Raw genomic sequence first — 219741 nt, forward strand, 5'->3', positions numbered from 1 at the left:
GACATCCCTGAGGAGCACCATAAAACAAACCAGTCTCATGCACTGCTTAAACATTTCTTTTTTATGACTGAAATGATATATTAATACCATTTATAGGCTTTGAGTAAAGCCTGTCACAAAGGAGGACTGAAGGAAATGATAGAATTCAAAGAAAAATTGTATTTTAAGTCTATTTTTCTAACCTTTCATCTTCTTGACCTTCCACTGTTTACTTCTCCTATCCACTCCAATAATCCTTCCAGTTTTGGAGCTCCGTGACGGGCTTTATGCTAGGAACTTTGTATGCACAGAGGATGAGCCGGCCAGCACGTTCACCTCTGAGAGGAAATTGATTCTGACAGCTGGACTGACTTGCAGCTGCTCCAGATGTTCCTCCTCACACAGCCTGTGTGATGCTAACATTATTTATAAAACACCTTTCATACAGACTTGCAACGCAAAGTGCTTTATGTACTGGATCAAGATTTTAAAAGTTCATCAAAATACAAAAGCATGATATTTAAAGATAAATGAAGATAATGCCTAAGGTTTATTTTTGTCCTCTGAAGGTCTCTGCTTTGTGATCTTAGAGAAGAAACCTTTGGATGAGTATGGCAAGCCAAATGAGCATTTATTCTGATATCAGGATATCAGCCAGAATTGTCATGAACATGTAAGCCATTTCTGTCCACTAGTTAACTAGTTAGCCATGTTTGTGTCAACTAGTTAAATAGTGACAGCCTAAATGTCAACTAGTTAACTAGTAAGGCCTAAATTCTCTCTAGTTAACTAGTTAAAATGTTTCATATCTTACTAGTTAACTAGTATTGCTCAGTGTGTTCACTAGTTAACTAGTGGACAGATCAATGTCCACTAGTTAACTAGTTAAAACACATTTAGTTTTTACTAGTCAACTAGTAAGGTACAAAAACTCGTACTAGCTGACTACTGAATGTAAAAATCCCACTTATTAACTTTGCCCAATTTGGCCAGCCGCTTGAGCATTAATTCTGATATCTTGTCAACAGGTCAACTAGTTAACTAGTGAGGGTCAAACTGTACACGCTAGTTAACTAGTGAACACATTTTGACCTTCACTAGTTAACTAGTTGACACAAAAATGGCTCATTAGTTAACTAGTAAAGGCCAAAATGCATACCAGTCAGCTAGTTGAAGGTATTTGTGTCTCACTAGTTAACTAGTCAGGGTCAAAATGAGCCCACCAGTTAACTAGTGGGAGACGGAAATGTTCACTAGTTAACTAGTGAACACATTTTGGCTTCACTAGTTAACTAGGTGACACAAAATGGCTCACTAGTTAACTAGTAAAGGCCAAAATGCATACCAGTCAGCTAGTTGAAGGTTTTTGTGTCTCACTAGTTAACTAGTGATGGCCAAAATGTGCACACCAGTTAACTAGTGACAGAAGAAATGCCCACTAGTTGACTAGTGAACACATTTTGGCTTCCTAGTTAACTAGGTGACACAAAAATGGCTCACTAGTTAACTAGTAAGGGCTAAAATGCATACCAGTCAGCTAGTTGAAGGTTTTTGTGTCTCACTAGTTAACTAGTGACAGTTCAAAGTGTCCACATGTTCACTAGTGAAGGCAAAACTCCTAACTAGTTAAGTAGTTGGAGTAGGGCAGTGCCACTAGTTAACTAGTGAACCATTAATGACTCACTAGCTAGCTAGTTGATTGTAGCAGGCTCACTAGTTACCTAGTTGATGCATCCATTGTCCAAACTAGTTAACTAGTGAGGACATAAATGTATACTAGTAAACTAGTTCAAGCCTACATTCACACTAGCTAGCTAGTTGCACAGAATTCTAATTAGGAGGCAGAGAATTTCTCAAATTGAGGCTTTCTATTGGCTCACTATGTTAAAATAAAATATGACAACCAATCACAGTGCGGAATTTTGCAAAATCCCACCCCAAACATTTGCATGCGGCACACAAGTTAACATGCTGGCCAGAGGAACCTCAGTTAGTAAACTAGTATTGGCTTCAGTGTGACACTTACATGTAAACTTGTGAAGGCGGAACTGCTCACTAGTTAACTAGAGAGGGTACAAATGTCCACTAGTTAACTAGTGAGGTGCAAAATAAGTGTCACTAGTTCACTAGTGGGCCCCAAAACGCCCACAAGTTAACTAGTAGGGTGTGGATATGCTCACTAGTTAACTAGTGAGGTGCAGATTTGCTCACTAGTTAACTAGTGCACCCTTAAGCGCCCACTAGTTAACTAGTAAGGTGCAAAAAAGCATCACTAGTTAACTAGTAAGGTGCAGATATTCTCACTAGTTAACTAGTGGGCCCCAAAACGCCAACTAGTTAACTAGTAGGGTGCGGATTTGCTCACTAGTTAACTAGTGAGGCGCAGATATGCTCACTAGTTAACTAGTGACGTGCGGATTTGCTTACTAGTTAACTAGTGAGGCGCAGATATGCTCACTAGTTAACTAGTGAGGTGCGGATTTGCTCACTAGTTAACTAGTGAGGTGCGGATTTGCTCACTAGTTAACTAGTGAAGTGCAGATTTGCTCACTAGTTAACTAGTGAGGTGCGGATTTGCTCACTAGTACCTCACTAGTTAACTAGTGAGCATATCTGCACCTCACTAGTTAACTAGTGAGGTGCGGATTTGCTCACTAGTTAACTAGTGAGCATATCTGCACTTTACAAGTTAACTAGTGATGCTTTTTTGCACCTTACTAGTTAACTAGTGGGTGCTTTAGGGCACACTAGTTAACTAGTGAGCAAATCTGCACCTCACTAGTTAACTAGTGAGCAAATCCGCACATCACTAGTTAACTAGTGAGCATATCTGTGCCTCACTAGTTAACTAGTGAGCAAATCCGCACCCTACTAGTTAACTTGTTGACATTTTGGGGCCCACTAGTTAACTAGTGAGCATATCTGCACTTTACAAGTTAACTAGTGATGCTTTTTTGCACCTTACTAGTTAACTAGTGGGCGCTTTAGGGCGCACTAGTTAACTAGTGAGCAAATCTGCACCTCACTAGTTAACTAGTGAGCATATCCGCACCTTACTAGTTAACTTGTGGGCCATTTGGGGCCCACTAGTGAACTAGTGACACTTATTTTGCACCTCACTAGTTAACTAGTGGACATTTGTACCCTCTCTAGTTAACTAGTGAGCAGTTCTGCCTTCACAAGTTTACATGTAAGTGTCACACTGAAGCCACTACTAGTTCACTAGCTGAGGTTCCTCTGGCCAGCATGTTAACTTGTGTGCCGCATGCAAATGTTTGGGGTGGGATTTTACGAAATTCCGCACTGTGATTGGTTGTCATATTTTATTTTGACACAGGGAGCCAATAGAGAGTCTTAATTTGAGAAATTATCCGCCTCCTAATTAGAATTCTGCGCAACTAGCTAGCTAGTGTGAATGTAGACTTGAACTAGTTTACTAGTATACATTTATGTCCTCACTAGTTAACTAGTTTGGACAATGGATGCATCAACTAGGTAACTAGTGAGCCTGCTGCCATCAACTAGCTAGCTAGTGAGCCATTAATGGTTCACTAGTTAACTAGTGGCACTGACCTACTCCAACTAGTTAACTAGTTAGGAGTTAAGCCTTCACTAGTTAACTAGTGTGCACATTTTGGCCATCAATAGTTAACTAGTGAGACACAAAAAACCTTCAACTAGCTGACTGGTATGCACTTTGGCCTTTACTAGTTAACTAGTGAGCCATTTATGTGACAACTAGTTAACTAGTGAAGCCAAAATGTGTTCACTAGTTAACTAGTGCACATTTATGTCTACCACAAGTTAACTAGTGTGCACATTTTGGCCATCACTAGTTAACTAGTGAGACACAAAAACCTTCAACTAGCTGACTGGTATGCATTTTGGTCTTTACTAGTTAACTAGTGAGCCATTTATGTGTCAACTAGTTAACTAGTGAAGCCAAAATATGTTCACTAGTTAACTAGTGCGCATTTATGTCTACCACAAGTTAACTAGTGTGCACATTTTGACCCTCACTAGTTAACTAGTGAGACAAATACCTTCAAGTAGCTGACTGCTATGCATTTCTGCTTTTACTAGTTAACTAGTGAGCAGTTTTTGTGTCAACTAGTTAACTACTGAAGCCTAAATGTGTTCACTAGTTAACTAGTGCGCATTTCTGCTGTCACTAGTTAACTAGTGGGCACATTTTCACCCTCGATATTTAACTAGTTGACACAAACATGTCTAACTAGTTAACTAGTGGACAGAAATGGCTTACATGTTCATGACAATTCTGGCTGATATCCTGATATCAGAATAAATGCTCATTTGGCTTGCCATAGAGAGGGGATTTGTTGAAACACTTCCTGTTCATTGGGAATGCTTGCTCTTTAGATCTAGTGGAGAGGTCTCAGACTGACCTCGGCAACAGAAGTCTTTAAACCTTTTAAACATTAATAATTGACTCATGCTCTTTGCTCCTGCTCTTCTACTCGAAGCAGAGTGTGTACACATTAAATGTTGATGCTCCTCATGGTGCTAGGACACAGTCTGGGTTTGCTGGAGGTCTCCTCCTGGTGAAGGGTTTTTTTCTCTGTGGTGTCCGCTGCCACGTGCGCACTCAGGGGACTGAATCAAAGTAACGGTTCAGTGGAATCCATTAGTTTAAGTAAGATAGATGACGTTCTTTAAATTGGCATTTCACACTTACCTGATGAATTAAATCTGATTGCTGCGAGTAATTGGATCAGGATTTTTCAAATGGAGAACAGCATTTAAGGTAATTGTTGGTTATTTTGGCAATACTATGGTAAATGGCCTGTATTTGAATGGCACCATCTTAGGGTTCCACGACCCCTCAAAGTGCTTTACAACTGTAACGTGATGAAGGAGCTATTCCACCGAAGGTTATTTACCCTCTCTCCACAGATGCCTCTGACACAGAATTAATCTGCTTGAGACTGCCTCAGGGTCATGCATTTGCTTCTAAACTGCTTCCTTTCCAGCTCAAGAGAAGAATGAATATAAAGGACTCTTTCCTTTTAATAAATCAAAGAACTCTGTTTTTAATAAAGCTAATCAAACAAAGTGTTAGTCAATAATATAATGTTGACCAATCTGTGAAATGACTATGTTATGATTGGTATGCTTTAATATGTAATTTGACTTTAGTCTAGCTGCACTAGACATTCTGACTACACGTAATGTAAACGCATGACACATTGCTTTTAAGCATCCAATCAGAACCTTCCTTTCTGAAGCATGGCATAGTCTCTGTGGTGTTTATAAATCTGCCAACTTTGATTCAACCAGAAATCAAAACATCCAGATTAATAAAACCAGTCCCACGCCATCTTAAGCCAGTTCTCCACAGTTCTCAACAGTTCTCAAGAGTTCTCAACAGTTCTCAACAGTTCTCTGAGTTCTCTGGCGCTCACTGCAGTTCACCGCATGCTAAGAGAAATATCGGACCGGCCACCAGGACTTCCTTTTTAAGCAAAGAACCAACAAGCTGGATAAAAATCTATTGCATTTTACCAACTAAGCAACCGTTCCTTTCAGAATAAAAGCTGAACTCACTGATCCAAGGGGGGTCCACCTGACACTGGGAACCAACTGTTGCTTTTTACCTGGAGACAATCCAAAGACTAGTACTGCTGACGCTGTTTCATCGGCTCCAGTACCGAAAGGGGGGTTCGAGTACCTGGCAGCCTGGATCTGTACGGAGGTCTCATCTGAAGTGTATGTGTAGAGCGACAAACTTGGCGTCTCATGTGTTTATGAAACTCCGATCATAACTCCGATCAAAGCTAAAGCAAAACATCACAACATCATTCAGACTTGCTTCTCCGGATATGAGAGTTCTTATTACAACATCACTCACACATACACCATCCATCTCACGTCTCATTCACACCAAGATCCATTCATCACTTAGAGTTAGAGTTAGTCTTGTTTAAAATTGTTTACAAATAAATCTTCTTAAACGTTTTAAATGTGACTCTCTCTTCTCTTGTCTCTCAGTTAATACAAGTGTTACATAATCCCTGCAATAAAAAGTTCCAATCTTCTGGTTAAAAGTACCCAAAGATCCACAAGGTTGATTGCATATTTAGTATGGATTCTCATGTCTTATGGTCCATCAATTAGATGTAAATTAACCCTTTACACAACACAATCAGTCATTCACCCATTCACACGGTGGTGATGATGATGAGCTACATTGTAGCCATAGCCTGGGGAGCACTGACAGAGGCGAGGCCTGCCATACACCACCACCGGCAGGCAAGGCAGGTTAAGTGTCTTGTTCAAGGACACAACAGCAGCATTCTCTGGTCAGAGCTGGGATCGAACTTGCAACCTTCTGATTACTGGATGAACTCACCCATCTTGACTCACAACAGAGAAGGCTGTTGTTGGTTTATTCCAGGAGACAGTAGAGAACCTCTCAACTAGTAGAAGCTAGACTTACAAGTAATTAATTCCCACTGGTGACCACTGCAAATGTATTAAAATTATGAGTAAACTTGACTTTTAAGGTTGCGCCTAATTACCGTAATGCCTCTAAAGTTAAATTGATCAGATATTGCTGCTGTGTGGGTTTTGTTAAGCATGATCATGTCTGCTGGGATGCACATCAGGCTCTGATTATAAATTGGGGTTTCAAATGTGTTGGATCATCTTGGTCCAATTTTCAAGAACAAACAAGCATGCTGCCTGTTCAATGTGACATCTAGCCAATCAGAAAACAAGGTGACGCGAAAATGCTGCCCACTCCTATGTTCATGTTTATGTTTACGTGTTTAGCAGACGCTTTTGTCCAAAGCGACTTACAAGTGATAATCGGCATGTTGCCCTTGAGGCTAACAACAACAATAACAACAACAACAACCAATTTCCAGTCAGTCGTAGGTGGAAGTGAGGCAGCCTGATGAATCATGGAGAGATATATGACAACCAAAAAGATTTTTTTTCAGTACAGTTACCTGGATGGCATGGTATTCAAAGGAGTTGTATTTAGTGATGGGTAGCAACTGACTGTATATCCATTTGTTGGAAATTAACATGCCCGTTCCACCACCTCGGCCAGATGCACGAGAAGTGTGGGAGAAAGTGTGGTTAACTGAGAGAGCAGATGGGGTAGCATTGTCACATGGTTTGATCAGGTCTCAGTGAGAGCCAGTGCATCGAGCGACAGGTGGTTTTCATATGCGGTAATGAAGTCTGTTTACAGCTGATTGGCAGTTCCACAGTCCCATAGACAGGTGGGTGTCTTCGGGGGGAGTTGGTTTTAGCGAGCAGAGGTTTTGAAGGATGCAAAAGCGGTTTGCTGTGTGTGACCTTCCTCTGAAGCCAGTGATCACAGGTATAGGATAATGGCACATTTTGCAAGGTGTCGATGGAGCAGCGTCTGGGTCGAGTTTGTTTGCTCTGTGGACCTGCTCTGTGGACACGCGCAGGTAGACACGTAAGTCTTTACCCCGGAGTATCTTCACACCAGAGGGGCTGAGACACGAGGGCTGATGCTTCCGTTATGCCACCAAACTTATGCTGTGCTACTAGTTGGAAACAGATGTTCATGCAACAGCTGATTGCAATGATTGAGACTTAGATCACCTGATGAGTGTTTTCAGGGAGGGGAGAAACAGCTCATTCACAGCCCCTGATTGCACGTATTGTTTTCAGATGGCCCAAACCGGAGCTACTAGACAACAGGATTACCCACAGATGACGAGTTTCCTTCTCTTTCCCAATGGAAAATAGTGCAAAGCAAAAGTTTAAGAAGACAAAACCGAGCACTAACAGACGCTCAACGCTCTTCGATGCAGATTCAAGTCCATCTGCAATGTTTGTTTGTTACTAATGAACAAAGATTCACTTTTTAGTTAAATACATTTTAAAACCATTCAGATCCTTAATTCTCTCTTTTGCCTCTGTTGTCTTTCCCTGTGTGAATTGTTTTTCTTTTTTTCACTCTTTATCTTCTGATGTGCTGTTTTCAGCAGCTCTCAGCTTATACAAACCTCTTTTTAATACCTGATGACCTTTGCGTTTAAAAGCACGGGTCCATCTGCATTGATTAATTACTCACAGCAGCTCTCTCTGCAAAAGCTGAGATTGGAGCATACAGCTACCTCGCTGTTACTTTGTCTCAGTTCTTAGCTGCTTCTGCCTGCTACGTCTCACTTAGCTGGCTGTGAGATGCAAACACTCAGCAGATATCTGGATGTTGGCCTCTCAAAGAAGACTGTTGTCTGGGGTGTAATTAAGGTTTCTTCTAAAGGTTTCTAAATTAAACACTAGTTGCTATTTTGATTTGAATCCACTGTGAATTCACAGTAATTCTTCCCAGAGCTCATCTAGTATCTGTTTCAATGATCAGGAGTACAGCAGAAGATCATGTCAGCATTGTGCAAAGGATGATGATGCAGGCAAGAAGGTGAAGGAACCCCTGGACTACCAATGAGATGCTAGTCCTGCCTCAGGAACAGGATTTTCTGTTGGAAGATCTGTTGTTCAATTACAGTTTATTTTATTCTTTGTCATTCAAACGGATTTGAATGACATCTGTCTTTTTTGTGGTCAGTGTTGCTGTTTTAGAATAATTGACCAATTAAACCATACTTGGTGACCATATAAGGTGAGCTGTTGGTCTTCAAGGTGACAGCTGTGAAAGAGCTGGTTTTAAGCATCCAGAAACCCTAAATCTGCTAGTGTGGAGGTGTGTTTTTATGGCAAATGGTGCTAACATGATAGGCAGTGTTAGCTGATTAGTTACCTGCAGTATTAATAGGAGAAGGCGTGCAAATATAATTACTGCTATGTTAAAATTCTCTAGACTAGGAGAAGCCCAGTGGCAGCTGGCAAAGAAAACACCTGGTGGCGCTAGTGTGCTGATATATTTCCGTTCCTAGTCCAGCATAAGCATTAAGATGAACTGATAAAAAAGGCACAACTATCCCTCCTGAGGGATCTCAGGAAGATCAACCTGCCACAAAAACTGCTGGTGTGGGTTTATCGCTGCTCCATGGAGAGCGTCCTGACCTACAGCATCCTGGTGTGGTACAGCAGCAGCTCTGCAGCAGACAGGAAGGCCCTGCAGAGAGTAACCAAAACTGCAGAGAAAACAACAAACCTGCCTGCCCTGGATGGCATCTTCACCACTCGCTACCTTCGAAAAACCACAAACATCTGAAAGGACTCAACCCACCCTGCTAACCATCTCTTCTAACTTCTTCCATCTGATAAACGATACTGGGCAATAAACACACACCACCAGGGTGATAAACAGCTTTTATACAAGAGCATCACTGAACTGGCTGGTGCTGCCAGGAGGTCACACTAACAGTGATTCTGCTGGACAATCAGTGCACTACAGCACCTTTATATTAAGCTAGTTAACATGTGACTGTTTACATTTATATTATGTTTACTTTATAGTTCTAGACTTGTCATTACCATGTTTACATTCATACTTTTCCATTTTTGCACCTGTACATGTGCGCGTGTGTGTGTGTGTGTGTGTGTGTGTGTGTGTGTGTGTGTGTGTGTGTGTGTGTGTGTGTGTGTGTGTGTGTGTGTGTGTGTGTGTGTGTGCATGCTTGCGTGTGAGAGAGAGAGAGTATGGCATCTATTTTAGCCTTGATATTTTATTGTACCTACAGTTTACTACTGTGAGCTGTCTTTAGTCAGCACAGTCAGTTTCGTTGTACACCTGCAATAACAATACATTTTCTTGAATCTACGTGGTTTAAAAATATCCTGGCACTCCCACATCTGCCAGTTTTGCAGGCGTGGCTCAAGAGTTTTTGCAAACACTGCTTAAGGAGAAACAGTGGAGCATTACTATTAAAAAAAACACAAACAAATGATACTTTAACTAGCCTAGACAGCTGATAATCCCAGAAAGGTAGCTGGATCTACAGGTGATGCAAAAAAATAAATAAATAAAATAAATTAGTTGGAAGAGTTTTTTTCACCAGCATATTTAAAAAAATACAGTGAAAATAACTTAAACCTTGAATGTTTTCTTCACAATTAATATAATATGCAGCATTCCTGCAGATCAGAGGAGGAAACAAAACAAACAAAATTAAATGAAGAATTTTCAGTTCAAACGGAGAAAAACACATGGATTCAACAGTGCGACTGATCTGTGAAGATGAGAGAAATCATTTGAACTTTCCCTGACCCCCACACAAGAAATTCCTTTTTAATCACCCTCACATTCAGCTGGGATGAGTCTGTTTATCATCACAAAATGATCCTGTCTGAATCTCCTTTTTGCTGCCTGTTCATTACAATAATTGTGATTTTATTCATGTCTGAATACATGGAGCAGTAGATGGAGCCATGAGGAGAACTAAGAGAAACCTGAGACTAAAATCATACAAATCCAATCATAAAAACCGTGTGTGTGTGTGTGTGTGTGTGTGTGTGTGTGTGTGTGTGTGTGTGTGTGTGTGTGTGTGTGTGTGTGTGTGTGTGTGTGTGTGTGTGAAACTGAGACAGCTGAAACATGACAGATGAGATACACTGCCAAAACTGATTCCTAAGAAAGTAAAACAGTCTTTTTTAATATATTTTATTATATTTTTAGTACAAAAAGAAAAGAAATCTCTATGAATATAGCATTACTGAAAATAAGGTTAAGTTTTTAAAAATATGATCCAAATTTTCTTTTCAGTAAATGATTTTGTCAATGTGGTAAGCAGAAGGTGCTTGGCTTTGCTTACCCCAACAGTATTTTTGTGTTCCAGTAAGACCTTATTAACAAGGAGCGTGATTTTCAAATGAGCACTTTGTCAGTTCGTTCAACCTCCTGCAAAATGAGACGCACATCAGACTCCCTTTCATCACTGGCTACGAGTGAAGAGGTAAATGTGTAAAACAACAATGTTTATGAATGGCTAAATTTTTGTACCCACTTGTAAATGCATTTTGTCCCCACAGGCTCACATAGAAGGAAACATGGCATCTAATATGGTGTTGCCCAATCAGTTGGACGCACTCTCATGTACTTTAGATCCAGTTTTTATGGTTATAAAGCCGCCAATATTTGTCAACAACTGGACATCATTTAATTCATTTTCACCAGCATTTGGATGGATATTTCCAGAGATTAATGGTAAAAACTACGCATTGCTTCTTTAAGTAAAGCTATTTTTCTAGAGAAGATGTTTTTCTTTTTATACTAAAAATAAGACTTTTTCATAACTTTCTTAGAATTCTGTATTTTCAGTGTATTCATAGCTCATCTCTATCACATCTCATCATTTTTAAACCCTTTTGGTGATTTTGTCTATTTACAGAGCTGGTTGGTTCATACGGGGTATTTTCTTGCACTGGCAGCGTGGAAGGATGACACCGGGTAAAGTGTGACTATTTTTGCAGTGACAGATTTATTTGGAGTTCAGGCCATTCAGACTTAAATCTGTCGTTGCACACAGCTGCTTTGTCTTTGGCCATCAGCAATCACTTTTAGTGCATTTCCCTAAAAATGTTTGTCACATACACACACACACACACACACACACACACACACACACACACACACACACACACACACACACACACAAATAAAGGCTCAAAGCTTCTCTGAAGTTAACTCGAAGCTCTTTGAAATATTTAAATGCCGGGCTCGTTTTTAATGTAAGATTGACGGAATAGGGTCAGTGCAGCTATTATAACTGTCTTAGAAAAGACTTCCCACCCAGCAAATGAAAAATAAAATAAGGTGAAGCCTAACATTTTCTCCAGGAGTGTGTTTATATCTGTACAACGTAGATGTTTAATGTGAAACTGTTGTTTGTTTAGCTGTGTGAAACCACCAGGAAGTGTGAAGCGCATGCAGAGAAGTGAAAAGCAGAACAGCTCTGACTGTCAGGAGGAAAACCTGTTTTAAAGAAATTACTACAAATCATTTTACATAACAAGACCTTACACTCTCAGCCAGCTGTGGTAAAAAATAAAAATAGAAAGTGCTATTTTAATGTCCTCCTGTTTCTTTTTGCCCTTAATCTTGCTGCAAATTTGAGTTAGAATCCCTGCAGGTCTATTAAAAACATTTTTCTCCATCCTTTTCTTTAGCAGGTTCCTCCTTCTTTTATTCGCAGCATGTAACATGCCCTCTGCTCAGAGTCTAGATGTAGGACACACACGGTTCAGTGCTCTGTGTCCACACAGAATGGATATAAAATATTCTCAGTTGAACCGGCTGCTAATTTCCACGATGAAAATAAAATTCCTTTGAAATGAAAAACTGAATTTGCATTAGACATGCTGCAACTGATAGGTGGACCTAATGACAACCAGATTTATGTTCATCCCCTCCCCAAGAGTTTTCAGGGTAGAGTGGAGAGATGATGCCAGAAAAAGACTCATTAATAATGAATGCAGCGAGATGCTGGAGCCTCACCATCTCTAACATGACGAGGAATTATCACCAGGAGTTAGACCTGCAGAAAGAAATATTAAGGAATGCAATCAGCAAATAGTGGAATACAAATGATCCAAAAGGGTGACCTCAGTTGCATCTTTGGCTTATTGTGCATGCTGGAGGTCCAACTGTCAGCTGTTTCTGCAGGGAGAAGGAAGAACAAATGTCATGAGCAGGACAGAATGAAAGGACGTCACTGCAGCTTTATACAATTTTCTGCTCCTTCAGAACAGTGAAGCACTGCCCTCTGCTGTTCACACAGCGTCTTTTTAATAACCAATGCCCTGGCTGTAGTAATCATGAAAACTCCCGACTTATGAAAAAATAGAATTTGCTGTTTAAGACACTTTGAAATGGTTCCCATCTTAAGATTTCTTTATTAAAATGCAACATTTGAGAAAAACACATCAACCCCTCGAAATCACAACCTCTACCAAACCATCAAAGCAAAGGTTATTAAACATTATTTTAAATAAAAAATGCTCTTTTGTTTGCTTTGTTAGCTTAAATGGGACATTTTGACTATTTTAACATCAATTTCTGCAATAATATTTTACAACAATAAAGCTTTGTGGTTCATTTTGGCAGAAATGTGAGGAAATCTCTGCTGGACTTGACCACTGGATGGACTGGAAGCACTGCATTCAGCTGAAACCTAAAACAGTTGTTTTATCTTTTAATTTTCTTTAGCCATTTTTTCAAACATGCATGAGGACCATTTTTCATATAGCTTTGTTGCTAATTATTGTTCATTTAAATGTCTTTATGTTCCTCTTATTTAGCATATTTGTTGTAACTTTATTAGCCGTAACGTCGTCGTCGTCTTCCTCCGCTTATCCGGGTCCGGGTCGCGGGGGCGGCATCCCAACTAGGGAGCTCCAGACCGTCCTCTCCCCGGCTCCTCCGGCAGGACCCCAAGGCGTTCCCGGACCAGATTGGAGATGTAACCTCTCCAACGTGTCCTGGGTCGACCCGGAGGCCTCCTGCCGGCAGGACATGCCCGAAACACCTCCCCGGGGAGGCGTCCAGGAGGCATCCTGACCAGATGCCCAAACCACCTCAACTGACTCCTTTTGATCCGGAAGAGCAGCGGGTCTACTCAGAGTCCCTCCCGAATGTCCGAGCTCCTCACCCTATCTCTAAGGCTGAGCCCGGCCACCCTACGGAGGAAACTCATTTCAGCCACTTGTATCCACGATCTCGTTCTTTCGTCATTACCCAAAGCTCATGACCGTAGGTGAGGATTGGGACGTAGATCGACCGATAAATCAAGAGCTTGGCTTTCTGGCTCAGCTCCCTCTTCACCACGACAGATCGGCTCAGCGTCCGCATCACTGCAGACGCCGAACCAATCCGCCTGTCGATCTCCTGATCCCTCCTACCCTCACTTGTGAACAAGACCCCGAGATACTTAAACTCCTCCACTTGAGACAGGACCTCTCTCCCGACCCAGAGTTGGCAAGCCACCCTGTTCCGGTCGAGAACCATGGTCTCAGATTTAGAGGTGCTGATCCTCATCCCAGCCGCTTCACATTCGGCCGCAAACCTACCCAGCAAGAGCTGAAGGTCAGAGCTGGATCAAGCCAGGAGGACCACATCATCCGCAAAAAGCAGAGACGAGATTCTCCTGCCACCAAACTCGACACACTCCACACCACGGCTGCACCTAGAAATTCTGTCCATAAAGGTAATGAACAGAACCAGTGACAAAGGGCAGCCCTGGCGGAGTCCAAACCTCACCGGGAACAGGTCTGACTTACTACCGGCTATGCGGACCAAACTCACGCTCCTCTGGTAAAGGGACTGAATGGCCCTAAACAGAAAGCCACCCACCCCATAGTCCTGGAGCGTCCCCCACAGGGTGCCCCTGGGGACACGGTCATAAGCCTTCTCCAAATCCACAAAGCACGTGGATTGGTTGGGCAAACTCCCATGCCCCCTCCATCACCCTTGCAAGGGTATAGAGCTGGTCCACAGTTCCACGGCCAGGACGAAAACCACATTGCTCCTCCTCAATCTGAGATTCTGAGACGTGTCAACCACGACAGCCCTACAACATCCATAGCCTTGAGATACCCAGGACGAATCTCATCCGCCCCTGGGGCTCCGCCGCTGTGTAGTTGTTTGACTACCTCAGCAACTTCTGCCCCAGAGATCGGACAGTCCATCCCCAGGTCTCCCCGCTCTGGTTCCTCCTCGGAATGCTCGTAAGTGGGATTGAGGAGCTCCTCAAAGTATTCCTTCCACCGTCCGATTATAGTCCCAGTTGACGTCAGCAGCTCCCCATCCCCATTGTAAACAGTGTAAGCAAGTTGCTGCCTTCCTCTCCTGAGGCGCCGGACAGTTTGCCAGAACCTCTCTGGAGCCGATCGACAGTCTTTCTCCATGGCCTCACCAAACTCCTCCCACGCCCAAGACATTAGCCGTAACATTAAAACCATATACTGTGATACTCTAACAAACATCTTGTTTTTTCTGTTGTTTTTTTTTTTCCTTTTGTCTTCCACGAGTTTGATTTTTGCAGAGTTTGTCTGACATTCTTGTTTTGGTTGGCTAGCCAGCTCAATAATTGTTTGTTCTGCTCACTTCTGCCTGATCATCCTCCCAAAGGCTCCACTCTGCTCTCATTCTTTTCTAATTCACCCTCTTGGTATACAGAGAAAGCTCAGTTAGCTGTTTTGTTCTGTTTTCTCTCTTTTGGACTCAGAAACATCCCACACTGCGCCTCTGAACTACCCTTAATCACATAGATTATCTCTGATTTCCCTTGCTTCATTCATAAATCAGTGATTATTATCCCCATTTCAGAGACCTGGAACAATCCTCACCTCCAGTCAGACGTTCATTTAGTTTCAGAGACAATTAACTTTTTAAATCTCAAGCTCTTCTTGACATGTTGCCACCTACTGTACCAGAGTGGAACAAACTTTATTTGAGAGGCTGGTTTACTAATCCGAGATTGCGGATACAAGCGGCCAAAATGAGTTCTCTTCACAGGGTTCTCCCATAGAGATAGGGTGAGAAGCTCTGTCATCCGGGAGGGATTCTGAGTAGACCCGCTGCTTCTCCACGTCGAGAGGAGCCAGTTGAGGTAGCTCAGTCATGTGGTCAGGATGCTTCCTGGATGCCTCCTTGGTGAGATTTTTTGGCCTTGTGCAACTGGGAAACCAAGTTGAAGACCCAAGGGAAGACCCAGGACATGCTGGAGGGACTATGTCTCTCAGGCCTGTAGTCCTACTGAGGCTCCTATGAAGCATAGCTAGACCGTCATTCAGAGCAAAATTATTTTGCTTCAATAGCTGTCTGTCTAAATTTCTAAGCTAACTTTCTGTCAGGAGAGGGAGAATGTTAAGTAGTTGGCAGGCTGGTTAGGGTTAGGGTTAGGCTGCTGTACACTCTACCTCTCTCTGCTTTGATGTAAAAGTAAAGTAAATCCATTTTTGCACAACTTATAATTAAAAAGAACAAGAAGAAACTATTTTTATTTTTATAGGCACTAGAGGGGAGTTTCGTGTCTCGTCTCATCAAGCCTGCCACATGGGTTTAATGTTCCTGTCAGTCTCCAGCATGACTAAAATGAGTATTAAAAGACTCCTGATGTCAGCTGCCTTTACTTTCCCTCCACTCGTCTCTGTCACATTCACAAGTCCGTTTTGAACACATTGAATCTGACACATGCAAGCCTCTCAGCCGTCTTTGTGTTTTAGTCTGTTTCTACCTGTTTTGAAGACAGTAGTTGCTCCGTTCTCTGTTGCGGCTCTCACAGAAAAGATGTTCTGCGGGAAAGATGGTATGTACAATGCGTCTTTCGATGTTACTTGACATTGTCGCCCTCTGCTGTCGATCAGGTACACCACAGCATCTCCTTTACCTTCAGCAACTCCTTTGCATCTGCTGCCATCAGCCAGCTCCACACAGTGTGTCCCACCTTGGAAATTGTCGTCAAACTTCTTAAAAGCGCTGATGTTTGTGATGATGTGCGGCGTAGCACCAGTGTCCACCATCAAACCTTTAATCTCAATCACCTTCCCGAATCCAGGATTTTTATTGTCTGTATTTATCTTGAAAGCATAAGTGCTGTCTTGGGTCTCGTCGTCGTCGTCCTCACGAGCTATGCGTACCTCATCACCTCGTTGATTTCTCCGGCACGTCGCGTCTCGGTGAGTGTCGCTCCTGCATCGGCTGCACCACTGCTTCTGACCACACGTTCTGGCCTTATGTCCTCATCGGCCAAATTTAAAACAGGTCACCCCGGTCGTTGTGTCTCCTCTTTGATTAGTACCAGTTGCCGTGTGTCGAGACTGTAATTTGGTCTCGTCTTCATGACGTTGTCATGTTCTTCCTTGCGCATTTTCTCTGTATCCTCAAAACTACGAAGCTTGCTCTTGAAGTCGGCAAAATTCACGTCTGAGTCACTTTGCATTATATGCACAGAGAATGGCTCATATGTCTCTGGTAATCCTTTTAAAATCATAGCTACCAGCAGCCCATCACTTAGAGTCTCTCCTGCGTTTCTTAAAGCAGTAATTATAGTCTTCGCCTGTAGGATATACTCCGTTACACTTTCATCATGTGTCTTCTGAAGAGAAGTTAAGTCAGTATAAAGACCGATGATCCTGGGTCTACCTTTGCCAGCGTAGTAGTCCCTCAATATCCGTAGTGCTGTGCGGTCATCGTCAGTGGCGTCTCATTACGAGGGACAGGCTGTTGTCGTCAAGGAATTGGATCACTTCTGCGTACGCTTCCGCGTTCTTGTTCTCATCATCAGAATCAGCCTCACCTTCATCGGTGCTCAATATAGTGTATTTTAATCCTTGCAGACGTAAGTGGTCTAGAAATTTGGTTTCTCACAACTTGTATTTCTGCTCGTCTCCGTCAAATACCAATCTTGCCCACCAGCTTCTGGATTCCATCGCTCGTTGGCTCATGGTGTGGGTTGTCGGCGGCTCACCAAACGTGATCTTCCCTCTTAATGTGTCGGGGGTAATCCATCAGTCAGGCTCCTTTTACCGGGTAGTACTGGGCCCATAACCTTTTAGCAGAGTCAATAATCGTGTCGACGGAGGAAAATAAAACACAGCCACATCACTGCTTAGCTTCTCAATCAGGGAACACCTGGTTTATTCTGTCACGTCATCTTTATGCGTCACTGACAGCGATCTTATTGGTTGAATAAACCACATTATATCAGTTAACAAAAGACAATCCATAAGTATTTACAATATATACATACAAAGATAAAACAAATGAGAACACAAACATAATGAAATGTAAATCAATATTAAATCATTATCTTTTGCAGGTCTCAGTTTTTTACGGGGGAAGCAAGCCAGAGGCTAAATGTGAGCTAACAGTGAATTACAAGCAAATATCAGCTCTAAAATGATCTCAAGCTACTTTTTCAACCAACAACTCGATATTACAATGAAATGTGGGTCTGACGTGAATAATGAGTCAATGGTGGTGTTTTACTTCCTTTAATGAGTCGTTTAGAACTATAACAGCAAGATGGCAAACAACCACTTTTCCTGTAATGCTACAGACAAACTACCGAAATAACTGTAGTAAGTGCTCCCTACCGTAAAACACTTAAGAGTACTAACAATGTAGGTATACTTATCAACTTACTGTGTATGACTCATCTTTGCTTGTCTCTTGACTCTTCTGGTGCATATCCATTAAACTCACAGAACAGTAGTGAAAAAGTGGTTTTAGGAATAAAAAATGGAGCGAAGTAACTATGTTTGACTGCTGGATGTCATCCTTACAAATTGCACCTTTAATACCATTTGAGCAGATGAGTTCTCATGGTGTCTAAACTTGTATGACCTTTTCCAACCTGATAAACAAAGATGTCCTTTTGTTTGTAGTTCCTCCTCAAAAAAAACTCCACCAATCCATTTTCTGTGAATAAAACAAGGCACCCAGTCACATTCAATCATCATCAAATTACCTTGAAATCAGCAAACTTTAATTTAATTTATAAAGGAACTGCTGAGCTCAGACACCTACACAATTTCCACCAACTCGTCCGTCACAGTAGATCATGTCCCCTTCTACATAAAAACACTCGGTTTTCTCACATACCTAAGTTGTTTACACTTTGTGTTTTCTGATGGAAATCACAAGTTAACGTCTGAAGTAAAGCTCAGAGCAGTCCTTAAAATGAATAAAACATAAAACTGAAATACACGAATTTCACCAAAAGAGGTCAGCAAGAGACTTATTTCACAATGGATCCTCATACATGAAAATGTTGAAACTAAAATAATTTTGTAAGGACGTTAAATCTCATCAAGAGTTATTGAAGTTTACATCTTTTGCTTCATTTGTAATTTATTTTAATAAATGAACTATGCTGCAAGTTCAGGAACAGTCAAAGGCTTAAATAAGGAAAGTTGTAAGTATTTAACAGTTTTAATATTTGTAGCTGTCAGGTTTATTATTTCATAACCCGAAACAAATATTGTTTTTTTCTTCCTTTTGGAACAATCCAGAAAATATTTTTTAAAAATTTGAATTTTCTTCAACGTGACAAGATTCTACCAGGGGTGTCAAAGAAACGGCCCGCGGGGCCGGATCCGGCCCGCAAACAGGTTAAATCCGGCCCGCGAGACGGTTGTGTAAACTTTATTTTCATACTTTACAATGTAGAGTGAAAATAAACTTATCTTTGTGAGCAAGTTTTCTCTGTAATGAGTATAAATAAAACAAAGCTGCGCTCAAGGTTCACACAAGAACTTGAATCACATCCTGAAGTTGGCTGCCACTCAGGATGTGACTTCTGATATTGATGTGCTGGTGAAAGCTAAAAGATGTAAAGTAAAATGAGTCAAATGTACTTTAAGTGCTGCATGAAACTGATCTAGCCATTTGATCTGTAAGCTCTTTGAATCACTAAGGAATGTTTTATTTATTTATTGATTTTTAATTTTTTTCAAATCTTCAAGTACACTTCAGGTGTTGTACTTGTACTATTTTGGATACACTGTCCTCAGGCTCCAGCCTTGTTTTATATTGATTGTATTAAAACAAAGAAAACAATCTGAAGTTGTTTTTAATTTACCGGTCCGGCCCACTTGGGACTAGATTTCCCTCAATGTGGCCCCTGAGCTAAAATGAGTTTGACACCCCTGCTCTACACTCTCAGAAGCGCATGGGCTCTTTGCAGTCTCCAGATTTAGTTCAGACCAACAAATAATTTATATGATAGCCCAGATCTTATTTGCTTCATGTTTCTAAAGCGGCCCTAGTTTCAGAACAGATTCTTTTGGATACACTCAGGATCTTATCTTCCAACTTTTCATTAAGCTACAAAGATTTCCTTTTTTTAAATTTCTTAACAGTAGATAATGTTGATGGTTGAGGACCATTAAATCTCTGCCTCCTGCTCTTTGATGGACTGTGGGTGGGAGGAGGGGGTGACACACCTCCTGCATGTCACCCCCTCCTTCCCTCCCTACTGGAAGAACCGCTCTGCTCCTGTCTGCATCAGTTACATCTCATCCTGATGATACAGCTGCTGGCGCTGTGTGGAGTTGGGCTCTTTGATCTTTAAATGTGTATGGTTATATTTGCTCCGGTAAGTTTCCTATTATCTAATCTTTAGATTTTAGAGTGAAATGTGCTTCTTTTGGCTTTATGAGATGAATATCCTGGGACTTTTGAGGTTTTTGTGTCTGATTTCAATTCAATTCAATTCAAAAATACTTTATTAATCCCAGAGGGAAATTGATTGCTGTAGTAGTTCAGAATAATAATAATAAACAAGTCTTCAAAGAGTTATTGTATATTACAATGGCTGTTGGCAGGAAGGATCTCCAGTAGCGGTCAGTGTTGCAGCCAAACTGAAGAAGCCTCTGACTGAAGACACTCTTCTGTTGTCGGACAGTCTTGTGAAGAGAATGCTCAGGGTTGTCCATAATTTTCTCTTTGCATTATCTCCTCCAGTGGTTCCACAGTCGTCCCCAGAACAGAACCAGCCTTTTTTATTAGGCTGTTGAGCCTTTTCAGGTCCCTGCTTCTAATGCTACTACCCCAACAGACGACGGCTGAAGAGATTACACTCTCAACAACATTTGGCATCAAAATTGATGAAAATTTTACTGTAGTAGAAAATATTTAGCGTTTGTTTGAATATTTTGATGGTTGAGTAAATTAAAATATAAGAACAAAACACTGACTGAATCTGACTCCACTGCTGGGGCCTCCTTCCAGCGCACAGCGAGCAGCTCTATTAATTATCTTCCTATGTTTAAATTATTCAGGTTTTGTTTTCAGTGCTGTGATAATCACTCATGTAATTTATTGATGTGTATTTAATAAGAACCTAGCTTTCCTCGCTCTCTGGTTTGGAGAACATTTAAAAAATCAACAGGTATGTTTCACCTAATTTATTATTATTTTTTCTGACTAGATTTTTGCCATTTGCGCGTTTGCCACCTGTGGAGGATACCATGGCAACCTCCAGGTTAAAGTGGACTGTGCAGCTAGGAGACAGAACAACATCAGCATCAACGTTGATTTTGGATATCCGTTCAGGTAAATCTGTTTTTTTTTCTGCTTTATTTTTAACCAAACATACATTTAAAAAAGCCCAAATCACTGAAACTGAAGCACACTGAGATTACTAACAAATGCTTTACTGCAGCCAATGAAAAGCTCCGTTTCATTTGTTGTCAGACGAAGGAGCAGCTCTCTCCTGAAACTCATCCAATTTAAAATCAGGCTGTTGGACAGCTAAACAGGAAGCCGACCCAATTTAATCTCCTTCAGTCTTGACCTGACATAGTTCTGCTCGTAGTTCTCTCAGTCCAGACGCGTCTGCAGGTGGTTGGTGTTGCACTCATCTTACAGCATGCATGTTGGCATTGTATTACAGGAACTGAGTTTGTTGAATAAGATTTAAAAATGTTCATTTACATTTTCTTTTAGGTCAAAAAATATTCTGACAGCAGCTGGAAAGAATGAATAATGTGAAGTTGGTGAATAAATTTACATAATACATGGTGTCAAGCTTCCAAACCTCTTCCTTCAACCGTCTAGTGGTTATTAAAAAGTGGGTTAACCTTGTTGAGGTTGCAGCATAAATATACATATTTTTAGTGCATAAGGAAAATTGGAGAGAATGTTGACAGAAATAATGTTTTTGCTGCATTTAACCCTTTATTTGGCACTGGAGCACATTTTTACCCCTTCATCTAACATACAGGCAAAATCAAAAATACTGTAGATGAATATGGTGCTAAATTTTATTTGTTTCAGTAAACCTTCGTAAAAGGAGAAACTAATATAAGAGATAGACTCATTACATGAAAAGCCTTACATTTCAAGCCTTTACTTGTTATAGTTGTGATTTTGGCTTACAGCTGATGAAAAGGTTTCATATACTGGACTCGAAGTGTCACAGTCTAATCAGCTAATGAATCCAAAACACCTGCAAAGTGTTCCTTAGCCTTTAGAAGGTCTCTCAGTCTAAGTCGAATTACTTAAATAAATGTACTTTTGCACCATATTCTCATTTTTATAACATAAATTAGTTGACTGTAAAATATTTGCTTAACAAAAAAAATCTAAAATTTATGGAGATGTTTGATTAAAAGTTAGACATTCTTATCTCATATTAATTTGACTCAAATATTAAAATGATCAATTTTGTACAATTAATTAAGAATATTTTCTAAAACCCTGTTATACAGAATGGGTACATTTATTTATTTTTCAAATTCAGAGAGAGCTCTGTTAGATCCTTGGAAAGGTTCTTCTGGGAAACTCAGGTTCCAGCAGTGGCCCGTCGGCAGAAACAAGAAAAAATGAAGAGGAAGGGAAAATATGACAGCGCATCAGCAGTTGAACCTGATGATGTTACACAGTTAGTCTCATAATCTGGTTGAGTTCTACTCTTATTTGCTATTCCTACTTTCTTTTTTGGGTAGTCTGAGAAAGTAGTCAAGTCTAATTCCTTTGAAGTATAAACAAGGATACTTGAGTAGCAGTATCCGTTTTCATTAGATAATGATAAATGAAATTTCAGGCTTTTCATGATGAGACAAAAATAGTTGTGATCTATTTAAAATGTATGAATGCAGCATTTCAAAAAGTACAATACAAAATAATCCAGAGGAAGAAATACGAAACATTTCTTGTATTGTTGCTTTTTTGGACCTATAGATAATCTCCAAGATTACCAGTGAGATATGAAAAGTGACACTTTCGAACCCCAACCCTCTCTCCGTGTCTCATAGATTGCAGCAGGTGCACTTTAAAGCTCCGCTGTGTGAAGCAAAGAGAGAAGAGGTCGTTTTCCTCGATGGCGACTTCTCCTCAGCCGCTCAGTTTTTTGTGACTGTGGGAGTCTTTTCATTCCTTTACTCTCTGCTGGCTACGATTGTCTACATCTTCTACCAGAACAAGTACCTGAAGAACAACAGAGGTCCACTTGTGGTCCGTCAGGTTTTCATTTCTGCAGCCGTGTTCTGATTGTTAACAGGAAGTGTATTTATCATTTCCAGCTGAGCATGACTTTCTTGCATCTTCTTGTCCGGAGCAGGATTTTGTCGTGACTGGCATCTTTTCCCTGATGTGGCTGGTCAGCAGTTGCTGTTGGGCTAAAAGTCTCACCGATATCAAGACGGCCACAAACCCAACAGAGGTTCTTCTTCTCATCTCTGCCTGCAGAGCTCAGGAGAACAGATGTGCAGCCGTGCAGGAGCCACTCTGGTCTCGTCTTAATACATCTGCTGTAAGTATTAAGTAAACAAACAGATTACTGCCCAAATAATCCACCTGTGTTTGTGCTTATTTTATTATTTTGCCTGCAGGCTTTTGGTTTTGTGAACGTTATCCTGTGGTCTGGAAACATCTGGTTTGCTTTCAAAGAAACTGGTTGGTACAAGACTGGCCAGAGATACCCCACCAGGAGTGCTTCTGGGAAACGCTCGAGGGAAATGCGAGAGCGACTCTACAGCGAGAGCAGCTTCGACCAACAAGATGATGATCTTGGTCTTTTTAGACAAGATAGTTTCACTCAGTCAAAGGGGGACAGCATTAAGCATGTCCAGAGACAAGCTAGCATCAACCAGTCACAAGTCAGCTTCAGTCTGCCCGATACGTATCTGGGCAAAACTGTTGTTTATGAGAGAGAGAACAGCATTGCTTCTCAAGCGCCCATGATTTTCATCAATGAGATGTGACCAGTTTAATTTAATCAAACTTAAATTTACAACTACACTTCTGGATTATCTGCTTTTACATAATATTTTAAGAAAATGTATTTAATATTAGTGTTCTTTACATTGTTTATATGTTTTACACTTAAGTTTTGAACCCCAAACATTGTGTATAATGTGTAAAGCTGTTAGAAATGTTGGAATTATTCAAAAAAGTCTCAAAAACAAAAGCTTGCCTTTATTCACTATTAAAGTGCTTTTGTAAAATCTCCTGTACACGCAAATAAACCATAAAAGTAGCATCCAGATCACTCAAGGTGGTTCTCGGGAGGTGTGGGGGTTCCAGTGTGGGCCAGTGCCACCCCTGATCCCAAGCTTGGACCTCCCCTGTGTCCCTCCTGCTGAGGGTGGAGCCTAAGTATTAATAAGTACTGATTCCTTTAGGATAATTTAGCTTTATTTTGGAACAAATAAAAAAGTTTAAGTCCCATTAGTCGCCACTAACGCTCTGGGCAGCAGTGAGCTGCAGCAGTGAGCTGCAGCAGTGGCTGCGTTCGGGAACCATTTGGTAATTTACACCCCCCCCCCCCCACCACCACCACACACACACACACACACACACACACACACAGACACACACACACACAATCAAGTACCTGAAAGCTGAGTGGGAAGTGGGAAGGCGTTAAGTCCTATTTTTAAAATATGACCTGGCCGTGGATCTGAACCCATAATCTCCAAGTCTCATACCAGAACACTCATACCTCTAGGCCACTGAGCTGGTTTCAGCTGTTGTATCTAAAATAACTGGAACTGAACTGTATTTTTGAAATTACTCATTACATTTTTAATTACTCATAGAAATGCCTAGAACCTTCAGCTTCAAAGACAGAACATAAGAACACAAAACTACAATATGAAATACGTCTCCAGAAAAGCAACGCTGAAACAGCACATTGCCGATATTTTTCAAGCAATATAACTCTCACTTCCCTTTGATGACTAAGTTAATAGTTGTAGTTTCAAACTGGCTCTAAAGAGCTTATAAAAATCCCCTCAGTTGGCCTTGGCACTAAGAAAGGACTTATTCCTATTTTAAATGATGCAAACAGAAGATGCACGGTAAGCTTAATGTTTCTGAGGTGTAATTTGTTGTGATTATGTTAAAAAATGCTTTGTTCTTTTTATTCAGCTTTCTACAGAACTCATATTTTAACTATTTTGTGTTGATTTCACAAACGTACACAGTTTAAGTGTTAATTTAATTGCCTGAGTGTGATTCAATGGGTTTATTCAAATGAAATACTTTTGAAATGTACTTTAAATTGAAAACTATTTGCAGTTTTGAATAAATGTTTGAATGGAAGTTTACACTTTGTGAAGAGAAAAGCGTTGTTTAAGAAGAGTAACATAAGTGTTTAAGTTCTCCTGAAACACACACACACACACACACACACACACACACACGCGCGTGTGTGTGTGTGTGTGTCTGGTGTTTGATTGTGTTGTTTAATTACACCACTGTTCCTGATGGTAATGCAGCCCTAAAGTCTCTCTATTTAGAGATTTACATTAGGATTAGTTTCAATTGCAGTGATGCATTTTGTAAGTTATGACATAAATTGTTTTAATTGTTATTGAGGTGTTTTCTTTTCACTTTGTGGTATTTTATTAATAGTCTAGTATTAGAGATGCCTGAAGAGCCATACTTGTACAGGAACATCATTGATTTTGTTGGTTAAAAATGCTGTTATACAAGAATTTTAAGCTTTTAGTTTGTTGCTTCTTTTTTTTTTTCAACGATGTTTTGATTTGATTTCCTAAGATCTGAAAAGGTGTGTCTGCGTCTATTTTTCGTCAGATTTTTAATGTCTTTCTGTCTGAGGAGAAAATCTGAGCCAATGTGGTGCAAAGGCACACTGAAAAAGAAACATGGAAAATCCCATTTGTTGGAGCGTGTTTCACCCTGTGTATTAGGATTATCACAACTTCAGGGCAAAAGGGATTAACCCCCCGGTGAACTTGTGTCACCACGTGTAAGACTGTTAAAATAATACAGACTAATACCTAAACCTTCTTACCACCATGACCATCATACAGAATGCTGTTAAAATTCAACAATGAGAGGGAGTCATCTGTGAGCGTGTATTAATTACACACCAGAGTATCAATTTTAATGAACAATAATGAACTTAAATATGACCCTTTTGTTGCCAAATCCACTGAACCATTTCCTGATTCTTTGCTTTCACACACTACTTGATGAGATTTGAGGAGGAAACTTGATACAGGAACAGCGCTGCACACTTGAGATAGATCCCAGGACATTGAGCGGGTTGTCCAGTAATAGGAAGGTTGCAGGTTCGATCCCAGCTTCAACCAGAGAATGCTGCTGTTGTGTTGTTGGGCAAGATACTTAACCCACCTTGCCTGCTGGTGGTGGTCGGAGGGACCAGTGGCGCCAGTGTTCGGCAGCCTCGCTTCTGTTAGTGCGCCCCAGGGCAGCTGTAGCTACATCGTAGCTCATCCCCTCCAGTGTGTGTGAATGGGTGAATGACTGTGTTGTGAAGCGCCTTGGGGGGGTTGTAGAACTCTAAGAAGGCGCTTTACAAAAACAGACCATTTACCGTTCATTTACCATCCCAGTGTGGGATTACCCCTTTATCAAGCTCCCTCAGTCAGATTGCTGGGAAGTGATTGTTCCTTCGATGAACTGTCCTTCGATTACAGCGTTTTCCTCAGAAAACCTCCTGAAACAAAAGGCTGTCAAGCCAAAAACTCCAAGGACAAACCAGACCACTAATTAGAATCAATATACTTAAGAAACCAATGACTGTTTCATGAAAAACTGAACAGAAATCAGAAAATCTTTAAATATCTGAAAAACAGAGGTAGTGTGTGACTTTATGTCAAGTAACTTTCTGTTTGTTACACAAAAGTGTACAAATAGTTTATTGTTTGGCCAAAAAAAAGTAGATATAAAAGACTGATGGTGTTAAACCTGCACATGGAAGATGGTTGATAAGGAAGAGACATATTGCACTTGTCACTGTTTCTTCCTCAGCTTTGTCCAATCAGGCAGCATCAAACATCCAGAGTTCTAACTCAGATAAAGTATTCTGTCTCCAATAAAATACAAAAAAGATTTAGCTAAAAAAACTAAATTCTCTATTTCTATTGCTTACTTTTCATCTTTTTGCTGTTTAATGTTGATTTTGATGTTTAAATAAGCGTTGACTTAAAAGGAACCACAGTGTTTATTTGATGATAGGTGAAGCTGTAAAAAGTCAAACTTTTGTTGGTAATTTCACACTTTTTGGAAACAAGGTTGGTTTAAGTCTGAGCACCCGGCATAATCAGGTATTTAGAGCAGAAAGGTGCCCACATTTCTGCATTCAGTAGGCATGAAAGTTTTGTTGTGTTTTGTGCAGAAATCTAAAGTTAAAACGTTGAAGTATTAATGTTAATTTTCTTTTCTTTTTTATCAGTCACAAATAATAATAATAATAAAATAATAACCTGAAAGCCCATTCGACTGTGGATTGTAGGATAGCAGCTGAAATAAAATCCAACTCTCTGAATCTCCTGCTAACAGCTGCAGCTACTGGAAACATTGCGCTGATACAGGCTTCCTTACAGCTCACATTATGGCTGCAGTGCACTCGGTTTGTTATTAGGGGCTCTGCGTGCAGCCTCCCATCTGATCTGAGCAATTAGAACAAAGAGAGGTGACACTCGGCTCTGCCGGCCCCCCTGACAGAGATGCTAAGCACATGCAGGTGTCCAGAACTGCCTCTTTGAAGAAAATTACAGTGCATGGATCCACAGCCTGACAATTAGGGTCAGGTTATCAGCTGGAAATAAAGGGGTCCATCAGGATCTAGACAGCCCGTTGGGTAAGGAAGAAGTGTGTGTTTAACAGTAATTAGTCCTGTAGGACATGGTGGTGTGTTAGCGATGTGGATAGTTTCTGTAGAATCGTCTCTTTTAAGTTCAAATGGAACAAATTGCACACCACACTACTGTGGTGCCAGATGCTGTTCCCATGATAACCTGCGGAGGGCAGCATCAGCTTCTTTCTGCTAACTGAAAGCGCTCGGTAGAAACACTGACATGATGAACTGTTATAATAAACACACATCTTTTTACTTATACATGCTTTTTTCCAATCACGTGGTTTTTTAATTTTCCTGTTTATGTTGTTAGTTGCGTCGTTTGTCATCATATTTTTATATTAATGTACTTTAGTACATTTGTTCATACAATGTGTGTGTGTGTGTGTGTGTGTGTGTGTGTGTGTGTGTGTGTGTGTGTATGTGTGTGTGTGTGTGTGTGTGTGTGTGTGTGTGTGTGTGTGTGTGTGTGTGTGTGTGTGTGTGTGTGTATTTCTATATTATAAATCCAAAAATCAAGAGTATCATGCTTTGCAACAAAATTGAATGTGTATTCAGCCGACAGAGACTCTAGCCTGTGGAAAAAGGACCAGTTCCTTTAAAGAACCAGCTGAGTATTAGCTCTGGCACTAGCACAGAACTAGCACTGGTTCTATTTGTTTTAAAGAGACATATCCAAGAGCTCCCAAGAAGACCATTTTAGGTGTATGGAAGGGACAGTTATGTTAGTTGTGTTCCAGTTCTGCAGTTGTGCATGCTGGTTTCAACAAGTAAGTCTATTTTTCTCTGCAATAATCAGGTTTGAATGGTAATCATTTTAAATCTAGTGACCTGCAAGGTAAATGTTGTGTTATTGTTATTTTGGAAACAAACCATGTTCGACCCAACTGAATGTTTCCTTCTGCTTGTAAATAATTGAGATTTAATAGTGTACTGTTAAAGACACAAGAAAATGTTAATGCCAATAAACACACCAATCCATCGTCTTTATGGTTGCATTTATTGTCTAACTGTGACTATTTACATCTTTTTCTTCTTTTTTCATGAATTGCATAAAAATAATCTCACTAGTAGACCAGTTAAACTTGGTCACCCCTGTAAAGTCCCTTGCAAATGTCCCACATCTGATTGTACATTCAGCAGCTGAAGGATTCCAGTGTTTTCCAGCCTTTGCTTTGAGCTGACGTGTTCTCAAGTTCAACCAAAACCTCTCTCACTTGTTCTCACACACACACACACACACACACACACACACACACACACACACACACACACACACACACACACACACACACACACACACACACACACACACACACACACACACACACACACACACACACACACACACACACATCTGCGCTCGCAGCCACACATTGAGCAAAAGCTGTGTAAGAAAACCCCCACAGTCATGGTAGACTCATTTGGTTGCACATGTATCGAGATTAGACTAAAGTCCTTCATTTGTTTGATCCAGAAGTGGTTGAATCCATAAATTCATTTGGCAACAGTTCTAAAATGTTTTCCTTTTCTTTGATTGGGCTCGTGTGAATCCTGAAAGCAATCATTGAGAAACGCGTACACAGACATGCAAAAGTTGTCATGATTGAGACACATGATTCGTTAAGCAGCGGTAGAGACTTCTGTCTTGCTTGCTGAAACTGAGGTCTCGTCCTCCACCATGCCACCCATTCCGATAGTGCTCAACATGCAGTTACGGAACTGAAATTGCAAAGACATAGGAGCAATTTAATGGTTTATATAAACAAAAAAAAATAAAAATAAAAAACAAAGAAAGGAATCTGACTAGTATACCAACCTGTTTGTTCATCAGAATGTAGATGACAGGGTTGTATAGAGCTGAGCTCTTTGCAAAGAAAGCAGGTATGGAAGCGGTCAGAACACTGAAAGCAGCTCCTTTATTCATGAAGATCCAGCCGGCAAAGGATGCGTACGGCAACCAAGCCACCAAGAAGCCCAACACCATCAGAAAGCACATACGTGTTACTTCCTTCTCAGCCTTTTGAGTGGAAGCAGAGTCCTGCTGCTGAGCTGCAGCCTGCAGAGACCAGTTAGGTGAGAGATTTGAGAAAAGACAACGAATCTGTTCAATAAATGTTGATGGAAGCCTTTCAGTTTTTTCTTAATCTTCACTTACAGCTTTAACTGTCAGGACGAGGCTCCCATAGGTAAAGAAGATCAGGAATACTGGGATGAAGAAGTGAACAACGAACATGTAGGTGACGTATGACTCGTTGTTGAAGCCCGGAGCCAGAGTGTAGTAATCAGGTCCACAGGAGCACTGCATGCCCTCAGGGATGTACCTGTGTGACGTTTTACAAAGTAGCATCAAGGATTCATTACGAGGTGACAGGATGTATCCTCTAAATAACAAAGCTGTCTTAAACTGAGTGAATAAGAAGTACAAAAGTGTTCGCCAAATGATTTAAAGTCACATTAAGCTTAAGGGGATTAAAAGAGCTGAGAGTGTTACCTGGACCAGCCAAAAAGGGGGGGTGCAGCACAAGCCAAAGCCATGATCCAAGTGAAGAGGACTCCTGCTCCAGCATGAGTTCCAGTGAATTTGAAGCTTCCCATGGGTTTGCACACAACAATGTACCGCTCAATGGCCAGGGCAACCAGGGACCAGAGGGATACTTCACCTGCACGAACAGAAAAGATGAGAAAGGTTAAACAACTGGCCATGAAATGAAGTGGCCTTTAGTTTTTACCTCCTAGTGTGGCCATGAATCCCTCAAGAGTACAGAAGGTGGGTCCAAGAATGAAGTAGCCATTTAAAGCAGATGTGATGGTGATGGTAAAGCCGAAGAGGCACATGATGAGTCCGGCCACGGCGAGGTTCACCAGGATGTAGTTCAAAGGTTGGCGGAGCTTCTTGTTCTGAGCCGTCACAAACAACGTCAAGCCATTTATAGGGGTTCCGGTGCAGATCAAGAAAAACATGTAGAAGGCTAGAAGCTTGTAGATCATAGAGTCCACCAAGTAATATTGAGCATATTCAAATGGACTTCTAACAATTCCACTTTTGTTGGACATGGGGATGTAGAAGTTGTTGCCCTCTGTGCCATTGGGCTCGTATGATGAATCCCAACCCATCTTCAGCCACAGGCTTTGTTGCTGAGTTTTCAGTTGAAGGAAAAAGCCACCAGCGTGAGAGTGGTAAAAGCCAACCCTACACAGGGAGTTTATGTTGCAGTTGGATGTTTTATACTTACTCGGGGTTATCCGCAAATTAACAGAATTAGATTAGGGGAGGATTTTAAGGAAGTGAACAGCTCAAGGCAGACTCATAATTGACTTTAAGAAAGCATCACAGGACAGTGACCTTAAGGTTGATTATGTGCTGCTTGACACAGTCTGCATCACCAAATGATTTTCCGCCTCAGTCTACCTCAATCTCGTTTTGGTTTTAACCTTAGGAGTCCAGTCAAAATTTAAACTACAATTCAAATATAAATATTGTCAATGCAAGACATTTTGTTTTTTATTATGAAAACTTCAAAAATGAAATTTTTTTTACAATATCAAAATAGATTAAACAGAAAACACTCGTGTTTACTTTAGAGCTGAGAGAAGTGGGGGTTAGTTCAAAAAATTTCACATAAGTGAAATGGCTGAAAAATATTAATATCTTAAATGACATGAAGCTATAAATCAGTCAAAGACGGCAGGCGATTCAACCTAACCCTAACCCTAAATTAATTGTGCAAACAATTAGTGAGAGCAATTCAAAAGTAAGCCAATGCTTTGTAAACGTTTTTAAAGTGGTCATAAATATTAAACTGTCAATGAAATATGAAAGATATTCAACAAGATGTAATATTCCATTTCCTCTGCTGGTCAAGAGATACACTCTGAGCGTCTGCTGGAAGCTGGTGGAGTTGTTTGTGGCTGATGGAGTTTTGCAGGTTGAAACAAATAATAGTTGTTTGATCCTGAAAAAGGTTTGTTCTATGCCGCTAAAAATAAAAACTGGCAACTGTGAAGCTGCAAGTGTGATATTCTTGCCACAGGGGGCAATAGGGGCAGGGAAGACTTCCATTAACCCTGTAAAAGACCATTTTAGCACATACTGGCTCAAGAAAAGGATTTTAAAATGTGAAAAAGTTGCATAGTACGGCTTTAAGCTTGCATTTTTCAGATGTTACACATGTATGATCTCGTTCTTTATGTCTCTACCCAAAGCTCGTGACCATGGGTGAGGGTAGGAACATAGATCAACTGGTTAATCGAGAGCTTTGCCTTCCAGCTCAGCTCTCTCTTCACCACGACAGATCGGTACAATGCCCGCATCACTGCTGACGCAGCACCAATCCTCCTATAGATCTCACGCTCCATTTTTCCTTCACTCGCGAACAAGACCTCAAGATACTCAAACTCCTCCACGTGAGGCAGGACCTCATCCCTGATCCAGAGAAGGCATTCTACCTTTTTCCGATTCAAGACCATGGTCTCAGATTTTGTGGAGCTGATTCTCATCCCAGCTGCTTCACACTCGGCTGCTAACCGCTCCAGTGATAGCTGGAGATCACATTCTGATGAAGTCAACAGGACCACATCATCTGCAAAAAGCAGAGACCTGATCCTCAGGCCACCAAAACAGATCCCCTCAACACAGTGGCTGCGCCTAGAAATCCTGTCCATAAAAGTTATGAACAGAATTGATGATGAAGGGCAGCCCCAGCGGAGTCCAACTCTCACTGGAAATGAACTTGACTTACTGCCGGCAATGCAGACCAAGCTCCAACACCGGTCATACAGGGACCAAACGGCACTTATCAAAGGGCCTGGTACCCCATACTTCCGGAGTACCCCCCACAGCTTCCCCCAAGGGGTGCGGTCCAACGCCGTCTCCAAATCCACAAAACACATTGGTTAGGCAAGTTTCCTCCAGGACCCCCCTAGGGGTATAGAGCTTGTCAAGTGTTCCACGGCCAGGATTAAAACCACATTGCTCCTGCTGAATCCGAGTTTCAAAAATCCGATGGATCCTCCTCTCAGAACCTCTGAATAGACCTTACCAGGGAGGCTCAGAAGTGTGATCCCTCTGCAGTTGGAACACATTTTGCAGTCCCTTTTTTTAAATACGAGGACCACTGTTAGGTATTTTCATTTTGCCATCCAGGGTTACCTGAAGAGAAAGTTCACCATGCAGGGGTTTTATTATCAAGCTGATCAATTTAACCCATTTTAATCTTATTAACAAAAAAACATTTAGATTTCCCAAAGTGGAGAGAGAGAGAGATAAAATGATACACATGAGCCGGTGGTCTCTTTGCTCTCGGCGGACAAAAGCCCTCTCAAGAGGATTTCTTAAAAGACACACAGAGATGATAAAATGCACACACTTACACATTCCTTTAGACGTCGAAAGGGAGACACCCAGGCGCTGGCACAGGGCGTTCTTACTGATAAGCTAGGACTGGGAGATGCAAGGTCAAACGTCTGTCTGTTGCCAGGGGAAAATGGGCTGGATGTCATTTCGTTTAAAATCATACACAATGTATCCATAATTTATCCAACAACCACCACCCCAGTCTGCAAATCCAGTGGAACTGTCCTCGATGTCCATGCAATACTGCAGAGCCGGGTCAACCAACACAACCCTACAACATCCAGAGCCTTAAGGAACTCCGGGCAGATCTCCTTGCCATCGAGGAGTTTTTCGACCACCTCAGTGACCTCGGCCTCACAGACTGGAGAGTCCTACCCAAAGTCCCCAGACTCTGCTTCCTTCCTTATTAAAATCAGAAAACACAAAATATTCTTGTCTTGTTCATGAGTGAGGGAAAGATGGAGCGCAAGATTGATAGGTGGATTGGTGCTGCCACTGCATTTTTTACATTTTATTTCCCTACAACCTTTGTGATGGGAACTGACATGAGTCAAAACAACCAACCTATCGGACAACTGACACTTCCAATGAAAATGGTGTGATCTGATAAAGGATGTTCCTTGGCACTGATGCTGTTCATGCGAAAGACAAATTAACCACTTGTTACAATAAGCTTTTGCCACATCACGACAAGGTCAACGCAGGACGAAGAGACACTGAGGGTAATCCAATCAGGGCAGGGCATTTACAGTTTAATGAACAGTAGTGAAGGGGCAAATGTCTGAACAAAAAGCTCATCGAGCAATAAAACAAAAGGTATTCAAATTATATTCAATTAGACTGGTTATACTTGCCATTATGTGTAGACATATTATTCCTGCTGCCAAATTAAGATAAATAACCTTAGCTGTTGTTATTGGGTGAAAGACTGCAGCCATCCCAAAGAGCCCAGCGCTGCATCTTGTTTTTATTTGTTTACCTTTAATTTTCATTCCTTCGTGCTGAGGACAATTGGAAAAGCCAACATGGTGCAGGACAGATTTATTTCAACAAGCAAGGCAGAAGTCTCAACTGCCACTGATACAATGAAGTTTAGATCTCAAATGTTTTTTCATGAAGAAAAATGCACTCTGGATGATTGATTTCTTCAGACTTTTAGTGAAGTAAAAAGTACAAAAAAGCTCCTAAGTGGTTTAAGAGAGGAGAGGCTTGCTGGATGTGCTAGAGGAGATTTGGAGTGGCGTTTCTTTGTGAATCTGTTCATCCAACATTTTAACTTCATCTTTAACTTAAACTCATTGAATGAATAAAAATTCTGTTTGTTCTTGCCTCTCAACTCACATCTGTGGTGGGACGTGTGAGGGTGTCAGATGGGCTAGTACAGTGGGTCCCAACCTGGGATCCCTGACATGTTTGTGGGTGTCCCCACAATTTTGTGTGTGCTGAGATTCTGAGGTTACCAAGATTATATTAGTGAAAATGACATTTATAAAATCCAGATAACACACCCATTACAACTCTGTGTAAATGGCATCACTCTGCATGTCTGTATAAAGTTTGTAATTATTCCATTATAATTGTGTGCATGCATGTAGGAGTTGGAGTTGGGGGGCCCTCTTGTCTTGGTCACAAGAAAGGGGGTCATTGTGAAAATAGGTTTGGAACGGTGGGATGAGTAAACAACAGGAGGTATACTAAACTGGTTGTTTCTGAATTCAGCAAGTAGAGGGCACCACCTCCCACACAAGGCACCTCTCAGTCAGGCCTGACTTGCTTCAAAATAGTAGATAACTGAGCTAAGATTCAATAATCATCTTAAACAAAATAACAGCATTGCTGGTTTACAAACTAATCCAGCATTAAAAGTCCTGTTATTGCATTAGAAAAACTAATCTTTACTTAAGCCCTGGGAGGCAACAGAATTATTTTTCTCATGGCATTTTGTAAGTTTTTATTTTTATGTTTTATTTTTTGTTTCTTTCCCACCTTTCATTCAACAATCAGATGCTACAATGAAGGTGAGTTCAGAAAGTGAGAAGTTGTTAGTTTTACTATTATTCTGCCTCTAAAAGATGTGTTGAGATGTTTTTAGGTGAAAAATAAGACACTAAAAGTCCTTTTAGAAATGAACTTACCTTTTATTCAAGGTGGTGGTTTTGGAGATGCAAAAGCCATATACTACTGCATCTGATTGCAGGAGTCACAGCTCAGCCACTCTGCAGAAGAGTGATCTTGGAAAAGCACACTGCTCATTTAACTCAATGAGGGACAATGAAAAGCATGTGTCTTTGTGAACAGGATGTCCCCACACATGTTCCTTGTTGCCCCAAAACACACGTAATTGTCCAAATAGGCAAGGCAAGGCACCTGTATTCATATAGCATATTTCATACACAGAGGCAATTCAATGTGCTCATGCATATATAAGTCAAATCTTCCCTTCATTAAAGGTGTAGAAGAATATTTTCCTGTCTAGCCTGCATGTGAAATTCAGAGAGGTTGATCAAATTTAAAAAATAACGAATGAAAAAAAGGTTTCTCAGTGAACTTGGTCTTAAATTCAGGTCAGATCAGCAACCGGGCTGGACCAACAGCCTGTAATAGTTTGGTAACAGTTTTGTCTTTTATGCTGTGGTAGTCTGTAGGGCCATACAGGTCATATGTATGGTACATGGTCACCTAAGGGGGCGTGTTTATGTGATGATACATGGGGGTTGCCGGGCCCGTAGAGGGAGACCACATCAGAAATTGCTGTTAACTGTAAGCTGGCAATGTCTGCTCTCTGCAGCAAGGAGAGATGGTCATCACAAAGGTCTATGGTCTGATTGCTGGATTTTGGCATGTCTGGGCCCAACTCATCTATCTCAGCAGTTACACCCAGTAAAGAGCAGACGCCACCTCCCTCCGACACTAGTTCAAACCGACCTGCAGGAGTTCAGACTGCCAGAAGAAATTGTCAAAATCTCACAGTGTGGGTCAGCGATGTCTGCCATGAGCTGGCCCAGAGCCGCTGGCGTATGGCGAGTACAAGAAGGCAAAAGAGAAGGCGCAGCTAAACTTCATGTCACCGTCGGAACTTCTGAAATATTGAATGGGATTTATGCGCACCGTTACCAAGAGACCCACGATGAGGTGGCAGCGACGTGACAGAACAGACATCTACTAACGGCTATGTCCCTTCAGAATTCACAAGACTGTGCATGTGGAACTCAGCACATTGCCTGCACAAAGCTGGACATGCATGCCTGCTAACTATGCTGCCGTTCCATCACTATAAAGTCTGTTTTCTGTCCACTGCCATCGCCTAAACAGCAAATCATCTCCCTACCAGAGGCTTACTCCAACCACACTTCGTGTTTGAAAAATGCACCAAAAGGAGGCGTTGTCTGGCCGACCAACAGGGCAGCGCCACAGAAATCCCTCTTAAGTGTTTATTTTTTCGGGTGTGTTCAACATAAAATCATAACACTAATTACTTTTACATTTATGTCTTTTACTATGTTAAACTGACGGTGAAGTACCTCTCCATCCGCTACACGGATTGAACCTGCCTAGCAACACTACTAATTAGCAGCTTCTGATCCTGAGCTGGTAACTGTAATTATGACTGGTCACTGAGACTTAAGCAGAAATCCAGTTAGTGAAAGAAGTAAATCTGTTAGACTAAGAAGACAATAAAGCCTCCAGACTCTTTAGAGACAACCTGCAGATGAAACAGAAACTAACTGCAAATGACATTTATCTGATGTATTTACAGGTAGTTCACAAGTGATTTATTTGTTTCACTATTTAATTTTACAACAATAATAATGTCATAACTGTGGGGAGTTTCCTGACCCAAGACATGCAGAATCACACTAGGAGACGTAGGTAAGAAGAAAAATAAATGTTTTATTTGTTCTTTGATGATCTTAAGGAAACTAAAGGTGCACCGCCAGACGTGGCGGTAAAGCTGAGCACAGCTCCGGGGCTGGTTCTGCTGAGACAAACACTGGTCAGGGTCTTGGACAGAGTGGGACAGAACTAGGAGGACTCCGTTTCTGTGGTTCTTACTGTGGAGCTGAAATCCAATAGCTTGGGAGGGTAGACAGGACTGGGGTGAGCAACGTCTGTGGTGATCCGAAATCCAAGGGAGGTGAGCGGTGGGAGAGCGGGTCGTTCCAGGTGTGGAGGGAGATCAGGTTCGGAGGCGAAATCCAGGTTATTGCAGAAGTGGTCAGAGGTGAGAGTTCCTGGTGGGACAAGGCGGAGTACATTCAAAAACTACGACTGATAGTAGGCACAAAAACAAGGACTAAATCTTTATTTAACTCTATAATGGCACAACTACCCAAAGTGAGTAATCTTCCAGCGAGGTGAAGTGATCTCCAGCTCCTTATAAAGGCTGGCAGGTGATGGGGAAAAGCACAGCAGCTGGCCGCTCTCCGGAACCGCCCACCTGCAACGACCTGAGACTGATTAACAGAATGTGCAGACTCACCCCAGATCCTGACAAATAAGGTGACTAGTTTCTGGTGACCAGTGATGTATCACAACATTTTTAAGGCACTGCACATAAAAAAATGGTAAAAGAAGCTTTGTAAAATAACTCTGATTAAAAAGTTGAAACAGTTGTTTTCTTTATTTTGTATTGTTTATTTATTGATCTCAATTATAACATTTATGGGTATTATTTTCTTTACCTTACTCCCTGAATCACAAACTAGAGTATGCTGTTTTTCTATTTAAATTAGAAAAAAATATGTGTCAATCTATGTCAGGTAATTTGAGATTAATTGGTTGTAAAAAAAAATTTATTAGAATGATTACAAATCAGAAGTTGCTTTGATAACTGCAGACCCTCTTTTCCCCCAGCGTAGCTGCTACTTACCAAATTAGAACCCTCTTCTCTCTCTGAATATAGTTTCATAATTTTTTTTAGGAAGTAAGTTGTTTCTTGCTCTAAATGTAATTTGTGTTAAATTTAGCCAAGTCTGTGGACTTCAGCTTTCCTGATTTTATAGCTCATTTGTTTGTATGGTCTTTTATCCAACTTTGCCCATTGGAGTTCGGCAGGCACCGTCTCTGGCGGTTTTTAAATCTCGGTTAAAGACCCACTTTTACACTTTGGCTTTCAGAGAGTGACTCGTTTTAGTGTTTTATTGTATCATTGTTTTAATGTGTTCTTTGTATTCATCATGTTTTATCTGCCTTTGATTGAGATTTTTATCCTTTGTTTTAGCTCCTTGTAATGGTTGTGTGTTGTTTTAGCCTGTGCAGCACTTTGGGCAGCTCCCATGCTGCATTTTAAACGTGCTATATAAATAAACTATGCTATGCTATGCTAACTTGGTGCTTCCATACATTAGAACCAGTAGAGTACAAAGAAATAATGATGGGATTTATGGCTCTTTCATGGGAGCCGGTCATTAGTTGGTCCTTTACCTCAAAGAGCCGTTCAAAAGACTGGCTCCTTTGAACGAAGTGAAGACAAGAGAGAGAGAGAGAGAGAGAGAGAGAGAGAGAGAGAGAGAGAGAGAGAGTGTGTGTGTGTGTGTGTGTGTGTGTGTGTGTGTGTGTGTGTGTGTGTGTGTGTGTGTGTGTGTGTGTGTGTGTGTGTGTGTGTGTGTGTGTGTGTGTGTGTGTGTGTGTGTGTGTGTGTGTGTGTGTGTGGTGGGGGTATTAGGAGCAACATGTTCTTCCAGTGTGTGTGAGGGCTCACGGTGATGGGTAGCGTTCTTCCTATGTCCGTCACAGTGGTGGGTGGGGTTTGAGCGGGTGCACTTTACCGACTTCCGGGAGGTTTGTTACCAGAAGACAAGATGAGCGGCTCTCTACAGGGACTCAGCTCTTACCGTTCACTTAGAAAACACGTTAAAAAGATTTGATTTGTTTGTGAACATCACATCACTACTTCCTATAACTGTTCTGTCTGGCAGAGGAGCTAATTTATGTGCATCTGTGTGAAAGACTCATAGGAAAAAAAGAACGACAGAAAGAACGGCTCAACCCCAGCCGCGACTCGACTCCCATCGTTCATGTTTATGAGCCATTCAAAAGAATCGGTTCGTTCGCGAACGTCACAACTCTACACTAAAAGGCATGAAGAGCATATTGATTGAGGATATGCGTTGTTTTCCCCATGATGACAAGGCTCTGAGCCAACCTCCCTGATAAGTGGTTTCTAGAAACACAATTTATTTCATTGCCAATTTCAATATTTACAGGTGAAACTAGAAAATTCTGAATATCGTGCAAAAGTTAATTTTGCCCCACAAAGCCTGAGCCCACCCACCCAGTGCCACTGTGACTTATATCTACATAAATCCACCCCTGCATTTGTTCAGCTTCCAGGAAGAGTTGAATCCTTCCCCTCCTGGAGATCCCCTTCCTCGTTGATGGAACATAGACGCATTCCTGGCTAGGTCCACTAAAGGCCCAGGCCCAGTGAATGCCGCATACACTCACCCATTCCACCTGTAGCATACAAGCCAGGACCTAAGCTCACTGCACCTGTCCAGACCCCCATTAGAGTACAATCTACCTCCCACAATACCCTGCAGAACAAAATGGGTGACCCTCTGTCATTGCTTTGTGAGCGTATGAGTGTCTGCCCTGACACTGGCAGATCATAGGGCCAAATCCACAGTTGGGTCATACCAAAGACTTTAAAAATGGGACCCAGTGCCTCCCCGCTTGACACTCAGCATTAAGGAGCTGGATTGGGGGGTTAAACCACCAAATAGCTCCTGAGCGCAGCCACTGCTACAGCTCACCACTCTCCACGGAGATGGGTCACATGCAGAGATGTAATTTCACTAGTGTGTGATGATGTCTAATGGGACTTTAACTTTATGGCTGGAAAAGCTTTTTGAGGCAAATAAACTTTTTTCTAACAAATTCTGTAAAGTAAGTAAGTAAATTTTATTTGTATAGCACTTATCACAGACATAGAATCACAAAGTGCTTCACGTAGATCAAAACAAAATAAAACAAAGTCATAAAATCGTAAACAGATTAACATCATAAAATCAAAATGTTCTCTAAACAGAATTAAATAAACATCAGAAAAAATAGTCATAAAATCATAAATTTTCATAAACAGATGAAAGATTAAAAATTTGAGTTAAAAATAAGAAAATAAATGGTTTAGTTAAAAGCAGCTTTAAATAAAAGGGTCTTTGGCTGTTTTTTTAAAAGTGTCCAGACTGTCAATGCTGCGTAAGGATAAAGGAAGATCATTCCAAAGTCGGGGTGCAACAGTCTGGAAGGAGCGATCACCTCGACTTTTGTATCTGGTCTTTGGAACTTCTAGAAGGTTCTGGTGTGTGGACTTGGGGGCTCGGGTTGGAGCATAAGGCTTTAAAAGTTCAGTAATATAGGGAGGAGCTTGACCATGTAAAGCCTTGAAAGTTATAGTCAGGATTCTAAAATGAACTCTAAAGTTGATGGGTAACCAGTGCAGAGACATTAGAATAGGAGTGATGTGTGCTCTTCTGTTTGCTCCAGTTAGGAGCCTCGCTGCAGAGTTCTGGACCAAATGAAGGCGGTCCAGGGCTTTTTTGTTAAAACGTGAAAAGTGTGTTACAGTAATATAGGCGGGAGGACATAAAGGCATCATTTCAAGTTCATGTTTTGACACCAACCTTCGCAGTTTGGAGATATTTCTTAAATGATGAAAACAGTTTCGGACCAACGTTTTTGAGTGACCTTCAAGAGACATTGATTGGTCAAAAATAACACACAAGTTCCTTAAGTTTGTCTTGACGGCAGACGATAAATGACAAAGTTTTAAACTAATCAGGGGAACCATGCTCTCAGGGGCAATGATCAGACATTCAGTCTTTTCAGAGTTTAACTGAAGGAAGTTATCTTCTAGCCACCTGGTGATAGCTGATAGACACTCTAGTAATTCAGACAGTTTGTAGAACTCAGAATCCTTAAAGGAGTAGTGCAGCTGAATATCATCTGCATATAGGTGATAAGAGACATTATGAAAAGAATCAAGTATCTGTCAAAGAAGGTGTATGTACAGCAGAAACAACAGTGGACCCAAAACAGAGCCTTGGGGTACCCCACAGAACAGATCAGTAGAATCTGACATGATTTGGTTTATACAGACACTGTAACTTGTGCTAGAAAGGTACGATCTAAACCAGAACACTTCCAGAGATCTCCATCGAGTCACCAAGTCTATTATTTAAGGTGCTGTGATCAACAGTGTCAAAAACTGCAGAAAGATCTAACAATACTAGCACTGTGAACTCCCCGTTGTCTGCAGCCATCATGGTGTCACTGGAAACTTTAAGCAAAGCTGTTTCTGTTGAATGCTTTTTACGAAAACCAGACTGGAATTTATCAAAACTGTTGTGCAGTTCCAGAAATGTAATCAGTTGATCTGCCACAACCTTTTCCAATATTTTAGAGATAAAGGGTAATTTAGAAATGGGTCGGTAATTTTTAGGCTGAGATGAGTCCAAACTTGGTTTTTTAAGGACAGGTTCAATAACTGCATAATTGAAAACAGATGGTACAGAGCCAGATTGTAGGGATAAATTAATAAAATCTACAATGCATGGGCCAATTTGGTCAAACATCCTGATTAACAAGGAAGTATGAATGAAATCTGCAGGGCATGAGGTTGGTTTCATGTGTTTCTGAATGAGGCAAATGTCCTGGAAATCTACAGCAGTAAAGACAGACCATGATAGAGAGGGAGGGGTTGGATGGGGGGGGGGGGGGGGGGGGGGGGGGGTAGGAAGTAGATGGGGGTGAAAAACTTGCCCTGATATTTCTGATTATATTCTCAAAGAATGCTAGAAAGTTGTTACAGTCAGACCTTGAGTAAACCGGTATAAGAGGGGCGTGAGGTGAAACAATCTGGTTTATGGTGTCAAACAGGAGTTATTTTTTGTTTACAGCAATCAGCTGAGCAAAGTAAGTGGCCCTGGAAGTTTTCACCGTCTCATTCAGGGATGTCATCAGTTCTTTAAAGTGCAGCCTGTGACTTTCTAATCTAGTTGACTTCCAACGTCTCTCGGATCTGCGGCATGTCCTTCTGAGACTGTAAATATTTTGATTAATCCAGGGACTTTTTCTCTTGCTAGAAAAAGTAACCTTAACAGGAGCTACTTTATCTAAGATATTGCAGCATTTTTTATCCAATGACTGGATCAACAAGCTTTGATCATCACCCTGAACTGAGCTGCTGTCAAATAATGTAGAAAATCCATCCACTGCTGACTGATTAATGATACGTCTCTTTGATTTTAGGTTGTGAGGGACAGATTCAACATTAGATAGGACAATAAAGAAAATGCAGCTGTGGTCACTCACATGAACCTCTTCAACATGTAAATGATTGATTTTTAGTCCCAAACAGAAAACAGGATCTAGAGTGTGGCCCATTTTGTGTGTGGGGCCTGTGTTGCTCTAAGTTAAAAGACTCAGTAATAGACATGAACTCCACTGCTGTGCTACAATTAGGATCATTAATGTGTAAGTTAAAATCACCAAGGATTAAAACTGTTTCTAGTTTGATCAGTGAAGATAGAAAATCTGCTAATTCAGAGAGAAAAGGGCCAGCCGGACCAGGATGTCGGTAGATTAAAATACAGTGAAATACATTTTGTAACCTTGCTTTGGTGACCTGACATTCAAAAGTTGTAAAAGGGCCATTTTTCACCAGACATGTTTGTCTTTAAAGACCACAACAAGACCTCCACCACGACGTGCCGGGCGTGGTGTGGTAAACAGAGCAGTTTAGTGGACATATTTCATTGAAATGTACAAAATAGCCATCTTGCTGCCACGTCTCCGTAAGAAATAAATAGTCCAACTTTTCTCTGGTGAAAAGCTCATTTAAAATGAAGGATTTGTTTGAAATGGAGCTGGCATTTAACAGGGCACATTGAAATGAATCCTGGAGAACATTTGTCTTCTTAATCTGTTGGAGAGGGACGGGTTGTAAACATCTGGTGTTATGGGTTGTCCGGCCATGAATACAGTTTATGTCTTTGCTGGTTGGTAAATGAACCGGAATAGGGAAACTTTTGGGTTTGTCAACAGAAAACAACATTTTGGGAATTGTGACCTTTGGAAGATACACAGAAGACTGTTGCATCATGGGAGGACTGTAGGGAGTGATGTTATTTGAAGTGGAGGTTTGAGCAAAGGCCTAAGAAGGTGAAGATCTCTGGGATGTAAACCGTCATGTCTGTGGAAGGGAATCCACCATATGGGACTGCACTAGCCTGGCAAGCCAGACTACATAAATGTATTATTTAGCCTGGCAACGCTTCATTGACGGCTCTCGGTTGTGGGGCGGGTTCTACCGTTGTCTTTGAAATGATCTCCACATGCTACTGGACAATGAATGTGACATGCTTACCGCAACAGCTATCGTAAATGAAGCGGTCCGCAGTTGAAGAAGGAGAAAACACATCATTTTTTCTAAAAAAAAAAAAAAGCACTTCAATACATCTATCTGCTCCTGATTCTAATGAAGCCCAAGTTCTAATAGTCCAAAATTGATGTAAAAGCCGTTTCAAACGAGCTGTCGCCATCATGTTTCACTCTGTTGCATCATCCCACTCACCAGGCATATAGAGTGCCCTGATTGGCCCACAAAGCAGATAAAGCTTTGTGATTTGTTCACTAAGCAGATAGAGCGCTATGAATGGCCCACCATTAAGGACCAATCACAGCTCTTTATGTGTTTGAAACCCCTCTAGAGAGCTGTGATTGGCCAGCCAGAATGATGTTAGGGGCTGCAGAGGTTCCAGTGGAGCGTTCCTAGACCAAACTTTGCAAAGCAAGAATTTGGTCTAGTTCACTAGGCTAGGACTGCACAGCATACCGGATGTTAGCGGTTAGCATGCTTGAGCCATGTCAGTTAGGGTGAATACCATCTCGCCTGAAAAGTGTCAGTTTTATTTCATCCTAGTAGATGATTTTCAGAACATGAAGACCAAGGTACACAGAGATGGATCTGTCTGTGTTTTTGTGTTGTTTTGGTCACTCATACATACCACAGCTAGAAGCGTGAACAGGTCTGTTGAGCATCATCTGAGTGCTAACAGGTGACATGAGCTCTTGCCATATTGTATGCGATGGTGCATAACTTTAACTTTATGTAGACACTCCTAATCACTATAACAATATAAATCACATGTGAGAAAAGCTAACTTGTGCAACATCTTAAACTGCAAACAAAATCGCACAAACCCACACATCTTTTCATGCATGCATTTAATCTATTAAATTAGATTTTAAATATATAAAATATTTACAGGCTATTATGACAGAGGATGACATTTTTTTCATTTCATAAATATACATTGGTGAATCTCACCCACTCATCCTCCGAATGTTTTACAAACAGATGTTAACACAGCACAAACAGGAAGCACATTCAGACCGTATGTTTACAGAGTCCAGCTTTTCCGCTTCGTGACACAATAAATGTGTACATTAGAACGATTTAGCTTGCTGGTTTGGGGAGATTATAGTCCATTTGTTGCAATAAGGTTTGTCTTAAATCCGTTAATTTTTCCCATGAGACTCAGAATTAGGAGAACATGAAGACAGAGGCTGTTTGCAGATGTTTGGTGTTGATCACTAGGCAGCAGTGGAGACTTCTGTCTTACTGGCTGAGACTGAGGTCTCATCTTCAACCATGCCGCCCATTCCAATAGTAGAAAGCATGCAGTTACGGAACTAAAAAGAAAAGAAGGAAAAATTAAATGAATCTTTCTGACATCATGGGAAAAATCCATTCAGCAGAAATTAACAATTCAACCCTTTGCATGTATCCTTCTTTGGATCTCTGACCATTGGCAAAACAGCCAAACAACTTACCTGCTTGTTCATCAGAATGTAGATAACAGGATTGAACACTGCTGAGCTCTTTGAGAAGTAAGCAGGGATGGCAAAGGCCATAGGTGAGAAGGCAGCTCCCCTGTTGAAGAAAATCCATGCAGCGAAGGAAGCGTATGGTAACCAAGCCATTAGGAAGCCAAACACCATCAGGATACACATGCGTGTCACCTCCTTCTCAGCTTTCTGAGTAGAAGCTGAGTCCTGCTGCTGAGCTGCAGCCTGCAAATGAGTTCAACAGCAGTTAGGTGTCATGGTCATGCAATAAAAAGCTAGACTATTGTTTCCATTTAGACAAAACAGCACATTACTGAACAGATCCTAAACTAAAACCACCAAGGGTGTTTTACACTGAGAATCTGGGATTATGCATCCTTCAATGTGTGAAGATTTGTCATTTAACTGAGCTGAGTTCTCATTTGAACTGCTGTCTTGTTGCTTGAGACAGAGGACGCTTTTGGACATTTTCAGGAGACCAAACCCTTAAAAACGACAGCTCTACATACTGCACATGAGCTGCTTTTCTTTTTTAATATCTAAATAACCTTTTAACATGCACTTTTAAAGATGATTGAGAAATATGTGATCTTAAACACTTACAGCTTTGACTGTCATAACGAGACTGCCATATGTGAAGAAGATTATGCTGACGGGTACACAGAAGTGGCAGGTGAACATATATATGACGTATGATTCATTGTTGAAGCCGGGGGCCAAGGTGTAATAGTCAGGTCCACAGGAAATCTGTAGGCCCTCTGGGATATACCTGTGGAAACACAACCGTGTTGTGTTGTTGTAAAACAGATGTGCCCATAAAAACTGGAAGAGAAGCCTCTAAACACACTTAAAGCAAAAACAAGATGCCACTGATACAAAACTACAATAAGGATATCCTGCCTACATTTGTACTAACCATCATCTAAAGCTGCATGTTGCTACGTTTGCACATTTGTGTTTGCTTTTCTGCGTGACCTCCTTCCCCCCTTTTTTCATCTGCTTCTCTGTCTTTCACTTACAGCCACAAAAAATATAAATATTTCTGATAAAAAAACATGAACAAAAGGACATTTAAAAACATCCAATTTCCATTTCAGAAGCTGTTTGTGAATAAACGTGCCATGCAATCCAATTTGAGGACTTATCTCACCTCGACCAGCCAAACAAAGGAGGAACAGCACAGGAGAGTGCCATTATCCAGGTAAATGCACAGCCTATCGCAGAATGAGTGGCAGTAAACTTGAAACTACCCATTGGTTTACAGACCACTATGTATCTCTCAACAGCTAGGACCACAAGAGACCACAGAGACACTTCACCTGTTAAAGACAAAAAAATATAGAGCATCAATTGTAGATTTCAGCTTCATTTGTAAGAAAGTTGTTGGTAAAAAATAAATAAAAACTATGTGTAAAGTTTACCTCCAATTGTAGCAAAGAGACCTTCCAATGCACAGCTATTAGGCCCCAAAGCAAAGTAGCCATTCATGGCAGAATAAATGGTGATTGTGAATCCAAAGATGGCCATGATCAGTCCAGCCACAGCCAAGTTCACCAGGATGTAGTTGAGAGGTTGTCGGAGCTTCTTGTTCTGAGCCGTGACCACCAGTGTCAGAGCATTGATGGGGAAAGCAGTCAGCAAGAGGAAAACCATGAATAGACCCATCAGTTTGAAGTGCCATGGCTCTGCTAAATAATACTGTGGATATTCAAACGGACTCCTCGCGAGCCCCGACCGGTTGTTCATGGGGATGTAGAAGTTCTTGCCTTCTGTACCGTTCTCCATCTTTGTAGGCTGAGATCTGAATTGAGCAGAATAGAGTAACCCTAGAGCTCCGTCTATACAGCTGTCTCTGTTCTCCAACTTCTTACATGGAGCCATGGTTTTATACCCCTTGGGCACGTTATAAGAAGTTGAGCTAAGAGGATCTGGGAATTCAGCCCATAATCTCTCAGTATAATCACTTGTTGATTAGTGATCTCTTTTTTCTAGTTTTATAGGGCGTGTTTCTTCAACAGAAGTGTGAAAGTCATTTTTATCCTTATGGGACATTTCCAGTTTCTACTCTTTGTTTTTTCCTCTTTTGGTAGCATTCATCAAATATGTCATTTTTTTTAAACTGAAAGAACTTCCGAGGTCAGCCATTAATACTTAGGAAGACACGTTCTGAGCAGTGTTTTGGATTTCTCCTGAATCAGGGGTCTTTAACCACAAGGTGTGTAAACAAATTAAATTGAATAATGTGCCACAACTTGTTGTTATGTCCTCAGCAGAATTAAAGGAAGACCCTGTTTGAAACCCCTTCATCACGATCCATTTAGATGGGTTGCAGTTACTAAATAGGATTTCACAGTACGGGTCTGTAAATCCACATTGCAGGGAGAAAGAAATAAAATGTGGGAGAATATCACATAAATGAGTTCAAAGGTTTATACAACTTGTGGAATATAATCAAGATATTCTTCTAAAAACGAATTTTTGTTGGAGAGTTTTCGTATGATCAACATTGTGCAGTTTTCATTTCTAGAGGAAGTCTGTTCCATAGGTTCGGAGTCACGTGGGATTGGAGGAATCAAACAGAAGCCAGCCATTTTTTATTTCTACTTTTTCCTTTGGCGCTCCATTGAGACCAGGGGGATGTGACCTAGAACTGAGCATCCCTCCATCCCAGCGAACCAGTTCACAAATAAAAAGCAACAGTTTCCGGACGCATTCTCATCCAACCAGCCACCTTTTATTTCTGCAGCTCATCAACAATAAACCAATGAAAAAAATAGATTTTCTCCAGTCGTGTTCCAGTTCACATATCATCTATTCTTTTCTGTGTTCATAAACCTAACCCTTAATAACCTGGATGTCTCATCAAATAGGGAACATCATGACATAAACCACTTACTGAGATGGAAAGCCTCCATCACCAGTGTTCTTCAACGGACTGATCTCAAGCACCACCAACAAAAGCCAGTTACTTATTGCAAGATGCTTTTGAAACTACATTCACAATGAAACCGTAAACGCTCAAAAACACAAGTAGTTTCAATTGTTTGAAAGTTTACCAAAAAGCTTCCGACAATGACGCGCTTGTTACGGCCGCCACTGTTTTGCGCTGCTGAGATGCGTGTTCAGCCTCCTGTGCAGCTACTAGGACAGCTGCTTCTTGTAGGCGGCCAGCTCTGATCCAGGGCCATGGACAGCACCAGAGCTGGGGTCATTTCCAGCTGAGCTGCATTGAGCCTCCTCCTCAAAAGCAGCCAGCTGCAGTTCATCGGGGGAAGAGAACTGTTTTGTGGTTACAGCAGTAACATTGGTTCTTGGCTTTGGTCTGGGATGGTGACAGCTTTTTTGATCTTAAATTTTGATTGAGTTTAGTGTTTTGTAGCCTTTTAGTCATTTGAGATAACTTCTGGTAATTTGGTCAATCTTGTTTGTTTGGCTTTTAGAGAAGCCTTGTTCCATTACCTTTTTAGAACAGCCTTTTTATCCAGAGTCCTGAAAAGGTATCGCCTTTGTCTACTTCAGAGGGAGTGTAGTTATTTAGGTGCTATTTGTCTGACTTGTGAAAACCCCATTGCTAAGGATAATTAGAGTTTGGTTTTGCCTCTGCCCTTTTGGCATTTGAACTTGGTTTGGCTCTTACGTTTTTTTTATTATAACCTTTTCCCCCTTTTGGGGTAAATTTCAGTTGAGGGTTAGTATATTTAGATTTAGTTCAGGCTTTTACCTTTAGTTCCCATTCTCTCCCTCTTAGGTTAAATGAACAACACACAAATAAACCTTTTGTTAATTTAACATCTGGCTCATCGTTTTTTATGTTACCTCCTTCTCACCTTCCTAGCTGAGTCTACAGAGGGGGTGTAACAGCGCTCACTCATAGAGACCATTTAGAGTCACCAATTAGAGCTGCTTCAGCAGTATAGAACAAGCTTCAGGTTTTGAACACAAATACGGTCACGAAACACTCACCCCTCCTTTCGGGTATCTTCCATGATAGAACCATGCCAGAACTGGACACCCACATTTCAAGAGGAAACAGGAAATTGCTAAAGAGTAAAGACAAGTCACCATTTTCTAGGTCCAAACAACTTTTGTTGTCCATGACTTCAAATGGTGTTTTTCTTTTGGGGACTCTGGTTGTTTTTCCTAAAGATGAAGCAGTGGCAGTCAGCTGTTTCTCCTTATCTGGTGTTAATGAGTCGAGAACATCTCACACAAGTGTTGTTCTGTTGCTAAATACGCAAGTGTGTAATGTTTGGAGGACCGAGGGAAGTGTGGAAGTGCAAGACCAACAACCGGATGGTCCAAAAGTTGCTTTTGCGAGAGAATCACTTCACTATCTTTTCACAAACACTAACCCATTTCCATACTTGTAGCTATACTGTATTAGAATGCTTTTAAGAGGCATAAAACATTTTATGCTCATTTATTTTCCAAATTTGCCATTGCAGCTTTAACCCTAACATGTATGAGAGGCTGCAAACTTTGTTCACTATTGACCCATTTACAAATCAATCATAATGAGGTAGTAGGTTTCTGACTTGTTTAATGAATTAAGAGCCTGATCCCTGCCACCTGGCAGCGAAGCTAACACTGGGACATGGAGCCAAGGCAATCCGGACTCTCTTAAACTGATGATTTAATAGGATCCAGCTACTTTAAATAAGATTGAATTATGGACGAGCAGGCATACGTCTCCTCTATTATGGTAAATCAGTTTGTATCTTTCAACATGTCCAACTTTAAAACTATGGCTCCAGATGCAACGTCCTCCTGAGACTTGTGTTTTGTTCATGAGACGTAAAATCTTTAAAGACATAATTTTTTTAATCAAAATTAGTCCTTTAATTCTTGGCTTTAGATATAGTCATAGCAATTATGTTTCTAAGCATATTTTTGTACTGGTTTATTAAAATGTATGAATGCTGCAGTTTGGTCTAAACCAACAAAGTTCTGTGTCTGCAGCTCACCGCGCCACGGGGATGGGTCCAACACAGAGGACAATTTTCACCACACATCAGTGTGTGTGACAACTATGGGACTTTTACTTTAACTTTGGTCTTCAGAAGTTGGGTTTAGTTTTCATACCCTTGGCAAAAGGCTGTTAATGACTCAATGTGTTGTTGGGCAATTATTTATGCACATCACATAAGATCTGTCAGTCTGACATTTGTTGATTACAGCAACATTTTCTGCATGTTTAATACACAGAAGCTAAAGATCTGTGGAAAAACTGCAAGTAAACACGAGTGGACATTTGGTTTCATTTGCGGTTTTCCCACTGATTAAATCAGGTAACTATAAATCCCTGGTCTTACAATTTCTGCTAACAAACATGTAATTGAAACAATTAGCTGCCTTGAATTATAGGGATTCTGATACCTATTTAAATAACTAGATTACTGGCTGTAGTTACTCGACCCGTCTGGAGATGGATGACATTTGGGAGCACCCGAGGTAATCCCTTTACAAGTAGTTCCTTTCTGAAGGGAGGGAAGTAATCTTACACCAGTAGATTCAACATCTCATTAAACTGGTACAATTTGAAGAGAAAACACTCGTCACGCTTTAAAATCCTTCAATTACCTCACAAGTAGTTTGGGATTTAACTATACCTGTAAGCAGTTTACTTATTTCTTAATCCAACTGAGAGCCGTATGTGTTCCTGTGCTGATTGATGTTTTATTAGGATTACTTAAAGGTTAAAGTCCCATTAGTCATCACACACTGGTGAAATTCATCTCTGCACGTGACCCCTCCCCGTGGGGAGCGGTGAGCTGCAGCGGGGAGCTGCAGAGGTGAGCTGCAGCGGTGGCTGCGCTTGGGAACTATTTGGTGGTTTAACCCCCCCAATCCAACCCTTTAAAGCTGATGTCAAGCAGGAAGGCATTGGTTCCCACTTTTAAGGTCTTTGGTATGACCCGACCGGGATTCGAACCCACAATCTCGTGGTCCCAGGGTGGACACTTGTGGTGCATGGGGTGTGAGGAGGTGGTGAGATTGTGCAAAGGTCAAAGAATCAATCGAGATTCATTTTGTGATCCTGACATCACCTTTTTAAAACAATCACAAAATTGTATTTGGACTTTAAATTAAATAAAATCATATAACATATCAAATGTGCAAATACATAATAACATTTGCATTAATAGGCAAGTTATCTTGTCCAAATTAATCTTTTAGCAGTTTCATCCTCATTTTATTTACAGTAGTTTTGTCACAATTCCTCTAATGCAGTACTAGTCCCACTTGTCTTGTTGTTGCCTCTAACCTCGCTCAAACTTATCCTACAATTCTCCTTCTGTCTAACTTGTGTAAACTAAAATGAGGCGAGATCCAGATGAACACAAAGGCATGAGTATTGGTGTTGTATTGCTTATGAAACACTCTTCCCAGATACATCATTCTCTTAGCGTATGTTAATATTTCTACTGTTAATTATTATGCTTATTATAACACTTGATTATTTTATTATAACACTTGATTACTTTATTTGACTTGATTGTATTTTATTGAAGTCACTGGTATACTGCCTTGCATTAGAACATATTTTCTGTGTGTGCTGTGTGTTTTTAAACTCTTTTGTACACCACGTGTCACACTAAATGACAGCTTAAATGAATATTGCATCTTAAATTACATCTTTTGTTGTCCGAGACTTCAAATGATGTTTTTCATTTTTGGGACTCTGGTAGTTTGTCCAAAAGTTGAAGTGATAGCAGCCGGCTGTCTCTCCTTCTCTAATGTTATCGAGCAGAGAATCTCTCACACCAGTGGTGTTCTGCTGGCAAACATGCGAGTGTGTTATTAGAAGAGGACCCAGGGAAGTGTGGTGGTTCATCAAGACCGACAATCGAATGGTTCCATGGTTGCTTTTGAAATGTGTTATTGGTGGAGGTTTTTAAACAAATGCAAGAGAAACACTTTATTGTTTTCCTTTGTTTAATCTCTACAGTATAGTTATAGCTATAATAGTTAAGAATGTTGTTCAAAGGCATGAAGAATATATTTTGGGCTAACTTGTTTTATCTGATCGGGTTGAATTTCAATGATTTTAGTTCCATTTTTAATATTGACAATATGTGGATCTTTGTTTTTCATCATCATTTATTTTTATTTATTTATTTTTAGTTATTTATAGCATCAGTCAAGGTATGTCCCAAAGGGTTGCACACAGAATAGGTGTAGCAATCTTTAAAAACAGAGATAAAACAACTGGAATAAAAACACAATTCCCAAAAACATCTCAAAGCACATAATTCAGTTAAGTTTCTATTCAATTTCTTTAGAAACCAATTACCTACAAGAGCCACCTCAAGGCACTTTACAAACTAAACATTCTGAATGAAATACTTACCAGTGCATTGAGTTTAGTGGCTTTAAAGCAGTCCCCTACTAAGCAAGCATGTAGCGACAGTGGAGAGGAAAACACCCAGTGGCTGAGGAGGGAGCTGCAATTTCTGTCACTTCCATGTTAGCTTCATTTTTGGTTGGCAGACATTGTCCCCTGCACCAAAGTGATGAAAAGGAACAACAGCATAGTGCTGAGCTGTGATCGTAGCATTCACCCTTCAGAGCCCAGAAGTGCTCTGTAAAGCTCGTCCAGAAAAACTATACTAAGTTTAGCAGAGTTATATGTTGGGATCTATGCAACAGGACATTTCTCTCGCATAGCTGCACTCATTGTAATGCTTGCACCTCCCTGGTGTCTGCTCAGTTGTTCTTAGCCCACTTGGTCAGATGGAAGCCAGCTTCATCAATATAAATGAATGCAGGAGATTCAGCACTTGACTCCTGCTCCATGATCACAACAAGGAAACACATTAAAGCATATGGAGAGTTACAGTTAAAATTGAAGGACTGCTTAGAAATTTCTACTATTTTTATTATGATTTTTTATGAATTTGATTTTATTGCTCTTGTTAAGCACCTCATAGTTTTTATCTTCAAAGAAGCTGTAAAGAAAACCCTTTCTTCTTCTGCTGTAAACATGTCTGCATCATACAACATATATTCGGTCTCGTTACAAGAATCTCAGCTCCGTCAACTGGACACTTTCTTTCAAATAGATTTGCTTCCTGGTTGGGTTGGGTCTTTTCAAAAATAGTTAATTACAGTTTTTCTCCATTGATTTGGCTCATTTCTTGAAACCGAAATTACATTCTCAAAATAACATGGACGACATGGGTGTGATGTTCACAACAGAACAGCATTTCTTATTCATTTTATCAAATGGCAAATGCCTTAGTACATGTCTCAATTGTCTCAGTGCAACTTTGCAAATGATTAAGTACATGTAGCCTACAGTTATACAGTTAGCCCACATTTAGCACATTTTCCAAATGAATAGATCTTGTAGATCTAAACTGATTAGTTGATTCTCAGTCTAATGATCATTCTCTCCAAAACATGTCAGCATGATTTCATTGTATGAGTACTCTCATGCACAACTGTCTGTTCAATTGTCAGAATTCAAGAACATAATACCATGAATGGCATATATGAATTTCTTTGAACATTTGATACATTGATGACAGTCAGGTGAAACTAGACTAACGAACAGGGAGTGTCACACACAGGTGTTTTCCATGATCGTGTGCTGCCATTCCGAAAATGGTGTGCCCACTCACATCCCCAGTCTCGGCCCATACAACACACACAAGCTCCTCATCTTCTTGGATCGCCTTTATACCGATTTTATCCCAGAAAATGAGAGACGTCTCATAGGGCCTCACCTACCCATTTGTGTGACTGTGTGGGACAATGTCAACTTACACCAAAGCCCACTCATTAGGAGCTGGTTTGCAACGCATCCAAGGATGGTCAGGGAGTTCCTACCACCTTACTCTCCTTTCCTCAATCTGATAGAGGAGTTTTTCTCTGCTTGGAGGTGGAGAGTGTATGAGCATCATGCTCAGGATCAGCCGTGCCTGCTCCATGCTATGGACTCAGCATGTGACGACATTATAGGAGATCAATGCAGGGGACGGTTGCGACATGCACGCCGTTTCTTCCCTCGTTGCATCGCAAGAGAAAGTATCCGCTATGATGTGCAAGAGAATCTGTAGCCAGACGGATAACAGCATGCAAATAATCAGGAGGGTGAAGACAGTGGACAAGAGCGGAAGAATGAGTTTAGCGACCACTGAAGACATCCTGGTTTTTGATTTTGTGTTCATACAATTTACTGTATTACTGTAATGTACATTTTCTTTTTACACTTGTATGAAACTTTCTTTGCATGGGAATAAAAATTGGTTATAATTTCCTTGGTAGTGTGAGTGCAATCTGTGATATCAAACCTTATCTGTTGTATATTGTTGGTCCTCTGCCACTAAACATTTTGCATGGCAGTACTCACACAATGCCAAAGGGATGATGCATTTTGGGGGCACTGACCATTCAGATTAGAAAGACATGTAGTTTTGACACACGAGTGAACTGTTTTAGAAGAGATTTGAGCTTTTGCAGGTAAACCATGTTGTTATGATCAACCATCCAGGTTTATTATGACAAAAGCACCAAGAATGATGAGAATGTCCGATCTGTGTTGAGAAATGAGCCAAAGCTATTGAGAAGGATCTTTGCCATTTTGGAGACACTGACTGTTCAAATGAGAAAGGTACTTAGATTGAAGCCGGAGTGAAGAGTTTTGGAAGAGATATGAGCTTTTGCAGGTGACCTATAGTGTTGTGCTAAACTGTAAGAGTGTTTTGCCAAATGATCTTAGAGGTTTGATAATGCAATTTCTGTTTCAAGAAATGAGCCAAACCAATGGAGAAAAACTGTAATAATGACTGAACTTTGCTGAATGTTGTGTGGTCTGCAGTTACAACAACCTTTATTTCCCATGAATGAAGCATACTGTTCCTCGGCACAATCCGAACAGTTGCCACTTCCTGATCTGCAGTGAAAATCTTATCATGGCCACCAGCTGCAGGTCTACTTTCAGTTCTGTAAAGGCAAATACTGTACAGCTGCTGGTAATACATCTAGAACATCATGACAAAGTTAAAGTCAATACTGCAGTAAATATTGATCAGATAGCTGCATGAACTGTAACCTAGGGTGGGATAACAGCTAGTGAACATTACATAACTACTTTCTCTCTTGACATTTTGAATGATTGATGCAACACATGGCTGTGAGACATTAGGTTGCACCTTTAGACTAGCTTCATGCATAGTGAGACTATGATTAATGACTTGGTCAATGACTGCAGCTCTAATTTCATGGCTGTCCCCGATCCTTTGTCATCTTTGTCCTTGTCCCCTTCGTCTTCTATGTCCGCATCTGTAAAACCGCCCACTCCAGTCACTTTGTTTCAGTCACCTGACCTTGTGATGTGTTTGCACCTGAACTGATCCACTCTGACTGGTACTGACATGGACTTGGACATAGCAGCCGTTTCTCTAATTATAATTAATTATAATGTCATTGGGATTATTTCTTACTTCTAATTTTTGCTTATCTTTTATTTATATTTCTTGGCACCAAAGACCGCAGCAACTTCCTAATGTTGTGATTTCTCGCACATATGGCAATAAACCTTTCTGACTCTGCATTCTCTCTATCCTGATTCCATCAAACCACATTACCACAACTGTTTATACTTTGTTAGCATATTTTGATTGGTTTAACAATAAATTTACAGGAATTAGCCGACCGATTGCAAGGTTGGCCAATTTTGAGTTAGTGTAGGACTGATCGAGCAGCTGCAGCCACTGTAGTTGACTGCTTGTTATGACATTTCCATTCGACTTTCACTGTTACTGAATGATCACCATTACTACTTTTAGTTTGTTTGGTTTGGTTTTTCCAACTGGTGAAAAGAGATGCACAATCATTGAAAACGTCTTTGTACTTTTGCAGAAACGCTGTTCTGCTCACATGTATTTTGGATTTTATATCTTGACTAACGGCTTGACCGGCGTAGCAAAGTGTTGGAGAAAAACTGTAAGAAAATATTTGCATCAAGTTTTATAGAATAAGACAAAACCGTCTGAGCTAACACATATTATAAAACTGTCATCTGTGAATGTGCAAAGTACTTAACAGGTTTTTGTACCATTCCTTGCATTTTCTGTAATAACATAACTTTAAATTCTAATTAAACCTTTAGTAAACTTCCAACCTTAAAAATACTAGTCTGCTTTGTCCCAGTAGTTAGTGTCAACTAAGTGCAGCAAATTATATATTCAACAGTGCCACCAGAAATAAAAATATTGTTGTTAAAGATCTGAGTACACCCAGAAAGAATGTGACCTACATTATTTCAGATTCATTTATGGGCCTACATCAGTTGTGCAAACAGGAAACCATCTGCCAACTCCAACAAGTGGGATTTCTAGATCAAGAAGCTTGTGTTTATCCGCTTAGCATCCAAAAATTGTCACTAGCAAGCTGTTAAACCGGAGGGGTTTGGCTCTTCCTAATCCCCAATCCCAACAAATTGGATTCACACCTTCTACGCAAGTCGGAGGAGATAAGTAGGTTGTCTGTGAGTCACTGTGTACAACAGAAGGTGACATCTGTCTTCTTTAATTCACATAGACTTCAAAGGTGATCATGTTATAGCTCTATTGTTCTGAAGAAAGTGGGTCATATCTGAAGTCATAAAAAGTCAACCAAAGAGTAAAATTACAGGTAGCTGTTTTCTAGTATTTGTTTGACTTTGTGAATTTAACAATAAGACTTTTCTGTGATGCAGCTCTGCTTATCACATGGTTCCCTACGACAATACAAGGAGCTGATTTATCCTTGTGATAACAACCGTGTCTGCAATGCTATGTGAGATCAGTACTGTAAAGGCAAACATCAATGTTGACAAAAAAACAAGGAAAATAAAAATATATTCAAATGTCAAATATATATATATGTCAAAATAGTACTGCAATTTATTTAAACATAAAACGTAACAAATCCCAATTACAAACACTTACTGTAATTAAATAAATGAAGAAAACAAGCCTCATAGATAGAGAGAGAGATGATAGATGACAGACAGACAGACAGCCAGACAGCCAGACAGCCAGACAGACAGACAGATAGATAGATAGATAGATAGATAGATAGATAGATAGATAGATAGATAGATAGATAGATAGATAGATAGATAGATAGATAGATAGATAGATAGATAGATAGATAGATAGATAGATAGATAGATAGATAGATAGATAGATAGATAGATAGATAGATAGATAGATAGATAGATAGATAATAGATAGATAGATAGATAGATAGATAGATAGATAGATAGATAGATAGATAGATAGATAGATAGATAGATAGATAGATAGATAGATAGATAGATAGATAGATAGATAGATAGATAGATAGATAGATAGATAGATAGATAGATAGATAGATAGATAGATAGATAGATAGATAGATAGATAGATAGATAGATAGATAGATAGATAGATAGATAGATAGATAGATAGATAGATAGATAGATAGATAGATAGATAGATAGATAGATAGATAGATAGATAGATAGATAGATAGATAGATAGATAGATAGATAGATAGATAGATAGATAGATAGATAGATAGATAGATAGATAGATAGATAGATAGATAGATAGATAGATAGATAGATAGATAGATAGATAGATAGATAGATAGATAGATAGATAGATAGATATGAGAAGTAAAAAAATAAAGCTTGGATCCCTGGGATGCCATGCAGCATACTTACAGTCATGCATAATTGGCATTAGAGCTCTACTTTACAGCAAAGAGTACTTAGCACACTTGTGTGTTCTTAGTGCACTGAAAGTGTAACAGGAACTGACCCAGAACCACTGCAAATCTGATGGTGGAATAACACCATCGTAGAAAAATGAGTACAAGACTATAATCGATATACCTATATGGTTGAACTGTGGACATTTATAATGTTCTGTCACCAATCAAAAATAGAAACGATAGAAATCTGATCCCAGTTAACATTGCTGCAGAATTGTTTAAACCAGAGAACGTGTGAAAAATAAAATTAAAGCATCATACCAATTACAAAACAAATGTTTGTGATGCTGTTGTCCAGCTAGCATCTTATTATTGTAGGGACATCCTACAAGGCTTAGTGCGTACATTAAAGTTATAGTAGAAGTACTGATATAGTCAGTCCTGGCAGTGTGGGTGGGCGGGGGGGGGGGGGGGGGGGGGGGTTGAACTGTACCTGCCCTGGGCACCAAAGCTGTAGTTTACGGCTTATTACCACTGTTTGTTCATAAAGACCAATACACACGTCTCTCTCTCTCTCTCACACACACACACACACATACATACACACACACACACACACACACACACACACACACACACACACACACACACACACACATTTCAACACTTAAAACAATAATAAAGTAAAAAATCAAACCCATGAAAACTAAGGTTATCTCAGTTATTATGGCAGGATACACATGATCTGCTACTGAACAGTTCTGCTAGTGTTTGCTGCTGTCACAGTTGCTGAGAGACAAATGTTCGCCACACCCCATTCTAAATCTTTAGCAAAAAAAAAACAGACATAAACGAGAAAATGCTAGCTTGGCCAGTATGTGAATATATAGTCCACGACCCATAGAGAGAGCTCAGTCGTGGGCGAAATCCATGGCTGTCTTTTAAACCGTCTCTGCATGAACAACCTGACATACTCACCACTACGGATGTCAGTGAACGGGGCAGTGAGCCATACACTGCTGACGAAGATGCTAATGCATCCTTTGTCTAAATAAAGGACTTAGGTACTTCTCTCTGCTCTTGACTCAAAGAAAAGCCCAAATCTAAATAGTCCATAGTTGATGCCAAAGCCATTTCAAAGGAGCTGCCACCATTTTTGTGGTTTTGCTTTGTCGTAACATCCCACCCACCAAACCAATGCAGTGCTGTGATTGACAAGACACAATACTGCTCAGGCCAATGATAGAGGCCAAGGCTCCTATGGAGCATGGCTAGACCAGCCCGCAGATCAAAATCCTTTTGCTTATGCTACAGTATATGTCTGTCTAGTGATGAAAAGCATCTGTGTGAACGAGTTCAAGGGAAATTGTGTCTGTGACAGTTTTCAGTGGTGCATGGTGGGCTCTGGCAGCAGACAGCCTGGACCAGGAGAGCAAGAAGCAGAAGATCCGAGCATCAGTGTCACAGTCCCTCTTCCTGAATCATGTCCTGGCACTTGAAATGTGTTATCTGAATCTGACTCTCAATATCGGCCTTGAAGGCCAAAGATTTCAAATTTCCCCTGGATGTACATTTAGATGGGTGCTCTACCCCTCCCTCCCCCATTCCTCTCATGAGCCCATGAGCTCCTTGGATCAGCTTGTCAGGAGGTCGTCTCAATACATCTTAGACAACGGACACTGTGACTAAACTGGGAGAAAGTTCACGGACTTGCTTACTTACTGACGCTCACACGCATGCACGAACACACAACATTCCACAGACATACACACCCCTGGTTTTAACACCCCCATCCAAGACCCTCCATTCCACAGCGAGGCTGGAGGGCCGTGCTGACCAGCTGCAAACTCGCTCTTGTTGCATGGGAGATCATAATAGATCAACAGTAAATCAATAAATGTTATAAGAAAATCAGAAAAGAGGGAAATGAGAGTCCCTAAAGCAAGAGCATTTGTAAACTTTAAAAGTTACAAAAATCCATTTTTTTAGTTTCTATTTTAAAAGTTCATGATTGCACCAAGCACGCAAACAGATCACCTCCAGGTGTTAGTGTGTGTGGAAGATTATCCAGAATCTCATTAAGTAGGTTAATTGTGCAATAACTGTGAAGGTGGCACTTGCTTTTAAACTTTTCTAAAGTTGAACAGGAATAAATGTATTTAAGGCTTTAAATAGACTTCAGTGACACTTCCTGTGCAACAATGTTTTATAGTACATATGTTAATTAAGCATTTTAAACTTCCTGTATGACTAGTTGTATTCTTGATCATCCTTTGATGACTAAAATCTAAAACATGGAGCTGTGAAGGACATTCCTTATTAACGGTACCAATAGATGGATACTCCACCAATACACCCTAGTCAGATTAACTTGCATTACCTGCAGGCGGAAGTGTCAAACTGCTTGATTTTGACCGTGTGCTCCCTATGCTGCTGTTGCTACCTCGCCTAGCATGAATATTTACTTCAGTGTTCAGTTTGACATCAGTGCTTAAATGGAAAAGCACAAAGTTATTTTGTTTTTCTCTTGAAGCAAAGTCTGAGTGTTTGAAGTAAAAGAGAAAAAAAAGACTACTTTTTGATAAGGGAACCATTCGTGAGAGAAGACTTCCTGGACCTTCTGCAACAGACGCACAGGAAAGTCTAATCAGTTCACAGAGCAGGCTAATCTTAGCCCTCCCCAGAGCGACCCTGACATCAAGGATTACTCCTAATTCTGTCCTTTCTCAGAAATTCCCCTCTTTCTCACCTATCAGTAATATATAGGCAATACTTTATGAAGACGTGCTGTATTTGTGCACACACTAATGCTCTATAGTGTCTTGTCTGAAGGAAACAAGCCATTGCGCGCCCCCTGGGGGGTTCTTCAACTAATTCGGTTCTGTTGCCTTGAAATGAGAAAAATACTTATTCTGTTCCTATGTGTATAATTTTAAATGTACAGGGTTTTTGTTGAGAATGTAGGTGTTATATTATTTTCTGTTTTATCGGACAGACATTCTGCTTTACATGGTCTTGTGCTCGTTTATTTTTTCTCAGAAAACTCCAGCTTCCTCCTGCGGTTTAAAAACATGCATGATGAGTAACGGGCCAATCTAGATTAACCTTGGTGTGCACATGGCATTGTGCAGTTAAATTCCCACAAGGTGGTAATGTCTCTGACATTTAGAAAATTGAGCCATCCCTGGTGGCTTGATTGTGCACACATCTGGTTAATAAATTTTTAATTTTTTTTAAACTTTTTTTAATAATTATTTTTTTAATTAATTTATACATACATACATAATCCTCTAAGTCAAGACAAGAAAGTAATTTAAAAAAATAAATAAATAAAATAAACAAAAACAACAACAACAACAATAAATACACAGCACACACCGGGGCAAAAAACATAATTTCATTATATTGTTATTACTCTATGTCAGGTTAAAACCTCCATTTCTTAGGAGTCAGTTATGGCTTTAAATGTTTTATAATTGGTCTCCAAATGTTTTAAAACTGACACTGGGAGCCTGTCACTTCATATTTCAATTTTTCAATATGAAGGATCCCTATTAGCTCCCTCAGCCAGGTTTCAAACTCGGAGGGGAGACTGATTTCCATGCTTTAAGAATACACCTTTTAGCTATAACCATTCCATAGGCTAATGCAGTACAAGTACTATGTTCCATATTTTCCAACCTGCCAGAGAAACCAAACAGAGCTATTTCTGGGTCAGGGTCGAGATTTACTTTCAATGCAGTGGAATACCATTTAAATATTGAACTCCAGAAATATTTCAGTGTTGGGCACAACCAAAAATGATGTGCTAGAGTACAGGGAGTGGCCTTACATCTGTCACAGGCAGGAAGTGTTTGTGGAAAAAATTTATTTAACTTAACCTTTGAATAATGTACCCTGTGTATGACTTTAAATTGCACCAATTGAAGTCTAGCACTGACAGAACACTTATAATAATAATAATAATGCATTGAACTTATGTAGCGCTTTACTAGACACCCAAAGACGCTTTCACACTCTCACACATTCACACACTGCTAGTGATGGTAAGCTACTTGTAGCCACAGCCACCCTGGGGAGCTCTGACAGAGGCGAAGCTGCCATTTGGTGCCGTCGGACCCTCTGACCGCCACTAACACAGGTAAGTTGGGTGAAGTGTCTTGCCCAAGGACACAACAGCAGGATACCCCTGGCGGGAGCTGGAATCAAACCCATGACCGCCTTCCAGCGGTCATAAGCTGCGTTAAATGATTTTCCCCATTTCTTAGTAGCTTCATCACGCATTTCCTTGCCCTTTTCTGTTAAGTGACGCTCTTTGGAAGTAGTTGGCATCTCTTGGGTTGTACTGGGGCTACCCTGCACCTCTGATACTTCTGTTAAGTTTTCCGTTTCTTTAACAGCTGACATTTTAATTAAAGTGCATCTCAGTTTTGACCGTTAATGTATGTATGAAGTTTTTACATCTTTAAAATGCATCTATACATCCTTCAAATAATGTTTTAAGGTTTTTACACTTTAACCAACACAGACTTTTCAGATAACCATTACAGCTTCAAAACCCTCCAAAATAGTCCAAACCAGCAGTGAGTCATAACCAGCAACCCTCGTCATGACGAGACGCTCTCTTCGATAATTTATTATTGCACACCTGAATGTCCCATTATCAGACATGCGTTTACTCACAGTTCAATGAGGGAAAACCTTTTATGCGCGTGAGAAGTGAAGATCCATTCCTCCTCGGTGGGATCACGCTGCAGGGCTTGATGCTTTCAGGCCTTCAGTGAGAGCAAGTCACTCCAGCAGAAAAACCGCTCCGGTTCTTGGACGCGTTTTTGACCCAGCGCGACATCCACGCAACTCCAACAGCGGCGGGTCCCTCTCAGCTTCAGATTGATGAGCTCTCTGCTTCGGACAAGTTTTCACTGTTGCTGCCCCTTGGCATCCAAGAGAAATAAGGAGGAGAGCTTCGACGGGTGCTACTTTTTATTTGCGTCAGGCTGAGATGCATACATCTCATTCCCAGAATCGCACCGAGCACCTGGTGCCAATCACTGTGCAAACACCGTGAAAACTGAAAATACATCATTTACAAACAAACTAAAGACAATCGCTGACAATCAGGAGCAACAAACAGAAACAAAGAACAAATACCTTGCTCCTCTTGCCATGGGGTGCAATCAAAGTAATGTCACACAGAGGCTTGGCACAGCAAGACCATAGACTAAATGTACAAGCATTTGTTAGGGTGACACGTTCTTATTTGATCAATTTTAGTCAAAATACCTGCACTTACGTGGAAGTTTGGTCTGCTGCAACACGCCAAGCCAGGTGGAATACCAACGCCATGTCCACATCTGGGTTAACGCCCACTTATATGCAACTGAATGAGTGACGCTGACAATCCAGCTGCTCGCAGCCATTTACAACGTGCCTTTGCTTGTGTTTGAATAAACTGTACAAAAACTGTAAATGGAAGAAATCCCACTTCATTTTCCTGTTTGTAACGTGAACCTTCCATCATCCATCTGTCTTGTAGTCGATACGGCAGCTTTTCCACGATTGGACCAATGCCTCGAGCTGTGTCAAGATAAGACAGTCCATTTAGATATCCTTCCTCCTTTGATGAATTTATTTCCAACAATAGATTGCTGAGTTCCCTCAGTTTAATATTATCCCTTGGCCCAATTTTGGGGAACTGGTCAAGCTTAGCAAAAAGAGCTCTCTCTATGGCTTCTGGTGAACCATATGTCTCTTCTAGCCGTCCCCAAATGAGCTTTAGGGCAACGGCTGACTTGCATATGTTTACTGCTTTAATGCGTCGTGCATGTCTTGCTGATTCTGGGCCCAGCGATTTTATCAGGAGGTCAATTTCTTCTCCAACTTTTACATCGAGGTGCTCGGTAGCACTAATGAATGATGATTTCCAGGATAAATAGTTTTCTGGTTTGTCGTCAAACTTATCAATCTCAGACACCAACAACTGGCTCCTTACCAAAAGTTTAGCAAGTTCATTAGTGTCACTGCTGTAGTGCGAGGTCAGCTCAAACACTCTTTGGAGTCACACTGTCATCTGTTGGGGACCTGGCAAAATAACGACTTGTTGAGGGCAAGTGTCACCAGGGATCCCACCAACCCATCACGGACTGTTCTCTCTCTCTGCCCTCAGGTAGAAGATACTGCAGCCTGCTTGTACACATAACCTCTACAGATATATTTTATGTATTTATACTCCCTCGTTCTTTCACCGGGTTTTACTTGTTTTATTATTTTCTTTTACTTCTTATTCTTTTAAAATCCTTTAGGATGTCTGTTCTTTTGTCGTGCTTAAATGCATATTAATTTCATTCTGCAGTGCATCTTGATGTTATGTAGAACAAGAATAATTAATCTGAGACTTATTTTAAGTCTTTATTTCACAGTTAAATGGTCTGATTTGTTTCAAACATATTATAGATTATGAGTCAATAAATAATGTACATCTTAATGGACATTAATGATCTGCACATCCCCATCGTCAGCCTGCCACTTCTTAAACCTTCATCTTTTATATTTTTCTCTTGATTTTTGCCTCATGCTTTGTCTCATCCAAATCACATGCTGTTTAATGTTTTATGTACGTTGAGGTGATGTGCAGAAAGAAGAGCTACAATAATGTACCATGTAGAAATACTCTGCATTTAGAAAACGGTGCCATTTAAAAACAAGTTTGGTTTTCTGAGCTTAATTCACTGTTGAAAACTTGTGTGCAGCACATGAACAGGTCTGAACACAGGCGTTGGGCGCCCTCTAGAGACAAAATGTATTGTAGGTCAAGCAAAGAGAAAAGCAAATTCAAACTGGATGCTATTTTACTGTAATTAATAATAAGTTTGTTAGCAAATAACAGTAAAATCTAGATATTGGGACAATTTAAACAAAATAATTCTAAAATGAAAACAAAATAAAATACCTGCTAATATTTTCTATCAGAGAAAGAATAAATGAAAATAAAGATGTACAAGTATATGGAGCCTAAGTCACTCCCATCTACATCCGCACCATGGGTCTTCAGAAATGAATGGAAGTCAATGGGACTAAAAACGCTATTTTATATGTACCATGAATTTCACATATTTTGACATCATCGTACCAGACACGGAGAAGAGCAGATAAAAAATTACTGTAAGCTCAGCAAACTTCGAATCCTTCCCTCAAGAGGAAAGAACCACCATTTGTTAAGTATCAGCTATGCCAGGGAGAGGAGATTCTGTGGTCACATCATATATGCAGACCTGCCAACCTTGTCAAAAAATGTTGAGTACCACATGCGCTGCGGTTTTGTTTATTTATTTATTTATTTATTTATTTATTTATTTATTTATTTATTTATTTATTTATTTGTTTGCAGACTTTTGCAACTCTGTTGCTTTCCATGCTGTAATTCCCCCATTCACTGGCTGAAAACATCTTCTTGAAAAGTCCTAAGTATTAGGATATTATGTAATATATTATAATATTAAAATACTAGTAAGTATTTTAATATTAATCAGTAAAACTCAAAAGTTGCAGTATAATATGTGTGCTTATACAAACTACCACAAGTTACTTGCATTGAATTCTTTCAATACTTAATTAATCAAAATATTAAAAAATATTTTAATATTTTAAATTGCAACAGGTGGCTCTTTTTTCAACAATGTAATGCTAAATTGGCTTATACACATATGCGGTTAAATCACTTATGCACACACCACCGGGGCTAATTTATACATTCCTGCAGCTCCCTGGTGGCTTATGTCCACGTCATAATTGCAGATTAGGCAAAACGCATGGTGAGGTAGTTAGGAGGGTCGCAAGCATGGCCACAAATTTTAAATTCTCAGTAAATTGGCTAAATATTTTTATTTATTCTTCTTGTTTTACTTTTTCATTTATTGTTGTTTGTTTTGTCCAAAGCTGAATTTGATAACTTTCTAGTTTCTAATGTGGAAAGGCTAATTCCAGCTAAGTTTTACACTTCCTGCAGCTTTAACTTTGGTGTTCAGAGGTGGTGTGGCAACAACAGGACTAATTTTCCAGAAGATGACTAATATTTAACAGAAGCTCATTCCATAGTTCTGGAAAGTGCCGTCTCCCTGGTCTTCATCTAGGCTTATACTGCAAATGTCTCATTTTGAGGTTAAATGGCTCACTTCGTCCAGAAACGTGCAACAACTAAAGCTATTAAGCTCATTTTAGGGGTGTGAAGTCCAGACTGGAAACTAAATAATTATTAATGTACATTCAAGAGAATCAATATTAAAGGATCCCGTTGGCTGGGAAAGTTTGGGAATCTTTGCAGAACATGTTCTGACAAAATGTGTTTAAAAATGTTAAAATTGCAGAAAAGTAGAGGAAACCCATTCATGATGTTTGCAAACAGCTGAGCATCCCTGCAGGGTTGGACCCAGCAGATCCATTCATGCTGCTGATTAAAAAGACTGACTTTACTGATCAGCTCCCAACATCAGGCCTTTAGTTCCTGCTGAGTGAATCACTCTCAGGTAAGATATTAATACTCGCCAACAGCTGTTTGATTAATTAATCGTTTTAAATGTTCTCTACAAATAAACGGAAAAAAACTCTTACCTTCAATTAACGAGTCACACTAACATAAGGTCACCAACTAAAACAACAAATCATCACTAATGAGACAAACCCTAAAACACATATGTTCAAGTTCATGTTTATGGCACGCTTTGAATGACGTCATTGTCTCAGCTGTCTGTTTTTGCCCATTTTACTGTCTAAATTAAAGCATTTATCATTCAAGCTCAAACTGAATGGAAAGTGTTTTAACTTTAATCTGTCTTGAAAAAAATAAATTTTAATACTTAAAAGGAATAAATTGCTTGGAGCATGTTCTGTTCCATCTGTGGTTTGGTGGAATTAATTTTTGTTCAAAAATTTGGATTAAAATGCGTCTCGTCATCGTCAGAGATTTCTTACCTGTGCTGTTCATTTTCTTACCACTTAAAAACAAGGGATTTTTCCACAGTTTTGAGAACACTATAATCTCCCGTTCACACCGCTAGACGTCGTGTCCATGCAACATCACCAATCAAACTATCTATAACACTTTACAATAAGGTACAAAAACTGCTTCATTACTAGGGAACGACTTGGGGGTAATGAGTAATGAAGCAGGGAAGAATAGGTAGTTAACCAGTACTTACTGTCAAACACTCAGCAGTCTCACTCAGGGACTAATAGGTAGCTATGAAAGCAATAAGAAACAAATCCCAGATGAATGTAGTGCATGTGGACTCTCTTTTGTAAACTTCATGAAGGGTGCAGATAATTTGCGACATCACAGTGATTTAACATCCCTGTTTCATCTTGATTTCACTCGTCTGTCACTTTGCCGTCCATCGTCAGCATCCGTCCATCCCGAGATGATGGAAAGTGAAGCATCTTTTCATCCTTCTGAACAAGTGAAGAACCTGGGTGTCATATTTGACTCTGAGCTGACTTTTATCCCACACATTAAAAACATCACAAAAATAGGTTTTTATCATCTAAAGAACATCGCCAGAGTCCGCTCTATTCTCTCTCGGGCCAATACGGAGATGCTGATGCATGCTTTTATCACCAGTAGAATTGACTACTGTAATGCCCTGCTTTCTGGTCTTCCCAAAAAGAGCATCTCATGTTTACAACTCCTACAAAATTCGGCAGCACGTGTCCTGATGAAGACCAGGAGGTGGGTGCACATTACACCAGTTCATTTTAATCCAGTGTTTTCTCTATATAGGGGCCCTCTGCCCCGGGAGAGGTGGTCGACTTTAGCTTCCTGTGCGCTATAGGTAGTGTTTACAGTAAGTGGAGGTGGGGGTTTATGCTCCCCCTCCTCTGAGCGTCTTGTCTTAGTTGCTGTGGAAGACGTGATGCTGCCGAGGCAGACGGCTCCTCTGATGGCATTTCCTTGCCTTACCTTACTTGGCTCATCTGGACTCAGCCAAATATAAATTTTTACGTGTGTGTGTGTGTGTGTGTGTGTGTGTGTGTGTGTGTGTGTGTGTGTGTGTGTGTGTGTGTGTGTGTGTGTGTGTGTGTGTGTGTGTGTGTGTGTGTGTGTGTGTGTGTGTGTGTGTGTGTGTGTGTGTGTGTGTGTGTGTTAATGTTTTTAAATTGTTATGGGGATTTGGGGTTGTTTTGTTAAGCACTTTGAGTAGCACTTTGTTTGAAAAGTGCTTTATAAATCAAATCTGATTGATTGATTGACTGATTGATTGATTGATTGATTGATTGATTGATTGATTGATTGATTGATTGATTGATTGATTGATTGATTGATTGATTGATTGATTGATTGATTGATTGATTGATTGATTGATTGATTGATTGATTGATTGATTGATTGAAGCCTCCTCCCAAGTACCTACTCAGGAACTAATCTGTACCTACTAGGTACTTAACCATTACCTACTGCTTTTGTCTACCTTAAAGTGATGCCTCCTCCCAAGTACCTACTGAGGAACAAATATGTTCCTCACCACGGCAGGTTTGGGTGACTCTTGGTTTTATTTGCATCTCCAGAGATGAGTCGTGTAAGGTGAACTGTGCTGAGATAAACATTTGTTGTCATGTTCTGTATCCCTTTGTTCCCCAGCCCCTCCAGTTCCCACTCCAGGTTCTCCTTTTGTGCTTCATAGCGCCCTCATGTGTCCTTTGTCTGCATCTCATTTATGTGTCTCTTTGTGTTCCTCATTTGTCCCCTGGTCTTCAGCCTTCCAAATATATCTCTCAGGTCCTGTGTTCCTTTAAGTCTTCTCCAGTCACCCCTCTGCAGCCAGTCATCCCTCGGCAGTGTTTATAGTTTCAGCTTTTTATTTTATTAGTCTCTTTTATATGTTTTGTCCCACCAGTCTTTGTAGTTCTCCTTCCCTTTAGAATATCAGTTATGTGGTTGCTTTTCTTGTTTTTAGGTTTTTTCTTAGGTCATGTGAGTTCCTTCCCTGATTAAGTATTGCTTTCACCTGGTCCTCTCCCCACACACCTGCAGCTCATCTGCCTCCCATCATGCCCCAGTTTATTTAAGCCCTGTCTTGTCTCAGACCTAGTCCACACGTAGCTGGGTTTTTTTTAAAAACGAATATCCGCCCCTCCAAAAACTTGCATCCACACCACCTAGTTTTAAAAATAAAACTCTGTCCACACGTACCCGGATAAATACGTTGTTAAGGACATGCCAGACCTGTAGGCGGCAGTACTTCCCCCGTTCTTAACCTCGTCCTTCGTCTGTGGTCTTCCGCAAGGAGCAGTAATTCCGCTTGCAAAAACAAACAAGCAAAAAGCGCTTGGACAATTGATAAAGTGAGCGCAGCTCTGAGGGCATCCATGCTGTCGGCCAGTGTAAGCACGGGTCGCACACGTGATGTCAGCATTTTTTTGTCGCGGAAAGTGACGTTGCGGACCTTAAAACTCCGTTTTGTCTGTCCACACGCAGACACCCAAAACGGAGAAAACGCAGATCTTCACTTTGGCCGGAGTTTTTAAAAAGATCCGTTTTCGTGTGAAAAAACTCCGTTTTCGTGTGGATGACAGGCCAAAATGTAGAAAAATATCTATGTCTTGGCAGATCCCCAGCTACGTGTGGACAGGGCCTCAGTGTCTTGTCGGTCCATTGTTGTTTGTCAGCGGTGTTTTGGTGATTGTTGTCAGTCTCGTCTCGTTCCTGTTCCTAGCTTCCAGTGTTTCCAGTGTTTCTAGTTCTCTAGTGTTTTTGATGACTCAGTTTAGATTTTTGGATTTTTGATTTTTTGTTTTTGGCCCCCTGCCTTTGGATTACTACCTTAAGAAAGGATTTTTACTTTATCCTCCACCTCTGCCTCGTTCATCTGGTATCTGCATCTTGGGTCCTAAATCATCCTCCTACACCAACTCGTGACATCTGTAGTGTTTGCTGCTGATGGAACTCAGATTTCCTTTTCAGCTGGAATTACAGTAATCGAGCTGAATAATAAAAGCATGAATTACTGTTTCAAAATCCTTTTTTGACAGCAAGGTTTTGGAGATCCTTCTTCATTGATAAAAACTAGATTTAGTCACAGCACTGATCTGCCTGTCCAAAACAAGATCCCTATCCAGTACAACACCCAGGGAAGCCACACTCAGTTTCAAGAATGGGGCGAGCTGACCAAGGTCCACTGCACCCACCCTAGACAAAGTACTTGGACCAAAAACTAAAACCTCTGTCAGTTTATCATTAAAAAGAAGGAAGTTAGAGAACATCCATTGCCTAACCTCAACGAGACAATCTAAAAGAGACTGCAAAGCATGATTGTGGCCGCTCTTAAAAGGGTGTGAGTTTAATGTCTGTTGCCAGTTATGGATCAGCGCCACAAGGGGTGGGTGTGTGTGTGTGTGTGTGTGTGTGTGTGTGTGTGTGTGTGTGTGTGTGTGTGTGTGTGTGTGTGTGTGTGTGTGTGTGTGTGTGTGTGTGTGTGTGTGTGTGTGTGTGTGTGTGTGCGCGCGCACTGTCTAGCCAAAAAAAAAGGTCTGACACACAAATGTTTCATTAGACCACCCTTAGCGTCATCTGCATCTCTTCTTATCATGATGTGCCCATTACTCTGGGTACATCTGGACTCATCCAAAAAGGTTCAAATGAAGGTGACTGGACTTCTTTGTTTTTTTGAAGTTTTGCTTCTCATCTGATGAGCTTTGTCAATTCTGACTGGAAAACGGGAGGGTCAATCTTCAATTCAATTCAAAAATACTTTATTAATGCCAGAGGGAAATTGATTGCTGTAGTAGCTCAGAATAATAATAATAATCAAGTCATCAAAGAGTTATTGTATATTACAATGGCTGTTGGCAGGAAGGATCTCCAGTAGCGGTCAGTGTTGCAGCGAAACTGAAGAAGCCTCTGACTGAAGACACTGTTCTGTTGTCGGACAGTCTTGTGATGAGAATGCTCAGGGTTGTCCATAATTTTCTTGATTCTCTGGAGAATCCTTCTTTGCATTATCTCCTCCAGTGGTTCCACAGTCGTCCCCAGAACAGAACCAACCTTTTTTATTAGGCTGTTGAGCCTTTTCAGGTCCCTGCTTCTAATGCTACTACCCCAACAGACGATGGCTGAAGAGATTACACTCTCAACAACAGACTTGTAGAAGATCTGCAGCATCTTGCTACAGACATTGAAGGACCCAAGCATCCTCAAGAAGTGCAGTCTGCTGTGTCCCTTCTTGTAAACGGCTTCGCTGTTCTTTCTCCAGTCCAGTCTGTTGTCCAGGTGAACTCCAAGGTATTTGTATTCCTCAACCACCTCCACTTCTTCTCCCATGATGGAAACAGTGTTTGACTCCACCCTGTTTCTTCTGAAGTCTAAAATCATCTCCTTTGTTTTGTTCACATTCAAGGTCAGATGATTGTTTCCACACCATGCCACTAAGCGCTCCACCAGCTCTCTGTACAGCATAAGCTGTAGCTGTTTGTTGTAGCTTAACGAGCATAAACTCACTGTGAAAACCCCTCCTCTCTACCCAGATGAGTCGTTAGCCTCTATTGTTGAGGGAGTCATGTTGATTTGGGGCAGGAGGGTGTGACCTAGACTGAAACAGGAATATGGTTTAGAGCTGCATTACAGGTGCTGGAAAAGTGCAATCTATCTCATCCCATATTTATTGTAGGGTTTTCCCGTTTGACATAGATACCGGCCTTCACTCCTCCATCAAACCATCTTCTTCTCTGTCCAGAATGTGTCCAAATGTTTCTAAAACAAGTTTCCTTGAGGGCTGGTCTCCAGCATGTTTTACTGTGTGACAGACCCTGGTTATTATTAGAAAAAATAGATGCTAAATTCACTCTGCAGCCAGCAGCAGCTGTCCCACCTAGATTTACTATACGGCAACAATATCCTCAGGATATTATCAAAAACACAATTTAATACATGAAAAATAATCTTTGTGGGAGATTTTGCATGTCAATTTTTAAATATAAGCATTTTTAAGAATGTCATAGTTTTTTCAAGTTTGATTCAAAAGAAAGAAAAATATGGATTTTTATGTTTCTACAGTGTGTTCTATGAAATATTTCAATCAAAATAAAATATTCTACTGTCTATTTTTTATTTATAATATGTTAGACTCTCGTTTTAGGGTTTTTAAAATGTATAAACGCTGAATTAAAACAGGATGTAACAAAGTGCTATGATGCTGTTGGTAGAAGCAGCAGGATTCATTCAGTAAACTAGAGCAGAAAACGTTTTTCAGACAAAATGACTTTAAAAGATTCCGCTCAAACCTAAACTGTTACTTTTTTATTTATCAGCCAAACATAACTCGTCATACAGGAAGTGAACGGATGAGAAACGCATTGCCTATTGCTGTGCTGAGCAACGCACGCGCTTTTAACGAGCACCAATCGATCGTTCCATTGTTCATGTGCTTCTGTTATGGGTCACCTCGGTGATGTGCGCATGCGTAGTCAGGAAACGCGTTTGTTATTATTGTAAATTTAACGTTGAGTTACAGAATTTAGGCATGCTATATAAAGGGCTGATTTTTTAAACCTTTCAGTGCTTTTTCGTAGAAATACTGGGACGCACGCTGGTCTACTGGTTTGCAACCGTTTATTTTGTGTTTTAGTTGTTAGTTGGTTATTTCATTGTTATTTCGCTGTTAGTTATTTTGGTTTTTGTTGTTTTCTTACGATCAGCTGCTTCAATTGTCAGTTCTTCTCACTGGTAAGTTTTCTTTTTTATATTTTATTATACGAAGTTTTTGTTGCTAGTCTTAAGTGTTAATGTTGGGCAAAAATGTTATTTGGAAAAACACTCCAAGCATTAATTCGGCAAATTTTCATTTTGAGCTATATAAAGGTCTGATTTTTTAAACCATTCCGAGTTTTTTCGGAGAAATGCTGGGACACCGCTGGTCGACTGGTCTGTTAGCTAACGAAAACCGTTAATTTTCTTATAGCAGTTGTTAGTTGGTATTTGTTAGTTATTTTGGTTTTTGTTGTTTTCTCACGATCAGCTGCTTCTGTTGCTCTTCTCACTGGTTAGATTTTGTTTTAATGTTTTATTTATCACATACGAAGTTTTTGTTGCGATCCTAAGTGTTAAATTTTGGCAAAAATGTTATTTGGCAAAACACTCCAAAGCATTAATTCGGCAAATTTTCATTTTGAGCTTTATAAAGGTCTGATTTTTTTAAACATTCTGAGTTTTTTCGGAGAAATACTGGGACACCGCTGGTGACTGGTCTGTTAGCTAACGAAAACTGTTAATTTTCTTATAGCAGTTCGCTGTTGGTTATTTCCTTGTTATTTCGGTTTTTACTGTTTTCTCACGATCAGCTGCTTCTGTTGTCAGCTCTTCTCACTGGTTGGTTTTTTTTATATATATATTTTATTTATCACATACAAAGTTTTTCATAAATTCGGCAAATTTTCATTTTGAGCTTTATAAAGGTCTGATTTTTTTAAACCATTCAGTGCTTTATTATTACAAACAATTAAATTATTCATTCTGGGACGCACGCTGGACTATTAGCTGGTCTATTAGCGATTAAGCTAACGGCAACCGTTTCTATTTTTCTTATAGCAGTTGTTAGTTGTTGGTTATCGGTTATTTCGTTATTGGCTACTTCGTTGTTAGTTATTTGGTTATTGATTGGGCATTTTTTCAACAACAACTTTCATATCATTTCTGCATGATGAGCTGATGTCTGTGCAATTTTCAAAACAAAATGCATGTGTTACTTTTCCCTAATGTGACTGTGTTGGTGTGCGTGTTCTAAATCTGTGATGCTAGTTGCTGCTGTTTGCTGCTGATGGAGGGGAAACATGTCCTTTAACTGATGGAATTGTTTAACATTTGAAAATTTGACATTGAAACTTTTACTTTTGCATGCTGATTCATTAGAATTTTAAAAGTGTTCAATTAGTGCAAAAATGTAATTTGGTAAAACACTCCAAAACATTAATTGGGCATTTTTTCATTTTGATTAAAAGCAAAACTGTGTTTTAGTGTTTTTGGTGTCAAAGCAAAAGCAAAAAACAAATACATTGTTTTTGTTTGACAACATTGTTGCCTTGTTTGGCATTTCTGGTTGTTAGGATACCAAAAACAACAACTTCCATATCATTTCTGCATGATGAGCTGATGTTTGTGCAATTTTCAAAACTAAATGCATGTGTTACTTTTCCCTAATGTGACTGTGTTGGCGTTTTTTAAATGTTTGATGCTTGTTGCTGCTGTTTGCTGCTGATGGAGGGGAACATGTCCTTTAACTGATGGAATTGTTTAAAGAGCAAGTCACCGCCTACCAGAGTATAACTCCGCTCCTACTTCCTGTTTCAAAAATACAACAAATGCTGTTGCCTAGCAGACCGAGAGGGTGGAGCCGTTAACAAATACACACACACACACACACACACACAGGCTCACGACATTGTGACAGCATATCGTACCAGCTAACGTTCTAGGGTACCTCTTAGCCAATAGCATGGCAGATTGAAAGTCAAATGCAGTGCAGTTTTTACCTGACAACGGCACAACACTGACAGTTTTAGGTGGAAATTTTAAATTTGAACTAAAATACACTAAAGTGCAAAACCGTTGACTACGCGTCCTTTACAATGTCCATTATGTCCTCTTTTTAAATATTAAACGAGGTTCTTTTAGCTTCGGACATGGAGGTGTCTCTAGTTACCTTTACATGTTTCGACCGTCGTCTGCGGTCTTCATCAGAAATGTCACAGGTGTTTGTGTGACACGTCTTTATCAGCTGTTCTTCTGGTGGATGGGATCAACCCGGATCTGTCAGATCTGCCGGGTCGGTCACGCCCACCTCTGCTGGCTGGTCTTTGGAGAAGGGAATCCCAGGTGTGAGACAGCTGATAGGCCCCCTCGTCTCTGTTCCAGTTCCAATGTTCACGTTTCCTCATTTCTATTGCCTCCCTGATCCAACGTTTGATCCAGTTGTTCTCCGTGTTGATAATTTTCCCTTGATCCCAGTCCATGATGTGATTATTTCGTTTGCAATGATCTGAGATGGCTGACCTGAGGGTTTGCTCCTCTGCTTTTTTCTTTGTTGACCTTGTGAGTCTTTCTGTTGTTTCCTTCTCACATTCCTTCTGGTGCTCTTTTCTTCTTATGTCATATGTTCTGCCGGTTTTCCCTATGTATGTTTTATTGCATGACATGCATGGTATTTCATAGATTACATTGCATTTCTTGTCTGGTTCTATTATGTTCTTGGGGTGTACTAGTAGCTGTCTGAGTTTCATGTGAGGTTTGACGGTTGTGTTGATTTGTTGTTTTTTCATGGCCCTTTGTATACATTCTGTGACTCCCTGGATATATGGAATTGTGATGCTGTCTGTGTGCGTGTGGTCTGGTCTTTGTTTACTTTTTTGGTCTCTCTGTTTTATTGATTTTCTTTGATTTGTTGTTTTCCTTTTTCTATGGCCCATATTGGATACTGACAGAGGGTTATGTGTGTGTGTGTGTGTGTGTGTGTGTGTGTGTGTGTGTGTGTGTGTGTGTGTGTGTGTGTGTGTGTGTGTGTGTGTGTGTGTGTGTGTGTGTGTGTGTGTGTGTGTGTGTGTGTGTGTGTGTGTGTGTGTGTGTGTGTGTGTGTTATTTTTGCAGAGGAGGTGGAGTAGTCAGGGATTGTACTCAGATAGCAATACTCGATGAGAATTTTACTAAAGTAAAACTAAAAGTACAATGCAGCAGAACTACTAGCAGTACAATTATTATCTGGCTTTACTTTTGGGTATCACAATAATCCCCTATTAGAGGATACTGGAGTATTTACTTAGACCACAACAGTAGAAATAACCTGAAATGAACCTGAGTGGTGGTTGTCTGCTGCTCTTGCAGACTTTCATGATAAAGATGAGTTTGCTACCTAAACTCATTTATGTATTTCAAAATATCTCTCTGGCGCCCCCTGCTGGAAGAAACTGTAGTTCTGTCTATTATGCAGAAATATGACAATTAGTTTTTTATTATGTGACATCAGTGGTTGTTATTCAGCTGCTAATGGAGGCAACAGCAGAATAAGTTTTATCAACTAAGTTTCAGGGAAATTTGGCAGGGAAACCACTCTTTTTATTTATTATGTATAACAACAATGTAAAGAAAAAATATGAATTTTTGTTTGTTTGTTTTTTGTTATAAGGTTAACTTAAGACATTATAAAAATGACAAAAAGACAGCATTCAATGGTATTGTTTTGCTACGTTGCCTGTTACAAGTACAACACAGTTTCATTCAAACCACAAAGTGAGATTTTCTCTGATGTTATGCCTTAATTGTAGTTTAGGTTTAACTTCACTTATTACTTATTTGTTTTTTTACTTTTCAGCAGCCGCCAGCCACCAGCCACCATGGCTAGCAGCAGCTCTTCTGAGCCTCTGAGAGTAAAAGCAGAGCTATGGAATGGGGTGAAGACAATGGTCAACACCCCATATCCTTTCCTTACTGAGAGAAGTAACTTTGGCTGAGAAGATCAGCTGGGGTTGCTTTTTGTTATTTATTTATTTATTTGTTTGTTTGTTTGTTTCTCATTCACAAACTTTCTCAATTCACAACTGGAAGCTTTAGAATTCCATGCTTCCAGGAAACTGGTACTGGACGAGCGTGAAACTTTTCATCTTTTAGATTAGAACTGAGGAAGCTTCTTAAATGAGACAGGACATGTCTTTGTGACAGAAGTGAATGTTTAGCTACCTCTGGTGGGTTGTAATCTGTTTAATCTGTGCCTGTAATCTGTATTTGGATTATCTGAACATGTTTTGGCCTTAACCTTTTCCACGTTTTGGGACCTGCTCAAGGTGCTTGTAATCCTTACCAGCATTGTGAGCGTGAGCATGTACAGCCCCATCGGTGAGGAGCCCCAGCACCTGAGGGTACGTGCGAGCCCTGGCATATTCCCCACATCTGTTTAAGCTGTTTTATTATAATCCTGCTGTTTTTAACCATGTCTCCTCAGTTCATCAACCTCGGCTGCATCTGCTTCTTCATTTTTGACATGTTCCTGAAGATGGCGTCGCTGGGCATCTGCAGGGAGCGGGGTCACCTTCGTAGCATCTGGAACCGGGTGGAGTTATTTGTCCTGATTTTTGAGTGAGTGTTTACTTATTTACTATTTGCAGATGAAAAACATTGTTTAATTTTAACTGAAGTGACAGATTTAAAACGTTTAATTTTTTCCCTCTGTCAGGATCGTGGACTGCCTCCTTTTCTGGTCCCAGATGCACTTGAGGATCAGCTACCCACTGAAGGTGGTCAGACTGATTATCAGAGTGAGGGGTAAGTTGATGACGGAGCACAGAAGGACCTTTGTCTGCCACCATTCAAACACCAGCCTTCACTTTTAGTACTGACAAATCTATTTATGATAAATGAATTTGTGTTTAGATCCATCTAAGATCTAAACACATGTAGATTCATGAAAACGTATTCCTAGTGACTCGTAAATAACACGACGTTTGTGAGGAGCCACGAGGGGAAGGTTTTCGTCAAACATCTAAACATCTGGTTGTTTGTGTCTACATTCCTGTAGAACTGCGAAGGTGGATCAAGACTGTGGTGAAAATCATACCCATCATAGCAGAGTACATTCTCATGTACCTGTCTATGGTGTACATCTTCGGCACCATGGGGGTCCAGCTGTGGGCCGGCGACCTCCACCATCGGTGCTACACGAGCGGCCTGGACCTTGCGTAAGGCGATGATTTTGTCTGCTCCTCTCATCTCTCTCTGTAGGACCACTTCATGTGTGTTCATTCTGCTGCTTTACAAACACTCATCCTTCAGCCCAGCGCATTTGTTTCACCCTGAAGATTTTGTGCCTTAGCGTAGAAGACAACTTTTATTTGATTTTAGATTTTGGATGTGACAGTCTTGTAAATGTTGCAGCCTATAATCTCTTCTTTCTGTTCTTTTCTAATCCCAAAGGTTGAAGCTGAACATGAGCGAGTACTATCAGTCCTCTCCTGATGAGTTCTCTGAGTTCCTCTGCTCGCCGAACCCCGACGGGATACGCCAGTGCAAGGACATTCCTCCGCTGCGCCAGAATGGACAGACCTGCATGTTGGCCCCGCCCAGTGCAAACTGGTCATCTGCACTACTGGCCAACAGCAGCGCCCTGACCAATTCAACAGCCTGCATCAACTGGAATGTCCTGTACAACGCGTGTCTTCCGCTGGGCCCAAATCCGGGGTTTGGGGGCATCAGCTTCGACAACATTGGATATGGGATGCTCACCGTGTACCAGGTGGGAATCAGCCTAAATCTGCCCACAGGTTCAAGGTTTCTGACCCCTGTTTGATTATTTGTTGCATTTGTGAATTCTAATGCTTTAATAGACGTTACACATGATGTTTGTGATTTTAATCAGGTCACCACACTGGAAGGATGGACAACCATCATGAACTACGTGATGGACGTCTCCTTCGGGGCCAGCTTTTTGATTTTCTTCATCCTCGTTGGTGTAAGTATCTGCTTGACTTTTAAATACTGCTATTTTATGGGGTTTTGCACCAACATGGTTGTTGTCGTTTTACAACAAGCTAGGAGAAGATGTGACATTCTCTCCTCTTTGTGTCCCTCTAATCAGAGCGTCTCCTTCCTCGCCATCAACACGTTCCAGGTGATCGTCGCCATTCACTTTGTGAAGGCTGACGATGATGATGAACCTGAACGTGAGAGGGGCTTCTTTGTGGACGGCTTGGACCTGCTGTACAGGATGAAGCTGTACTTGTGGGAGCATCGCTGCGTCAGGTACAGATGTTCACACAAACACTCATTCAGTCGGGTCTCTGGGAGCTGCTTTGGTCTCCAGCTGTCACCCTGGACAGGTCGCCACGTAGAGACAAAGATGACACAAAAGCAGTCACACATTCACTCACACCACAGCAAATCCCATCACTGCTGAGGCTGACCGTGCACGGATGCAGCGGGATCCGCTCATTCTCTCTCTCTGCGTCTCAGATTGTCCACGGAGAGCGACCGCTGGTGGAGCAGCCAGAGCCGCTCACGTTCGGTGAGACTAAAACACGTTCAGCTAATAGATTGGGTTTTTTTTTTGCTCATCCTCCAGCAACTCTGAACCCATTCTCCTCATTCCCAGTTTGACGCCCAGTCCCCGACCATGGAGAAGATTGAGCGTTTCCTCAACAGCGACTTGTTGGGGTGGATCCAAACGCTCACCATCCTCGCCAACCTCATCGCCATGTCCATTGAGCACTACGGCCAGGTAAGATCCTCTAAAAAGTTATTTTATCTGTTTTTGTTTTGTTCGATAATTGAATGTTTGACAGTGAAACACGCCGGTGTCATGCTCTGTGTCCCTTTGGTCCCCAGCTCCCTCCAGGTTCCCCTCATGTTCCCCCTAGTCACTTCACTTGTTTTTAGTTTTATTATTTGTTCAGATTATCTAGTCGTATCTCCTTTAGTGTGTTTCCTTCCCCATTTAGGTCATTAGTTTACTTATCTTTAGTTCTTCTGTGTCTTTGTTCTACAGTGTTTAGGTTTATTTTAGTTTAGTAGCTTTGTTTGACAGGATTACGGTCTGGTGTTCTCCCCTGCCTGTTTCTGCTCCTCCTCTCACTTTATTCGTCTCGCCTTTGCCCAATTCCCTCAATCACCCAGCCCCTGTGTATATAACCTGTCTTGTCTCAGTGTTTTGTTGGTCCATTGTCTTTGTCAGTGTTGTTCTAGTTGCCTCCTGTGCTTTAGAGTTTTTTGTTACTCCTCCAAACCGCTCCTGCCTGTGTAGTTCTGGGTTCTTGTGTTTTGGGTCCAAGCCTCCTACCCTCAGCAGGACTGAAATGCACTTACAGATGAACACTCACACCGTCTAATTCCATGGAATGAAAAGCATGGTCATCAGGCTAATGATGAAACAGTCTAATGTTTTTATTAATATTGTCACCGAGGTTTTATTTTGGCTGCTTCTGTAGAAAGTAGGCAGTTCTCCTCTGTCAACTCTCCACAATAAGAGTTTATAACAACTCCAAAAGTTTATCAATGTTTTCTGGTAAAAATGTAAAAACCAGCTGAGTGATCTCATGTTCATGATGTTCTTGACTCTGGATCTTCTCCTCCTGAAGCCCGAGGCTCTGACTACAGCCCTGGACACGTGCAACTGCGTGTTCATCGGGATGTACTCAGCGGAGTTGGTGGTGAATGTCCTCCTGTACAGGATCGAGTACTTCACCGATTGGGAGAATGTCGTGGACCTCGCCATCATCATCATCGGGTAGAACAATCTCAGTCAACCTTTGCTTTTGAGAACTGATGGTTTATTTTTTGCTGTGATAACCATTTTTGTTGTTTTCTCAGCATCGTGGAAATCGTGTGGCAAACCGAGACCAGACTCTACGTCCTCCGTGCGTTCCGCGCCACTCGGATCAGCATGCTGTCCAACTTCTCTCCTAAGCTGAAGAGGCAGTGGGAGATCCTGAAGCGATCCATCAGGCAGTCGCTGCATCTCTCCATGATGTTTTTTTTCATAGTCTACATCTTCAGGCACGTACACACACACACACGCACGCACGCGCGCACACACACACACACACACACACACAATTTGCTATAATAAGGATCTGGCTGACTCTCGCTGCAGCATGTGGGGCATGACGTTGTTCAGCAGCGAGAACTTTCCACCGCGGGAGGTCAGAGGACTCTTTCATCCCCAGGCCAGCTTTGACTCGCTGTGGTGGTCCATGCTCACCGTCTTCCAGGTATTATTTCCTCCCTAATATTCAGTCGTGACGTGACTCCGTCTTTTATAAACGTTTATGTTTGTTTTCATTTCAGATCATCACCGGGGACAGCTGGAACATGATAATGTACAGTGCGATGCTATACAACTCTCCATACATCGCACTGTACTTTATCACCGTCATAACCATTGGGAAGGACCTCCTCCTAAGCTTCCTGGTGGGCATGGTCATGCTACACTTTGATCGTACGGTATGAATCTGCTTCTGCACACCACCACAGAGCGTTTTCTTAATTGTAGCACAAGGAGCCTGAAATGTTTTGTTTTCCCCAGACATCATCATCATCTGTAGAGACCGACTCCTCCAGGTCCGAGTCTCGGTCGGACCCTTTGTCGGCCTCTTCAGGGCCACCAACCGGCTCGCCGTCTGGGCCTGTAAGTTACTCTGAAGCAACCTGTCCTTTAAATCCACTATTTGAGCAGCAACACCACCTTGAGATGGGTGCATTCAAGTGCTGCTTTTTGAAATGCATCACTTTTCTCACACACACTTTTGTTTATGTAGACCCCCCAGTCCAACGGAAGTAACGGCAGCTGGCCCAGCATGGTGAGGGTCAACAGATGCCCAAGCAACGTAAGTCTGAGACGAGACTTTTGTCAAAGTTCAGATTTTTCACTTGTGTTTTAGTAACAGAGAGTTTGTCTTGTTTCTGTCCATGAGTACGAACAAAGTGTGGTTACCGGAAGTCTCTAAGATGATTTCAAGATCCTGTTAGTAAAGTGTGGTTACTTGTGTCTTTCTGCACAGGCACTGAGATGCTCCAGCCAGAGGAGTAGCGCCGGGTTCCAGAGCTGCTCAGAAGATGGGAGGAGCCCCACGACCCGGAGCAGCTCAAAGGTCAAGAGGAGCCCCAGGGCTCAGAGCAGCTCCAACGTTTAAGAGGAGCCCCAGGGTCCAGGGCAGCTCAGACGTTTAAGAGGAGCCCCACGACCCGGAGCAGCTCAAAGGTCAAGGGGAGCTCCAGGGCTCAGAGCAGCTCAGACATTTACAAGGAGCCCCAGGGTCCAGGGCAGCTCAGACATTTAAGAGGAGCCCCAGGGTCCAGGGCAGCTCCAACGTTTAAGAGGAGCCCCAGGGTCCAGAGCAGCTCAGACATTTACGAGGAGCCCCAGGGTCCAGGGCAGCTCAGACATTTAAAGGAGTGCTGGGACCATTTAGTTAATTTTCTAGTTTCAATGTTCAAGTTAACAAAATGTTTAAATTTTGGTTATGAAGCTAAACTGTTGCAGTGCTTTTGCTCATGGTGTCAAACTAAAAACTTTGTTTTGTTTGAAAAAGTGTTCATGTTGTTTAGCAACAGTTTGGCGTTTCTGGTTGTTTTGTTTAGATGTAATTAAAGGTTTGTAAGTGGCTCAAACATCAGGGTGTAGCATCCTCCTTTCCAGAGGCTTGGAGTTTTGCACCGTGTTTCAACAAGGCTGCAACGTCACCATGGAAGATGAAGAGTCGTGTTTTTGGCCAGAATCATGCAGAGAGGACTGGCTGACCCCTTCAGGGCCCCTGAAGAAAAAGCTGCAGACACACTCGGATCTCCCAGCCTGTGGTCCTTCCAGCAGCAGAGAGCATCTACTTCAGCTTGTCTTCTCAGCAGTGAAGATCTGAAGTTTAAACATTTTGCCATAAAATGCAGAGACATTGAATTATGACTTAATATCTTTAGTATGTTTAAGTGATGATTAATTAAGACACATAAAAACAGTATTTTAAGCTTTAAAATACATAATAGATGCTACTTGATGTGCCCTCTGGTGGAGGACCTGTGTACTACTGGTGGCTAGTCTGCTATTATTATGCATTCTTTTGCCTCAGCTTTGATGATGTGTTGCTCAGGGAAAAAAGCTCATTCAAAATGTGAAGAACGGTGAGCCCAATGTTCTTCACACAAACATCCACCAAACATTTACCTCTAAAGCTGCACTTGGTGAAAATGGATCAACCCTTTCCATCCTAATGGAGGCCCACAATTTTGTCTCTGGCATATTTAGACATGAGAGATGGCTGAACAAAAGGTGAATTAGGTGTAATATGTCCCTTTTAAATTAGATAAATGGTTTTAAAGGGTCAGAAAATTACATTTTCAAAAAGTTTAAATGCCAAGTTCTTTAACTGCCTTTATTTCTATAATTTAATAAAATAGCATTTTATATAAAGTGGAAACAGAAACTACTGTAGTGAGAACATTTGTTCCTTGCAAAAATAGGGCCTGTAGCTGAGATTAGGATTCTCATGTTAACTTAAGTTTGCTTTTGGGAAGCTTTCTGATTGTCCTCATAATTTATTTAATAAACACGTTCATTGAGACATCTGGTGAGCATTGTCTTATGAAATCTGCCACTCAAAGATGAAGTTTGTGCAAAATCTTCTCAAGATTAAACACCTTCATGTGCAAGTTCAGAAATTTGTACTAAATTTTCTTACTGTTGGTGAAAAATGACTTGAATTCTTAAAGATGCACAAGTTAACAGGACCTGTTTTACAAAGAATTGATATTATTGATGAGCATTTGTTAGCCAAACCCATAATTTCTTGTTTCCTGATAAACGGATCATTAATCTTCATTTACAAGCTACAGACACAATAAAAACCCAAAGTACGACTCGTCTGGACCAAACTGCATCTGGGTTGTTTTGTTGTTGCCCTCCAAAAATTCTGCACTAGATTAGGATCAAAGGCATGTTTAAGATATTTAATCAAATTTGAGTTGCTTCATTTAATTACTTTGCTTCACGACTCAAACGTCTGATAAATCTAGATTTTTTTTAAAAGTGAAACAGGAATGAAATCACAAATCTGCCAGTCCTATCAAGAATAAATGTTTTCAGGTTTTTATGGTCCAAACTTTTTCTAATGAGCCAAATTTAGTTTCAGAGGGCCAAGCAACTGTTGCTAATTATTATATCTTTAGAGCCAAAGTATTCACAGAGGCATTACTGGATTGTGTTCTTTTAATGACCGTTTAAGCTCACATTATTTATGTGTACTTGTCAAAAGAATGTGGCGTGTGAAATTTCCCATCAGACAAATAACGAAAATAGGGTTTTTTCCCCACACTTAAATGGTACAAAATGAAGAAAAGGACCCAATTCAATGTTATTGCACCTAGCTTTAGATTAAAAGAATACCAATTTTATCTTAAAACAGACTTTTACCAGCATCACAAACAGACTGATGGCAGAGAGACCGTGGCTTGACTAATCCTCAGATCCTTCAAGATGCGCTGCTGTTTAAATCTTTCTTGCAGACGAAGCTCCCAGTCCTCCAGCTTGGGCCGTGTCTCTTCCTGCAGAGCAGCTGGGAGGGTGAAGGAATACAGGCAACATCTGTGATGGGGGCCTCTGTCAGTGCGCCCCAGGGCAGCTGTGGCTACATCGTAGCTCATCACCATCAGTGTGTGAATGTGTGTGTGAATGGATGAATGATACACTGTACTGTAAAGTGCTTTGGAGTCCTTACTCTGAGAGGCGCTATACAAGTGCGGGTCATTTATCATTTATCGTTTGTTCAGGGTGTCCCCCAGCTCTAAGCCATGTGACTGCTGGAGTCAGACACCATCTCTCAGATACCCGTCTCAGGAATAAGCTGCATGAAAAAAATCTATTATAAAACTTTTAACGAGGTAAAATTATAGTTATTCTTTTTTAGAATTCAAACTTCTTGAAGCTTTGTTGTTAACAGGTTAACTTTGTCTGTTGTTCAGTAGAACAACCTTCAACCCATGTGTGTGTGTGTGTGTGTGTGTGTGTGTGTGTGTGTGTGTGTGTGTGTGTGTGTGTGTGTGTGTGTGTGTGTGTGTGTGTGTGTGTGTGTGTGTGTGTGTGTGTGTGTGTGAGAGAGAGAGAGAGAACCAAAATCAGTGAAAAGTTTTTCAATCGGTGTGTTTGAGGGCATGCACAGCCACAGAGTGTTAATTATATAGAGTTGGTCAGATAATACACCTCTAAAAAACAAAAGATTAATAGGTATTACTATTCTATTATTTCTTATTATTATTAGGTATTATTATTATTATTATTGTTATTATTATGCTCCCAACAAAAAGCTGAGCACAGATGTTAAGACTTTTCTATAATTTCACTTATTTCCACACTAGTTCCAGTTTGACTGAACCTGAATATACTGTAAGGCAATGCAGCTTTCTTTATACAGCCTTTCAAACACAGAGGCAATTCGGTGTGCTATAGTAACTATCACAGCAAGAGTGCGATGTCCCAAATAAAACCAATTTTTCTCTTCTTTTAAACTTTTTAGTAAACTTGAATTAAAAGCGAGTGGAAGTCTGGATTTTGTCATTTACGCCCTCTGATTTCTCCTCACGGCGCAGCGTGTTAAAGTCTGTGAACGTCTGAAATGCTTCATGGTTTGATGCTTTTCTTATTGTGGCCGTGGGTAGGTCTCTTGCTGGAGTGCAAAGATGGTTTAGTCTCTGTGTGGTGATAAAAGAAACAACATTTTGACATTAAAGTCCACTGAGATCATTTTAATTCAAGCATAACACTTTTACATAACTCCTCCTTGAACCGTCACCTTATCGTGGTGGAGGAGTTTGAGTGCCCTAATGATCCTAGGAGCTATGTTGTCTGGGGCACTTAGTGCCCCTGGTAGGGTCTCCCATGACAAATTGGTCTTAGGTGAAGGGTGAGACAAAGAACGGTTCGAAGGATCTTTCATGGCGGTTAAAACAAAGAGTCGGAGTACCCGGCCCGGAGGGTTACCGGGGTCCCACCCTGGAGCCAGGCCTGGGGTTGGGGCCCGTGAGCGAGCGCCTGGTGGCCGGGCTTTCGCCCATGGGGCCCGGCCGGGCCCAGCCCGAACCGGATACATGGGCTCGTCCAACTGTGGACCCACCACCCGCAGGAGGAACATGAAGGGTCCGGTGCAATGCGAATCGGGTGGCAGACCAAGGCGGGAGCCTTGGCGGTCCAATCCCCGGACAAGAAAACTAGTTTTTGGGACATGGAACGTCACCTCGCTGGCGGGGAAGGAGCCGGAGCTTGTGGCAGAGGTTGAGCGGTACCGGCTAGATATAGTCGGACTCACCTCGACACATTGCATTGGCTCTGGAACCCGAGACCTGGAGAGGGGTTGGACACTCTACTTTGCTGGAGTTGCTCCGGGTGAGAGGCGGAGGGCTGGGGTTGGCTTTTTGTTAGCCCCGAGACTCTCTGCCTGTGTGTTGGGGTTTACCCCGGGGGACAAGAGGGTAGCTTCCTTGCGCCTTCGGGTCGGGGAACGGGTCCTGACTGTTGTTTGTGCTTATGGGCCAAATATCAGTTCAGAGTACCCACCCTTTTTGGAGTCCCTGGGACGAGTGCTAGATAGTGCTCCATCAGGGGACTCCATTGTCCTGCTGGGGGACTTCAATGCTCACGTGGGCAATGACAGCTTGACCTGGAGGGGTGTGATTGGGAGGAACGGCCCACCTAATCTGAACTCGAGCGGTGTTTTGTTATTGGACTTCTGTGCAAGCCGCAGTTTGGCCATAACGAACACCATGTTCGAACATAAGGATGCCCACCGGTACACTTGGTACCAGGGCAGCCTAGGTCACAGGTCGATGATAGATTTTGTAGTCGTATCATCTGACCTGCGGCCGTATGTTTTGGACACCCGAGTGAAGAGAGGGGCGGAGCTGTCAACTGATCACCACCTGGTGGTGAGTTGGATCAGATGGCAAGGGAACATGCCGCGTAGACCTGGCAGACCCAAACGCATAGTGAGGGTCTGCTGGGAACGCCTGGCAGAAGAACCTGTCAAGACAGTCTTCAACTCCCACCTCCGGCAGAGCTTTGACCACGTCCCGAGAGCAGTGGGGGACATTGAGTCCGAGTGGGCCTTGTTCCACTCTGCGATTGTCGAGGCGGCTGTTGCTAGCTGTGGTCGTAAGGTGGCCGGTGCCAGTCGTGGTGGCAACCCCCGTACCCGCTGGTGGACACCAGAGGTTCGGGGAGCCGTCAGGCTGAAGAAGGAGGCCTACAGGGCGTGGCTGGTCTGTGGGTCTCCGGAGGCAGCAGACAGGTACCGGATAGCCAAGCGGGGTGCAGCAGTGGCAGTTGCCGAGGCAAAATCTCGGGCGTGGGAGGAGTTTGGTGAGGCCATGGAGAAAGACTATCGATCGGCTCCAAAGAGGTTCTGGCAAACTGTCCGGCGCCTCAGGAGAGGAAGGCAGCAACTCGCTCACACTGTTTACAGTGGGGATGGGGAGCTGCTGACGTCAACTGAGGCTATAGTCGGACGGTGGAAGGAATACTTTGAGGAGCTCCTCAATCCCACCAATGCGCATTCCGAGGAGGAACCAGAGCTGGGAGGCCTGGGGATGGACTGTCCGATCTCGGGGGCAGAAGTTGCTGAGGTAGTCAAACAACTACACAGCGGCGGATCCCCGGGGGCGGATGAGGTTCGTCCTGGGTATCTCAAGGCTATGGATGTTGTAGGGCTGTCATGGTTGACACGTCTCTACAACATTGCGTGGTCATCGGGGGCAGTTCCTAGGGAGTGGCAGACCAGGGTGGTGGTCCCCATCTTTAAGAAGGGTGACCTGAGGGTGTGTTCCAACTATAGGGGGATCACACTCCTCAGCCTCCCTGGAAAGGTCTACGCCAAGGTACTGGAGAGGAGGGTCCGATCGATAGTTGAATCTCAGATAGAGGAGGAGCAATGTGGTTTTCGTCCTGGCCGTGGAACTGTGGACCAGCTCTATACCCTTGCAAGGGTGATGGAGGGGGCATGGGAGTTTGCCCAACCAATCCACATGTGCTTTGTGGATTTGGAGAAGGCTTATGACCGTGTCCCCAGGGGCACCCTGTGGGGGACGCTCCAGGAGTATGGGGTGGGTGGCTTTCTGTTAAGGGCCATTCAGTCCCTTTACCAGAGGAGCGTGAGTTTGGTCCGCATAGCCGGTAGTAAGTCGGACCTGTTCCCAGTGAGGGTTGGACTCCGCCAGGGCTGCCCTTTGTCACCGGTTCTGTTCATCACTTTTATGGACAGAATTTCTAGACGCAGCCGTGGTGTGGAGTGTGTCGAGTTTGGTGGCAGGAGAATCTCGTCTCTGCTTTTTGCGGATGATGTGGTCCTCCTAGCTTCATCCAGCTCTGACCTTCAGCTCTTGCTGGGTAGGTTCGCGGCCGAATGTGAAGCGGCTGGGATGAGGATCAGCACCTCCAAATCTGAGACCATGGTTCTCGACCGGAAAAGGGTGGCTTGCCACCTCCGGGTCGGGGGAGAGGTCCTACCTCAAGTGGAGGAGTTTACGTATCTCGGGGTCTTGTTCACGAGTGAGGGTAGGAGGGATCGGGAGATCGACAGGCGGATTGGTTCGGTGTCTGCAGTGATGCGGACGCTGAGCCGATCTGTCGTGGGGAAGAGGGAGCTGAGCCAGAAAGCCAGGCTCTCGATTTACCGGTCGATCTACGTCCCAATCCTCACCTATGGTCATGAGCTTTGGGTAATGACCGAAAGAACGAGATCGCGGATACAAGCGGCCGAAATGAGTTTCCTCCGTAGGGTGGCCGGGCTCAGCCTTAGAGATAGGGTGAGGAGCTCGGACATTCGGGAGGGACTCGGAGTAGAACCGCTGCTCCTCCGGATCGAAAGGAGCCAGTTGAGGTGGTTTGGGCATCTGGTCAGGATGCCTCCTGGACGCCTCCCCGGGGAGGTGTTTCGGGCATGTCCTGCCGGCAGAAGGCCCCCGGGTCGACCCAGGACACGTTGGAGAGGTTACATCTCCAATATGGTCCGGGAACGCCTTGGGGTCCTGCCGGAGGAGCTGGTGGACAAGGCCGGGGAGAGGACGGCCTGGAGCTCCCTAATTGGGATGCTGCCCCCGCGACCCGGACCCGGATAAGCGGAGGAAGACGAAGACGAAGATAACACTTTTGATCTGTTCTTTAGTTTTTGGTTTGTGTTTTGGGGATGCGGTAGAATTAGGTACCTGTTTTAGTGTTCCTGGGGTGAGACTGGCAGCATGCAGCGTCCAAAGAGGCACGATAAGAGTTGACGAGTGAGTGAAGAATCCCCCGATGGCATACCCCCACCATGGATATTCATAGGTGTTGTTGAACTTTAGAGGCTTGTATTCGACCAAGGAGAACAGAAATGTGCACTAAAGAAGAAAAGACAAATGAATAGTATTAAAAGAGATAAACATAAAATCAAAGTAGGAAAAGTCGATTTCACAAAAGACACTTTGGGAATGTATTAAATTTGGCTTTAAAATGTTCATATTAATTTTACAGAAATATTATTATTATACAGTTTAGTGGAAAAGTAAGCTGAGTGTAATTGCAGCAAGTATTTACTATAGAAAAGTGTAAACTTCCTCATTGGCCTCCATAACCAGCTCAGTAGCCTAGTGGTGTGAGCGTCCGCCCTAAATCCACTGTTAAACCAAACCAATGACTCTTAAAAATTGGACCCAATGCCATATGCTTGCTCCAATAAGGGGTTCAGTTGGGGGGCTTAATCACCAAATAATTCCCGAATGCAGCTGTGTCTGCAGCTCACCGCCCCCCAGGGAATAAGTCAAATGAAAAGAACTAATTTCACCAGTGAGTGATGACTAATGGGACTTTATATACAATGAAGGCTTCCCATCATTTAAAACATGCAGGACAGTGGAGCCCACGGACCAGGGTTCCCTTACAATGGTTCTATGGCAACACCATATTTAACCCTCAGGAGGCAAGCGTTGCAGATTTGCAATGCTAAAACCTACCTGGTTACTCCACATACGTATTTCATGAGCATTTTTTAACTCAGAAGTACCCCTGAAGGACGTAGTTGTTCGTCCTTTTATCAAAACTTATTTTGAGCCTGAGAGGGTTAAAGAAGCCTTTGTTTTTCCTGATTTCACACCAACAACACCGTCTGGAAATTCACCAGCCACGCAATAATCTTCTGTTTCTCGTCTCTGCTTTGTTTTCAAGTTTTTGTTTCAATGATTTTGCCCAAGCAGAAAATCCTCTGCACTGGAAGCAGAGTAAATGATCTAAATCCACGTATAATTACTGTTAATAATATTTGTTATTGACCAAAGGATGAGTAACAGGAAGATATTTATGGAAAAATCAACAAAATTTGAATCACTAAACTACAATATTTGGTCTGCTTAATCTGTAAAATATCCATCTTGTCTTCAGGTTTCTCTTAATTCACAAAGATAAAGAGTTGTCAGCATGCTTTTGTGTTGTATCACAGGATAAAGTTAAAGTTTAGAACAAGTTCAGATTCAAACAGCCTCTAAGTTTCCCTGAAGGAGACGAAAGCACAGATGCATAATCAGCACATACAATACAGATAGCAGGTGTGAAGTACTTCCAACAGTATTTCATAAAAGGCCAAGGACGATAACCAATCATGTCCTTTATATTAACATAGTGACAATCTGCACCTGAAACAAAAGACTTATATAATTTTGTTGCCTAAAAAGTTGGGACACAATATAGAAAATCATCCAACAGTGAACAAAGTTCAGACTGTACCCTACCGTAGACCCATCCAATACAGACCGACTGAAGAACAGCAAAAAGTGAAAGCGTCATCCCTCTGCAGGCATAGTAGTCAAAGAGCTGGAACACATAAAGGCCTCCCTGCAAACATAAAACAACAGATTATTTTACTGCACGTCAACCACGGACCAAATAAGACACAGCTACTAGAAGAAAACTCTCAACAGGTAATCGTTATATCTGATCAAACATCTGGGGTTAGGGGTAACTTTCATATCTGTGCCAGTCTGCATGCTTTTATTCATGCATGCTTTTGGACTTCTCTTTGCTGCTATAACATTGTTAATGATACTAGTCTGGAGACCTGTTTCATCATAACCATCATTATATTAATTCACTCACCCCAGTAACCATCACCAGACCAATCAGGAAACTTCCAGCACAGATAATGAGAAGTAGGAGTTTACAACGAAGGACATTTTGAAAAACTAAAGGATACGCGTCGGAGATGGTTGTGACCAGGGATTCCTGATATACAAACGGTTGTGATAAAAGACAATATTTCTTATTACTAGCAAAGAGGCATCAGAACAAAAGTTTTAAATTACAAATTTACTGAATAATTGGTCCTACCTCACTATCCAGTCCTAAGAAGATAATCATAATGAAGAAAAATATTGCCCATAACTGAGGGAGAGGCATCAGAGCCACAGCTCGAGGATACGCAATGAACACCAAGCCTGGGCCTGTGGGGGTACATTTTAAATGTAACCCTTCAGCTGTGAACAGCACCAGTCTGGTTTTCTATTAAACACAAATCATCAATGTTCGGTACCTGATTCAGTCACCAGTGATATGTCCACACCTTGTTCCTTTGCCATAAACCCAAGCAAAGAGAAGATGGCGAAGCCAGCAACAAAGCTGAATAGGCTGTTTAACAGGCACAGGAAAATACAGAGGATAATTCTGTCTGGATGTGGATGGAGATTTCATTTTACAGCAGCCTGATCATCATTTAAATACATAAACCATCACCTGTCTTCTAGTCCACGCTATCAGCATTATTTTAATTGGTGGATGAGTGTTTGTGTGTGTGTGTGTGTGTGTGTGTGTGTGTGTGTGTGTGTGTGTGTGTGTGTGTGTGTGTGTGTGTGTGTGTGTGTGTGTGTGTGTGTGTGTGTGTGTGTGTGTGTGTGTGTGTGTGTGTGTTTTCCACTTCAAACACTGGTCTAACCAACCAGACCAGCGTGTCCAGTAACATATTAATGTTACAATTAAACAGTTTCACTTCATGTAGGCTAGGAACGTTTCACCTGCCGTGTCCCGACTGCTTCTGCTCCACATAAACTTTGTGCGTGATCAAATGTCTCTGCAGGTGCTTTCTGAGCTGAAGAGGACTGCCTCAGACTGGATGCGCCATTCGTCTCCATATTGGAGACGGGAACAAGCGCTATTCAGCCAAAGTTTCATAATCAGCGAACATTTTTCCAAGTGACACATCCCTCATGGTCAACTATTTTGTTATATAGGCCTTCCAGGCTGATTGGATCCTTTTAATTTCATTTATATAAATAAAACTGGGCATCATCGACATAACAGTGTAAATGTACAACATGTAAATGAAGCTAAAAAACATAAAACAAAACAAAACTGAGCTGGACTGAGAGCAGAACCTTAGGGAATGCCAAAATTAATTTATTCTGAATGTTTTGTTTGCACGTACAAATTAAAATATTTTCAGATAGACTTAATCCAGTCTAATGCACCTTTTACTGTGTAAAATTTTTAAATTTAACTCTGTTTTCTGAAATTATTTCCTTTCTATCCTTTGGTTTCACATTGAATTCAGAGCTATGGAAAGCATCAGAAGAGGCAGGAATCCTCATTCTTTCCCATTCTGAGCCTCTTCATTAAAGTTTTAAGTGAGGAGTCATGCCAAGTGTTGTGTATTTAAACTTTGACAGCCTTCACAAAAAGACTGATGTTGGAAGTGAATAGACAGATCAGAGGAATAAATTTTACATCCAGTAGATTTAGGCTTTCCTGCCTTGTAATCTGATTATAATTTTGTTACAGACACAAGGATTCTGTGAATTATTGGAAAAGTCACATTTGCATTCTCGCCTAATGGAAAGTACCCATGACGTTTGCGCAAAGTGTTGTTTTTTTTTATAAAAGATAACAGTTCACATGACCAGTAGAGGTCAGTGTTTGTCTTTTGGTAAAACATTCATGTGCAGACAAACTGATGGATGGTTATTCCAGAATTCCAGGACATCATTCCACGTGTTTATTTTGTGTGTAATTGTCTACCTCAGGTTGAATAAATGAGCTGAGCAGTCAGAAATGGGGCCAAATAACTGTTAACAAGCCTCTAAAAACAGTCAAACATTAATTCATGTTTCTTCAGTCTAATGTAGAAGGTACAAATGCAATATATATTGATTTAAGAATAAATAAAAAAAACATGTCCTGTTAACTCGGCTGTGTCTCTATAAACTAAATAACCTCAAGTAGCTTCACTCTGGAAAAAGCTGCAGCAATGGTTCATTTATAACTTTCCTAAGGATGTGTCCAGCGCGTTTTCAGTGTAATACCTGTGAGCGTTTCAGCAATAGATACACGAATCAGCCCTGAGGTGATAATACCTGAGTTTAGATGGATGCAGCTGAAACAAGGAATATTGTTCATAATAAAATTAAAATGAACAATATTCATTTTAAAGCCATCATTGATTAAAGCACAGATGATTCAAACATTTGATTTAAACACTATGTTCATTCAACACATTTGATTATTTCAACTTATAAGCTGTAAAGTCAGTAGGAACTTCGAGTAAGTTACTTTTATTTAGGGTGAGGAATGCAGCAGTCTGACCCTTGCATCAGACCTTGGGTCAGAATGTTTTGTCTTCTTAAACGGTAACAAGAACTGTGGAGAACTTTCTGGATTTGGAGGCCAGACAGGTGGGTTTATGTCACAGAAAATTTGACCACTTGGAATGTTACAACACCAAGAGTATGTACTGCAAGTCCACAAGTGAGTACACTAAAGTTTATTAGACTGGTTGCTTTAGGCTTACATCTGCCATTTCTAATACTTGGCTTTTTGAATTTTATTATTTTTTGTTTGTTTTGTTTTTTGATTAACTAGATTTCATAAAAACTTTAGAAATCACATAGATTTGTTGTGTGTGTGTGTGTGTGTGTGTGTGTGTGTGTGTGTGTGTGTGTGTGTGTGTGTGTGTGTGTGTGTGTGTGTGCGCGCGCGCGCGCACGGGTGAAGAGAGGGGCGGAGCTGTCAACTGACCACTACCTGGTGGTGAGTTGGCTCAGATGGTGGGGGAGGATGCCGGTCAGACCAGGCAGGCCCAAACGTATTGCGAGGGTCTGCTGGGAACATCTGGCAGAGTCTCCTAGGAGCTTCAATTCCCACCTCCGACAGAACTTCCAAAATGTTCCGGGGGAGGCGGGGGAAATTGAGTCTTAATGGACCCTTTTCCATGCCTCCATTGTTGAATCGGCCAACCGGAGCTGTGGTCGCAGGATCATCGGTGCCTGTTGTGGTGGCAACCCCCGAACCCGCTGGTGGACACTGGCGGTTAGGGAAGCTGTCAAGCTGAAGAAAGAGTCCTATCAGGTCTTTTTGGCCTGTGGAACTCCAGAGGCAGGTGACGGGTACCGACAGTCCAAGCAGAGCGCTACCAACACTATCTATAGTGGGGACAGTGTGCTGCTGACCTCTACTCAGGACGTTGTGGATCGGTGGGCAGAATACTTCGAAGATCTCCTCAATCCCACTGACACATCTTCCAGTGAGGAAGTAGAGTCTGGGGACTTTGGGTTGGCCTCTCAAATCTCTGGTGCTGAGGTCACTGAGGTGGTTAAAAAGCTCCTCTGTGGCAAGGCTCCAGGGGTGGATGAGATCCGCCCGGAGTTCCTTAAGCCTCTGGGTGTTGTGGGGCTGTGTTGGCTGACGCGGCTCTGCAATATCTCGTGGACATCGGGGGCAGTCTCACTGGACTGGCAGACTGAGGTGGTGGACCCCTTATTTAAAAAGGGGACCGCAGGGTGTGTTCCAACTACAGGGGGGTCACACTCCTGAGCCTTCCTGATAAGGTCTATTCAGGGGATCTGGAGAGGAGGGTCAGTCGAATTGTTGAACCTCAGATTCAGGAGGAGCAATGTGGTTTTTGTCCTGGACATGGAACACTGGACCAGCTGTATACCCTTAGGGGGATCCTGGAGGGTGAGTGGGAATTTGCCCAACCAGTCTACATGTGTTTTGTGGACTTGGAGAAGGCGTTTGACCGCGCCCTCGGGGGCCCTGTGGGGGGTACTCTGGGAGTATGGGGTACCAGGCCCTCTGATATGGGCTGTTAGGTCCCTGTATGACCGGTGTCAGAGCTTGGTCCGCATTGCCGGCAGTAAGTCGGGCTCGTTCCCAGTGAGAGTTGGACTCCGCCAAGGCTGCCCTTCGTCACCGATTCTATTCATAACCTTTATGGACTGGATTTCTAGGCGCAGCCAAGGTGTGGAGGATATCCATTTTGGTGGCCTGAGGATCAGGTCTCTGCTTTTTGCAGATGATGGGGTCCTGTCGGCTTCATCAGAACGTGATCTTCAGCTTTCGCTGGAGCAGTTCGCAGCCGAGTGTGAAGCAGCTGAGATGAGAATCAGCTCCTCTAAATCTGAGACCATGGTCTTGATTCGGAAAAGGGTAGAATGCCTTCTCCGAGTCAGGGATGTGGTCCTGTCCCAAGTGAAGGAGTTTAAGTATCTCAGGGTCTTGTTCACGAGTGAGGGAAAACTGGAGTGTGAGATCGATAGGTGGATTGGTGCTGCATCTGCAGTGATGCGGGCGTTGTACCGGTCTGTTGTGGTGAAGAGAGAGCTGAGTCAGAAGACTGCCGAAATTAGTTTTCTCCAAAGAGTGGCTGGGTTCTCCCTTAGAGATAGGATGAGAAGCTCGGTCATCTGGAGGGGCTCGGAGTAGACCCGCTGCACCTCCACATCGAGAGGAGCCAGTTGAGGTGGCTCGGGCATCTGGTCAGGATGCCTCCTGGACGCCTCCCTGGTGAGGTTTTTCCGGGCACGTCCAACCGAGAGGAGACCAAAAGGTAGACCCAGGACACGTTAGAGGGACTATCTCTCACCTGGCCAGGGAACGCCTTGGGATTTCCCGGAGGAGCTGGCCCAAGTGGCTGGGGAGAAGGAAGTCTGGGCCTCTCGCCTTAGGCTACTGCCCCCGCGACCCGACTCTGGATAAGCGGATGAAAGTAGATGGACGGGTGTTTTGAGATTTACTGAGTAAATTGCAAAGGCAGTGTGCATGCACTTCTCAGATTGACTCACCATTTAATAAAGAAGTGCATAGCACTTTGGACAATTTTGACTTAAGCACATCTGAAGAAGAAGCCAAAGGGGTTGGAGGGAAGGAAGAGTTTCGCTAGAAGAATTTGGATCCCAAGAGGATGTAGAGGTGTTCCGATTACATCTTAACAAGCTGTTACTGTAACAGAGTGAGCTACTTCAAAGCACACAAAGTTCTTGGTTTTAATCGACACCCAAGCTAAAGTAATGATTTACGTCTCATGAAATACGACCCTTGATTTGATATGAACTCTAGATAAATATGACAGAGAGACAGACAGACAGACAGATGATGATAGATAGATAGATAGATAGATAGATAGATAGATAGATAGATAGATAGATAGATAGATAGATAGATAGATAGATAGATAGATAGATAGATAGATAGATAGATAGATAGATAGATAGATAGATAGATAGATGGATGGATGGATGGATGGATGGATGGATGGATGGATGGATGGATGGATGGATGGATGGATGGATGGATGGATAGATAGATAGACAGACAGACAGACAGACAGACAGACAGACAGACAGACAGACAGACAGACAGACAGACAGACAGATAGATAGATAGATAGATAGATAGATAGATAGATAGATAGATAGATAGATAGATAGATAGATAGATAGATAGATAGATAGATAGATAGATAGATAGATAGATAGATAGATGGACGGTCTATGACTATGTAGATCAAATGCTACACCATTCTTTAGAGTAGTGTGCAGTTAGTTCAAATGCTAAATCAAAACAAAATTATAGTTTTAGAAAATAAAAGCTTGTTTCTGCTCTTTTTTAATTTGCTATGAAACATACGAGGGGAAAGCTAATAAGTTAATTTTTTTAGCACGGTTCTGCTGTGCTTTTCCCCCAACTGTGGTGCTGATGCTGCTGCTATACTTCTTAAAAGTTGAACATCAAAAAGTTTAAGAACTGCCTCATTCATTCTGAGTAGAGCGCCACAACACATTATCTTTTCACCGTTGTTACAGCCCGTCTAGGTGGGCCACAACGATGTAAGAGTGTGCATCTTTGTGCAGCTCACACTCTAAAGTTCATCTTGTCACATGTAGTCTCTGTCATACATTGATTTAATTAAATCAGTTTACAAGACAAAGTTAGTGAAAGTGATGTGAAACAAGCTGGTAACTGATCTGTTCTTTGGTTAAAAATAAACCCCAACCCCAACCTGGGTTAAGCAGCCAGATAAAGAAACATAACAGGAATCGAGCCAAGATGCAACAAGTGTGTTAACTCATCGCTCTGAGGAGGCATGTTGCTGGTTTTAGTGATGTAGCTCGAAGGGAAGGAAGGTGTGGGAGAGGTCCAAATGGAATGGGGGGAGGGACAGGATGACACATCAATTGATTAAAATCTGCAGAAGTCTTAATTCAAATAACACAAAGAAACAGAAAGTGGTCCACTGAAGGGTCTAACTAGGTGTAATGATATTAAATGGCAGTCAGGGTGCCATTGCCTAGACAGGTCTGTGTGTTCCTTCTTGGATATACCACTCAAATTTAGCACTGATCAACTGAACTTTCAGCGCAACTTCTCCAGATTGTTTCACATTCATCACATGTGAAGGAACCTGCCAGTTCTGGTATTTTGTGACAAATACCAGTGGAGCTCTATGGTGCCAAGCATCGGGTCCTCGGGCCACCATCCAGAAGTCTGAAAAGTGAGACTATTTTTAATTTGTGACTCAAATTACAAGCGTCGATTAAAGGAGAAATAGACCTCTTGACACATGACATCACGCACCCAAGCCACCATCCCTGGCCCACAGCTTCTGGCCAGAGGGCAAGAAGATTACCCTCCCCCAATTGTCAAAAAATTATGTTAAATCACTGTAAAATAAAATGAAACCATGGTTAACACTTACAGCACTGCAGGATGCAGACGAAAGAAGTACAGTAACAAAATTTCGTAGATTTCCAGCTGATAAAATACATCATATGCAATGGTTAACAGCCATGAAGAGAGTTCTAGTGGATGATCCATCTACAGTGTGGCAGACAAAGCCTCATGACAAAATCAACATGTCAATAAAGTAGAGTAAGGTAGAGTAACTCAAGATGGAGCCGGTGTGCTTGGCTGGCCGTCTTCCTCTGCTTGTTATTTTAATATTTTTCTGTTTTCTGTGCCATGTTGCTGATTCTCTGCTGGTGTATGATTGCCATACGCTTCTGGACCTTCGTCTCTCTGCTGGGAATACTTTTGATAAAGTTGGGCAGGATACTTTGCCACCGCTGTTGGCTAGGATTCCAGCTTACCTGTGCCATGCTCCAGTGCCTCCGCCCTGGATGAGGCGTTCATTGAGTCAGGGGAAATGCCGAGAGAAGCGAGGCGGAGCTGGCAAGGCTGAAGTTTGGGCAGCTACCTCTTCCTGGTGACTGACAGAACCTTCAGTGTCTTACTGGGGAATTTTACTTCCTCTAATGCCTCATTCTCTTGCGGGGTTCCCCAGGGTTCTGTGTTGGGCCCATTGTTGTTTTCGCTGTATCTGCTACCACTTGGCTCAATTTTTAATAAACAAGGGTGTCAGTTTCACTGCTATGCAGATGATTCCCAGGTTTACGTGCCTTTTAAGAGGGGACACAATCATGCTTTGCAGTCTCTTTTAGATTGTCTCATTGAGGTCAGGCAATGGATGTTCTCTAACTTCTTTCTTTTTAATGATAAAAAGACAGAGGTTGTTGTCTTTGGACCAAGTACTTTGACTAGGGTGGGTGCAGTGGACCTCGGTCATCTCGCCCCATTCTTGAAACTGAGTGTGATTTCTCTGGGTGTTGTACTGGATGGGGATCTTGTTTTGGACAGGCAGATCAGTACACTGGTTTTTATCAATTAAGAAGGATCCCCAAGGTAAATAACTTGCTGTCAAAAAAGGATATTGAAACAGTAATTCATGCATTTATTACATCAAGGCTTGATTACTGTAATTCTTTGTACTTTGGTGTTGCACAATCCCACCTCTTACATCTACAGTTGGTGCAGAATGCTGCTGCATGGCTTTCACTGGGACATAAAAGATGGAGCATGTTACTCCTGTCCTGGCCTCACTGCACTGGCTGCCTGTTTGTTTTAGAATCCAGTACAAGGTGCTTTTATGGGCTTTTAAGTCTCTGCATGGCCTTGCTCCAGAGTACCTCTCTGTACTTCTGGTTTTTTATTCCCCTACACGGTGTCTGAGGTCGGCTGATGGTGCTCAGAGGTGACAGGGCTTTCTCTGTAGCGGCCCCCTAGGCTCTGGAATGCTCTGCCTTTGAGCATTAGGTCGGCCTCTTCCCTGTCTGGTTTTAAATCTCTTTTGAAAACCAATTTTTATGATTTGGCTTTTAACTCAGCATGAGAGTCTTTTTAGTGTTTTATCAGTGTTAGTTATTAAGCTTTAGTTTTACGCATTTTTATGTTGTGTATTGTTTTTAATGTCTGTGAAGCACTTTGGTCAGTTTTATACCATTGTAAGTTGCTATACAAATAAAGTTGCCTTGCCCTTGCCTTGCCAAGAACACAAACAAGTTATAGCAAGAATTATGGCAAGTAAGACTAAAACATATTATTTTGTCTGGCAACGCTCCATTGATGGTTCTTGGTCGTGAGGTGGGTTCTACCATTGTCTTTCAAACAATCTCCACATGCTCCTTGACAACGAACAACATGACCTACTCACCACAATGGATGTCAGTAAACAAGGAGGTCCACTGTTGAAGAAGATGAAAAATGAAGGACTTAAATGCATCTCCTGATTCTAATAAAGCCCAAGTCCAAATAGTCCAAAATTGATGTAAAAGTTGTTTTAAACGAGCTGTCGTCATCTTGTTCCACTCTGTCGCATCATCCCTCCCACCAAACCAATAGAGCACCTTGATTGGCCCACAAAGCCAATTGAGTGTAGTGATCAACAGCTTTAATTGTTTACGACCACATGAACCAGTTTGTCTGAAGCTCACAGCTTTTGTAAGTTTAATTTGTAAACTAGTGAGTTCTCAGAATCAGACACTGATGAACTAAACCAGGGTTTTTCTTTGTAGGCACAACCAGTGATAGCTCCAAATGATTCTAATACTTTTGAGTCTTTGCATGGTCATTCAGATGAATCTCTGACTGCCTGCTGTTTGATATAAACTAGGACAAAGTGGCCTGGTGTGCCGCTGCTGGTGTCTGCAGCTGCTCTCTGCTGGACTTGGTACAGTTGGATTTTTCAGGTTTTCTCTAATAATATAGACAGCAGAAAATAAAGAGAGCTATTAATTATTAAAACTGGCTCATTGTCTAGATATTTTGCAGAGGTCAATATGAGAAAATAAAAATAAAGTTTTGCTCAGTTTGAAGTCAGAAGCAAGTAAAACTGTACAAGTAACGAAAACAGAAAACGAGACTTTATTTAAAAATCTGGTAACACTTTGGTTTAGGGAAATGTCATGGATTTTATCAATGTGTTTATCGATAACCCATTTCCTAGAATGAAGACAGAAGGAGACAATGAGCAGACAAGTCAAAAAGTTATAACTGTGGCAAGATGCCGAAGCAAATGCTTCGAACATCTGTTCACAGACTTTTATTTATAAGGAGAAATGAGGTAGAGAGAGAGTCAGTGTGTGTGTGAGTGGGACCAGAATGTGTGTGTTTATGAGTAAGTGAGCATGCAGAGAGGCATAGAGCAATACATTTACATCCAGTTGATTGAGTCCATGATGAGTCAGGAATTAATAAACATAGATTTTTCCATAACAGGAACACAAATGAACCATTAATTAGCTGCCAATTAATATGCATATTAGTGGACTGCTAGTCTAAACTAGTCATTATTAAGCACTTATTAAGAGCTTATTACTAATGCCGTAATTCTAACATTAACAAGCCATAAATTAAGAGTTTTATCAAAATAAGCCATTCATAAGGGTTTAACTGAAAGTAAATGGTGTGTTGCTGATTAACACACATACTAATTAGCTCAAATCAATATGTGGCTTTTAAAGAAGTAATTCAAGGGTAACACATTCTTGCCTTTAAGTGGTTAATTAATACTAAACTACTTTGTATGCACAAAATATGACTTTACAAGTGGTTAATTGATTGTTGTTTAGGCTCTATTAACAGGTGGAGTTTGGTGTTTATTTACATAATACCAGAACATAATATTTTTGGTTATTAACTATTCCCCTTAAATTACTTATTTAAAAGCCACATATTGATTTGAGGTAATTAGCATGTGTGTTAATCAGCAACAAACCATTTACTTTCAGTTAACAAACCATTATGAATGGCTTATTTTGATAAAACTCTTAGAATTACAGCACTGGTAATAAGCACCTAATAATAGCTTAATAATGACTAATTCAGACTTAGTAGTCCACTAACAAGCATATTAATTGGCAGCTAATTAATGGTTAATTTGTGTTCCCCAAACTGAAGTATAACCAAAAATCTATATAAATTTATTTATTTATTTTTGCTAAGTTTGTGGAGTCATTTAAAATAAACAGAGATGGTAATAACATACAAGAATATTTGACAGAGCACTTAAAAAAACTGACTTATTACACATATAGGTCAAGGGTCACAGAGCTTACCAAACCAATTTTGAGTTCCAATTATTAGTTCTAAAGGTTTTGGAATCAATAAAATGACAAAAGTGCCCAAATTTATGCACCTGCCTAATTTTGTTTAAACAATTATTGCACACTTTCTGTAAATCCTATAAACTTAGTTTCACTTCTCAACTATCACTGTGTGTGTCTCCTATATGACAAATGTAATAGAAATTGTAACAACCAACGATTTCTACAGGAAAATCCTGAAGATTAGTAAGGCTGCCCAAACCTGTCGCATCCCACTGTATAAATATGCTCTGTGTTTGACTTCTGTACATAAGTGGATGTCCAACGCTATTGGCTAATGCTGAGCGGTGCTCGATTCAAATTGCATGAGGCTCTACAGAATGGGGGCAGGCTTAGCAAAAAAAGAGATATGTTGCCCACAATATATCACATCACAAGGTAAGACTATCACTTTTACAGATTTTTGAAAACAAAACATAATTCCTGAGAGAGAGAAAACTCTGGATTGCTGCTTCAAATCCCACACTGGCTATATAAGTAAACTACGGAATCAAATTTTAAGTGCTACAGCTAGTTTATAAGTTAGTCAGTGGCGTAGGGCCAAATTGCATGTTGGATCACCTTGCAGTATGGTAGACCCCCGAGTCAGAACCAAACAGGGTGAAGTCATGAATGACCTCAACATGGCCCGTCTCTGGTAACATTTAAATTCATGTTGATCTTATGCTGCACCCTCTGCACTGCAACTGCTCGGCCTTGGCCTTTTGTTGTACTTGTGTACTTAAATTTAGATTGTAAAACATTCTCTTTTATGTTGTCACGGTGATTTGAAGGTTTTATAATTTACTATTTTTTGTTTTCACATTTGAAAAGGCCCTTTAATTACCTCGTGGGAAATGTGCCTTGCCTTACCTAAGTGATTTCGACTTACAGGTCTACAGATTTTGACGTTTGACATTCTACTGATCATCAAACTCACTGGGATTCGCTTAACAGCGGTGAACATACAGCCCTCCATGTTCAAAGCCACACAGCTGCAGTGGCTAACGTGTGCATAACCCCCTCCTTTTTTCCTGGTACCATGCGGTCTGGAACAATCCCCGCCTGCAGTCGTTACTCATTCAGAAACACTCCCACTCCCTCCCCTGCCTTCTTTCTCTCCCTCTCTCTGTCCTACTTGCTCATTCACTCACCCTCATAGTCACACCACCCAGCTCTCTCTCTTTCTCTCTCTCGTTCTCTACTCACGGACTCACTCATGGTCAGGTCTGAGTATAAAGCTTGTCCCAGGGAGACTGGGGGGATCTACACTCATATCTTCCTCTAAGGCACCAGTTGAACTCACTTGGAATGGATGTGGTATAACAGAACATCAAAGAACTCTCTTCTGACATCTTTCTCAGGTAATTGTCCTTTTCCTCCAGCGCGTTCTGCAAGCTGCCTCTTTTTTTAGACCTTTTCGATGGAGGCGTCTGTTTTTCTTTCTGAGAAGTGAACAAATGTCCTGTGAGTCGGTAGCTTGGCGTTCACTGTATTATATAGGCCAAAGGTTACTGGTTCTAATGCTGTGGGTCTCTTGTTTAGTGTAACACTTCTGACTGCTCATGGCAGGATAAAGCAACACGTTGTTTTCCACTGATGCTGAAATTTAAAAAGGTTGTATGAAAACATCCTAAAATTCACGTTGAGATAATGAATATATTTAAAAGATATTGTTAGGACACTATATTTCTTTTCCCTACAATTTGCTTTCTTGCAGCATCTTGAAAACAAAAACAAACAGCTGAGCCTTTTGTTCTTGATAGTAGATCGGCACATGTTGTCCGGAGATGTTGCAGAATGACACAAACAAACAAAAAGGAAAGATGTAAATATGTTTTCAAGTGAGGTTTGTTTCCAAGAAGGTGACAGCACTGGATTTAAAACTGGAACACGAGCCAGCTCTGGGAACCACCGGTGCCTTCTGCTGCCAGGTTTCTAAAGGTCAAACGCATGGATGGCACACATTATAAACCGATGCAATTGGGAAGGGAAAACATCACAAGTTGTTGATAGCAGTTTGTCTTAGCACCCACTTAACAATATTCACGCATGCCTTCTTTCACTTGTTGCTGATGGATTTGTGCTGACTAGAAGTGCAGAGGACCATCACACAGAAAACTTTTTACCAGTTTCACAACACTTTGTGCATGAGGGTGCTGGAACCAAGCTGCAAAAGCAGTTTAGATGCATTTTGCATTTGGTTGATCAAGAATTAGAGTTAAGATTAAAAATCTGTAAGCTAACCAAACAGCTGGACTGAAAACATAACACAGCTGCACTGCTCTATTCACTCCTGCTAATCTCGTTTCATAGCAGACTCTTTAGTTGTAGAGGAAAGTATTTTAAGTCTCCTGTTTACAAGAGGATGTTGATTCAAGAAGTGTAAAGCAAACAAAAACAACTTCTTCCCCTCAACAGTCGACCTTTGGCATCAAAACGAAACTTTGAGTCATTCAAATTTCACATGAACAAGAACTTTGTGTTTAAAAGCTTATTAAACTATAACGGACGTTCTTTTCAAGTTGCTCATTTGCTTCCTTCACAGGCTGACGCTCAAAGCTCCTTCCATCCGACTGGTGATCCATCATCCATGTGAAAACTAAACTTTAAAGTGCATTGCTGCTTTATCAAAATGGATTGTACATCGCTACAGCATAAATAGATTTACACATGTTGTTTTATTTTATTTTTACTGTTTTTTACGTGTCTTTTCAACTGCATTATTTTACTGCCAATGCAGATTTCATTTAATTTGCATTCAGTGACACTAAAGGCTTTCAGATTTGTGATTGTCTGATGAACTGCAGTGAATTTAAATACTCAACACAGCAATGAAAATGATGTCTGCATGGATTCCAGCTATATAATAATGTTTTTGGTTACTGTTTAAAGCCAATTAATCAAATTTTGCTCAAATATTCACTTTGATTTGCCCCAAAATAAACAGTTTTAGGCTGGAAATTCTCTGTGATTTAACAAAATATGAAAATGAAGCACAGCAGATTTAAGTCAAGTTTGATTTCAGCTTGGACCGTGTGCCCACATTAGAGCTAACATCTTGGCACTGCATGCAGCAGCTCAGGACGTAGAGCTGGTTGTCCGGTGAACACTGTAGTGTAAAGCGCTTTGGAGTCCTCTGACTCAGAAAGGCACTTTACAAGTGCGGGTCATTTATTATCATCATCTTCGATATGTATTCTTTGAAAATGCATGCAAGCAGGTTTTAGGACATGTGTTCGAATGGTGCAACTAAAATAATTTCTCATTTATTCAATAACAGCATGCTGAGCAGCAAATATCCTAATTTGTCACTAACAAATTGATAAGCATGCAGCGTTTCTGACCTCTTTTTGTCTTATCCACCTGACTTTTATTGTAATATCACAACTCCAAATAATCACATGCTGAATTGGAACATTTATCTTTTTCACTAATGCAAATCTTCATCATAGTTTCCTACTTTTATTTTGAAAGCCCTTGTGATATGTTAGAGGCTGCTTGATCCGTCCTCCATTTTTTTTCCTGCTAGTCTTTTGTTTGCCTTGTTTCTTGCCTTCACTCGTCCCTGGATTTGTCTTTTGTTGGTAATCTGATTCACTCTGAAGTCTGAGACTGAGTAAACCTTGAAAAATGTTTCAACTTGTTAATTCAGGATTTTCTGGTTTACATTTTTAGCCCAAGCATGGCCTTGAAAGGAAGGTCTCCAGAGCTCAAAGTTTGACAGCTAGATAGTTCTTCTCATATATCTTCTAGGTCCTTAATACACAAATAGTAGCATTTAGGGTCAGGTTAAGGTGCTGGAAGCAGAATCCTAGCTCTGATTCTAACACTTCTACCATCAATAAAACACTTCCAGATTCTTGTTTTCACAGTTTCAGGTCTTGAAATTCAGAATCTGAAACCTTTTCGCGACATGATAACCCGTACTTTTACTGTGCTTTTCTGCTTCAGAGGAATCCAAAGTGCTTTACACCATTCATCCATTCACACACACATTCACATGCTGATGGTGATGAGCTACGAAGTAGCCACAGCTGCCCTGGGGCACACTGACAGAGGCAATGCTGCCGAGCACAGGAGCCACCTGTCCCTCTGACCACCACATGGGTTAAGTGTCTTGCCCAAGGACACAACAGCAGGATTCTCTGCTCCGGGATCGATCCTCCAGCCCTCTGACTCAACAACCCGCTCAACCTCCTGAGCTCCTGCTGTCCCCTAACATAGCTGAGCACATATTTTCCAGTCTACTTGCTTTACTCCCACATCAAATCTAAGACAGCCACACAAAAGCAACATTGATGAAAAGAATTAGCCTCTGTCGACTTAATGCAGAGGCACTGCTGGCGCTGTGCAGACATCACCATATTGTGATGAAATTATGTCGGTGTTCAGGCTTTGGGTCATATTTTATTGTTTGCTGAGAATTAATGAATGCAGATAATTGGTGTAGAAGTTAGAGAAGAAAGGAATAACACTAACATGAGGAGACAAACGTGTAAATTCTCAGATGGTCACCCTCAGAGTGCCAAGCAAACTGTCCATTCTGATCAAAACTATCATTAAATCCACCATGATGAAAGAGCTCTCCTCTCTCCTCACAGCATGTTGGAGAACAGCCGTGATGCCGAGGTCAAGTTCCAACTGGAAGGGGGTGCTGTTCCTCCTGAGGTCTCTCGAGGACAATGGTCAAGCAAAATGGAGTTCCTCTTGGCTGTTGCAGGACAGATCATAGGCCTGGGGAATGTGTGGCGTTTTCCCTACCTGTGCTACAAAAATGGAGGAGGTGAGTCATGACAAGAAATTAGTATTTTTTCTAAAATGCAACAAGAAGGTGCAGATTTTTAAAAACAAGCTTTAATTTCTTTACATTTTGTTTTCAAGTAGCCAGACTTTCTTGTAATGTTTTAGAGTCATTTTGACCAATGGTTCTTGAAGCTGCAATGCCAACTTTGGAAAAAAAAAATTGCTTAAACCATTTTCTTTCATGCCTCTTAAAATCGTTCCAACACCGTACAGCTATGAATATATTGTGGAGTTTTAAATAAAGAGAGAAAATTAATAAAGTGGTTCTCTTGCATTAGTTTAAAAGCGTCCGCCAAGAAAATGTTTAGGATCTAAAGCAACTATTGAACAATCCAGTTGTCGGTGTCACCCAACCGCTACACATCCCTGGGTCCTCCATTCACTACACACTTGCACATTTAGCAACAGGAGAACACCACTGGTGTGACAGGAGAAAAAGTTACCACTCCAACTTTTGGACAAACTACCAGAGTCCCAAAAAGAAAATCACCATTTGAAGTCACAGACAACAAAAGACGTTTGAACATAGAGAACGGCGACTGGTGTTTAGCGCTATCTCGTTTCCTCTGGCATCGCAGGTTTCCGATTCTGGCAGAAGCGTCTCAGGGACGATACCTGAGGGGAGGGGTGAGTGTTCCATGATCATGTTTGCGTTCAAAGCCTGTTTGCAGAGCCGTTACAGCAGCTTTAAGTTTTCTGAAGGTTCTTTGGCTACTTTTTCACCAGTTTTCTCAGGCCTTTATTTCCAACCATGAAAAATGATCGAGGGAAAAAAGAAAGGGTGAGGATAAAAGAAAAGAAATTTCAGACCTGAAAACAATTTGCAGCAAATGAACAACTGAAAGTCTTTAAAAAACATGAAAAACAAAGTAAGACCTGAGACAGAATTACCCATCACCCATTGACTATTAGATACACATTTCAATCCTCATGGAGGAATTGCTTTATCACAACGCTCTAAAGAGACCGAAAAAAGAGGGAAAAAATGTCTATGGGGTAAAATACAAATAAAAAACAATACAACAAATAAAAGATGATAAAGAAGACATGATCTTTAGGAAGTTCTTTATTTATTTAAACTGTAAGAATAAAAAAAGATAACAACTAAGGCCTTTGGGTTTTTTCACAGGAGTGTTCTTCATCCCTTACATACTCTTCCTCTTCACCTGCGGGATCCCCTTGTTTCTCTTGGAGACATCTCTTGGTCAGTACACCAAGCAGGGAAGCATCACTTGCTGGAGGAAAATTTGTCCACTATTTGAAGGTCAATTTACAGATTTAACAATGAATCAGTGAACAACAGCTTTTATTTAACTATTTGTCACAAAACAATAAAACATTGTATCGGTCTGTTTGTTTTCAGGACTGGGATACGGCAGTCAAGTGGTTGTTTTGTACTCCAGCATCTATTACATCATTATTTTAGCCTGGGCATTTCTGTATCTGTTCTCCTCGTTCTCCTCTGAACTTCCATGGTCGAGCTGCAGGAACAGCTGGAATACAGGTAAGGCCCAACATCTGGGCCAGAAATAAAACAAGAAAACAAATAACATAGGAAGACTTTTTGGTTCTGCCGTGGCTTGATTTTAATCTGCGATTACTTACATCAGTGAGGACTAAAACACACTTTCAATGAACAGCTATGTGTCCGTTTTTGTCTTTTTATGAACATTTGTTCAAATGTTCATAAAATAAAAGTATGGAAATAGAGTGGATGTGGCTAAAACTGCAGTTATTTCAATCAACACTTTCAAAGTTTCTGACCATTCTGTTTCTGTGCCCTAAATAGTTAATATTCAACCTGTTTTAGCTTTATGAAGTACTGTGTAAACTGATGGTGGTGTGTAGCTGGATTTGGCATTGCTCAATGGAAACCGATGTGAAAATATGGAGATTGGATCTGTTTAAGACACCAGAAATACACATTTGGAGTATTGAATTTCAAGCAATACATGAATTTATTTACATGTTTTGTTTTTTTAGAAACTTGTGTAGAGTTTGATAAGAAGACAGAGTATTTTAACATGACTTTTGCTGACAATGCAACATCACCTGTCAGAGAGTTTTGGGAGTGAGTAAAAAACACACAACTCTAAAACCTGAATACAGTGAATGAAGTGTCTGTGGGACTGAAGGGTATGACTGTCGTTTTCAGGAGGCGAGTGTTAAATATCGCAGGCAGCATCGGAGAGTTAGGGAGCCTTCGATGGGAGCTGGTGCTGTGTCTTCTGCTGTCTTGGGTCATCTGTTACTTCTGTGTTTGGAAAGGAGTGAAGTCAGCTGGGAAGGTGGGACCATAACTTGGTCTTTTTATGTTGTGACACACAATACTAGCAAAACTCAGAATGTGTTAGCCAACTTCAAAGAGCCTAAGAATGCATGGGTGAGGTCCAAAATCACACATACCAAACATAACACTCCACCAAGGTCTGACCTGATACGTTTCCTATAAAACCTTCACACTTTGGCACCTGTGATTAGTCTGCTCCCTGTGTTGTTGCCACATATTAATAGGCTGATGTAAAAGACAGAACCAACCTTTACAAATGGACCACTGGAATCACCAGTGTTTATTGTTTAGTAAAGGTTAGAGTTTTAACCTGTGCAGGTTTTTAGCCTGTGGGAGGAAACCAGCATACCCTGAAAATCCCCACACACACTCATGGGAAGAACATGCAAACTCCACACTTAAAGGTTGCAGTAAGGGTGTCAACTCTAAACCAACCTTCTTGCTGCAAGGCAGCAGTGTGTCATCATGCAGCATTTTTTTACATCATAAAAAAATAATAAAGTATTTAAAAAGATTATTTACTGTATCATATTTGTTGAATAAATTGTTTGCACCTATTCAAGTTTAATTCTAAAACACTATGAATTCTTGAAAAAGTCAACCCTGATTGAAAAAACAGCTTAGCCATAAATAAAACCCAGTTCATCCACAGGTTGTTTACTTTACTGCTACATTTCCATATGTGATGCTTGCTGTGCTGCTTGTCCGTGGAATCACGCTACCTGGAGCCATGGATGGGATCAAATTTTATCTATATCCAGACCCATCACGCCTCGCTGATCCACAGGTAAAAATGTCTTTGCTAATGTCAACAGAAAGTCAAGTCATTACCACGGTTCGCTTTAAACGTTTAATTGATAGGTTTTTAAAAAGAACCCCTGATTTTTTGCAGGTTTGGATGGATGCAGGCACACAAATCTTTTATTCCTATGCCATCTGCATCGGCTGTCTAACTGCACTGGGCAGCTACAATAAGTACAACAACAACTGCTACAAGTACGTCTGGTTTAACTTCTGCATTCCAAAACACAAACTGCTTTTTTAAAAACAAGGCAAATTACTGGTTTAATGCAGTATTCAAAACTTGCATGAGTTGCAAGGCATTACACCAGAATACTGGAACAAGTTTGAAAATTTTGCACAACAAATACCTCAGGTGTGTGGAACATTTCTCTCCACATAGAACTGGGAAGGTTTGGTGGCCAAACAGTAAGTTAATTGAGATGAAATTAAGACACTCTGTAGACATACTGACAAGATTTGCATGAATGTCTCATGTTTTAATTTTTTGCAAAAACACCCTGGGTGACTTAATTGTGTATAAAGCTCCCTAAAGTGTGTAATTTCTGCATAAATTCTCCCAATTTGGGGTCTCCCAGAGTCCCACTAGTCCCAGCCCAATACTGAAAAGTGGGGAAAGCTACTGGAGCTGAGAACAAGTTTTACAAAAATCAAAACCTTGATTAGGTTTGAATTTTTTTCCTTGTTTCTCCACAGGGACTGTGTACATTTGTGCTTTCTGAACAGTGGAACCAGTTTTGTTGCTGGTTTTGCGATCTTCTCTGTTCTTGGATTTATGGCATATGAGCAGAACACAGATATATCTAAAGTAGCAGAATCAGGTACGTATTAAAATGTTGTTTTAGTTGTTTTGTAAGAAACAAGGACGTTAATACCATTTTTCTTGATATTGTTGATAAAATGATCTTGTTCTCTGCAGGACCTGGTTTGGCGTTCATCGCTTATCCTCGAGCTGTCTCCATGATGCCTTTTCCTCAGGTCTGGGCAATATTCTTCTTCATTATGATCATCCTTCTGGGAATCGACAGTGAGGTAGATCCCTTTTCTCTCATAAAAAATACAGGAAATTCCTCAAATGAATTATAGAAAAATTTCTGAATTTAGCTTTTAAATGGGACACATTATGCAAAACTCACCTTTTGCATCCTTTTGTGCTGCCATGTGTGTCTAATGCCTCTATAAAACATGAGAAAAAACACACAAATACATTTTTCTGTTAGGATTTGTCATCGTCATCGTCTTCCTCCGCTTATCCAAGTCCGGGTCGCGGGGGCAGCATCCCAACTAGGGAGCTCCAGACCGTCCTCTCCCCGGCCACCTCCACCAGCTCCTCCGGCAGGACCCCAAGGCGTTTCCGGACCAGATTGGAGATGAAACCTCTCCAACGTGTCCTGGGTCGACCCGGGGGCCTCCTGCCGGCAGGACATGCCCGAAACACCTCCCCAGGGAGGCGTCCAGGAGGCATCCTGACGAGATGCCCAAACCACCTCAACTGACTCCTTTCAATCCGGAGGAGCAGTGGTTCTACTCCGAGCCCCTCCCGAATGTCCGAGCTCCTCACCCTATCTCTAAGGCTGAGCCCGGCCACCCTACGGAGGAAACTCATTTCGGCCGCTTGTATCCGCGATCTCGTTCTTTCGGTCATTATGCATTATTGTGCAGTGTGGATCGAGTGGCAGACCGAGGCGGGAGCCTTGGCGGTCCGATCCCCGGACAAGGAAACTGGTTTTTGGGACATGGAACATCACCTGTTAGGATTTGGTTATAGGAATTAAATGCATGAAACATTTCAAAAAGTGCTTGTTTGTGATGTCACAAATGGGGAAAGTAGAAAAGAGCCACCTTAAACATGCAAGCTCCTCCGAGGGCCTTCTCAGCTAGCGGCAACCTGAGCGGGGGAGGGGTGGGCATGGCCAGCTCTAGCTTGTTTTCTTAAAGTGACAGAACCCTGAAACAGCTCATTCTGGAAGGTACTGAAAATGTCAAGAATAAACCTGCTGAAATCTCTGTTTGTGAGAGGGATTTATGCAAAAAAGCTTCATAAACATATGTGGTATGAACCACAGGACAAATTTAAGTGAAGATAAAAAGTCATAGTTTGTTTTGTAAACACACTTATGAATTATATATAACAAGTTAACAAAACTGAACTCTGGCTCAGGTGTCCCCTTTCTTTATTGTAATTGTATTTAAATTCAGATCTAGATGCTAAGTCAAAACTTTTGTTGTTTATTTCTAACAAAATGCTGTTGTTTTTATAATTTCCTTCAGTTTGTAGGTCTGGAGGCTCTCACTACAGCACTTTCTGATTTGTATCCCAGCTTCTTTCACGTCGGCCACCGGCGTAAACTCCTCCTGCTGACCATCTCTGTCCTGAGTTTCGTCATCGGACTTGTGATGGTGACTGAAGTAAGATCAGGCAAATATTTACGTTTCCAAATAAAACAGGAAACTAAGCGGCCATTTTCCATGCAGGGTGGACTCTATATCTTCCAGGTGTTTGACTACTACGCCTGCAGCGGGATGACTCTGCTTCTATTTGCCCTTCTCCAGTCTTTGTGTATCGGTTGGGTTTATGGTGAGTTATTCATCAAGAGAAAGTGTCTGATTCACAGTAAGCCCAGATTCTCCCACCTCTGTTTCCATCCTCTCACAGGGGCTGAACGCTTTTATGACAACCTGGAGGACATGATTGGATACAGGCCTTTACCTTTGATCAAGTACTGTTTGAAGTATGTAACTCCAGTGATTTGCTTGGTGAGTCTTGTTTGTTAGTCCTCAAACATCACCTTACTATCCTCATAGGAACTTTCTTTAAATGTTGGGAATGAATAGTCAATAAAACCAAACACAGATCTGAATAAAAACATGATCTTCCTCCTTTAGCCTTGTGTGATAACTGGTGAAATAATGGCTCGCAAACCTACTGGATATTTTAGATTTTAGGTCTATATGTTTTTACACTATAGTATAAATTATCTATCTTATGCTCAAGCTGTGATTCAGTCCATAAATGATAAAACAACCACGGATATATCATTTTTTTGGACTTGCATAACTGTTACCCATGTGTCCTTTTATTGTATGTTAAGTTGTGGGCAGCCATGTCTTTCAATGGGATCTCATACATTTTTTTCTGTCACATATTTATTAATTTTATAATATTCCATTATTTACTTTTGATGTTCAATCACCACCCAAATCTATATTTAGATGTTTTTTTAATGACTGCAGCAAAATGCTAAAACGTTTGATTTGATTGTGAATTAGTTTTGCAAAGAAGTTGTTCAATTAAATTCAACTTTAGGGGAACTGCATGGCCCTCTTTACAAGAAAAAAAACTATAAATACATTTTGCTCAGAATTGCTAGAGGGTTGTGCTTGTCTGTTTTAAATGAAAACACCATGTAGACCTATACTCTTGCATGAATGGTTTAACCCTCCCACTGTCTTTATGGGTGACCCCACAAGGAAAGTTGACCATTGAGCAGGATTGATGGTTTATCCCTTGAGGTCCACATGGCAGGGGTGAGGAGTGAGCACCACCTCACCCCTGCCACGTGGACCCAAGGGACAAACCATCAACCCTGCTCAATGGTCAACTTTCCTCGTGGGGTCACACCCATTAGGACAGTGGGAGGGTTATAAGAAGATGGAATTAGCAGATAAAACAGCATCAGAAGTTTAATAACAAACTTTTCATTTAGCATTCAATTCAAATTCAAATTCAATTCAAAAAAACTTTAATCATCCCCGAGGGGCAATTGTTTCAGTACAGAAGAATTGGTACTGTGGTCATTCGCAACAAGAGTTGCGCTACCGTTAATTAGATGAAAAGGGGATTACATGAGGATAAATTGGGGGAGGGAAAAAAAGGCATACCAGAGTTACTCCCGGCAGGACGTAGCTTTACTATGCAAAAAAAAAAAAAACACCTCAAACATATAAGCACGAACATCAACAATTCACAACATGAGACACCGAGAGGAAGGCGGGGCGGGGGGGGGGGGGGGGGGGTCTGGGATCCTGTTTCCCCAGCGAGAGCAGCCCTATGGCGCTCAGCCACTGTAGCCACAGGTGGGAGGGAGATCTTGGGAGGAGCACAGAGCACATTGACACCAGCAGGTTGATGACCTCGCCAGGCTGAAGTCCACCAATCCGAAGGCAGGGGGGTAGGTCGGGTTTTCACAGCATCTGTCTGCATTCCTTCGTGGGGGTTTGTTGTTGGCATTCACAAGGCTGCCATGGCGTCAGATTCGGATAACAAGACTTTGTTTGGGTCAGGCAGAGATAATCGCGTTGAATGACCAATTAATTAAATCCCTTCTAAAAAATAGGGTTTTCCAGAAGAAATGCAGAGAAGCGCTCTGTGGGCAGACAGGACAAAGAGCCTTGGGAAAAAAGATAAGGGGGCAAAGACAGAAGCGTCTGTACTCTGCGAGTGCCGGAAGAAGAAGCATATTTGGTTTTAAGTCAAATAAAAATATTTGCATTATTTCATTGCTCTGCTCTGACTTTTTTCTACTTTCATTTTTTCCAGGGAACATTTATCTTCTCCGTAGTTAAGTACACTCCTCTAAAGTTCAACAACAAGATTGAGTATCCATGGTGGGGTTACGCTCTGGGCTGGTGGTTCACCCTCTCTTCAACGCTCTTCGTTCCCCTCAGGATGCTGTACAACCTGTACATCACTCCTGGAACATTACGACAGGTAAAACGCACTGTTGTTGTTATCAGCGTAATTAAAACCCTTGAAAGCATAATTTTGCATTTAGCCAAACTAAATCCAACCAATATTCTTCTGTTATAGAGGGTCTCTGTTTTATGCACACCATCCGAAGACCTTCCTCTGATCAGGGGAGAAAAGAAAACTCTTGATCTTCTCACCCTAACTTCAACTCGCAGTGACCTAATCTGACAAAGTGAATCAGGACTGTAGAGTGAAGATCGGTCCAAGAGTGCTGCTGCACAGTCTTCTAGTCCCCTAATGTGTTGAAACTTTTAATCAGTGATGGATCAGATCACAAGCAGTTAAAAACATAAATTAAGTTTAGACTAGGTTTATTTGAAAGGTCAGCTTCACTGAAAAAACATTTTTTAAATTATTATCTGACTATAATTAGTCACTCTGAGATTTTTATGCAGGTGGAACATGAAAATAGTCTTCCAAACCTATCTTCTGCATTAGCTTATGATGAAAAATAGACGGTGAAACTTTAGGATTAGAAAATCCTGACAGATCTACGTCTCAGTGTCACTTATAGCATTCATGGACTCACCCACCTTGACTCACGACGAGAAAGGCTGCTGTTGGTTTAGCGCTCAGGAAACAGCAGAGAACGTCTCGGCTAGTAGAAGCTAACAATTAGCATTAACAACTCCACCAGCAGAACTCCTCCAGGCTTGTTTTTATTGTAGATCTGAGGAGAGATATCCAAATATCAGAAAATAAGGCCCAAATCCTGCCATGTGAAGCTCTCCTCTGATGTCGCTCACTTCTAGTTCCTGAAACGGGTGCACCAGAGCTTTTTTTCCCCAGAGTATGACTTACAAGGCATTCATTCCTACTAGAGACCACTGCAAACTTAAAAAAAATCAAATTTGAGTAAAGTTGACTTTTATTTGAACAAGGACAATATTACATATTATTGTTACTGTTGTCTTGTACCGAGGTTTGCTAGTCAAAGGCTAACGGCAAACTTTTGAACAAACAAAGATAGAACTAACACACACACTATAATGAAATAATTAATGACTTGAAAAAAAAGTACATGTTGGTACTAAAGCATTGTGCAGCCAACTTACGTTAAAACTCTAGAATCACTTATATTGCTCACGGTAAATAGTTCCAGCTCTGGGGACCTTAAAAAGATCATAGGGATTGACCAAATTATGTGACGCACTTTGCTGGTTTACAGTTTTATTAACTGCTCCTCTTGTAGCTCCTGTGCTGAGGGCTTTTGAAATCATTCTGCTCAGCAGCTCTGGACAAGACCAATGAGAAATTTAAAAAGAGAAATTACAAAACAAAATTTAAGAGATTGTACAGGTGAAACCTGAGGAATGAGAACATGGTGAAAAAGTCAATTTATGTCAGTAATTTATCCTAGACTGAGAGACCATCTAAAGGCTCAGGAACCCTTGAGTGTGTTTGGAGTTGTTAGCTGATTAGTGTGACACTTTGAGTCTAGTATGTTGAACATTTTATTCTAATTGAGAGTTTAAAAGTGTGGTTTTCATAAGCCATAATCATCACAATTACAACAAATAAAAGAAATAGCTGGCTTTGCCTGTAATGAGTCTATCTCACATATTGGTTTCACCTTTTAAGTTGAATTAGTGAAATAAAAGAACTTTTGCACCAATTTTTTTGCGTTTCACCTGTAGGTCCCCTTTCACCATGTGAGAGATGAGACAGAATCAAGCAGGTATAACTGGGAAGCTGCTCTTAATTGTTCTCAGTGGTCCTGGACACCTTTTTAAAGCTTGAATGATTTCACAAGAAAACAAGTTTAAGTTTCTTTTTGTTTCTTTCTTTCTTTCTTTCTTTCTTTTCTTGTTAAACCCCTGCACTCCCAGATTGTTTTAGCCAGTTGAGTATGACAGGATTTTAGTCAGAATTATTATTTTTAAACATTTTAGCATAAAAAAATTCATACTTTTCTTATAGGTTTCTTTCCAAACTATCATTACTGTTTACATTAACCTGGATTGTGATAAACTGGGTTATAACTCACCTACATTTGTTTATTTTCTAGTTTATGTTTTCTGATACAGGCTACATTAATATTAGCCGGTGCTTTACAAAGCAAATCACATCACTGTTGATAAATAACAGCTTGCATTTCATCTGCAAGAGCTCCAAAACATTTCTAGGCCAGCGCGTCCTGGGTCTGTCCCGATCTCGTCTCCCAGTGGGACATGTCTGAAACACCTTTCTGGTCTGGCTTTCAGTAGGAATCCTGACAAAGCACCTCTGAGCTCCTCTCTCTCTCCCAGAGGGTGAGTCCAGCCACTCTGAGCTGCTTCTTCACAAGCCCATATGAGGGCAGGGGCGTAGATCAGTTTTGTTTTCCGACACTTCTCTCTCTCTTCACCATGACAGATGCTGCCCCAGTCTGACAATCAACCTCCCGCTCCAGTTAGCGCTCTCATGAAGACCTGTGATACTTGATCTCCTCCACATGGAGCAAGCTCTCAAGCCCAACCTGCAAATGGCAATCAACTCTTTTGCATGCGAAGACCTTGGCCTCAGACTTCAGCCCGTGTCTGTTGGAGGTCCTGGTTCGATGAGCACACCAAGGCTGAAAAATGCAGTGATGCATTCTGAAGCAACAGCGAAATGAGGCCCTTCTGTTCCTGAACTGCACCTTGAATTCTGTAGAAGTTAGGACCAGATCCTATGAAAACTTGAAACCCTGGTGGAGTCCAACACAGAAATAATCCTGATTTATTATCTGATCTCTCCGTGCAGGACGGGGATCAAATGGCCCTTAATGGGGCACCAGAAACCCCATCCTCCTGAAGCACCCCCTCAACGGTTGTGCAAGCTCCCATGCACCCTGGAATATCCTCACTAGGTGTAACGAGCTGTTCCAGTTTTCAGTCCCATAAATACATCGCAACTAATTAGAACTGAAAAAAGGCAAATCCACAGATTTAGGCTTGAATGCTTGAATTTAAAATTAAATTAGTTTTATTTTATTATATTATGGCTGCTTGCAGACAATCAAAATGGAAAATAAAGTCAGTGTGATTTTTTGAAAAACAATGTGTTTATTTTGGCTTTACTTATTATAGCCTGGATCACGCATTTGTGAGCCATGAATCCTGTTACACAAGCATGCAAAATGTAATGTTGACCAGTTTAGAAACACTAAAAGTTTATTCTGGGAAGTGAATTTAGACACGTGGCTGTCCATATTTTTATTATTCTCGTGGTGAAATAGAATTTGTTCACTTAGAAACTTGACTATTACAGGTGAAACTCAAAAAATTAGAATAGGGTGCAAAATCAATTTATACAGCTCAGACTGAGAGACCATCTAAAGACTCAGCAGGTGTTTGGGATCCATTAGCTGATTAGCGTGTGACACTTTGAGTCTAGAATGTTGAACTATTTATTCTAATTGTTTGACATTTTGAATGTGGGGCTTTCATAAACTGTAAGCCATAATCATCACAATTATGACAAGGAAAGGCTTGAAACATCTGGCTTTGTGTGTATGAGTCTGTCTCAAATTTGAAGTTAAATTAGTGAAATAATTCACTTTTGCTCCATATTTTAATTTTTCCAGTTTAACCTGTTATTTTTGGAAAACCTCAGATTGCCTCAACATAAATCCCTTTAACATCCACTGACTTTTGGAGTTTGTCGAAGAAAAAAAATCATCTGTGTAAAACATCCTCATTTTGAATTATTTTCAAGTTGTTTAAACTGTCCTGTTTAATTAGTATTTTCTGTGTTTGATGTGTTCACTTTGAAAACCTTTAAATGACATCAAGATTGTTTCTGCAAAAGCAAGAAAGGAAAGGCGTAGACCTTGACCGAGTCTAAAAAATACTTTTCAAACCAAAATAAAACAAACTGTATTTTTTATTCTGATTTATCATCACAATGTTGCCATAGTTCAATCTTTGCAGCACAAATGATGTGAAACCAACAAGCATAGCAATAAAAATGGTAACATTTCATGTATTCATAACAAACTGCCCCGTTTATTATATGTGCTTGTTACATATGTTGCTTTAAACCAGATTTAAGATGCCTTATTTTTTTAATTATCATCCACCAGTTGCTCTCTAATCAGGCTGCAAAAGTCATTAAATAGCTAATAAAATTGGTTAAAACCTGTGGTCATAATCACTGCTTCATATGTGTTGACAGTTTCCTCTATTTTAATTTGTAGGACCTTAAATTCTTGTTTTGAGGTTATATTTTAGTGTATTTTTGATATTTTGCTATAATATAGGACATTATTTTATGTATCACACATTGATGTTGTATTTTGATGTTTTCTGAATTTAAATGAAATGATTTCTGCATTTTATGTCAGGTTTTGTTTGATGTCCACAACATAAATGATAGGAATTTAATGTCAAAACTACAGTGCTTTCTCCTAATATGAATTTATGTTGCTATTAAACAAGTCAAGAGCAATCAGAGTCATTAGTTTCATGTTCGTGCACATTTATTTTAACCACCAAAACATTCAAATATTATAGCTTAAAAACTAAAGTGCATGTTTTGCATGAGTAATAAAACTATTATTTGATCTATTTTTGCCTTTTTCTACATTTACTGTAAAAAAGTAGAAACAGTTCATGTTCAAAGTTTTTTCAAAGCACCTTTTCTATTTTAGATTGAATTAATTTATGATATGAACAGAGGCCTTTAACAACACATGTTCTTCAAGTTTTAAATATGGCAAAATAGGAATGAAGTGTGAGCTGTTAAACTGGAACTGTTCAAGTTTAAACCGCTTGTAGACACAGAATCTCAGAATTGAATCAATGAATTCAGTGAAACTAAAACAACTGAGAGTTATTGGGGTTTATTTTATTCCTCTGCTCCTCGCATTAATCAATCAATTAATATTTAATTATCACTTTGCTATAAAGATTATTACTGCTTAATATTTCCATCTTTTTACAGATGTATAAACGCTGACGTGTTGTCTGCTTCTACTGTCCTCTTCTGCCCTCTTGTGGCCAAAAGGCAGTAATTTTGTTACAAAAATTTTAAAGCTGTTACATCTGCAAACCATGCTGCAAACCAGCTAGGTTTTGAAAGCAAATGGTCACGGAACAATCACCCCTCCCCTCGGGTATCTTCTCTTCTGCCGGAACCGGAAACCCGCGATACCGAATGAAACAAGATAGCACTAAACACCAGTCACCGTTTTCTAGGTCCAAACGTCTTCTGTTGTCCATGACTTCAAATGGTGTTTTTCTTTCTGGGACTAGAACGTGAGAGCCAACGTGATGACATCAAAAGTATAAACAAGCCAAGTGCAAAGTCAGTGAATGAATGGATTTTGATCAAGTGCATGAGTTGCACAAAAATAACCCATCGGTTGAGTAGGCAGAATGACCCAACTGTTTAGTGTGTATGTAGCAAGGGCGTCAGTTTGTTTTCAGAATTGCTGGGGACAATAACCATACACTTGAGTGGGGTTTAAAAATTGCTGGGGACAATAAAGTAGGCTAGCACAGGGGTCGGCGGCTCTGTAGCCGCATGCGGCTCTTCCATCCATCTGATGCGGCTCTCTGTGCTTGTAAAATAATGAATGGATATTTAAATAAAATGCTTTATATTTTACTGCATTAATTTTACATCTGTATGCCAATTCTAAATGTAAAGATTGTCTGCGTAAACCTGAACAGGTCCAACCCGGTCTTACTGTGAGACTGGGTTGACGCGTCACGCTTGTGCGTAATCATATAGGCACATTATGAGCTGAAGACAATGTGAGATTCTGGGATTCTCCTCAGACAGGCTCCTGGATGTGTCGCCACATTAGAGACAGGAACAAGCGCTATTCAGCCAAAGTTTCATAATCAGGGAACATTTTCTAAGTGACAAGTCTCTCTGAGAGACAGGGTTTGGAAAACACTCGCTTCAGTGGGAGGAATCTTCCCGCATGCGCTCTGGTTCTCTGGGGTTAATCAAGTTTAATTGTTTCTCTTTGCAACAATCTTCACAGGAAGGCAAAACAGTTAAACGGCAGGTTACAGATATTTCCATTTGACTGTTTATTTTGACAGATGAACTCAAGGTTGTTGCTTGGTTTGAAAGAATTACCCCGACGCACACTGATGCGCATGGATGAGCTGACATTTTAATCGTTAACGCACATCGCGGAGGTAAAATATTCCCATCAGAACATCAGAGCTTTATACTGGACACTGTGTTCAGCGTGGCTCGGAGCGCCCACGGTGGACAGTGAGCTGAAGATCTGGGGTTCGCAGCGCAGAACCACGGCGCAAGCGATAAGATTTCCTCCCACTGAAACAGTCTGGAAACCCGGTCTCTCTGAGGGATGTGTCACTTGGAAAAATGTTCTTTTTATGAAATTATGAAACTTTGGCTGAACAGCGCTTGTTCCCGTCTCTAATATGGAGACGCATGACGCGTAGAGACATTTGATCACGCACAAAGTTTATGTGGAGCAGAAGCGGTCGGGCCACGGCAGGTGAAACGTTCCTAGCCGAAGTGAAACTGTTTAACTGTAACATTAATGTGTTACTGGACACGCTGGTCTGGTTGGTTAGACCAGTGTTTGAAGTGGAAAACACACACAAACACACACACCAATTAAAATAATGCTCATAGCGTGGACTAGAAGCCAGGTGATGGTTTACGTATTTAAATGATGATCAGGCTGCTGTAAAATGTAATTTCCATCCACATCCAGACAGAATTATCCTCTATTCTTTCTCTAGTTGCTCTGCTCTTGTCTGGGTTGATCAGCTGATGGTGCGCGCGACGCGCCTAACTAGCGGCTGATGCACATTTTACGCATTTGGAGAGGTGGGCTGGATGCTTTGCGTTTACTGGAAGATGGTCCACTTAACGCACGGATGTAGACTAAATATTAATGACAAATGAATGAAAATTAAATTGTGAGTTTTTACTTCATATTTTTTTAATGAAAAGGACGGGGGAACACATTTATGACGTCTTTTTAAACGAAATTTTCTAGCGCGACCTGCCTGCTTCACTTAAGTCACTGCTTATTAAGGTCCGTCCAAAATTACCGTGGGAAACGGGTAATAATGGCTCTTTGATGGGAACAGGTTGCCGACCCCTGGTATAAGATCTGAGCTGGTATAACAAAAATCCTCATCAGCAGGCGTTTTTGAAAGTGGGGGGGACACAGCTGCCAATCACAAATTTTGCCGGGGACATGTACCCGGCGTCCTCGGTTAAAATGACGCCTATGGTATGTAGCGTGTGTGTGTGTGTGTGTGTGTGTGTGTGTGTGTGTGTGTGTGTGTGTGTGTGTGTGTGTGTGTGTGTGTGTGTGTGTGTGTGTGTGTGTGTGTGTAAGTGCAGTGCCACATGTGTGTGTGAGAGTGCAAAGACAACGTGATCAAAGTTATCATATTTAATGTTTTTCAGAAAATATTTCTTTTGCATAAAATGCAGCTTTAAAACATTGATCATTTCTTACAGAACAATGATCATCTGAGTACATGTAAACATAATGCGCGACAAAAACAAACAACAAAAAAACCTGACATCAGATACACTGCAGTTTATCCAGCTGCAGCTATTCTACTCTTTTGTGTTACTTACGTCTGGAATTTCTCGCAAATTTAACAAAATGATGAATATATAAGAAGAAATTTTCTACTTTACTTTTTGTTGCTAAAGACAGGTGGGTAAGATAGTCTGTAAATCGTTAAATACACTTTTAAATGGCTAGAAAAAAGTACTTCATGCTCTGTTCCACTATAGAAAATATTAGAATATTCAAAGGCAGCAGCACTTGAAACATTTAGCAATAAGCTGATTAAAAAAACTTTACCAACAAACAATATATACTAACACACAAACACGATGTTGTCAATGCAACTTTTCACTTTTTTTTGTTTTGTTTTGTTCTTACACAAAATATTTAAGACAGCTAAGGTTTTCTTTCTGAACCAGCCAATGTTTATAAAACATTTTCAGTTTTTTGTCCAGACTTTGTCTGGACATTACATACAAAGATGACAGTGTTGGTTCGACAGTCACCAAAGTGCAATTTTGTTTTTTCACAAACACACACACTTGTTTAAAAAAAAAGGGAAAAAAAGGATTCATAGTGAAGTAAAGATACATTTGTTTCAGGACTGAGGCATGATTATATAGCTGATCACAATAGCAAAGCTGGATATTAATGAATGGTGGGTTTAGAGTAACAGTTCGGAGCTTTGAAGTGATGTTTTGTAGGTAAATTACTCTTGATTAATATTCAATCTGTTATTGATTGCTCTTTGGGTGATCCCAAGTTAGAAAAGCAGATTAGTAGGGATGGGATTGATGAGCTAACAGCTAGTTACAATAGCGCTAGTATCAGTGGATTGCAGCCATCTTTAAACATCATTGATCTATAAAAATCATAGTTTATGCTTGTTTCTACACTTTTACATACTTTTCAGTTTTAAACTCAATTAAAATATATTAGAGCTGCTGCTATTTAATTAAATATAAATTACTGTTCTAAGATAAGAGTTGTTTTAAAAGTATGGTTGACTGAAAAAACATTTTTAAATGTTTTTCTGATAATAATCGGCCACTGTGAGTTTTTCATGCAGGCTGAACATGAAAATAGTCTCCTACCCCTATCACCTACACCTTTGCTTCTGATAGAAAATATGGTGAAACTCTAGGATTTGAAAATCCTCACAGATCTATGTCACATTGTCACTTATCTTTCATGGACTCACCAAACTTTATTCACGATGGGAAAGGCTGTTGTTGTTTTAACGTCCGGTAATCAACAGAGGATGTCTCAGCTAGATTAAGCTAACCGTTAGCATTAGCAAAGTCCTGCAGTGTTAAGTTCTCCTGTTATGTTGTAGACTTGTCCCTGCTGAGCCAGGGGTTTGTGGGCTTTTTTGTGCCCTGAATACAGCCTGCAAGGCATTAATTCCTACTAACGACCACTGCAAATCTATTGCTTAGTGTTCCAATCCTGACTGTAATCAACAGCTTTGCATCTTGGTAGAATTAAATTATCCAAATTGCAACTACTCAAAGAGCTTTCTGCAACAGGTAGAATATTAATTATCCATAGGTGTCCCCTCCAGAATACCACTTCAAAATATCCAGACTATTCTGCTAAAGCATAACCACCATTCATAAGTCCCTCTCCAACATGCAGTCAAGAACTAGCTCTGTCAAATGCAGAACGAGAGGAGATTTTTCTTTTTCAGGTGGTTTCTATTATTAGAACAAGACTTTGACCAATAGAATTGCTGTCAACTGTGATATTTTTTAATAGTGGCATTATTTTATAAAAAAAATGAAAGTGAAAGTCGTCAATCCCTAAATTCCATTAAAGCTTTCAAAGCGTAAACATTCATACATTAAGCAACAATAATCATTTTGTCTTTTAGACTCTACTTATGTGGAGAGACTCATGTTTGTACCACCACAGATGATAGAAGATGGGAGGCAAAAACTATCTCTACGCATATTTTCGCGGCTAAATTTACCAAGTTACCACATTTTCTGATGTGCACATCTTTAAGCTGCTGGAGAAAACTGCTAAAATCCAAACAAACTCTACGTAAAAAGTCCAGGTCAAACCCAGAACGTACAAAAACGATGCTAACCACAGCATCACAATGATGCATTCCATTCCATTTAGTCTATGCTGTCATGTTTTCTTTTGTTGTGTCAAGGTTTTTGCAGCTTTTGTTGCGTCAAGGTTTTTGCAGCTGCCAAACGATTGAAATGTAATAATTTTTCATAGCTCATCTGTTAATTAACACAAATGCTTATCATTTTTTGTTTGATCAACAACAGTCCCAGACTGGCTTCCCTGTAATACTGTCTGATGGGTTAAAATAGACACGTTTCAGCATGAATGAGTTAGGTATTCCTAATTTTAGTGCATGACCATTGTCAAATAAATTCTTAGGAAAACAAAGTGCTCCATTTGCAACATGGTCCTGGAAGTAATTACTTCAAAGGATTAATTTCAGTACAACTACTGTCGCGTTTTACAGTCAATCATGGATTTGCAAGTTTTTAACGTTTGACGTTACTTTACAATTTTGGCTTCTGTACTTTGTGCTTTTTTGAGACTGCTCCTGTTGCCTTATGAAATTGTGTGTGTCTATGTATATATAAATATATATATATATATATATATATATATATATATATATATATATATAAATATATATATATATATATATATGTGTATGTATATGTATATATATATACACACATATATATACACACACATACATAGACCACTGGGCTAATAGTTTACTCCTTTTATCCAAAATCCATATTGCACATCTTAAAAAATAATAATTTTGCAAAGTTTCAAGTCTGATTCCCAACATGATATGCGCAAGCAGCTGCCTTATAAAAGGCTCAATACCAAATCAGAGGTCTGAAAACCAGCAAATGTCAACTTGAAAACAAAGTATGAAGGCACATATTAACACAGTAGCCAAATACATATGCACACACACACACATACACATTTATATATATATATATATATATATATATATATATATATATATATATATATATATGTGTGTGTGTGTGTGTGTGTGTGTGTGTGTGTGTGTGTGTGTGTGTGTGTGTGTGTGTGTGTGTGTATATATATATAAATATATATAGAAAACCAAAGGAAGAGATTCTCAGTGTTTTGAATTTAAACTGCTTTTTCCAATAAAAATGGGTGAAACCTATTCACCGATCTACACAAAGTCACGTTGTCGTTCGACCTCCACGGGGGAACGATCTGGTTGTTCTACTGTACTAGAGACAGAGAATTGCCATCTGCTTTGCTCGCGCACATGTGGTCCACGGGATTTGGGATGAAGAGGTTGTAGATTTGAGGTTGTTATTCCACCTTTTCTCTGCCTCTGTTCTTCTGTTACGAAGCACAGTCCTGACTCCTCCGTCGTCGTTTAATGCACATTTCACCGTTCATGCTGCTCCTCCTCTTCGTCTTCCCCTTCTTTTCAGAGAATAAGATAAACAAATACAAAAAATCAAAAATAATTAAAGTTTTATGTTTCCAAAATTTTAGTTTCAAACACCTTTAATAGCATAAATATTCTGATAACATTTCTTATTGCTGCATTTTCACTTAAATGTTTAATCTTGCCACTAGAGGGCAGTATAATGTTTAACAAAGCATTCACAGAAAGGCTGGACAAATTCAGATTGAAATCAAAACAATTAAATATGTGTGTATATATATATATATATATATATATATATATATATATATATATATATATATATATATATATATATACATATAGTGCAGCCAGAATTTATACATTTCAGATCATTATTGTTATTTCAACTGGAAGCATGATTTAATAGACTAATCATAACTTTCTTTTTTTTCTTCTGCTTCTTCTTTTAAAGTAGTTAAAGGTGTGGGTCACTCGTTTAATCAATACATTTGTAGTGGTCTTTAGTAGGAATGAATGCCTTGTAAGTCGTTCTCATTGGGGGCAATGCTAATTTATTATCTCCACAAATAGCACAAGACTGTAGGAGTTCTGCTGTGTGGTGGAGTTGCTAATGCTGAAGTTAGCTTAAACTAGCCGAGACGTTCTCTGCTATTTCCTGGATGCTAAAGCAACAACAGCCTTCCATGTCGTGAGTCAAAGACGGAGTCCATGAATGCTAATTGATGTAATGTGAAGTAGATCTGTCAGGCTTTTCAAATCCTAACGTTTTACCATCTATTTTCTATCAGAAGCTACTGCACAAGATTAGTGTAGGAGACTATCTTCATGTTAAGCCTGCATGAAAAACTCAGAGTGATCGATTCTAATCAGAAATAATCGTTAAAAAATGGTTTTCGCTGTTCCACAACTTTAAATTTGAAATTAGCAGACCGAGTGTGAGCCCATCCAAGTAAGATTCTTTAAATGTTTGGTTTCGTTCAGTTTTAAAAATAAGTTATGAAAAATTATTTGAATTACAATTTTTAAACATCAGTTTCAACGGCAACACTCAGTCAGTGTTGGCTCCTATTACGTTAGGAGTCAGTTAAGACTTAAAAGGTTTTAAACGTTAGTGGGAAAGTGTAACTAAACAAAGGAAAGCAAAGGGAAGGGAAAAATATGTCTGAGTGAGTGTTTACAGACCTTTGAGTCACGCTCTGCAAATTTCTGGAACATGTTAGCATAGATCATTTTCTCCTGGGCTTGATGTTCCTTCATTTTGTTCTGGCATTTGGAAATTTGACCACGAGCTGCTCGATTCGACGGGTTGACTTCCAGCACTCTTTGAAAGTCCAACAAGGCTAGGTTGTACTCGTTGCGGAGGAGCCGGGCCTCCCCACGGCGATACAGAGCCTTCTCATTGCTCGCATCCTGTTCAATTACCTTAAACACACAAACACACAGTATGAGAAGGAACTCAGCTGCTGCAGGAGGTGGTGATCTAATCATCAGGGTCACGCAGCTCACCTTGTTACAGTTGTCCACCACTTGTGAGAACTCCTTTAGCCGAAGGAAACACAACGCTAAATTAAGATGAGCCGTCATAACGTAGTCCTGGATCTTCTTGTATTGCTCCATTCCAGAGCCACACTCCAACTCCAGCCAGGAAATGATGCGCTGGTACTGGATGACCGCCTGGTGGTACCGTCCTGCCTGATTATAGATTTTCAAAATAAGTTAGGATTATTTAGATGAGAAGCAGAATGATTCATTTGAACACAATCACAGATACGTTACCTTAACATACTGATTCCCTTTGCTTTTCACCGCAGCAGTCAATTCCAGCTTTTCACTCAAGTCCATTTCCCAGGACTCTTTAGCCTTTAAAATAAAACAGCAAACATTAATTTAGGGTTTTGATGTTTGTAGGTAGTAGGTTTGATATGTGCTTAAATGTGTCTAAAATGAGACTTGAACCCAAAATACCATGCATATGTTTTGTATTGTATCTGGTAAATAAAGGTTTTCTTTGTTCAATCAAAGAAAATGGAAACTCACCCTAGTGAAGTCTTTAAGAGTAACTTCATATGCAATTTCTTTGTCTGGTCCAATTTTGAACTCCGGTTTACCTTCGTTTCCAAAGCCATACCTGTAAAAAGAAAAGCATGTCAATAATGCTTAAGCATTAAAGGAGTCGATTACTTGTTTAATCAATACAACTAGCATAAATAACGAGCTTCGTCTGTTACGCTGCATGCTAGAAGAGTGGTGGACTTCAGGCATTTTAGCAAATGAGTCAGAGATGAGTCCTTTAACCTGTTTTACTGATGCACAAGAATCCACAGTTCTTATACAACACCTCTACCTCAGATTTAACCTGTAAATACTAAGTGGAAAATGTTGCAGTTTCACAAAAAAAAAAAATCTCGAAGTCCGAACAATAGCTGTGTTCTCGTTACTCCTGAACTCTTCAATCAAACATACTCTCTCCCTGGGAAGCATTAAGGAAAGCTTCAGATTTCCATTGAAGAAATCAAAAACTATATGCTTTCCTACCAATAGGCATTTTGTTGCATTCTTAAATTTTATTTTGCAGTACTTAAACCTTATTGGAAATGCAAAAGTGTTTCTTTTCACAAAATTTAGTTACTTCGATGAGAAAAAAAAACATATCAATTATTAATCTGCAAACAACTTTGTGACGTCGCTATAAAAAACATTTTCATTTTGCAGAAACAGCTGCTGAAATCCTTTGTAAATGGCATGAGATGAAAACAACAAACTAAAATTATTATTATTGTATGACAGATTCAAGCTGTGGTTAATGAAAGCCCCCTCAGAATGACTCATGCAAATGACACAGATGGCATTTTTGAAGGATTTGTAAGAAACTTACTTTGGTTTTAACTGAAGTAAACAGCACTCTCCTTTTTGCATCTTGTCCATAGCTCGGTCCACCCCCAAAGGAATGCCTTTATCTTCACCTTGACCAACAGTAAAGCTAACGTCTCGGCAGTCAAACAACCGGTCCCCACATCGTCCCTCCACGTGAACTGCAGGACAACAAGATGCAATTTAACCTCCGATTTATGTTTTATATCAAACCAAAACAATTATGCCTTTCAAACTAATTGTGTCACTACCATCGACATTTGCTCCATCGTTGGGGTTACTGTAACCGTCACCTTTGACCTTTATTCTCCTGATGATGCCGCCATCCTCTGACAGCACCTCTCCTTCAAAGTTAAGCAGCTCCATCTGTTAGAAAAACAAAAATTCTTTATAGATCATAAAGCTAAAGCAGAAAACAAAATATGTGCAGAATTCAACACATGTAGGAGGAAATAATAAAAAAGTGAGAGACGTGTTAATAAAAAATTGTGATATAATGATGTCTGCTGGAGAAGTGTGAAACTGGATGTGCATCGTTTATGCACTGAAACCCGACAGAATGTGTGCACGAACACAGCAAAAATCCTGCAAGTTACTTTCGTTATTTTTTCTTGCATTTTTTAGTTTAAATGAAATTTTAAAAGATGCTTATTTGACTGTTGCTGAATCTGTTATTTTTACTAATGCAAAATCAGATAAACAGTATTTTTGAGCATATCCTTGACAAAAAGAAGCAGGGCCTGCGGTGTTGCTAAGCTACTTCTTCCTAAGTATTGAAATGTCAAATTATCTCTAAATTTGCTGGACTGTGATAAAAGTTTGTATCCATTTTAAAATGTCACCACAACTTTCGAACTTCATCCCCAGAGCTGAGCACTCTTGCTGCTGTGGTTTTGCAAAAACAGATTAATTAGTCCAGTTTAGCTAATTTAGTTTTCTCTGAGAAAAATTACCTAAGAGGCCTTTTTCTAGTCATTCCTTACGCTGATATTTAATTTTCTCTTTGTTTATGCCACAATTTACAGATTGTTTAAACCTTAAAGAGTATGATATGCTTTAGTTTATGTCTCTAAATATAAATATGTGACCAATCAGGCTGCACCGCTAGACATGTAAATTTTCCCTTTGCAATACATTATAATAAGGCCAAATTCAAAAGCTTAATTACACAAATGTCTGAAAACCAGAGAGGAATGTTGGGAATGAGTGGCACTCAGACAATACGTGCTGTTTTGTAGGCAGAAGGATTAAAGGAGACAAACTTCTTAATTTTCTATCAGTTTAATCTTCAAATTAACAAGACGTGCTTCTGAATCAGCAGATTCCCTCACATTAATGAAGAATTAATGCATGGCACAAACGCACTGACCTCAAACACCACTGAGGAGTTTGGAGGAATTTTGTCAGGATTTCCAGCAGATCCATAAGCGTATTCCGGCTTACAGAGCAGCGTGCACACCTCACCTCTCCGCATGGACAATACGCCGATGTCCCATGCCTTCAGGACTTGTCCTGTCAGAAAATAAGGAGCCAGAAAGTAAGGAGCCATTATTTTCTCTGCCTGGCAGGAATACTGAGAATATAAAGGCACAAATATCAGAAATATCCATGTTTGTAAAATTCTGAGCAACTTGAAAAACAAGGAAAAGTTCTTTTTTCCATTTATCAGCTTATCTAATATACAGCTCACTGTGTGAAGCCTGCATGTCTTTTTGATACAACTGAGCTCTTGTGTTTTACAGCAAGGCATGAAGACAGCTACCTTTGCCCACATTGAAGCAAAAAGGTTCTTTGCGCTGTCGGCTGCAGTCAAATTTCTTCCCAGAGAGCAGTTTTCCAGTGTAGTGTAAGGTGACTTTGTCCCCGATCATTGGACGGTCCCCATTGTCCCCCTGACGCTTCACAACCTGGCCACAGAGACAGTTTTCCATTTGGCACAGAAATCTAACACTGTAACACCAAAAGAGGAACAATTTTAATTGCGTAGCGGGCATAAATAACGACTGAACACCTTGATAACTCCTTGGTCTTTGTTTGGCGTTACGTCGATGCCCTTTGCAGTAAACACAGCTGCTGCTGCTGACTGGTCGTCCATGTCTAAAAACCGATCTGTGGTCATTTTTGTTCTACGAGCTTCACACTATCCCGCTGAAAAAGATACAGAAACACAAACCAGTTTGTTATTCTAAGCTCCTGTGAGTTAACAGGGTTTTTTTTATTCATTTCACAGAATGTTTTCACGTAAAAATGATCATGCACCTTACCCTTCCTGATACAACTGGGCTAGGCTAACGGCTAGTCCAGGCACAGCCATTAACAACAGACCACCAAACAGCACCAATCTCAAAAGTTTATGCTATTTTATAAAGCTTTACACTGACATTAATTATGAGTTACGCAATTATTTCAGCAGAAATATGAAGATATTCCTGCAAAGTGCTAGATTTAATGAAACTGTAGATATACACTCATAAATAATAACAGAAGGTTTAATAGTAATATTTACATTAACTGCTGATTTGAGAGATGTGATTGCATCAATACATTTTGGTTTTAGCTGCACTCTGACTAGCCATTAGCTCATCAATTACCTTAAAGCTATTTATCTCAACAAAGGCTGTTCAAGGGAGCTATCTACAGGAAATATATATAAATTTTTTATAATACAGGAAAAACTACTCAAAATAAGTAAAACACTCCCTTAATGACCTTGTGTTTTCACTTTAAGTCACTGAAACCGGTAAATGACGTTATTGAATTCTGTGGAACAAGACTTGAAAGCCACTGAGCACAAGTTTCTGTTTCTGACCTCCATATTATATAACTCGTTGCTAATGGAGACATGTTAAAATCTATGCATTGCAATGGAAAACAACATTCTCAGTACTGGAAAAATCTTGATTAGCACTGATTACAGCTGTTTGAGGGTAATACACCGTCTTATTCCTACACAGATTGGGTGATTAAATAACTCTAAGTGAGCGCATGTTGCTTTCTTCACTCTGTATGTTCAGTACATTAACTTTGCGTTCTATGACAAACCCCAAATGATGTCTGAGAATATCTCTGACATTAAAAATAAACCTGCTGAGCTACCTTCAGATGTTTTCTCTGCTCTCGTCTCTGAGAGGCTTGAGCATGCAGGGAAAGTGTGGGCCTAACCACACCGCCAAGCTCTGCACTGATAAAAGCCATGTCATCACAAACAAAGTCATGTCTTCCTGATACTGATCAATACACGAATATCATCCAGTGTGTGTGTGTGTGTGTGTGTGTGTGTGTGTGTGTGTGTGTGTGTGTGTGTGTGTGTGTGTGTGTTGTGTGTCCTAACCAAAGTTATGCCAGCATTAACATCTGTATTAGCAGCAGTTTAATTACTGAATTAGCTAGTATACCAAAAAACAGATCAGTCTTTATATTTGAATTATATGTGGAATATCTAGTCAAATGAACGATTAGGTGTGAACAAAACCTATGACAAAGTGTTGCACAGAGGCTTTAAAGGTGCAATATGCAAGAATTCTACAGTGAAACAATCACAAAACAGTCTAATGTCTCAATCAAGGACTGTTTTAATGAAACAGATTTCATTTCTCAGCTGACTTGGGGGTTGTCAGTTTTTCTCCTTTCATAAAAATAAAAACAAAAGAGGGACGCAGTAGCTGTTTATAAATGTGAATTTTCTATGTTTGGGGCAAGCTAACTAGTGCGCCAGCATTCAGAATTCAATACTGGTTGTTAAAAGCCAGTAAACAGGAGCGGCCAGAAGTTAATTTTTTTGTAAACCTAAGAAACAACGGCAACTTTTTGTTTTACTTTAATATCAGGTAAAGCAGGCTAGAAGCTAACGAGCTCACAATGCTAACAGTGAATTAAAGGCAAATGCTGGCTCTAAAAATACCTCAAGCTACTTTTTCAATTACCAACAACTTGATATTACAGTGAAATATGTGTGTGAAGTTAAAGAGTCAGTTTTGGCATTTTACTTCCTAACTGAGTCTTTCAGAACTATAACAGCGAGCTAGCAGCAGGACGGCAAATAAATGTACATTCTCCAATGCCGGAGAGATATTACCGTATTACCATAAAATATTACCGTAAAACACCCAAGAGTGCTAACACCAGATTTGACAATGTATATATCTATGTATATATCAATTTACTGTCTATGACATAGTTGCTTGTCATCCAATCTTCTGGTGCTGACCTGTAACTGGCAATGACCATGAAACTCATGGAACAGAAGTGATTGCCAGATTTAACCACAAGATGTCATTTTTACTTCAGTCTTACACATTGCACCTTTAAATTACTTTATTTTCGCACAAAGAGACTTTTGCAGCTACAGCAAGAATTTGATATCAAAGTAGCACCTTTTTCACACTGCCGTTATTTCAGTGCTTTTAAAATAATTTCAAATATTTGCTGGTGCTAAACATAGAAAGCAGCTCAACATTTCCTGCATTAAAACTTGATACAAAGGCATTTGGCAGATAGTGTTAGTGAAATGTTCCTGTACCAAAAATGTTCAGTATATAGCCCAACAGGCGAGCAGAAATCTGCTGCCAGCATCTCGCACATCCATGTGGAAAAAGGAAAAATCAACAGAAGCTTTGCCAGAGCAATAAAAACTGGAATAACATGTCACCTTTAAAGCTTGTTGACTTTTTAATCACAGCAGCAATCATCGTCCATTCGCTCCATTTTACTCCCATCTAAGAAAGTCACCCCTGACGTAACTACCTTGACATTGTACAAAGAAGAGGAAAATGTAACGCAGCTATGGTAAGCATGCTGGCAAACACTGGTGGATGGTTATAATCAGCTGAGACATTAACACATTTCATCAGAGCTCAGCTGCTTTGGATCGTAGGAACGTTACTGCGGTCAAAGTTGAAACAAAACAAATAAAAGTGGCATTTACCAGTATTGGTTTTTTTTTTTTGTTTGTTTGTTTTTCTCAAGTACCACAATCACCAAATAATTCTCTCTTAAAAAACGTTTTAAAACTCAACATAGGTGTATACTTGCACATCATCTGGTAGAAAGAAATTTTTCTCAGTTTAATAATCATTTTTATTGTTTTTGCTCTAAAGAGAGAAGTCTGGAAATCTAAACAAAGGAAAAGAACTTTGTGTTCTTTCATCTGGCGGACAAAGAGAGACAAGATGTGACTCTAATGACTTAAACACTTGACTCTTGGACCAACAAACATGTTAAAGGCTTTGGTTTTTATGTTTATAAGAAGCTTTATAAACTAAGATAAGAAATATCTCCAGTAAAGGCAAAACTGATCAGAAAGCAGCCTCGCGAACACAGACTTTACTGTGAACTCGCTTTAATAAAAGCAGCTCTTATTAGTAGATTTATTTTCCGTTAATTACACAGAAGGGTCCGTCATTCTTTGCAGATATCACGAATGAGCAAAAAGATGCTTCTCTGCATAAAAAGAAGACCATGTAAATAAACCTCTAATTATTAAACGACAGGCTGAGCAGCAGAATCCTTGTTTTGCATACTGATCAGGAAATAGAATTTGAATCGTTTCTAAATGATTTCTTATGATGCTGAGGCACTTTCCATGCTCCTCATCACACAGGTTGAAACCACAAAGAGCCGTCTTGACTGGCATCACTTTACCCCGCATCCTCACTTTTGTACTTGTATGGAAAAATACAGTTTTTATCCTGAAAAATGTCCCAAAACGTCCGTCCATCAGCAGCTCCACCCTTCCCCGTGTCTTTTAAATTCCACGGATGTCATTTCAGATGTAACTCATGTAACTCGTGTGTCCATGTGTGTGTCTGAACACAATGTTCCTTCTATTCACAGTTCGCCACCGGCAAAGCCCAACAGCGTTCATCAACCTTAAACCCCCCTGATGCACCAGCTTTAATTTTATTTAACAAAAAAAAGGCAAATAAGCTGTTCTAATTTGGTAAATTTTGCATACACTCACATTTTTTACCCCCCACATGATTTAAACTGAGATAAACCAGCGTTGTGACTGCTTATCATCACTGATGATTGCAGACAAGTAAAAAGTTACTCATCCCATCATTGTGATCTCGCCCTTCTTTTTGGTGTATTTCTGTCATCTCTTCCTCGTAAATAAAATATTGACACTTTGCAAAAGCAGAAACAGGGTGTAAATTGTTCCAGCACTGATAAGATGGTACGTAGGCTTCATGTACCAATAACTAAGATGCCCTGCGGAGGAATGCAGGAACAGAACACAATGAGCCAAAGACCACATCCAGAGACGCACACAGTGTATCTGTACATTCTGTTTCACATCCGTACTCTGTTGCTGATTCATACCTAACAAGTGGAGACTCACTGATAATCCTGCACACACAGACACCCCAAAAAAACTAAACTTCTTTTATTAACCTGTTATGGTGCTAAGATTATGATAATAACTTGATATTTATAGATGTCTATCATAAAAATGCTGTAATCATTAAAATCTATTTGTTTTCCAGGCAAAAATTATGCCTGACCTTAACTTTTATAAGTTGTTAACTGACAAATAAACTTTATTTTTTTTCACCTGAGCTGATGAAAATGTGTGCATTTTTATTAGATACTTATAGAATAGTCCTGGCTGGAACTAATTTTGGAGGACCATTTTTGTGCTTATCCCCTCAGCACCTGGTGTCAACCTAAACATTCAGAGTTCTTCACAAGCTGCTCAGTAATATGTAACCAGGTTGTAATGAATCAGCTCAGAGTCGAGTTGAGTTATAATTCTCAGAAGTAGCCTGCACAAAACCCCTGTAATTTATGAAAGGGACACCTAAGCCTAGAGGGATCCTGGATGAGAACATCCACCAACCTCTTCTGGGACCTTCACAAGAAGGCTAAGGACCACATTCAGCCAAAACCTATCCATCCTGGCTCACTTTCCCCCCTCCTTTAAATAATCTTGTATATTCTTATTCTTTAGTGAGACTGTGCACAAGTTCCGTTTAACTCAGCCAGGCGTGAACGAAATTTAAAAAAAAAGATTATTTTAATTAACTCCTAAATTAAATAAAGTATTTCAGAAAGATGAAGATCTGTGTATTAAAAGAGACTTACGATGTTTTGAGGTCCGCTTTTTTATTTTCTTCCCCCAGATGGTTGCCGGTGACGAACAGCTGCAAATTCACTCGGTGGATGTTTATTTCTAAGAAAATGCGTCTTCCTATCTCAGATCCAGCAGGGTACTAAGTGTTCTGCCCATGTGGTTCTTAGCTATGGACTCTTTTTGTCTTTATCCCACCCCCCTCTGCTCCTTCTTCCTCTCCTCAGTGATGAAAGTACCGGTGCGGTCGCAACACGCAGCTCTGACTCCAAAATGACACTGAGGAGATACTACAGAGACAAACTCGCACAAAAATGACAGAGGCAGGAGGAGGCGAGGGGGGTGGAGGGGGGTGGCGGGGGTAAGCAGAAACGAGATGAGTTGTGGGGAGGGTGTTTAGTGTAAAATTAAGGGCAGGTCTTGGAAAGCAGCCACAAAGTAACACAATGTTCCGGCTGTACTGTAGCTGTGCCGCTGCTGATGAGAACACAGTGTTCCAACAGACACCCTGACCTGTAACCCGTTCCGTGCCAGGCCGGGCGGGAACAGCCTGTTCCGCTGCAGCGTGTTCCTCCTCTCTCCGCTCAGCGGACAACACATATCAACAACAAGAGGAGCTGTCTCCGTCTCTCTGTCAGTCCCAGCCGAACCGAACCCCGTAGCAACACGGAGACGTGTCAAAGCACCGACACTGACGTACACCTCTGAGTCCGATGAGTCGCGCGGTTTGACGGATTACTGTTTCTGAGGGAGACGGTAAAAACTCCTCCGCCTTTATCTTAGTTTTTTTTATTTAACGCTGTAGTTACCGACAAAAGCGCGACTTTAGTAGCTGTTTTGTGCGATGATGTGCTGTTATTATTAATTAATGCTCTGTTATGGCTGTTATTTGAACACGAAAGGGGGAGTTGCACCAGCTATATTAGCTTAAGGCTAAACTTGCACAGGTGTTTTTAGCTAGCTATTGAGAATAAAAGCCTAACCGGTGCAGCAATACGTTTATTTGTGCTTTCATTTCCTAAATTAGGACTTTAAAAGAGAATGCCAACAGGAACTGTTTTGTTAAACCAATAACTTGAGTCGTAACTTAACTTTTTCTGCCTGATTAAGTTATTATGTCAGATTAGCATTTTGTATTAGGGAGTGACAGATTATCCCTGCCAAGAAGTAGGATGCTGAGGTTCAATGTAATTTTATATTCTCCACCCAGGAACTAATTAAATACTATTTAAAGTAATTTAACATTCACCAGGCTATCTTTTCCATTTGTTGTCACCTTACACTAAGAATAAGTTATGTTACATGCTAACTTTATACTTCTAGTTAATACGTAATTGGATTTTGAAGCTATTGAGTTCATTATTGAAAAGTAACCATCCAATTGACTATGCAATGAAATATAATTAAAAAGCTTCTAGAAAATAATTATGGATTAAACTGCCCTAAACTCAGCATGAAAGGTAAAAAGATGAACCCATCAGGTAATATGCAAGATTTCTAAACGTACGTTTCTGAATTTACTTTTAAATTTCAGTAAATATGAATGCATCGACTCTTGCATCCGCAGCAGAGTAATTTCACTTTACAGTGAGCACATTGTTCCATGGATTTTTATTTCTCTTGTAGTTACATAACATCATAATGACACTTTGTTCAGGTGGTGTTATATGAGACTCTCTTTCATAAGGTTTAATATTTTATGATCTCATATTTGCAAGCCATATCATTTCAAGGAAAATTTACAACCCCTTTGAAGCTATTTTAAAAATTGCAACATTACAAGCAAGAGCAATGTCAACAAAAAAACACTTTAAACATTAAAAAGCAGTGAGTAGTGAAGTGTTTGGAGTTAGCTAATGTATAATAGGTTCCTTGCTCGGACAAGAAACCAGAAGAGTAACATATTAATAATCTCCCCTGACATGTAAAAGTATGCATTTGAATACAGTAACTAAGTAATTTGAAGTGTAGTTATCGCTGTGGTATCAAAATACACTGAAGTACATAAAAATGAGAACAAAATTGCATGTCAAGCTTCCATGTCAAAAATGTAATCCAATGAAAAAATGTATCCAGTGTTAATTCTGGACGTCCAATAAGTCAAATAAATCTCTAGAAATATAATTTAGACCTTTTTTTAAGGTCCTTAAAAATGTAGAAAGGTAGTTGTGATAAAAACAAAGTGGACGGTTGTCGTTGGCCTTACATTGAACCCTTTGGCCCTAGTCCATTTCTTGCAAGGTCTGGTTTCCCCCAAAATTAAGCTTTTATTTTCCAGAAAGACACCAAAGAAGGCCTATACCAAAAAGTTATTCCGTCATATTGCTTTATTTATTTATTTTTTCTCAAATAAATCTAAATGAAACTCTGTTAATCAGATTTTTTGTGTTTTTTGGTTTGACAGTCCAGGAAAATCACCAGCCCCCAACTTTGAAATTTTATCAGATGGTTCTTTAATAGAATACTGGCTTGTGCTTGGACCAAAGTGTTTTAGTTAGGGCTGCACAATGCTTCACAAATGTATCATCATCGTGATATTGGCACGTGCAATACGCATATGGCAAAGAACAGAAAAAACGCACTGAATGGTCAGCTCAGATGTTTGCTACACATAATGCATTTTGCCAATCAAACAGAAGCATGAAGTTTTTGACAAATCAAATAGAGCTCTTCACTCATTTGGCCAATCGGGTGGGTTTTTAAAGGTTAGATGCCTGCCCTCCCGGTGGACGATACTAAATTTGGATGGCTAGCAAACACCCGAGTTAGCTTTGTTCTTCCTTTTCTGCCGATTCTGCTTTCCCCAGAATCCACTGATTGCCTTTTCTTGTTCCCTTTCTTTTTCTCTTTCCTCGCATCTTTTCATCAAAATGTTTGCTTTTCCCATTTTTTTATATTTTTTATTAATTGTAAAAAAATTTGTTATTGGTTCTTTGTTCTTGAGTTAAGTATTTGCTTATTTATTGCAAGTCATATCGTCATCGCAATATTAATCACTGTTATCGCACATCGCAGGTTTTCCTAATATCGCGCAGCCCTAGTTTTAGTCTAACATTAAAGTACAGTTAACAGAAGTAGAATATGTTAGTCCAAAATCTGCTAATAAATAGGTTGTTTTCAAAGTCAAATATACTTTATGCAAAAAAAGTGTTTCCAGTAAACACGAGGAAGTTACAATTAAAAGGTTCATTGTTCAAAACATTTTAAAAAAATACATAAAATAAACAAAAAATACAAACATTTAAACATCAAGCATGTCACGTTGACTAATCATGTTTTATATAGATAAGATGGATTTTTTTAATATCTATAAATGGTCTTTTAAAAACTCCAGTAAAAGATCTCTTATTGCCTAAAGTTCACGAATTGAATGGTGGACTGTAAACTTTCCCACGTGAATCCTAAAAATCCCTCTCTGCATTCTGATGAGCTTTTCAGTGAGCCCTGTCATAAAGGCATCCCTCTCCTCTTTGCATTGTGTTTTTATTAAAAGGATTAGGCTTTCTTTAAGGATTCTTACCAAATGCGCGTGTATTAAAATGGCACAGAAAATCTCAGAGAGAAGTACAAAGGTACAGAAATTCCCACAAGAGTAATAAAAGATTTTATGGCCTTTTTTAGCCTTTGTATTCTGATGACACACTTTTTACATCGGTGTAAAATCTTTAAAATGCTGAATGTCATTTATGTTGATGTGCTTGTTTTTCCCAATAAAATTTTATTCAAAAAGCTTCAAAGTTTGGTTGGAAATGCATCTTTGAACCGTCCACGTGAGACAGAGAGCTCTAATCTAATCTCTTAACGCTTGAACTGGGATGCTCAAACAGTTTACTGGAGAGCAAATCCTATGATGAGGAGCTGGGAGGGCACTGCCTGACCGCTCTGCTTCCAGACAGCAGGCAGCTATCGAGAGGAACACGATGATCCTGTTAATTATAAAGGTGACATAACGCAAGTGAACCTGATTCTGAAAACCAGGGATGTTGTCAACCAGCTGAGTAATCCTCTGACCATCTGGTTATCAGAAATAAAGCACATTTCACAACCAATCCTCCCAGAACATGTTATTCACATTAGAAAACTAACCAGTAGGAAACAATGTTCTAGCTTTCTTTATGCACTTTTTAAGAAACAAAAACATAAAAAGTAAAATAACTCAAATGCTTCATTTGTGATCTGGAGCTTTTTTTTTTTTTTTTTTTGCAGGTCAGGTCAGATGAACTTTACTGGCCTGAGCTGAAAATGTTCTGCATACATACATTTCTATTTTAAAGAAAACATGTTTTTTTTACTTCCTGAAACTAGGCATCTTGTTTCTGTTTGTTTTTCTGGTCGAAGCATGAATCCAGAAAAAAGCTTGAACAAAAAGAGGTCAAATCAGCTTTTTCATATTTGTCAAACGTAGAGCTCCTGCTGTATTTAAAGCTCTTCAACCACATCTCTGCTTACTGCAGCTTCACATGCAGAACCGGTGTCGTATGGATTCAAACAAACCAAAGAGCAATCAGTCCCCTCCCTAGTGATCGACAGACACGTTTGCCACAATTTAAACAAGTCGCTTAACCCAACCCAACAGGTTGTAAGCAAATGTCCATCTGAATGAGCGTCTTCTCGGTGTAACCAGAAGCACGCGGGTGAGTTCATTCAGGGATAGAGGCTGCACTGTCATCAGGAAGTGAAACAGAACAGAATGTGCTGTACTAATCTGATTGAAAAACACTGCCCTGAGTGGATTTATGAAAAAAAAGATGTTTTATTTAAACAGCTACAAAGAGAACCTATGGCAGCGGGAGGATGTGTGCTAAGAAAACAAACCCAGCCTGAACTCCTGGTTTGGGCGATGTGCGGGCAGAATGTGAGAGAAGCTGCTCACCACCACTGAAATAAAGCTGAGCAACATAATGCTCTTTGTTTCCGTGCGAGGTGTCCATGTTATGTACATCCCTGTAATCTCCTGTGTGATCTCTTTTATCCCTGAACTTTTGCCCCTTGATAAAAAAAAAGAAGAAGAAGTATGTTGCTGCTCTTTGCCAAGCTCCCAAAATAAATGGCTGAGAAAATGTGAATTGCATTGGGGTGGGGGTGGATTTCTATTTATCAACTCAATTTGAAGTTTAAATAGTGGTGTTTTATTCTAAGGAAGGTTTCAGGATAAATATGCCTGCATGGAAAATGCTGTTTTGATTTGTATGAAATAATTAAAGCACAGTTTGTGCAAAAATGTATGTAACAAAGGTGAAAATATAAACAAAAAGGTTCAAAATAAAGCCTGAAAAGATGCTTGAGTGATTTTTATTTGTTAACATACACACAAGTCACATCTAAGGATCATTAAAGTTATTTAAATAGTCAGAATGACCATTTTTGTTCCTTTTGCTGTTTTGTGGTCTATGTTGATCATATTTTAGATGCATTAATGCACAGTTCTGTGAATGTTGGTTTTTCTGTTGCCACAACACATGGTTATTTCAATGCATGTGTTGGATTAAAGGATTGATTCAGTTCTGCTAAATGTTTTATTTCTGTGCTTGGAAAGTTTAAATTGACAGAAAAAAACACTCTTTACCACCCTCACATGTTTAAAACAGTTATTGCATTCAAGGTTTTGCATGTGAGATATAAAGTTAACAAAAATATATGAACGTCTGTTAAATTACAGTTCAGCACACTGACTAAACAACCCTCCAAACTGGTTTTGCTGATGTTTAAATGTAGTTTTAGTGTATATTTAAATGGACAATGTGCTCATGGTTGCTTCAGAACACAAAATTTTTCTAGGGCGATTTCCTCAACTTATCACCTTCCCTGTCGCAGTGAAACAGCACACTGCAGAAACTGATTTCTAAGAAATTAAAATGAAAATAAATTTTGACATTTTATCTTATTATGTGTGTATATATATATATATATATATATATATATATATATATATATATATATATATACATATATTGCATTACTGAAAATAAGGTAAATATTCTTAATGTTTATGGTTCACTGAAAAACCTTTTTTTATTTATTATTTCTGATTGTAATCGGTCACTCTGAGTGTTCACGCCGACATCGCGGTCTGACCGTATGAGAGTGGCCTGTAAGTTAAAAAGTTAACTTCTGGACATTTTGATGAAATACATGGCCTTTGATATGTTACAGCAGGCTGAACATGAAAATAATCTTTACCTATGTCCTGCATTAGCTTCTAATAGAAAATAGGCGGCGAAATTCTAGGTTTTGAAAAGCCTGACAGATCTACGTCACACTGTCACTTAACATTCATGGACTCACCCATCTTGGCTCACGACTGGGAAGGTTGTTATTTTAGCGTCCAGGAAACAGCAGAGAACCTATTGGAGTAGAAGCTATCTGTTAGCATTAGCAACTACTCCACCACTTGGCAAAACTCCTCCTGGCTTGTGTTATTTGTGGAGATAAAACATAAATGCTGTAAAGTAAACAAAGTCAGAGTCTTGCATTGCTGTTAACCAGTCAGAGTGAGATGTCCAAACATCAGGAAATAAGACTCATTTTCCTGCTGTCTGAAACTCCTCTGATGTGGCAATCTCCTAGATGATGAAACAGGTGCATTGGGACTTTTTGTACCCAGAGTACAACTTACAAAACATTCATTTCTACTATAGACCACTGCAAATGTATTGATTAAATGAGTGAACCACACCTTTTAATATGATCCAAACTGGCAAATAAATCAATAATTTACTAGTTTTAGGAATTCTAGCCATGCAACATTTGCTTGACTCATTGGTAGATGCTTTGTACTCATAATAGGTACATTACAATCCTATTTAAAAATACTGAACTTATTTTAAGTACTGTAATTTTTCTATAGAATTAATTTTTCTTTTTAGTCTAAAAAATATGATAAAATGTCTAAAAATGTGTTTTTCTTTGTTTCTTAGAAATCAGTCTTTGCAGTGCAGTGTGGAGGCAATCCAAGTTTTAAATTGGTTTTAAAAGAAGTTATTATTTAAAGTTGTTGGGATATTATTCAAATGGCTAAAGGGGAAAAGAAAAGCAGAAGTTAGCGAGATTCTCTTTCCTGCAAAGGTAGGCATTCCCCTCATGTAAAAAAATAAGAATATTGTTAGATTATTATTTAAAAGATGTCCGCAGTTTTGCATTTTTACTGGTTAAATTAGCTTGTTGTCTAATAAAGTCTTACAAATTGATGGATATTTGATGTTATTATTGGTTTAATCTCAGTTCACCTGGCAGAAAAAGCCCAGTTATAAAAAGTTTATGAAGTAAAGGATGAAACAGTGTTCAGAAATGTATAACAAGTTTAATTACAGGTAAAGGTGTACATGTTTCTTCATTTACTATAAAAATATGATGAATTTTACTTCAGACGGAAAACATGAGTGTTGAAGCAGATCCATGACCTCTGTTTCGCTCCTCTTCTTTCCCGGTGCCACACTTCTGGTTGAATATGCCTTTGAACAGGAAGTGTACTAACAGTTTCAGTCCGCCTACACATCCAAAGGGTCGTTTGTGGTGATTCCTGTTGAGCAATAGCCCTGTGTGCTGATTTACCGAAGTTCTGATGTAATCTCTAAGTACTGGACAGATGTTTTCCATGTCATATCTTCTAAAGGTCAAGCTGAGTGCTGTAAGCAAAAACCTGTTTTTAAAAAAAATAAAGCAACATAATAGAACAGAGAATGAGAAGTAAATTTTCAAATTATGAAGAAATTTACTTTGTGTTAGTGAGAATAATCGTTATTTTTATTCAAGGGAATTGAGAAAAACGAGAAGAAAAAAATGAGACAAAAACATGGAAATAATTAATTTTTTAAAAAAGGGTTGTTCAGTTAGAGAATTGCTGAGAAGCTTTGGGACAACGAACATGCAGTAGAGAATAGCAACACCAAGTCTCGAGTGTATTATAAAATCATTTTTACTTTAATTTACTAACAATTTTCGATCACTGAAACACAGCACCTGCTTTTTAAATAAATATTAACTAAACTAAATGTAGAAATGCGAATTTTAAGAAGTTTATAGGATTCACACTTTTATGTTTTATTTTGTTTCTTTTCTATTGCTTTCTGTGTAACAGCTTTTTATAAGAGGAGCTCATTTTAAAAGTATTACAGCTGTGATATCAGCTAGCTTCTTATTTCTTATGTTAATCTGACATAGAGAAACAGGAACTATTAAAAAGACAAAGCCATACCAGCATTGCAGCTCTTCTCATATTTTTCTAATATAATCTAAATAGTATGCATCAAAGTATTGCTCAAGAGCCACTGAAAAAAATTGCTATTGAATAACTATATCACTTGTTGTACTAAAGGGCAAAGGCTTAGACAATTTGTACAGAAAACTTCAGCCAACCATCTCTGCAGGGCATCGTTTCACCTTTTGGTTTTTTTTTTTTAAAGTTAGTGTTATGAATATTTTAATCGAGCCCTGTACAACTTTTGTTAAGTAAAATCGGGACATGATTGAAGAAAATAACTCCAGGATGCTCAGATAAAACACATATGGTACGATGTCAGTAAAACCAGGGCACTTTGATGAAAAGCCACAAGACATGTCATTCCACACTGCAGAGCGAGTGGTGCAGTTCCGCTGTACTACAGTAGGTGGCGCTGTAGAAATCCATTATTAATTCATTCCGCCAACTGACAAGAGACGAAGAAAGTCACGCATCTCGTTTCATTGAAGTGTTGCTGCTGTGCTAAGAAGCTAACGGCGGCCTCTTGTTGTAGTGAGCCGTCACCCGTAACATTTATTGAAGTTGTACTCTTAATAGAAAGTAGGTTTCGACTGTAACGTGTTTCTGTACTTGTATGTTTCCGTATTTAACCAAAGTAGTTTAAAAGTCCTATTAAATATGTTTTAAACGTCTTGTAGTAGCGGTTGCTAATTTTGTTAGCTATTTCATTCTGCGCTCGCTTGTGTGGTTTTTAAGAAACTAGTGCGTTTAAGTGTCGTGTAGGAAAATATAAGAATTGTAAGTTGTTTATTTTTTCAATCAAACCGTAGTTTAAAGTTTTAAACCTCAAAGGCCCACATTGGTCTTTGGCTCTGAACACAATGACAAAACTCCTTTAGCCATGTACCTTAGCTACGGTAACATTACCATATTAAATTCGTGCACGGTTATAGTTTTTGGTTTGCGAGTCATTTAGTTGTTTTTCCCATAGCTGCTGCTGTTTTGTTTTTAGTCCAGTAAACTAGTTTGCGTGCTTTTGTTTTTCTCAACTATGCTTGAGAATAAAATGCATTATAAGCGTCAACATTTTAGAGACTGGTTCTGAAGCTTGATTTATCAAGCGAAGCAAAAGTTAAACTTTTTTGCTGACTTTTTTTTTTCTCTTTAGAAACATTACACAATTTGGACACACAAGAAGAATCCAGATGGGAGGTATGATAGCTTTTACAGTCGAAGAGAATAGTATTTTCGTGGTGCTGTTCCATCTACACAATTTAATTAGGTCATGTGGGCCCTGAAACATAATCTAACAATTTTTAAACCACAAGGGAGAAGTTGGATACATAAGTATATTTCATTTAGTTTTTAAAAAGGACATATTCACTTGGATAACGTGTCACACCATTTGAAAATAAAAGAACAGAAATTCACATCTCAATGAAATGTTGCTACATCAGTTATTGTAAAACTTAAGAATGAGTTTTTATTCTTGCAGTTATGTAAGCAATGTTGCATTTTTATTATAAGTTACATGGTGTGGTGATCTTACTGCGAGTTTCCTCCTTTTTTCCCCTTTAATACTGTTTCCCAGTATTATCTAAATATGTTTATTTTCTGTAAGGGTTAAAGGTACACTAAACTCTAAAAAATAACAATAACATTGTTAGTTATTATTATGAGAACTGACCTTTTTTCAAGTAAATTGCAAGCATCTGCCTTTCTTTCATGAATACACATGAGAAGTAATTTCATGATGTAATTGATCAAAGAAGTGTTTCAGGGAGATAAACCAAATATTTTTATTTACCTGTCACATCTAATATTATCTGTGCTCCTTTCAGACCCTGCTTTTCACCGAGACTGTCCCCTTGACTGCAAGGTTTATGTGGGGAATCTTGGAAACAATGGAAACAAGACAGAGTTGGAAAGAGCTTTTGGGTACTACGGTCCCCTGAGAAGTGTCTGGGTTGCCAGGAATCCTCCAGGATTTGCTTTTGTAGAGTTTGAAGATCCCAGAGATGCATCTGATGCTGTGAGAGAGCTGGATGGCAGGTAATACCTACTGGTGTCTATTTTCTTGTGGAGGGGTTTATGACCAATGACTCAAGTCTTTCTGCACTATTTTCCTTTCAGCATATCTTGCTTTTAAAAACAATTCTTTTAGCTCGAGCTTCATATTTGATCATTTCCTGAATCGTAATGCGCCAAACACTGACTCATAAATCATTCATATCTAATTACAGTTAATCAGATTTTTCTGTATTTTCTGATTCAAATAATGTTTTAGATTATTTTAAGGGTTATCAGTAAATCATAACTGTGTCTGATTTTATTAAGTTCATCTTCAAAACTAAAAGTTTAAATCTCTACCTACCAGTGAATCCAAAAGATGAACATCTCACATATCCATTTTGTTCAGATCCTTGTGTGGCTCCCGAGTGCGTGTTGAATTATCAACTGGGGAAAAGCGCTCAAGGAGCCGTGGGCCTCCTCCATCATGGAGTAGACGTCCTCGGGATGACTTTAGGAGACGTAGTCCTCCGGTCCGACGCAGGTACGCATATCATGTGACTTTTTTATGTTTTAATTTGTGTTGTTCATTAAAAGCATTTATTTGCCTTTTGTTTTATATTAGTAACTTTATTTAGGCAACATTTATCTTCACATCCAATCAACCCAAAGACAGGTAGTAAAGTTTCTAAATAACATTAACTCTCTAAGATCAGAACAAAATAAAATATTTTTCTAAATTGTCATTCAGGCAGAAGTTCATGAGCTACAAAGCTCTCTGCTTGCATTTTTAATAAACTTACTCCTTCATGTATTACTGTTTACTTATAAAAAAATATATAACCATAATTGCAACGGTTCTTTTTTATGTTTTTCCTGAAGTTTCCTGAAGGGTTTTAGTAGTTGTGAGATTTAGTTATCACCTCAGAAGTAGACATTTTGTGGAAATGACCAGTGACTCCAGATTAATTTTATAATTAATAAGTAGAGAGGCACCTAAATTTTATCCACCAAATGTTTCACCTGAAAATGACTCAAAAAGTGCATTTTTGGTTTTCGGCCGAAACACCCAAATCTTCTAAATAGGCAGTCAGGTGAACCTCATTTCCGTTTCATCTGACTCCGCCCTCACGTGGCAACTTGCTCTTTGCTTCATAACAATTGTACATTTGTACTGATTTCAAAATTAGTTTTTCCCCTTTTAGTAATGCTGTTTTATTACGATTGCTGAAATATTTATATGAATTATGTAATGCACTTTTTACTTTCAGTGTCACATCTACCGTGTCTGCTCCGCTTTTTTTTTTTTCTTTGACATTCCCGCTACGTCTGTCACTATTAGTGGTGTTTTTACTACCTTTTTACGCCCACCATGTCTTGAACACGGTGAAATAAGCTTTGGATCATGTGTGTGAAGCGTGTTTACTCTCATGAAGCACACAGACTCTGTTGCTGCTGTGCAGCTGCAGCGTCACTTTATTCTGACTGGACAAGGTAATATCTTCATCAAAGGACGAATATTACTCATCAGAATCAGCCTTTACCCGACAGAGAGCTTTGTCAACAATGAACAGATCTGTCAGCATTGTAAGTTTTTTCTCTCTAATATATAATAATATTCACCCTCTGTGCTGTGCTCCTCTCCTCTTCAGTCGGGAGTCTCCTGACGGGGGCAGTTTTCAAACTATAAACTCTTAAAATTTCAATAGAAACACCCAAAAGTGTTGCTCAGATTGAAGTTACCTATCTCCACTATCTTCTGTTATAAAGTAGTTATTTCATGAGGGATTATATTTGCAGCTGTGGCTCGATAAATGCAATATTGTGCCTTTGGTGTTTAAAAGGTTATATTTACAGTCCTTCTCAGCAGGCCTTTCAGTTATAATAATTATTTATTTATTTTTTACTTCTTACACTCGTTAGATCACCTAAGAGGAGGAGCCTGAGTCGCAGTCGCAGCAGGTGAGTTCAACAAAAGCTGAATCCCAGATGGACATTTATTTGTTCGAGAGATCACTTATATCTTTTCTTCTTTTAGGTCTTTGTCAAAAGACAGACGCAAATTTCGATCTCTTTCCAGAGACAAGAATCGCAAGCGCTCTCCATCCCTCTCTCGATCAAGGAGGTACATTTAAATTTGACCATATTTTTGGAGTCTGCCTGAACACTACTTTGTTCTTTAAGTTATTAAGAAGAAGAAAAGATCTTTTCTAAAGCGCCTCTCAAGATAAAAACTTAACAGTTTTTTGTTTTTTTTTTACACATTCCCGCTACGTCTGTCACTATTAGCAGTCTTAACTCATATTAACCAGTTTATTTGTTTTCCAGTCGTTCCAGGTCCAACGATAGGAAGTAATCATCCTGGATTGTTTTGGAAGATTCCCCCATGGTCGTGAAAAGAGACATTTTTATAGTTGTTTTTTTTGGGGGGGGGTTATTTGCAGCTTAAGATTAACTACATTATACATGGTGGGGAGAAGGACAGAAGTGTTCTTATTTGATTCAGCTGTGATGGAAAGATGGTCCCATTTTATTTTTTATTTTATTACATCTTCTAATTACCCATGTGAAATAGTCTTGCCTTGCATGTTTTCAAACTGAATGATTCATTTTTTTATCTGTAAGGATGTATTGTTTTGGGGGTTTTGTTTTCTTTTGTAAACTTTTGAATTAAACTGTTGTGACATTCTACTTTTCTGTTACTACTCTTCCACGTCTCCCATTCATTTCAGTGAGTCACTGTGAAATGCACACGTTATTAAGACCGATGCTCTATTTTGCTGACCGTCTCTGAAACACACCCTGTAATCCTGTCTTTTAACTACTGTACATCAATTGAAAAACATGGCATTTACTCAAAATTGCTCGACTCTGAACTCCCAACAGTTTGTGATAATGCAGTTTAAAAGCTTGTTCAATAAATGTTTTTCCTAAGTTGCATGTTGTTTCAGCAACGCTTCCTTTTGGTTTCATGATTGACTAAAAAGCAACTGATCTGTGACATGGTTCGGAAAAATTAAAGCTTTATTCAGGAAGTCTGCGTGTGACACAGAAGTTGGCAAGTATAACCCAAACCCACACAGGAAGCTTTCAGATGTGTTTGCAGTTAAGGGACACTCCCCCAAAGTACGAAATGCGATTCTTGAGCAGAGCAGATGACTACAGAGCAGCTCGTGTTGAGTCAACAGATGAACCAGATTTAGGTGGTGAGTACATATGTGGATCATACTGATTAGATATCTACCATCTAAAAAGTGTAGACTTTTATCTTAATTGTAACAATATGCTTAAGTCTACTTTGTTTTGTTTATAGTGTAGGAAGTTAAAATACAAGAAAATATTTAATGCAAAGAAACTTTGTAAAGACGTAACTGGAATTGGTTTTCTCTAAAGTTTTGTGTGATCATAAGCGGTTTTGAAACGAGATTTCCCTGCGTATTACTCATCAGAATGCTTCAGGCACAATGAACTACAGTCTGCCTAAAGTTAAACGGGACAAACACTAAATGAATTCTCTGCAGTTTACACATATAGAGTAACATAAATTACTTTATAAAAAGTGACAAATTGTATTTTTTTTAATGCTGACAGTTAAAAAGCTGAAATCCAGCATCCACCTACACGTGGAGTCACTATGAACAGACGAAAGCTTGGGTCAAATCGAAGAAGGGAAGGTAGGCAGAATGTGAAACAACCAGAGCCTGAGCAAGATCCTGAACCTAGAAATTATGTTCAAGAAGAGACGAGGAGGTTTGAACCTCAAGAGACACGGGTGTCTGCAGCAACGCAGCTTGAAATACAGGAAGAATCGGGACATGAGAAACATTCAAGTTTGTCTGCAAAGCATGATCCCTCTTTCGTCTCAACCATGACATGTAAATACTCTGAAGTTAAGACCTCCAGTGCCATGCCTTGCTCAGAGGATGCTTTTAAAACTGCAGTTGGCAAAGATGGCAATATGCAAGCTTGTAAAGAGACCAAACTGGAAGTTCCAGAAGCAGATGACAGTGCTCAAAGAGAGGGCATAAAGGAAAATATGCACCAGTGCCTCCCTGAGTGGCACAGCTTAAATATTTCTACTTTACCTTCACTGGAACATGAAATAATCAAACAAGAAGATTCCTGCACATTTTCTGTGGCTGAAAGAAAAAGCAAAAAGAAATATGATGAAGGCTTGTCCGTGCAAGATGAAAGCCTTCAGGGCAATTATCCTGTAAGAGAATCACATGTAAGGACATTAGTTTCAGATTATTTCATGCCAGAGACAACCACAGATAATAGCATCATTACAGTAGACAGAGAAAGCGAGAACAGTACTGAGCAAACAGTGGTTTTATTACCAAGTAGGGAGTTGTCAACAAATGAATATGCTGAGGAGCTTTTCAAACTACCTAAAGTCAGAGATGGCGTGTTAACAGAAGAAACTTTGAAGAAAATGGGAAAAAAGGACAAAAAGCTAACACAAATGCAACATCTGCATCAAATTGCAGCTCAAAGTACAGTTTTGCATGCAACAGAGGACTATGACGCTCCCAAAAATATAGAGTTTGAAATCAACACTCACCGGTTTCAACTTGTAGCGAAAGTTACAGATGAACAAAATCCATGGGCTGCAAAAGAAAACAATGTGGATGAGATCAATGACAGTGATCCCAAGCAAATAAGGAAGAGCCAACTTGTCCCCTCTGTCAGTCTGTTTGAGGGTGGAGAATTCGTAGAGGAAGATAAACTTGGGGCTGAACAAAGTATTCATCAAAAAACAGACTTCTTTGAAGGCGAGAAGAATGATTTTTCAGTTAACTCTCCATTGTTGGACCTAAATGCTCCAGATTTCCCACTTCAGGCCAAGTCTTCAAGCACAGATGAGCAAAACAATAGTAACTTAAAATTCGGTGGGGCCAGACTAAAACTGGTGTCAAGTCAGAGAAATAAAGGAAGACAGCATGTTAAAGACATAAAAGATGACGTGATGGGTGATGAAGCATTTGAAACATCAAAAGTGTCATTTAAGATAAAGACAGAAGACTTAAAAAACTTAAGTGAAACAGAGCTAAGTGTACTAAGTTCAGTTTCAAATGGCAATTCCATATCTTTAAAGAACTGGCCTGCACATTATTCTGAAGTTCAGACCTTTGAGCCAACAAAGAATCCTACAACTGAGCCACAGAGCTTGATACTTACAGGTGAAGAACATCCAAGAAGCCATGATAAAAAACGGCCAAACACTAAAAAAGAAAAAGTTGAAGAATTGGTCGACATCACACAGAAAGAAGTTGTAGCTGAGTCTCTTCCCTGTGAGAACGCCAAAGATGTCCATTCAGCGGAACTACAGGGGGCTGAAGTTTATGCATCTCAAACGCAACAACATTTGATAACAGTTAAAGGTTATGCAACACAAACTTGTGAAATTTTTTCTGGAAACCTTACTGGTTGTGTTGAAATGACTGAACCCACAATCATAAGTACAGATGATTCTGACACAAAACTGGATGAAAACATTGTAGAGGCTGTAGTTCAAAAAAGCAAGAATATGGATGTACATTATACGAATCAATCTAAAATTAGTGATGTAGATATGGCTAACTCTGGTCAAGTCCATGACTTAAAAGACAGAGTGGAAGATGTTCAGGAACCCAACACTAAGCTAATATTTTCTAAGAAGAAGGGAGTTCATTTTTACTCTGAAAAAGATTCTGTTAACGTTCAATCTGAGATGGTAGATGAGAAGGTCTACATAGGTGCTTTGACAAAATTAAAAGAACCTCAGCAACTAGATTATGCATCTGGAACAGTGATGGATGATGCCCAGGACTATGTTGAAATTGTTGGAAATGTGGATAGCCAAAGTAAAATCTCTGCCATGATGCAGTCAAGGTTCGCAGAGAAAAGTGATGATGAAACTGCAACAAAGGAAAAGGTTTTACTAAAGTCAGGAACAATTATTTTTGCTGCTGAAAATGTTGATTTGGAAGTAGTAGGACATAGAAATAAAGATGATTCTGCAAATGTTTCTCAACAAACAATGATCCACAGAATAGGAGAAGAAACTATGAACTATAAGAGTAGGACATTTGTGGAAAGAGATGTTACACAAAATGCTGGGAAAGGTATCTTTTCAGAGGCTGATAGGAAGGAGGTTTCTGTTGTGTCTCCACTACCACACCTAAATGCTCCGCCAGACCTCCAACTTCAAAATAAATCTCTGAGCACAGATAAAAAAGCTGATGCTAACTTCAGCTTAAGTGAAAACAGGAGAAAACTGGGGTCAGGCCATAAAAAGAAGAGAAGAAAAAGTAGTAAGGAATCCAAGGAAGAATATTTAGAAAGTACCAATGAAGACAAAGAAGTGGAAACATCACAATTATTAAAAATACAGACAGCAGAGCAGGAAGACTCGAGCAAAGGCAATGAGCACAAAATTATGTCAACATCACAAGACAGCTCCATGTCTTTAATGTCTGAGTCGCAGAGAATATTTCCTGAAAATGAAAATTTGGAGCATGACCAAGAAAAAAGAAAACTGGACATTGGGACTACAATGATAACCAGTGATGTTATTTCAGAGACTACTCAGAGGAAAGTGCAGGAAATAAAAGTCCATCCAAAACAAATGAAAGAAAGTCTACAGACTGGTTATCCTGAAAGCCTGACTGGCCATGCTGAAATGTCTATGCTCACAATGAAAAGTGGTGGTGATGATTCTGGTGTCAAGGAAGTAGACTATCCTACAACTAGAAATATTTTGGACGATTCGGACCTGAAAGCTGATGATTATGATTTATCTGATACAGAAAAACAACCAATCAGAGACACTGTTGACTCCTCTCTAAGTCAGGTCTATGAGTTCAAAGTCAGAGTGGAAGATGAGGTCAAACCAAACACTGAACAAATGTTTCATCAGGAAAAGGAAAGACTCTTCTCTAAAACTGAGGACAAATCTGCATCAACACTTCAGTCTGAAACAATTTCCTCTGAATCTCAGCCTCAGAAGGATTCTGAGACCAAAGATGAGCAAACAAGCAGAGCCTTCAGCAGCAGTGACAGAAGGAAACTAGGGTCAAGTTGTAGAAATAAGAGAGGACAGCGTGTTAAAGAATCTACAGATGAAGTTCTGGAAAATAGCAAGGCTGATGAAAGCATTGACACTACATTGGTGTCATTGAAAGAAAAGACGGTAATCCAAGAAAAATTAACTCATGAACTTCAGAGTGATGTTAACGTGTTTCTGCCACATGAGTGCTCCATGTTTACAGTACTTGTATCTTCCTCTGAGGTTCACAGCTCTGGAACTAAAGACAATCCTGACACCCACCTGGAGAGTTTTATCACCAAGACTGTAAATCCTCCTGCATATCCAGATCAAAAAGATAAAAACATTGATGTTAAAACCTTTGATAAGTCTGGTGAAGCCAAACCACTGAAAAAATCTGACTCTCCTAAGACAAAAGAGGTTATAAGTCTTCATGGTCCCATTATTGTTGCTGAACAAAAGCAAAGACCCGAGACTCTGCAAACACACGAACAAGAAAGTTTGCAAATTGATCAAACACATGACCCCAAGACAAATGATGTCCTGGAGAATCCACAGACTGTTTCTGGCATCCTGGTTGACCATTCTGAAATCATTAAGACTCGCCCATCAGAATTCACACAGAGAAGCAACAATGATTCTATTACCAAACAGGAAATGTTAACCCAAGAGAACAAGATGCTGATGTCCTCTACAACAGAAACGAGCTTGAATGCAGCAGTCCAGATTAATGAAGATATTCCAGTGGTTGGTCCCAAGCAAATATGGATCACCAGAACAGGAGTAGAAACTGCTATGTGTCTGCATGAAGATGAAGAAGTTGTAGACAAAGACAAGAAACACAGAGCTGGACAAAGTGTTCATCAAGAAGGAGACTTGTCTGAAGCACAGTGGAAGGATGTTTCTGTTCTTTCTCCACTGTCAAGCCTAGATGCACCTTCAGATCTCCAACTTCAAGACAAACCTCCGAGTACAGATGAGCAGACTGATGCCAACTTCAGCTTCAGTGGACACAGGAGAAAACTTGGATCAAGCCGTAAAAACAAGGAGAAACAGCATGGTAAGGGACCTAAGGAGGAAGATTCAGAAAATTTCAAAGATGAAGAACTGGAAACATCACAATTCTTAAAAATACAGACAGCAGGGCAAGAAGACTTGAGCCAAGGTAATGAGCACAAAGTTGTCCTGTCAACATCACAGGACAGCTCCATGCCTTTAATGTTTGAGTCACAGAGAATCATTCCTGAAAAGCTTCAACATGATAAAGATAAAAGAAAACCAGACATGAAGACTGAAATGATGGAAGAACCTGTGGACCTCACACAGCAAGGAGTTGATCAGATTCAGACTTTTGACAAAGAGAAAACCAGTGATGTTATTTCAGAGTCTATTCAGAGGGAAGTGCAGGAAGTAAAAGTTCATCCAAAACAAATGAAAGAAAGTCTACAGACTGGTTATCCTGAAAGCCTGACTGGCCATGCTGAAATGTCTATGCTCACAATGAAAAGTGGTGGTGATGATTCTGGTGTCAAGGAAGTAGACTATCCTACAACTAGAAATATTTTGGACGATTCGGACCTGAAAGCTGATGATTATGATTTATCTGATACAGAAAAACAACCAATCAGAGACACTGTTGACTCCTCTCTAAGTCAGGTCTATGAGTTCAAAGTCAGAGTGGAAGATGAGGTCAAACCAAACACTGAACAAATGTTTCATCAGGAAAAAGAAAGACTTTTCTCTGAACCTGAGGACAAATCTGCATCAACACTTCAGTCTGAAACATTTTCCTCTGAATCTCAGCCTCAGAAGGATTCTGAGACCAAAGATGAGCAAACAAGCAGAGCCTTCAGCAGCAGTGACAGAAGGAAACTAGGGTCAAGTCGTAGAAATAAGAGAGGACAGCGTGTTAAAGAATCTACAGATGAAGTTCTGGAAAATAGCAAGGCTGATGAAAGCATTGACACTGCATTGGTGTCATTGAAAGAAAAGACGGTAATCCAAGAAAAATTAACTCATGAACTTCAGAGTGATGTTAACGTGTTTCTGCCACATGAGTGCTCCATGTTTACAGTACTTGTATCTTCCTCTGAGGTTCACAGCTCTGGAACTAAAGACAATCCTGACACCCACCTGAAGAGTTTTATCACCAAGACTGTAAATCCTCCTGTACATCCAGATCAAAAAGATAAAAACATTGATGTTAAAACCTTTGATAAGTCTGGTGAAGCCAAACCACTGAAAAAATCTGACTCTCCTGTGACGAAAGAGGTTATAAGTCTTCATGGTCCCATTATTGTTGCTGAACAAAAGCAAAGACCCGAGACTCTGCAAACACACGAACAAGAAAGTTTGCAAATTGATCAAACACATGACCCCAAGACAAATGATGTCCTGGAGAATCCACAGACTGTTTCTGGCATCCTGGTTGACCATTCTGAAATCATTAAGACTCGCCCATCAGAATTCACACAGAGAAGCAACAATGATTCTATTACCAAACAGGAAATGTTAACCCAAGAGGACAAGGCGCTGATGTCCTCTACAACAGAAACGAGCTTGAATGCAGCAGTCCAGATTAATGAAGATATTCCAGTGGTTGGTCCCAAGCAAATATGGATCACCAGAACAGGAGTAGAAACTGCTATGTGTCTGCATGAAGATGAAGAAGTTGTAGACAAAGACAAGAAACACAGAGCTGGACAAAGTGTTCATCAAGAAGGAGACTTGTCTGAAGCACAGTGGAAGGATGTTTCTGTTCTTTCTCCACTGTCAAGCCTAGATGCACCTTCAGATCTCCAACTTCAAGACAAACCTCCGAGTACAGATGAGCAGACTGATGCCAACTTCAGCTTCAGTGGACACAGGAGAAAACTTGGATCAAGCCGTAAAAACAAGGGGAAACAGCATGGTAAAGGACCTAAGGAGGAAGATTCAGAAAATTTCAAAGATGAAGAACTGGAAACATCACAATTCTTAAAAATACAGACAGCAGGGCAAGAAGACTTGAGCCAAGGTAATGAGCACAAAGCTGTCCTGTCAACATCACAGGACAGCTCCATGCCTTTAATGTTTGAGTCACAGAGAATCATTCCTGAAAAGCTTCAACATGATAAAGATAAAAGAAAACCAGACATTAAGACTGAAATGATGGAAGAACCTGTGGACCTCACACAGCAAGGAGTTGATCAGATTCAGACTTTTGACAAAGAGAAAACCAGTGATGTTATTTCAGAGTCTATTCAGAGGAAAGTGCAGGAAGTAAAAGTTCATCCAAAACAAATGAAAGAAAGTCTACAGACTGGTTATCCTGAAAGCCTGACTGGCCATGCTGAAATGTCTATGCTCACAATGAAAAGTGGTGGTGATGATTCTGGTGTCAAGGAAGTAGACTATCCTACAGCTAGAAATATTTTGGACGATTCGGACCTGAAAGCTGATGATTATGATTTATCTGATACAGAAAAACAACCAATCAGAGACACTGTTGACTCCTCTCTAAGTCAGGTCTATGAGTTCAAAGTCAGAGTGGAAGATGAGGTCAAACCAAACACTGAACAAATGTTTCATCAGGAAAAAGAAAGAGTTTTCTCTGAACCTGAGGACAAATCTGCATCAACACTTCAGTCTGAAACATTTTCCTCTGAATCTCAGCCTCAGAAGGATTCTGAGACCAAAGATGAGCAAACAAGCAGAGCCTTCAGCAGCAGTGACAGAAGGAAACTAGGGTCAAGTCGTAGAAATAAGAGAGGACAGCGTGTTAAAGAACCTACAGATGAAGTTCTGGAAAATAGCAAGGCTGATGAAAGCATTGACACTGCATTGGTGTCATTGAAAGAAAAGACAGTAATCCAAGAAAAATTAACTCATGAACTTCAGAGTGATGTTAACGTGTTTCTGCCACATGAGTGCTCCATGTTTACAGTACTTGTATCTTCCTCTGAGGTTCACAGCTCTGGAACTAAAGACAATCCTGACACCCACCTGGAGAGTTTTATCACTAAGACTGTAAATCCTCCTGTACATCCAGTTCAAAAAGATAAAAACATTGATGTTAAAACCTTTGATAAGTCTGGTGAAGCCAAACCACTGAAAAAATCTGACTCTCCTGTGACGAAAGAGGTTATAAGTCTTCATGGTCCCATTATTGTTGCTGAACAAAAGCAAAGACCCGAGACTCTGCAAACACAAGAACAAGAAAGTTTGCAAATTGATCAAACACATGACCCCAAGACAAATGATGTCCTGGAGAATCCACAGACTGTTTCTGGCATCCTGGTTGACCATTCTGAAATCATTAAGACTCGCCCATCAGAATTCACACAGAGAAGCAACAATGATTCTATTACCAAACAGGAAATGTTAACCCAAGAGGACAAGGCGCTGATGTCCTCTACAACAGAAACGAGCTTGAATGCAGCAGTCCAGATTAATGAAGATATTCCAGTGGTTGGTCCCAAGCAAATATGGATCACCAGAACAGGAGTAGAAACTGCTATGTGTCTGCATGAAGATGAAGAAGTTGTAGACAAAGACAAGAAACACAGAGCTGGACAAAGTGTTCATCAAGAAGGAGACTTGTCTGAAGCACAGTGGAAGGATGTTTCTGTTCTTTCTCCACTGTCAAGCCTAAATGCACCTTCAGATCTCCAACTTCAAGACAAACCTCCGAGTACAGATGAGCAGACTGATGCCAACTTCAGCTTCAGTGGACACAGGAGAAAACTTGGATCAAGCCGTAAAAACAAGGGGAAACAGCATGGTAAGGGACCTAAGGAGGAAGATTCAGAAAATTTCAAAGATGAAGAACTGGAAACATCACAATTATTAAAAATACAGACAGCAGGGCAGGAAGACTTGAGCCAAGGTAATGAGCACAAAGTTGTCCTGTCAACATCACAGGACAGCTCCATGCCTTTAATGTTTGAGTCACAGAGAATCATTCCTGAAAAGCTTCAACATGATAAAGATAAAAGAAAACCAGACATTAAGACTGAAATGATGGAAGAACCTGTGGACCTCACACGGCAAGGAGTTGATCAGATTCAGACTTTTGACAAAGAGAAAACCAGTGATGTTATTTCAGAGTCTACTCAGAGGAAAGTGCAGGAAGTAAAAGTTCATCCAAAACAAATGAAAGAAAGTCTACAGACTGGTTATCCTGAAAGCCTGACTGGCCATGCTGAAATGTCTATGCTCACAATGAAAAGTGGTGGTGATGATTCTGGTGTCAAGGAAGTAGACTATCCTACAACTAGAAATATTTTGGACGATTCGGACCTGAAATCTGATGATTATGATTTATCTGATACAGAAAAACAACCAATCAGAGACACTGTTGACTCCTCTCTAAGCCAGGTCTATGAGTTCAAAGTCAGAGTGGAAGATGAGGTCAAACCAAACACTGAACAAATGTTTCATCAGGAAAAGGAAAGACTTTTCTCTGAACCTGAGGACAAATCTGCATCAACACTTCAGTCTGAAACATTTTCCTCTGAATCTCAGCCTCAGAAGGATTCTGAGACCAAAGATGAGCAAACAAGCAGAGCCTTCAGCAGCAGTGACAGAAGGAAACTAGGGTCAAGTCGTAGAAATAAGAGAGGACAGCGTGTTAAAGAACCTACAGATGAAGTTCTGGAAAATAGCAAGGCTGATGAAAGCATTGACACTACATTGGTGTCATTGAAAGAAAAGACGGTAATCCAAGAAAAATTAACTCATGAACTTCAGAGTGATGTTAACGTGTTTCTGCCACATGAGTGCTCCATGTTTACAGTACTTGTATCTTCCTCTGAGGTTCACAGCTCTGGAACTAAAGACAATCCTGACACCCACCTGGAGAGTTTTATCACTAAGACTGTAAATCCTCCTGCATATCCAGATCAAAAAGATAAAAACATTGATGTTAAAACCTTTGATAAGTCTGGTGAAGCCAAACCACTGAAAAAATCTGACTATCCTAAGACAAAAGAGGTTATAAGTCTTCATGGTCCCATTATTGTTGCTGAACAAAAGCAAAGACCCGAGACTCTGCAAACACACGAACAAGAAAGTTTGCAAATTGATCAAACACATGACTCCAAGACAAATGATGTCCTGGAGAATCCACAGACTGTTTCTGGCATCCTGGTTGACCATTCTGAAATCATTAAGACTCGCCCATCAGAATTCACACAGAGAAGCAACAATGATTCTATTACCAAACAGGAAATGTTAACCCAAGAGGACAAGGCGCTGATGTCCTCTACAACAGAAACGAGCTTGAATGCAGCAGTCCAGTTTAATGAAGATATTCCAGTGGTTGGTCCCAAGCAAATATGGATCACCAGAACAGGAGTAGAAACTGCTATGTGTCTGCATGAAGATGAAGAAGTTGTAGACAAAGACAAGAAACACAGAGCTGGACAAAGTGTTCAAGAAGGAGACTTGTCTGAAGCACAGTGGAAGGATGTTTCTTTTCTTTCTCCACTGTCAAGCCTAAATGCACCTTCAGATCTCCAACTTCAAGACAAACCTCCGAGTACAGATGAGCAGACTGATGCCAACTTCAGCTTCAGTGGACACAGGAGAAAACTTGGATCAAGCCGTAAAAACAAGGGGAAACAGCATGGTAAAGGACCTAAGGAGGAAGATTCAGAAAATTTCAAAGATGAAGAACTGGAAACATCACAATTCTTAAAAATACAGACAGCAGGGAAAGAAGACTTGAGCCAAGGTAATGAGCACAAAGCTGTCCTGTCAACATCACAGGACAGCTCCATGCCTTTAATGTTTGAGTCACAGAGAATCATTCCTGAAAAGCTTCAACATGATAAAGATAAAAGAAAACCAGACATTAAGACTGAAATGATGGAAGAACCTGTGGACCTCACACAGCAAGGAGTTGATCAGATTCAGACTTTTGACAAAGAGAAAACCAGTGATGTTATTTCAGAGTCTATTCAGAGGAAAGTGCAGGAAGTAAAAGTTCATCCAAAACAAATGAAAGAAAGTCTACAGACTGGTTATCCTGAAAGCCTGACTGGCCATGCTGAAATGTCTATGCTCACAATGAAAAGTGGTGGTGATGATTCTGGTGTCAAGGAAGTAGACTATCCTACAACTAGAAATATTTTGGACGATTCGGACCTGAAAGCTGATGATTATGATTTATCTGATACAGAAAAACAACCAATCAGAGACACTGTTGACTCCTCTCTAAGCCAGGTCTATGAGTTCAAAGTCAGAGTGGAAGATGAGGTCAAACCAAACACTGAACAAATGTTTCATCAGGAAAAAGAAAGAGTTTTCTCTGAACCTGAGGACAAATCTGCATCAACACTTCAGTCTGAAACAATTTCCTCTGAATCTCAGCCTCAGAAGGATTCTGAGACCAAAGATGAGCAAACAAGCAGAGCCTTCAGCAGCAGTGACAGAAGGAAACTAGGGTCAAGTCGTAGAAATAAGAGAGGACAGCGTGTTAAAGAATCTACAGATGAAGTTCTGGAAAATAGCAAGGCTGATGAAAGCATTGACACTACATTGGTGTCATTGAAAGAAAAGACAGTAATCCAAGAAAAATTAACTCATGAACTTCAGAGTGATGTTAACGTGTTTCTGCCACATGAGTGCTCCATGTTTACAGTACTTGTATCTTCCTCTGAGGTTCACAGCTCTGAAACTAAAGACAATCCTGACACCCACCTTAAGAGTTTTATCACCAAGACTGTAAATCCTCCTGTTCACCCAGATCAAAAAGATAAAAACATTGATGTTAAAACCTTTGATAAGTCTGGTGAAGCCAAACCACTGAAAAAATCTGACTCTCCTGTGACGAAAGAGGTTATAAGTCTTCATGGTCCCATTATTGTTGCTGAACAAAAGCAAAGACCCGAGACTCTGCAAACACAAGAACAAGAAAGTTTGCAAATTGATCAAACACATGACCCCAAGACAAATGATGTCCTGGAGAATCCACAGACTGTTTCTGGCATCCTGGTTGACCATTCTGAAATCATTAAGACTCACCCATCAGAATTCACACAGAGAAGCAACAATGATTCTATTACCAAACAGGAAATGTTAACCCAAGAGGACAAGGCGCTGATGTCCTCTACAACAGAAACGAGCTTGAATGCAGCAGTCCAGATTAATGAAGATATTCCAGTGGTTGGTCCCAAGCAAATATGGATCACCAGAACAGGAGTAGAAACTGCTATGTGTCTGCATGAAGATGAAGAAGTTGTAGACAAAGACAAGAAACACAGAGCTGGACAAAGTGTTCATCAAGAAGGAGACTTGTCTGAAGCACAGTGGAAGGATGTTTCTGTTCTTTCTCCACTGTCAAGCCTAGATGCACCTTCAGATCTCCAACTTCAAGACAAACCTCTGAGTACAGATGAGCAGACTGATGCCAACTTCAGCTTCAGTGGACACAGGAGAAAACTTGGATCAAGCCGTAAAAACAAGGAGAAACAGCATGGTAAGGGACCTAAGGAGGAAGATTCAGAAAATTTCAAAGATGAAGAACTGGAAACATCACAATTATTAAAAATACAGACAGCAGGGCAAGAAGACTTGAGCCAAGGTAATGAGCACAAAGTTGTCCTGTCAACATCACAGGACAGCTCCATGCCTTTAATGTTTGAGTCACAGAGAATCAATCCTGAAAAGCTTCAACATGATAAAGATAAAAGAAAACCAGACATTAAGACTGAAATGATGGAAGAACCTGTGGACCTCACACGGCAAGGAGTTGATCAGATTCAGACTTTTGACAAAGAGAAAACCAGTGATGTTATTTCAGAGACTACTCAGAGGGAAGTGCAGGAAGTAAAAGTTCATCCAAAACAAATGAAAGAAAGTCTACAGACTGGTTATCCTGAAAGCCTGACTGGCCATGCTGAAATGTCTATGCTCACAATGAAAAGTGGTGGTGATGATTCTGGTGTCAAGGAAGTAGACTATCCTACAACTAGAAATATTTTGGACGATTCGGACCTGAAAGCTGATGATTATGATTTATCTGATACAGAAAAACAACCAATCAGAGACACTGTTGACTCCTCTCTAAGCCAGGTCTATGAGTTCAAAGTCAGAGTGGAAGATGAGGTCAAACCAAACACTGAACAAATGTTTCATCAGGAAAAAGAAAGACTTTTCTCTGAACCTGAGGACAAATCTGCATCAACACTTCAGTCTGAAACATTTTCCTCTGAATCTCAGCCTCAGAAGGATTCTGAGACCAAAGATGAGCAAACAAGCAGAGCCTTCAGCAGCAGTGACAGAAGGAAACTAGGGTCAAGTCGTAGAAATAAGAGAGGACAGCGTGTTAAAGAATCTACAGATGAAGTTCTGGAAAATAGCAAGGCTGATGAAAGCATTGACACTACATTGGTGTCATTGAAAGAAAAGACAGTAATCCAAGAAAAATTAACTCATGAACTTCAGAGTGATGTTAACGTGTTTCTGCCACATGAGTGCTCCATGTTTACAGTACTTGTATCTTCCTCTGAGGTTCACAGCTCTGGAACTAAAGACAATCCTGACACCCACCTGAAGAGTTTTATCACCAAGACTGTAAATCCTCCTGTACATCCAGATCAAAAAGATAAAAACATTGATGTTAAAACCTTTGATAAGTCTGGTGAAGCAAAACCACTGAAAAAATCTGACTCTCCTAAGACAAAAGAGGTTATAAGTCTTCATGGTCCCATTATTGTTGCTGAACAAAAGCAAAGACCCGAGACTCTGCAAACACACGAACAAGAAAGTTTGCAAATTGATCAAACACATGACTCCAAGACAAATGATGTCCTGGAGAATCCACAGACTGTTTCTGGCATCCTGGTTGACCATTCTGAAATCATTAAGACTCACCCATCAGAATTCACACAGAGAAGCAACAATGATTCTATTACCAAACAGGAAATGTTAACCCAAGAGGACAAGATGCTGATGTCCTCTACAACAGAAACGAGCTTGAATGCAGCAGTCCAGATTAATGAAGATATTCCAGTGGTTGGTCCCAAGCAAATATGGATCACCAGAACAGGAGTAGAAACTGCTATGTGTCTGCATGAAGATGAAGAAGTTGTAGACAAAGACAAGAAACACAGAGCTGGACAAAGTGTTCAAGAAGGAGACTTGTCTGAAGCACAGTGGAAGGATGTTTCTTTTCTTTCTCCACTGTCAAGCCTAGATGCACCTTCAGATCTCCAACTTCAAGACAAACCTCCGAGTACAGATGAGCAGACTGATGCCAACTTCAGCTTCAGTGGACACAGGAGAAAACTTGGATCAAGCCGTAAAAACAAGGGGAAACAGCATGGTAAGGGACCTAAGGAGGAAGATTCAGAAAATTTCAAAGACGAAGAACTGGAAACATCACAATTCTTAAAAATACAGACAGCAGGGCAGGAAGACTTGAGCCAAGGTAATGAGCACAGAGTTGTCCTGTCAACATCACAGGACAGCTCCATGCCTTTAATGTTTGAGTCACAGAGAATCATTCCTGAAAAGCTTCAACATGATAAAGATAAAAGAAAACCAGACATTAAGACTGAAATGATGGAAGAACCTGTGGACCTCACACGGCAAGGAGTTGATCAGATTCAGACTTTTGACAAAGAGAAAACCAGTGATGTTATTTCAGAGACTATTCAGAGGGAAGTGCAGGAAGTAAAAGTTCATCCAAAACAAATGAAAGAAAGTCTACAGACTGGTTATCCTGAAAGCCTGACTGGCCATGCTGAAATGTCTATGCTCACAATGAAAAGTGGTGGTGATGATTCTGGTGTCAAGGAAGTAGACTATCCTACAACTAGAAATATTTTGGACAATTCGGACCTGAAAGCTGATGATTATGATTTATCTGATACAGAAAAACAACCAATCAGAGACACTGTTGACTCCTCTCTAAGCCAGGTCTATGAGTTCAAAGTCAGAGTGGAAGATGAGGTCAAACCAAACACTGAACAAATGTTTCATCAGGAAAAAGAAAGAGTTTTCTCTGAAACTGAGGACAAATCTGCATCAACACTTCAGTCTGAAACATTTTCCTCTGAATCTCAGCCTCAGAAGGATTCTGAGACCAAAGATGAGCAAACAAGCAGAGCCTTCAGCAGCAGTGACAGAAGGAAACTAGGGTCAAGTCGTAGAAATAAGAGAGGACAGCGTGTTAAAGAATCTACAGATGAAGTTCTGGAAAATAGCAAGGCTGATGAAATCCCAGAAAATTCAAAGGTTAGTTTAGAAATAGTTACATTTGAGCAGAAATATTCACACCAAGACACTGATCACATTTTTATGACATCTGTTTCACAGAACAGGTCTGTCTCTCTAATGCCTTTATCTGGTCATTCTTCTCAGGTTCTGAGCTCAGATCCACCTGATTATCTTGAAACTATCCCTCAGAGCCTTCCTGACAGTGAACAAGATTCAGAGGACCATAGTGACAGAGAGAGCAGTGTTTTTGCCAATTTAGTTAAAAAGTCAACAAACTTCAGTCAACAAGAGGTTGATAAATATCTTACTGCTTCCACTAGAGATCTTCTAGGTGATGATCAAAGAATAAAAGTTCATTCAACTCAACAAAGTCTGCATACCTGCTACTCGCCTGTAAGTGGAGATACAGAAAATTTAGACATTTTTTCTGGGAATTTGTCTGAACAGGCTGAAATGTTTGGGTTTACAAAGAAAAGCGAGTCTGCATCTACAGACGAATTGTATCCCACTAAAGTAAGAATGTCAGTGGCATCGGACCTGAAACCTGGTACAGAAAACCCTCATGCTGGTGACTCTGCTTTGAGTCAAGTGCATCAACCAGGGAGCGTACGTGACCCAACCACCAGCGGCCACAAACGCAAACTTGCTTCAAGCCGTAGACTTAAAGGAGGACATACAGTCAAAGATCCTGATGCTGAAACACACGATAAACCCGTACAAGATTTAGTAGAGGAGGCAAGTAGTTTTAGGCTCATTGAAAGTTCAGATATAACTCCTAGAAGAGCACATTCAACCTCAAACGTGGATCAGAAGGTACCCAACGGGTCAATGATTCAGGATGGGGACCTTTCCAGCAGGAAGAGAGATGAACGTACAGAGCTGCCAACAAAGGATAAAAACTCGCACGAGAATGTTTTGGCATCTAAACCACATTCATTTCCTTTCACAACAGACGTCAATTCAGAAATAAATACCAGCAGAGATCGTACCATATCTGAAAATATAGCTGGAAGTAAATCACCAAAGAATGATGCCTATGAATCGTCTCAGCATGCTATAGATGCTGTTAGGAAAGCACAGGTACAGGAAGTTGATCCTGGACAAGTGTGTGCTGAAAAAGAGAAGGGTGAAGCTGTAGGAAAGAATGAAAAAACAGCCCAAAAATCATTTTATTTAACAGAAAACAAAGAAATGTTTGATTTTGTGTCAAGTGGGAGAGACTTTTCTGTCGCATCAGAGGGAACCACAGAAAAAAGCATTCCCAGAAACCACAATGAAATCGAATGCAGCGTTGAGCAAAAAGCATATTCATCACCGCAAGATCGTTTACCAACAGCTGGGGAACAAGATAAGAGTATCAACATTTCTGAAGCTGCAAGAAAACACCAGTTAGAGGACTTTGTGAGCAAAGAGCACGCAGAACAGATTAACCCAGATCAAATGCAGGAAACATGTCACATTGATTCCACTTCACTTGTTCAGAACACGTCTTTTGTTCAAACACTGCAGTCAGATGCAAATGTTGCTGTGGACTTTAATTGTGCAGACCATGATCAAAGTAACAAAAATGAAACTCACTCTGATCTAAAAGCAGCAGAGGGCAGAAGGAAGCTGGGGTCAAGTCGGAGGATTAAAGGAAGACAACAAGCCAAGTTTAGTGAAACAAACCAAGAAAATAAAGAGGAAGATAACGAAATTACAGATGAGGCAACACAAATGTCTGCAACAAAAACATCAAGGGAAGATTTCAAACCTGTTGAGAAAGTCACAACCATCGTGGCTGAAGCTGAACAAACAGAAAAGCTGCCAACAACTCTGGGTGGCAGCTCAGTTTCAACACCAGAAATCAACTCAAGCTCAGATAAAGATGATTTTACTAAATCCAATAAAAACACAGACGAGAAACACATCGAACTTCTGCATGGGACTGATAGTTTTTGTCTGATTACACATTGTGGCTTAGAAAAAGAGGGCTTGATGCAATCACAAAGCTTTGTTTCAGAAGGTGACTCAGATCTGCAGAGCAGTTTAAAACATGATGAAATTATCAGCATCCTGTCAGGCAGTGAGAGTGTGTTTGATCAAGACCAGACCATTCAGAGGCAAAACAGAGAAGCAAGGACACTGGGACAAGGGGTAGAGCTGCAGCAGATGCTTGAAGACACACAAACCGCCAGAGGTTTCTCATCAGAAGACCACGACAGAAATAGCTCAGTGGATGCCCAAGAACCTAGATTAGATGAGCTGAGAGAGAACCTTCTCAGAGCTGAACGAGGATTAAGCACGTCACTTGAGTTTATTTCTCCTTCGGAGGAATCTGCTATGGATTTAGCTTATAAAAAAGCAATATCTCTTAAAGTGGATGCCAGTGAAGGTTTGCAAGAAACATCCATGTTTAAGAAGAGGAAGATTGGCTCATCTCGCAGGACTAAAATCAACAGGAAACAAGAGGGAGAGACTCCTAGCATGGATGAACCTAAAGATGATGACATCAGCACACAAGATGATGTGTGGAATCTGGAGAAGGTTGAGGTTATGGTGGAGTTACCCTTGATCAAAGAAGTAAAAGAAAGTCTAAATGTCCATAACTTACATGGTGCACGAGAGAATGATGAAGCCAAAACTACGCGATATGATAAACATCAGCAAGCTGTTCCAGAACAAAGGTCAAAGAGCACGAGTGAAGGAGTACAGAGCCAAGCTCTGGAGGTAAAGAGTTCAAGTCCAGATTTTAGTTCGACCAGCAGAAGGAAAATGGGCTCCACCTGCAAGAATCTGGGATCACAAACTCAAAGAGAAATTCTGCATCAAGGGGAGGAGCCAAAAATAGAAGCAGCAGAGTCTGAAACACCTGCTGGAGGAGCAGCAAGTGAGAGGATCCTGCAAATTAAAGGCGTGCGACTCCACTCAGAAAACAAAGACTCTGATCAACGAACAGAGAAAGCATTCCAACCTGTGGAAATCACTCACGTTGAGGAGTCTTTATTGAAACCTCCAGCTGAAGAAACGCCTGATGAAAGTCCAGTTTCTCTGAGTCAAGTGGATGAAACAAAACAAACGCTTCACATCTCTCCGTCCTCCTCGCCCCAAAACGACTCTGTGCTGAAATCAGTCAGGAGGAAAAAGTTTGGGTCTAATAGGAGGTCTCACTTACAGCAGAGAAATAAAAACCAAGATGAAAAGGAGGATGGAGTGATACAAATACACAATGAGGATCACACCAGAGAGATAGTAGAAGAAGCAGCTGACCGAAACAGAGATGAATCACCAGATCTGGATAAAATATCAGAGGTAAGAAGCAATATCTCTTTTACTGTCATCTTCACTTGTAGATCTGAGCGCAAGTGCATCAGGATACTGATGAATAATTATTTCTGATTATAGTCATTCACCTAGCTTTTCATGCAGGCTGAGTCTAAAGTAGTCTCTTACACCTATCTTTTGCATTAGCTTCTGATTGAAAATAGACAGTGAAACTCAATGATTTGAAAATCCTGACAGATCTACGCCACACTGTCATTTAACCTCCATGGACTCACCCATCTTGACTCGAGAAGGGGAAGCTTGTTTGTTTAGCGTCCAGGAAATAGCAGAGAATGTCCCGGTTAAATGAAGCTAACCATTACCGTTATCAACTCCACCACACAGCAGAACTCCTCCAGGAAAGAAACAGTGTTCTAGAGCCAATTTAGGCAGTGGTAGAGTCATGTTGCTGTTAGCCAGTCAGAAGTGAGATGTCCAAATATCAGGAAAAAAGACACCAGATCCTGCCATCTGAAGCTACTTTGTCCTCCAACTGGCTTCTATGTCCTCAAACAGGAGCATCCGAGATTTTTCATACTAGAGTATCAATCACAAGGCATTTAATCCTACTACAGACCACTGCAAATGTATTAAAATATGAATAAAGGTGGCTTAGAATAATGTGCTCATGTCTGATTTTGTAGCATTTGTGGTGCACAAAGGAGCAGAATTTACTTTTTTTTAAACATTTTACATCATTATGTCAGGCTCTGAAAACTCCCTTCTAAAGCTAAACTTAATTCTACAACAATTCTTAAACTGATTTTCGATAGTTCCTATAGTTTGACATTATCTTTGAACAAATGAGCGTTGCTAAGTGTACATCTAGCGCCACTTCCTATTTGCATTAAACATCTTGCATGTTGGCTCCAAGAAAGTAATGACGCAGATGCAGTGACCTAAAATGAGGAACGTGTGGTCAGCGCTGCAGGTTTCACAAGGTGGAAGAGAGAACATGGTTTCCTCAGCAACATAAAATGTACAAGTCTCTCAGATTAGTTCAGTTTTATCTGATGATAAAGAGGATTAACATAAAACAAGTATCTTTTTATCCTTATATGATATAAATATATAAATAAATGATGATTATCTTTGCAAAGAAATTATGTAAAAGTGTTGAGGGTCATTTGTTATAAGTAAAACAAAATTTCCTTATTGGTAATATAAATGACCACGTTTTTGTGTTTGCAGGTGCTTGAAAAATCCTCATCTAACCTCCCAGAGACTAAAGAGCTCTCAGAGCCTGTGAGGTAAGTTTTCAGCATCGCTGAAACTGTCATTTCAGTGCAGATGTTCCCCTTTTTTTGAAAACTACGAAGCTGCTTGATTAGAATGGCGTGGTTAACTACAGCAAAGACGGTGTCAGAAAGTAACATTAGAAAAGAATCTGAAAGTATTGCTTCACTCTTTCAGCTTCTTTTTCTCCCTGTGAGGCCGAGGCGGCTCCACCTGCATTGTTGCACTTGCAGCTTTGCAGAGACTTAAAATAACACTTTTATATGTACCGCGGGGGGGGGGGGGGGGGGGGGGGGCTGGCTTTTAATCCAATCTTGTTACGTGAAACTGAAACTATGCAAGCAATCCTAAGCCGAGAGGCCCAGACTTCCCTCTCCCCAGCTACTTGGGCTAGCTCCTCCGGGGAAATCCCAAGACATTCCCTGGCTATCCAAGAGACACAGTCCTCTAGCGTGGTCTCCTCCTAGTTGCACATGCCCGGAAAACCTCACCAAGGAGGTGTGCAGGAGGCATCCTGACCAGACACTCGTGCCACCTCAACTGGCTCTTCGACATGAAGGAGCAGCCGGTCTACTCCAAGCCCCACCCGGATGACCGAGCTTCTCATCCTATCTCTAAGGGAGAGCCCAGACACCCTGCGTAGAAAACCTTTTTTGGCCGCTTGTATCCGTGATCTTGTTCTTTCGGGCACTACCCAAAGCTCATGACCATAGGTGAGGGTAGGGCTGTAGATCGACCGGTAAATCAAGAGCTTTGCCTTCCGGCTCAGCTCTCTCTTCACCACGACAGACCTGCAGAACGCCTGCAGAACTGTACATGCAGCACCAATCCGCCTATCGATCTCGCGCTCCATCTCCCTCTCATTTGTGAACAAGACCCCGAGAGATTTAACCTCCTCTACGAGGCAGGACCTCTGCTCTGACGTGGAGAAGGCATTCGACCCTGTTCTGATTTTGAGGAGCTGATTCTCATCCCAACCCAGCCAGAAAAAACTACAGAACTTAATATAAATATTTTGTCAGATTGTGTATTTATAGTCTGAAAAATGTTTGCTTCACAGTGAGAAGACTCCAGGAAGATCGTATCATGATGAAATTTGCTTCAGTCAAGACAGTAGAAGGCAGAATTCTTTAGGTAAAACAAAAATAATTCCTACACACACACACACACACACACAGATCAGCACAATGCACAGATTTTAGACCAATAAAAACAAGAAGAGTAAATTGTGATCACAAAAGTGTTTGTGACACTTTGGCAGGTAATCTGGGAGGAGCAAATGCATCAGACAGTTACAACGTGGTGATGATCGGAGACAGCTGTGTGGGGAAAACCTCGTTTATGAAAAGAGCTCAAAGTGGGAAGTTTTCTTTAGACATACCTGCCTCTGTTGGTAAGATTTTCTTTTAAAAGATTATACTCTTTAACTAATGTAGTTACACAGCTATGTGACTTTGTTACTTGATTTCTAGGTGTCGACTCCTGCATGTGGACGGTGGTCGTCGATGGAAAACCTGTGATGCTACAGTTATGGGACACAGCAGGTCAAGAGAGGTGAGTTTCCTCTTAATGTGATTTCAGTTATGAGTAAAAACAATAATGAGAATAACAAGGATATTTGGAGCTGTAGACATTGCAAGAAGATTTGCAGTAGGGTAAAAAAGTATTTGGCAGCCATCGATTGTGGAAGTTGTCCCACTTAAAAAGATGAGATCTGTTATTTTGATGGTAAACTTCAGCTGTGAGGGACAGAATGTAAAAAAACAATCCAGGAAATCAGATTGAATTATTTTAAAAGAATGCATTTAAATAATACTGCTAATGACGGGAAAACCGTTTCCTGTATGTCTTCAAGTTTGCACACAATGTAGCTGGTATTTTGGCCCATTCTTCCATGCCGATCTCTAGAGCTGTTATGTTTCTGGGCTGTCGCCGAGAATCAGTGCGGAGACACACAACACCATCATGCGTCATTGCAAGGGCTCTCCAGCAGGCTTGCAAGGATGGATGGAGTTGAGCCCACTTTTCTAAATATCAGTCGAAGTCTTGAAGACACCGCGGGCCTGTGATTGGTCAGGATGTCGCATCCTTTAACGTTCTCAAAATGAGCCAAACATATCTAGTGGCAAACAAGGAGCAGTTTAAAGAATGTCTCATGGGAAAAATCGGACAAGATAAACGTTAATACGTCTGTGACTGAAAGAGAACAAAGATACGCAGCAAAGTTTTAATTCGTGTCAGGAAATTAAGGAAAATGTGAGTTTAGAGGTGGTGACTGGATGAAGAGGTGGAGGACAGATTTGTCCGTGTTAAAAAGTCTCTGAAATACATAAACAAAATATAAACACACTAGAGACGTGACTGCAGGATACCCCAGGAAAGAGCTGTGCCCTCTGTTGTTCTGCCGGAGAGTGTGCCGACTGGTCACTCTGAAATGTCCACAATTTAGCTTTACTTTGGAGGGGAGGGGTCAGAAAACCAGTGTCAGGTGTGGCCACCATTTGCCTCATGCAGTATATATATATATATATATATATATATATATATATATATATATACCGTAAATCCTCTAATACAGGCCGGTATTCAATTAAAGGCCGGGTCTCCAATTTTGGCCGGTGTCAGAGTCAGCGGAGGTAAATAATGGCCGGTCTCTTATTGTGGCCGGATGGAATGTGGTAACAAGCAAGTACAAGAGTCCCAGCGGCAGGGTTATATTCCCTAAAACAACCAGCAGGGGGCAGTAGGGATTCACGCAGACATTTATTAGGCTTTTTCTTCAAGCTTTATAACGCTTCAGACACGATCCTCTATCACGCTCCTACCACACAGAGTCACGGTGTCAGTTAACCATGCTAATTCAACCCGCTCCACAGAACACACATCACCTTCCCTGTGGCTTACATAACACTCACACAACACGCAAATCAGCACATAGGAACTAGCAGAACGATAGGAAACACATATAACACAATACCCAGAATGCACCTGGCTTACAACCCCAGCCAGGTCATTACACTATCAAGTTCAAAGAGAACGTGCTGATTATGCTGCAGAACACTCTGGGGAGCAGCAGTAGGGGGTGTATGAACTACAGTAATCCCTCGTTTATCGCGGTAGATGCGTTCCAGACCTGGCCGCGATAGGTGAAAATCCGCGAAGTAGGGACTCCCAGCATGCCCCTCGCGGGGATTCCCTCCACGTCGCACCTACGTCACAAACCGCGGCTATAAACGGAAGTCGCCTTTACAGTTCAGTCATCGTTTCTTCAGATTCATGATCAGAGTTTCCAACCTACCGATCAATCCAACGAACTATCAGCTCATAGTAAGTTATCTTACTTACTTCTGGAAAGCCCGGCATTTCCGTGTCACTTCGTTCACGCTCGAACACTCGGGGGTTTCCTAGAGCAGCCGGCGTTTCACCGACGCTATCACTTCCGCGTCTGTGAAACCACGCTCCCTATTGAATTATCGTATGATCACATTCTCTGTGATCAGCAATGCGCTGTGCCAGACCGTAGGTACTGACACGTGATCGTTCATGTCGGTTCATTTCCTTTAATGTTTTCTGTCTTTTATTTGCGCCTAATGTGTTTCGCTGCATGCTGTGGAGCGGGGCGGTGCGGGCATCAACTTGTCCTCCAACGCACTGATCACTGATACGGCCGCCAAACAGCAAGCGCTCCGCTGTTTTTGCGGTCGGTAGATCTTTTAGAACTGCAGTTCAAAGGTAACTCATGAGGTGAATATATATGAACCCAGGCAGCAGTTTTTCTTTAGGATTGAGAGGAGATGCAGGAAGATAATAAACAGACAGGACAGAAAAATAGTCAAATAAAAACAAGTTAGTTTTTGTACCTGCTGTTGCAACATACAGACACCATTGAAGGTAATCAGAAGTGAGGAACAGAAAATGAAATAATTATTTTAATGTTTAGAGCAGCAGGAACTCCGAGAGGCTGCAGGCGCATCAGTGAGTTTGCGGCTGCTGCACGGGGGGAGGGGGGAGAGGGCTGAAGCAGAAACTACCGTTGTTAAAAGAAATGTGTTTAACTTTGAAAATGTGGGCACAATTTTAATTGTCAAAAACTCCAGCAAACCATTAGTTCATTTTGCTCAAATAGAAATAGAGGCCTGCCTCTAATACTGGCCCTCCTTCCAATAAAGGCCTGGAGCTTGATGAGCTTGAGTCAAATACAGGCCCGGGCCTGTATTAGAGGATTTACGGTATATACACATACACTAAAGGTCTTGGGGGCCTAGATTTGTTTATAAAATGTGAGAGGGGCCTTTGCTCTGATTCTGTTCACCAGAGGTTTTGGCCTCAGAATAGATTATTTGCTCTCTTTCTTATTTTTGGATTGTGAAGTTCTGCAGGGCTTTAAAAGTTGTACTGAGTTACTTTTTGCTTTAATATGTTTAGAAAGAGGCATGCTGGTTTCTGAGACCTTTAACACGCTTCATGTTGCCAGAGATATTCTTTTGAAGTGATCTTTGGCGTTAATCAGGCCTGGGAGTGGTGAGTCAAACTAAACAATGCGGTTAATCACAGTTAATGTGCGGTTTAACAAGAGCGCCAGTTACTTTTTCTCATAGAACTAGAATGGTTTGAAATGTTTTCTCATTTTCAATGGGTTTATCATTTGAAAATCGCATTTTGTTTTTGTTCAGGTCATCGGTATTGGGTGAAAAATGTGTTTGCTGATTTTGAACATTCAAGTGTGACAAAGAAAAAGCTCATAAATCAGTAATGAGACGGTGTTTCTTCACAGCAGTAAACAGCTTCTGAACATGAACAACACCCAGAGCTCAAAGGTGTGTCTAGGTGTGGGCGCATCTCAGAACTAGTCTGGCAGATTTGTTTTTGCCAACTGAAAAGAGCCTCCTGATTTAGTTACTCCTGTTTACCATCTCTGGATCTAAATGTGCTGCATTTGTCTCGTCTGATTTAAAACTTCTCAAATGTCCCTGACAACAGCCTCGTTGTCTCTACAGGTTTCACAGCGTCACAAGACAGGTTTTCCACAGAGCCCAGGCCTTTCTCTTGATGTATGACATCACTTGTTCTCAGAGTTTTTCTGCTGTCAGCTACTGGGTTAACTGCATTCAGGTAATGTGTAATAACGGCTTTAGCTGATGCTGTGTCCGAGAAACTGTTGCACAAGACATCATGTCTGAAGATGCAATGGGGCTTCTCGCTGTTCTTACAAAAAACTACTGCACTGCGTTCCATTTTACTGTTTTTCTGAACAGTCGGCATGTGCAGCTGCAGAAGTGGAATGCAGCCTTCATTAACAAACCTGTTCCCTTCCTATTGCTGCAATGTCTAATGTAAAATATGCCTGTAGAAACGCCCAAATCAGATGTTGTTATAAAAATGTTATATTTATTACTTTTTGCTTTCAGCTGATGTGTGTTCAGTTTCCTGCTGCTTTCAGACACAAGTGCAAGAGGGCTCAGAATGTTTAGTCTCTCTTTAATATTTTTGAATTAAAAAATAATAAAAAGATTTCTTAACAAAACAAAAGACATGTTAACTCCAAATGAGTAGAATGATAAGTTTCTTCTTGTTCGTTCTGAAATGAGGACGTTGGCTTCTTCCACTATAATATTTTATTCTTTTCAACTCAGACCTTTTTGTCATTATTTAGATACACTTGATATTGAAATTTTACTTTTTCTTTCGTTTTGGGGGAAAATTTTAATAACATTTTTGTCTACATTCATGAGAATCAACCTCTGGAATTGTTCTTCCTTTTACATCCCAAGTCCGGGTCTCCGGAGGTTCAATATTATTAGTTTACTTTATTATGTTGTTTGTAATTCATTACATTTAGACTTTCTGAGATAAATTTCAAGCATTCGGCTACAAATACCAGGGGGTGTTTAGGTTGGGCTGGTGCTAGCCTGACAGAAAGATTGCACACACACACACACACACACACACACACACCATCTTTGATAATTATGTGCAATGCATATCAAAGCATCGATTCTTCTGAAGTTAAAAAGAGATGCTGAGACAAATACTTTTGTGTTTTTGAAATACTTAAAGGCATTAATGTGAATGTTTTCTTACAAATAACGGTAACAGTAAAAAAAATAATGCAAGCCCTAGGGCTGGCCCCAAACCTCTCTGAACAAACACTGATTCATTCAGAACTGAGAGGAGAGAGGAGCAGAATGACTCGTGAACTCGACCCTGACTCTGAACACGACTCGTGATTTGCACAGTAAATCTAAACACTGTTTTTGCAGGAAGCTGCTGCCGAAGATGTGAGCGTTTTACTTCTAGGGAACAAGAGCGATGATGAACAGAGACGAGTTAAAACTGAAGAGGGGGACAATCTTGCTAAGGTTTGTATTTAATCGATTATGTTTTTAATCCAACATATTTACTGTAACAATCAAATAAATGAAGTGATGAATGCCTCTTTAACTCTAAAGGAGTACAACTTTGCCTTCATGGAGTGTAGCGCCGCTACAGGGCAGAACGTGATTGAATCCTTGGAAACGATGGCCAGGCAAGCTAATTTTCCATTAAAAAAAACACACATTCTGACCCGTGCTGTGGCAACCGCTGATCTTGCCGTCATGTTTTTTGCAGGATGCTGAGTCAAAGTGCCGACTTGAGAGAGAAAACCACACAGTTACACAAACAGCCGGCGCAGAAAAAACAGTCAAGCTGTTGCTGAACATCCTGCAAACACAGGACTGGATTCCAGCAAGTTTTATATAAAATAACTACATTTTTATTTTATTTTCATTATAGATTCAAACAATAAGTCAGATACTTGTTTCGGAGTACTTCATTGATTTGATATTTGGGCTTTGAACAGGTTTTATTTGGTACTTTTAATCTTATTTACCAACAATAGGTGCAAAGGGGAGGTTTTATTGCATTTTTAGCTTGGTGGGAATTTTGCAGCGTCCCTTGATCCTGTTTAAGAAGTTTTCTCTTGTATATTTTTGTATGGAGGTGTAAGGTTAAATTTTCTGATGATTAGGTTTCAGAACTTTTTTTTTTTAAGTTTCACACTTAAAATTATTTTTCATAACTTTTGCTCCACAATATTATCACTAAATGTGTGAAAAGCTCCTTTAAACTCCACTGCATTGTACCTTGTTGCAGCTCATTATTCTGTTAGTCAATAAAATCCTTCTAATCTATAATATACTACTTTTGGCTCATGGCCTTTTTGCTGTCGGCACAGCTCAAAAACACATTACTGCCTTTCATGCCCCTGCTGTTAGATGCAGTCAGTCAGTGGGTTTACTTTGATTCTGCCATTTTTTATTACATTACTGTGGAATAATTCAGAACAATAAAAACATTTTACCCTCAATAAACCTCCAGAACAGTTTGTTTCCTGGCACACTTAATCCGCGTCCTGGGCTGAGCTGATGTTTTTCCAGACTGACAAAGAAAACTGTGTTCCCCTGAGGGACGGCAAGTCCTCCAACGGTATGAAGAGCATGACAACAATTGCGCCACACCAGTAACCTAACAACCAGAGCGGAGGTTTAGCTGGAAACACAAACACAGAGACTGCGTTCCTCTGGGATCCACAGAGGTCAGGGAGGAAGTACAGCAGATCTGATATTGACTGGCACTGCCTTGAGATATCAGAGGAAGTTCATCTCATCCTGCCGTCTAATCAAATTACTTTGTTCTTTTCATGGAGTCCTTTAGGAGCACAAAGAAAAATCTTTTTACTAAATAAATTGTTACAAGATTTACTAGGTAAAACGGATTTTTCTGAGAAGGAAAACTTTATCACAGACAGCATGAGACCAGTTTCAAAACAGATTTCAGTGAAACACACACAAGTGTAAACAAAATTATCTCAACCTTATTTCTACCAAATCAAGCCCAAGGACACACATTTAGATAAATGGAGCACACCCTGGTGTACGCATGACAGGTGGGAGGAGTCTGATGAGGAAGCACATCTTGACACCTTCCACCTGGTGGATGCTGGGAATGATACCAGCCCCCGTGGCTCTGAAACAGCAAAAAGAAGAAACCACCCTTATTTTGGGTTCTTCATAATCCAACGTCTCTGATCAGAAAATGTCTTTTCCTGCTGAGCTGAACTGTGTTTAAGTAGAGTGGGATTCAGGCTCAGACACAGCTCTTAGAGCTGATTCGTTCGATAACAGATCATCCAGCTGCTGCATCTTTGTTTTGATGAGTGCCTGTCAGTCTGCTTCCAGATGTTTCTAACGTGGATTCCCTGATGGGAAACAGGATTTTCTTTTGGTTTCTCTTTGACGAGTGGTATTTATAAATGGCCTCCATTACATCCGCAGCAGACCAGTGGTGACGTGTGAGTGCGTCCTGCAGGGTGAAGAGCCCGTCTCTGGTCCGCCTCACTCCTTTACACACCGCCGTGCTGCGCAGCTCAAGTCCGATCTCATGAACAACTTTACGCAAATATTTCTGGGTCTCGTTGAGGCATTGCACCTCTGTAAACACAGAATAAACACGTTTCTAACTAGATTTATGGGAATTTTTAAATATTTGACTGTCCTTATTACCTAAAGTGAATTTGGGAGGCTGGAAGTGAATGCAGCGTAACCCCGTTAAAATAGGAGCCGATTTTCCGTCTGGACCCAGTAAACCTTTGGCCGCCATCTCGTATGCTTCCTGTGAGCCCATGTCTACCGTAGAATACCTGTTAGGATAAAAACAAGTCAGGTTGACTCACAAACATCTGATTTCAAAGTAACGTCCAGCAAAACACATTATCTTACATTCTCAAAGCCTTCTGATTGGCTCCTTCCAGCATTGCAGTGACTCTCTCCAGCTTATCCTCTGAGATGTGATCTGTTCAGATCACGTTTAAAGGACAAAAACAAATCAGGTACATTTGCATTTTTATAGCCTCGGATATCTGTAAGTACAAAATGAAGCTAATTTATCTAACTGCTAAAAACGATAGTTAAATACCATAAGTGGACCTTTCCAAAACCCGACCAGTGTGAGAGAAATCATGCGTTGCCATCCCAAATTCACACTCTAATGTATAGTCCTTAATAGAAAAGCAAAACAGAAATAACTTAATAAAACATCTTAAGGAAACAAATCCATGCCGTGTCAAACCAGCAGGAATGAGAATTTACCCGAGTGATTCGTGTATTGTACAGATCATTCAGAGTCTTGTTTCCATTCCCGACAGCAAGAACTTAAACACAGAAATGATAGAAAGTTTTATGAATTTTCTTGATAAAATTCAGACATTTTATCCGATGATCAAGTGGAAGTTTGTACCGAGGACGCCGGAGGACGAAGTATCCAGGCGGTGGCCCACTCCAACTTTGATTTGCTGGAATTCAGGTCCAGTCACTAAGACATGAAAAATATGCATCATTCTACCCACTCATGTACACTACTTACTGAATGCTGAATTACACCGGGCCGATATTTGTCCTTAATAAAGCTGATTTAAAGTCAGGCACATCCTTGGGCAGCACGGTGCTATTGCAAATTAAATTAAATGTATTTTTACATTCACAAATAACATCCGCATAATACATTCTCTAAATTAACTTTATTTAGGTATCTGACTAACGCGGAGCAGCGCACCAAGTTAAGATTTAACAATTAGTTGAATTCAGAGTTCAGAAATGTTGTGCATCCACTGATGTGATTAGTGACATTTTAGCATGAAAATAAGGTGGGAAACGTCTAAATATCAGCATCAGCTGACCGTGTCTCCTATTGATGCATCGGTATCGGCAATAGAAAAAAACAATATCGGTCGACCTCTATGCTGAATCATGGAGACGCAAGCTAAGGCTCAGTCCAAAAGGTGCGATGGATCAACAATGCATTTGTAGGAGGATGAATTGTGTCCCCCCAGCAGGCTGCTGGTGTAGATCGACACTTTCGAACATTTCTATCTTAAAATGTTTAACTAAAATTTTGAACCTGTTTTGGTCCTTTTTTCATTTGTGAACGTAAACCCCACAAAGCTTTTAGACATTTAGACATAGTGCATGATGCATCCGAAACCAATTATAAAACAATATGCAGGTGATCTACATACCTAGTGGGTGCTTCGACAGGACAGGGACCGCGGCTGGAGACACTCTGAGTCCTTTGGCTGCTCCAGGTTCATCGCTTGAGCTCACCAAGAACCGAACCTCACGAGGAACTGGCTGAGGATGTGTAGCGTTTACACCTGGAGACACACAACCAGGCATTCCAGGTCTATTTTATAAGAAACTGATAGCATTTCACACTAAAGTCGTGTCTCACCTTTAAGAAGATTAGTCTCTATCGTGTCCCGCACAAGTTTCCAGTGAACATCGGCAGGTTTGTAAACACAAAAAACTCCTTCTAGTCTCCGGAACATCCGAATAGCTGGAGTTGCCATTGTGTTGGGGAAAAAGCAACCTATTTTCATCTAGCATAAATTACATGTTTACCTACTGATGCTAACGCTTGCTAAAGCCGTCCTGCACGTGTATTTGCGCATGCGCGCATGATGTGTGTAATGGCTTTATGCTGATTGTATGCTGCCCCCTGCTGGAGTGGATGTGTTGGAAAGCAGCAGTAGTTTTAGAAGAAAATACAGGAATTGAGAAAATGTGGCATATGTATTTGTTTAATTTACGAGATTGGTCTCTTTTTTTAATTAGTGAATGGTTTCTATTTGAAATAAGTAGTAATTTTTTTTGTTACTTTTTTTTCAGAAAAGTCGGCGACATTTGCTTCTTTTGCCCACAGATGGCAGCAAAGTCGGACCTTCCTTCGGAAAGGAAGAAGAAGTAGAAAAGGAAACACATTGGATAACCTTGTTTAGAACTACAAGAGGACTTGAAGTGGTAACGTCGTCGACTTTGAGATATGTTGGTGTTGTACATTTGTTGCATTTTGACGTATATATTTAGGCCAACTGCAGCAAAAGAAGTAAGACTGGAAGTGTCGGTGTTGTGTAGAGATCTGTTTTCCCTGATATGTCGTCGTGCCCACCCAACCCCACATAGAAGAAGAAGAAAATATCATTTCTATAACGCCTCTCAAGATAAAAATCACGAGGCGCTTAAAGCAAATTAAACGCATCCGAACGGCTGACTGTCACATTAAAAGTAATTTCCCCAGGGTTGAATAGGGAAATAGTACTATACACCTGACAGAAACATCAGGCTTGTTTCCTCAGGGCTCGGGATCACACGTGACCACGCGTGTCATTCTGGGATGTCTACAGACATGTTGATGGCGTTAAGTGTGTAAAGGTGTAAACAAACCATGAAAACAAACACTATGTCGCAGAGAAGACGCAGATTTGGGACAAAGGAAGTGTTAAACAACAGGGATACACAGTTGTGTGTACACTCACAGGGAAACTGTAAATCACTGCCTTCAATAATTCATTGCAATCAGTTTCTGATCAACGTGCCTGCTTCTGAGTACTTAGATTGCTTTAAGTCTGCTTTAATTGCTCATACATAATGTATATGAGAACAGTCCTTTCTCTTTATGTCTGACTTATGTTTTTATATTTTTATCTTGTTTGTTTTTATCTTTTCTGTTGTTCTTTGGTTGAAAGCAAATTATGTCTGTTGCTGCTGCCTCTTGGCCAGATCGTCGTAAATGAGAATGAGTTCTCATTAAAGGTTAAATAAATTAAATAAAGATGTTGGGAACCGGTACGTGGACAAAAGAAGCCTTGTAAATGGTTTGGATCCATTTGAAAGACTCAAGACTGGAGCACCGAAGACAATGTTTTATTTGTTGGTTTTTTTAGTAAATGGGAGCCCATGAGGACCAAACACATTTACTGATTTGTAACAAACGATTACAAAACTTTTGCCATTCATAAATGTAGTTTTACACATTTACCTCTTCACTCATTGCCAGTGGTGAAAGGGAGTCGTTTTTCTGGAGGTTGTACTCCCGTGGATTTTTGACCCTAATGGCCATCAGTTGGTAAGGTCAAACACAAAAATATGGCTTGCTTGCTTGCATCGCCAGATAAAATACATATGGTCACTTTAAGTGATTTTTTTCTGGTCAGGTCGAATTAGGTCTGCATTTATTGTGATGCAGTGTATTACAAAAATGGGTTAGACGCCCACTTTTACTCTGAAATAAATTCTTGTTTTTCTGTTTCAGCTGTGATGCGAGCTCCTCTGCGCTGGGTGTTGTGGGACATTAAGGACACCCTGATGACTGTGCGTGGGTCTGTGGGGGAGCAGTACGCTAAGGAGGCAGAAAGGCTGGGCCTGAGCCTCAGTCCTGCAGAGGTCAACGCTGCTTTCTCGCAGGTTTATCGACGTTACAACAGCGCATATCCAAACTATGGCGTCTCTCGGGGTCTGAATGGACAAAATTGGTGGGTGACAGTGGTGAAGGAGACTCTGTCGCTGTGCAGGGTGCAGGATCCAGTCCTGTTAAATACCGTGGCCAACAATGTTTATCGTAACTTTAACAGCGCAGAAAACTGGGAGGTAAGCAGCGTCAGACACATTCATACACACAGAATGCATAAAAGGGTCCCTTCAGGCCCAGTTTTTTGTTTTGATGTGTCAGTTAAACAGTAATTAAAAGGGTTTGTTTTCATGAAGCGCTTTAAAATAAATTTAATTCATCTATCCATCTCCAACCTGTGTGACTGTTTTGTTTCAGGTCTATTCAGACTCCAAGCAGGCCCTACAGAGCTGTTCCTCTTTTGGACTGGAGCTGGGTGTGGTCTCTAACTTCGACATCCGTCTTGAAGAGGTCTTACGGAGCTGCGGGCTGCTGTCGCACTTTAGCTTTCTAGTCTCATCAGAAGAAGCCGGTGTAGCCAAGCCCAACCCAGCCATCTTTGCTCAGGCGCTGCAGAAATGTGGAACAGCTGCTGAAGGTGTGGCTCACGTCGGAGACCAATATGTAAACGATTACCTGGCTGCTCGCTCGGTGGGCATCCACGGGTTCCTTTTGGATCGACACAATAAACACAAGGACTCTGATGTTCCTCCAGACCACCGGATCAGCTCGTTGGAAGAGCTACCGTCACGTCTTCAGCAGCTTATGGCCTAAGAGCCAAAGTTCAATAATCTTTAGAGGTCAGTGCAGAATAATATAGAGAAGGTTATGTTTATTTGTTCTAAAATGTCTTTAAAATGAATTTTAACTGCTGAGGCAGGAAGAACAAAACCAAATCCACTTGTAAATACTGAAATTATATCAGTTCTGCTAAATTATTAGAAAAAAGACAAATAAATAACTACTGAAGTAATTTTTTATTATATATTTGATGTTAGCTTTGTACAACTCAATAGTTTAAAGTGATTAGACATGAACATCCCTCACCTTTCAGTGAAATTCATCAGTTTGAATCCAAAATGGGTCACCTACGGGATTCATGCAGATCTGATGAGAAAATATTTGGTTTAGTTTTCAAAGCTCAATTTTTAAGTTGTTAATTTAAAAACAATCATCCATTTCTGTACCCTCTTATCCACGCAGGGTCGCGGGGGCTGGTGCCTATCTCTAGCAGTCGTCGGGCAGACAGGCGGGGTACACCCTGGACAGGTTACCAATCCATCGCAGGGCAACACAGACACACACACACACACACCTAAGGACAGTTTTAGACAGACCAATCAACCTGACTCAAGGTGAGGCATCCTTCCAGTTTTATGACCCTCGGCTCTGGAACAATTCGCCAGAGAAGCTCAAGGCTGCAGAGAACGTTAATGTTTTCAAGGCCAGGCTCAAGACTCATCTTTTTTAGCATAGCTTTTAGCTCACATCCCCCCCCCCCCCCCCCCGCCCCCACACACACACACAGGTCTACTGCCTTCTAGTGGAGGATCTACAGTTGACAAGACCCAACAAAATTTCTAAATCAGTAATGTTAGTAAAACAGATTATTATATATTTGTTACATTTGACGTTCAGTTTTAAAAACTAGATTTTAATTGGCTTCTATTGTAATTTTTAATCCTGCTTGATCAGACTGTACTGTCTGTACCTTTAATTGTAATTAGATCATTTCTATTTCATCAACATTTGTGCAATTTGTAATTCAGACTGGTGTTTTGTCTGTAATTTGCTCTTTTGTTTTTTGCTCTTTTGTTTTTTGATAGATTCATCTTGGAGGAACTTTCTAGTCAAGTTGACAAATTGTTTCTACAAACTCACCTAAAGCGATTCCTTTTTCCAGATGAACAGGACAAGTTTAACTAACGTTAACTGCAGGACATAACCCATTTATTAAAAATGACATTATCTTTGTGAAATGACATTCCTGCTGGGTGATGGGGTGATTGGACCCTGAAGCTGCTCAGCTTTGAGCTTTACTAATGATTTGTTTCAGCACTTAAGTAGTGCGAATAGATCCGGATCGCTTAGGACTAATACCTTTGCAAATACGCTTATTTTAAACCATCTGCTCAGAAGCTGACTGCAAGGATGTTGGTCTGCGGATCAGAAGGGACCAAAAAAAAAAAAAAACCAAAAAAAAAAAAAATAAAACAAGGGCAGGAATATGGAAAAAGGTTTGGAGGACTTTAATCCAAAACATGGCTTCAAATTTGACCGCTTTCTAAATCTAATCATTTCAACTGATTTTTAATGAAAATGTAAGTTTCTTCTATTTGGGGTTAAATATGAACAGATACACACCATTAATTATCCATTTTTCACTTTTACGTCTTCATCGATAAGTGATTCGGACATTGTTTATCTTTAGACGTGCAACAAGGTGGCTTAATTCAAAGCTGGTTTAGTAGCTCAGGCTCTGAGGAGCTTCGCAGAAATCCAATTGCTGACATGATGGGATTTCAAAACTGAGCTTTTCTGACGGGCAACAAAAGAGAAGCGCAGCGTGTTACAAAAGACATCAATCCGGTGACTTCCAGTCAAAACAAAACACCGGCGTGACGAGGAGGCTGATGCAGGCTCGCGCCTAAAACAGGAGCGACTTCTGTCAATTTTAATAAATGGGAAAAACGTTTTCTTCATTAATAATTAAAATAAAACACGCAGATAAACATTTGCATTTTTAATCTTTCAATGAAAAGTAAATCAACAACTGAGGCTTTCCAGCTTTCAAACCAAGAACAAACATTAAGGTACTTTCAAAAAGACTTCCTATTAACACTGAATATTTCATATCAGGTCTGTAAACAAAGAAAAGCTTCATCCTCAGAGTATTTTTTTGGCATATAAACAATCACTTTTTACTCAAGCAAATATTCAGGCATTACATCAATGTCAGTTTTAAATATTTAATTCCGTCACCACAGATCATCTTTTAAAGCAATCAGAGGTTTCCTTTCTGAAATTTCCCGCTGTAACCCGGATGTTTCCTAGCTTTTTTGTTGTTTATTTAAAACTACGAGCCATGACTAAATCAAACACACCCCCCAGGTGGACAAGAGCAAACGCCGTGCCTCCTTCCCATCGGTGCAATTAGTTACAGACATATCTGGCATCTCCACATGTCGATGCGCTCGTTTAGTGACGACTTTGTGCAGTATTTACATTCTTTTACAGGAATTTACAAAAAAAAATAGTGCAATTCTGTTTTTTTTTTTTTAAAGCAGCGTAAGCAAAAGTGTCCACCTTGGTTATGCATGAGTTGGTACGGTTACAACTTTAAAATGAAAAATAAAAACCTCCGATTTCAAGTACAGCTCAGGAATTAAAATTATAGCTGACAAACATTTTATTTTCAGTCACAAAAACTGGAGCTATGAAGACTTCTCCCCAGATCACGTCAGAACAGTTCCCAGTTGGAGTTTTTTTTTCCCATAAAGCTCAAAATATGTAATATACAGTCAGACCGGTAAAAAAAAAAAACAATTCCTACTTCCATCAGGTGACGTAAGCTCCTTGTTTAAAAAACAGACACTAAAACACTCTTAAAGCATCAGTTTTCCCCACCGTCGATTCATAAAAAGGTCCTTGTGTTTGCAGGGTTCTGAGAATGGATGTGCAGAGACGATAAAAGACAAAAACAGGAATTGTGGTCTGAGATGTTTAAATGAATCGTCATGCAGCCAAAAACCGGAAAAAACGTTGGCGTTTCAGCATCCTCATGGGATTAATTCCTTGTGTCCTTTCAGTTGAGTCACAAATCAGGAGTTGCAGAGTTTCTCCCATGCAGGATTTGTCCGCATATTCAGTTTCAGGGGATCAGATAGAGCGTTGTCCCACAGAAACAAAGAGCAAAGCTTCCATCGTTTGCTGAAGTCCAAAAGTCCCAGTTAGATGAGAAAAAAAAATCTCACCTCCTGCCTTAGGACGTCAGAGCACAGTCACATGGATCTTTGTCGAGTTCAACTAAGACGTCTGGTCAAACCACTGGAAGGTAAACACGTGTCTCGTTAGGGTTTCAGATTGAAGCTGTCCACATTCAGCAGCTCTACAGGAAAATCACTCATGGACATTTATGCATTTAGAATAAGGATGTAAGCAAATATAGAATTGCCAAATATTTAAAAGCAGTGCATCGATTTTTTAAATTGAGAATTCATGTGCTAATATTTACTGTATTTTTCTGGGTGTTGCAATTCAAAATTCAACAGCTAGGTGGCAGCAGTTTTTACCACGCGAGATCTCTGGATGTGTCTGACCAGAGTTTTACAAATTAATTTTAAAACTAAATTCGGTCTTAAAAAGGTGTGGAACACTGAAAAACCATTCTTATTTCTGATTATAATCGGTCACCGTTGAGTTTGTCATGCAGGCTGAACATTAAAACAGTCCCCTACACCCATCTCCTGCATTAGCTTCTGATAGAAAACGAACAACGAAACTCCGGAATTTGATCTGATCTGACCCATCTACATCACACTGTCACTTAGCATTCATGGTCTCACCCATCTTGACTCGTGACAGGAAAGGCTGTTGTTGGTTTAGCATCCAGGAAGTAGCAGAGAACGCCTTGACTAGCAGAAGCTAACCATTAGCATTAGCAAATTCACCACACAGCAGAACTCCTCTAGGCTTGTGTTATTAGTGGAGATAAAACATCCACGTTGCAAGTCAGCGGTAGAGTCGTGTTGGTGTTATCCAATCCGAGGGAAGATGTCCAAATATCAGGAAATATGACTCCAAAACCTGCCGTCTGAAGCTCAGCTGTGATGTGGCTCACTTTAGTTCCTGGAAACGGTGCATCGGTGGTTTTTGCCCCCCCCCCCCCCCCCCCCCCCGTGTATGAATTACAAGGCATTCATTCCTACTAGAGATCACTGCAAATATATTAAATTAATGTTCCACACCTTCAAAAATTACAACTATCATCTGGCTTTTAGTATAGCAATATATATAGCATCATCTTCCCTGTATATCGAATGGCTAGATTCTTGACTATACACACTCCTAATTTGGAATATTGACCATTGCAATTTTCAAGGCCATTATTGTCCAATATTATATTCAGAGACCAAAAGTTGCAACAACCTCTCAAAACGATGTCTGGACTTTTCTATTCATTGCCCCAAGGTAAACGGGGGTGGGGGGGTGGGGGGTGTCAAAGAGGTGGTCTAAGGTCCAACTTTCCATTGCATTCATTTACAGGATCCTCCAGAAGACACGGGGACTATGTAAACACGACTAAAGGAGTAAGTCAATAAGTCAACCATAATTCTAAAATCATGACCAAAAGAACAGCACAAAGAAAATAAAGCCCAATTTCTCCGGGGCATTCTTTTTCAAACAACTCTCCCAAACGCTATGTTCACAACCGTCCCATAAGAAAATAGTGTAGCCAGTGAGTTGTATCTGATGAAATTAGTCTGCAGAAGGAAAAACGCAAACATGCACAGCTCTACGCTTTGTTCTTGGAACACTAGAACAAGTTGTCTCCAAAGAAGGAACTGGTGGAAACTAAAATCAGATATTTGAAACCAATCAAGTTTGTCTGTATCTTTTAGTTTTGCGTTTTTTAATCTTTTAGATGAACGTCTAGTTTGATCTGTATTATGCAATAAACTAAAATAATATGCAGATCAACAACTGTGAAATTTACAATACTGGAGCCTAGATGTTAGTTATCAGTCCTGTTGGCAATAAAAGCCATTTCTACAAACAAAGGCCATTCGGGGTGCAGTTTAAAATGTTTAATTAGTAATTAATATTTGTAGCCATTACACAGAAACATTTTAAAATGCAAATTTAATGTCTAATAAGTAGTTTTTTTAAACTACAAGCACCATTATTCAAATCTTTTTAACACAAGGCCTTTGTCATAAAAAACAAAAAACTTTATACAAATGTGATTAACATGCAATTTTTTATGCAATGAGAAAAATGGAGGTAAGTACCACTCTCTGGAGGATAGCAGGGCACTCCATGCTTCTCTGTCACATAGAGATGTGCACGACTTCGCCTTCGACAGTCCTGCCTCCACCAGCAACTGAAGGGAAAGCAAAGAAAGAAATGGAAATGGGGCGACTCCTGATTGTTTCTCTAAAAGCTGCAAATCAACTTACTGTAAGAATGAGCACAGCACCATGATGAGAACACAACCGATCACGCACAGCACCAGCACCGTGGCAACTGCCTGCTGCCTGTGATTGGTCGCCACGATGGCGAGCAGGTCTGCATGCTCACACCTCAACCCGACAAAACCTGGATGACACCTACAAGTACGACACAAATGTCAAAATAAAAACAGGAGACGGGACTGTTCAATGTATTAAATAGTCCGAATCACTGGTTGAATGAAAGATAAAGGAATCGTTTTGGGAATAAAATGTTGCAGATTGATGAAAATGAGTTTCTGGGTCTTTCATTGTATGTTTTCCCTGCTTGTTTTGATTTATGCTGCAGCTTTCAAATTATTTGTCTCAGTTTCTCCAGAATACTTTTCGAATACAAACACCATCACTTCAAGTTCAGACTTCAAATCACATTAGATCTGCAGATTCCACTAATGTCTCTGCAGACAGATGGCTGCATTTTACTCCAACGTAAGGAAGGTTTTTTTAAACGAGAACTAAATCATTCCAAAAAGACAAAACACCAGAAATAACACAGAAGTTTAGAAAATCAAAGTGGAAAAACAACCTTAGCAGGTGAGAAATGATTAACCTCATATTGCAGTCTTGTAGTTTTCACTTTTTTTTTTTTGTCTGAACAAATTAAACAGGAGCAGCAGTTTACTCACACGCATGCAGGCGTCTCTTCCTGAATCAGGAAGCGACACGTGCCGTGAAAACAGAAATGTTGGTGGGAGTCTGGACAGTCATCAAAGTGAGAGCGAACAGCCGCCGCCACAAACTCTGTAAGAAGGAGGAAACAAGATTGTTTTTTACTACAATCGCAAACAGTTTTTCAGAAGCACGGACCACCATAACATAGGATCGTTCTAAATGAAAATCTACTTTTTGGATCAGAATCTGTTGAAAGGAAGAGATGAAACATCCCTTTTTGCAGCCATGTTTAGTTGGCCTTTGACATTGTGAGGAGCCTGTTTAATCAATAACTGAATGCTGCTCCTCTCAACCAGTGCGCGTGCTCCATTTACACACCTCCATTTGGAGCAGCAGGCTAAGTGGAGAAGTGAACTAGTTTAAATGTTGAATTAAATGCTGTGCATGAACCAGAGGAGAATTGACGTGCCTTTTTAAATGCTCATTGCACTCTTATGATTTCAGCTTTGTAAGATAGCAATGAATCAAAACCTTTTGACAGAAATACACTTAAAAATCGCAGAAAATCCCTTTAAGGGGACAGCTCCTCTCTTATCACTCACTGCTGCCACAATGATGGAGCACAGACCTACTTTTTTCAAGATTGAAAATATGTTTTATGCATTTCTCTTTGTCAACTCATCCAAACGGATCAATAGCAAGTTTCTTCGGAGCAAGATGAAGAGCCAACCTATTTGTATCAACATGTTGTGTGGGAGTTTCTCCTTCAGAATGGAAATTGGTTCCGTTCAATTTTTTATTTTATTCTTTAGTTTGCACAACATTTTGAAACTAAATTGGTTTTTAGCCAAAAACACAAGAATTAGAAGTATGAACATTGATTTTGGACAAGGAACAATATGTAGGACTTTTACAAGGAAATAATCCCAAAACAGTCAGTCTCAATCATGTTAGAAGGAAGGTTACACTGAAACCGATTTTCTTCTCAGTAAGCTGAGGGGGTTGTCAGTGTTTCTCCTTTCAAAATGGTCAAACAGGATCGTAGTCTTCATTTACAGAGACCAGAGGGTCACAGCGTCTGCGCCGGCAAGCAAACAACTCCAGTTTTTTTAAAAGACCGAAGCCAGTAAACAGGCACAGCCCAGATGTAATTTCTTTTACCCCAATAAAGCAACAGCTTTTTGTTCCTCTAATATCAGGTGAAGCAGGCTAGAGGCTAACAATGAGCTAACAATGCTAACAGTGAATTAGAAGCAAATAGCTCTAAAAATATCGCAAGCTACTTTTTCTATTACCAACAACTCAATATTACAGTGAAATGTGTGTGTAAAGTGAATAATTAGTGAGTCGTGGCATTTTACTTCCTTTAATAAGAAGTTGTTCAGCTATAACAATAACAGCAAGAGGGTAAACAACTGGACTCCCTCTAATGCTGGAGGCCTACTACCGTAATAAGTGTAGTAGGTGCGCCAACAGATATGACTAAATACTTATATTTCTGGCACTGATCCATAACTGGTAACAGCCATGATACTCACAAAACAGGAGTGAGAAAGCAACTTTTTGTTTAGAGAAGAGGACTGCAGTACCCAAATTTGACCACAGGGTGTCTCACTTAGCTACTTCGTTCTTACAAACTGCACCTTTAAGTCTAAAGAAATATGGTCAGCCTTTCAAAATACGAGTTTGATCAACCTTTACATAAAAACAGGCTCCATTTCTAGAAAAATGTAAAGAATTCAGAAAAATGCTGTCGTACTGGAATAAATTTGTAAAAAAAAAAATTGAGCATATCTAAAAAGTGGTGTACTGTAGTCAGAAATTGTTATACGTGTGTATTTATTTTAGCATTTATGTTAGGTAAGCCACGCTGTGAAACTGAAAGCCTTCATGTTGCAACTGAAGACTGATTCAATGCAAAATTTAAAAATCTGATTTTTGTGCCAGCATTCAGAATATATCAGTGAAACCTAAAAATAGTAAAAGCCTTTAGGGAAGCCTGAAACAGAAGACTAAAGCTACCGCCCACGCCACCAACGTTAGGCCGCTAAGCCTTCTCCTCCCCGTTGTGGTGGCTTACATCTTTCAGTTTACCTGGAAGGCACGATCGGTGTGAAAGGAAACTCCTGGTGAGAAAAGAAACAAAAACCTCCCTCCATCAGGCTGCATTAGGGTTCAGGAGGGCGTACATCCCTGCAGCAACAACAGTTTCTAAGCTAGAAATTAAAGACTGGAAGAAGCAGTCTCACCTTTCACTCTGACAAAACAACCAGGTTGGGATGCAAACAGAACATTTCATAAACGTAAAGCCGTACAGTCAGACAAATTCCCAAGTTAGTGACTCACACTAACCAAAACAGACGCTACACTGTGGCATTCAGGGTGAGAGGGGAGGATGAGCATCCAGACAGATAGCTGCATAACAGCCCCTCGTCACACACTCCATTCCATCGGTAAATGGGTCCTTGGATTCCTGCCTACATGCATTGTCTCTTTCTTTCAGACGCTGTGAAAGCACTCTGTTGTCCCTCAGGCATCTGCCTACCAAGCCCTTTCTCTTTCCATGCGATTCTGGCAGAGGAACACCGACACACAAGCCAGCCTCCAGGAGTAAGGTGCTTTTCAGACAATCATCCAATACTGTAAGAGTGGCGTTTGTGTAAAGGCTCCACGTACAGCTTATTATTTCTAACAGCAGCCCACGATCATGCTGAGAGGATCGATTATCAGCGTGCCACCCTGTCTGCTGTCCCTGCTTTCTAATGACTCGGACTTACTCTTAACTGGATGGTTGTTGGTCCCGGCAGGCCTTTTGGTTGTGGAAGTGCTGTTGCTGCTTGTTGAATCACGAAGATCATCAACTGACATCGTGTTTGCAGGAAACAAAGCCTCTGCAACTGTTGAACTTATCTGCTCTGCTTCAGTTGGAACAAAGAAACCTGCTGAAAAAGGACAGAAATATGCTCAAGCATTAAGTGTATAGAAAAGCAACCCCTCCCACACCTCATGGGGCTCACTTTGATCTGTAGGGACGTTAATAGGAAACACGCTTTTGCCAGGAGTCAAAGAGCTGCTAGTGGAGGTGTTTGGAGCTGCTGTGGCATTTGTGGTGATGGAAACGTTGCCTTCAATCATGGCTGAGCTGCTAGGACCTGTTCCAAATGTGAAAAGAGAACCTGGAGAGGAGGAAAAAACTAAATAAGCAGTGAAACTTCCCTGTAAAAGACATTTGGTGAAAACAATTTATGTTTATATTTATTTATTTGGCAGACACTTTTATCCAAAGTGACTTACAATTTATAACCTATAGGGCATGTTGTGATCTGTGGGGGAAACCGGAAAACCCGGAGGAAACCCACGCATGCATGGGGAGAACACGCAACTCCACGCAGAATGGCCAGAGCCGAGTTTCGAACCTCCGACCTTCGTGCTGCAAGGCTACAGTACTAATAACTGCGCCACCATGCAGCCCATTGATATAAACTGACTGACAATCACCAACATAATACGGTGATGTCACCTTTAAAAGAAAATCGTGATTAACTTTGTTCATGTAAACTGTTCACAGCCTCTCAGTAGCTGTGCCTGCTAAAGAGATGAAATTAAAGTGCGATAAATACAACAGAGACGACGCGCAATCACAAACTGATAAGCCAATGTCTCGCTTATGCATTACAATGATAAACATTGAAAAAAATACACAAAAGTGAATTATGAATCAATTACTCACGGAAATTGAGATTGACTGAAGTTATAATAAACATTTATCTTCAGAATTGCACAAGTCCAGAGACTTGTTGCCTCATTCTTCACCAAATCCATCAACTCACCGCCTAACAGAACCAGGGCATCCCACAGAATCCACATCATCGTGACGACTGGAGGTCCGAGGCGCAGCTTCACTCAAATGCGGGCGTGTAAAGAAACCACATGAGTGTTTCAGGCTTCAGGACGACGAGCAGCATCAGAGATCATTTAATCCCAAAGCCAACGAGCAGACCCAGACATCTGGTCCAGAAAGATGAGATGCAGTCGGTTAAGAGCCGCTCTGGCCGAGTTTTCTACCTCCTTTCCCTCCTGCAGGTCTGAGCGTTTAACTTGTCGGGACTCAATTGAGGAAACTCGTGTAATCCAGTCAGAGGACCAATTAGAGACGAGGGGGAGGAGAGGCTCGCTAGATGACCTCACTGTTACTCCATGTTGGTTTGTTTGGATCATAAATAAGTAAACGAGACATCTCAATCCACTTTTAGACAGGCATCTATATATTTGATCGATTAGTTGTTATTAGAAACTCTTGGTCATCATTTTCTAGCCTAATGAAAATCCATCTCTTATTTATTTTATGTTCAAACAAGCAGATTTTTCTGATTAAAAGCTATTTAATCAAAAGTTATCATATTTTTACTCTAAAATTGAAAATCCGTGTTGTTTATTTTTCTTGACCATAAAAAGGAACATTGTAATAAATTGAACATTTAGGTATATGGCATTGCAGCCTGTAAAAAAGTAGGCTACATAATTATATTTTAATAACAGCATGACAAAATAAAGATAGATAGATATAAATTTGAATGATTCTTGTATTGATTGCGCTTGTGCTGGTTAAAACTTCATTTCTACATAAAGATCATTTCAGCCCTGACCATTTTAAATGTAACACCCTCTAACTCTGAATGGCACCATTAAAGAGCAAGTCAACCCCTACCAGAGTCTTAAGGCTGGTTTATGCTTGACGCGTCCGCGAGGTCCGCACGGCTCCACGCGGAAAAGTTGCGTCATTTTGCGTCATTTTAACAACCACGCCTCTCCACCGTGTCTCCGCACGGCCCAAGATTTCCGCAACGCGCACTTCGGAAAATTTCTAACCACGTGGAAGGACGGACGCGGAAAAACATGGCGGACCGGCAAGAACTAGTATGGCAGAGGTTCGTAAATACAGACATTTGTATGATTCAGTTCTCAGAGATCACCGGGATTAACATGTTGTTAATCATTCTTGGAGAGAAATAGCTCGCACTGTCGGAAAAGACGAGGACGCTGTTAAAAATGCTGAAATGCCATGTTGTAAACAGTAATTTCTACTTCTACTATGGTGTAGTGTTGGATGCATGCCGTAGAGCTCCATGCTGCCCCGTTCAGTTTGGGAGAATATTGGCTCACCGCAGAGACGAGCCGCACAAACCATAAACGCTGCGAGTTGTGAAGCGCGTTCCATCCGCGAGCCGCATCACCGCGCGGAAAGTGAATGTGTCAAGTATAAACCAAGCTTTAAACTTTGCACACTTGGAGGCAAACTGCTGAGAAAACGGCCTAGAATGACTGTTTGCAGCAAGCAGATTCCTCACTGTATGCACCTAAGTTTCACTGAGTTTTCTGCCTCACTGAGGTGAAAATCAACCCAGCTTGATAATTTTTCACCACACGGGGGGCAAAAAACCCCTGTGTGTGCACTATGGGACCTGCCGTGTCGGTACAGGATCTGCTCGAGTGCAAGATCGGCTCGAAACATGACCCTCACAGTGCTCCCAGCAACGTCCAGATGAGAATATGCCTGGTCCAGCAGGTAGATGGGCATCCTCCACACCAATATGAGGTTGATAAGCAAACTGCAGGGGATCCAGCCAAGGCTCCACCAGCAGCCGCAGATGTTTTAGGATGAGTCTCTCCAGCGTCTTCATGACATGTGAGGTCAGAGCCACTGGCCTGTAGTCACTGGGGGTCGACGGGTTGATCTTTTTAGGGATAGGAACCAGGCAGGATGACTTCCAGAGTGATGTAACTCTCTGCATCTCCAGGCTCATGTTGAAGATCCGTTGTAAAACTCCATACAGCTGGGAAGCACAACACCTAAGGGCCCTTGGGCTGACACCATCAGGACCAGCAGCTTTGCCGGGGCGGAGTCTGCCCAATTCTTTTTTGATGTCATCTGCTGAGAGGGACAGGGTGAGACAGTCTGAGGGGGCAGGAGAGGGGGGGGGGTATGAAAGGAGAAGATGGGAAGAGCTGGCTGTGGAGACAGGAGACGCAGGGCAGTCGAACCTATTGAAGTGTAGATTTAGGTTGTTAGCACTTTCGACATCCCCCTCCATCCCAACACCTCTCTTTTGTCTCAGGCCAGTGATAGCCCGCATTCCATTCCACACCTCCCTGGTATTGTTTTCCTGCAGTTTGTTTTCCAGCCTCCGTCTGTAGGACTCTTTCCCCTCAGCAATCTTGGCTTTCAGCTCCCTCTGCACCAGTTTCAGCTGATCTCTGTCACCATTTCTGAAAGCTGTTTTTTTCTTGTTCAGGGTTGCTTATATGTCTTTGGAAACCCAGGGCTTATTGTTGGGGAAGCACAGTATGGTTTTTTGGGGGACTACCGTGTCAACACAGAAGCTGATATAGTCTGTAACACAGCCTGTCAGATTGTCAATATTGTCCTGATTGGAATCACAAAGAACATCCCAGTCCGTTGACTCAAAGCATCCCTGCAGAGTCTCTTCCAACTCCCTTGTCCATGTTGTGACCGGTTTTGTGGCTGCAGGTTGTCTCTGGACGGCAGGTCTGTAAAGGGGCTGGAGGAAGACCAGGTTGTGATCAGCCCTGCCCAGAGGAGGGAGAGGGCTGGAGGTGTATGCCTCAGCAGCATTGGCATAAAACAGGTCCAGTGTTTTGTTTCTTGTTTTGCAGTCCACATACTGCTTGAATGTAGGTAGAACAGTGGAGAGGTTCGTGTGGTTAAAATCGCCCGTTATAGCCACAAACGCTGAGGGACTACGATTTAGTACGTCCGCTGTCGCAGAGCTGATGACGTCACACGCCTGCGCCGCGTTGGCATCAGGAGCGATGTAAACAATGATGATAATGGCGAGGGAAAGCTCACGCGGTAGATAATATGGTCGGAGACCGACCGCCAACAGTTCTATGTGTTTGTTACACACAGCCATCCTCACCTTAACGTGACTGGGGGAACACCATCGGTTGTTAACATAAAGAACGAGTCCTCCTCCCCTCTTCTTCTCACAGCTGCCCGAGTCCCTGTCCGCTCTCACACACGTAAATCTGTTTATATCCACCACCTGGTCCGGGATGTTTTTGTGCAGCCATGTCTCCGTGTAACACATAACACTGCATTCTCGGAAAACTTTCTCTGTCCTTGTTAGCGTTGCGATCTCCTCCATCTTATTAACCAGCGATCTGACATTGCCAGTAACCACAGACGGGAGAGCAGGACAGAATCTTTTCCTCCTGAGTCATCGCGTTTTCCCCGCTCTGCAGCCACAGTAGTTCCTCTTGGTCACCGCGGGAATCTCATGCTGAACACCGGCATGGCTGTGCTGTCTTAGCCCCAGCAATTGGTCGCAGCTATAAGCAAAGGGGCAGTGTGGCGTCGCGGTCATCTCAGTTGTTTTGCGCCGAGATTTGCATCCAAACATGGCACAAAAAGGCTGAGCTGAAATATTCTTGTGGCCAATCAAAGTGTGTTCTCCGCTCACATGATTCCAAGATGGCAGCCCCAAATGTTGTTACCTGACCAAGAGGGCAGAGCCTTTAACAAACACAGGCTCCCAATGACATTGTGACATCACAATGTACCAGCTAAAGTCATTGTGCACCTCATAGCCAATAGCAATGGCAGATTTAAATTCAAATACAGTGCAGAGTTTTAACCTGAAGATGGCGTAACACTGACAGTTTCAACTACTTAAGTTAACTAAGATGCACAAAAGTGCCAAATTATACAGTACAATTAGACACTCATAGACGATTAGCTAAAAGATGAAGCATCTCTGGATTTTTGTTTTATTTCTCAAAAACAACGATGCTGCATCTGCTTCATGTCCACCACTTGTCCAGTTTCCTTATTTGTACATTTTAAGCACAACTGGACGTGTAAACTGATGTATCTGTTAGTGATGTCATTTCTAAAACGTTTACATCACCTTTTTTCCTTTCAAGCTTTAAACCAACATGAGCGAAAGCTGCTGCTGTTTATTTGTTTTTCCAACGATCAGCACCATCTGCTGGACACAAGCTAGCGTTTAAAAAAACATTTGTGTCAATAAAACACCAGTGTTTACATTTCATAACATCCCTCTTTATACAATTATATATAAATATTTTGAATAACATAGGGGAAATTGATAAAACACATTTTAACTTACATGGTTAAAGTCTTACAAGATAATTTTGTATATTTCTTGACTGGGGAAGCCACAAAGCTCTCTGTGCCCAGTGTGAATAAAAGTGGCTGGATCAATTAATCAAACTTTATTTATAAAGCACTTTTCCAGTTTTGTGTAATATGAAGCACTTTACTGCAAACAAAATAAAACACACGGAAACAGAAAGGGCATTTTAGGCACAATTAAATGCAAAAACATATGTTAACAAATAATCAATTACAGGATTTAATGTTAACTGAAAAAAGTGTAAGAGTTAAAAAAAACTTTGTAATCTACTAAAACCAAATTATTTTATGTGACAATAACGGTTTAAAAGTTAAATTTAGTATTTTAGTCTGAAATGCAAATGTTCCTCACAGCAGATGTGGTCATGGAAACGTCATTAAACTTTCACACACCACCTTTCACACACTCATTACGTGGAGTCACGTGACAGCGTTCACCTGTACCTGAACTATCCGTGCATGTGCGCTCGCTGTCAATTATTAAAAGAGACATGAATTATTTTAAAACGTCTGTATTTAGCGGTAAGTCATTGCTCTGCCGGCAGGACTCCGCTGGAGTTGGTGCAGTTATTTCAGCCAATCAAGCCCAGAGCTCTACTTGACTCAAGCTGCTGCTGCTGCTCTAGGACTTCACGTAACTATGTCCCAGAAGGTAAATAACTCCTTAAACTAGCTGACTATTTAGCTAACATTTAATCTGTAAGGTTAATTTTGTATTTACGTTAGAAATTTTCCAAACTGCAATAATAGTTGGTAGTTTTTGACATTGTCCACACTTCTTATCGTCTGTCTTTGTCCTTACAGAGCAGTCCAGGCACTCTGGTCCTCATGGTTGCTTCTGCAGCCATCGGAGGAACTCTGCAGTATGGATACAACCTGGCTATAATGAATGCTCCCACCATTGTAAGTTACCTATTGTGTGAAGTGAGTGTTGCAGTCTAAAATGCCTAATACTAACATAACTATCTATTAACAATACTAATAAATGCCTTTTGTGATGTCAGCATGAGCCGAGCATCCTTTCGTATTTAGGTCAGAGTGTTGTTCAACACAAATTGACACATCTGGTTAAAAACAAATCAAAGTAAAATCAGAATTAGGGCGATTAGTCATCTCATGTGACTAATTCAGGGTTTGTTGATAATTTCTTACAGTTTATTCAAGCGTTTATCAACGAGACGTTCCAGCAGCGATGGGACATCCAGTTGCTGGACTACCAAGTAACGCTGCTGTGGACAATCATTGTTTCTATCTTCTCACTGGGGGGGTTAGCAGGAGCTCTTATTGCAGGACCTATGACCATTCGCTTTGGCAGGTAATATGAAATGAGGACAGTGAATGACAAACCTTTTGGTGTCACAAGTGATTGTTCATTTACTTTACCTTCAGAATGCAATAACACGTGATTCTGCAAGTTCTGATGAATTTCATGTGGTTTATTTACATTCACAACCCACATCATGAACCTGCCGTTTTCAGCACAAATCTGCAAACTTTTAACACGAAATTCTTCCGTTTTCAAGAAAGAATTGTCTGCTGCTGAACAACATTTTTCTCATGAGCGGCGCTCTCTTTGCACTGACAAGTCGGGCTGCCAGGTCGTTCGAGATGATCATTATCTCACGGGTTCTTATTGGAATAAATGCAGGTATGTAAATGTAGAAAAATGTAACCTCTCACTTTACAAATACGTAAACTGTGCTTGTGATGCAGGAATCAGCATGAATGTGCAGCCCATGTATTTTGGAGAAAGTGCACCAAAGAACCTGAGAGGAGCCGTCTCGCTGTCCTCGGCTGTTTTCACAGCGTTCGGCGTAGTGTTGGGACAAGTAGTCGGACTCAGGTCTGCTCTCAGTAATCCTGGCTGATCTGTAATTAAAGAAGAAGAAAATGAGAATAGCTGTAATAGAAAGGCATGTACAGTAATAATAATCAGGATTATTTATTTACAGAGAGATTTTGGGAAGCGAGTCGTGTTGGCAGTACCTCCTTGCCAGTAATGCCATTCCTGGCTTTATCCAGCTCCTGAGCCTGCCGTGGTTCCCAGAGAGTCCCAGATTCCTGCTCATTGATCGAGGGGACAAAGAAGCTTGTATCAATGGTGCGTTACTGACATGAGGTAGCCTTCTTTACATTTATTGGTTCTGTTTTAGCTTGTGTGTGTAATGTAAGATAAGAAACAATAAGTAGATCTTGCCATTAACTATGTCTCATCTGATATTTTTACAATGCTTTTTAACATCTCGTTAGAAATAAGTGGAGATACTTTCTGCTCCTGTTTTTGTGCTGATGTTTAAGTTTTGTTTTTTTCCAGCCCTGAGGCGTCTGCGAGGCGGCGAGGTCCAGAGCAGCGAGCTCGATGAGATCCTGCAGGAACAGGATGAAACCAGAGGCCTGAGGCCGAGCCGACCCTGGGAGCTCCTCACCGATCGCTCTGTTCGCTGGCAGCTCATCTCCGTCGTCATCATCAGCAGTGCCATGCAGCTCTGTGGAAACGACTCGGTAAGCGTCATCGTCTCTTGACTCCAAAGCCTGATGGATGTTTAGCGTGGATCGATGGAAGTGAAGCTGGAGAGCAGAATGGTATCAGATGCTCTAGTTGTGATGCTGATGGGAAACGTGAGATGATTCATCAGCAGTTTGTGTTACGGAACAGGAGTTCTGTATAGTGTTCCTGCAAAACACATAAATAATGTACACTGGTGATGAAGCATCATCATCTTCTTTAAGGCTCAGTACTTATGTGGAAGACAAATATGCCATAAACTGAAGTCCATTATTGGTTGATTTATTCCTATTCTTTACACATACTTTATAAAGAATAAATATTCAGAGCTACTTGATGCCTCTGCAGCAAATCCTGATTAATTATTAGTGAGTTTAGTAGCTTTTAATCGCATGCCTTCCAGGTTTAAGGAGGGTTTTGTATTAACACAATTACTGAATGTACAAATAATCATAATCAGCCTATGACCATTTAAACCCCATCAGACCTTAGCTTTCTCATGACTTCTGTTCTTTTTCACAGATTTACGTCTACGCATCATATGTGTTTAAAGAGGCTGGACTATCTAATGATCAAATCCAGTATGTCACCATTGGTACTGGAACCTGTGAATTCACAGCGTGCATTATGTGTGTAAGTATCAGCCATCGCCGTCACATTATGTAACCCATTAAAGATGAAAGGGAGGTGCTTGAATTCCTCCTAGAGCTTTAGTACACGAGTTAACATTTCCATCTAATCACACACACACTTCTGAACTCACACACATGCTGAGTGGTTTAAAAAGAAGATGGCAGAATGACAGCAAAACACACTGATGCATCATCTTCTATTTTCTGCATGTGACCAACGCAGCTCTCATTATTACATTTCCAGTTTGTTTCCCAATCATTTACTGTCTTAAAAAACAATTTGCTCACCCTGGTTGGACCTTCAGGTTCTGCAAAGCAGCGGTTCTCTGCTTTTATGGCAGCTTTGTTTGTCTAAGTTTCTCATTGTGACTGCTTGATCAAGAATAAAGTTTAATTTATTGGAGTTTGCATGCATTTTAAACTAAAGTGTAAATGTTGTAAAATATTTATTTGATATATTTCTTATCTGAGACTGGCCTAACTTTTTAGATGTTTTGCTTCGGGAGCCTAAGTCACACCCAAGTACTTCTGGTCCATGGGTCCCATACTGTCAAAACAATGAATGGGAGTCTATGGGACAATATATTATAGGTTTTATATGTGCCATGAATTTCATTTAAAGTGGCAGTGTGTAGTTATGTGGAGCTAGGGGACAGTACATACATTTCAGGGTAATTTTACGCCATATCGCCATGACTGCTGCTAGTTTATAAAAACATTAAGGTAAATGTTTTTACCTGTGGAGTAGAAAGCATGCAACCTCAGCATGACTTCTCAGACTTTGACTTTCCTTTGGGTAATTCCATTGAGTGAATGCAATGCTGATTCTAGTTTTCTGGCGCTGTAGTTTCCGGATCTGCTCCGGGTCCTGCACCTGCCGATGACGTCATCATACTACGACAATCCCGCTTGGCCATGATATATTGCATCTCTTTTTTGATTCTGTTCTTTCACATATGTTTTGGAAGGAGTTTAGCAGTTTTGTTATTAAATTTGTGTTTCTTACTCCTTAAATGTTTTTGATAGGGGTAACGTAACTCCCGTAAGTCGTACGTTAAGCCAATCATTTAGTGTGACGTCATCGGCAGGCGTCATTGGCAGGCGCAGGACCCCGGGCCGGCCAGAAGGAAACAGCATCTAATATGGCCCAAAGATGCCAGACCCGAGCCCTATACATACTTTTGACCCGTGTTTTTCATGGTTATATGTTACAAAGCCGCCAATGTTTTTCAACGACTGGACATCTGCCTGCACCCTCCTTAAAATGTAAACTGAGTGGGGGTTAAACTAACTCTAGCTTCTTAGCCCAAAACATTTAAACAACTGCAGTTAGAGCTGCTCATGAAGACTTTTGGCCTCTTTGACAATTTTTAAAATAACTTCACATTTTCAAACTTTAAATTTGCTTATTAAACATCAGCATACATGAATATTCATTAAAAAAACAGAAAGCTAATTGAATCCTTATTTATTCCATGAGCATGAATACATTTTATGTCTGACAAAACAAAAATGAAGCGATTCATGTTTTGACTTTTTCAGAACCTGCTGATAGAGCATGTAGGTCGAAGGTTCATGTTGATGGGAGGTTTTCTTCTCATGGCCATCTGGGCAATCGTCTTCACCATTGCTCTGTTGCTTGAGGTGGTAATATTATGAATTGTATGAAAATAAAGTGTAAGATTGTATTTTGAATAGTCTAAAAGTGTCTTAAAGGTGCATTATGTAAGAATATATTGAGAATTTTACAGTGAGAAAATCCCAAAAGAGTTGTTTCAGTCATTTTGGGAGGAAGGTTATACTTTATATTTCATATCCAGCTGGCTGCGGGGATTGTCAGTTTTTCTCCTTTAAAAACACAGGAAGTAGGTACGTAATAACTGTTTACCACCAGTGAGTGTGAGGTTGCCATGTCTTCTGCGAGCTAACACTGCAGCGCTGACAATTGTAATTTTACACAAAAAGCTCCAGAGTTGTTTAAAGTGGTTGCAGTAACCAAATGTTACCACAGGATGTCATTCTTACTTAATTTCTACATAATGCATCTTTAAATACTTTTCCTTTCTTGTAGGATTTTTAGGGTTTTGAAGTTTTCAAAGTTGTTCTAATTCATCCCGTTATGAAGTATGTCTAATATTTATCAAATTGCAGCACATTTCCTGGATGCCTTACCTGAGTATGGCCTGCATCTTCACCTATATTCTCAGCTTTGGCATGGGGCCGGGTAAGTTATAGAGATTTCTTTGTAAATTTGACAACTATCATATTTACAGAAACACAGTAATTTACTACAGAAAATAACAAAAGTAATGTTTCAACTGTAGGAGTACTGGATAAATTCTGGGAGGAGGAAAGGTGACAGGGAAATTCGATGGCTTTGTCCTCTCCGCTCCAAGCAAATCAGTCCTTTCAGGACTTTGCTAGGATGTCTAGATATCGTGACTGTTTTGGCAGTGAATGATTGACCATTTATCAATGCCAAAGGCCATGCAGAAACATTAATATCATTTAAAACGTTTTATGCTCTCATTTAATCCATTTACGACAAAAGGGGAGCGGCCATGTGATGTAAAAAGCTGCGTTCAATGACCAGAAGACACACCGAGATTTATGGTGCTCTGTATCAAACCACAAAGCTTCCTGAATTACGTTTTCGGGGGATTTCTGCTCAGCAACTCTACAGGGTCATGTGCAAGTATACCTAGTTTAGATACTTGTTTGGTCCCAAAAGTGGTCCTTTCAGAAAGGCCCGGTGAAATGGAGACGCGCATGTTGTGAAGATAAAAAACTTAAAAGTACCCAGAAGGTCCAATTGTGGAAATGGGTCTCATTCTCATGAGTGCTGGATTTAGTATTTTACTTATTTAACTATTTCTCAAAGTACATTAATTTATATTATTCACTACAACCTGTTTTAGTGTGTGTTTCAGTAAAATTTCTGATTACTGAGTTTGACTTCAAATATATGAAAAAATATTTCCCGATTGTCCCAAAAAATTGTTTTTCTTACAGCTGGAGTGACCGGTGTTCTCCCCACTGAGATCTTTAATCAGACCGCTCGCCCGGCTGCCTACATGGTCGCTGGCTCCATGATGTGGCTCAACCTGTTTGTCGTAGGGATGATTTTCCCTTTTCTGGTGGTCAGTCCCACACTTAATCCACACACTTAACACACCTTAAGAAGCTCAAGAACAACCAAGTTAAAATGTTTTAAATCGCTTCAGTTAGTTTTACCTTTAATCTGCTTGATTTAAGAAAAATACCACATGAATAAAACATCTAATTTGCTGTGGGATAAAACAGTTGGGTCAGAACAACTCATAGGGCTGCCTTTACCTTTCATATAAACATTGGCGGCTCTTTTTATTTCACTAGCTGGTGTTTATGATGATCAGCTGGTGATCAGTCCACAGCCGAATTTAGCAAATACTGATCTGGGATCAATAATGCATTAATTTAATGACTCTAATGCACTCTGTTGTCTGCACGTCTGTGCTGTTAAGTTTTAAATAAAAAGCAAAATAATGCAAGTTTTGGATTGAGATTTAAAATCAATCTAAAAAGTATCGGATTAATTTTAGGGGAAATACTCTTGATGGAGAAAATTCTTAGTTTTGTCATTAAGGTTTTAGTTTTCCTGACCAACTAAAGATTCAACGCTGTAAAATAATTTTGTTTTTACTTCAGAGTAGAATGAATAACTTTGCTTTCCTTTTTCTTTTTCAGAGCGGATTGAGAGAATACTGTTTTGTTCCTTTCGCAGTTGTCTGCTTGTCGTCAGCGCTGTATATCAGCTTGTTTCTGCCTGAAACAAAAGGAAAGTCTCTGTCAGCCATCACACAGGAATTCCACAAGATCAACTTTAAAGGACACGACAAAATATTTGAATCGCAGACTGTGTATCAGCAGGGTCAAGCGTGTCTTTCCACAGCCTTTTAGAAGGATCACTGCTGAAAAACTTTTTAATGTTGGTTTTACTTTTACTGGGACTTTAAAGTCTGTGCCTTTAATTTATAGTAGATGGTCTGTATTTGATATAGACACTTAACCCACCTTGCCTGCTGGTGGTGGTTGGAGGCACCAGTGGCACCTGTGCTTTGGCTGCAATGTAGCTCATCACCAACAGGGTGTGAATGTGTGTGCATGGGTGAATGACTGTGTTGTAAAGTGCCTTAGGGGGTTCTAAGACTCTACAAGGCGCTACATCAAATACAGACCACTTACAGGTCATAATCAAGACAAATTCATTGTTTTTTTTACTAGCAAATACTGTATCTTTGTTGAACAAATAGATTTTTTATGTTTAATACGTTTTCAAAAGGTCATTATCAAACATGGTAGAGCTACAAAAAAATGTGACATTGACAACTTTTGTGATTGTTTTCTCAGGTTGACTCAACATGGTTGAGAAAACAAAAGAGTTTGTTTAAATGAAATGAATGAGTTGGTGTGAGAGTCTTAAGGTCTTAACTTTTATCATCAAATGCATACTATGCAACTTTTTCATATTTTTAAATCATTTTCTTGAGCCAGTATGTGCTAAAATGACCTTTAACGTGGTTCATGAAATGTCACAATATCACAACTTCAGAGAGCCGGTCCGGTCTCTGCTGGACTTACCGGTGGAGCTGGCATGCCACGCTGCAGTCTGCTTCCAGCAGTTTCCTGCATGTTAGATCATGAACACAGCTGATTTGTTTAATTTAGTGATAAACTGCTCCTGTAGAAACTAATGCAGGCTGAGAAGACATTTCAGCAGATAGATTAAAGTGTTTAAAAATAGGAACGCATAACAAGGAGATAAGTTTCCCTTTTAGTTCTACTAGGCGGGCACTAGGGGGTGCTAAAAGCAAGCCATAACTGCAAAGGATTATCAATCCCACAAGTTATTGATCCATTCTTCTTTCTAAAAATGAATAAAAACACCAAACAAAGATGCATATTGAATAATTGTACCTGAAAGTTTCTTTTACCTCTAGATTATACAAATTTAATCAATTTTTTAATGAGTTTGTTGCTGTAGATTTCGTAGACGGTTTAAATTTAATCTGTTACTAAATATCAGGGAGTAGATTTAACAAACACAGGAACATGCCAGGCTGACCATATTTAATCTGGCAGCATCTGCTACTCACATCAGAACATGATGATCTTCCTCAAATTAATAGCACAAAAGGTGAACTAAAGCCAGATGTGTAACTTTCTGATGCTTATATCAAACATGCTGAACATTCACTTATTCTGCTGCCTGCATCCAATGTGTCTGAAGGAATTAAGGAGTTCACATCCAAAAAGGTAGGAGGTATGTTTCTGAAATTGTCCTGGACATGTCCTTTATGAAAGATGCAGACTGAAGCCTAAAACATACACAGCGAGTGCAGAATTATTAGGCAAGTTGTATTTTTGAGGAATAATTTTATTATTGACCAACCGCCATGTTCTCAATGAACCCAAAAAAACTCATTAATATCAAAGCTGAATGTTTTTGGAAGTAGTTTTTAGTTTTAGCTATTTTAGGGGGATATCTGTGTGTGCAAGTGACTATTACTGTGCATAATTATTAGGCAACTTAATATATACCCATTTAAATTATTTATTTTTACCAGTGAAACCAGTATAACATCTCCACACACCCAAATATACATTTCTGACATTCAAAAACAATACAAAAAACAAATCAGCGACCAATATAGCCACCTTTCTTTGCAAGGACACTCAAGCCTGCCATCCATGGATTCTGTCGTGTTTTGATCTGTTCACCATCAACATTGCGTGCAGCAGCAACCACAGCCTCCCAGACACTGTTCAGAGAGGTGTACTATTTTCCCTCCTTGTAAATCTCACATTTGATGATTGACCACAGGTTCTCAATGGGGTTCAGATCAGGTGAACAAGGAGGCCATGTCATTAGTTTTTCTTCTTTTATACCCTTTCTTGCCAGCTACGCTGTGGAGTACTTGGACGCGTGTGATGGAGCATTGTCCTGCATGAAAATCATGTTTTTCTTGAAGGATGCAGACTTCTTCCTGTACCACTGCTTGAAGAAGGTGTCTTCCCAGAAACTGGCAGTAGGACTGGGAGTTGAGCTTGACTCCATCCTCAACCCGAAAAGGCCCCACAAGCTCATCTTTGATGATACCAGCCCAAACCAGTACTCCACCTCCACCTTGCTGGCGTCTGAGTCGGACTGGAGCTCTCTGCCCTTTACCAATCCAGCCACGGGCCCATCCATCTGGCCCATCAAGACTCACTCTCATTTCATCAGTCCATAAAACCTTAGAAAAATCAGTCTTGACATATTTCTTGGCCCAGTCTTGGCGTTTCAGCTTGTGTGTCTTGTTCAGTGGTGGTCGTCCTTCAGCCTTTCTTACCTTGGCCATGTCTCTGAGTATTGCACACCTTGTGCTTTTGGGCACTCCAGTGATGTTGCAGCTCTGAAATATGGCCAAACTGGTGGCAAGTGGCATCTTGGCAGCTGCACGCTTGACTTTTCACAGTTCATGGGCAGTTATTTTGCGCCTTGGTTTGTCCACACGCTTCTTGCGACCCTGTTGACTATTTTGAATGAAATGCTTGATTGTTCGATGATCACGCTTCAGAAGCTTTGCAATTTTAAGACTGCTGCATCCCTCTGCAAGATTTCTCACTATTTTTGACTTTTCTGAGCCTGTCAAGTCCTTCTTTTGACCCATTTTGCCAAAGGAAAGGGAATTGCCTAATAATTATGCACACCTGATATAGGGTGTTGATGTCATTAGACCACACCCCTTCTCATTACAGAGATGCACATCACCTAATATGCTTAACTGGTAGTAGGCTTTCGAGCCTATACAGCTTGGAGTAAGACAACATGCATGAAGAGGATGATGTGGACAAAATACTCATTTCCCTAATAATTCTGCACTCCCTGTACATTTCATTAGTTTTTTTATCATGCACTAGAGGTAATTTTTAAATAGATTTTAGCATTTATATACACTTCTTTTTTCTATAGGTTTGTTAAATGCCATGTTATTATTCCCAACATTAAAATGTTTTACCTAAACAATCTGAAACAGTTCCAGAAGTCTAAATCGTCATTAAAAATACCTTTTAAAGTAAACTCATTGTGTACTTTGTTGCATCCCTCTGCTTACAAGAAACTTTGTCTTGTTTTTTTTTTAGCTGCCCTGCGTAAACAATCTGCCATTTTTTAATTCTGTGTTGAGGCTTGAAACATTTTGAGTCTTTTTTTCCACGTCAGCTGCAGTACTGGAGGCTTTACCTGCTGGCACTGGTTCTGGGAATCGGAGGATCGTTTCAATACGGGATCCAAGTTTCTGTTATCTCCTCTCCAGCAGAGGTGAGATCTGCTCAAATTGATCCCTGCATGGTCCTAGCTTCAATGCTGAGACCTAAAATGATCACTAAAAATTAAGTTATTGATGCTGTCATGTTTGATTTGTTTCATTTATTGATATCATGTATTAATAAGAGCTTTAATTTGTAGATATGGGCTTTTAGGGAGGTTCTCACACCTCAGATTTTGTTCAGTTTATTTTTGCTAAACATGCACCTAAATACACACATAATCCACTATTACAGCAACCAGAAATGTTTTTGAGACAATCTGAAATATCAGGGTTAAAATGTTATTCCTCCACTAGTTTTTCCTCAAAACATTATTTTTCTATTATATTAAATAAAAATGTTGAAATTCTATCTGCACTTTGGTTTTGTTTGTTTATATTGATCCAAAGCCTGATGATGTAAAACCTTTATGTTAATAAAAAAAAGAAAGCTCTCCTTTGGACTTCATTCCTGTGATGAATCAACTAACATCATTAACTCAAGTTTTACAGTTCAATGATATAATAGCTGTAGTTCAACTGAAAAATGGAGCCAAACATTTATGTGATTGAGCTGTTCCTCTATAAAACAGTTCCATCCATCTATCCATTTTCAGTCGCTTATCCGGGGTCGGGTCGTGGGGACAGCAGCCTAAGCAGAGAGGTCCAGACCGCCCTCTCCCCAGGCACTTGGGCCAGCTTCGTGAATCCTAAGGCGTTCCCTGGCCAGACGAGAAACATAGTCCCTCTCGTGTGTCCTGGGTCATCCTTTATGTTTCCTCCCAGTTGGACATGCCAGGAAAACCTCACCAAGGAGGTGTCCAGGAAGACATCCTAACTACATGCCCGAGCCACCCCAACTGGCTCCTCTCAATGTGGAGGAGCAGTGGATTTACTCCGAGCTTCTCACCCTAAGGGAGAGCGCTGACACCCTGCAGAGAAAACTCATTTTGGCTACTTGCATCTGTGATCTCGTTCTTTTGGTCACTCCCAAAGCTCATGACCATAGGTGAGGGTACATGGATCAACCGGTAAACCGAGGGCTCCACCTTCTAACTCAGCTCTCTTTTCACCACAACAGACTGATTCAACGCCCGCATCACTTCAGATGCTGCACCAATCTGCCTGTCAAACTTGTGCTCCATTTTTCCCTCACTCGTGAACAATGAAACTACTTTACACTGAAAATCATTTACACTGTGATAAGTTCTGCAATTTGTTTTAGTTTAAAAGAGTTTTTGTCCATCAATATTTCTTTCGTTCAGCTCAAAAAAAGCAGCAGTAAAATCCTACGAGTTCTCCGTCAGTTCCATCTGAACCTGCAGCAGAGAGGAATACCAAGTCTATTCTGGAGAGTATGAGTGTGCTTGAGAAACACAGGAACAGATCTGACTTGTTTTGAAGACCTGACCTGTCAAACCTTCCTGCAGCATGTTCACAGATTTGTGAACTCCACCTCGATACACAGATACAGGACTCTAGTGGACGGGTCCACCAACCAGCTCATCTGGTCCTTCATTGTGGCTGTGCCGAGTCTGGAAGCCTGGGTCAGAGCCATGCACAGTGGCAGCCTGTCTGTCCGCTACGGACGGTGAGACAAGACACGCACAGATGCAACCTGATTCAGAGAAAAATGGTATACATTTTAAAAAGGTGTAAATCTATAAATAAACCTAACTTTGCAGTAAAAAGTCTCTCCTGATAAACAACATTGTGGCCGCTGTTGCTGCCTTGCTCATGGTCTTCAGTCGAATGGCGAAGTCTTATGAGATGATCCTGCTGGGAAGATTTCTCTATGGGAATAACGTTGGTATGTTTATTGTTGTTCTTTATTAGCATTTTCTGTGCTCTTTTAATCTTTTGCTCATTTTGTCTCCAGGTCTTGGGTTAATGCAGGAAATAGGGAAATAGGGATAGAAGACTATTTTGGATTTTGGATTTCATGTCTTTCCAGGAGGCCTTCGGACAGTACTGCTTCCTGATTTTTGTGGTTGACTCCGTTTTCAGTGCCATGTTCATGTTTTTTTTTCATCCCAGAGATCAAAGGGAAGACTATGGTTGAGATCATGGAGGATTTTAACAAACTGAACTACAAGAAGAAAAGAAGTTATGCTTCAAACACTGAAATTGCAACAAAAAAAAATTTTTTTTTTGTTTGTTTTCACTTGTAAATGTATTTGGTTTTAAATGACTTCCTAATTACTATATGGGACATGTGATAGCTCCTTGAGGTCTAAAGAGTGAAGCGTAATTGAACTTGTCTCTTTGGTGACTTGAATTGAGCCCAAAGGTTGATTTAAGCAATGTTGCAACTGGTTTAAATTTTTCAAGTTTATCCAGCAAATTGCAGTGGTAAAAGACCCAGGTGAGGAACTTGTGTATCTAGGATCTCATTCATTCAGCCACAATCCAAATCTCATGAATAGGTAAGAGTTGAAACATAGATGCACCAGTAAATCCAGAGTGTTGCCTTTTGTTTTGTTGAGTTTCACCCAAGGGCATAGGACCGGGTTTATTATTGGGGGGGGCACATTTTGGAAATCTAACGAATCTGTGATAGGTCAATAGGTCAATATATACACTCCCCTAAAGGATTATTAGGAACACCATACTAATACGGGTTTTGACCCCCTTTCGCCTTCAGAACTGCCTCAATTCTACGTGGCATTGATTCAACAAGGTGCTGAAAGCCCTTGATAGGATAGCATCTTGCAGTTGATGGGATGCACATCCAGGGCACGAAGCTCCCGTTCCATCACATCCCAAAGATGCTCTATCGGGTTGAGATCTGGTGGCTGCGGGGGCCGTTGTAGTACAGTGAACTCATTGTCATGTTCAAGAAACCAATTTGAAATGATTGAAGCTTTATGACATGGTGCATTATCCAGCTGGAAGTAGCCATCAGAGGATGGTACATGGTGGTCATGAAGGGATGGACATGGTCAGAAACAATGCTCAGGTAGCCCGTGGCATTTAAACCATGCCCAGTTGGCACTAAGGGGCCTAAAGTGTGCCAAGAAAATATCCCCCACACCATTACACCACCACCAGCATACACAGAGGTAACAAGGCATGATGTCTCCATGTTCTCAATCTGTTTCCGCCAAATTCTGACTCTACCATTTGAAGGTCTCGACAGAAATCCAGACTCATCATACGAGGCAACATTTTCCAGTCTTCAACTGTCCAATTTTGGTGAGCTGGTGCAAACTGTAGCCTCTTTTTCCTGTTTGTAGTGGAGACGGGTGGTACCCGGTGGGGTCTTCTGCTGTTGTAGCCCATCCGCCTCAAGGTTGGGCGTGTTGGGGCTTCACAAATGATTTGCTGCATTCCTCTGTTGTAACGAGTGGTTATTCCAGTCAAAGTTGCTCTTCTATCAGCTTGAATTAGTTGGCCCATTCTCCTCTGACCTCTAGAATCAACAAGGCATTTTGGCCCACAGGACTGCTGCATACTGGATGCTTTTCCCTTTTCACACCATTTTTTGTAAACCCTAGAAATAGTTGTGGGTGAAAATCCCAGTAACTGAGCAGATTGTGAAATACTCAGACTGGCCCGTCTGGCACCAACAAACATGCCACACTCAAAATGGCTTAAATCACCTTTCTTTCCCATTCTGACAGTCAGTTTGCAGTTCAGGAGATGGTCTTGACCAGGACCACACCCATAAATGCACTGAAGCAGCTGCCATGTGATTGGTTGATTAGGTAATTGCATTAAGAAGAAGTTGAACAGGTGTTCCTAATAGTCCTTTAGGTGAGTGTAGGTCAACCTCACTGAAAAAAAATTCTTTAATGATTATTTTTTATTATAATTGGTCACTCTGAGTGTTTCATGCAGGCTGAACATGAGAATAGTCTCCTACAGCTACCTCCTGCATTGGCTTCTAATAGAAAACAGATGGTGAAACTCTAGGATATGAAAAGCCTGACAGATGTGACTCAGGACGTAAGGCAAAGCTCAGAAAAACAAGAAAATAACTTTTATAGCCCTGTTCACTAACATTCTTTTTTATTTTTATTTTTTGATTGGGGACCCATGAGCCAACCAGAAGGGGAAGAGACTTAGGCTCCCCATCAGCCAGATCCAGGTTTGATTACCGGCCAACGTGGACGTTTTATTTTTTAAAAAGCTGTTTTTGTGTCAGTACTGTTTTATTTTTATTTAATAAGGCTGCCACCTTACCGTGGTGGAGGGGTTTGAGTGTCTCAATGATCCTAGGAGCTAAGTTGTCTGAGGCTTTCTGCCTCTGGTAGGGTCACCCATGGCAAACAGGTCCTAGGTGAGGGATCAGACAAAGAGCAGCCCAAAGACCTCTTATGATGAATTATATAAATGGAAACTGTGTTCCCTTGCCCGGACGTGGGTCACCGGGGCCCCCCTCTGGACCCAGGCCTGGAGGTGGGGCACATTAGCGAGCGCCTGGTGGCCGGGCTTTCACCCATGGAGCCCGGCCGGGCACAGCCCGAAGAAGAAATGTGGGTCCCCCTTCCCATGGGCTCACCACTTGTGGGAGGGGCCAAAGGGGTCAGGTGCAGTGTGTGACGGGTGGTAGTCGAGGGCGGGGACCTTGGCGGTCTGATCCTCAGCTACAGAAGCTGGCTCTTGGCACATGGAATGTCACCTCTCTGGTGGGGAAGGAGCCTGAGTTGGTGTGTGAGGTTGAGAGGTTCCGACTAGATATAGTTGGACTCACCTCAACACATGGCTCTGGCTCTGGAACCAGTTTCCTTGGACTTTCTACCACTCTGGATTTGCACCCACTGAGAGGCGCCTAGCAGGGGTGGGCATACTAGTTGCCCCCCATCTTGGTGCCTGTACGTTGGGGTTTACCCCAGTGAATGAGAGGGTAGCCTCCCTCCGCCTACGTGTGGGGGGACGGGTTCTGACTGTGGTCTGTGCTTATGCACCAAACTACAGTTCAGACTACCCACCCTTTTTGGAGACCTTGGAGGGGGTGCTGGAAAGCGCTCCTTCCGGTGACTCCCTCGTTCTGCTGGGGGACTTTAACGCTCACGTGGGCAACGACAGTGAGACCTGGAGAGGTGTGGTTGGGAGGAACGCCCCCCTGATCTGAATTCGAGTGGTGTTTTGTTATTGGACTTCTGCGCCAGTCATGGATTGTCCATAATGAACACCATGGTCAGACATAAAGGTGTCCATATGTGCTCTTGGCACCAGGATACCTTAGGCCGCAGCGCGATGATCGACTTTGTTGTAGTTTCGTCTGACCTGCGGCCGCATGTCTTGGACACTCGGGTGAAGAGAGGGGCGGAGCTGTCAACTGACCACTACCTGGTGGTGAGTTGGCTCGGATGGTGGGGGAGGATGCTGGTCAGACCAGGCAGGCCCAAACGTATTGCAAGTGTCTGCTGGGAATATCTGGCAGAGTCTCCTGTCAGAAGGAACTTCAATTCCCACCTCCGACAGAACTTCCAAAATGTTCTGGGGGAGACGGGGGACATTAAGTCTGAATGGACCCTGTTCTGTGCCTCCATCGTTGAGGCGGCCGACCGGAGCTGTGGTCGCAGAATCGTCGGTGCCTGTCGTGGTGGCGACCCCAGAACCCGCTGGTGGACACTGGCGGTTAGGGATGTTGTCAAGCTGAATAAAGAGTCCTATCAAGTCTTTTTGGCCTGTGGGACTCCAGAGGCAGCTGATGGATACTGGCAGTCCAAGCGGAACGCGGCTCGGGTGGTCGCCAAGGCAAAAACCAGGGCATGGGAGGATTTTGGTGAGATCATGGAGCAAGACTTCCGTACAGCTTCGAGGAGATTCTGGTCCACCATCCGGCGCCTGGGGGGGTGGGGGGTGGGGGGGTGGGGGTGGGGGGGGATCAGTCCGCTACCAACACTATCTATAGTGAGAATGGTGTGCTGCTGACCTCTACTCAGGACGTTGTGGATTGGTGGGCAGAATATTTCAAAGACCTCCTCAATCCCACCACCCTTCCAGTGAGGAAGTAGAGTCTGGGGACTTTGGGTTGGCCTCTCAAATCTCTGGTGCTGAGGTCACTGAGGTGGTTAAAAAGCTCCTCTGTGGCAAGGCTCCAGGGGTGGATGAGATCCGCCCGGAGTTCCTTAAGGCTCTGGATGTTGTGGGGCTGTGTTGGCTGACGCGACTCTGCAATATTGCGTGGACATCGGGGGCAGTCCCACTGGACTGGCAGACCGGGGTGGTGGTGGTCCCCTTATTAAAAAAGGGGGACCGCAGGGTGTGTTCCAACTACAGAGGGATCACACTCCTGAGCCTTCCTGGTAAGGTCTATTCAGGGGTTCTGGAGAGGAGGGTCCGTCGGATTGTTGAACCTCAGATTCAGGAGCAATATGGTTTTCGTCCTGGCTGTGGAACACTGGACCAGCTCTATACCCTTAGGGGGATCCTGGAGGGTGAGTGGGAATTTGCCCAGTCAGTCTACATGTGTTTTGTGGATTTGGAGAAGGCGTTTGACTGCGTCCCTCGGGGGGCCCTGTGGGGGGTACTCCGGGAGTATGGGGTACCAGGCCCTCTGTTTCGGGCTGTTAGGTCCCTGTATGACCGGTGTCAGAGCTTGGTCCGCATTGCCGGCAGTAAGTCGGGCTCGTTCCCAGTGAGAGTTGGACTCCGCCAAGGCTGCCCTTTGTCACCGATTCTGTTCATAACCTTTATGGACAGGATTTCTAGGCGCAACTAAGGTGTGGAGGGCATCTGTTTTGGTGGCCTGTGGATCAGGTCTCTGCTTTTTGCAGATGATGTGGTCCTGCTGGCTTAATCAGATCGTGATCTTCAGCTTTCGCTGGAGCGGTTCACAGCCGAGTGTGATGCAGCTGGGATGAGAATCAGCTCCTCTAAATCTGAGACCATGGTCTTGATTCGTAAAAGGGTAGAATGCCTTCTCCGGGTCAGGGATGAGGTCCTGCCCCAAGTGGAGGAGTTTAAAGCGTGGTTTATGCTTGACGCATTCACTTTCCGCTTGGTGATGCGGCTCACGGATGGAACACGCTTCACAACTCAAAGCGTTTATGGTTCATGTGGCTTGTCTCTGCGGTTAGCCAACATTCTCCCAAACTGAACGGGGCCGCATGGAGCTCTACAGCATGCATCCAACAATACACCATAGTAGAAGTAGAAATTACTGTTTACAACATGGCATTCCAGCATTTTTTAACAGCGTCCTCGTCTTTTCTGACAGTGCGAGCTATTTTTCTCCAAGAATTATTAACAACATGTTGATCACAGTGATCTTTGAGAGCTGAATCATACAAATGTCTGTATTTACGAACCTCTGCCATACTAGTTCTTGCCAGTCTGCCATGTTTTTCCGCGTCCGACCGTCCGAGTGGTTAGAAAAATTCCTAGGTGCGCGGTGCGGAAATTTTGGGCCGTGCAGAGGCGCGGTGGAGGGGCGTGGTTGTTAAAATGATGCAATTTCGCCACGCGGAGCCGTGCGGACCTCGCGGACGTGTCAAGCATAAACCAACCTTAAGTATCTCGGGGTCTTGTTCACGAGTGAGAGAAAACTGGAGCGTGAGATCGATAGGCGGATTGGTGCTGCATCTGCAGTGATGCGAGCGCTGTACCGGTCTGTCGTGGTGAAGAGAGAGCTGGGTCAGAAGGCGAAGCTCTCGATTTACTGGTCGATCTACGTTCCTACCCTCACCTATGGTCATGAGCTTTGGGTAGTGACCGAAAGAACAAGATCGCGGATACAAGCGGCCAAAATGAGTTTTCTCCGAAGAGTGGCTGGGCTCTCCCTTAGAGATAGGGTGAGAAGCTTGGTCATTCGGGAGGGGCTCAGAGTAGACCCGCTGCTCCTCCACATCAAGAGGAGCCAGTTGAGGTGGCTCGGGCATCTGGTCAGGATGCCACCTGGACGCCTCCCTGGTGAGGTTTTCCGGGCACGTCCAACCAGGAGGAGACCTACAGGTAGACCCAGGACATGGTGGAGGGACTATGTCTCTCAGCTGGCCAGGGAACGCCTTGGGATTCCCCCGGAGGAGCTGGTCCAAGTGGCTGGGGAGAGGGAAGTCTGGGCCTCTCAACTTAGGCTACTGCCTCTGTGACCCAACTCCGGATAAGCGGATGAAAATGGAATGGAAATGGAATGTAGGATATATTATCTTATACATAAGGGTAGAGATGTGTAAAAAGATTTAATACAAGACTAAAGCTGTGAATATTCAGTCTGAATTTATCTGACTCTTTTCAGAATATTTTAAACTACATCAGCCAACAATGCTGACCAACAATCTGAAAAGTCAAAAACAGCTGGAACTACATTATTTTTCAGATGGCCAAAAGAAAAAAAAACGTGGCCAAAATTGTGGTCTAAATGCACCAGAATGCAGAGTTCAACACTTATTTTTTCAAATATTTCTAAGGAAGCATGTACTGAATTTATTTTATTCTTAAGCCTTACTGCCCTAGCCTAGTGAACTAGACCAAATTCTTGCTTTGCAAAGCTTGTATAACCAGGGCCAGATTAAGACTTCGTTGTACCCTGGGCAACAATATTCAAGGGCCCCATCATCACGACCCAAGGATCACCATACAGAATATTTTACTGTAATATGCAGTAAATATACTCAATACTTGAATGCCTGACTTCACGTAACCCGCTCAGGGTAACCTTTGACCCACCTCGTGTGGACTGACCAATGAGGAGAGAGTCTCAACTTGAGGCCCTCTCTTTATTGGTCAGTCTACAAGAGACTGACTCACAACTGACGTTCAAAGTCATAGGCAGCGAAGCGTCTCTGTGCAGCGCAAAAGCCCGGGTGGACAGTTTGTTGAATATAGGGTGATCATATTTCCATTTCCAAAAAAGAGGACAGGGGATCTGTGCCTATGACGTCACACTATGGCAACGCCACACAACGCTGGGACCCATTTTTTTGTAAGAACTAAATTAATATCAGATTCTGCCAATAAAAGGGCTCTAAAACAATAAATACTTAGCATATTTACTGCAAAATCTCATTTTTCTGCTTTAGTGCTGCAACAAGGTTTTATTAATAATAAATTATTATACCTTTTGTTTTACTACAGCATTGGTAAGCTTCCTGTGCACAGATTATTAAGGATGCTTGTTTCAACTGTGAGATTAGACGATAGGATCAATGAAAAAATAAGTTGTCACACACTCCATGGAAACTTTCAGAGAATCCACAAATAGTGGCTTTCAAATGGTTTTGTTACTTTTTGCAAGTTTATAAAAGAAGCAGATGAGACAGCGTGTCTGATAATTTAGTTTTTCATCTGATAATATTAGAACATGTCAGTAATATCTGAGGGGCTTTTATAAACACTGTATAACTAACACTACTGGAGAGGGTATGGATTACACAGAGGCTTCTGGGGAGCCCAGCTATGGGGGTGGGGTGGTGGTGGTGGTGGTGGTGGGGGGTCATTTTGCCTTGGCCCCCAAAATGTCTTGAAACGGCCCTGGGTGTGTGACTGAGTTTTGAAGGTGATCTGAATTGTATCAGATGTATAAATATTACATGTGTATAACTTATTGTTTTATACAGGTAAAAACGTGTAGTGGAGATAAATCTACGTACATTTTACTTTTCAACACTTTGTTTTGTTTTGTTGTTTTTATTTAACTATATTTTCCTGTCCTGTCTGTCTCTCATCTTCCTGCATCTCCTCTAAACTCTCCAGAAAATCTGCTGCCTGGATTCTTACCTTTTCACCTCGTCGATTACTTCTGAGCAGATCAAAGGGATCTCCTGACCACAAAGCGGAGAGCGCGTTTCGATGCGTCAGTGAGGTGAAATCACCGCAGCACAGGTGATGAGCTCCGCAGTAGCAGAGCGCTTCAAGCACAAATAAGACAGAAAGTAGAGAACATGTGCGGACATGAACGATCATGTGTTAATTATAGTTTTTTGGTTGCGCCACTTTGAGAATGGACCGTGCGCTGGACGCAGCAGCCTGGAGCGCTGCGCACCGATCATCGCTCTGCCGCTCTCTGCTGAAAAGAGTCCATGAATGATAATATAGTAATATAGGTAGAAAACTTATTTCCGGCTCCCCTGGATGTGTAGGATATACAGCTTCCCATCCCTGCTCCTGGATGAAAAGCCGGACATTTTCATCAATACAAGAACCCGGACATCCAGGACAGAGTGAAAAGCGGACGTGTCCGGGGAAAACAGGACGTACGGTCACACTAGTTTAATATAAAGCGGGAGATTACAGATACAGTATTTTGCTCGTTTCCTTGCTGCCCTGGGCCCTTTAGAGTTTGTGGGCCCTGGGCAATTGCCCAGTTGCCCATATATGGTTAATCCGGCCTTGTGTATAACACATTTATTTAGTCTGGCTTGCCAGGCTAGTACTGCCCAGCTCTATTTATGGGATTACATAAATGTAACTGTGTTCACTTATCACATTCAAATCTTCCTCTCATTAGCCACCTAAAATCATCTCACTCTTCACTGTAGCGCCTACCTCAGCAGGTCTGGCTCTCCCTGTCTCATCCTCAGCTGGTTCCTGCTGAACTTCATCTGGTCTCTTATATGAAAAGTGACATGAATACAGTTTAAAAATAAAATTCTATGAGAATGTCACAAGCAAGCAACAATCACACGTACAAACTCAATTTTTAAGTGGAGATTCTACTTTTTATTTATTTCGTGTCAAATGGTTTTTGTCTGTTACTGTCAAGTTTGCCATTTTTTGTTGACTAGTGATGTTTAATGTTTAATGCTGCCTAGCAATATGTTTACATTAGTCAGCCAGTCTAACGTTTGACCAGAAATACAATTATCCTCTTGGACTAAATTATTACCAACTCACATTTCCTTTCTTTCTTTTTTTGCCCATGAGAACTCGCTGAGCTGCTGCAGTCGTCTCATCTCTGACACCTGTCTGCGCCCCGCCCATGGCCCCGCCCCAACTCCTGCTTCACGCGGTGTCTTTCAAAATAAATGCTCGCGAGTCAAATATTTCAAAATAATTTTTTTTCATCTCCATGTTATTGGGGGTGACAAATAGGCGTTTGTCCAATATTGGGAGGGGAATGTCTGATTTGCTCTCAATCACAATATTGTGTAACTCATTTTTATGGGGAGCAAAGAGCCTTAAACCACTAAACTACACAGAAACGGAGCAACTCTTATTTTGTAGAAACCTTCCTGCTCTCCTAACAGGACACTGAACCAGTCAAGATAGAATGTTTGTACATCTATTTAAGAGCTGGAGCATTGTTAGCCTATTGCTGCTTTGCAACCTCAATGCTTACCATTAATTAAAAACATGCAATTGACCAGTTTCCAGATAACTTTACCAGATTGTCATGGTACACGACTTGTCTCCGATTCACTGGGCTGGGTATGAATTTAGAAAATGACCTGGTAGAATCACTGGATGATGGGACTGGTGGTTAACTAATGCGGATTGGTTGTACCTCAGTAAGGAATTACATCGGCAGATGTCTCCACCAACAGGCATTGGTATGATAGAATAGTTGCTGGTGAAGCATAATGAAAGGAAGAGAAAATGAGATAATTGACACTGCTTTAAAGACCAAGTTCACAACCAACCCCCCCTTTGGTTTCACCACACAACTCTAATAAGCACAAGGCGAGTTCTGGAGATTTTCAGCTGCAATTTATTTGATTCTCATCCGTAAACCAAGACAAGAAATGAGATTCAATAGCAGGGTACAAAACAAATATTTATAGAAAAGTAAGCTTATAATGAAATGTGTCCAAAGACGACATAACAAAACACAAAGTTCAAGTGTTAAAGAGCAATTTTGTTGAGTACAATGATAAAATACCAAGTTAGCATATTGTACATTTTGCGCTTTTTATACAAAAGTGTCAATGCAGTCACTCTGTACAGTTTTTTTCAAAAAGTACATTTTAATCCACTGCTGTGCACAATCAGTATTTGGAAGGCACTTTGCAACAGACTGAAAACAGAAAGCTGGACACTGAAGCCTAAGCAACCAAAGAGATAATTTTAAGGAAACATTATCGAAACAGACCGAACCACCAAATACAAACCAAAAGTTTTATTATCTCCTTACAGAAAATTCCACATGTATCCAAACAGCAAATTTAACAAAATTCTTATAACTTTTGAATGAGTAAATACAGGTGCAGAGTGGAACAAAAAATAAAAGAGGGGGAAAAAGAAAACTTGGTCAAAGACGAGTCAAGCAGCTGGCAGTGTGAGCTCTACCACAGCAGGGTGATAGCAGCAGTGAAAGGATCGCTGCCACCAACGAGTGATCGTCGTTCAGTCCTCAGGTCAGCCAGCATGCCGGAACATGCACTTTACAATTCAAACAGCCAGAACTTTAAATCTCTCCCAACAAGAGATGAGACAAAAAAAAAAGTCTTAATCTGTACAACACTCACCACTGACAAACACTTATCAAATAGGTCGATTCATATTTATATAGATTTATTAAGTGTGTGTATATATGGAAGGTATATACACTTGTTACAATCACAACAGAGCCATAAATAATAAAGGAATGTTCTAAAATACAAAAAACAGAATACACTCAGTTATAATCATCATCCCCTCACCACACACACTCCTTCACTGGTACACTGAGCCTGATTTGCGTCACAACAAATGATTTACAGCACAAAAATAAAAAAGCAACCGATGAGAAACAATCTGTCAACTTTCACCAAATTTTAGACCAGATGCTTTGCAAAATATGAAACTTGCTGCTAGTGCCAACTTATTCTTTAAATATTTACATGAGATGCATTGTTTTATAATCGACCAACAGTCAAGAAAAAGAATAAATCACTGTTGGCTGCACAGAAACTCAATTACTTTAACATCGTGAACGAGGGCAATTAAATCGATAGGAAAGTTTGTTGCATTTTTAACTGTGATTAAACTTTAATGTATAACGTCCTCAATATGTTCCACATCCAAGTGGTCTGTTCAAGAGGATAACTCATAAGAGAAAATGTAGATACAACACTCACACTAAAACAATTAAACAGTTATGTGTTTAGGAATGTCCTGGATTACACAGGGAGCTTTGACCGCAACAAGGTGACTACTAGTGTAAAGAGGACAGATTTTTTTAATGAAAAGCAACTGACGGAATAAACAGAATCGGCAAAAGTTAAAAAAAGATTGTAAAAGGTGAATTTTATCAGCTGAGTCCCTCTTCGTCACTTGACATTTGTAGCGCGCGCACACACACACACACACACACACGAAATAACTCAACGTAAATATTTTGTTTGACAAAATTTTTTTTAAAAATAAAAATAACACAAATGTAGGGCATAAATAAGTTATTAAAATATAATCTACATTTTTCCAAAATATATAATAATGACAACATACCTGAACTTGGCTCCCATTTCATGCACATAAAAGTTTTAAGAACTAAAAATATTTAAGAATTAAACCAATATGTGGAAATAATTCCCAGGTTTTGTTTCTCAGTGGATGACAGAGACTGGCAACTTTAACTTGCTGCGAAGTAAATATGATTTGGCCACTATGACATTTTCAGACCCATCACATGATTACAACTTGTATATTTGTACCGAATTCTGTTTGCTAAATGACCGAATGTGTTGGAGGGGTTTTAAACATCAGATAGTTTCAGCAAAACATTCATTTTCCATTCGTATGAACAAAAAACCCTCAAAATGCATTTCAGCAACTAAGACATCTTTTAAATTGCTGCTTTGATAAAATCTGAAAAGGGATAACTAGAAATGGCATGAAACAGAAATGCAAATCATAATTGTCGTAACAGGGAAAATAATTTCATCTCCCAAATCTCTGGTTCAATTTCACATTTCACTTAAAATTCAAATGATGTGAGGAAAAAGAAAGAAATCTGTTCAGGTGTTGAGTCCCAGTGATTATTGACTTTTGTCTTTGCATAAACAAACAATTCTTCTCATGATCAATTTGTTTTCACAAACCAAAATGATTAAGGTGAGTCTTAAGTGCTTCTCGACTGTAATGCTGCCATAAGTCATTCATCATCAAGGTCCCTGACAGCTACCAGTGTTACTTAAAACGACTAGAAACTCTTTCTGCATGAGATGCACAAAAACTTAATATATGGACAAAGGAAAGTGAGATGCGTTTTCTAAAACGTACATCTTTAAAGAACCTCTGGCACCAATTGAAATCCCTGCCCATGCTGTTGCTTTGAGGTAAAGAGATCAGTTTATGAGGAATATACAGTCACCATTATGACCAAACATAACTTCATCTTCACCAGAGCGCTGCAAGTGGACAGTCTTACTCGCAGTCAAAGGGAGCAGCAGCCCTAGCAGGCAACACAAACAAACAGTCATCTCAGCCACCTCCACCAGCTGCTCTGATGGGGCACCAAGGCGTTCCCAGACCAGCCTAAAAATATCATCCTTTCAGCATGTCATGAGTTCACCTATAGGAAGCCTTCCTACCAACAGGACACCCATAGAAGGTATTTTAACCAAATGCTTGAACCACCTTTGCTGACTTATCTCAATTAAAGTTCTAAGATAAGACTTTATTGATCCCACAGTGAGGAAATGTGTGCATTACCACAGCTCAGGACATGTAGCAAAGGGGTACAAAAGTGACCAAAAATATAATAAGACAATATTCTACTTCAAGTTCCTCCCAGATCCGAGTTCCTCGTCCTAGCTGAGCTGAACCTAGCCACCCTGAGGAGGAAACTAATTTTGGCAGCTTGTTTTAGCAATCTTGTTTGTTCGATCATTACCCAAGGTTCATGGCCACAGATGATTGGTAGAGCATCAAATGGACATAGCACTGACTTCACTCCCTTTTACCACAAAAGACCAATTCAGCCTCAATCTAAATGTTGTTTACTCGCATCCTTCTTCTCTCACTCGTAAACACATACCCCAAGGTACTTAAACTCCTCTACGTGGAGTAGAACCACTGCCCCTGGCCTGGAGTTGGCAATCCCAGTTTCTGGTCAGGGAACCATGGCTTCCGATTTGGCTGCAAACTCAATCCTGTTC

The 219741-nt window shown here is 40.7% G+C and overlaps 13 protein-coding genes and 2 long non-coding RNA genes across 25 annotated transcripts; 8 read left to right on the forward strand and 7 right to left on the reverse strand.

Annotated features, from left to right (window-relative positions):
• The first annotated feature begins 19022 nt into the window (after window positions 1-19022).
• Window positions 19023-24939, forward strand: synprb (synaptoporin b). Its single transcript, XM_015958869.3, has 5 exons — window positions 19023-19985; window positions 20820-20944; window positions 22648-22846; window positions 22953-23144; window positions 23224-24939. Exons 1-5 carry the CDS (start codon window positions 19962-19964, stop codon window positions 23593-23595), a joined length of 912 nt encoding a protein of 303 aa, XP_015814355.1. The 5' UTR covers window positions 19023-19961; the 3' UTR covers window positions 23596-24939.
• Window positions 24940-28448: 3509 nt separating this feature from the next.
• LOC107385170 (green-sensitive opsin) lies at window positions 28449-30841 on the reverse strand. Its single transcript, XM_015958867.3, has 5 exons — window positions 30197-30841; window positions 29959-30127; window positions 29623-29788; window positions 29284-29523; window positions 28449-29186 (listed from the first exon to the last, which is right to left on the reverse strand). The coding sequence occupies exons 1-5, from the start codon at window positions 30579-30581 to the stop codon at window positions 29088-29090; spliced, it is 1059 nt and encodes a 352-aa protein (XP_015814353.1). The 5' UTR covers window positions 30582-30841; the 3' UTR covers window positions 28449-29087.
• Window positions 30842-44032: 13191 nt separating this feature from the next.
• Window positions 44033-46528, reverse strand: LOC107385169 (green-sensitive opsin). Its single transcript, XM_015958866.3, has 5 exons — window positions 46095-46528; window positions 45824-45992; window positions 45277-45442; window positions 44659-44898; window positions 44033-44517 (listed from the first exon to the last, which is right to left on the reverse strand). The coding sequence occupies exons 1-5, from the start codon at window positions 46456-46458 to the stop codon at window positions 44419-44421; spliced, it is 1038 nt and encodes a 345-aa protein (XP_015814352.1). The 5' UTR covers window positions 46459-46528; the 3' UTR covers window positions 44033-44418.
• Window positions 46529-71818: 25290 nt separating this feature from the next.
• LOC107379987 (voltage-dependent T-type calcium channel subunit alpha-1I) lies at window positions 71819-82137 on the forward strand. Of its 2 annotated transcripts, none has more exons than XM_054730722.2 (17): window positions 71819-72070; window positions 75705-76248; window positions 76332-76465; window positions 76563-76651; window positions 76905-77064; window positions 77300-77618; window positions 77742-77834; window positions 77961-78124; window positions 78335-78386; window positions 78474-78599; window positions 79456-79604; window positions 79688-79873; window positions 79971-80088; window positions 80165-80320; window positions 80403-80504; window positions 80635-80703; window positions 80878-82137. In XM_054730722.2, exons 2-17 carry the CDS (start codon window positions 76210-76212, stop codon window positions 81007-81009), a joined length of 2088 nt encoding a protein of 695 aa, XP_054586697.2. In that variant the 5' UTR covers window positions 71819-72070; window positions 75705-76209; the 3' UTR covers window positions 81010-82137. The 2 variants fall into 2 exon arrangements, with proteins under 2 accessions (XP_054586697.2, XP_070406033.1); XM_070549932.1 differs by having other exon boundaries at window positions 75708-76248.
• A 5794-nt stretch (window positions 82138-87931) lies between these two features.
• On the reverse strand, window positions 87932-98231 carry LOC139068951 (sodium- and chloride-dependent GABA transporter 2-like). Its single transcript, XM_070549796.1, has 8 exons — window positions 98140-98231; window positions 97339-97470; window positions 90409-90503; window positions 90207-90319; window positions 89976-90137; window positions 89612-89714; window positions 89415-89515; window positions 87932-88228 (listed from the first exon to the last, which is right to left on the reverse strand). The coding sequence occupies exons 1-8, from the start codon at window positions 98229-98231 to the stop codon at window positions 87932-87934; spliced, it is 1095 nt and encodes a 364-aa protein (XP_070405897.1).
• Window positions 98232-101720: 3489 nt separating this feature from the next.
• slc6a22.1 (solute carrier family 6 member 22, tandem duplicate 1) lies at window positions 101721-113794 on the forward strand. 2 transcript variants are annotated; one of them, XM_070549400.1, is made up of 16 exons: window positions 101881-101925; window positions 105166-105347; window positions 105946-105994; window positions 106497-106631; window positions 106731-106871; window positions 107351-107438; window positions 107523-107655; window positions 108310-108444; window positions 108550-108653; window positions 109155-109279; window positions 109378-109490; window positions 110730-110867; window positions 110934-111036; window positions 111115-111215; window positions 112999-113169; window positions 113269-113794. In XM_070549400.1, the coding sequence occupies exons 2-16, from the start codon at window positions 105306-105308 to the stop codon at window positions 113374-113376; spliced, it is 1686 nt and encodes a 561-aa protein (XP_070405501.1). In that variant the 5' UTR covers window positions 101881-101925; window positions 105166-105305; the 3' UTR covers window positions 113377-113794. The 2 variants fall into 2 exon arrangements, with proteins under 2 accessions (XP_015814351.3, XP_070405501.1); XM_015958865.3 differs by lacking the exon at window positions 105946-105994 and having other exon boundaries at window positions 101721-101925.
• Window positions 113795-114971: 1177 nt separating this feature from the next.
• LOC139068876 (uncharacterized) lies at window positions 114972-116220 on the forward strand. The gene is made up of 2 exons (XR_011520134.1): window positions 114972-115460; window positions 115564-116220. It is a non-coding gene; the product is annotated as an uncharacterized lncRNA (long non-coding RNA).
• Window positions 116221-123840: 7620 nt separating this feature from the next.
• fkbp5 (FKBP prolyl isomerase 5) lies at window positions 123841-134310 on the reverse strand. Its single transcript, XM_054730790.2, has 11 exons — window positions 134079-134310; window positions 129007-129143; window positions 128758-128902; window positions 128365-128507; window positions 127247-127361; window positions 127000-127156; window positions 126162-126252; window positions 125901-125984; window positions 125631-125816; window positions 125307-125546; window positions 123841-124156 (listed from the first exon to the last, which is right to left on the reverse strand). The coding sequence occupies exons 2-11, from the start codon at window positions 129112-129114 to the stop codon at window positions 124073-124075; spliced, it is 1353 nt and encodes a 450-aa protein (XP_054586765.1). The 5' UTR covers window positions 129115-129143; window positions 134079-134310; the 3' UTR covers window positions 123841-124072.
• Window positions 134311-134660: 350 nt separating this feature from the next.
• On the forward strand, window positions 134661-147191 carry srsf3a (serine and arginine rich splicing factor 3a). Of its 2 annotated transcripts, none has more exons than XM_015958864.3 (7): window positions 134661-134820; window positions 143412-143455; window positions 144085-144295; window positions 144663-144797; window positions 146177-146215; window positions 146292-146378; window positions 146582-147191. In XM_015958864.3, the coding sequence occupies exons 2-7, from the start codon at window positions 143449-143451 to the stop codon at window positions 146607-146609; spliced, it is 507 nt and encodes a 168-aa protein (XP_015814350.1). In that variant the 5' UTR covers window positions 134661-134820; window positions 143412-143448; the 3' UTR covers window positions 146610-147191. The 2 variants fall into 2 exon arrangements, with proteins under 2 accessions (XP_015814350.1, XP_015814349.1); XM_015958863.3 differs by lacking the exon at window positions 134661-134820 and adding an exon at window positions 142705-142843.
• On the reverse strand, window positions 141592-170512 carry LOC139068877 (uncharacterized). Of its 2 annotated transcripts, none has more exons than XR_011520136.1 (4): window positions 170373-170512; window positions 148818-148863; window positions 148339-148392; window positions 141592-141689 (listed from the first exon to the last, which is right to left on the reverse strand). It is a non-coding gene; the product is annotated as an uncharacterized lncRNA (long non-coding RNA). The 2 variants fall into 2 exon arrangements; XR_011520135.1 differs by lacking the exon at window positions 170373-170512 and adding an exon at window positions 149435-149555.
• Window positions 147275-174206, forward strand: rab44 (RAB44, member RAS oncogene family). 2 transcript variants are annotated; one of them, XM_054730733.2, is made up of 10 exons: window positions 147275-147459; window positions 147845-165779; window positions 166983-167041; window positions 168088-168161; window positions 168289-168420; window positions 168500-168581; window positions 172025-172139; window positions 173288-173386; window positions 173477-173553; window positions 173637-174206. In XM_054730733.2, the coding sequence occupies exons 2-10, from the start codon at window positions 147888-147890 to the stop codon at window positions 173722-173724; spliced, it is 18618 nt and encodes a 6205-aa protein (XP_054586708.2). In that variant the 5' UTR covers window positions 147275-147459; window positions 147845-147887; the 3' UTR covers window positions 173725-174206. The 2 variants fall into 2 exon arrangements, with proteins under 2 accessions (XP_054586708.2, XP_015814337.3); XM_015958851.3 differs by having other exon boundaries at window positions 147417-162506; window positions 162633-165779.
• Window positions 174207-174716: 510 nt separating this feature from the next.
• Window positions 174717-177525, reverse strand: trub2 (TruB pseudouridine (psi) synthase family member 2). The gene is made up of 8 exons (XM_015958854.3): window positions 177294-177525; window positions 177082-177216; window positions 176304-176378; window positions 176156-176217; window positions 175983-176064; window positions 175787-175859; window positions 175571-175707; window positions 174717-175498 (listed from the first exon to the last, which is right to left on the reverse strand). Exons 1-8 carry the CDS (start codon window positions 177439-177441, stop codon window positions 175194-175196), a joined length of 1017 nt encoding a protein of 338 aa, XP_015814340.1. The 5' UTR covers window positions 177442-177525; the 3' UTR covers window positions 174717-175193.
• A 202-nt stretch (window positions 177526-177727) lies between these two features.
• hdhd3 (haloacid dehalogenase-like hydrolase domain containing 3) lies at window positions 177728-181268 on the forward strand. Of its 5 annotated transcripts, none has more exons than XM_070549403.1 (4): window positions 177728-177862; window positions 179154-179488; window positions 179667-180088; window positions 181115-181268. In XM_070549403.1, the coding sequence occupies exons 2-3, from the start codon at window positions 179159-179161 to the stop codon at window positions 180060-180062; spliced, it is 726 nt and encodes a 241-aa protein (XP_070405504.1). In that variant the 5' UTR covers window positions 177728-177862; window positions 179154-179158; the 3' UTR covers window positions 180063-180088; window positions 181115-181268. The 5 variants fall into 5 exon arrangements, with proteins under 5 accessions (XP_070405504.1, XP_070405503.1, XP_015814344.3 ...); XM_070549402.1 differs by lacking the exon at window positions 181115-181268 and adding an exon at window positions 180492-180713; XM_015958858.3 differs by lacking the exon at window positions 181115-181268 and having other exon boundaries at window positions 179667-180261.
• Window positions 181269-183196: 1928 nt separating this feature from the next.
• tgfa (transforming growth factor, alpha) lies at window positions 183197-190140 on the reverse strand. Of its 2 annotated transcripts, none has more exons than XM_054730825.2 (7): window positions 189961-190140; window positions 189148-189306; window positions 188908-189069; window positions 186145-186259; window positions 185468-185617; window positions 185300-185391; window positions 183197-183335 (listed from the first exon to the last, which is right to left on the reverse strand). In XM_054730825.2, the coding sequence occupies exons 1-7, from the start codon at window positions 189998-190000 to the stop codon at window positions 183328-183330; spliced, it is 726 nt and encodes a 241-aa protein (XP_054586800.2). In that variant the 5' UTR covers window positions 190001-190140; the 3' UTR covers window positions 183197-183327. The 2 variants fall into 2 exon arrangements, with proteins under 2 accessions (XP_054586800.2, XP_015814343.3); XM_015958857.3 differs by having other exon boundaries at window positions 188908-189072.
• Window positions 190141-194868: 4728 nt separating this feature from the next.
• On the forward strand, window positions 194869-201510 carry slc2a11a (solute carrier family 2 member 11a). Its single transcript, XM_054730786.2, has 12 exons — window positions 194869-194958; window positions 195111-195209; window positions 195461-195621; window positions 195830-195954; window positions 196020-196149; window positions 196259-196407; window positions 196621-196808; window positions 197335-197445; window positions 198987-199088; window positions 199596-199668; window positions 200457-200584; window positions 201171-201510. Exons 1-12 carry the CDS (start codon window positions 194947-194949, stop codon window positions 201381-201383), a joined length of 1491 nt encoding a protein of 496 aa, XP_054586761.2. The 5' UTR covers window positions 194869-194946; the 3' UTR covers window positions 201384-201510.
• The last annotated feature ends 18231 nt before the right edge of the window (window positions 201511-219741 follow it).

Source organism: Nothobranchius furzeri, chromosome 3, assembly GCF_043380555.1.
Source record: "Nothobranchius furzeri strain GRZ-AD chromosome 3, NfurGRZ-RIMD1, whole genome shotgun sequence".
NCBI classification, from domain to species: Eukaryota; Metazoa; Chordata; class Actinopteri; order Cyprinodontiformes; family Nothobranchiidae; genus Nothobranchius; species Nothobranchius furzeri.

What these genes read in the sequence shown, in the direction of transcription:
- hdhd3 (XM_070549403.1), top strand. Translation starts at nt 179,159, where the DNA reads ATGCGAGCTCCTCTGCGCTGGGTGTTGTGGGACATTAAGGACACCCTG. An exon ending in ACAGCGCAGAAAACTGGGAG is followed by an intron (nt 179,489 to 179,666) that starts GTAAGCAGCGTC and finishes GTTTTGTTTCAG; the next exon opens with GTCTATTCAGACTCCAAGCA.
- tgfa (XM_015958857.3), bottom strand. Translation starts at nt 190,000, where the DNA reads ATGATGTGGATTCTGTGGGATGCCCTGGTTCTGTTAGGCG. An exon ending in TGCCCTGGTTCTGTTAGGCG is followed by an intron (nt 189,307 to 189,960) that starts GTGAGTTGATGG and finishes CCTCCTCTCCAG; the next exon opens with GTTCTCTTTTCACATTTGGA. An exon ending in TAACGTCCCTACAGATCAAA is followed by an intron (nt 189,073 to 189,147) that starts GTGAGCCCCATG and finishes GTCCTTTTTCAG; the next exon opens with CAGGTTTCTTTGTTCCAACT.
- LOC107385170 (XM_015958867.3), bottom strand. Translation starts at nt 30,581, where the DNA reads ATGGGTTGGGATTCATCATACGAGCCCAATGGCACAGAGGGCAACAAC. An exon ending in CCCCTTTTTGGCTGGTCCAG is followed by an intron (nt 29,789 to 29,958) that starts GTAACACTCTCA and finishes AACGTCACACAG; the next exon opens with GTACATCCCTGAGGGCATGC. An exon ending in ACATTCTGATGAACAAACAG is followed by an intron (nt 29,187 to 29,283) that starts GTTGGTATACTA and finishes TTGCAATTTCAG; the next exon opens with TTCCGTAACTGCATGTTGAG.
- srsf3a (XM_015958864.3), top strand. An exon ending in AGTCCTCCGGTCCGACGCAG is followed by an intron (nt 144,798 to 146,176) that starts GTACGCATATCA and finishes TACACTCGTTAG; the next exon opens with ATCACCTAAGAGGAGGAGCC. An exon ending in CTGAGTCGCAGTCGCAGCAG is followed by an intron (nt 146,216 to 146,291) that starts GTGAGTTCAACA and finishes TTCTTCTTTTAG; the next exon opens with GTCTTTGTCAAAAGACAGAC.
- trub2 (XM_015958854.3), bottom strand. Translation starts at nt 177,441, where the DNA reads ATGAAAATAGGTTGCTTTTTCCCCAACACAATGGCAACTCCAGCTATT. An exon ending in TTCGTCCTCCGGCGTCCTCG is followed by an intron (nt 176,218 to 176,303) that starts GTACAAACTTCC and finishes TCTGTGTTTAAG; the next exon opens with TTCTTGCTGTCGGGAATGGA. An exon ending in GCCTCCCAAATTCACTTTAG is followed by an intron (nt 175,499 to 175,570) that starts GTAATAAGGACA and finishes CTGTGTTTACAG; the next exon opens with AGGTGCAATGCCTCAACGAG.
- slc6a22.1 (XM_015958865.3), top strand. Translation starts at nt 105,167, where the DNA reads ATGTTGGAGAACAGCCGTGATGCCGAGGTCAAGTTCCAACTGGAAGGG. An exon ending in GACTTGTGATGGTGACTGAA is followed by an intron (nt 110,868 to 110,933) that starts GTAAGATCAGGC and finishes TTTTCCATGCAG; the next exon opens with GGTGGACTCTATATCTTCCA. An exon ending in TAACTCCAGTGATTTGCTTG is followed by an intron (nt 111,216 to 112,998) that starts GTGAGTCTTGTT and finishes CATTTTTTCCAG; the next exon opens with GGAACATTTATCTTCTCCGT.
- LOC139068951 (XM_070549796.1), bottom strand. Translation starts at nt 98,231, where the DNA reads ATGCTCAAAGGCAGAGCATTCCAGAGCCTAGGGGGCCGCTACAGAGAA. An exon ending in CAGCCGACCTCAGACACCGT is followed by an intron (nt 97,471 to 98,139) that starts GTAGGGGAATAA and finishes AATTGAGCCAAG; the next exon opens with TGGTAGCAGATACAGCGAAA. An exon ending in CTGTCAGTCACCAGGAAGAG is followed by an intron (nt 90,504 to 97,338) that starts GTAGCTGCCCAA and finishes CCTGTTAAACAG; the next exon opens with CCTATTCAGCTTTGTTGCTG.
- slc2a11a (XM_054730786.2), top strand. An exon ending in ATGACCATTCGCTTTGGCAG is followed by an intron (nt 195,622 to 195,829) that starts GTAATATGAAAT and finishes TCCGTTTTCAAG; the next exon opens with AAAGAATTGTCTGCTGCTGA. An exon ending in TCACAGCGTGCATTATGTGT is followed by an intron (nt 197,446 to 198,986) that starts GTAAGTATCAGC and finishes TGACTTTTTCAG; the next exon opens with AACCTGCTGATAGAGCATGT.
- LOC107385169 (XM_015958866.3), bottom strand. Translation starts at nt 46,458, where the DNA reads ATGGAGAACGGTACAGAAGGCAAGAACTTCTACATCCCCATGAACAAC. An exon ending in TCTCTTTGCTACAATTGGAG is followed by an intron (nt 45,993 to 46,094) that starts GTAAACTTTACA and finishes TGTCTTTAACAG; the next exon opens with GTGAAGTGTCTCTGTGGTCT. An exon ending in ACATTCTGATGAACAAGCAG is followed by an intron (nt 44,518 to 44,658) that starts GTAAGTTGTTTG and finishes TTTTCTTTTTAG; the next exon opens with TTCCGTAACTGCATGCTTTC.
- LOC107379987 (XM_054730722.2), top strand. Translation starts at nt 76,210, where the DNA reads ATGTACAGCCCCATCGGTGAGGAGCCCCAGCACCTGAGG. An exon ending in ACTGATTATCAGAGTGAGGG is followed by an intron (nt 76,652 to 76,904) that starts GTAAGTTGATGA and finishes ACATTCCTGTAG; the next exon opens with AACTGCGAAGGTGGATCAAG. An exon ending in CCATGCTCACCGTCTTCCAG is followed by an intron (nt 80,089 to 80,164) that starts GTATTATTTCCT and finishes TTTTCATTTCAG; the next exon opens with ATCATCACCGGGGACAGCTG.
- synprb (XM_015958869.3), top strand. Translation starts at nt 19,962, where the DNA reads ATGTGTATGGTTATATTTGCTCCG. An exon ending in GATTTTGGATATCCGTTCAG is followed by an intron (nt 20,945 to 22,647) that starts GTAAATCTGTTT and finishes CGTGTCTCATAG; the next exon opens with ATTGCAGCAGGTGCACTTTA. An exon ending in CTCGTCTTAATACATCTGCT is followed by an intron (nt 23,145 to 23,223) that starts GTAAGTATTAAG and finishes TTTTGCCTGCAG; the next exon opens with GCTTTTGGTTTTGTGAACGT.
- fkbp5 (XM_054730790.2), bottom strand. Translation starts at nt 129,114, where the DNA reads ATGACCACAGATCGGTTTTTAGACATGGACGACCAGTCAGCAGCAGCA. An exon ending in AAGACCAAGGAGTTATCAAG is followed by an intron (nt 128,903 to 129,006) that starts GTGTTCAGTCGT and finishes CTCTGTGGCCAG; the next exon opens with GTTGTGAAGCGTCAGGGGGA. An exon ending in AAGGGAATCAGTATGTTAAG is followed by an intron (nt 125,817 to 125,900) that starts GTAACGTATCTG and finishes ATCTATAATCAG; the next exon opens with GCAGGACGGTACCACCAGGC.
- rab44 (XM_054730733.2), top strand. Translation starts at nt 147,888, where the DNA reads ATGAACAGACGAAAGCTTGGGTCAAATCGAAGAAGGGAAGGTAGGCAG. An exon ending in ATCTGGATAAAATATCAGAG is followed by an intron (nt 165,780 to 166,982) that starts GTAAGAAGCAAT and finishes TTGTGTTTGCAG; the next exon opens with GTGCTTGAAAAATCCTCATC. An exon ending in ACTGGGTTAACTGCATTCAG is followed by an intron (nt 172,140 to 173,287) that starts GTAATGTGTAAT and finishes CTGTTTTTGCAG; the next exon opens with GAAGCTGCTGCCGAAGATGT.